Below are 226,563 nucleotides of genomic sequence, written 5' to 3' on the forward strand. Positions count from 1 at the left end.
GTCAAAAATGTATACATAACATAACGACCCATGCATAGACATATATGTAACGACCTAACTAATGCCTCTTGTTGACCCTGAGGTAATCATTTTAAATTTGACTATAATATTTTTAATATGTAATTGAAAGAAGAGGGTATCTTGTCTAGGGTCTACAGGTTAAAAGAACCGAGAATTACTAGTTGTGAAATCTTTACTCGGTCGTATTATTTTGATAAAGAATGTAACGATCGCACGTGTTCAGGAATGATGCTGTGGCCGCTGGAGGCAGCTAGGAAGGTTCGGGCGGCAACTTCCCGCCTCGCCGTTTGTGCTGTGGAATCGTAGTTATTATGCTACTTGTTTGCTATTGCCGGCGATTGAAGGGTACTCGTAAATTCGCATTGAAGGGTTAAGTGTGACAGATGAAAGATTTCGAGATTCAATAATCGTTAAATATTCTGTCGTATTATTTTGATAATTTAGATAAAGAATGTAACGTTCGCACGTGTTCAGGTACGGTGCTGCGACTGCTGGTGGCAGCTGCGAGGGCGGTTAGGGCGGCAACGTCCCGCCTCGCCGTTTGTGCCACGGATAAAAGACTGCCCGACCCCGTGAAAATTGTAGTATGTTACTAGATTGCTATAAACATTAAAATAATTAATGATATAAAAAGTTGGCTTAGAATGAACAAGAAATTCGTTCAAAATAGCGGTAGCTCTGCGTCTACATCTTTACCCGCTGTCATTGAGAACTTAAAATTAGAAAAACATTCGATTCCTAATTCCAAACCGGTAACAAAATTTGGTGAGATTAAACTAGGAGAAAAATAACATCGGCTACATTATTTTGACGTTTTTATGTTGTTACAAAGGCTGTTGAAATGAAAATCATCCATTTGATAATATTTTATTGTTTAGATAACTAGATCAAACACAATGGAATCAAATATGGGGTCAGAAAAAATAAATTAGAATGTAAATATGTATGTTAAAAGATGAAATTAGTACCTGCATATTATTGCGAATTGAAACACGGTATCAGGACCCGCTGGAGTATCACGCGGAGCAGCTGAGAGGGCGGTGATACCCGCCTTGCTGATTGTGTCCCGAATAAAGAACTGCCCAGCCCTTTGGATGGGTGCCCAGTTTGTTATGGTCCTCATAATGGAATCAAAATGTACTTATTCGACCGAACAACACAGACAAACTTTGAACGAGATAAACAAACTACAATCAATCAATCAACTTGTATTGCAAATTTATGTTCAGTTGGCATACCTACTACAGCCTCCATCCTCCAGAAAATTCTTGTACACAGATTTTAGCTCAAATGTGTCTTTTCTGCCCCAAATTGGTAAAACAAATGTTTACAATTTTGGCACAGCCCAGCCCAACAATTATTCAGAACGGGTCTGAAGCTAAGGCAAGTAGGAACTTATCATTAATTATCAATTCATTACCTGTCTTCAACATTTGGGAATAGAAGAGACAACTTTTATCATCCCGTATTTGTATGACCTAGACTCTAGTTCGTTATGTAAGATTTTTATGGTGTCAATCTTATTATAGCACGCGTTGCAAGGAGTGCAGTAGCAGCGCCCGCGCCATCGCTACGCCGCGCAGCTGAGAGGGCGGCGCGGCCCGCCTTGCTGATTGTGTCTCGAATAAAGAACTGCCCGGCCCTGACAGCCCCGTGGAAATTTGGTTCGTTATGCTCCTTATGCTTAGGCGATAAAAATGTAGTTACGACTGTAGTTACAGAATTTTTGGTATTTTTTTATCCTTGAATGATTGTAAGTGTAACCTTAACACAGCCAGCATCCCGATATGCGATACCTAACTATAGGCGTATTCTGAATGTAATAAAAGGTTATGGATTTGATTTGGATTTGTTATGGATATGGATATGATCTGTCAATGTGAAAAGTGACGATTAGTGTCAAACTGCGCCTCCTAATTACGATACCTAATAAGGATTCTATTAATTTCTGAAACGGTATTGGGCCTACGTACAGTCAAGTGTAAAAATATGGGTATACACATCTTACTCAAAAATATGTCCCATAGCATCTTATTCCAGTCAAGTGTAATAAGAGCGTAGTACCATATTTATGAGACGATTTATTCGATACTTATTTTTGCACTTGACTGTACCTATCTATTTTACTTATGTGATCTAAAATATCTGATTTATTTGTGGATAGTTTTCTGTAAGCGTGACGATTTGCATCAAAAAACCGGTCAAGTGCATGTCGAGCCATGCATAATGGTGGGCTCCATATCTTCATACAATTTGAAAAAGTCGTATGCTAGCTGTACACACTCGTCGAGAGCCTCTCGGCGAGAGTTTCGGCAACGCTCCGATCCAAAGCGGAGAACAGCGAGACGAGACGAGGAAGAGCGAGACGAGAAAGGAGCAGAATGTACATTCTCGGTGAGTCTCGACGAGTATGCACATCCCTCAATAAAAGAAAAATGGCGTATAAAAAGGAGAAAAACTGAGTACCATTCCTAGCATTCCACCGATCATATTATATTACAGAAAATACTTTTATGTAACAATTTGTTTTCAAGATGGCTATTCATATTTTTTCGCAACTATCAAGAGTATTATGATCTAAAAGTATGTGTACTACTGAAGTATGGCCAAGGCAAATCTTTCTCCCTTCCTAATATAGGTACTCATGTTTAGAATACGAGAGACAGCGCCTAATAAGTTATTGATAAACAGAGTGGAATCTGCGTCATCGTGTACTACACGTTGTTCAATCGTTCCCGCAATAAAACCGAGCGTATTTTACAACGCTCCATAAATATGGTCAATATGTCGAGCGGCATTGTCGATGCTGACAAATTGCCCCTCTCGCCTGCCGCATTGTTGCTTACCGAGCGAGCGACTTTTGTCGACCCTTTCATGTCTCTCGCGCCACAATACCGAATGACTTTGCCGACTATCATACTCACTCCGACCTTTTGAGAGAATGTTGCAAATCGCTTTTATTATGTCTTGTGGATCGCGAGGATTCTCCGGTTTTCAATTTCGAATGATAAATGGGATTCCTCTTTTTCTTTGTATATTTGCCAATAACTTGTATAGTCGATAATTTTACAACAAAAGTGTTTGGTTTGTGGATGGCGACAAAGGGTCGGTTGGTCGGGACTAGTGATATTCAAGATCAAAGCAAATAAAAGTTTAAATTCTGGTCCCTATTATTCGATTGGTATGTTGTCTATTTTTTGCATACATATCCAGTATAAAAATCGCCGAATATGTACCTAAGGCACAGTATGGTTGCCTACTTAAAAAAACAAAGGGTACATGGTTTTTTCTATTTATATACTTAATTTAGAATTTTAATAATTTCTTGATATTATGAGCAATATATGTTTACTTACGTGTCTATTATATTAATAAGCGATTAAATCCGTAAAAAATAAGTGTTAAAATTGAGTTTGAAGTCAGTAACTGTTTATATTACTAGTTAAAAACTTAAAATACCCCTACAAACTCAAAAATATTTGGTTTTGAATCATACTGTACAATGAATGTGTGCCCCAACAAAAACAAATTACTGTGAAAATGGAATAAAACCCTCTCTTCGTCCCCTACTATTAGGAGATGATGTAGCGATACTTGCGCAGACGCAGTTGCGAGACATTTCGTACTCCGCGTCATTTGAAACAGTCGACATTCGTAACTGTTATAGGACTATAAACCTTGTATACGACACAATACAGTATTATTTAATTTTGATTGTTCTGGAAGTTTCGTTGTAGTGAAATATAATTTAAAGTAACCGTGACGGGTGAATAGGGCATAAAAAACATATAAATCAAAGTCAAAAAGGCACGGAGAATGGGCATCGCGGGCCGCGGGTAGATTGTCACCAGCTGTTGTTGAATTTCGGGGGCTCCGCGCTCTCTGCTACAAAGCTTTGTGCTTCCCATCAATAATGAGGGTAATTTTCGGCATTTTGTCACATTAGCGATACCTATTGTTGTTTGTCTTCTGTTGTAAATTCCTATTGCTTGTTATTTTTTGCTTATTAATAAGTAGGTTTGCGAATAGTTTAATGTCCTTTTAATTTAAAATGGTGTAATTCAAAAGTTCCCCTATAAGTAGGCATAAATCTACTTTTATTTTATAGACTCAGTACGAGTATAATATCTGGAATAGATAAGTCAATACCTTCTTGAGCACCCTTCTAGGCCTATGTTCTGCTCAGCAGTATTGACTTAAGTTTTCATTGTTTCTGTATTATTTTGACAAAATCTATTTCATGATAGGTGCCCACTTTTGCGTTTCTTGTTGATCTAGCATTAGCGAAGGACTCTGTTTCGGCTTCAGCAAAAATGCTTTCATATGTCCGGATGTTCTCCTCTTCAGGTCGCAATTCTCAAACGCTTCTCTTGAAATTATGTGAGCAGGTTCGATGATTAAATAGTTTTTTTGTCAATTCAGTTTTTGTGTTAATGACGGACTCATACTTTAAACTATACGCGTGAGTTCTACGCTCACAAAGTCCCAAGTTATATTACAATAGGTCGAGCATTGTTATGTTTGTTAAGCATATCGTACCTGTAATCCTACTGTAAAAAAAACTCTTAATAAATATCGTCTATAAATTGTGGCATACAGCTCAGAAGCCTAACGTTATATAGAAACGTAGGTAAATATTAGCCCCGCGTATTATTTTAGCGACAAACCTGTAATTTTGCGGTTCCACCATTCGAATCGGCAAATTTGAAGCATGTCTTCATTACGTATGCGTGTTTGAATGTTTTAGCAGTATTTGATATGATTATTGCAGGTTAGACAGTTTTATGCAACCTGCGCAAGTTCTCAAGTAGGTGTCATGAAAAGTACTGAGTAGTTTTATTTTATTTTAGCAAATATTTACTGCTTTTGGCAACGTTTTCTGCCTGCGTAAAAGAGTATGTCTACTTTAATTAGAGACCTGTACTAGTACAGGAAGGCACTCGTGTTATTTGTGCAGACATTATAAATGAAAAGATATGTATTTAAGTAATTTGTTTTTGATAGCCCGGTAAGTAGCAGTAGACTTTAAAAACAATATTTACATCCTTTAAAATTTGACTTTAAAGGTAAATAATATATTCATATTTTTATTTTTTTAAATTGTTTTCTTACTTAACCTATATCCAGATCTAGTTTTTGCTCTGAACGCCTTAAGGTTAAAGGCTCCTATTATTTTGAATGACCCAATGGCCATGTATGGTTTAAGTACATTTATTTAAGCATCTATGTACTCTACTAAAATTTATAATAAACATTATCTTTGATTAATTTTTTTTATTTAATTTTAAGATAAATATTTGCATGCTGCCATTGGCTAAATATGTGATACTGCTTATAATGATTATGTGCTTATAATTACTCGCACAATTTGAATGGCACGACACCGTTGAGTTTAAAATATAACTTATGTATTTATTAGGTAACATAATTAAGTAAATACATAATAATCATTTTAAAGATTCATGGTACAGTATTGCATGAACTTACTACCGCTGCAGTCCATATGAAGAGTAACAACATATTCAATTCATACATCTACTTTTCTTCAGCAAATCCAACCGCTTCCTGGCTCTATATTCTTACAAGTTAAGCAAGAGAGGGTGAATCGAGTATCTGAGCTTTCCAGCGTAACGTACAACCACAGTTCATAATAATAATGCGTAATCAGAGAACGATCTTAAACTGGTTCTACCGAGCAACAATTCGCCCGCGCTCGGCAATCGAATCGGAAAGTCACCCCTGGCATGTGCGGTTACCACGTCCACGACGGTTGCGGTCGTGGACAAACTCGAACGCCATCTGCCGGCCTAATTACTTCCTACGCTTTCAACCAACTCCGGCCTATTGTTGAAGCCCCAGTTAATTTTTTAAAAGCCAATTACGCAATAAGAAAGTAAGCCACACAATGAATTGAAAGAACGAGAAAGTCGGGCGGCCATATTTGCCTGCCGTGAAATTGTCAGTTTATTTTCTAACCGCAGTTTATTTTTTGAAGATAATTGATATCATGCGAGGAGTTTGTAGCGACAAGCTGTCGTAGAGGTAAAATCGTTCATAAGTAACCATTCTACCAGGCAAATGTCAATTCAAAGGGTAAACAAAAAAAGGCAACAGCATTTTTCACTACTTGATTCCCCTTTCAAAAACAAAAATAAATACTTAGAGAGGTAGGAACTTCACAGAAAGTGATTCATTGCATTGTTTTCGAGTGTACTTATCTATTTGCCTTTTATTGCTCCTAGAGTTACGAACTCTTAATAAATATGAAAATAGGATTGTATGCAATATTTTCAATATTAAATGTAAACAAAGTAATTGACTTACAATAAAATAAGGAAACATCCTTACGTAGCGGCCGCTATATAACGCAGGCTAGTATTCTATGATAAACGAAAAGTTCCGCTACTGCCCGCTAGATGGCTATATCCAACGTACTGTTCGTTTGTATTACTTACATCAACTTGCATGATATCTTGGTCCAACGGGCGGGAAAACCGGCATCGTTTCTGTAGATACTACAAAAGTTAACGGTTCAGATACCTACATTTTTCTAAGACTTTTATCATACAACTTTATAGAAGTATAAGGTTTTTAACATGCATTTAGGATAAAGTAAGAAAATTAGGCTTTTAAGTCCGTTTAATTTATGATGTCCACAGGAAATACGTAGTCGTGTTTTTTAAATATAGAGAGGTACAATCATTAAGTAATAAACACTGTATTGTACGAAACAATGATGGTAACAGCAATTATACATTAGAACCTTTCTCTATCTAAAGTATATATGCGGATGCGGATTTGAATTTATCAGCCTTTTCAATTAAGTACTTACCTAATTCTAATCACTAATAAATGACTATTAAGTATTTATTGAGAAATGTAATATACCTATTTAGTACAAGTTTATAGAGAGTGTAGGTACCTAAGTAGAATCGTCATAACATGGGTAATAAGGAAGCATATAGAAAAAAGTGATAAGTACATGTTTACATTCACAAGATAGGAAAAATAAAATGGTTAGGTACGGACAATGTATTTTTATGATTCTGAGTAGAAAGATCACAAAATTCACAAGATAGGAAAAATAAAAAGGTATTTCAGAAATAAAAAACACAAGTTCAGTTTTTTCCTTTATGTAGGTACAAGATTAAGCAAAGCACAGACTCATCGTATTAATGCGAGTATATATTATGTACAAAATTCCACTAGATGTAGTCGCAGTGGGCGGAGCCGTATTCGGGACGGGAATTGATCGAGTATTGTCTGCGGCAAATAAATAAAACAAATGAATTAGAGAATTAATCCCGGCTTGCGAGGTGAACAGCCGTGTCGTGGCTATAAATAAACAAATGACAATACCGGCAGGGCTGAGGTTTCCTGTAGATAAATATAGGAATTCTGCTTATATCATATAAACCCCAAAAATATAAAAAAGGAAGAACCAAGGGTTTACATCCGAAGTAAACAATTATGCAAATTAAGCACATTTTAGTTATCTATCATATTTAGTGATATAAAGTGGCCTAACGCCATATTATTTCATTTTTTACCTTATCCAACGTTTCAGCTAGTTTGTAGGCACCAGCTATGGCCACGGTTGACTGACGTCCCAGGAAAATGTCAATGGAGACATAGGTAAACATAAACTACCCTACTTTATAAAAATAGTCAGGGTATACACAGAAATTTAAACTACCCGTTTATGTTTAATGTTTATTGTCTATGGCTTTTTTTAAAGGTAATGAATTAATAATAATTTTACTTATAGCCCCAACAAAAAAAAAAAGATTTCGCATGACGAGCCTACTCTTAACACGCATTACATGACTCATTAAATGGTTTTATTGAGAACATGAGAACCGCCACGGTGTATTTATTTCCCAGAAAAAGAACCAAATTTTAAGTCTAAATTGGTTCTTAGAAACGATTCCTATTTTTTTACTTGTAATAAAACCGGTTAAAAACGGATTATATCGCGTATGTCAATAAAATGAGTGACGGTGATATCTAAAAAAACTTTATATTGAAGCGTGGCGCGGTAGCGCTGAAATCTACTCGTCTTAGGATCATAAGGCAACTATACTTATCAACCATCTATGAAGAGGTATAAATAAAATTAATCACCTTTTTATATCAAGATATACCTGGGTAAATTTAATCAAAATTGATAAAAATATGTACCTACTTAAAGTATTTTTATTGTATTATTATTTACAAAAAATCTAAAACCAATAGTTTTTAAGTAGGTACACACATTTATGCAGCGCTTGAACGCAGCCGTTCTTTTTTTGAAATTAAGAACTCCAGGTCATAATTGATACAAAAAAAAACCGAGATCAGGCTCTATTGTTTTTGCAATTTATAATGTTTTACAAATCAAGTTTGTACCTATGCGGTTCTGTATTGTGTATAAATTGATACTTAATAATTAGTTAAATTAAAAACTTTACATTGAAATAATGAATGTAAGTAACAAAGAGACTTAGTAGAGCACTTCCAAGCTGATGGGTTAAAGAGTAAGAGGTAATTTGTTACCTAGAAAAATCTACAAATACAGTTTTACTCTTCTATACTTAGCCTGGGCCGGCCATGTCTGCCGCATGCACCCACAGAGGTGGGTCAAAATAATCACGGTATGGGTGCCGCAAGACTGCCGAGGATCGGGTAGGCCCAGACGGAGATGGCGGGACGACCTGGACGCATATCTCAACGACTGGCCGGAGATTGCTCAAAACCGAGACGAGTGGAAATCGAGGGGGGAGGCCTTTGCCCAGCAGTGGGACACCGTATAGGCTTATAATTTAATACTTTTTTTCTAAGGCAGCAGCAAACACATAAAATTATAAATAAAACCAAAGTAAATATTGGTGAGATCATTACCCAGAAGTTAACATTAAAAAAAATACAACAGTTGCATAATATTGTATGAATATTCCTAATAACACTGCTCTTAGGGTCCTAAAGACAAGGGACCCCGACCCCGCGCGTCGCGCTGCCTATGAAGTTGATTTCGATATCACTGACAAATAAAAGGGCTGTAATATAAATATACTGTAATAGGAGTGATAATATATAGGACGTCCTGCCTTTCAAATGTATAAGCACGTATAAGCTTAGCTTATTAAGAATCGTTGTTAGTCCCGGCGAAAACAATGCAATCGTTAAGTGAGTGTGCATTGAACTAAATAGTTCCCTTCAACGTAATTAATTGCTTAAAACAATGCAGATTTATATTAAATCAGCACCAACTGACTTAACTCTTTCAGTGATTTACTCGTAATTATGAAATGTCCAAACATTTAAGCATCCAACGTGTTGGCTCTTCTCGAGCGATCTAATTCGATTAATTTATTTCAGCCACCAATTAACAGAACAACGGAAAAGCGACCGAGCGTAGAAAACGCAAACAAAATACGACTATTTATTATTTGTTCATTGTGTCGCGGGCACAGGAATACGCCGGGGCGGCGCCGCACAATGGCCGCCATTATGGCCTAAAACAATACCCAGCTTTATTAAAAAGACATTCAATAATTTATTTTATTCGCATCGGTTTAAAACAAAAGTGTTCGATACAGGCGCGCCAATAAAATATAGAAAAAAAATCCTAATTTATAAATCTATCGTAAACATTTCACACAGGCCGCATTGAACAGTGGAAGAGGGCGTGTGCGAAACCGCACAAACGGTTTAGCTATTCAAGGAATGTTTGAATAATTCGAGTCGCGCGCCATCTGTCGAGAGAGATTGAGACATTTTTGCGAAATAGTGACGTAATTACACACTTCCGCTTCCGGCAGCGCGTGCGCAAACGACGCCACCCCCGCCCACTGCAGCTTTCATGAAATTTAACACTATTCCATTCACAAAGCTGTTACATTCTCTGTAACGAGCAAAGCATAGGTATTTATTTAATCATTTTTATGGTTGATGGAATTTATATTTTGGCTTAGCGCATTGTATTTCAATTCGACTTCCGGTTAGGATTTGGAGTTTTGATTGTTTTATTAATAAATATTATAGGACATTATTACACAAATTGACTAAGTCCCACAGTAAGCTCAATAAGGCTTGTGTTGAGGGTACTTAGACAACGATATATATAATATATAAATATTTATAAATACTTAAAATACATAGAAAACACCCATGACTCAGGAACAAATATCCATGCTCATCAATCACACGAATAAATTCCCTTACCAGGATTTGAACCCGGGACCATCGGCTTCATAGGCAGGGTCACTACCCACTAGGCCAAACCGGTCGGTCCGGTCGTCAAATTAATATCCTTCCTTATCAATTTAATCAGATCTCAAGTAGATATATCTGGCTCTGGCTCTTAATTCAAAAATACCAGTACTGCTAGTAAACAGTTTACTTACTTACCTATAGATAGGGCAATATATTTAAATTATATTACTTATACAATTATGTAATAATAACTATGGAGTACCTAAATTACAATATGCATGTTTACTGTCCATTGAATCTATTTAACCTACAAATAATTGTAAGTTTCTCGGAATGTCACTTTTCAGGGTTCAGTGGGTGGAATGCCCATTATTAATTATTAAAGGTCTCACCTGACAGTGACATGGTGAAACTGAAAAATTTATTTTCCAATGGAATGTCAGTTTTTGCCGTGACCTACGGTAGACACAAAAAATGTCCCGTGCATTAGGTATTATGCATGACATAAATTAATCTTTATTTCTTTGTATGTAAAACAGATTACTTAAAAGGGAGTTCTCGAGTCAATCAATTGATGGTAAGAGTTATTTTAACGTCGTTTACACTTTGAAATGGTGTCTTTTTTTTACCGCGCAAGCATACGTTTGTGTTATTTAATTCATTTTATGAGCGTTTACTTTTTTAAACATTTTTGGAAACTTTGTGGGGTCACGGGGATAAAAACTGAGCGCTAAAATGTATATGTATTACAGTATAAAACGCATAAGACCTACATACCAAAGTGGACTTTTTTGAAACGGACGTGTCATGATTTAAGAGGAACTCATACAGCCAATATGTTTAGGGAAGGTAGTTACTGCATGTGTCCTACATCCATAAGGCGGTTGTCTGATTGGCGATGGTCCCCGATTCGCCGCCGCCGACAAAGCTGGCATTTGCATCCACTTTGTCATTCATGTCACCGCTCTGCCTCATTCCTATTCCGCGTTTATCCGAATGTGGAGCTATGGTAATGAGATTCAGACGTTTCCGACTTTCTTTTATAACAATTTGTATACGGCATTAAAACGTAACTTTGGCAATAAAGCACTATTTTTCCGCATCGTAGAATAGTCCGCAATATTTGTTGTTGTAGGTACAAATGATATGTAAAGTGTCATTCATTCAGATGTTAGCGTCAGCATTGAGGTTTGCGAATAACAAGCACATTGTCATATATTTATTAGTTAACTCTAGCAATTTAGCCGTAGAAGTAAACAGGTATCCTGAATGGCATATATTTTTTGTCAATAATCTACCTTAAAGATAACAAACAAATACATCTTAACTTTTACGACTAAGATGTAATCATAATACGGTAACTGAACACATAACAGAACTTTTTAAGCAACATAACAAAAACACCCATAATAGAGTCCGTAAATATTAGTCCGATCGCTAACAAACATCAAAAGGCCACAAAGAGGAAAGTAATAAAGTGTCGCAATAGGAGATTGCTTTAATCTTTAAAGTCCACAAACGAGGGCTGATTGAATGCTCCCCTAACGCCAAATGAGAGAGCAGTTTCCATTTTATTCAATAGATGCGTTAATTTGCATCATCTTTGTGCATAATCAACTCTTGGGTCACATTTTACCCTTAGGGTTAGGTTTATACAAGCTCTGTAAAAAGTTAATGAGCAAATATGAGTGGGTAGGGTGGCCTCATACGGAAAACGTGAGGTTAATTTCTACACGTTTGATTGGTATTGGTACCAATATTTTAGGAGTGAATATTATTATTACATAATTGTTTACAATATATTATTGAAGTTATAATTAGGTACAGGTGAATAATTATAGAGTTAGACCAAGCTAAGTTGGCAGCGATTGCGATAGCACAGACTGTGCAAGTGTTATTTTAAACGTCAAACTTCTATGCAATGATGTGTGTGCTATCAAAATATAAATAATGAAATTAAAATTGTGCACGTAATCCTTAACGCACATAATAATAAGTAGGGCTTAATAAAATCCTTGACAACTGCTGAGCGAGTGACTGACAAACGCAGCACCAGCCCAATTTGCTGTCATTATTTTATCACATCACAAAAAGACAGTCAGTGTATTAGCAAATTTTAAATTCACCCGTTGTGTGCGAACCCGACGCCCCCTGCCGTTATTGGCATTCCTTTATTAACCAGTGTTTGATGTTCGAGCGACGCGCAAGGAAATAGATAAATTGTTTGTTTTCCTCTGCCATATCAATCCAGTCAAAGAGACGGCATGGCTTGGGGTGAGCGGCGTGTTAAATCTGGAACAATCGAGACGTGATTATTGTATGCCGTGTTTTCATCAATTGTAAAATGTTTATAAATGTGTGGAGTGGTCTTATTTATTTAAATACTGAAACAGATGAGGCTGATTGATATTGGATCCTTTTGAACGACAACTACCTATTTGTTGAAATTATTTGTTTACCTAAAAGCTACACCGATTTGTATAACATGTATACTAAGAATGATACAGGTTCGATGAAAATATTAAGCAAATTTCAAATAGGTAAGTAATCGGTACTCTAAGACCGGCCTCACACAGCCGGAATGTCTTTCTAATTTGTTAATCTGAATGCAGAAAGCCTGGAATCCCATGCAATGTCATAATGTTCCAGACACATTCTGATTTTTTCAGCAGATTATGAATTTCTCAGATCGATTTGTAAGAATGATACTGGCGAGAGTGGCGAGCGTTCTGAATTGAGGATATAATAATTAAGTCTATGATTTACTGACGCACCTCTTTCCATACATTATGTATGGACGAGCACACACACGCCGGAATCAGATTATGAAGTGAGAGAGACATATTTATTTAAACTACCACGATTTTGACTCATAACTTATACTAGTTGTTCTGTGAGCTTTTGATCTCGCTGTAAGCTTCATAAGCTTTAAAAAACTGTTTTTTCCCAGTAGTTTTTTTTAATTTATTGAATAAACAAACAATTTAAAGTCTAGAATTATATACAATACCCATTGAAGGCAAAACCTTGAGGAGGTTTGTGTGCTGACGTGAGTTCAAAGAAAGAAAACAATATATTAATATCTTAATATATCTAATAAAAACTCATAGTAGAATTCTTAGTAAAAGTAGCTTGTGTCGTTAGATTTTAATAAGTGCATTTTTTATATGTTTACCATTTAAATACATTACAGTAACATCTTCTGGTAAATCATTTAATATTACTTGTAGTGTTATACGATTATTACTTGCCAAAGTTCATAGCTAGGTCCACGGGAAGTACCCTATACGTTTTGATTCCCTTGAAAGTGTCGAAATATACATTTTGGCTAGAATGGCCGTATAATTTTTTACGTTAACTTAGAAGTTAGATTTTTTTATAGTTTCAAGGGATTGTAGACCTGAGCATATATGTAGTTTAAATTTCAACTCGATACCTGCACGCATTTCCGAGATAAAAGGTCTTGTCAGACAGACGGGCAACAAAGTGATCCTATAAGGGTTTCGTTTTGTTCCTTTTGAGGTACGGAACCCTAAAAATGTACAGTTAAAAAATACTTCGTTAAGTTACTAATTATCACAGCGAACTCACAATGGTCTTAAGAGCCTTACTCCCTACTGGCACTTAAGTTATTTATGCCAATATCCACCGTGAACATTTTCCTAAACACTAAACGACAAAAAATTATATCTAACTACCGAACCTGCTCACAAAATTTCACGAGAATCGGTTGAGGATTGCGACCTGCAGAGAACATCCGGACTTATACGAAAGCATTTTTGCCCAAGCTGATACAGAGACTTTCGCTAACGCTCGGTCAAAAACTGAATCGCCTGATCTGCGTCTGTGACCACGGATGTAATGCCACGTCCAAAACGTCAGGCTAAATAATAAACGTAAGTTTACACGATTGAGTCCCGATTCAGTTTGATACGTAAATTATGAGCGAGTCAGACGTTTGTGAGACATATCGGAGGCAAATGTTTCTGAATTAAGAACCTGAATTCAGAGAAACATTTCCGCTGTGTGTGGGCGACCTATGACATGTGTGAGGCAAAGCAATCTGAATTCATATTATGAATTCAGAAAGACATTCCGGCTGTGTGACACCAGCTTAATGGCACTTAATTGAAAGTATCGAAACCGAGTCTTCAATTAATGTGTAAATTACAAAGTGCTTGCCATAAATTTAATAAATATTACATGATAATATAATATGATTTAAACCGTAACAGAAGAGGTAAGAGATAGGTAATTAAACTTCAATAAAATGAATCGGCCACAGATTTAAGATTATTAAACTCATTACTTATATGTAAGTGACATATGGCGTCTTGACACTATTAGAAGCACTCGCTACAAATATCTTTTCAAACGCACCGTTAACTCTCCTCATTAAAGCGTAACATTAAATTATGCTCGAGTCAAAGGGTTCTCATTTCTGTGATTAGTGTTCCGAGTTTGGTGGAGATTTATCGTCTCCCAGAACGCGGCGAGTGTCAAATGGCGGTGATGGCGGATATGGCAACGTATGACGAACTGCTGCGGTAAATTAAAACATTTTGACTTGACAGTCGGTGTCACGGTTATTGTGAACATGTTTTAACTGGCTTCTGTGCGCGATGAGACGAACTGGCTGGAATATGAATGCCGTGGATGCGCTGTTCCTAAATGAATATTAACGCATATGTAAAGCCCGACCAGAAATATATCATCATTATCAAGAGGGCGCTGTTATTCTCATGTGACAGTTCAGTTTAGTATGAAAAAAATAGTTGCAATGAAATTCCGCAATATCAGTCAGGTCAGGGTTTACTTCTAAATCTCTAGAGCAGTTAGTAGATAGAATCATATTTTATTTTTTGTAACTGTGACCTTATCAGTCATTCAGCGTTTGAAGAAATTGAATAAATAGCTCAGTATAATTCACCCTTAAGAGGGTAAGTGATCCGTCTATACAAAAAGAGTAAACGTTTTTCCACTTCAAAATATTTTCCATTCTCCATGATTTTTTAGTATGTTATTGACACAATGAAAAACTGGGTGTCTAAAAAAGAAATGTTTTTAAAGAGAAACCAATAAACTTACAATAAGCGATCACATCAAAATCAAAGTGATTTGTTAAGATTTAGTTAGTTGAAAACATTTTCTCTCGAAATGGAATTTCATAGAAAAAATACCGTTATTTCTCAAGGATCGCAAAGCTATTCTTCTCTCTTAAGAGTTTTGGTGTCATTCGCTGTTATTATTTATGTAGCGTTGTGATTTCAAAATACGATTCCAATAGATACATCAACAATATACTTACTCCGTTGGCTCGCTGACCCAAAATGAGACTTGGCCTCCGACCATTGAGATATTATGGTATTAGAGTCGGCATCCGTAATAAAATGTTTCCGCACCGCAATGAAGAGCCGGCACTTCATTGCGTTTAGTACGTCTCCGGCGACTATTGGCGAGATGCCACGCATGTAACGAAAATTTTAAAAAATAACAAAAATTCAAAATGCTTTTCTGTGTTATGAAAATGTATTCTAATATTATCAAGAAACATAATAAAGCAATAAAATAACAACCCACTGCGAAAAAACACTTATTTTAAGCTCATTTAGTTTATTTTGAAATTTTTGCCATTTTCTTTGGCGCATAGTTACATTTCGCAGATGTAACACGTGGGTACTAATAGTTACCTACCTTATTGTTTGCAGAATATATACTCAATAATGATATATTTCTCTTTATTTTGTAATTTTTTGTAGTATTTTGCTTATATTTAAAAAGTATATTATGCTATAAGCGCGATTTGGTCAAAATTGCTACGAGTATGAGAATCAAATAGAAAGAGTTTTATGACTATTTTTATAAATTTTAATACCGTCAATGTCACATATGTAAAACAATTTCAATACAATTGTAAGGAAATAAATACATTTAATCCAGGTTCTTTACAATGCGTATGTTAACAGAAAATGAACATTTGTAATAACAGTTTCGCCTACGCGTTACGCGAAACTGTTATTTCTTTATTCTTTACCTTAATGACAGACGTCAAACGCCGAAAATGGCGGATACAATTAGTTCTCGATAGCCTGTCTAGTATACATCTATGTCGGTGCCTCCGACACAAGACAGCGCCACTTTTCTCGGTCCTATCAGCAATAATAGTTTGTTAGTCGGGAAATTTACTATTATACATATTATAGTCTCTTCATCTTCATACCTTTGAATTTTTATTTTTAGACTATTGACGTTGTAATGAAGACGAATAAGATGGAATTATCAAGAGGTGTACGCAATTAAACTTAAACTGGAAATCTCCATACCTATTCTGTTCAGAGTGCCGCAATATGTCACAGGAGCAGCTACTGTTTTATGAAAGGCGCTGACAGTTCCAATAGTCGCGTCCTCACAAAAACGAGCAAGAGGCACCGCGCATCGTAGTCTTTTAGACAAGAAGTGTAAACGGATTCGGAATTGAAGAATTAATGAGCAACGATTCACTTTGTGGAAGGTACCTATATTCGTTTTGGTTACATTTTTATGCGAATCGAATAAGTGTTTAATGTTTGACAGGAGCACACTGGAATGTTTTAAGCTATTACTATTCAAGGGAGGCTAGAGCTCTGTTCAGTATGGTGATGGTGGGCATCCGAAGACGAAAATAATGATCTGTTTAGGTTTTAAATGTTTTAGTGTAAGAACACTTCTCGATGTGTACTATTGAGCGGCATCGTCTTTTAGACTAAGCTCGTTAAATAAAGATAAAAAAAAGCTATTACTATTCAAATTGTTATACGAGTAAAGGAGAGTATTAGATAGGTATAAGAATGTTGTATGGGAAAGGGAAGTAACTTACTGCTGGCTTTGTAGTCCGACATTTCCCTTTGCATTTTGAAGTATGGCAGATTAATGTGAGTTCGAAGAAGTCAATATTATTTGTGAAGGGGTCTAAAACTCGTGATTTACTGCGAACGGGCAAGGCGGTTAAAAAGTTGTAAACTGCCTGTGTTTCCGCCGCTGCAACAATGTTTATCAGACGTTTATTCATGACTTCTATTCCATACATATACAAACTATGTAGGTACTTACACACTTTTTTTTTTAAAAGTCCATTAATTTCAAGGGTTTCTTGTTGCTCCGTATTCTAATTGATTCCCTTTTTGGGATAATCAATGATTTATTTTTATCTGATAACACCGTGTATACACAATTTTCTAATGATACGTAATAGTCATAAACCGGTGCGAGTCGGACTCGCACAGGAATGGTTCCGTACCATTATCTATAAAAACGGTCAAGCATCCAAGTACTGACCCCGCCCGACGTTGCTTAACTTCGGTGATTGGATGAGAACCTCAAGATTGGAAAGAAATATTTATTTTATTCTGTTTTTAGTGTTTGTTGTTATAGCGGCAACAGAAATACATAATCTGTACAAATTTCAACTGGCTAACTATCACGGTTCATGAGATACAGCCTGGTGACAGACGGATGGACGGATGGACAGTGGAGTCTCAGTAATAGGGTCCCGTTTGACCCTTTGGGTACGGAACCCTAAAAAAACTTCAGTAAAGCGCCACTGACATACATAGTAGTGACGCGTAAAACACCTGTGGTAAGTTTATAATATAAGTAATCTTATCCATTCATAAGAAAAGTCGATAATATGTAGATAACCTAATATAAAAAACTTTTTATTAATAAGGAAGTTTTTTGAATCATAAAACTCACTAATGGCCCAAATGTTCGAAATAATTTTCATGGAAGCTTTATTTTCTTAATATCTATATTTTTGGTACGTCAATAGTTAGAAGTGGGGGGACGACGGCAGCATATAGGCGATATAACAACAAAGGCGGCTCAATGAAGGAAAATCTATACGGAAAACGTCTCTGCTTTATTATAACATATTTTTGTAATTTTAATCGACGTCTCATCTCACCATATTGTTCCTAAGTATTAAGTACTTGGTTAAGTAAAATATCATCTATAGGTAGGCAATCTATTCGAATAAATCAATATTAATTATATTCTTGCGGGTCAATGTATTTTTGCACAATAAAAATTACTACAAATCTTGTGGCAGATCACTTTTTTATAAGTGAATAAATCAATATTAAACAGTTTGCGATTTTCTCCGATACAGCCCGATGTGGTCTAACTTGGTTGCCGTTTTTTTACCGGGCAGTGTGCAAGCGCGCTTTCCAGGAAGGCGTCACACGTGCTGCGCCCGCGCCGCCGCCGCGTCTCTTTGACCCGCCGCGATTTATGATTTCTGAATGAACCGATCTGGAGCGACTTTTAGAATTAGTAGGTAAGGCCTTTGGCCAATATTAATTAGAACATTTATTTTGACCTGTTGGGGGTAAAAAAGCTACTGAAGAAACTCTTGAAATCGTAAGTTAAATCTCAACACTTTAAATATTTTTAATAGCTAGCGAGGCATTATTTATTACTGGTTGGAGTCATTTGGCACTATTCCAAGGTCATCATTGTGCTTTGAAACTTCAGAACTCTGCCACTGGGCTGTAGAGTGTCCTGGAAAGTAGATAAAAAAATATTGAACTTTTAGCTTTAAGTACTCTCTATTATCACTGATACCTACATATTTATAGGTACGAGTACACATGCTCACATCGTTTGATTTACCTCAAACCGGTATACCTCACCTCAGGTAGATTGTTATCTACCGTTACCTCAAATGACAATAGGTTTACATTTATTTAGATATATCGTTGACATATAGGCAGTAGTGGTCGTAACTTTCCATACTAAAACGTCCTATTGGCCATAACTACATTACTATTGTTGTAGGCCTTTAGTTAAAAGCTCCTTTGATGTGTCTGCCGGTGGTCGACAGCGTCTGCGCGACATTAATCCTCAAAGGAGTGACTTGGAGTTAAGCACTTGGAACATTCGGCAGAACTAAGTATAGGCCGGATGGAATACCTCTAGGGAAGCCCTTGAACAACAATGTAACTAGTACTTTATTTTTAGAGCTTAGCGACTGTATGATTGTAACGACCAGTATAATTATGTTTTATATTCTTTCTACAGTCTGTAGTGACAAACAAACACAGCTCTTATCTAAAATATTACAATCGGAAATATGCTCAAATGTCCTGAATTTGGCTAGCGGGCTATTCTGCTGGTGAACGCTTTTGAGTTCTTTGCGTTAATACCTACAACAATTGAAATTCATTGTGAAACCTACGCTGTTGCACATAAGATAAATACTATGAAACTGGTAAACGGAAGATCAACCTAATTAACCAATTAATTAATTAATTAAAATTAAATTAGTCAAAATTAATTAATTAATTAATTAATTTTGACGACCGGTTTGGCCTAGTGGGTAGTGACCCTGCCTACGAAGCTGATGGTCCCGGGTTCAAATCCTGGTAAGGGCATTTATTCGTGTGATGAGCATGGATATTTGTTCCTGAGTCATGGGTGTTTTCTATGTATTTAAGTATTTATAATTATTTATATATTATATATATCGTTGTCTAAGTACCCTCAACACAAGCCTTATTGAGCTTACTGTGGGACTTAGTCAATTTGTGTAATAATGTCCTATAATATTTATTTATTTTTATTTATTTTTATTTAATTAAAAACCTTATCTAAAAACACCTACATTTTTAATAGATAATATAATAGACAATTCGAAAAAATATTTTTAATAGAAAAAAAAACCGACTTCAATGAGGGATACCGGTAAAACACGATTATTGTTGATTTTGGATTTCATACAATTAAATTAAAAAGACAGCGTCCTAAGCCTAATAATGTAGAAAAGGAGGTAACGTATCTTTTTGTTACTGCACCCATCTTGACACATTTCAGATTTGCCCTATGGTTGACTGGTAAGATACTCGCAATAGGGTATTCGACTGTATTTAAAATAAATTTATTTCACGCCACGCATGAAATAAAGCACAAGATAATTATTAAAAAAACAAAATAGGATAGAAATATAAAAATGTGCCTTGAAAACCTAACTGCTTGACAAACATGCATAGAGAACAAATTGCCAAACGTGAACTATATACATCGTTGAAGAGTTCCGTTCTTTCCATCATCAGCAGTTCCACTTCATCGAATGTCACTTCTACAAATGTAAATGTAATACTTGATTTGTTGATGAAAATACTAAGGTCACTATATATGTATAGTATAGCCTTCAACATTTGAGGAGTTCCCTCGATTCCTCATGGACCCCATCGTCAGAACTCGAACTTGACAAAAAATTGTCTTGAAAATCTAATTTGCTTAACAGCGAAGAGGACAAATCGCCAAACGTGTACTATGCGTCGTTGAAGAGTTCCATTCTGATCATCATCAGCAGTTCCACTTCATCAAATGTCACTTTTTAAATGTAAATGCTTGATTTGTTAAAGAAAATATAAAAATCACCATATGTATGCCTTTCACATTTGAATAGTTCCCTCGATTCCTCATGGATCCCATTATCAAAACTAAGTTTTGACAAAAACGGGACCAATCTGTATATATATAAACTCAAACAAAAAATAATTTTCAAAATCGGTTCAGAAATGACGGAGTTATGGAGTAACAAACATAAAAAAAACATACAATTGAATTGATAAATTGATAATCGTCCTCCTTTTGAAATCTTGAAGTCGGTTAAAAAGGACCGATGTCGTTATGAACGATATAACAACTAGACTGCAAATTTTAACGCCTATTGTATCAACTCATAATGTAGCTACCAGCACGATACTTCATCATCTGAAACTAGAACTCAATGAGCCATTCGCGTAATCTGATCTGTTGGAATTAAAGACCCCATCGGCTTTGTTACGCTCCGTCGCCGTCGCCCCGGCTGATTTATCACTTATCAGCTGAACTGTGTTGCACATGAGCATGCAAACCCACATGCCGAGATAAGGCAATTATGCTGATGATCGTATTTCGCACACTTGTAGCACTTCTGTAGCTACCGCGTTCGCAGTCATTTTCATTAGGCCAACACCGTTGCTCTAGATATACAGTCAAACCAAGATAAGTTGGCAGCGATTTTGATAGCCCAGCCGCTGTACGGGTTATCTCAAAAGTCAAACTTCTATGAAATTATGACGTTAACTTTAACACTTGCACCGTTTGGGCTTTCAAAATCGCTGCCAAATTATCTTGGTGACGTGGTTCGAGTTAATAAACCGTTAATAATAAATAAGAATAACATTGTTTTGAAATTGATATTGAATTGTATAGGGAGTGACAACACAAGAATAATTATCAATAGCCAAACCGACGTAAATAGAAACTTTTATATCAACTTTACTTTTAATAGCTTAGAAACTAAATGTATGTTTGCTCTATATAATATAATGTCGTTATCCCTCGGTAGGTATGTGACTATCTCACGTAACTGAACAATTCTGTTGAAGTGATAAGTAAGCATCTTAGCTTTAGCTATTATTAGTTTGCCAATTTGCCAAGCTAAATAAATTCTTGTAAAATAAATTGCTTAATAAATTTTTGCTAATTAAATTCTTGTTAATGCATCGTACAGTTACAGGTACCTATTTTCCTTGCTCTCGAGGGTATTTTGAACTGTTACCATTTTCCAGACACGGGAGAGCACATGCCTAGAATATCAAATAGAGTCTCCCTCATCGACTCCAATCAGTTGACGATAATTCGTTTAGGGTCTATAAATCTCTGTTACTTTAAGGGTAACGACTGTATATTAAATTACGGAGGCAAGCGCGGATAATGCTGTATTTGATATAATTATATCTAAAGGTCAACGTATAATTGTGTTATCTCATACGGATTGTTTATGTTTAATCTTATTAGGAGTGGGTGATTACATTGAGATTACAAAATATATACGGGTACGAGTACAAACACTGTGAACTTGAAATTAAAGTTAAATTATCTATTTATAAATAAATAAATAAACATTATAGGACATTATTACACAAATTGACTAAGTCCCATAGTAAGCTAAATAAGGCTTGTGTTGAGGGTACTTAGACAACGATATATATAATATATAAATATTATAAATACTTAAATACATAGAAAACACCCATGACATGACGTTTTTTTTATATAGGTAAAAGCAAAAGTCCTAAGTAACTACACTTTCTTCTGTTAAAGTCGGCGCATAGTTATACCCCATTTCATTTACCATGGCGGGATTGCACTTGAGACTGCCATTAGGCGTAAATAATACAAGTAGTGATAACAAAAGATACCCGGCAAACTTTTTTGCGGCGTCGTGTCTTACATGTAACTGTCCAGTCTTGATTTTACGTTATTATTTGACCACACCCTGTCTTTGAAGAGCAGAGCTGGTAAAGCAATTGCTAAACAATAGATCATCATTATGGTTCTCTTTGTGCAGTTTTTAGTGGCATCCCTCCATGGTAAATGAAATGTCGTATAATATCTTATCTAGAAGCACTCTAGTAACAGCGAGCGACAGAAGACATTAGGTACATATAATATCATGAATGTAAACATTGTTAAGCGGGGGAAACATAAAACAATGATGGTGTGATTGTGATCATCAGGGACCACCGCCGTCGCCGTTAATAAAGCGCAGATTAGCCTAGGCCACGAGCGGTAATGGAGTCGGCAGTCTGCAGATGAGCTCGGTTTTTACGGCACGAGCTCGGCCACCCGCAGAGGCGACACTCCGCTCCCCTCCTCATTATTTGTGGTTTCAATTCACTTTTTACGATGCTCGCCCTCTTTGCGGTTCTGGCTACCGTCTAGAATGACGTAATCAACTGAATGTAGTACGCGAATTGTTTGCTTTTCGCAACCGCGTAAGGTTCATAAAGCACGATGTGGTTTCTGCCTAGATGACGTGCTTTTAGTACCGGCTGTGTAGATAGGATAGTATAAGTACAAATGAATGTCATTTGGTACCTACCCTTGTGAATGGATGACTTTATTAAAGGTAGCGGCATCAGCTGCTGTAGTAGATTTAAGTATTAAAACCGGTAGATTTGTTAGCAAACGTTATCATTTTTAAAGCTCCGTACAAAACTTTGTTGACGGAGCTCTTATAGAATCACTTAAACTTATGGAAGGACGAACGAGTGGACAAGCTAGAAATATTATTAAGAAATACTTAATTAAAATAAGAGGGCAGTCTACCGAATTCACTTAATTATATGACCTGTGTACCTAAAAAAAAGTATAAATATTTAATATAAGACTCCTTGACTCAAACAATCTTTTTAAATTAAGATTAGTAGTTAAGATTAATATTATATAAATTTATTGAAATAAACAGCTTAAGTATTAAAATTATTAATTAAATTACTTCGGTCTTGCAAATCGGTTAGATGCGTTTTTATTTTAAGTGATTAATCTTTAACGTTTGATCGATTGCACTACTTTTATTTACAAAATATGGTTCGATTGCATCACTTTTAATTAATCAAGCAGAATAATACTCTTATTATAGTTACTATACTTACTATATAATTGATTGTCGCTTACGTGCCTAAATGTTATATCGTCGATCCAAATCAAGTCATTTCCTATTTGCAAGTATGCCTATACTCGTCTTACTGATTGATACATTTTATGTAGGTGATGAACTTATTCATTCGTTGGTATTTCAATCCCCAGTAATCATTTTATCTTGACCTCTTACCTTTGCCATCATCAGTGTAACTGCGTCCCGCTGTGGCTGTTGTTTGCCGGTCTGTTCCAATAGGAATATGATGCAACGTGTCAGTTTTCGCTCTCTACTCGCCCTTATATACGTGTTAGAAAATAACGGCTATAGACCATCTTACGCGACGCGCGGCCGCCAAGACCAAATATATAACGCAGATATAATGTGCTGTTGACTCTTTACATACTAATTTTACAGGTTGACATCATATCTATTGGTGTCTATTTATGTAGTTGTTGGTATAAATATTTTCTTTTAAGTGTTGTAAGTATTAATTTTATCTGTTAGAATTGCACTAAGTGACATAATTATGAATAAGAACCTACTTGTTTTAGATTGGTTTTACTGGGATACAGTTTTAATAAAAGGACAAATACCCACTCGGAAAAATATCTTTAATTTTTATAAAATCAATATCAGGCATTTTTAATTCGCACAATTTTGTACAATATACAATGAAGTTTAGATATTATTTAATTACATATTTCCAAGCTAACAAAATAGCACAATAATGGACACATACTCGTTTAAGTATTGGACAAAACTTTTAATGGTCATTGAGGACTAACAACAAACATGGGCAAGAAACCATTGACATATATCTAAGGACGGGCTTTGCGGGCATTAAGAATGGGGCCGTACAGCGCTGTCACGCATAGGAATTCGAGTCAATCATGCAGTCTAACGCCACAACGCGATTGGTTGATGACTTCGCATCACGCGCGCGATTGGTCTCAACTAGTTGCGTTAGACTGCACGATTGGCTCGAATTCGTGAGTGACACCACTGAACTGCATGCTTAGTGCCCGTAGGCCCGTCCTTAGATATATGTCAGTGTAAGAAACCCATTATCTGATCTATTATTTACAAGGCATAAAATATTCGTATGTCAACTTGTATCAAATTTGTATGAACATATAGTTACATAATGGTAGTCAAAACACTATAACAAATGTACTTGGTAAAAGTCCCAATAAACATTCACTAATTCAATTTCGAGACATTTTTAATACTTAACTGACAATCTATTTGTCTGTCTGTATTATTGAATATGGACGTGTATGAATTATTAATGGTGCACTAAGATGTCTTAAAATATTTTTGATTGATTTCTCTACATCAATTACTCGTACTAGGCAACTTTTTCGAGAGACATTTGCATTTGTGTCGATCTTAGAGCATTTAGACTGTCTGCCGATTTTTGCGTGGGAGGGACTCGTCAAATATATGCTTAAGCCCCATTTAGACTGTTCAAGAACTGCGATTTTCGTTACATTGCGGTATTTGGTCGATCGTCTGGATTAATTATACTCTGTATAATTAATCCAGACGATATATTGCATGCAAGGTCCTGAACAGTCTAAATGGGGCTTTAGTTGTACTGTTTTCGTTTTTTACGTTACGTACGTAACGTAAAAATAGCCATGTCAGATAAACGTCAGCCCATACAAAAGTATGCACAATTGTGCAAGGTTTTTGGCAGAGGGGTATACCGGGTGTTTCCTGTAACAGGAGCAATAAATTAAACTGTAGGTTGTTCTTGTACTCCTCAAACTAACCAACATTTGTTCAGCAACTTTTAAAAATAAATTATGTTTTAATTTTTATTACACATTGAAGTGTTACGCAATGTATTGCGAATTTTGTCACGTTTAAAGCGTGACAAGCAACGTCAAACACACTGATGGCAGCGTACATTGAAAATAATAATAAATGTATATGAAAAAGATAAATTCTAAATATTTCATTATTTTTTAAAGGTTGTTAATCAAAAGTTATATCGTTTTAGGAGTACAATATATGGTTTAATTATTTGCTCGTGTTACAGGAAACACCCGGTATACGCTCTTAAAGGTAACTCCGCTCTATTAAATGCTCTAAGGTGTCGATGTTTGAATTACACATCATTATTTGTGATTATACTTAGGTCATAAGTTCTGTCCCAAAGGTTTTCATTGATTAAAAAGTGATGGGTACAGATTCCTAATTAGGTATGTATTGTTTAAAAGATTATTTCATAGCTTAGTAAATAATGTACAATATAATTAAACGTAATTTGCTGCCGTAGAATTGCATATTTCTGGGTAATATTCGGAAAAAGTTACAAAAACACGTCAAAAAATACGCTTACGTGTATAAGGTGATTTTGATTACTAAATATTTATTTATTTTTTTCTTTAACACGCTTGAATCTTGCAGAACGCAAAATCGGGGTTTTTTATATTTATTTTAATATATATTTCATGTGAATTGGACTGATATTATTGTTACTGTACATGTACATGTTTTTCCAAATCTACTTGTTGTATGGCAGTTCAATCTAAGAGTGTTACTAAAAAGTAGGTACCCTTAGTTTTAAGGGTATTATCTAAATAAAGTAAAGCCTTGTCCGAGAACTAAATGCTAGTACAGATTTGTTGGACAAATAAAGTAGTTGCATACAATAAACAATTGGGTACTTGACACATGTTGATTTAAAAAATTATATTGAGATTATAAAAAAATACAAGGCTCCGAAGTTAAAAAAAAAAAAAAAACATTCAAAAATAGAAAAGAAAATGGTACCATTCGATTCCTTACATTTTATTGAAAAATAAATTGTATGACAACTATACACATAAACGCAATATTTCAGGGCCAATTCAGGACAATGGCAATTTCCTTGATCTTCCATACATTTAGGACAGACTTATATGATGTGACGTCACATCACCTTATCATTTTGTTAGAGGCGTTTCAATCGTCGACTGCGAGCGTCAGACTTTAACTCTCATTTCTGACCTTTGTGTTGCTTAAATGCCATGAGTCCTATATAGACATTTGATCCTCAGGAAAATCAAGATCGTTTGACATTATTTACAAAAATCAGTCAAGTAGCCAATTGTAACTATTTTATTAACGCGACACTGACTGTTACTCCCTTTTGTAAAGTATAATTTATCACAATCCAGCCGCGTGTTCGCGCCTAACGACAACCCTAAAGTAAATAAATTGTAAATAACATTGCGACCTAAATTTGTAAATAAAAAATATAAAACAAGCTTTCTCATCATGGCTATATTTTATTATTAAAAGCTTTGTATTACATTATGTATATTTTATTGTTATATGTTCTTATTCGGTTGTCTTTTGTCTTTTAGTGTTTGTTCCTCCCTCATTTTCTCAAGGGTTAGCTGGATCAGATCCCTTTTAGGGATACGTTCGCCTTTGTATAAGTAGGTATTTAAATTTTTTACTTTGTTTTGTCTATTTTGTGTAAATTTGTCTATGTGCAATAAAGTGACATATATACATACATTTTATCAGTGAAAACCTTTGTGACAGACCTTAAGACCTGACTAAATACTAGCTATATAAATTTGCTGGGATGATAAGCGTCCCGATAGGTCTGATACGGAGGTTTATTCAGATAATAATTTCGTGTTGTCAAATTGTAATGAATACGATCTGTCAACTGTCAAAAGTAATATTTCTGGTTGAAGAAATATCGCTTTTGACAATAGATCATCCTTTTCAAATTGATAACAAGAATTTACTATCTGAATAGTATCCACGATTGGTCGTGTAATATAACAAGTAATATAGGTACTTAAAAGAATACTCAGCATGGTATAAAATTATTCGGTACAATGATATTAAAACCAATTTAGTTGCATTAAGAGGACTTAGCTACCTATTACGTAAATGGTAGTGTGACACAGTATGTATCTATTGCAGTAAAACACATTAAGTGCGCTAGCAAATTATTATATTAAACAATTAGTTAGGTATCTAGTGCATTTAAGTCTCGTATATATTTTAAGAGTATAAGCACGAAGTCGTATCGTCGGTGACTCGGTTTGTCGATTTTTTGGTCAATATTGATCGTTCCCTTGGCATTTTCATTGACCGTACAGTTCATATATCTAATTAATATTGCAAAGTCAATATACCCAGCAGTCCGGCTTAAACTACCATTAAGTAGGAGCCACATTATTCACAAAACTGCATGTAAAATAGTTATCTTTATACATAAATTACAGACAAGAACATAAGTATTAGCAGGGTCCGATAATAAATTCGTTTTCATTCATATCAATTGAGGTATTATTATATAAAGTAATGTAATAAATAATGAACTGTAATTTTGGACTAAAAGAGTGATCTACTTATTCTAATTAACCATACAATTCTTACTATATCATTAAAGTTCTATGCTGTACAACACTTAAGTCTCACAACAAATACACAACGGCTGCAATACCGCATTGTCTATTTTACAGGAGCACGTTACTATGTACAATGTTCTGATATGTGGTATGTACAGGCCCGGGCCCGGGGCGCGGGCGGCAGTATCACAGGAGCGGTGCGTGGTGCAGCAGCGGCAGCGGCGGCGCGGGCGGCGCGGCCGCGCGCGCGCGTCACACCAGCGCGCCCGGCTTCACGTCCAGCGGGTGCTCCGGCGACCGCCCTCCCACGCCACCTTCTCCTTGGCTGTTCTCCTCCGAGTCCGAACAGGAATCTGAACTGCCTTTTTTACCTCCGTTATGCGTTTTCACATGTTTCGCTAGGTGGTCTGACCGCATAAATCTCTTATTGCACACTGGACACGCGAACCTCTTCTCCCCGGTGTGCGTGCGCAGGTGCCGCTGCAGCTCGTCGGAGCGCGTGAACCTCTTCCCGCAGAATAGCCAGTTGCACACGAAAGGCCTTTCGCCTGTGTGCCAACGAAGGTGGGCTTTTAGGTGGGACGTTTTGCCGTACACTTTCCCACAGCCGGGTATGTGACAACTGTGAATGTTCTTTTTTCTTAGATGAGCGCCCGCGGGACCTAATCTCTCTGCTTCTTGACAGTTGGGGCAGTCGCAGGTGGCTCGGCCGGCATACCGGCGCTGCGACCGGGGAGAGGGAGCCTGGGCGGGTGGCGCCGGCGAACCCGGCCCATGCAGTCCAAACGAACCTTGCGTCGGCAACACGGACTTGTATGCGTCTTGAAGTAGATGCGGGGCGGGGGGTAGTAAGTGAGCACCGCCGGATAGTGAATGCGTTAATTGCGAATAGTCTTGGCCCGCGTAATTTGCCATTTGTCCTCCGACGTCTAACCATCCGCTGTGAACATCCCACCACGTGCCACCGACGGCACCCACGCCGCCCATTTCGGCAGCTTTTAAGGCACCACTGCTGCCGCCGCCACCGACGTTGAACGGCCACGATTCATAGGGGTGTCGGGAGTACATCGACCCGAGACTCGCACTGGATTCGCTTTTGCCTAGGAGTTGATCGCCGGATGATGGGAAATAGAGGTCGTTTCCGTAGGAGGGTGGCGCGGCACAAGATGTAGGTCCTCGGCCATAGGGGGTGCAAGAGGGCGGCTGCGAGCGCGGCGCGCCGCCGCCACCGGGCGGGGAGTGCGCGCCGGGGCTCTTCTTCCACGGATGGAAGCCCTTGCCCACGGCCGCGTCGGCCAGCGGCGGCGGAGATTTACTCGATAACTTGTTGCACTGCGCCGCCAACATCGCCAGCGGCGTGCCGCGTAAGCTCGGGTGTTCCTGGAAAGACAGACAACGACTAGTTAATTAACGCGATCGAAAAAAGAAGTCTTATGAGTTTAATTATCATCAACGGTGGGTTTAGACCGTGAGAACAGGCCCGAGTGTCGACTAAGATTTATGGCCTAATTTATATGGGAACTAACGTGCGGTGTTCGGCTCGTGCCCGGGGCGCTGAGAAATAATATAAATAAATTATGAGATGGTTGTAGTGTATTTACAATTAGGCGGCGGTGACAGCTCCCGGCCGCTACCGCGAGCCGCGGGACGTCGTAATTAATAAACGCTACCCGCGTCACTGGCCTTCCAATATTTATTATTTACTCATTTTAACTATCGTTTTAATGATTTCCAAGTAATATATTAGAATAAGTAGATATCCTATATAAGTCTAGCTTATTGGAATATATTAATCAGCATACCTATACATATATTATCTAATACACCCATTAACTGTTAACGTAGGCACCGCATTCATAAATAAAATTGGATCCCTAAGCACGTATAAAGCTAGAATAAGGGTGTAAAGCATAATCCATTCACCGTTGTTCATTTCAGCGATTTAAAAATAAAGGTGAGCACACAAGGAACATCCGACCGGATATTTCACCCCAGCATGAGACACAAAGCGCCGATAAAAAAGTTCCATTGTGAGCAATAATAATATAATCCAGGGATCCGACACCGGGACACGGGGAACGGGGTGCGGCCACGCCCTGTACATTGTGATTGGCGCAGCTGTCGTGCCGTGTGTACGCGCCCTTATTCTTAAAACTTGGAAAACTGAGGCAGCGAATGCTTGGAACAAATTTAATGAACATTGAACATTTTATGAACTAGAGTCATGCCATGTTCGGAAAATTATCCTTAAAATCTACAGCGGCTACAGCGCTTTTAAGACTAAATCGTTTCTTTATAATAACCAAGCAGTGTCGAGTTTTTCTAGTTTTGTGCTAAATGTTAGACTAATTTGAGTATTTCTCATAAATGTGAAGGTTGATGTTTTAATCAAGTTTTTTAACAATAGTAAATAAGCATCTACAAACGTTAAGATAGGTTTATCTTGCGATATCCGCATAGATATGAATACCTACTTAGATGTAGGCCAACAACGGTATAAATACAACTGCCCCTTAGCCCATGACAATTACGATTACCATAAAAAAATAATAAAACCATATCCAATTGCTATAGCGCTACAAAATCGTGAGACTTTACTCTTTAATATACACGTATATAGCTAGATAATAGGTATATTATTAGGTATTTGATCTGTAGGCAATTCATAATCAGCTAGCATTTGTACCGTCAATACTAGTATTAAAAACGACCGACTATTTATATATTAGGTATGTGCAACTATGACTCAGTCAAAATGAGCTTCTATTTTTCATCCTTCTATTATTTCCTTTAGAAAATAAATACCTATATAAGTCATTCGAAATGAGAACCTCAGCCTTTATTTAAAGTTGGTTAAAATCGTTTTCTGATCCATTGAGGTATTCAATTTTAGATACATATAGACACCTCTCGAAGCAATTTTGGGATAATATTAGAAGATGAGTGGTAGAATGTGTTCTGCCTTAGTCGGCGGCGCTGTCATAATTACCCTAGGCATTATGCTCCATTTGGGCCTGGCGCGGGCGCACCAAAACAGAGTGATATCGGTAATTGGTCGTCAACTGGCCGCCATGAGATTGAATCAAACCGTGGCGCCTCTCTGGCGCCGTGCACCGCATTACAATGTTGATGGCTTTTTCCTTGTCAAAAATGACGAAGATCTTTTGTCGTAAAAAATTAAATAAAACACAAAGAGATTTACCGACCATGTGAGAGTCAATGAAGTCGGGTCAGGTAGCGGGGATGGGATAGGTTTGTTCATTAGGTGATTTTCAGTTTGAAATCGAGATGTAATTAAGGTTGGTAGACCAATCACAGTCTAACAAAGAACGTGAAAGATACGTACTTATAATATTTTACAAATACCATTGTTTTTTCACTGGATGTGTGATAGAGACGCAGTGGAAATAAGCCTCAAACAAGCTGGCCTTGAGACCGTTGTTTTAGGAGACACGTATGAATGGTCATTGCGAAGAGATGTGGCTCCAGAAGTCTTTCGTCTGATTTTAATACATGTCAAAGCAAGATATTAACGATTTCTCGATTTCCCAATTTCAATCAAAATATTCATAATAGGTATGACGTCAAGATATGTTTACATTTTTCGCCTTATTTATTACAAAGGAGTAAGGTGGAAAGTGCAAACATATCTTTGACATCTATTGTACTAAACAAAAGGAAAACCAGTAGAAATAATACGCAATTCTCGTATCTTTGCTCTAAGAGTTACGAGAGCCAAATCATAATTAGGCTTGCTAGTAGAATTTGAAAGGGGACCGGATGTATCAATGACCGCTTGGATCGGATTACTTAATTGCAGCCTTTAATTCAGTAGGCCAGCGCGGAGGAAACTCCGTTCTCGTGCTGTGGGAATGCATACTTCAATGACTCAGAATAGTAAATCATATCAGAAGCTAATCAGTTGAGTTCCGTTTTTAGGGTTCCGCACCAAAAAGATACAAAAGGAACCCTTATGGTGCGACTCTGACCTTCCGTCCGTCTGTCACAACGCTAAATATCTCGAGAACCACTTAAGCTATCGATTTGAAATTTGGAATAGTTATGAACAACGCTAACCTTGACACATTGAAAGTGTATTATTTTTAATTTGAATTTTTAATAATTATGGAAAATGCCTAATATGAAGAGGGGGCAAAATTTCAAAGTCTAATGACTAGGTCAAGTGGGGTATCATTTGAAAGAGCTTCAATTGTACATTCCAAAACATTTTTTTTTGTAGTATACGACTTCGGTTGTAAATTTTAATCCAAAAACTGTATAGCCGATCAAACAAGTTTGTCAAGAAAAAGGCGCAAGTTTCAAATTTTCTATGGGACGATAACCCTTCGTGCCTACATTTTTTAAATATGCCGCTTTTTCTACTGACGGAAATGGTTTGACAGACTATATTAGAAGAAGATAGTTCTGACGATTGTTATAAGTTATCAAGTTTTATTGGTGTCATATTCAACATACTAAACATTCATAATATTTAAACAGATATGTGAGTAAAATATTGTTCCACATTCATATTTACAAATATACCATGCGTTGGTACTTAATATTTACGACCTTATCCCTTCTGTCATCAGAAGTGGGATTCGCGAATTATTTTATTAATCAAAACACCCACAGGGGAAAGGAGCAGCGAGTCCCACACACCCTCTGTAACTTAAAAATCTAACCTTGATTTGACATTAATGCAGTAAATCTTCCTCATACATACAGTTACCTGCAATAATACGTTACTCTTCGAAGGCCGCAAAAATATGTGATACGCTCTTATGGCTCTACAAATAAGATCGTGTCAGATATTGCTGTTAGCGAAATATACTGTGAGGAATGTTAAATCGATATCAAATCAAGATCAGATGTTTAATTTTAGAATGCTGCGTCATTGTCGCATTAATATGAAAGAGAGCCAAAAAGCGTTTCGTTGTCGTAACGTAGCGCAAGGGATTGTCACCTTGGCTAGGCACCCGGGTCAGAAAGTCCATTACTCATGTATTCAGTATTCAATCACTTTGTTATAGACAACAGACATCACGCTTTAAGGTGCGTTTACTTAAGGCAAATGCGACAATTGTCTCAGTGTTATTATTATAACTTTGCTTCGGACCTTCATTTGTACGTGTCAATTTATAATTTTTGCAAGTTCATTACCAAATATAGGTACAGTAGACGGATCATGCGGCTTTCATGACTTTCTCTGTTTCATTTATCATCTCTAATTTTAAGCCTTTTATTTTGAGAGCATTTTCTTGTATCGAACTTCAACGATAACGTCATCTAACATTTTTAGCAAAATATATTCCCATCCAAATTTCCAATTTTCTCCCATATCGCAAATAAGTTTAATTTCGTGGCCTGTAATTAAATTAATGTGAGAACCCATAAATCGTGAGTTAAACCTCCGCGGCACCGGCGCGGACGCAACTCGCCGCTGATTGGCTGATTTAAAATTATCCACCAAAATTATGATGAGCCGAAATGAATATTCAAGCGAAACGCTTATCCCGATGTGTTATTAAGATGATCGTGAAGTCGTTACTAACCAAATTGTATTTCATAAAATTCATAACTATACTTATGAGCTAATATTTTTAGACAACACGTTATTCGAGATAATAAGGCGTATCGTCTCATACCGCTCATATTAAATAAGGTTATGATAATATTTGCTGATGCCAACATAAGCCATTAATGTAGGTATATTATATATTTACCTGCATGATTAATGAACTAATTGATCTTTTGAATTGAATATGAGCGGTTATAGCTATATTAATGCGATATTTATTTTACCTTCTAAAGTTTTTAGTTTTAAGTTAATGATTTTAATTAAGTAATATAGGAAAAATTCTTCTCTAACCATGTGTGACATCTTACATATTATATGCCAATAATAAAAAATACTACGATAGTTTTATATGTGCACTACTGTCCATTTAACTCTGATTTCAAGTAAATATGCGTCAGTTTTGGTCTTTGGAAGATTTCTACACTGACAATAGGGATTTATATCATGCAAAAGCCCGTTCTAATTCGCGTCAACTAAGCCTGCGGCAAATTGCAGACGACTAATTGCACAATTAGGGAATAATCGAACGCGTCCGGGGTGAAACCATACGCCGCCGCTGTCGCCCCGACACCCCGGCTCCTATTCTAATGCAAATAAACGAGTTAAATTATCGCCTAATAATTTATATCAACATGACGGGATAAGTGATAGTGAAGTGATGAGTGGATATTTCAGTAATACCTATCTCTATGTTACAAGTGCCTTCAGATACAGGTCATACAGGTTTAGGTACGCTATGTACAAGTAGGTACAATCTTAATCTTAATACGTTTTGACATTCACGACCCCAAATTTGCCTAGTCGTCATATATTCTCCTTTATACCGGGATTCGAACCCACGTCGTACTCCTGATGCTTCGTAGGCTAGGAAGCCGTCAATTAAAAAATTAATTACAAATACTTAGCTAAATCGGATAAGTATTATCATATGACAGAATTATTTGTTTTCCTTCTCGTATGAAAAGTGCCTATTTATTGATTTCCAGCGAACGAGAATTTGTAAGTAGCATCAAAATACGATCATTAGGCTGCAAGGCAAGGGTCGGCGCCTGTCATTTGAAACTCCCCCAGTTAGTATCGATTAACTCTTCCTGTCTCTGCGATGTGACTTTCACAGCTACGAGCTACGACCAGTTCTATGGAGTGTTGGGCATTGTTCATTCTTTAACAAAATATCTTCATATGAGTTTATGAAAAGTCTTTATCTATTATTCTATTACATGAAGTTTTTAAAAGTTTATTAGCATATTGTTTTAGTTAATTTGGTCTTTATTAGTTATTCTGGAGGGCGCAAGTTCCAATCACCCTCCAGGGCTTTGTTGCCTGAAATAAATGTTGTAATATAACCACTCACTGAAGGACTCAATTTCACTGTAGGAAAATAATAAAATAGTAAAGGGTTCGCTCAAATCGGGCCTCGATCATTGGAGGGATTGGTCACTTTGTCTTTAAATTAAATAAAATAATCATTTAATTTAAAGACTTAAGTGTGTCTTCATTAGATATATAACTACTATTCTAGTTTAGAGCAAATATACTGATTGATTTGAAGATCATGGTGGGGTATGCGATAGATCCACGATTGCGAATTCAAGTCCTGCTCGTGCACTGTATTAGGTTTTAGTTTACCCTCAAATCAAAAATGCATATAGAACTATCTTAAAATACAAAACAATTACCTACCAATATAAGTACCTACCTAATGAATGTTTCTTTATTAAAACCTATTTATTTTACGCAGTCGAAACTAAATTTAATGACGTTTCACAGTTTGGCGGCGATGGTATAAGTGAGTAAAGCGTGAAACCGCGTAGTTATCCGCGGCCATTAGACCGACACCACATGGCGATCGCGTCAAATTGGGCCGAAACAAATTATTTATTTAAAGGGAAATTACCGACTTGTGACGCCGTCCGACTTTGACGCATGCCAGACATGTGGGGGACCGAGTTTTTGTCCAGATTCGGTATTATAATCTATGGAATATGGAATTGTAGGGGCTTGTAATAGGAGAAGTTTTTTTTCGAGATATTTGTCTTGCTACGTTTAGGGCCAACGTGACCAAAATGTTTATCGAGTGTCGATCGCAGCACGTCTCATCTAACGCATCCATCAGCAATTTGGACAGATTACGTATTGTTTCTCCGCGATTATCGGAACGTTTCAATAAAATCGCCGCCTAGTCGGTAATGTGAGCGTTTAAATTTGATAAGTCGATGAAATTGTGTGGTAATGTGTCGGACATGAGCGCCCACTCGCTGTCGAGCCCCGAGGCTCCGCTAGTGTTCTGTCGAAAGTAACATTATAGCCTGAGCGAGTTCTGTACTTAAAAAAAATCATCTGCATAATATACATACAAAGTTACAGTCAACTAAGAATCTTTAATCGATCTAAGAAGGATGAGGTAGAAAAACAGAGGTAAGTTAAAACAACGTCAATTTTGCGGTATTTATAAATGTCTCGAGTCAAGGACGCATATTGATGCACTAGCGGACAGTGGGACGAGGCTAAACATCGTTTGAGATTTTGAGACATCTATAACAGTTATCGAGCTCTCCAACTGAACAAAGACACAGAGCAAAGTTATAGATAGCTGTTGTATAGATAATATAGATGTCTCAAAATTTACAATGTTTCAACCTACCTGTGTTTTAACTCACCTCGGTCTCCCCTAAGTATATAACAAACTTATAGACTTTGTAATTACTTAGTTTATTATTGCTTGATTATTGCTACATTCTAATTAACACAGATACTTAAATGTTATAGGTACACAAAAAATATATCATAAATATTTTTTTTCTGATATGTGATTACGAGTAAAAAAAAAACAATCATTTTCCGTCGTATCCTTTTCAATAAAAGTGTCGAAACACCATCCAATTTAGAAGGACATTTAAACCGTCAAAATTCTGATCGAAATTACCCACCAATATTTTGCGTGACGGAATTTGCTACACAAATTTTCTGAGTGAGACCGACCTTCACCGGCTGGGACCAGATAATAGGAGTACCAATTTGAGAAACCAGTTTCAGACGAATAAAAAACAAGCGGTCGAATGGAAACAAGGGACTCCCTTCCACTTTGGCTTTTGTTCTGTCGCTTTGTAGCAGAGCTATAGTCAACACAACATAGCTGGCTTTTTTACTCTTAATTACTCGAATGTTGAATCAAATTATTTAAGTGGCCGAGAACTGGCTCAGGTACATTTATGATGTTTGAATAAGGTTTAGTATTTTATTAAAGCCACATCTTAAAACAATTATGATTCCGGATATTTTACAGCGGTTAAAACACTAACTGCAAAATACACGGACAGGAAAAGAAACGCATAAATTAGAATAGGATTCATTGCAAGGCATGTAGTGTGCCGAGTAAGAAGTAGTCAGAGAGAATCACCTGATGCAGAGCATTTTTATCTTTACCAGCAACGTCATCTTCGTTGTTTAATATAATACAATATTATATTATCTTCTGCCAGCGACTGTCTGTGTGAGATGATGATATAAACTATCCTATGTCCTTCCTCGGGCCTCTAACTATGTCCATACCCAATTTCATCTAAATCGATTCAGCATCTAACCGTGAAGAAGTAAAAGACAGACAGACAGAGTTACTTTCGCATTAATATTTGTAAGGATAATTCAATTAAAAACTAAAAAAGTATAATTAAATATGATTATGATTAAGAGGTGACAAAATCAACGTAATAACATCGTTGTGACAATAAATGTTTCGATTTACTCTATCGACGCAGCTGACAAAAACTTAAACACTCAATAATTACACCTAGCATACAATGATTATAATCATTAATACCGACATCAAGTAATTCAATCATTATAACAGAACAATGGCAATTAAAATTGTGAAATTAATTGCACCGAGACATGGCATGGTAAACTGTCGAGCGTTTTACATTTCAGGGTCCCTTTAATAACTGAACCACAGTTAACTTTCATATATAACACCGGTGGGCCTAGCTAAAGGCCAAGCCAACACTGGTGCGTTGCGTTGCGTCGCGTCGTCGCAAAGCATTTAATGTGGCATGTCATAAAAAATATATGTAAAACAACGCAGCGTCGACGCTGCGAGGACGCCTGTGACGAAAAACGCAATGCAATGCACCAGTGTGGCCTCACGCTAAGACGACAATCGCACATCGACAAACGCCAGACGAAAAGTGAAAATGTACTTCAATGACAGATGCTACGAAAAGTCACGTCACTATTTCCTTACATTATTTAAGTTTCGATTGGCGATCTGTATCAACGATGGTCAACTTGCCTAGCCCCCCAGATATAAATGGTATCTACTAAATACCTATAAAGTTTTCATAAGAGGGTATTAGTATAGCACGTACTCGTCCATACAAAAAGAGAAAATGTTTTTCCACTTCTAAATATTCGCCATATTACAATACGCTTATGAACGTCAAATAAAGCTACACCGGCTCTAACCCTACACCTCTGACCCGAGAAGATTTAAATCCCCCCTCAATTGGAGGAGGGTATCCCAATATGGACCGGCAAGAAACTCGGCGGGACACATCTTTTCAAAACATTACATTTTATAATTAACATGCATTAAATAAGAAAAAAATACAATTTAGAATTTAGAAATCATGCAATTACATACAGTTACTACTTCTCTTTATATAAATTTTATCAAAAAAATATATGTCATATCAAATCATACAAATACATAGCTCTTTCAGAAAACATATCGAATTCTTACAAAGGGAAAAGAAAAATAAAATTAATAAAGAAATGAGAATATACATTATATAAATATGACAGATTGCTATACATACAAAAAATATTTGATATGCTTTCTAACCTGAGCTGCGTCACCTATACAATGATTTTACATATATACATAATACAATGATTTTAATTGCTACTGGTTTTTACAGTTTCTGATTTGGACCATGCATGTTTGTCTGTCAAGTAGTCCTCGACTCTGTAATAAGCCTTCAACATCAATGACTTTTTTAAGTAATTCTTAAGAGCTGGCAAGGGTAATCTTAAAACATCGTCAAGTAATTTGTTATAAAAATGAATGCATTGTCCAACGAATGTCTTTTGTACTTTGCGGACACGAAAGTTGCTATAGTTATGGACATTTGAATTCTTAGTGGAGGAGTCTAGATTCTTAACAACATAAATAATACTTATCATAAATGTATTGGGAAGCTACAGTTAAAATATTAATTTCTTTGAAAAGTTTGCTTAATTTGTTGTTATATCTATAAATTGTTATGTCTATATCTATAGGTACCTGATAGATCCCTATGGGATATCAAAATATCCATTAATTGGACACTGAATAAAAACTGCCGCGAGTGTTACACATAACCTAACTAGTGTGCAAAACGTTTAAGTTGATAAACAAGAGAACAAGACGAAGTACGGGTAAAAGATAATGATGACAACCTTAGCCAGTCTTTCTCCGAGACAAAAGGGACAATGCTGTCTCGAAACGTCGACGGTTATTTTAGACCTTAATTATAGGCTATTAAGTCGCGTTTTCGTAATTAAAAATATCCATTAGTTAGTTGCCGGTATAGTGTTACCAATCCAACCTTAATTTGCCCATTATAAATTATTGAATTAGAATTTCTTTCAGTCATATATAAAGCGGGTACTGACTTTCAACACAGAGTGAGTACCTTAAGGCATATTGATAACATTGTGTAGATAAGTTCAAGGCCGCATTGCGTACGTGGAATACAATGTGATAGCAGCATCGCGTGTGTCGGCGCGTCGCCGTCGGCCCGCTCGCTCTCGAGGTTTCTCGGAAAACGTCGTTAAACTCACGTATTTTTGGTAGCAACTTAATGCCAGTAATTTCCTCGGAAATCATTATAATTAGCTCAATTTAAACCATAGTAACAAACAAATAAAATGGTTAGACTAAAGTGTGCCGCAGGGCACGCGAGACCAGCTTTATTGCGCTGATTGTCTATCCGATCTACGTCTATAAGATTAGATGACTAAATTAACGTCATAATAATTCGCTATGTGCACGACTGTCACGCAACCTAGTGTCCGCAAGTCTAGGGGAAAACGTAAATAACGAAAACGTAATAAAACTACTCCAAAACTAATAAAAACGGACAGACAGACGGACATATGACGAATCTATAAGGGTTCCAATTTTTGCCATTTGGCTACGGAACCCTAAAAACTACTGAACAGATTTTCATACGACTTTCATCTATCATTACAAGTTTTGTGTAAATTGGTTTAAATATAACGATGTTGTCGGAAAAAATCACGCTGGCTAGGAGCTTTAATCGAAAACACTGCCTAATCCGTTTGAGCTATAACAATACAATGTATGGTGGGGTTGTCTTTCTTTCATGGGTCTACAAAAAAGTCCGCGATGTTGAATGTCTATCTTTTAAGGATAACTCACTATAAATAAATAAATAAAAATAAAAATTATTTATTTTCAGATTCCTCCGATCCATAGATTGTTAGTTACAAGACACTTATAAAACTACATTAGTAAACTATCTTATATTACAGGTTTCATACAAATATCTATTTCTTAGGTCGTATGATGGTATACTCTTGGCTCGTCTCAGTCGTTTTTTGTCACGTTCTTAAATTCGTCCCTTTCTGCTTTCGTCACCCATTCTTCATTCGTCACTGTCGATATTTGGCTATTTCTTATTCCGGCTTAGTTCGGTATTCGTCAACATCATCTTTAGGCATGTTCAATGTTAGTCTATGTTGTTTTTAGACTCACTCGTTATTCGTATTTTTTTTCACGGCACGTTCGTTGTTGGTCCTATTCGATTTTTGGCAAGTTCTTAATTCATCTTATTCTGCATTCGTCACTTACGCTGGAAGTCTTTGTCATCTTTGGTCATGTTTGCTGTTTGTCTTTTCCTAGCGTAGCGTTGGGTATTAGTAATGAAGGAAGCCATAAACAAGAAACTTTATGTTTTCATTTCCTGATGTTATCGCCTACATTTCGGAACTGATTTGAAACAATATACAGGATGGAAAGATCGAGTGCCACATAAATGGCAACTGCCTTAATCATTGTAAATAGCACATTATGTGTAAAGGAGACCTTCCTTTGTTTTTTAAAATAATAAACTATGAAATTATGAAAAATCGCTTACCTCATATATTATCTTGCTAACAAGATGGGAATTTTACTTTTTAATTTTGTTTTCACCCGTCACGTTAAATGCACCGTAACTTGGTCTATTCCACAAACCAATAAACTATATAGTCAAATAGTGAGTGGGGCGAATATCGAAAGAGATAAACAGAGAATGTGTTCAACAAAGAAATATATAAATTACTAAAGAGGCGAAATAAGAAAAACACGAACTTAGAATAGTCCCAAAAACGACAAGACAAATAAAGAGTGAGTCTAAAAACAACATAGACTAACATTGAACAAGCCGAAAGATGATGTTGACGAATACCGAACTAAGCCGGAATAAGAAATAGCCAAATATCGACAGTGACGAATGAAGAATGGGTTACGAAAGCAGAAACGGACGAATTTAAGAACGTGACAAAAAACGACTGAGACGAGCCAAGAGTATACCCGTATGATATGGAGTTCGGTATAACGGCGGAGAATATCCGAATCCCACCTCTCTGCTATCATTCTCAGGATGCTGTTTGCGCTCCCCCTCATCCGCCTCACCACAGATGCCGTCTTCTTCCTCACTATAGCATAAAAGTCCTCTACAGCGGCATCGGCAAACATTCCAGAGGCGCTACAGAATCGAGGAAGCCCAAACAGCATTCTGAAAATGTTATTATATTGGATACGCAGGGTATTATAAGTCTTCAGCCTGAAACTGGCCCACAGGCCACACGTGTAAAAACTTTGACAGTAAGCTTTGAATAAAGTCAGCTTCACTTGGGCACTACAGCGTGCGAACCTGTGTGCCAGCATCCCACCTCGGACCGACAACGCTCTGCGCTCCCTCTCGATATCAAGATCGTCTTTCAGGTCCTCGGTCACAATATGCCCTAGGTATTTGAAATGTGTGACACGATTCAAAGGATATCCGTTCAACATTATTTTGGGCGTGTAGGCTGGACACTTTAATTTACCCCTAAAAATCATGAACTCGCTTTTGGCAGCGTTGTATTTCAAACCGTGCTGCTGCGCATAAGTCTCACATGTTTCAATTAGCTTTTTTAGCCCTGATACTGATGGGCTCAACAGCACCATATCGTCCGCATAACTTATATTATTTACACAAACGTTATCAATTCTACAGCCGGCATGAATGCTGCTGAGCCCCTCAATCAGTTCATTTATATACATACTAAATAATCTAGGCGAGGTTAGCCCCCCTTGCCTTACCCCACACTTTAGCACATATGGATCTGAATATTCTTTAGCCCATTTTACCACGTTTATCTGCTTACTATACCAGTGCGACATGATTCCCGTCACAGCCGGATTTATGCCTGTCTCTTTCAATTTTGACCACAGTATATCATACGACACGGTATCGAAAGCCTTAGAAATATCTAAAAAACAGGCATAAACAGGCGTATTTCTCTTAACATAATAGCTTGCTGTATGTTTTAAGGCTAATATTGCATTTTCCGTAGACAGTCCTTCACGAAAACCGAATTGCGCATCATGTAATTTAACGTGTTGGTTTAAACAACTATCAAGAAACCTATCTAGTACCTTGGCGGTGACTGTAGCCAAAGAAATCGGCCTATAGTTACTTTTATCCGCAAGATCTCCTGTAGAGTTTTTAACAAGGGGAATGACCACAGTTTTCATCAAATCAGGAGGTAAATATGTGTGTCTCAAGCATAGCGTGAACAGCATAGATAATAATCTTCCAATGTGCGAACCCGCGTGTTGAAGGTGTTCAATGCTGAGCCCGTCGTGCCCCGGAGACTTACCTCTTTTCATATTAGCTATAGCTAGTCTAACGTCTTTAGCGGAGACTACAATAGGCGTATCTCTCATATTGGACTCAGCATTGAACCCCTTACATACGGGTTGAAAAGGGGGCTCCACCTTAAAATAATCCCTGAACAAGTTAGCAACATCTTTGGGTTCACTAACGCCATCTACACTAGCCGACAGACTTGGTTTACAATTTAACTTTTTGGTACTTTTCCAGAATTTATTAAACTGTTTAGTCGCGTGTTGTGTTGCTAAAATTTCAAATTTAATCTGCTCCTGATTGTTTTGACAGAACTTAAGCCTAGATTAAAAAATTTTACGACTAGTGCACATCTTTTCATAAATGGGACCACTCCTGGGTTTCCCATGTAATACATATGTAAAAAAATCTAACCTAGCTTGCTTGTGACTGTTGGATACATGTTTATTCCAGCCTAGAATGCTTTTACGCTTATTTTTCTCATTTGACTTATGCACACTACTTTCTACAGATGCTCTATTTAGCGCGCCAATTATGTCACAGTACAGTTGATTAATAACACTTTTATGTGAAATATCCTGACGCATATTATCCGCACAGTAGTGAAGTTCCTGCGGAAAATCAACTACCTTTAAATAGTAATTACAATAACTCTGAGTATTTAGCGATCTGTTCAGGGCTTCTCACTCCCCATAACACTTTATTACAAAATTCATTTTTCTGTATTTTTTGACCTAATTACGTTAATATTACATTCAATTTTTAATGGATAGTGATCCGACCAGTATACATCATACAGAACCTCGATATTATTTAAGGTGTAAAATGCAGAAGTACTTACCAAGCAATGATCCAACCACCTTTGCGATCCGTGCGCATCACTCACAAACGTGTGGGTTCCAGACGATGTACCCAGTCGAATCACATCCGCACATATCCACTGCCTTTCATTACAAAATTCGAACATTTCTTCATAAAATACTTCACCCTTCACTATACCCATTCTTAAATTCTAGAAAAAATTACATAGTATGTGGCAGTTGCAAAGCTATTTACACGGATACAGTATTAATAATTATCAAATTAAATACGTTAATTATATTAAGCATTTCATACAGATTAAAGTGGTCCCTTACATCATACAATTTAAAGGAATACTTCAGGAGTTATCGTAAATTAAAGTTTCATTTCGAGCCAAATAACTTGTATGAAATGTTAAAGACGCTCTCCGCAGTTAGTTCTAATTTTTACCACCTTATGCGCTGGGATCGCTTTACTTACCCCCACCATGCACTTCGCACGGTCCCAATAGCGACAGTAATGCGGCGCCGAACGTCACTCATTTTATCAAGGAATTGACAGATACAGCGGCGGCAACAACGACGCCACAGCAGTAATGCAGCTACTGTTGACATCCGAACGTCACCTTAAATGATAGTGAAGAGGATAGTGGGCGACGGTTTCTCCATATTACAACGTAATCCCTAATTCCTCTATTCATGTCGATTTATAAAAGCGAATGATACATAACATTTTTTTCGACTTTATTTTGATTCTTATTCGTACTCTGTCATGCAGGTTTTTTCCCAACGTATGAATTGACGGCCTTCTCAATGACAGCGTTGTCAATAAAAACCGCAATAGCACATGTCAATATAATGGCACGCTGCAATTAGTTGACATTTCATTCGCTCCTACGTTAATAGCGTGGAACTGCCAGTGGATGTGGCTTCAGTAATTTTCTTCGACTTCTGTTTCACATTTTTTTTACATTTAACAAATTGAACGTGGGGTATTAATTGCTGAGAAAATTACCGACGCAGCGCCGCGGGGCCTAAACCACAAAGACGCGGCGCAGCAACGACCTGAAGTCTCGTAAAAACGAACAATTATGAATTCAAGACGTTATTTCTTGGCGAATTACTCCTAGGTAAGCACCTACGGCCAAACGAAGTTTTCAAAAACACTACAAGTAAATATGTGTTATTCGTATTAATATAATCATGGACTTAATTATTTGCGCAACTATGCGAAATTGTGGGACGTGAGTGGCATAGGCACAACCGGCGACGTATGCATAGGTAAAGTATAGGTATAAATATTAAATAATTATTTCATCAGTGTTCGATACATGTGTCGTCAAGCTCACCATACTTATTAACCTATCGAATGAGCTAATGGTTTTACGGATACTGGAAAGCGATATGTAAATGTACTACATACCTATACGAGGCCTGGATGTTAGTGAGATGACGATATGAGTTGTGCTGGTGTCCGACTTTATTACCTACATATAACATGAGTATCACATGATTATCCACCTGGTTTCTTGAGCTTAATAGTCGCCTCCAAACCTCCCCTTATAGCGACCCCTTTCCTCACACAAAGTTTACCTTAAGTTCATATTAGCCTCACTGGATCACTGTTCACTCTGAGTACTGATAACGTTGGTCACAATATACTAGAGACACATCATTATTCTAATAACACCATAAGAACGTTCTTGACTTGATCTAAAAGCAAATATCACTGCCGCGTCGATCTGTTCGCACACAACCTCCTTTTTCCTACTGTCGTTCTCATCTACCCTCTCACCTTCCCTCAAAAAATCCCAATAACCTCGAAGCGGTTACTTAAGTTAAACGTGACTACTAGCGCCATCTACTCCATGACGTTGGCAAATATTAGCGGGTTCGCAATACGTTGGCGACACTCCCGCCCAGAAAGAAAATGCTACTCTTAATTGAAATTAGATGTCTATAGGCAAACATATAAATAAATCAACAACTAGATAATAAGAACACTTGTGAATAACAATGTGTTTTCTCGAACCGCATGGTTCACCCTTTGCGTCGTGAATCGGCACGGCCTGAGACTTTGTGCAATTTCTGATGACGTTACAGAAATGTGCTGAGACACTGCGTTTCTGAGATCGATCCAATCGTGCATCTGGTCTGAGTTGAGTTGTGATTGTGAGTGATCTGTCTTGAGCTGATAAAGAACAGGATTCTGAGTCTGGTCTGAGCATTCATCAATGTTTGTGCTGAGCCAAATAATAACAGGATCCTAAGACTGATCTGAATACTGATCAATTTCCGTGCTAAACTGATTGAAAGCAGGATTCTGAAACTGGTGTGAGCGTCCATCGATGTCTGAGCTAAGCTGAGTGGGATCACGGCTGCGACCTGTCATATTTGGTCCATTACTGGTCTCTCCGTCAACCCATGACCAATGTTATTTCTTACACTCCAGCGCGTACGGTTCTCGATTGCTCCGAGCAGTCTCTAGTTGCAATTTAGGTCACGAGAAGAGACCGCGTCATGCGGCCCATGTGTCAGAGAGTGGCAATGCGATCTGATATCAAATATCGGTATTATTAAACAGTGAGAGCTCCGTTCGCGATAGGTTTATCCCATCTGTAACTACCATCTGTGATTCGCTCTGTCACTTTGTCACTTTGCTCTTTTGACATCGTTATTAACATAATAACCTATTTCACCACTTCAAGTGTCACAACTATTACTACAGCAGACGTAAACAACTGTAACTGTTTTGAACACTGCGACGACCGCGAGAACGAAAAGAACATACGTTTTTTATATGCAATGATAGTTACCACACAGACAAATGCGGCCATCTTATCCGAACGGGTGTATGTAACCTAAATTCCCACTACTTCTCTTTACTGAATATTACTCGCAGTAATCTACTATGTTAAGTATTCGCTTTAAATCTATTCGCTTATCCATTAAGGCCACTGTTGACATGTCCATCTCTGGGTGCACCCACTTCATGTCCGGCAGCCCTCCCCAGCCAAGGGAGAATCACGCTATTTTTATATAATCACAAATCAGAATGTAAAATAGAATCTATTTACAACTCGACCACACTCCTTTTTTTATGCTAATTGGACATTCAACAGACTTGTCAAATCAGGCTCCCACTTCGAACCGTCAAATCCAAAACAAGTGATGTGATATTCAAGGCACCTTTTCTTACCGTTCATTTCGATTTATCAAGCAGATATTGAGTCAAAATGAACTCTGTTTTTTTTGTTTGCAAAGTGGTTTTTATTCTTCTTATCATTCTCTGGTGCGTTTATATCGCGCCTGGTGTGAAATAATCTAGTTTAAATATGTTGGGACAGTCAAGTTGTCAGCAACAGTTTTAAAAGTATTATATCGCGTCCGTGATTTTATTCACGTCGATTTACGCATAAACATTTTTGCCACACTTTATTCTGTCTAAATTGAGCTACACTGATACCGCCTTTGGGGGGTGGATGCTGGCGAGTACCTCGGTATTAATTCAACGCATTCAAAATGCTTTTCTTTTCTGTTTCTTGCCGTTCTCACATCACACCATTTTTAAACCGTTATAACCTATTAAATATGTCTGCCAGACCTACCTTACACTTTGCATCATTGCTTTTTGGAGTCATTCGCGATTAACAGCCGTCTTATCTATTTGAAAAACTTAAGATTTCGAAGGGTCATATACGTGGTGTCCTCAGGCTTAACGGCACGCAACACAGTAAGTCCGCTTTTCGTGGCAGCTTTCGATATGTTTACTCTTTGATTACATCCCCGTGCACATGCATCAGTCCTGCTAAGGATGGTAGAAACAGCAATACATATACTGTACATCCGAGGTACCGATCCATCTTCCTCATTCCGATCAGATCTTAAATTAAGCAAAATATCGCCAGCCTTCCGCACCACAGTGTTTTAACTGCTGTGTCCATCAAATTGACCCAATCTGTTTCTTTTATTCACGAATAATCACTTCACAACTTTAACAACCATGCGAGACATATAGATGGGTACTCAGTAGCAAATTCTCAACGTGTGCCAATTAATAAAGAATACAGTGGGTGCGGCGTATACTCTTTAAGGCTTTGCGCTTTATTGACTTCGCATTCGCAAAGGCTTTTGATTTCTTTAACTGGAGTTAAATGTTCAGAGTTATGAGAAATGGGGATACCGTAACACGTAATCCTTTTATAGTTGAACGAGGAGTGCAACTGTTCACTGAGATCTGTGAATAGACAATGAGTATAGGAAGGTTGTGAGGGTGATGTCCAAGTTGGTGGCCAACTAATCAATAAACTCAGTTTTGCAGATGACATGACTATATTAGGTTAAGTGTCCGTGGAAAATGAATTTCGGTTCTGCTACAAAAGATTGGGTATGCCAGTAATGAGTCCATTTTCAGGATGCAGATCCATACCTTATGATCAATAGAAATGAGACGAAGATGATGCATGTCGATCTTCCTTGTAAAATTAAGAGAATCAATGAATTGCACGATCTTGAGGCAAGTTGTTGGTTTACTTGGTATTTTAAATAAGTGATGATGGCATCTGCGACTAAAAGGTGATCAGAAGAGCTCATGTGGCCAAAGCTGCGGTGAAACGACTCGCCAGGATATGCATATGGAATAACATAAAACAAGGATCAGACTAATGCGGGCGCCTTGGTTTCTCGATCATATTCTTTACATGTCCGAAACCTAGACCATTGAAACTGAAACCCATCATAGGACAGATGCATTTGAGATATGATGCTGGCGAAGAAAGCTTGAACGTTACTACGGTGCAACTGCTTCAACTCTTGACAAACTCGACATCACCGAGGTTATCCACTGTTAGTACCCATAGCGTTCTTAGTTTCTTCGGCTATCGAGGCCGAACCAAGAAAGGAAGAGCCAAGGAAGCGTAGGGATGGACGTATGGTCACACGTCGTTGGGCGAACAGAATAACATTAAAGATAAATCCACATTACAGGCTAGCATACACCGCCCAAGAAAGAGCGGCTTCGAGTGCACTGGTGAAGAACCACACAGGACAGGTGTCCACAGTGACTTATGACGATACGGCAACGAATAAGACTTTGATAAATCTGTCTTGTGACTATTGCTACTGTAGGAGTCGTACATAAAACAATTAAGGCTCCTCTTCCCGCAAAATACCGTAAAACTAAGTTATTCAGAACCATATTTTATATTAAACATTGATACTTTCTGAGCAGCAAAAAACATATAACAATCTACAAGATATGACCAACGATATATTTTTCTGGAAATCTATTTTAATTTACACAACTATATTTCTTTCAGTTAGATCGGTATTACTTCTGCAAAAATATGGAACTTTACAATCATTCTCACAAGACACTATAAAATGATTTGGTTTTCTTGCTTTTTGCAATTTCATAAAACTATGCCTCAATTTCTAAAAACAATAAGCCTAAATTCCGCCTAGATTCCTACCATTACCCCCCTCTGCGGAGGCAGTGCGAGGCAAGTCGTATTGCTAGACGGACCTGTGCTGCATTGCACGCGCGAGCAAGCGATATTCTATTTCGAACGCATAGCTCTGCGCGCTCGATCTTTTGCAGTGGGTGGTGCGGTGAGGGGTATAAAGCTCCGCCCACACGCGCGAGGTCATTGGCGTCGAGTGCAGCCTTAACACTACGATATTTCACGGCAATATTAAAATGAATCAAGAAAGATATCGAACTTCCTTATATGACATCTGATTCTAATTGTGATTATGATTCTTGGGATCATAGTGTAGCTCCAGTCTGCATTTCAATCCGATTAAATCTGATAAACAAGCTAACAAGCTGAGGTGTCCCGATCAATTATTATCAATAATTATTTGGCTTATGATTAATCTCTTCCTTTTAAAGGTTTAATGGTCTGAGCTTTTGCATACTAAAATAATTAATAATAAAGTCCTTTTTATTGTTTCTAAAGATGATATTATACAAAATAGATGATATTATATCTGAATTACTTCTGTCATTACATTTATTAAAATAACACAATACTTGAGAAATTCTGATCTTATTTAGAAATGTATCCACCATGGTCTTCTACCGCCTTTGTAATTATTACTATGAGTATGAAGGTTGAAGGTACTTAATATGTACATCTACGACGAGTAGACTCGATTGAGTTGGCGACATCAATTAACATCTACTGCTCGATTCCACTTTCATTTAACAAAATTAAAATAGTTTTGCATGGCTAGTGACTATTCTTTAAATTATCTACCACTCCCTTACCTGTTTTTGTTGGAATAAAATACATAATAAAGAAACCACTAGCCCATTCAATTAGTATGCAATTCATTTGAAGTCTTCTCAATAATAATATATTTTAATATTTTTAACCCTATTCAGAAGTTAAGTTAATATTTATCTAATTAGTTTATATCAAATCGCTAATCTGTGACTGTCCACACTATGAATCAATGGTTGAATAATAATAGGAAGTCCTTATACCTATAGGGTATGGCTTAGGTGCAAACATATATATTATAATAGCCTGGTGGCTTATAGTAAACAGTTTTGCGTTTGCAATTTACTGTTATACAAGTTGATATTTATTGATTCTCTGATGACAATCTCTAGATTGGAATGTTAATTGGGATTGAATCAAGATACTGTGCTGAGTTACATGAACAGAAAAAGTAAGTGAATATTATTTAAACATAATATTTATATTCGGCAGTTCTTTATTCGTTTACAATCCTTTTAACCGTTTATTTTTTAGGACAGCAATATCATGCATGCCAACTGTTAAATCTAGCGAGAGCCCCATATTGGCAGTTTGCTGGTGCCATTGGAGTGGCTGCGCGATTCTGATTGGGTCTCAATGATGGTCCTGGTCCTTTGAGTTTGGGTAGCCATGTACATATTATGACATCAAATTGTAATCTGATTTCAAGTGCCTCCTGCATTTTCATTAAGGCACGTTACAGGTTACTACATCTAAATGATACCTATAACTTCTAAGAAACCAACCCGTACCAATACCTTACAACTGTAACAACAAACAACAATGAGGCAAGACATTCCTTAACATCTCTTATGTTATGAGTGGTTCTAGTCCTTCAAACGAAGTGAAAGGGTTGATTTCGAATTTTGAATTACACGCAATGCGAATGCTTCTGATTTTAGCTTAGTGAAGATATGGATGCGCAAAACATACGATTATAATAGCCTAGTTTGGTTGTTTGGAAGATGTCGCTCTTCAGCGATAAGACCGCTTGTTGTGCACCATAGTTTGAGTTATGTGCTTAATCTGTATGTTATTTTCGTTTTTATATTGGTGAGCAACAAAGAATATTTGTACTGTATTATTTTATTAATCTTGATAAAATAAATTTTGTTTCATTCTAAGAGAATATTTATGGATCATATAAGTATATCGAACGAATGTTAAATCTGGTTCCTACCTAATACGTTAAACATGATACATTCGTTTTCTAAAAAGACACGCAGTATAAATTGTTTCCATCCACCACGCACACTTGCGCACACGACGAGTCAAATCAGGGCTGAGCTGATAATTTGTGATAAAGCGGATATTCTGCAAGCAATGCGTGTTATACAAAAGCATCATTCATAAGAGATTATGGTCCTTTTCACAAAATGTTATAAACACCAATATAACTAGATACCGAAGTTACAGAAAATATACCAAATCGGGGGTCAGACCTAAACTGGTTTGTAAGCAACAACAGTCGGCAAGGCATTATATCACTATCCGCATGATAAATAAACTTTAAATTTGATACTATTAACTATAACAACTATTCCGCCAAACAGAACAATGAATGAGAGATTTTGATTCTTATTATTTTAATATTAAAATGTTAATTATTTTGTTAATGAATTGTTGATCAACAGCATGATTTGAATCTGTGATAAAGTCGCTGTTTGAAAGGATGCATCCTGGGTCACAACACAAATTGACCAGCAAATTTTAATTCAAAATGTCGTAAATGTTTATTAGTGCATGATTTTATTTAATTTATATCAAAGATTGGTCAGGCAACTAAATCTAAACACGTAGGTAAAGTACCTTGTCCCCTACATAATCAAATATAAATATCAAAATTAACATAACGTATAGGTACCTAAATATAGATTATAGTTAAACCTCTTGTTTAACTTAAACTTAGGTTTGAGCAGTTTGACCTGTTAGGTATGAGCAGGTATGGTAATGGCACCATTCATTAGACATTTAAGAGAACAATTGGATAATTGCTGACACTTCACCGATAATTGATAAATTTCTACCGCTTTGGGCGTTAAAATTTGAGTTGAATGTCCTTTCACCTTTTATTATTTTCGACATGTTTAATGAAATATGTAGTTAGGTACTTGGTTTCAATATAATGAAATGTGAGACTTAAGAGTTCTAAGGCTCTTGTTGAAGGTAAAATGTTACTAAGTCAGTGTTTAAAAACTGATGATAAATACTTGTTTTATAGGATTTATAGTAAACACGAATTACGAATGTTTACTGAGACTTACCTGATTCATAAATGATTACTGATTACCTTTTATTATTCAGTAGAGATAACTATATTTTCTGATGTGACAATCTTTGCCACTCTCTCATTCTTTTAACATAGAAATGTTGAATCTGTTTAGTAACGTCACATATAATCATGAGCGTAAAAGTAAAATCTTGAGCGTTGCGAGTGTTTCAAGGCACGTGAGTTGAAAACAAACTTTGCTGCTCTGGTAAAACATAAACATTTTTATCACATCAATTATTGTCAAATACTGGTTCTAAAACATAAAAATTTAAATATTTATATCATTCAAAACCATAACATGAAATTCCATTCCATTCCACTGCTTATAGCTGCTATAGGGCTAATAAACACACTGTTTTCAAAGATTAAAGAGAGCTTTTTAATTCAGACTACCCTTTGTCGCAAAATATTAATAATCGTGAAAGTATGTATTTATATATCTGCTTTTTATAAACTATATTATGATACCTACTGACACTTGCAATCTCTTGTATATCAAAGAGCAAGAATGTTCAGTTAAAATGTATGTAGGTACTCACTCAATTGCCTATGTGCTCAGGTGAACCACTAACATTCGCCTGCTGAATACCTTTTTGGTAGAAATAATATAAATATGGGCTTCATGGTTGAAATAAAACATTAAATTGAATTAAATAAACCAAATATTGTAGCTCTTTAGTTGTACGCGCGTAAATAAATTGACTTTTCATATGTTAGAGATAAATATATGTTACTTTTGATGATGATAACAGTGCATGTGAATAAAAATTCCCAGCATGCTCCACCATGTCGTCAAGCTCACCATACTTATTAACCTATCGAATGAGCTAATGGTTTTACGGATACTGGAAAGCGATATGTAAATGTACTACATACCTATACGAGGCCTGGATGTTAGTGAGATGACGATATGAGTTGTGCTGGTGTCCGACTTTATTACCTACATATAACATGAGTATCACATGATTATCCACCTGGTTTCTTGAGCTTAATAGTCGCCTCCAAACCTCCCCTTATAGCGACCCCTTTCCTCACACAAAGTTTACCTTAAGTTCATATTAGCCTCACTGGATCACTGTTCACTCTGAGTACTGATAACGTTGGTCACAATATACTAGAGACACATCATTATTCTAATAACACCATAAGAACGTTCTTGACTTGATCTAAAAGCAAATATCACTGCCGCGTCGATCTGTTCGCACACAACCTCCTTTTTCCTACTGTCGTTCTCATCTACCCTCTCACCTTCCCTCAAAAAATCCCAATAACCTCGAAGCGGTTACTTAAGTTAAACGTGACTACTAGCGCCATCTACTCCATGACGTTGGCAAATATTAGCGGGTTCGCAATACGTTGGCGACAACATGTGTAATTATGTCAGCTGTGTGTAATCATCATTATCATCATTAGTATAAGTATATTAGTTTAGTGTCTATTAGTTCTTACATTTTATACCTCTGTCCATGACAATCATCTTAGTGGGAATTGTTTCAGGATGTAGGTTGCACCTATTTATGTATAAACCAATATCTTTTGCTTCTCCTATGTCTGTTTTTTTTCCAATAAAGAAAATAAAATAAAATTAAATAGAACTATTGTTAAGGAGATATAAATTGTAATAAGAGATAGATCGTAAGATTTTCGAAAGCAGTTAGTCATTTATAACAATAGCAACAATTAGGTAATAAGGCGAAACACTATAATTTGGTGGGACGGGTTGACTAGAATGGTGTGGAACAATCGTGGCTGGAATACTGCGGCGATTACAAGGCGCTGAGTGCTCAATCGTCACGTAGCGGCGCAAGAACAAAGCGACGTATTAAACAATTGAACGGCCACAAAAAGTCCCATAATTCAATTTGCATCCCGCTAGATGAATGTAATCGCCGGCAAGAACTGTGAGTACGGTTACGGGCCGCGGGCGGCCGCCTGAGAACGGCTTTCGCCACTTTTCAACACTTCTGTGAATCGATTACCTAGATGCTAGGTTTCTTTACATGTTACTTGAAGTAAGTGCCTCATAACACTCTGTTGGTGTCGAGGTTCTTGTTTTGCGCTGTCAAGTTTTTGTGATGCGGCCTTTGTTCGTGTCATGGATGCATGTTTTCATTGTATCAGCTAAATGATACAATTGTTTTAAGGTCTTGGCCCGAAAAGCTCTGTTGTGAGGTATCGATTTACGAATTGTGTATCGAGTGCATGTCGACGGTTGGTATCGGCGCGGTGACTCGCGCATTATTATGATAATGCAAGGCGATGGTATCGCGCTATCCGCTCTACACAATTGAATTAGCATAGCGCGGCGTCGGCCGCGACGGGCGGTCCGGGCCACGCGACCACCTAAGTACTTCATCTCCTATTCCGCTTCATAGATCTCTGATAGGAATCGAATCACAGCGCTCGGGTGAACGAGCCGATGATACCTTGTGGATGTTTAACATCCAATCGAAAGTATCAATAGAAGGATTTAATTTAATCATTATCTTTTTTTTATCAAACCACAATTAAACTAAAGAGCCCAAATGTATTAACTGTCTAAAGCCTGATTAGACTACATGCCTAACGGCCCGATTCGAACTTTACGATACGTTAAACATTTGCTAAAGATACGATATGGATCGGATATGTCCATATCTTATCTTTAGCAAACTTTTGATCAAAAGTGAATCATTGATTATTTTTGATACCTATAATCAGTACTTGGGAAGTTTGAGAGTAATCACATTACACAGTTAGTGGTACATTTTCTTAACAAAAAAGGTATACATCAGTTTCCTGCTGGATAAAAACCTCTTCTAAGTATTTCATTAGTAACTAGCCAACTGTCTTGTGCAACCCTCATCCCCCGTTTCCCTATTGTCTTGAGTGTAAAGTCGGTTCACCTCATTTTATCTTCAATATTCTTTCTATTACAGATAATCCACGAATTTAGAGTACCTTAAACCTGTGGTTTCACTCATGTGCCAAACTGCATGCTGCTAGGCAAATTGAGCTAAACGTTCCACACGTCTGCGCTGCGGTCACTCGCCAGTTATGAATGGTGGGTGTTGAATGAGCGACCGCGGCGACCGCAGCGCTTGTCAGCTGCGTTTATGGACGTCCAGTAATTATGTTCCACCCTACATGGACGTGCTCGAATGCATATGAATTCTGATGCTTCAGTGCTTGTAGTGCGTTGAGACTTCGAGTGTCTAAGTTATAAAAACTTAACGGCACGAAGGTCAACTAGGGTGAAGAGTGTGTAACCTATAACTAATACCTACGTTATTTTAAATCAATTAAGCGAATTAAGACTTAGGTAGGTATTATCATTTATCGCTTGCTTAACCCTATCAAGAGAATGCGTAAGGAGTGTAAATGAAATTTACGAGATAATGTAAGTCGTAATATTACACCCATCATAAGTTAACGTTCTAAATTTGTATTTTGATGTGAACTGATAAGAAAATTCTGTAGCTTCACAACTACCTTCCTATATGTTATAAATACAGGTGTTAGGTTGGGCGACCTTTATTATGTATTTTAATTTTATATCTACATAAGCATTTCATAGTTAAACTCGTTTTATCATAATAAGCGGCTTGCTTTTTTGGCAATTGTTATTAATAAGTAATTTTACTCACTCGTAGTATCTAAATCATAAAAAAACGAAAGTAAAAATTTAACAATCCCTTAAAAGCTAAATATTGTGACGTGACATTAAAGCCATCAATGACAGGCGCGGTTTAAAGCTTCAGCCCGAGTGCGAGTATTCATGGAGGCTCCTCGAGTGGTGAAATATGCGCGGGGCTAATGGCGCTCGACGACCCTCTAATGGCAAGTAGCCGGGGAAAGATTGTTATAGAAAGGAACTGCTTGCGCGTTTATTGTTCCTGTGTTGTCAGAAAACAAGTAGGATTGAAAAAAATGTATTAGGCTGTATCATTCATTTTTAAATCTCGTACCTCACAATTATACATAATTACCTAATATGTATTATACTTATAAACTAACATAGTGACGTATTATATGTCATCAGGCTGTGCAGTCTAATAGGTCCGGCAAAACATGAACATACATAAATGGTATACCTTTGACTTTGAACACTGAAAACATTACTCTGTAGGTAATACTTAAATCAAACCTGTCAATTTAACTACAATTCACAAGTCACACACCGGCATGGATTTTTCTCAATAGGAACCTTCTGGCAGGGCAAATAGAAACAGACACCAAGTATTTCACAGAAACTTGAATTTTATTATTTTACTATTAGATATTTATTTATTTACTTAAAAACAGAAAAATGCAGATTATTTAAACAATGTTCCACACCAGTAACGATCTATAAGTACGTACATGAAAGATGTTTATTAGATTACTAACTAGTCAATTATCGTGACTATATATATTATTGATTAATTCCAATTAAATTGATTTAATTTTCCGGCTATCGATCATAATAATTGAAAAATTGTTATCGGCAACGGTTTTTTCGAAATTGGATAAAGCACACGCCTCTCACGTCCGCGGTAATTACTTAATTACAAACGTAGTGCTTGCAAATGAGACTAAATAAGTAAACAGTAAGTAGGTTAAGCTTCGTTAATAACCATGACAGCGGAAAATGTGCTTAAGAGCATTTAGAAAATTACTACCTGCACTTAACGTAATGTACAAGAAAGGGGTTGAACGGAATAACAAAAATTCGTATCGATTAAACTGAAAGCGTAACGGTACATTAATTTGTAGCTTAGGAGATCTAGGCTGTTTCATCCCATTTACAGATTACACAAAACAATTATTCGTAAAAGTAAAAAAGCAAGATCTTCGTTGAAACGTGCTTGCAAATATTGCACAGAGAACACTGGCGTCGACTATGTGTTTTTTTTTTTTCAAACGCACATATAACAATCAATCAATCATGCGAAATTAATGCCATTTGGCATTTTCTATATACTACCTGCACTTAATGTAATGTACAAGAAAGGGGTTGAACGGAATAACAAAAATTCGTATCGATTAAACTGAAAGCGTAACGGTACATTAATTTGTAGCTTAGGAGATCTAGGCTGTTTCATCCCATTTACAGATTACACAAAACAATTATTCGTAAAAGTAAAAAAGCAAGATCTTCGTTGAAACGTGCTTGCAAATATTGCACAGAGAACACTGGCGTCGACTATGTGTTTTTTTTTTCAAACGCACATATAACAATCAATCAATCATGCGAAATTAATGCCATTTGGCATTTTCTATATACTTAAGTTGTACCTAAGAACAATTTTTATTATTATTTTATATGTTGTCAGCGCAGCAAAGTAACCTATATCTGTGTAGTCACAAGGGGAAGACAGGATGAGGGATATATCCAAATTCATAACAGCCCCTACCGCTGCGTTTAATGGCCACTCGTGCTACAAGGAGACTGTTAGTTTAAATCCCTCTGCACGAGTTGCACGACAAATTGCAAACGGAAAATTTACACTTAAAAGCCGGATGCTAAGGATAATAGTTGCAATTTCCGATAGTTCTTGCACTCGCTTGTAAGAAAGGGACGCGTGCAGCGGTTTTATTGTTGAGACATACATTTATTGTGATGGATCGGATTATTCTGGTGTGTGTAGAATTACGGGTCCAGTATGTAACTGTAGATACTTAACTTCAGGCAGTATTTTAAATATCGGTTTCAATGGCACTGGAGAATTATATTATATATTATCAGTGACTTTGTCCAAGATTTTGGAATCGGTTCCACGGTTTGTTTTACAAAGATTTTCGCTATTAATTTTACCCTACAAATTCCTGACTTTTACCCTTTTTTATGTGTTTTCACAAAATGGTCCGATAAAGGACAGTGTGAATGGCGCTATCGGTGTCAGTTTCAATTAGCGCTCCGCGGGGCGCGGCGGGGCGCCGCCGGAGCCCCGCGGGTGGCCACCGCGAGTCTCTCGGCTAAACTACTAAATTAATCGCCGTCCTGCGGGTGACGTAAGTAGGGAACAGATATAGAAAATCAAAACATTGCAGATTGTCAGAACAGATGTGATAAATAACCTCGGATTAAAGGCATATGGTTTGTTTGATGGAGTTTGTAAATATACTGAATGTATATACAAGGTATTACTGCATTAGAATAGGTAGGTATATAAGCAAGTGAGCATAAAACTATTGTTTGTCACCTAAAAAAATAATGAAAATCTGAGCACCATGCCATAATTCACCGGTAAGAGGCGAGTAGATTTCGTCTGAAATAAACACTCGTATATAATATATAACTGCCATATATGCTGCTGTCCATGATGAGTTTATAAATAAATTATAAATAAATAAATAAATATTATAGGACATTATTACACAAATTGACTAAGTCCCACAGTAAGCTCAATAGGGCTTGTGTTGAGGGTACTTAGACAATGATATATATAATATATAAATAATTAAATACATAGAAAACACCCATGTCTCAGGAACAAATATCCATGCTCATCACACGAATAAATGCCCTCACCAGGATTTGAATTTGAACCCGGGACCATCGGCTTCATAGGCAGGGTCACTACCCGCTAGGCCAGACCGGTCGTTTATAAATAAGGGAACGTTTAATATCATTGGTGAAGCGAGTGCTATGTTAAAAATAAGTAAATAATCCAACCACAGAATGACGTTTACAGTATGGAACAAATAAGAGCTACCAGCACCATTACCCATTCTAAAACTTTAAAAGAGTTGACAATAGAACAAAGACGCCGCTTCTTAGGTAGGTAAAGTAACCTTTTTTAAGTGGAAGGCATTAATTAGTGGAGCTCTTCGAAAATAACCTTCTCCGTTGTCGGGGCATCATTTATTGACAGGGCGCGATGACGCGAGCGATGACGGCGGCGCCTCTGCCTGCCCCGTGACTTGCATCTCGCGGCTCCGTTCATTACTCGCCGCGCTTGCTCCTCGTCGGCCCACTAACAAGCCAGGCTAATGCAGTGACCTTGCAAAAACCTCTGCCAACCGATTACGATCATTATCGGGGCTTCAGAAGCTCCTGACGACGTTTAATGACTCCCAAAGGATCCTGAACCTCGTATATTAGTCACAACGTAACGCCAGCGGATCCTTCCATTAGGAAGGGCGGGAACAGCAAAGCTCAAAAGCTTCGACAACAATCATCGAGTGATTGTAGCGCAGGAGCGCGACTAATCCGCGCGGCCCATGTTTGTTCTGTTATTGGATGAGTGATTACTTTTTCAACGAGCCTTTTTATTGACCATAATATGTTAACTGCCATAAGAACTGCCGATACGGATACGATATGCTTTAATGAAAATAATAGCGCCGACTAATTAAAAAATAAAAAAGTCGTAACATACAGGTTAAAATTGAAACCGCTCTAGTGTAAATATTCAAAGGAAATAAATAATTCATGGCAGGAAACGGAGTGTTGAGTAAAAACTATTGAATGAAAAGGCACGTCACTAGTGAAACATCTCAGTAGGTCGTAATTGTAATATTTGCAGCGTAATGAGGGGCTGCGTCGAGTGGATGTGAAATTGGCCGACGCGGGCGCAGCTCGCTACACGCTAACTAATAATATTATTACAAATGGAAGAGGTTGCAAAAAGTAGCAAAATTACTTACTGTCACTGTGCCGGTGTGTTGTACATAAACTAGTTTATGCGACATATAATATCGTGATTGATAGTTTCAATTTCGAAAAGCTGGATCAATTTGATCATGACGTGAAGTGGATCGATAGTCGGCGATCACGAAACTAACTTCGAAACGTGATACGATGCCATACTTATATAGAATTATGTTTTACATGTGATCTCAGATATTAAAGTAAACAGACAATAGTTTTACAATTGTGAATATATTAAACCCATACCTATATACAATGTCATAATGGTTTAGTTTAATGCCAACCTACCCTACAGTCTCGCGGCTCACATTCTATTGGTTATATTACATTACCTTATTCTCCAACTATTAGTACAATTAGAACCAATAAAAATTATTAGCAAACGATAACTGAATAAAATTATTATTGCTAACAAGCAATATTAAAATTATTAAACGGTTATTTGTGGTCACGGCAGGAAACTGCAGTTGGCTTGCGGTCGGGCCGTTTTTACACGGCCCTATGTGTGGCGAATGTTGAGTTACTTTAATAAACCGCAGTACAGAACATGCAGTGAATAATTGCCGCTACTAGTTGATTGTACAAACAACAGACAAGCCCCGCGTGAACGCAAGCACCGAGTACATTTAAATTCCCCAAATTTATTTCGAGCTTTGAATTAGAACGCCAATGAACCGTGCACGGCTGAAATAAAGCACAAAATCGGCCCAACATAAAACAATTAGGCAGAATCGACATAAATCGACGGTGACACGTGTAGACAGATTCGCACATCATTAAGGATCTTTTTAAGAAAGGCGACACAAAGCGAGATACCGGGCATTGTTAAATTTGTCGCCACTCCGGCGCGGCGCTGACGGACGCCCGCATAAATAACTTACCAAGACAGCTTAATGAACGAACGCGAGCTACCTATCTCAAAACATCTATAAATTAGTGTATGGTATGCAATAACATTCAATTAGTTAGAAAACTCGCCGGCTGATTCGAGATTCGCCAGAGCCAGCTATAGAGATTGAACGACTGCAACGCGATATTCACGATAAATATCTACAAGTTAGAGAGTCGTGTATCGCAGTCATCGCGCTATCATTTATTTGCTATTTACACTCAACAACTTCCCGTATGAAATTCAATTAAGCGTCTTTCAAGAAACTCGTTATCTATTTCAATGCTTGCAACAGTGTCGTTCTAAAAACAGCAGTGTACACGGCTTGAATTCCGTTGCGGCGCAGTAAATATAATCTCCTCGACAGCTTAATTTAAATACCTTTTGTCAATGAAAGGGTTAAACACGACGCGTCGCTGCCAGGAAAGAGTTATGAAGGGCGCTACCGAACCGTTAACGTATGTGCACAGTTTTATTTTTCAGTTTTAATTGACTGCTACGACAGCTATTTTAATTTAATTGCTTCAAACAAATACGGCACGAACGTTACAATAATAATCATTCGCAAATATCTTTAAAGTACACTTTAGCCTGTAAGTGGTTTCATAATCCAAATGTTGAAGTGCGTAATCCTTCGTGTAAACCGTGGCAAAAAGCTATCATAAGTGACAGATCTCAAGAGCACATTGTGGGGAACTCATCGTATTAGGCTAATGCCATTTTGCGTTCAACAATGTTCCTCGCTGAAACGGCGTATCCTGCTAACTTATTTTTTCATTTATCAAAGTTCCTATCTCAGTGAAATAGAGGTTTTTATTGCTTGTTTCTTGGATTAAATAAAATGGTAATGTACCGATATTCGAGCGATGACAATGCTGGCACCTTAATCCTCAAAACAGCCATTTAGGCCCGTTACAAATAAAAGTTTGTCGGTCGCCGGCGACTCGATGCCACAATGGCCATTGACGCGGCTTCACGCTGCGCCCGTGAATGGCCCAGCGCCAAAAAAACCTATTAGACACGCATAATGGACTCGATGTATAGATTCAAGAGATGACATTGCGAGTTCTGATCGATAGAAATACATGAAAATAACTAGTCTGATGTTGATGATACAGTCTAAATCACTTATCTACAAACATATACATATTACGGCTCTTAGTTTAGTGAACTAAGCTTAATCAGTTTAGATATAGGTAGGTATATGTATTACAATCTTTAAATGAATGGGTACTTACTGGGTAAAGCTCTTTTCTTTTACGATGGTAATGGATTGATTGATTAATTTCCATTGATAAATTTATGGAATGATTACCTCTACAGGACTGTAAGATTCTTATGCATGTAATATAATTGTACCTAATGCTTGTAGGTCGTTTAATTTCTAAAACAAATCGCAAACCGAATAACTGTTGTCAAGTATAACGCTAGCTAATATTTAGATATCGCTTTGAGCTCCATATTTTGTAACGGCAACCGATGACAAATATGTTGTTATGACGAGGGAGCTGCGAGCTGAGATGAACGAAATAATCGATTATTCGAGCCTCCGGTGCGGAAGTATCAATACGGTGGCAACACTGGAAACGAACGGTCCTCGATCAAATATTGACGTCGATTTGACGCCCTACTGTTAAATCCTTTGAATGAAAAAAAAAACATGTTTGGAATCACCTTTGAAATGACGTCAGATTGATTGAATAGTTTCTTACGGCAAATTTTAGAATTAATTTTAAAACATTGGTGCATATGGGTTTTATTATCTAAAAGGATTATTTTTTTCATTTTACAACGAGTAGTACGAGAACAGGTTCCGTTTTTGCAATATTAGCTACGGAGCCCTTAAAATCATATGTCTTAGGTTCAACCTAGCTTTGACATAATAATCGAAATAATTATGGTGGTCGATCTAACGTCTTATACGTATTTCACTGTTTCCTCCAATAATTTTATTGCGTACTTACGCTTATTTAATAAAACTTACCTTTAACTATAACGTACTTCATGGCATGACCTATCACGTGCCCTCACTTCAACACCTTTCGCGGTGCCAAACCAAAACGTTATTTTTATAGACGATAAAAACTCAGGTAAGTACACAATTTTATATCATGATAAGTTCTTGCGTACATACTCGTTGAGTTATTTCATTATCTTCCATAAAAATTGATTAGTATCTGCGTGTCTTACATAAAAACATAAAGAGTCCTGTATTAGACGCTTTATAACTCTGAAAAGTACTTATATAAATACCTACTGGACTTAAGCAGCATAATAACAATTTAAAATAAAACATAATTACTAAATAAAGCATTTACCTATACAAAATTTATAAATATTTTAAATGAAAACTATGTATAAAAGCCGGATTGTCATAGCGCTAAAATTTAAGCTACCTACCTATTTAAATTAACAAAATAAACTTTTACCTGTGTTGGTTACAAAAGAACGCAAAGGCGGCTAGTTTCTAAAGAAAAGTTTAAAAAGAACTTTTATCCTGGAAAATATATCTATGACCTATCAATTTACGGGCCGAGTAAAAGTATGTATGGTTGTAAAAATGCATACTGTTATAGTTATATAACGTCGTATACTAAGACATTTACGTATATTTAGGTACCTAAGTTGCTTAAAAAGAACTAAGCCTCTATTACCCTCAAAAATCTAACTACGTATATGATAACGGCTCTATCTATAGTCATAATCAAAATACTTTCGAGCAAAACACATTTATGACGTGTACCAGAGTGAAAACGTTATTCTATAGCTGCAGTGTTGCCAGTGTTCCATAAATACATATAAACATACCTATCATACACCCATTAGACATAATCCGTGATCGCGATGCGTACACGCACTGCCGACGGCGACAGTTTGACGTTGTGGTTGCATGTTAGCGTTTACATGTGTTTCTGTACATACCTACATTCGTAATACATGTAAGTAATATAGTATAGTAATGAGTCTGAAACTAAGGTTTCATAATTATGTTGGCGCTAGATGTTTATTTTGTTATATCTTCCTGTTTTCGTATTAAAATGTAGTATAATTTATCTTTACATTACTCGCACTTAGATTCACCTGAATAATCATAACCTAGGTATGTATATTCTAAACTTTTTTTATATATAGGAGGCAAACGAGCAGACGGATCACCGGATAGTAAGCGATTACCACCGCCCATGGACACCCGCAACATCAGAGGGGTTGTCAGTGCATTGCCAGCTTTTAAGATGGGAGTACAATCTTCTTGAAGCTTTGCAGGTCGTATCGGTCCGGAAATACCGCAGGCGACAGTTCATTCCACAGTTTAGCCGTGCGAAGCAGGAAGTTTCTGGAGAAACTCACAGTTGAGGACTGCCAACCATCTAAGAGGTGAAGATGGAAACTATAACCATTTTCGTTTGATTCGTAGACGAAATTAAGATCCTAGGCAGGTTTGCAAACGTCTATCGTCGTAAGGTCCACTATAAAAAAATCCTATTTTTTATTTGAACCTCGTAGTGTAGTAAATTGGTATGAATTTCGTTTGTTAGAGAAAGCAACGCAACAAAAGAAAAACGAAGGACATTGTAATGCACATTGGGCCGTACGAGGTTAGGTATACTTAATGGGAGATTTCAGTTTTTTATGTATTGTGTAATATATTAATTAAAAACCGTTTTTTTTTGTAAAATGAACCTAACATACATAAAGTTATATAGGGACCTAAATGTCAAAAGAAGCGTGATAAATAGGTATAGTGAAGGTAATAAGTATATAGTATATAGCATGTTTGAGTGCCTATATACCTATAAGTAGGTAGATACCAATCTAGTCTAATATAATTATGAGCATTTAGTTTCTGTACTGGAAAATCGGTCATCAAAAAAGTTTCACAGCTAACAAATTAACTAGGTTTAGGTGAACTAGGGCTAGGAAACTCTTACATTGACTTTTAGCAAGAAATATATAGAGGCAGGTAAATTTTAAATACCTAAATATTGTATCCAAAAATTACATTAACAAATCACTAAATATTTAAAACTTTATCACAAATTCTTATAAGAAAATTATTCATGGGTATTTTTAACAAAAATATCTATTACAACACCTAATAAATGTTTAAAAATATTTTTGAATATATATTATAATATTATTATTTTTTTGTTTATTTATTTCCACACTTACAACTATCTTTACAGGTACTAGACCTAAGACAATAGTGTAACTATTAACAAAAAAAATATTTTAAGTTATGGCGCATATAACATAATGTGAAAATAAAAAAATACTACCTACTAAGCTACTTAAGAAATAATTCTAAATGGTACCTAACTGTGAAGCTGATATGGTAAACATGATCAGCTGACCTACTTTATATAATAAAATCTTAACAACAACAAACTTACAATTGTTTTGCTGGGCGGCGGCGCCGGCAGCGGCGCATACATGTCAGTAATCATTGTCCACCAACACTCAACACTCGCACATCGCAACCAAAATCAACAAAAATATTACTCGCGTACTGTCACTACTCGCAGCGGGGCGTCCACATGACGTTTTGTTCTGACAGCGGCGGCCCGCGAGATCCGCGCTCGAGCCGGCTCGGGCCTCGCGGGGGTGAGGCGGGCGAGGAGCGGCCCGGTGGGCGGGGCTAGCCAATCCCAGCCTCTTACCACGCCCCGCCCACGCGCTGCCCCGCCCGCAAGGTCGCGAGGGCGGTATCGATCGCATACTGAGACTCCATTTTATTTCGGCTTCCTCGATTTGCATAAACTTTTTGTTTGAAATTGTTGCTTACTCGGCGAAGTCGGCTCTTTAGCGCACCGCTACTCCGAGTGGGAGGATGGTGGTGGACATCGCCGTTGGTCGCATAACAGATGAGGCAAGAAAAGAAACATTGTTTTAAGAATGACAGATCTGGTTGTTAATAGATAATGTATTCATGTGTGATTTGTGCGAGTTTTACTTTAACGGTAAATGTAAATATTGTGTCAACTATGACACTTTTATGAATTACCACCCTACCAATTTGCTAGTAAATAAATAGGTAGGTAGGTATAGGTTTATTCAGTATGAATATAATATATAAGCGTACCTATAAGAACAACGCGCAAAAGTAACTAGGTATGGATTGATTTTTTTGGTATTTCATAGTTAGTATTTTCCTCACGTTAGTGTGGTGAAAGTTTTTGTGTTTCACTCGGAGGCAAGATTGTTTAACCCTCGTGCCTTGACACCCTCGCAACGCTCAAGATTCCACTTCTCAAATCACTCGCTACGCTCGTGGTTCAATTTTGCAATCTTTCGCTTGCTCGGGTATCAATATTAGCACGAGACAACTTTGCACCCTTGTAAAACAACTATTGTCACACTCTAATAAACTTATATTTGTATTTATTTATTTGCATAATCATGTATCTACATACATTGCATTACACGGATGGTATTTGCAAAGTAAGAGGTACTGATACCATGGTATTTGTTTACTTGGTAACTTGTTTTACATACAGGGTAGTAGTAGTATAATGTAAATAGGTTGATACTAATGTAAAGCTCAAAACAAAACCTACATACCTAAGCAAATACCTAAATACCTAACAAAACCCATTACACATCTGAATACTTAGCGACATGTACTTACCTACTTATATATTTCTAATTTAAAGACACAGTCGTTACAACTCTAACTGCCTCTATTTCTCCAACAAGGTGTTAAAGATAATGAAATAGGTACCTATAATGCGTGTCACAAAAAAACTTCTAAACACGACCAAATAATTCGTAATGGAACTTAAAAACTAAAGGTAGACGTGAAAAAAATTATGGCGCCCTTCCTGGCACCCCTGAGTTCCTTCGTCCTGCCACTTTAAGAATAGCTTAAGCGGCTAATAGTTTTATGACACGCATAACACGAGGAAATACTCCCCAAGATCCCCAAGTCAAATCCGGTCTTATTGCTTAGTAGACAAGGTACAAGATCGTGTTAACGTGCTAACGGAAATGACAGTCGCGAAGCATTATACGACATTAGGGGTGCCATCGGGTTCATAAAATAGTGAAATTGTGGCGAGGTGCGAAGGGGGGTGGGCGTGTTCGGGATAACGAAATAAAAATGCTCCGGGCTGCTCACGGGCAGCCGTGCGAACTCCGCTTAACGCAATAAACATTTTAATTTGAACACGAAACTCACGCTGAGATGTGGAATTACAGCACGAGGGCGCAAACAAATCAAATTACGAGGAAATTTCATGAGGCTGTAATTCTGTTTTTCCACTTGCTCGCGTAGCCTATAAATATTGTAATAAGGTAGAAGTACTAGTGCTCGACGCTGCACTAGTACTCGACATGGGCACTTTATGTCAAAGTGACAAGGATTAAGTTCGAATACAGAAAAATCTTCGTTGTTCAAATTTAACCTATATTTCCATGAAACAAAGTGCCCATGTCGGTGACTAGTGCAGCGTCGAGCACTAGTACTTCTACCTTATGTGTATGTTCTCTAGGGAGCTACTGGCATTATGTGGGTCCATGGTCGTTGTCATATTTATGAGACTCGCAGTAAACTCTGTTTTATGAGAAACTGTTTGGTTATGCAGACTTGTTAATATGCATTTCTTAATTTATACTCCCTCCTTTATTTATTTGTAGCATTCCCAGCCTTCGTTGAAATGGTAAACATTTATGTAGGGTCTTATAACGGGAATATGTAAAATAATTTTTAATTATCTAAGCCGTAGGCAGGTATCGACATTGTAACAAAAACATCCACGATTAGTTAAGCTACAATTTGTGATTCTCAGTTATCAGTTATCAATATTATTTACCTTACAGTTATTTAGTAGATAGTTACATTTTTCTACAAACAAGTAACTATACAAGTACCTACTTAGTTCATACCTACGCACCGACATCCTCACAAGAGTCTACACATTTATTTTATATTGGATATATCTAACGCAATTGACATTATAAGCAAATAATAAATAAATATTAGTTATCAATAAATACGACTTTATACGGATTTTCAAATAAATAAATTATTTTATTCAAACGCAAAATCTAAACCTATTTAGCTAAGTCTCAATTATAATGTCATCTTATTGAGTTATATCTCAGTAAAAAGCACCGTTACTTACGTATGGAAGGAATTGACTATTTCAGTTACAGTGAAACCATCAACAGAATGGCATTTACGACAGCGTGGCTCGAGGAAGGGCCGAGGAGGCTATAAAACAAATGTGGGACTATCTATGCATGTATACATGCACAATACACAGCAACTGTAAAGCGGTAAATAATATGATAATATGGAATTATATTTATTCCAATGTCGGTTACGTTCGAATTGGTCTGTGAGTTCTTGTTTTGATGGTGTGGACGGCCTATCAGTAGGGAAGGGGGTAATTAGTCTTATTATTGCACACCTCAAGAAAATAAAGTATTACTACATATTATTCATCGTTTTAAGCCAAAGCACTTCCCGTTACAGGCCTCTTCGCATAGGTAGAGATTGCGCTTAAGTGATTGAGTTCTTGTTTTGATGGTATCGACGGACGGTAGGGAAGGGGGTGGTTTGTCTGGGACGGCGGAAATGGACGGAAGCGGCCGACGCCGGAGCTGAGAGGCCCCGTATCAACTGTTTCCTTCATTGCTCATGTCTGGGGAAATGTATCATCTCATCTGTCTGAGTTAGTTGCTGCTCATAAAAAAATTCCTATTAACGAAAAAAATATACAATTTAACTCTTCAACATGGAATTTACATACATGCAAAAAAAAGCCATCAACAAATATAAAAAAAATCTAACTGCAAATATCAATTCAAAATAACCTATTATAAATATTATAATTGAATGCAGAAAAATTAAGGTCGAAATGAGACATAATAAGCTGGAAACTCGCACACACCCTCATTGTGATGCTCCAAACGGCTAGCGACTCCCTCAAAATCGAAGCACTTCGTGCGCGCGCTATCCACAAATGTGTACCAAAAAATATATGTACCTACCTACACTACCTACAGGTATATTTAGTAACTAGTATACTTTCATAATTATCCTGTTCATGTACTTTTGTAAGATAACGATTTAGTTACCTCGTGTTACGGAAATACTCAATCTTTTTTTTTAAAACAATTGAAATTATTTTGATATGAATTCAACCGCGCGAATGAAAATATACCACAAATTTTAAAATGCAGGTTTGAAGAAGTTTTTGAAATGTTACTATTACCTGATTGTTAATAATTAAAATTTATTTACTACCAAAGTAAAAAAAAAATTAGTTTTACTTCGTAATCATTCATCGAATGATGTGTAAGATTATTTGCCTATAGTCAATCATAATTTTAAATAACTCGTTAAACAACATTAAGGAAAACCTACTAATAAAAACCTCCACTTCTATAAGACAGGGTCAGAACAAATGTAGTTATTTAAAATGGCTTAGGTAAGTTAACACAACAAAGCTATTTAGCTAAGTCGACAAATTGGCAACCTGTAATTTATCTTGACAGCCGGCTAAGTTAGTGGTAAAGCTTAATTCACAGTTCACACTAATATTCACATCAGGCTAATAAACCGTTAGGACCTAACTAGAGAACCGGCTGGTCATACTAATCACCTTATATCAGCTTAATGCTTATATAATAAGTTGATTTTGTACTGAAAAGGGCAGTATTAGTCCTCTAAAACATGTAAAAGCGGCTTTTAGTACGGCTCATATCCCTAACAAACTTCAAAAGTATAGTACCATCCGGGAGAAACCATGAAACTTGATTTGCTTGGCATTAGGGATTGCAATCCGGTCCGGCGGATCCGGTAATACGGCCGGATCCGGCACTTTCAGGAGCTACCGGATCCGGACCGGATCCGGCACTTTCAGGAGCTACCGGATCCGGACCGGATCCGGTAAAATAAAAAAAACGCCTGAATGCAGCACGCGCTGTGCATTTTAGATGAGGAAAAGACGACGGATGAGAGATATGAAGTTGAACAAAACAAAAAACGAATGAAAAAGTTTAAATTTACTAAGATAAAAATATATTTATTATGACGATTACTGGGAACAGAAGAGGATTTCTTCTTCTTTCATGTTGGTGGCACGATATGACGATTACATAAATACTGTAATAGAAGGAACAAATAAAGGATGGAGATGCCATGGAAGGCATTTGTAATTTATGCTAAAGAGAAGGTTAATATTGTGATAAGATTTTAAACTAAACAAATGAGCAGGATTAAGTCGGCGATACTCAACCGACTAGAGTTGGGCTCATCAATATGTGTGAATGAATATATGATAAATGTCTTTACAATTTGATTAAATATTATGCTATTTCCTTCATCTTCTGCTATATGCTACTCTACGTCTAACCAATTCTTTATTTGATCCATGTAACTTTTCTTAGGGAGTCCCTTTCCGCGTTGGTTTTCAATCCTACACTCTATTATTTTTCTAATGAGATCGTCGTGTCGTATTTTGTTTCCTATCATTTGAACAATGTACTTTTCTCTAAATTAAAGATAAAACAATTTTTTTAAATCAGTCGACTATTTTCTCTAAGTAATATTGTCTAAGATAATATTGGAGCGCATTTAATATCATTTTGGTTAAAAGTAAAATATCTTCTTTTGTTACTACAATCGATGTCAACGATTTTTTTGTGTTTTGTCGAAACGAAAACTTGTCCTTTCAAGGAGTTCCAATTCCCAACCCACATCCCATCATCAGGCTTTGAAAATGAAAATGTATAATTGTAAACGAAAATTTGAGCACTTGTGAATGGTTAAATACAATAAATGACCGATTTCATATTTTGTTTTTAAAGTAATATTGACATTGTAACACTTTCTACTACTAAGTTCTATTTTATTGTTAAGAAGTTATTTATTAACTTCAAATTATAGGTTCAGGAATACGTATTACGCAGAAAACTAGAAAAATATGTCATTTAATTAACTTTAATATCCCTATACCAATCCGGATTCGGTCTGGCCGGATACGGCCGGACTATGGCCAAAATCCAGCCGGATCCGGCCAGATTGAAAATCAATCCGGTTTGCAATCCCTACTTGGCATAAATAGAATAGGAAACAACTTGTCAAGTGGATGCTCCCCCCTTTCCCCCACTATTGTATCCCGTTTTCCAGTATTCCATTGTTTTTAGAAAAATGGTTAATGTTGTAACAAAACTTTTAATTAATACAATATTCTTCGGTAGATTTTCTATAATAACTGCATTTAAGATGACTGCTAGGACTTATAGTTTTCGAATTATGTGCTGCCATAATAATTTATTATTATTATTTATGAATGCACAGACAGCTTATAGCTGATACGTGCAAATCAATGCACTTCAGTTTTGTCCATACATAATAATGTATAACACATATACACATACATATAGCTATTATCTAGTTGTAAAGATATAAACCATCGCGCCATAACATTTTCTGTTACATTTGGTTTTTGACCCGACTCCGACCCTTTCGGGTTTTCAAGACGATTCACTCACGTTTAATTTAAAAAAAAAACATTAAAAATTGCGTGATTTACGGAACGCGAGTCCGACTCGCACCCGACTCTACTGTGGGGCTATAGATCGTGCCATTCACGAAGACGCGTGCCTTGATTCGAAATGTAAGGTTACTAATGGTTACATTTTAGACAAATCGGCTCGTCATCGTGGATGGCACGAATTATACGAATTGATTTTATCGTGCAACTAATTCGTTTTGCAAGAAAGGGTCCTAGCCTTATAAAGTGTGTTGGCTTTGCACGAAGCGAGTAAACATATTTAGTAGCTAAGGAATGTGGTCGGCGGATATTAATTTTACGTAAACATTCCGGTATTTATGTAGGTACCAATAGGGCTAGATACCTACGACCTACGCCTTGTCGCCTTAATTTAGCTTTACGATAAACCAGTAGTGCAAGGCAATTCAAAATAAGTTAGCTTTAATTAAATTAAATAGGCAAGTACTTACCTACAATTAATAAAGCTTACAATTTTCTATAATGAAGTAAACCAAAATGTATTGAAATTGGTATGCATTTATCTATCATAAATATCGAATTTATTTAGTTTAATAATTGAAATTTTGAAAACACCGGTTTTGTTAGTAACCGTTCATTCCAGGCGGGTAATAGACCATACTCAAGATATAATTTACGTCCTCCCGTCCCCCATTAGAAGACAAAAATAATACCTACGTAACTTTATTTCTTGCGCGACCATATTTCACAGTTGAAAAAGCCAATTGTAGGTAGAATTCAAAGATGAGCTTTACACCGTTACCTCTATTTTACTGTAGTACAGTTCAGGGATCGGAACCGTTTTTTTGGAAAAACTTTGAAATAAACATATATTTCGGTTTATTTTATACTCCAAATATAGGACTCGGTTGTGTTTTTAGATAACGACTTCGTATTATTAGATTGCCCAATTAGAAATGAAATAATTAACAAAGAACGAAAAAATACCGTTTTCGTTCCCATAGAAAAAATACCGGTTTCCGATCCCTGCTATAGTTATTTGTGATATTATAGTAAAAGGTAAACAATTTCTAAATTACACACACATATTGTTTCCTATAACTTACTAACTATATTTAGGTAGAATATAAATTAATGTAAATAAATATTTAGTAAATTAGATCTCTTTGGCAAAAAGATAAAATAAAGAAAATATATGATTCTTTGGCTATGGTGGCATTGAGTGGTACGTCCTGCAATTTGACAAGTGACCGATTAAAAAAAAAATTATCGACGTTCGTAATGTTTGTTAATTTCATCTAGTGGATGTGCTACAACGGAAAAAACCACATAAATATCTACATAGACGATTTTTGGTACACGGGTACTTTAGACCAAAACGTTTAATTTTTCCACTAGATCCTAAAATCCCCCCCGATATGAGGATATGACAAGACGTTTGGAGTGTGTTTTGGCAAAAATCACCGAGCCACATCTCACCTGGGGGAGCCCAAATTTGGCATGTTTCGAAAATATTTTTTAGATTTTTGGAAAACAGGTGGCTAAAAGGCAAGAGTATAGTATATTTCTGGGATCTTCTCATAATGCTCTTTCATTTGACACTCCACACGATAGGTTTTGAAAAAAAAAATCGAATCCCATACAAAAACTTAAAGGCACTTGTGGAAAAATTATTTTTTTTGGTCTAAAGTACCTGTGTATCAAAAATCGTCGATGTAGATATGTATGCGGCAAAGTACCTTTTTTTCGTTGTAGCACATCCATTAATCGTTTTCATTTATTGTAGCGTGTGGCTAATAATAAAAAATGTTAAAGTCGGTAGTGACCATGCTGATAGTGATGAAGCAGGTGGTCCCAGGTTTAGATCCTGGCAAGGGCATATGTTTGTTTTTATTACAATTGTTTCTTCCTGAGTTATGGGTTTTTTCTATATCCTTATACTTACGTATCTATCTCTATGTTTTATTATATATATCGTCGTCTAGTACCCACACCACAAGCCTTGAGCTTACTGTATAGAGTATTTGATTACTAGTCAAATCAGTTTCTTTTTTCTAACTGTTAAAGCGATTTGCCATTATGGAATTGATATGAAACACTAGCAAATGACGTCACGGTCAAGTTAATACTGTAAAGGGATACGGTCTATCTGAGGTGGGGAGGTAGATTTCTGATAATCTATAATAATATTACTACTCTTTATTATTCTATAAGAATTATAAAACAGAAATAGTGTCTAAAATAACGGCTTCTATGTGTCTCTATTATGGTAGTGGTGCTTTATTATGTGCATGGCGTGAAATTATTTATTTTAAGATACAGTTAAATACTCTATTATAAGACTAGATCGATTTGTGTAAGATTGTTCAATAATATTTATTTATTCATCAAATACTAAGTTTTATCTTTATTTTGTTTGTAGAACCCTAAAAACGTAGATGTACCTACGCATTATTTAGCTAAGGTATCGTTTCAATAGTATATTTCCATTGCATAATGTTCTAATGTTGCACATTCGGCCACACGCGTCGGCGCCCGCGGCGGGTTGCAGGTTCAATCCCGCTCAATGCACATTGTGCGCATTATTCATGGATAGCCCTTTCAATTGAACGTTAATGCTTATTCCAATCGAAGATTGTATTCAAACAAAAAGCTTTCAGCGCAGCTTTGCATGGGCGAGCATGTATACCTAAGTACTGTTATACAGAATGACTTTAGACACTTATATGTGTAGAAAGTATATCATATATATTTTAACGTACCTAGTTTACAACGAATAAGGTGTTAAGATTCTCAGTGGTAAAAATCAGTAGGTGTTTTCTATGGATTGATACTTTTCCACAGCCCTATCCTTATTATTACTTGTTAAACTTTAGCAAGCTACATAAAGTATTTACTCATTGTTAACTGTGTACATAAGATGTCATACTCGTATACAGGAGAAACCGAAAACGGTTGCCCGTTACATGAAATACATTCAACCTAAGCAACCCGGACCCGGGTATGTCCTTAAACTACTCTACTAGGTATGGGCACCGTGAATGTCATCTCCCTTTGTGTGGTAGGGCACAGCACAGCGGATGTCATTCCAGATCTAGAGCAGAGCCCAACTGGGGAAGTACCGCCACCTTACAGACAACCGCAGCCATATAACACTAGATCCTACTCATAGTGTTGTGTTCCTATCGATGAGTGAAGTTGCCAGAGCTCAACGAGGGTGCGGAGGTTAGGATCAGCAACGCGCATGTAACTCCTCCGGAGTTGCAAACGTAGATAGGCTACGGAGACTGCTTACCACCAGGCGGGCCGTATGCTTGTTTGGCACCCACGCATTATTTAAAAAAAAGCAAGCTAAATACATATATTCAACCATCACATTCGTGCGTCATACTTACAGGATGTTTATGTAAATCTTGCCGTGCTAGACCGTCTAAGCTAAGTTTGCACCGACTCGAGCAGAAAAAGTGTGGAGATGTCATTACTTAATGGTAATATATTTATAGAAATATTACTTTGATGATGACATTGCCATACTTTGTTCATAGCTTGGTATGACTCTACGTGCATAACCTAGGTTTATATTTTTTTTACTAGAAGCGTAAAATAGTTTCTGCACTCACACTATTCTCTATAAAAAGGAAATATTACTTTCAAACGTATTTAATGATGAGTAGGTAATTAAATAAAAACTGAGCAAGCGGTGACAAATAGGTGTCAAGATGGCACGAGAAGTCGGCGCCCTGCGGCGAGGACTGACAGCTAGCTAGGAGAAGGAATATTCGAATAGCGTAAATGTGGATTTTTTATACGGTGTTCGAGCCGCTTATATTGGGAGGTATAGCGTAGAATTGACAGTTAAGGCGCGGTGTATAGTAAAATGCGCTATTTTTAAATCGATATTTACAGGCTTGTACAAGGATTTCATCGATTATTTTCTAGTATGTATAACTTCAGTCTTTGAACTAGCCGTATGCTTGTCAGAAACACGATGGCTCATCTTTTTCTCGATAGATTTTTGCTTTGAAAATATGCTTAAAACTGTATTTATTTCGATATTTTAGAAGTACTATGATGAATATCAATATGAAATTTACTTCATTCAATAGCTTTTAAGTAACTCTAACATTTTGCTTGTCAGTTTATCGATGCGTTAAATTTTTCATTCATAATTATGAATTCAACATTTTGTCTACTAAACGTTACCCTGCGCGGCAATACCGTCAGTACGCCAGTACGCCCGTGACCACTGTCAGCGTCGGACCTGTGCTAGTTTAGCGGACGTTACATAAAATAGATAATCACACTATAAATACACAAATATGTTATACACACAATGTTTTCATCACTCTTACGAAGAAAAAACTAATTTTTAAGCTAATTGATTCTTAAATACGGTGACATTTCAGACATCCATCCGTCATATTATCTTTTTTGACAAGTTTTACACACGCACCTGTCCGGCATACAGCCACGATTAACCAAATGATGAAATGGTGCCTTGCACCCGAGTTAAACACTCTACTTTTCATTTTTAATACGAGGAAGGTAAAATACATGTACATTTTAAAAAACACTGCTAAGTATAAAATTCAGTAGTACTTATTTCGTGAGGGGTACCTACTTTTAATTATCAATTTAGGTAAAATAATATTTTAAATGGCTATTACAGTAATAATCAAATTGAATACCTATTTTTAAACGTAAACAAATAAAATTAATCCGCTTGTTTAATTTATAGAAGTCATTATATTGGAACAGCTTCATTTTTAACACATACAGGATGCAGGAGATATACTGGATTTAAATATGTGGGATTTAAATAGTGCTTAGTGAAAGGTACCATTTCACGTTTTTGTGGAAGTGCTCAAATGGCTGTAATAGTTTATGTTATAAGTGTTGAATTTGTTTGGTATTTCTGGTTTATTAACTTTCATATGGTATACACTTAAGACTTTATTTACAACATTTATCAACTATTTTATTTTGTAAGGTGAGCAGGAGTGATATTTACCCTTCAAATTCCATTCAAAATTTTGCAAGTACTCGGTTCGGAAGTTCGTATATATTTGTACCTCTAGCCAATATTTTTATATCACTGGTTAATTATTCTGTAAATTCAAGAATGTCACTAAATTCCATTTTTGATAATGTTAAACATAAAGTCCTTTGTAAAAGTTTGGTATAATACTTTTATACCATGCTATTTCTGTTTTGTATGAAATGAAAACTGGTGACATTTTATTTCTTTTTTCAAGTATAAATTTCGATGACACTCTGCCGTCAATTTCAGGTCTCAGCCAATTTTACCTTCTTCTTTAAAACCTTGGACCTTGTTATGTCTTTGTGATATGCTTTTACTATTTTTCCTGCCAATACAAAATATAAGTGGAAAAATCGATCGAAAGTTTCGCAAAATATATTTTCTTCATTTTTGCATTAGGGTGCTTATGTGTAATATGTATATATTAAAATAGTTTATTTTGAAATGAATCACTAGTCTTGACTAGCCTATAGTATATCCCTTCAAGTGGCAGAAGCCAAAACGTAAAAAGTAGTCACGTGGCGGGGCCCCGTCGGGTGTTCAGCGCGGATTTAGAGAATATTACAAATTCAACTATTTAAGCTTATCTATGTATAAAAGTATATATTGAAGCATATATCGTTAGAATAAGCACTAAATACGCTATTCGAATAGAACAATTAAATTATTGTCTTCTTCTTCTTGGTCCCTCAATGCTGAGGATCGTGACATCATGTCCTTGTTGTTGTTAAATTATTGTTATGTTTATGCATTTCGCCACATGCACCTAACTAATCAAACCTAGCAACAGTGACAGTTTTCCAGTTTCCTTATTAAAAATGACTACCACCACAAAACAAAGTTATGATTGGAGGTAATTGTGAATTAATATTCTACGTAGGGCTTAAAATTCAAAGGTTAAGTCATAAAAAGTGCCCGTGAGGAAACGGATTTTTTTTAACCACGTATACCTGAGGTCATAAGAAGAATTTCATTTTTTTTTAGTACATATATGGAAAACCAACAGCGCTATATATATCTAGAACTTCCAATAGAATTACAGAGCCAATTACAGGTTCTCACTTATAGAAATACAATAAATTATAAAAAGTTTTTGCCCATCTTAATTTACACATACAAGTTCCTACAGCATAAGAACAGATATATATATATATATATATATATATATATATGATTCATTATTACAAAAAATAAATTAAAAAAAGAAAAAGTAGTTAACTCCTGTGAGTACATGTACATATTCAATAATGCACCGAGCCTTGTCCTGCGCCAGAATTATTGTCACCCATGAAGTGTCTAATTAATTTATTTTTTATTACTGCTATGCTATCATTATATATGTCGATATCACAATTTATAGAAACTTTATTTAAACTCATGCCTGCCATGCATATGAAACTGTTTTTCCTATACCTAGTAGTAGCTTGGTAATTACTAATGGGACATGTACAAGTTTAAGTCAATTCCGCAAAAAAAAATTGTTTCTTTTTTTTACTTTTTGTATGTTTTTAAACATATTAAGTTCATGTTCTTGGAAAATTTATGGATTAATATAAATTGGTACATTTTTCTATTCAAATGGTACCTTGTGACTTTGATATCTGTCAAGAAGGTAGTCTAGACTAGGTCCCAAAGTGGCGACTGGCGACATAGCCATCAAAAAGGCGTTATGCACTAAAACACAACGAAAAATATTTTTTTAAATTGGTATTAACTCTGAAACTAGGCGAATTAAAAAAGTTTATATGACATTTTTGCCTCTAAACACGATCCAGAATATACTGTTAAAATCTTTCCGTTTCCTCGAGGGTACCGTGTATTTACAAAATAACCTCTTTAAAAATCAAGACAGAACTCGACCTAGGCGTTCGATCCCGGATGAACGGTCCTTAGCAACCAAGCGTTAACAAGCGTGTGTATGTATGTTTTCCTTGTCTAACTTGCTAGCTACTTTTGGGCGTTAGAATAGCGTAAATATACTTCAAAGCCTTTAATTTTGCCACTAAAAATGGCAACACCTCACTAACCACCCTCTGTTGGCCGACAGCTTTCTGGCTATCGCATCGACCCGTGAGTGGTGGGCCACCCCTTGAAGGGATAAATAACAGTTGACGATAAAATAATTTTGTTCATCGGAAAGTTTTGTATGTTAATTAACTTTACGGAACAGGTCTTAACTGTACTTCTTTCCAAAGGAAAATAATACTCATTGAGACAATTCTAACAACCTCAAACGCAATTTGGTTGCGATATTTTGACACAGAGTTCCTATGGCCACCTCCTCTCTCATGCATCAGATCAGCTTGATGGTACCATAATATTTCATTGTCACCCTACTTACATATGTATGCAGATTTTCAACTTCATCTGAAACCTCAGTGGGTCAAAATAAATATACTTGTAATATTTGATTACAGACAGAGTAGACAGACAACAGACTGATTCTTTATTAGACATTAATTAAAGTCAGTCAATTATACTCATTACTATATAACTTCGAAGTAGTAGTAGTAGTATAAGTGCATTTTTGCCATTATAAACTTTAAATAATAAATAATAATAGCAGTTTTCTCGACTTTTGCATTTAAAATTTATAATCGTCTTCATTGTCGTCAATTCAAAAAATAATATAGAAATAGTCGTTACAGTTAGAGTCATGGTTCTTTTTTGAGAAGATAGCATAATTTATCTACTTTTTGGAGCTACATATGCTTGTGCATACCTTATGCTTATATTTTCAGTTATCTCAATACCAGCAAAAACATGCTACCTTTTTACGTTCACTTCCACAAATTACTTAGCTTTGCTAGTATTCAACTAAGTTTTGAATAGGTATCTATATAAATGATTTAAAGCAGACAGTTGTAACTTTTGTCTGAATTAGTAAGTAATATTATTTCGACACAAAACGATTTGGTAATATTTTACTAGGTTCTCAATTTGCCGCGGTATACTCTAGTATTATATATAATTATCAAATTTTTAATTTCATTAAGTTTAAATCATAATCAATATAAATTTCCGGAAAAGATCCCAGAACTAACAAACCAGAATACGGATGGCGTCAGAATAAGGACGTAGGCTTGCTGCGAGCGCGGCGCGCGGGGCGCCCGCCTGCCTGCTTTACCACTTCGTCTGCTTCACCCCCTCAAAAACCTAAAATCTGTCTATAAGAGCGCCTTAACGGCAAAATACAATTATAAGTTTAGTTTCAGGTGTTCTGTCAGAAGTATGTGTGGCTGATTCTAATGTCCTTTGCTTATTATTCTTCGTGGTAAGATACCCCCCTAAAGTTTCTTTGTTTTTTTTTTTCTTTCCATTTTTTCTAATGGAAATCCATAGTTATGAGATTATCTTGCATCCGTAATGAATGACTATTAATTTTCAATTAAGTACAATATCCAAAGGTTGTTTGGAAGAGATCGCTTTTTAGCGATAAGACCGCCTCTTGTTACCTAATTGTAATTTGTGTTCTCTCTGAATTCTCATTTTCAATATGTGGTGTACAATAAAGAATATTTATTATTATTTGTATGTCTTTCCCATCACGGAACAATGGTGTTCCAGACCTTTGGGAGGCGTGCGCGGAGCCGAAGCCAACACATAGAGACCCTTTTGACACTTTAATGAAATGAAAGGGGTACACCGAGCGCATGCTGCCCTTGCCCGTATTATGGATTTATCTGCAACTGACTGCATATTAAAAGAAATTTGAAGTTTATCACTTTAACAGAGATAACAAAAGTACTCAGAAAATTATTGTAAAACATCTACTTTCTTGGCTTCATTATGCATAAAACTTGGACATTACAATATCTCGAATGGACACTGGCGCGCGCGTGACGAATGAATTTCGCGCCTCTCATCGACCACAATGGCTCGAATCGATTTCGTCATTCGATATTCGTTCCGATATAATTTCTTGATGTCGTGCTTGGAAAATCGGAATTGTGGAAAGCTTAGCGGTTTTAGAACGGAATCTAGATAAAATGTATGAAAGGGGTGGTGGTAATGAATTATTTGCAAATATTTATAAGGTTGGCCGATTATATAGGTAGATAGATAGGTCGAATGATGATGTGTAAAATATTCGTAGACGTTTTTTGGAAGTTAAGCACATTCATTTATTTAGAAATGTAACATTTCGTAAAAAATACTATAAAAACATACATTTTCAATTATTTTTAAAATTAAACCCAACCAAAAGAGACTCGAAAACCATCATTAGACGCTAGGTTATATATCTTACGTCAATTAAAAACATCAAAAGAAGTATTTTAACTCAAAAATGTATAGGTAGGTAAGTTTACTCCAAACTGAATATTTATAGCTTCCTGTGGGGTTTAGTAAATTTCTCTAAGAATGTCTAATATTTATTTATTTATAATCGACATAAAAAATAAATCTCAATCTTAAACTTTAGCAAGCTACATACATATATATACTACATACTTATAGGGTGCCGTAACTTGGACCAAACCAAAAGAGAAGAGAGGAACGACCATCATTCGACGCGAGGTTATAGATCTTACGTCAATTGAAAACATCAGAAGAATTTTAACTCAAAAATGTATAGGTATGTTTACCTCAAACTTTCCTCAATTAAAAAAAAATGCCAATTAAGATTCTTAGGTATTAGCCTTATCATGTCCTTAGCTGGGTATTCAGGGAAATGCTAATACAGGTCCAGTAAAAGTAACATAGATGAGTAATAACGACACATGCACAATTCGTTACTGATATATAAACAGATATAAGATGACGGTACTTACTAAGATCTTCATGTCCTTGTGATCCGCGGACACGGGGTCGATACTAACCTGAGAACAGAAAATTACAGTTAGTTTTATGCGTAAATAATACCCTACATTATTGTATAGAGGAAACCAAAATTACAAAGAAGGTACGGTATAACAAGGTAAAATAGTCAAAAAGCAGTCCATTATTATCTAAATTAATTTGAATTTGAAATAATAAGTTGAATAAATGGAAAAACAGTTCAAAGAAGTAATACATCTATTAATAGTTGTTTTAGAAAAAATCCCCATCAAAACAACACATTTCCCACCGTCCATTCCGAAAAAACAAAAAACTAATTAGAAAGTCCCTAAAAAAGCCCTATCATAAGTCGGCGTACACACTGAGCGAATTTAATTTGGAGCGTTTTTAATTATGGCGGGAGATTCGTTCGCTGGCTGGTTTCGGCGCCGCGGCGGCCGCCCTGTAATTATGGGCCGGTAATTGCGAGCGCTCGGCGCGTCCAGTGTATCCTAGCCGAGCCACTGGAACTAGGCGGCTTTGGATTTTAACCGTCGTAAGGCCGGTCTTACACCGCCAGAATGTCTCTGAATTCCACACACATTTTGATTATAATATCTGAATATGAATTTCTCAGACCGATCTGTAAGAATGATACTAGCGAGCGTTCCGAATACAGAATATGAACTCCTGACGCATCTTTTTTCCATACATTATGTATCTAGGGACGAGCAAACACACGCCGGAATCAGATTATTAAATTTGCCAGTTACTGCAGAAAAATTAAGGGTTACACTGCGGAATAAGAGAGAATAAGCTGGAAACTCGTCTTCACCTTCATTCCTTCATTATGGCGTTCTTAAGATATTGATCCTTAGTTGGTCTTAAATAAATGCAATTTAATTAATTTTTTTAATTTAAGGTTCTCTTAAAAATCGACACATACATCGTGTGCGCGTCGGAAGTTAATCAAGGTCATACAAATGGTTATTTTGCAATCTTGTTTTCATCTAACAGGTAAGAATGGAAGAACATACAACTTGCTTCAAGTTATGTGTCAAACATTTAGTCGTCATCATATTAATCCATTTTTATAAATTCTACATGCAGCAGACTACTGGATTGAGCATATTTTTTTAATCAATTAATGATTTCTGCATGAATAAAGTAGGAGCCCAAATAAGTACTTTCTTGAATCCTTACTGCAAGCGCATACCAACTAAACCAACATTACCATACCACCAATTTAAAAAGATTTTAGCGTATGTAACGCATACAGGCAGACCGTCAGGCTTACTCTCCATGTCATTACATACCTCCTATTTTTGCGAATTATTAGCAATCTTACGCACACGAAGTTACGCGCTTGAGTCTGCTAGTATATTTACCTATCTTCGGTAGATAAGGTACATTTTCGATATTTTGAATCTACTCTCATAAATCTCATAAACTAGATGCTTCATCCAAAGCAAGTAAGTAAATTGCACAAGCAATCGACACTCGAACAATACTCACACATACCGGATACAATTATCATGCTACAGACGTAATGCAATAAGTTTAGTATAATATCAGTTCTAATGTATTGTAATTGCCCTTTAGGTAATGTTATGCACTCGGCCACTGCTTTCTAATACTATTTAAAAGGATTGTGTTTAATAACGATGACTGGCCGAATTGAGCTAAAAAATATTTTAAGTATACATTATAATAATTATAGATTAGGCCGATGACTAATATGCACTACTGATGCACCTAATATCTACTGTTTGGATAAGTTTTTGTCGGTTAGTTTTATTTTCACCTGCTAAAGCGTTACTTCCCGAATAGGTCAAGTAATTGAACAAAGGCTCAACTAAATGTCTACCATCTGATAAGTGTAAGCATATATAAGTATTGAAATATAAAATATGACAATATGCGCACAAATAGTGGAACTTTAACTAGAATAAGCACGATATAATGAATTTATTAACACGACCAAAATAATCAATACCTACAAATAATCAAGCACGCAATGTTTACTAAACTACTTGGTGAATATATCTGCGTTGTGCAATATACCTATCGCTTTTCAATAAATATTATGCACAAAAGAGAGACACAAGAGACAAGTAAGATACCTAAAATTTGTCTGTATTTTTTACTTATAAGTAGTTACGCCTTTTGCAGGTTAAATTTTTAGTGCAATATAGGTTACATTAAATACTCTTGGTCTGAATTCTGTGCATATTACCTCCCTTCCCGAAACGAAGGTACCGTTTCAGCATGTGTCTTAAATCGCAACGCAATAATTCACTGTATAAAATTCGCATATAACGAGTCTTGGTATTTCTTTATTTTCTCGCCGCTGTTTCTACACTTTTTAACACTAGAAATTTCCTCTCAACTTGCATTGACTAAAGGACACACGATAGTGCAGTACGCGTCTTTCCACTGTTATGAAAAGATTGCATGACGGATTTATAACTTATAGGATTATAGAGCGTATCATTCACGACGACGCGTGCCTTGACTCGTATTGTCACGTTATTAAAAGTTATATTTGACAAATCTGCGCGTCATCGTGGATGGCACAAACTATTACACAAAGTATTTTTCTGTAAACCTACGACTATGGAGTGTGGAATTAAAAGGAGTGAAATCTCTTACGGTAGAACTGCTGCAAAAGTGTCCAGCTGTCAGCTATAAAAAATAGTTCCAAATCTCTCCAGAGCAGCTCTAGAGTATCTAAAAACCTAGGCGTTATTGACGGAGTGAAGTGCGCTATCTATAATTTGTTTTTTTTTTTCAAGTATTCTAGGGTTGTTTTTTGACGACACTTTTTGGTACATGGAGATTTCATTCCTTACCTCCACCTTCCATACCTACGACATTTGTCAATTTACAACAATGTTGACAGTTCGAAACGTAAGTGCTAACCGGAAATGTAAAGATGGCCATAAAGATAAATCTGCCGGTTTACACGTGAAGCGCGATGCTTGAACATTTATTGCCGCTATCACTGCATCTCTGTGATATGAACTCTGGCTGCAATAATTGTGTTACTACACGTGTAAATTAAGTATACCTATGCTTTATTTAACACTTTCGGTTAAACCAGTAAAAGTTTTTTCAGTCATTCATGCGAAAATAGTCTTTGAATACGGATATATACGCTTTAAAATTAAAACACGCTGTTTTGTTGATTTGGGTGACCAGTAGGTACAACTTTTCTGGACACTGGGATAGAGCGGCGACACCAATAATGCGGACTAAAAACAAACTTTACCTACACATCACTTGTTTCTAAAAAACATTGTTTACTTAAATACTTAAAAAATAATGGAAAATGTTCAAATTTAAAAATGCCTCCACTTCTAACAATAACCTTCCTACCTAACTCGATTTTTTTTTTCAGCTAGACAGCGTGCTAGTTATTTCGTTAGCAAAGAGTTTAACTTTTCATTCATATTCATAAAAGTCAACGATTTTTTCAATTTAGTAGTTTGTAAAATAACATCACACAAACACCCGATACAAAGTAATGCAGGTTTATAAAATGTAGCGCTTTACTATTGACTGAATATCAACTAATTGTTATTGGACTACACATAAAAACGAGTGAATAATAAGTACCTATTATTAATTCTAATCAATATCACCTTTCAACAATACAAACTAGCAGATTATTTCAAAGAAATGCTAGATTAGCAGTATGCCTGCAGTCGGACAAAGGCAGAAATCGCATTGTAGACCGCGGGAGGTGTTTGTACGGTAATCACTCCAATTAAATATTTTTATTCCGTACGGCTTTGTGCCTTTGTAGGCATTTCCACGGTCTTTTGTTTGGAGGCAGAGAAGTGACACGGCAGTTTTTTTTTTACGGTTTTGTTAGCTTTTGCTTTTTACTGGTAATTATTATGCTCCTATTATTTTACAAGGTGAAATGAAAAAGATTAATTATAATAAATAGTAAATCTAGTATTCAAAATTAATAAGTTATTATTTGAAATATATTTGTTTGCATTAAACACAAATAGACATTTAAAAATAATATGAATATCTATCAATTTACTTGAATGTACAAATCAGATGTTTTCTGCGTAAATCAATAATATAAAAATACAATTTATCGTGTCTAAATACAAAGGTATCTAAACATAAAATACCTACATTTAACAAATTTATTTAGTTAAAAATGATTTACGGTTTAGACACGTCAATAAAATTGGTAATTTTAGGTAACGTTACATAACTCATTATGAAAAATATTGTAGGTATGGAAATCATTATAAAATGAGTACAAAGAAATAATTATAAATTTTCTTTATGCAAATATTTTCATTTAGCGTCGCTGAAATCCATGAAAATCCATGAATTTAAAAAAATCTTGCGAACCCGAATGAAAATTTCAATTTATTTTATACTTTCCAAAGCTACATACAATAAAAAATTAAATGTGCTCCTAATTGGATTCCAATAAGATCACTGGTTAAAATCAAAATAAGAATCACACTTCATAAACAAAGGCTTCTATAATTTAAAAGCGTTACCTCATTGAAATAATGATTACTCCCATTATGGTTCACGGGGTGCTCCCCATGCTGCTGATAGTACGCACAATGCATATCGGCCCATCAGAGTTTCCACACAAATGACGTCACATCACACGCGAAAATCCCAAGAAAATTCGGAGCAATTATCTTAACGGATTGATGCGGCGAACGAATCTCGCCTACTAATTGTAGGGTTCGGGTTTTGGTGTTGCGCGGAGCTGTGTCTCGCTTGCACATCGTGCGTCTCGGTCGGGCCTCGTGGCCCCTCTACGTGTTTGTTTACGCGGGGCGGGCCGTAGGGCGGCTGACGCTGAGGGCGGAGGCTACGATAATGCGATTTTTGAATTGAATCACAGTTTTGACTAGGGTATTTGTAAGCCTTTCAGTTAGTCCAAAGCATAGATTTTGTTATTTAAAAAACTTGACCCCCCTTTATTGTGGCATGTTTTAAAAGCAGCTTTTTTTACTTTGTGTTGTTATTCTAACGTAATACACAATGCATTTGTTAATATAAATGAAGCAAAAATAATTCTTAAGTTTCTAACTATCCAATAGATAACCTCGGTTTTGAATACGTGCCTAAAAATATTTTAACAAATATCGAAATACACTTTTAATCCGTATTAACTCCTGTTATTTCAGTAAATCCAGCTTCTAAAGTTATAGGGCAGATCATTTATTCTAGACTCTGCTGAAGCAAGTCTATCATATTGTGCGAAATAAATATAGGTCAAATACGACCATATATAAACATTTTATGATTTTTTTTTTCACAAAGAAGAAAAGAGCACGATAAGTGTTCACGTGCGTTTAAAACTTAAATGAAGGGTTAAAAAAAGAAAAACTCCTCGAGCACGAATTTGGGCGGAAAACTAGTAATTAAAATGAATAATACTGCGATGTCATAAATCATGAAAACCACGTGGAAAGAACATGATTTATCGTTTCACTCGACAAACGAGGAAATGTTATTATTTGTGTTCTGTAAGTAGGTGAAGGAAAAAGTGGAGCTGGTTCAAATGTTTAACCAGGAGCTGGTAAAATGTAGATATGCTATAAGTAGGTAAGCAATATGATTGATTGTTAGTAGCACATAACTTTACTAGACTGCTTATTTGATTTGACGTAAATTGTTATATAATACTTGCTTCTGCCCGCAACTTCGTGTGTGTGTGTGGAATGGTACAATACAATACAAATCCTCTTTATTGCACAACCTCAAGATAAATACGATAAATGATGATGATTTTGTTAAAAACTATCCTATGTCCTTCCTCGGCTCTCAAACTATCTCCATACTAAATTTTATCTAAATCGGTTCAGCGGTTGAAGTGTTATGAGGTAACAGACAGACAGAGTTATTTTCGCATTTATAATGTTAGTACGGATGTAAGGTGCATTGGGGTGATTTCCAAAGCAGGATAATCTGGAAAATTCACTAAATAAACTAAAAGCACTTTCGATTGTAGCAACAGTGCCTAAACAAGATGTCATGATAAGCGTTGCATTGCAGTAGCTAATATATGAAATGCTTCTCTTTTAGTAGATATGAGGCCTTTTCAAAATCATCCCGCTTTCGTAGTTACCCAAATGTAGCTTAAACGGGGGCAAACATTAGAATCCTATTCAAGACGAAAGTAGAGGAACTGCGCGAAATCGCCTTTTCATACCAACGTAGTCCTTATTTTCCTCTCTGAATATTCATATTATAAAAAAAAAATAACGCACTTTTTTGTATATCAACCACAGTCATGCCCCTACGTTTGATTTTTTTCGAATTTTTAGTTAATATAAGATTTATTTAAGAGCATTTATTAAATCTGTTTTTCGCTCCAAATTTAAGAAAGTCAGACGTAGAGTATTAATATACATCAAATGATGTAAAAATATATTACATAATGTCAATATCCAGAAGAAAATGAGGACTACGTTTGTATGGAAAAGCGGCCATCCCTTTGTCTTAAGTTTCGTATTCTAAATTTACTTTTTTTTATTCGCCGCTAAGAATTTGCAATGATGAGATTTTGGCTATGCTATAACTACACAACTGAATTCCGGCAAACAATGATGATAAATTAGTCTATTCAAACAAGTAGGTAAGACGGACGTAATTAATAATTGGTAGTGTTAAAGATGTCTAAGTACCTACTATTTTATATGCAGGTGTCGAATATATAGCTTCCGAATAATTTACCTTAAAAAATGATCATAAGTAATTACTCTTAGTTCCGATAACGAATGTACTTTTTTCAGATTCAGAGGTAATAAATGTTTCCGGTTCATAATAAAGAATATTGGGATCGTTTCCCTCGCGACTATTATAAAAATTGGTCCATTTTTTATCGTCCCCAATCTGTGCGGGGGCGGATACGGCTCGTATGACAGGATACACTTTCCTCTACTATTTCTCCTTTCAATTCTAAATTGTAATATGTACCATAGACCTACAAGGCTTATAATACTTTTAATACTTTAAATTTTTACAGTTGTACTGATATCACGCGAAATCTACTCGCGTTCGTAACAGATGTGCCTTTGATTTGTATTTACGGAGTACAAATTGCTTTTAATAGAAGACGTCATTAAATTGTGTTACATTAAAAATGATGAGATTTTGTTCATATTTTTCTAATCGTTATACAGTAACCGTAACTAGACAAAGTCTAGAGTTTATTACTAAAGAAAATACATACTTATCTACTTATTTACTTACTAAACTATCATTACCAATAGCAACCAACATGTTTTAATATCGTACATATTATGTTTATTAGGCTTTCAATCAACTAATCATGACGAATCATTACGTATAACCTCTTGGAATAGTAGGTGGGCCTCCCTGAAAGAAGATTACTAAACACACTGGTCCCACGTCAACTTACGTATTCTAGTGGCCTTAGCTAATATCCATCTGAGCTTGCCCCAAGTCGCATATAATTAAACGAAAAGTAAATAGCCTCTCGCGCGTGGACTAAAGTCGCTGTAGATGTCTCCAGCGATAGGGGAGTATTTTGTATGGATTATAGAATAACATGCGCAAATGATAGTGATTACATTGCCGTGGGTGCCGCGCGTGCGTCGTAATTATTGTAATCTCGCGCACGCTGCGCCGGCGCGGCCCTCGTACTACTGTTACTCTATTGTTCCTGTTAACACTTATTCACAAAGCTTTCAACGAGGTTTGGGAAAATGGAGCTGAATGAGCCGCCGCTGGGGTTTTCAGAGCTTATGTTATTGTGGGTATTGCGTCGCGTGGTGTTATATAGAAACTAATATACAGTTTGACTTTTTTGTATTTGACAATACTCTAAAAGGATGAATGAATATGTAGATTGTGTAGGTCGTACAACTTGTTGGTACTATGGGGCCAAACCCAAAGAAAACAGTTACCTACATACTTTATTTTTTGCGTTTCTCGGCGATGGCCCGAAAAACTGCTCAGTATGACATCTCAGAGTAAAGTTAGATATTACAAATTCACCTTGTATTTTGTGTTTAACAACAACTAGAAGCTATTTAAAAATGACTACTTATAGATTCGTAAGTCCTGGCTGACTCATCAACGCAAAACTAAAATTAAAATAGCTAGAAAGTTGAAATTTGCCAATTTATTTATATAATTGTGAGGGATATTTCAGTTCTTATTGCGGTCGCTAGATAGTTGAAGTGGGCCTATTCTGAAATGTCTAGAAATTGAAATTATCACAATATGTCACAATAAAAATCTAAAACCGCCCGTCCTTTCCCATTTCTAACACTAACATGTGCCTAATTGCAGATAAATTAACACTCGCTGACAATAATTTGGGAAGTTGAGTTTGTTCGTTAAATATGTACTTAAAAAAATGCTAAATAACAAAATTATATGCAGTAATTTGTTTTATTAGAATGCTAATTGTTTCACTAATGACAAGCGTCATAGTCACAGTTCCTCGCAAGCGCGTGCACAAAGCGACGCAGGCGCATCTGGCGCACCGCCCTCCGCCCAGCCTCGCAACTGCCAAGCAAAAACCTCTTTCCTTTGATCCACAATGCCCCATATCCAAAAAACTCCATATGCACATATGACTTTGTTTTCGTGAGCTTTTCTCTTGTTTAAATCCATGGAGCCTTCAAAAGAAAAATAAATGTATTCAATATTCAATTCTAACACTATTTTGTTTGGATTCAAAATTGACGCAGATTTTATATTCGATTCACTTTTATGTTTTTAAGATGCGTCACATTATTTTAATTATTCTTTGTTGTTATTGATGGAATTGATTAAGGGTGGGCGTGGCAAAATTGGAGAGCATTTTGTGAGTATAATAATTGTTTCGACATGTTAAGTTACGGCGCCTATAAAATCCTAATGTAGGTATGTAACCAGTCAAAAACTGAAAGTACACCAATTCAGAGATTAATCCATATTTTTTGGTAGAAAAGTAGCATTCCTATTTACTAAAAAAAGTTAAGGTAAGGTGGAGCAAGACTATCACCGGGGCAAGACAAATACTTGTATGGAATCCTCATACTGTTTGCAGAGCCAAGAAAATAAACTATGTTTTCTTGGCCCAGCTTACCTTAATACATTTAAGTTGCTTATTAATCTTTACAAACTGAACGTAAAAACGGAAGTATCATCCTTCCTGCAGCAATTACTACTGCGAATACTGCGACCCTTCTTTATCAGTCTCTTTCTTTGTCTTCTCTCTTTCTATGTATTTATCTACATACGTATGTATATCGTCCGCGTCGGCTAGGAACCCATAGTATAAGCTTTGCTTAGTTTGGGGCTAGGTAGATTGGTGTAAGATTGCCCCCAAATATTTATATTTATTTATATGTCTCTCTTCTTCTGCCTGCATTATTAAAATGCTTGAATCTTGGTGTCACCAGCCCCCATTCGTGACATAAATCATTTTATTTTATACAAATACGTACCTATAACCTCTACTTACATAATGTCTGTCGTTAACATACTCGTAGGACATAGGTAGAGCTTACAAATGGTTAAAAGGGTGCGTCCGGTTGCAATATTACACCAACTTCCACTTCATTCACACACAGGCACAATAAAGTTTCGGATTACCATTCCTTATGCAAAAGGTGCAATAAAGCTCTTGAACTATCACAGAAAATGGCATATTTGAATTTCAAATTCAATGCACCGAAAAGCGCAATGAGTGACACTGCTATACAAGATTGAGATTATATAGAATTGGACGATTATATTAAAGCAAAATATTGTGATTTGGATGGAATTCGATTTTATCGAACCGTAGATAATCTCCGGCGATACACTTAGGTACTGGCTACCTAAACGTCCAATATTCATTCAAAACACGTGTGATCTTTCGGGCGTATTGTTGTCATGAATTCCGCTTAGCCCCATTCATATCTTTGTCAACGGTTAGATATTCGACGACCGTTTCCTATGCAAAATCTCTTGTAATCCCGGAATAAAGATATCCATCAGATATCCATCTGAATGCTTCCGCTGAGAATGGGACGACGGACAATAACTCGTCGAACACGAGATGTTCACTTGACGGGGATATTGAAACGTCATCCTGAGTGTTTACAAGCATAATAGGATTAAGAGTTAAGAGCGATTGTGTTTTGAAATATTGCAGTTTATTGGTGCACTCCTTGCTTACAGAACCGTGAGATTATTTAAGCTGGGATTTGCATATAATTACATTTATTTAAGTGAAACCAAAGCATTTAACTTAAACAGTTTGAATTTCGTTTAGATGAGATTTGACTGTCCTGTTCAAAATAAGTTCCTTTAGTGGTGCAATACATAAAATATTTACATTGTATTATTAGAGCTAGCTGACGTGGGTGCATGAAGCGGGCGCAACTGCCATTGTAGGTAAAATCCGTCGCACGCGTCCGCGCCAGTTAGCGTTGCTCATACTTCACCCACTCCGTGCAACCGCGCCAGCTAGCGGACGCCCTTTAGGGCCACTTGAGCATTCCACGGTTAGCCAACTAACTTACCGAGGGTTTAACTGGTACTGCTAACTGCGAGTTAGTTGGCTAACCCTGGAACGCGGAAGTGACTCTAACCAGTATTGGCATAGTATGGCTAAGCTTATATGGAACAAATACACATTCTTAATTATATTCAGAGTATTCATTAGAATTTACCGTTGTGGTGAAATGTGCTGCATAAAGAAAGACTTATACGCAAATAAATATGATCTATTTAAATAAGTATGGAACTCGAATTAAGAATAAGACGTAGTGGGGTAAAACCAGGCAGGGCATGCCATAGGGATATCATAAAATGCATTTATGTATCATTTGCGTGTGCAGCGCCCGGCGCACTCGACGAGCGTATACGCACATGACAGCGAGCGCGCCGCGACGTGCCAAACAACAAAATAAACCAGCCAACCCGTGTAATAATGGTGTTTCCACCCTGTAACAATAACTACATAATAGTCGAGAGCTTTTACGAGCTTTTGTGAGGTTGTCGAAGCTTCCACTTGGTATTTTTTGTGCTGGCCTCCGCGCGGAGCTTTCGCACTATATTTTATGATTGTAAACTTGTGTTTATTGAATACTTAGATATATGTTTATTCCCGTTTTTGAATGTATTTAAAAGGAGTGGCCCTCAAAAATTATTATTTTCTGTGGCTTGTTCGTATATCTGCTCCGAAGTTAACCCATGCAAACGGGTATCTTCAGCTGAGGGATCATAACTCATTTATCGAGTAATAGCTTAGTTTTAATTCAATGGTGTAGGTGTAACAACTTGACATCCCACCGTGGCCCGAGACAGTGACAAACAACCCGAGCCATATAAGAGCACGCTTCATAAAAGCGCTCAATATGAGACCACGGGTCGTATCCTTAGTCGTGATTAATTCGACCAATATATAAGGGAAAGATAAACTGAACCATTAAAGATGTAATAGCAGTTACTGAGGGAAAAAATAAATTGAATTATTAAGTGCCTGCGTTATCAAATATGAACCTCGCCAGGTTGTATGCTAATAGTAAGTACTTATATCCAAGACAAGGAATTAACACGAAGTCGTTGACTTATTTATGAGATTTTATATATAAAATACAAAAATAAAGTTTAATAACAAAAACGTAGCTGTAAAATCAAAATCATCATATTGATTCAAATAGGTAAGCGAGCGGCGAGGATGCTGCGCTGTATAGATAAAATTAGCGGACATTAAACCGCGCAACACTCGAAAGACTTTATTAATTTACCGCAACAAACTACGCCTCCAAATACCCACGATGGTTTAGCGATAGATTTATTAATTATTAAGCATTATAGTCCCATATCGTTCCCGGATCATGTATTAATTATAAAATGTACTCAATATCGTAGTTGGAGATTGCAACAGGGCTGTGTTGCAGCATTAAATGAGTATAGTTTTATTAATATCAACATGGATCGTTTTCTGGGCCTCCTATGTTTGCACGTATGTATCGGAGTCGTAAACACCATTTTATAACTGATATCTATACTTAAAGGAGTTTTATTGCTTTCCATCAGCATAACTGAGTGACCGAAGCAGAACTTCAAAAATAAGTTAATTTCTAGTATGAAGAATGGCATTAAGGCAAATTTAGGGCGTTTAAAGACGAGCACCGCGGCGGGTGTTGGGTGAGGGGCAGGAGGGGGTCGATAGCCGCAATAAATCAAGATATTATCTGCGCGCGAGCATTACGTTAGGTACAACCTCGCCAATACTAAAGGGTGAGTCGCCGGCCCTGACGGATATATGGACCCGAGCCTCATATCGTACTTGCGTGTGCGTTCGTGAATTTCAAGTAGGTATTAAAAACAAAGGCAAAGTTTAGCGGTTTCTCGGAATTATCAGTATCTAAATACATTTGTTATGAATGCTGGTGTCCAGATTAATCATAAACTTGCACCCAAACGTATATTTAAAAGATTTAAAACCATATATCCCAATTTCGAGATCTAAAAGAAATAGTCAATGATGCTACAAACTATAATTACACACTGCAGCTTATAATTTCGTAGCCATTCATTAAAATTCAACTAAAGACGAACAAAGTTGAACGTGGAACACAAATCAAATGCAACTCGCCGATGGCCGGTGGCTCCATAAATCAGGGGCGCGCTTAGGCCTTCTTAGCTTTTCTAGATAGAGATTTATCCCGTAATAACATGTTGTTTTTCAGTAAATCAACCGCCGAATTATCCGGTAGAGGAGGCATGATTAATCGACGGGCTGCCGGGGTAATAGCGCTGCCCGGAGTCGCGAATAGATCGCTCTACAAAGTCACCCGCCCGCCAGCCTCATGTCAAGTTGAAGGTCGGTAGACAACTGTTATGGAAAAGACGACTTAGTACATATTTTGCTAAATTTGAATTGTGTTGGCAACTATATCTGTATTCCATTAATTTAAATTCATCGCAAAAATCAAATACTTTAATTTTAATCGAATTAAAGAACATTCTATAACCATTAAATAACTTGAGTTACTTTTGGATGTAAAATATCGCAATTCTCGTGTGTGCAAAAAATCCGTAATGCTGAATTTATGCTGGAATTCTACAAATACATAATGTTTTGGCAGTATGAATAAACAACAAATATTGTATAATTCATTTGGATTTAATTTGGTTCCGCCCATTGACAAAATCTCCAATAGCGGTTGTGTAAATACAACTGTAGGCATACGAAAATAAAATTAAACAGGTTCTAACTCTAACAGACGTATAAGTATCCAATGATCAAAATAAGTGAGCCCTGGGAAAACTTCGGCTGCCATCTCCACGCGCAGTCGATATCGCCAGAAGAATGCAATTATATTAAAACGAGCCTTTGCCCATTCAGCGCTCAGTCGACATGATCTCATCGCGCTGTAACTGCTCAACGATTAACTTTAATTAAACGCTATCTTTAATTAAAATTACACGCGCCTGACCATATTTCATATAAGTAAATAAAATACTTTTGTAGTGCATCTAGGAAGTCTTTATTAAGATTGCTATTGCAAAGAGGCGGGGTAGGCCACTTGTTCGAGAATTTGAATAATTCGTGTATTACAAGTTCACGTTATTAAATTAGAGCCAAATAATACAGGCATTCCATCACATAATTACAATGTACTGTGAAGCGAGTAGCTGTATGCCCACTATTAGTGCTAAAAAACGCGTCTTATGTCGTGTTTAGTTTAGCCGAGAGGCTAGCATAAGTATTAAGAAAGCTTTATTCGAAATGTCTATGTTTTTTTGTTCTCTTACCAAAATTACTTGTAACCTGCCAAATTGCTGCCCAAAGTGTTACATTTACCTTAAATCCTGCACTCTAAAAGCAACCCAAGTTTATTTTCCGTTACACGAAGAAAACTTAGGTATTATACAGTACACACTAGATACTCAAATATTCCTCAATTAGATGAGAAATCTGCAGACATTGCAAGTGGCCGGAAAGGTGCGGAGAATGCAGACCGCGAGCCAGCGTTCGAAGGGCGTCCGAGTGCCGAAGTTTGCATACACCGCGTATCGGCCATATTTCAACCGTAATGATAGCGAGCGAGCGTGATAATAATTGTTATTACTATGATCCACATCTGCTATTATTTTATAATTGAGGGCTTTTGCGTGAAACCCTGCAATTATAAGAAGAGCCTCAAGCAACGTGCAACGAGGTGCGCGCGTTTTTGCCTCCTTCCCTAAATTATGATATATTTACTAAAATTCGTTCCCGCCGCATTCGTTGGATAAATCTTGACCGTTAATACGATAAGGGAAATTTATTCTTAGTTAAGGTTATCCTTTTGCAATTTAAATTATGAGGTGGCAATCGTCTGCCTTGGAAAGGGTTTTGTTTTGATGATAGATCCGCTTAAAAATTAGAGAATTCATTAAATGCTAATGTCTACTTAATCAAAATATACATTTTATGATATCCATAAAATAGGTACATTTTATGCATTTATAATCTTATTTGCTTAATGTTTAATGGATAAGCCGTTCGCTCAGCATTCAAAAGTTTAATCGGCCTAAATCTACACCGTCCCCTTCCTCTTCTCTCCCTTTGAAGGTCTGAGAATGGAGAGTTCATTATTTATTAGGAATATTAGTCAATTTTTATTTAGTCGAAAAAAGCGAGCAGCAACGGCGGGACGGGCCCGCTGCAATTAAGTGCGGCAACCCTGTAATTATGGACAGTAAATTTCTGGACGCAGCCTGGACGCGTCGGCGGGTACCTCTATCTGCCGCGAGAGGATTAGCTCACCCGTTGGACGCTTTTAAGTTTTAGATTACGCTCAAGAAATTAGCATTCCTGATTATTGTTGTTTTTGGCTGGATGCGGTGCCAAATTTTAATGATGCTTCGTTAACTTATAAAATGGTTTCTTTCAGGATCCATTTTGTTACCCAATTATTATTTAACGTAATAAAAGTGTAATACAATATTAATCTTTTTTGTTTTAGTAACAAGTATATTCTAAGTTTGCAGCATTACTTACGATCTCAATGTCTTTAATGTTAATATCAGTTAAGGCATTTTTTTGTATTTTCTTTGAATAAAGGTACGATGGGGGCGTGATTACTTTGATTCATACAATAAATGACTGACGTAAACAAAACAAGTAAAATATAATAAAAAAAACTTTGACACGACAAATTATTCCCTCCACAACAACTAAACTTTTTATAAGATAATGAGGAGAATTTTAATTTTCACATTAGCATTAATTTTACAGCTATCATTCGTAGACAAATAATGAAACAAAGGCTCCCCTATCATGGTAACCATTAAAATATCGAAAATGTCTTGTAGTGGACTTGCCCAGAAAAAACTAAGGTTAATTACATGAGGGCTCTATCGCGACCGCATCGCTGCCTCCTAATTGTCTCTCCTATTTAAATAATTTTGGGGACTAGTTGTTTGATATTCATATACGTTACTTTTTCTTGCTGTTATGTATATTAACTACATTTTTATTATCAAACTCGATTTTGGTGACTAGTTTGACATGTTACCTACATCTTTATCGATAATTTGCATGTTGTCTAGAAAAAGTCGATATGGCTATAATATAACTATGTCCTATTAAAATATTAAACGAACTTCTTTCGATTGAGAGTCCTTTGGACCCAAATTACAATATTTTGTTACAACATAAATCGAAATCTGTACTGTCTCAAATGAAGATATGTTGTAAAGAGAGATAGCTTCTACGATGATTTACTGGATATTCTTTCGTTAGATCAAGTATAGAAATTTCTGCATGAAACTATATACAAGGGGGCGTTATCAATACGCAATAAATAGCTCGTCAGAAAAGTTTCACGTCGATATTCATAACAGGAAATGGGTAGATAGTTCATATCTACGCTGAAGCGTGTCGATCTCTGACCCTCATTCATTCACAATTAGGCTCATGTCGTGACACACAGCGTGTCGCTGTCGAGATTTGGTCACAATGGCCTTCCCGCCATGATTCGGCGGAATGTCGAACCATTCATACGTACACACGTGCCTCTAACTAGGTGCTTACACATGCATGTGGCACAAGTGGTCTTGTTCGTCAATTACAGACAAGGTGATCAAGGCAGAAACTCACTTTCTCTCTGTTTTAATAGGTATTACGAGTAGGTACAGTTGAAAGAAACGTCTTATGTCCTTTCTCTAACGATTTTGGCCGTGATGCGCCTAATTAACCCATGGCTTTGCTCTTGAAGCAACGTAATTCTAGTAAGGGCTATCAATTCTATGATGAGCAACAATATTTTTTGCTATCTTTTCTGTTATTTGTGTTTCAATGCGTTGTCATATTAAACATAAGTACCTAATGCGCTTCTAATGTAGACCAAGTCAGTTCTAAATCTAAAATTGAGTGAGTTCTAGTTTGTTTCTGATTTTCTATCATTTTAAAAAGCAAAACAATGTGAGTTATAAATCGAATGAACACCTATGTACTTATACATATACCACCCCCTGTATGTTCTGAAATATGTATCACATATAAAGCTTAACATAAATCAGAGATTTCATAACCAACAATCGCCCATATAAAAGAAAGTTATTTTATTTCATTAATAAAATAAATCGTGTCAGAGCAATGGACTTTCCAAAAAGAAGAGAGGGCCGGGCCGGGCCGGCTGCGCCAATGGCGACCTGCGACCTGCTATTTGCATACAATGCGCGTGGGCGCAGGACGCATTCCCGCGCGTGCGCTAGAGCAGCCTACAAATGCTACATGCCTGTGTTGAACGTCACGCATGCATTTCATTTACGAAGGTCCGTTAGTAAAAATGACAGATTAGTAATGACCTGGGCTTGGGTTCTGTTTTAGCTTAAACTATTTGCAACTCAATGGAGCTATCTATGGCGAGCCAATTAAATGAAAATTTTACTATTGATATCTGAATAAAATTGTACCATATTCGCCTCACTTACGCGAAACGGATGCAAGCGCCAACAACACAATCACACATTCGATTTATCAGACTGGAATGCGATTCGACCTACATTATTGCTGGGATGTCATACCAAATGTTAATTTAACCAACCAAACCATCCTAAAACGTGTACTTTTTTTACAATCGCCACTTTTAGGTCGGAAGATGGCGTTTTTTCGAAAAAAACTAAAAACTTGAATAACTCGAAAACCATTGAATTTAGACCCCTAGTTGACAGGGCTAAAAACAATGTAAATAAGCTCTAGAATAACCCCCTTTCAAGGAGTAGGTTGATTTACCAGTCGCTCTGTTTACCATTAAAACAGCATGACTCGCTATGGGGCTTTAAATGCATATTTAAATTCTACTCGCTAAATTCAACTACTTTTATTATGTGACCAACCGCAAAATCTCAAAAAAAAAATACTTTTCCATGGAAAACATCGACATCTGATCAGCCTATGAAACAGCCAATTTTTTTTCGCAATTTTGTGGTTAGTCGTTTAATAAAAGTACTAGCTCTGTTAAGCGAGTATAATAGAACCATGCATTTAAAGTCCCATAGTGAAAGACACGCTGTATAACATTGTAATTAAATTAGGTAATACCTACTCTTTTTTATGGAGGATAGGCAGGCGTCTGACCACGATCTCACCTGATGGTAAGGGATGATGCGGTCTACGGTGGAGCACGCTTACCTATGAGATACCGATACTCTTCTAGGAGTAGTGCGCTTATTTCTGACTTTTAGTATCAGAGACATTTAAAATTAGGGCCTGTTACACAATGTCCAAGTAAAATTTAATGCAAAAATTAGCACTTAAGCTTATTTTTAGATTGTGAAACGCCAACGATGACTTTATTCTTCAGATAAGTAGCAAGTAGCATATTCAGGACTTTACTTGGACATTGTGAACCAGGCCCTTAGTCAAATAACTAACACCTAAATAAAATAATTTTAGCCAATTCGTAGAAAATGCCCGTGATTTTCCATTTGCACAAATAGTTAGGGTTTAGTTAAGTATAGGACTTACGGCTCCCACTCTTCTTAATAGTAGGTATATAATGTACAGTCAGCGTCAAATACTTTGTAGCAACCAAAGTAGCCAAATAGTTCGGTACACCATATATTTAGTATGGTGTACCGAACTATTTGGCCACTTTGACTGCTACAAAGTATTTGACGCTGACTGTACCTACCTGTATATTTTCTTAATATTGCAGAATTTGACTAGTATTTAGTAACAATCAGTAAAACCAATCTTATTATTTAGCAATTTTATTAATTATCTAATTAAAATCTTAGCAATCTTTTTTAGTGACCCCATGGTCCATGTACAGGTACACCTATATTCCCCTAATAATACAAAGAGAGGGTTAAATAGCCTCATCCCCATGACGCACTTTTTCTAGTCACATATGTTAATCAAAAATGTACCCACGATTAAATACAAGTATTTTAAGTATTAACTTTCTTACCTCAAGCAATTAAACATAGCAAACCGTAGAGTTTAAGACGAGATGATTACTTTATTTCTGCATCGATATTTAGTTATAGGTACGCATTTTATTTAAAGTAACATTTCATCTAGATATTCTGAATGTGACCTATCAAAGTTGCGTTTAACGTCCATGTAATTCACCCCGAATGTTAGTATCGGGCATTTCCAGCCAGGGCCGGACTGCATTGCAGTTGCCCGGGAGATTTATTACGTAAGAGCTCTCCCTCGACGCTCGCATCGAATCACGCGCATTGATTAATGTGCCGCCTGATCTATTTACTGACCATGTGACTGCGCCACATTGCCTGTCATTGGAGATGAATAGTAATTCACTTGAGGTTTTGTTTTACAAGGTACACATTCATATCGTTTGTTGGCTTCATACAACTAAGAATAGCTTTTTTTTTTTTTTAAATAGCCTATCTTGTGTCCTGCTATCGCGGCAGGTGCCTGAGCCACTCGGCCACCGGGGTGACTGCAGCATTGGTCGAATTTTTCCAAGTATATGCATCTCTTACTGAAGGCTTACGGCGCCCCCTAGCTTTTAATTGGTTTTTTGAAATAAAAAACAAATAAAAATAATTTCTAAAAATAATTTAATTTGTTCCAATACTTCTAATAGTATAAGAATAGGATAGTTTAAATTCACATTATTAGAGTTACAATACTTGTGGCTCTGTGAGCTATAAACCTCGCGATAAGCCTTAAAAAATTAAAAATACTTCGTTGAGTCTTTATCATAGCAAACTCACAATAGTCTTAAGTGCTGATACTGGCGGTTAAGTCTTTTATGGCAATTTCAGCCATTTAGAACTTTTTCCAAAAAACAAAAAATAGGTATATAACTACTACCGAACCTCCTCACAAAATTTCACGAGAATCGGTTGAGAAATGCAACCTGCAGAAGAGAACATCCGGACATAAGAAATAATTTTTACCCAAGCTGAAATGGAGACCTTCGCTGACGCTCGGTCAGCTATGATACCAAACGAATGCCTCAAAATACTTGATTACAGTTACTCTAATCTTAATGAAACTTAATGAAAATGTTAAACCTAACCGAACCCTATCATGGAGTGATCAATTCTGAAAAAAAGCTGAAAAGGACACCTTCGCTAACGATCAGTCAAAAAGATCCAAAATGTAAATGATAGAATAGAAACCACCTAAGCCTTAGGAATTCGCGACCATACCCATTTTTAAGAAACGAACATTTAAAGTTAGTGTGATTAAGCATTTAAAGTGAAGTATGACAGCTCAAATTCATATTGTTATTCTATAAATTGTATATACATCTGTCAATTATAATGAAAAAAAAAACACAGTTGCAATGGTTAAATTCGCGGTAAATGACAAATGGCACAATTGGTAACGCGTTGGACCGGCAATCCAAAAATGTGGGTTCGAGTCCCACGTTGGCCAGAGTTCATCGTTGATTTTTTCATTGTGATTGATAACTGTATATATTCGTAAAATTTATATGTAAATTGCAATGTGGTAAGTTCCACAATAAAAATAGAAAAACATTTACAGTCGGTTATTCTAATTTCTAATATGCTGCAGCTGCAGAGAGACCCCTCCTGCATACAATCAGTCTATGAAGGGAAATCACTTTTCTCTGCATCTGACTTTACATGCTAGTACCTACCTAATTACTAAATCGAATATTACATAAATATAGGTAGGTATCAATATACACTTGCATGCTTACTAAACATTGAGTTATGCAAATAAATAATCAAAACAGAACCAATAAATTTGCATAATCCATTTGGCCCATAAACATCAAGTTAAATCAGCACTGTAGATTAAAGTACCGATTATGGCAAATTTCCCATGGTCCTCTCATGCCCTCACGGGGTAGCTAAACTCCGCCGGGTAAAGTACCCCACACAGTCGGGGTACTTGGGGTTCGGGACACGGTTCGCGAATTGACCGCATTACGAGCGCGACAAAGCGGGGAGCTCCCCTAGGACCATTTATCAAATGATCATTTGATTTTCTTGTGTTTGATCACTGAGCACATTAGAAGTTGCGATGGAGCACGGGTGCAAATTTGGTAGCTTCACTTTTGTTTATTCAATATTTTTTATGTGAATTGTCTTTGGTCATTCCAGAGACAGATCTTAAAATTCAAATTCGCATTAAACATGTTGTTGAACATTTTATTTATGTTTTACGTGTAACGTAATACAAATGTGACCGCGGCCGGCAAAACGTCCCACTTTGTCGCTTGCCATAAGGACGAGATTTGCTTGTATCTTTGTACGAATAACCTGTCAAGGTTAATAAGGACGGCTTATCGCAAGCGACAAAGTGGGACGTTTTGCCGGCCGCAGTTAGAAATAATCATAATCTGCTAAATGAAGAGTTACGGAAACAGAATATATAATCGTGTTAATCAGGTTGACGTTGCATTCCAATCAGTCAATTCAAGTTCAGCCAGAATTGAACCTCGACCGATCAGCCTCCTAACCACCGCACCCAGGAACCCAATCCGCTCGTCGACTTCCGCGCACCCTCGCCCTCAGTTAGGATACGTCTTATAAAATACGATCTGTTTTGATTGTGGCCTGGGGCACAAATCAATTAGGCCCCTCGGCCCCCCGCCGCGCCGAACCAGTGGCTCGTTTTATGACACATCTCACAACCGACGATTCATTAACATTCAGTTTATCACGACCAATTGACGCTAACCGATTTATGCACGTTATCATATTGATTGGGTATTTTAGCTTCATTATTTGATTACCGAACATAAAGGTAGGAAAGTTTTCAACTTAAGGTTGTTGCTCGAGATTCAGAACTCTGTTTTAATAAAATCAAGGTAAACAGAAAATTCTTATTTTCGCTGAAACTTCAGTAATTATCATTGTCTCCAGTAGTAGTAGCATTTGAACAATTAATTTTAAAGATATGAATGAATTTGTTTCCACACCATGTCACCACTAACAGAGTTCACTAACCATTCGTAAATCACGTCGTGCTATAACAATAACGTTTACCAAAGGATAGTTACCAAGTGTGTTGCTGTTAATAAGTATCTACTATAAGAAAATACTTATACGTATAAGGTAAATGTCTAAGTACTCGACATACCCCAATAGATGAAATCTAGCTGTCACTTCTATTGACAATGACGTATTTAATTAAGTTTAAAGAGGGCTTGATGAGGACTCGAATGTCTACCTTATAAAATTGGTCAATTATCTGGTTACCTTCTTCTGAACTTCTGAAGAATAATAATTGAATACCGACTTATTTACTTGGTGTGAAAAGAAGTTACCTACCTGTCCAATACAACTAATCGTTACGACTTCAACAATATATTGTTACATCCGTAAGCTATAACTGTTGAAAATCAAATTACGCGCCGCATTGAGATTTATTCGATAAACCATCTCATAATTTGATAGCATCATTAACCGTATCGATTTACTATTAATCTTCAATTTAGTGTAGGATCTAATATAGAAAATAATGACGTAATAGAGGCCGCCGGCATTGGGGCCCATTCCCACGCCGCACACTGGCTGGACCTCAAGGCTTCGCTGATGTTTGTCTTAATTAATTTTCCAAAACCATTTAAACAAATAGCTTTAATACTATACGCCATTTAATTATTTATAACACCGTTACGCCGATGCTTAAGCGCATAAAAGTAATTTTGGTTTGCATTTACGACATCGAAATACTGATTAAAGATTAAATTAATTATTAAGTAAGTAATACAAACACATAAATAATATGGTCTAAACTTGAATTAAATTTGCTGAGTAACACGTTAACATAATAAAGTTTTGACTTACCTACTTACATACTCGTCTACCAGTCTTAACGTGATAATTATGTGATATTTTGTTCTCGATAAGTAATACCCACTATTCTGTAGCTCACTCAGTATTAGAATTTCCCCAGTGTACGCTGGCCCGACATCATTATTAAAGCTGGAAAATAAATCAGGTTTCGGTAATCAGACGCCGACCCAATCCTAACCCGCTTTTCGCAATATTTCTAAAAGCTATTACAAATACATTTATATTACCACACAAAAAAGGTCTCGAACAATTTTCGCCACATAATGAGGCTATTATGTGGAATTTTGTTTTACCAACATAATAACACCGCCTTTTATTCGGGCAATCCTGTCCGAAGGACCTCGTGTTTTAAAGGACAGTCCTTCGCGGTTTGATGAGGTTTTCGTGCTAAAATTTTAAGACTAAATTGGTCCCATTATGTTTTTAACATGGAGGATTAAGACTGCGGTCAAATCGGTCATTAACCTTTGCATGAAACCATTCTATCATCTCCTGAATTACTTGTCTACTAGCAAATCCGAGCGAGAAAACTTGTTTTTGCTTCCTAATTATACTAATTGTCGTTCAATTATATTGCATTCTCAGTGTCGACAGTGTCGTTTTATACACTAAACACTTTATTTGAATAAAATTATTCATGGGTTCTATGTAGCTCGGTCAAGTTGGTTAGTAATGGCTAGCTCGTGAGCTGTCTATTATGCTGTCACCGCGCGCGCACCCGGTTTGCAGCTCTGAGCATCAAAAGCATACACTGTAAAACGAACCTTAACAGGAACTTCCTATTTCACTAGGATCGCATACAGAATCTAAAATTCAAAACCAACATACTCGTAGTAATGTTATAACTTAAATATTAATTGGTTTGCTCTTACAAGTATCTACCTTCGCTGTGGTGCAAGAGAGCGCACGAACAAATACGTAGTAACCTTCATATAACTTGGATACATGAAGTGTATATTCGAAATTCTGACTTATGATCCATATACATAGCCTCTGAAGTCGCAAGAATCATTATTTAGCCAACGCTATATCTGAATCCAGATTAAACCTGTTTTGGAGGCTATAGGCATCAGGTATGATGATGATCTATATTTCGTACACATGGTGCGAATTTTTTAACGGATAGGATATTCAAGTTTTTACTGAATTACATGCATGCACTTATTTTGAGTTTAACATAATTAAGTAAAGTTTGGTACTTAAAGTTCTTCTGCAAGTTGCCGCTTAAATTAAAAGTTATTTCACATTGATATTGACTTTAATTCAGAAAACATCAGATTCTATTAAACGAAAAATTATCCAAATAGGGTAACAGCACCAGTGGCCAGCCAGGGACCAGTAGTCAGCCTTTTAAGTCGTTTATTGGTCATAAATATCTGGTATATTCGATTAAACAAATCGCGAGTAGTCAAATAGGAGCTCTGATTCCTTATTCGTTAATACGTAACGCGGCAGGTGCGGTGAGGTATCGGGGAGAGGAAATATACTCGTTCATAAAGGTGATGTTTGTTGACGAGTGCTAGAATGTCATGTCCGCCATATTTTTTTACTGCACGTGGTGTTCTTTTAAAGCGTGAGAAAAAATATGTTTTAATATAAAAAGTTACTGTTTTTGTTAATGATGGGTTTATTGGTTAGTTTATCTATTAAATTGCGTTATATTTAAATAGAAATATCAATATTTAACTTATAAATTGAGGAGGTTGACCACTGGATACCACTTTTTTACAAAATATCCAGTGCCCAGCCTCCCGCGGCTGACTTTTGGGTTATTAGATATATTTTTTATTTTCGATCCAATACGACCGTTAGGACCGTTACATTTACATTTTCAAATTTAGTTAGGCATGTCTCAGTCAATTTAAAGTAAAACCCAGTAGTCAGCCGCATTTGAAATAACGTTTTAATGCGGCTGACCACTGGGTTTCTCGGATCCAGTACTCAGCCATTACCTTCCTTGGTACGTCGCTGCCAAATATTATGAACTTTAACTCATTTAAATAAGGTTCAAAAGTGTATACATACTTTTGTTGACAAATATTCCAATATCTAACGGGCCCCTGCACGGGTTTCACCAGAATTTAAACTGATTTTAAAAATAATGAATTCTATTAAATAAACAGATTCATTAATAAAAAATAAGAAGATAAATACAGTGTTTATTAGTTTGCAAGAATAATTTTAAGCACCTATGGCCTACAAATTTCGTGGCATGAGAATTGTACTTATAAGAGTATAGGTACCCACCTATACTCTAACTTCCTACCTAGGAATAATAAATATTATAATATCGTTAACTTTAATACAAATAATAGTGTTTTTTATTTCATTGTTATTAATAGTTTATAAAGGCTGAGTACTGGGTACACAAAGGCTGCTTACTGGATTTTAGAGGCTGACTACTGGAGAAAAGTGCACTTTTTTGTTTAATCTTAATTATAGATATTATAAAGAGGATTGTTATTTTTTGACATACTTTGTTTTAAAACTATAATAAACAATTGATCTAACCATGTTATGCGTTTATTTATCTGACTAATCCTGTAGAAACGTCGAGAGTACAAACTTTAAAAATGCGTTATAAGGCTGACTACTGGTGCCTTTACCCTAGTTCTGTTTCTATTCGAACACATGAAAAATGTAAGTAACATCTATATACAGGGCGTCCCAAGACTATAGGACATCAAGGAAAAGTACCTTAAATATCGTAGATAGGATATTTTGCTGAAAGAAGACTTTATTTTATTTTTAAAAGTAAGTAATATTGCATTCAAAGAATTTCTTAAAAAAATTGAAAATTGCTTACTTTTTCTGGGAATTAAACCGAATCATTTCTTTTGCGATATCATATTTCTGAGATGACTTATTTTTTATGCATTCTTTCGATTGGCATCATAAAAAATACAGGTGATTTTTTTTTTTCACATTTGAGTCGGTTCGATTTCCAGAAAAATGCAGTATTACTCAGTTTTGAAAATAAAATAAAGTCTCCTTTTAGAAAAATATCCTATGTCTTATATTCAAGGTACTTTCCCTTGATGTCCCATAGTCTTGGGACGCCCTGTATATATAAACGTAAGTCCTGAGTGACTGACTTACTTAAATCAACGCCTAGCCCAAACCGTTCGACCTAGAGAACTAAATTTTTCACAATAGGTAGTTTTTATAACGTTAGTATCTAATAAGAAGGATTTTTTCAAAATTCATCCTCTATTGGGGCTAAAAAAGGGATGAAAATTTATACGGGGGTTCAAGTTTTATTTTATGCTAAATAAATAAATAAATAATAAATAAATATTATAGGACATTATTACACAAATTGACTAAGTCCCACAGTAAGCTCAATAAGGCTTGTGTTGAGGGTACTTAGACAACGATATATATAATATATAAATATTTATAAATACTTAAATACATAGAAAACACCCATGACTCAGGAACAAATATCCATGCTCATCACACGAATAAATGCCCTTACCAGGATTTGAACCCGGGACCATCAGCTTCGTAGGCAGGGTCACTACCCACTAGGCCAAACCGGTCGTCAATTAATAACTTCATAAAAAAATATATTATTAAAATACAAGAAAACTGATTTCAGCGTGTTTGAAAATTCATCCCCGAAGGTGGTGAAAAAGGGGTTGAAAGTTTGTATAGAAATGAATTTTTTTACTACGGGATTTTTTACTACTTAAGCATATTATTAAAATACAAGAAAAGTAATTTCAGCGTTTTCAAATATTCATCCCCTAACAGCCTTAAAAGGGGTTGAAATTTGGAATACATTACAAATTATTTGAAACTTTTTATAAAGGCATAATATAAAATAACAAAATAACATTAACTGAACGTTATAAAATATAACCCTTAAGAGGGTTAAAAGGGGATGAAAGTTTGTCTTGGGGTTCAAATTTTATACTAAGTAAAGAACTTGAAACTTTGTAAAAAGGTAATATATAATAATAGGGGAAAAAACCTATTTAAGCGTTTTTTTATTCTTCCCCTAAATGGGTTAAAATGGGGTTGAAAGTTTGTATTAGGTTCAAATTTTATTTTAAGCGAAGAACTTGAAACTTCGTAAAAAGGTATTTTATTAAAAGAGTAGTAAAGTGATTTCAGCGTTTTTAAAATTCATCTCAAGGTGGTGAAAAATTGGTTGAAAGTTTGTATGGAGATCAAAATGTTTTTCAAGAACGGACCTTAAAACGGACTTAAAAAAAATGTACAAAATTTGCATATTATTTAAATACATTACATACGTTTTTAAAAAATCACCCCTAACTGGGTTAAAAAGGGGTTGAAAGTTTGAATCCGTTACAAATACTTTGAAACTTCTTAGAAAGGCAGGCTAGCCGATTACAAAAAAAGTAATTTCGACGTTTTTGGAAATTCGACCGGGGCCGGTTTTTGGAGATTCGGGTTAAAAAGGGGGTGAATTTATGTATGGGTTTCAAGTTTAATTTTGAGCTGGGAATTTGAAACTATGTAATAAGGTATTATATTAAAATATGATAAAATTGATTTCAGCGATATTAAAAATATCCCTAAGTTTGTGAAAAAGGGTTGAAAGTTTTCATCGGAAACGATTTTTTTTGTAAATATTGAACTTAAAATGTATTGAAAAGACACAATAAGAAAAAAACAAGAAAAGTGATTTCAGCGTATTTAGAAATTTATTCCCTAAGGGAGTTCAAATGGGTTGAAAGTTTGTATTAATCCCCTAAATTGATGAAATGGGTTGAAAATGTGCATCGGGAACGAACAGTTTTTTTTAAATAGTGGACTTCAAAATCTTCTAAGGGGGTTGACAGGGATTACATCGAGAGCATTTTTTTTAGTTAGGATCTAGAAACTTCGTTGGTTGGGATGGGATAGACAAATTTCATTCGTTGTATAATTAGTAGGTAACAAATTATTAACCGTCCTTACTGCAATCATTTGCTGCATAATTATGTTCTACGCTCATGAAGCCACAACCAACATACAAATTCACGCGGACGAAGTCGCGGGCAACAGCTAGTTATTTATAAGCACACATTTATCTTATGTAATACCTGTTAGATATATAATGGTGTAGAGTCGTATTAGATAATTAACATCATTAGATGTATCTGTATAACTCGGCTGGTCTTCTAGTAAGGAGGATAATTGGCGATCGATGCAATTTATGTCGATTCACGCACTTATGGAATTCGCCATGCTTATTCCTTTTCCCACGGTGTTAATGGTAGGACGTGCCCTTATGAATCCTTTTTAAATTGCATTCTGCTATACCATCTAAACAAAAATAATAATCCAAGAAACTAGTGATCAAATTGAATAGCAAGAGTAGAACACCTTAATAAGCTGATGAATAATATTCATCCTGTCTTGCCCAGTAAGAGGTTCTGCTACGTCTTAACCCCTGTGCCATCATTTCTTAAAGTGTACGTTATACATACCTAGAGGTAGTAGGAATGAATAGGTTTTAATTGAATCGTACTAACCGGTGGTTTACCCCGAGTATGTATATTTTCTTCGACTATCAAAACTAAAAATAGTTTTTACAATTTATCTGGATCTCTATACAAATCAGGACAAAAGCTTTTGGAAGTTGGTTGTATACGTAGACTGACTTAGATAGATATTCCTTTACATAATTTATGACTTCATGAGTAAAAATTTTGTAAAATTGTAGAAATTGGAGGACATTAGAATATTTGTTATTGGTCATATAATTTTCCGTATTTGTTATATAACAAAACGCTAAATTACATATTTGGTCGTCATAAAATATACCTACTACCTACCATAAAATCCTGTTCAATCATAATTTTTAACACAACGAAAAACAATTTATAAAAAATACTCTCTAATGTAAAATAAGTTTTTGATATTCATAAAGGTATGTTGTTCATGTTGTTTTTACTTTAAGAGTATTAGCTTGCGAAAAAGAAGTTTTGTCACGACGTGCGGCCCTGTGGGGCACGGCGCGGTGCGTTCCTGTGTGGAGCAGCGCAGTCCGGCGCTACGAGGATCGGGAAGGACGTGCGCGAACGCAGCGCTCCCGCCCGACATTATCCTTGTAATTGGTGATTTTGTGCAATTTATGGCGATTCACGCAATTTACGAGCAGCGGACAAGTGGGCGACTCTCTTTCCCCGACTGAAGCAAAATTGAACCGAAGTTTCAATTAAAATTTTATGTTCAATAAATTACCTGAGAATTACTTTTATTCCCTAATAATAAGCAAGTACCGCTTGCAACCATACATATCATTTATATAATCTATGAAGACCGATATTTAATTTTAATGGCAGTCATTGTGGTACCCGTATAGCCTCAAATTTTCTCGAACCGTTTCATGGGCTAAGCACTTGTTTAGTATCAGACCTCATCTAGCTAAAGACCGACACGAACAATCTACGTGATAGGTGCCGTACGTATCCATCGTTTTAAACAGATGTATGTTAACGCATTATTTGTAACACATAAGCCTTTTTAAATAAGTCGATGCGTAGTTAGTATTCATGACAACCGATCCGCGAGAGCCTATGCGCAATGGAATTTTGTGACACAGCTTGTAATATTTTAATGAAATAATTGTTTGTAAATGATTACATGTTAAGTTAATGTGGCCCTTCGGCAATAAATTGCACGTAATTTAAAGAGATGCTCGGTGCGCGAGCGAGCGCGGGCACGCGGCGCGGGCGCGCGGTCAAGATAAATATTGCATATATAATATTTCCATGTCTCGTATCACTCGATGCAGCTGCATCTACGCAAATAATTGTCAGCACTCTTTTTTATAGCACTAATGTGATCAAATTATTAATCCTTGTCATTGTCAGTCACTACTCTAGTACTTTATCATACAACTGAATAGGTATCTGAAAGGTCAGTAGGCTTGTTGGAGTCATTGTGTATGGGGTGGCAATTCACATAGTTGCTATTTATCTAATCTTTGAGTAAAAGTTGCTTTAAGTATCTACGTTCAATATTTATAGGAAAAAATAAGCAGGTATATTAGTTAGGCAAGTACTGACTTATTTTATTCGCAAAGCAATCGCCATCTACCGTCGTAAGGGGAGAGAGCGTTCTGGATATTACATATTTAGCATTTCAATTTAGAAAGTGAATTATTAACAGACCTGCTCAGGCAATGTAAGAATATTATATCGTCAACGAAAAAGCTAAAACCCGTGGTCAACTTTTCATTCAGGGAAAAAAGTTTCTCTGTATACTGTTACTTGATAGATATTTTAATGTGGTGGATATGAATTATGTAAAAGTTATAACTCGTGAACACACCGTTTTATAACTGAATATTTTATTTAATATTACCAATGTCAATTACTAAGTAGCAACTGTTTTTTTAAATCTTTGTAGTCATATGCTTTATGTGAGTGAACATGGATATATAAATAGTTAGCTATATAATATATGTTTGTCATAAATTACAATTCTTAAAATACACAATTTCTACCGAAGTCTTGTATATAGATAGATAAATGTAAAGACGTATTGTATTAAGCCTCTATAGGTGCGCTATTAGTTAGATGTGACAAGTCGCCTTCGATGTCGGTCGAAGCAAGTCCAAAATAACCAGAGATAGGTATCCGCCGCTCTTATGACAGCGCAGTCGATATTTATGTCGCGCGGCCCCGCCCACCGCCGTGGCTCCATTCAGCCTGTTTGTATTTATTTCGTGCCTATTTATTTGTATTTGCCTTCGCTTTTGAATAATACATGAGCGGAGCGTTTCCGTCGTGTGTAGGCAGCATGACGCCGGCCGCTCGCGACCCTATGCTTCTTTGGCACTTTTTCGGATACCGCAACTCCCAAAGACGCCTTTTAGAAACGGTCAATGACTTTAACATTAAATCTTTAAGGTCTATTAACTGCCTACCATCTCACGGAGTTAATTATAAAATTAATAATCGATAACAGCGCTCGATTCTTGGATGTTACTTTATTATTTGGAAGGTAAATCACACAGCTCGCTATCGCGCGCTGTATCGATTGGCCACGCCCCCGCGCGATTTACAACTTGCGTCAACCGGCCTGCGGTGATATCACGCTTTGTCTTTCTGCCACATCATTCCATGCACCTTGCTTAATGCCTAGGTAATTCAATGTCCACGGAGAACATCGAAAGTGACAGTATATGTGATATTGATATATGATGCGTCGGGTTAAAATGTGTCTTGCGAAACTTTACGAGAAAAATCAAGCTATATGTAGGTACCATGATGATAGCCATCATTTTTACTTGTCCTTCTTACTTTCCTCCGTCATTGTTACTTGTTATTTATCAGTTTAAATATATTATTATGCATCACATCGCTTTGCGTAGCGACTTGTGGTTCCTCATGCCATACCCCATCCCCAAACAAACCGACGACAGATCAGCATACACCGCACTCGAGGGGACATTTATTTATTTTATTTATTTATTTATTTAAACTTTATTGCACACATAAAGAAAAATGTACAAATGGCGAACTTAATGCCAAAAGGCATTCTCTACCAGTCAACCATTGGGTCAAACAGAGACATTTGTGTATGATGGTGCGGGAAAAAATAATAACAAATAATAAGGAAAAAATTAAACGTGAAGTCAAATAATATTAAAAATATATAAATAGTTAAATACTACTACTTATATAATGTACAAAAGATAGACTAATACATATAATTATGTACATATACATGATGGTGAACCTTATTTAAGTTCTTCTGACAGAAGATGCTTGCGAAGTAGTCGTTTGAAAACGGGTTTGCTTGGGGCTTGTCGAATAAAGAGAGGGAGGGAATTCCAGAGGGAATTCCTAACCTAACCTAACATAAAAATTTAATAAATCTTGAATTGCCTACATCGTCTAGTATTTAGTCACATTAAACCACTCATACGTATGCGCAACTAACACTATATCTAAACTCGACGCAATGCAACAGACATGAACCCACGCCTGCACCAACGGAATCGATATATTCACTGAACGCAATAAATATTCATCACATTTACCTGCCAGCGATTTGCTAAATGAGCAACTAGTGATTAGGGTGAATAAAAAGTACATACCAAAGTACATAAAAACTATTTCCAGAATTTAATCGAATCTCAATCATCAAAGCTAAATACCTGCTCTTACCTAATGTTTAAGCTAAAGATTTTTTTGATTACAATCGGAATCCAATGTCCGTTGTAAGTGTTGTAACAAAATGGTAGTGTAAGCAAGCAAAAATACGCTCGACACTACTTTTATCCGTAACTTTTCGGTTGCTCTTCTTATACATATACTCGTATGATTGGATAGATATACAAATTACCTACCAATGCATATATATTTAAATTTTCAAGTAATTTTGAGGCATTGCTGCAGATTAAAACGTATTGGATCCATCACTACCTTGGAGCACATCTAACGATGCGTGAACACTATAACGAATCGTGAAAAGTCTACCTACTAACGATATCTGGCAGGCGTATTCTAATTTTAATAACAGTTTATTAAATTAGATCTGGAGTAAATATGGATCTGATCTGTCAGTGTCAAGAGTGACATTTCTTCAACCAAAAACGTCACTTATGATACTGACAGATCAGAGCCATATCTAATCCAGACCTAATTCATATCCTGTTATTAAAATTAGAATACGCCTGTGAGTATAAACATAAACAGTGAGTGTCCGTATTTATAGCAGTCAGCTCTGAGGGCCTACCGCGAACAATGTTCGACTTGTTGCCTCCTTGTCACACTTACGTACAAATTTACAAATGCGAAAGAGACGCAACACGTCTCACGTGGTTCGCGATAGGCCCTCTGATCCTATACAGTAGTGTACACTGTGTACAGATCGGCCGGACGCATCTATAAATCACAAACTTCTGAAACGTCGCGTGCATAAACGTCCACTTTGTATCCATTTACCTCTAATGAACTTATGTAAAGACGTTATGATACCTTCAATTATGCATCGGCAACGTGCAATTGTAGAATGTTTGTAATTGCGGCTTATCTATGCGAGTTGCTTACTACAGTCGTTACGAAATCAGCTAATGGTCTGTCAAAAGCAATTACTTAGTAATGATATCATTCTTATTCCGTTTGATCATCGTTGAGCCTAGACTTTAAGCTCGATTTACTTGAAATGCATTTACGATTACAATTAATTCAGTTAACTATATTACAAACTTACGAATGTACAGTCTATGTCTATGTACAGTCAGCATCAATAGTAGCGGATGAAACAACACGCCAAAAGCATCTGATATTCCGGATGACTTTTCCAAATTTCTATAATTCAGGTTCAAAAGTATATATGTTACAGTTTTAATTGTTCTACATATACAGAACCATAACTTTTTGTTAAGCTGTTACATAATGATATATAATACTTTGACGTGTTAGACCCGCTATTTTTGATGCTGACTGTACCTATAGTCTTAACAATAATGACTAGGATAATTTATTACAATGTTACTAAATAAATAGGCTACAGCTACACTTTGCAACATTGTCTAGCAATGCCTACTGTTGTTTGGTTATTCTGATCAAGTTAGTACTAAAGAAGAAGACTTAACCCTGTCTAATAGAATACTAGGAGGTCCGAATCAGTTTCTTGTTTCTCTACCGGCAGGAAAAAAGTAAAATTTACAAGTCCACGTAGCCAACATGCCAATCGTTAACACTCCGTAGCGTAGCGTAGTCATCTCTCTCTATCACTCTTTAATATTAGTGCGACAGTCACGGTTGCGTTTCGATCACGACGGAGCGTTAGCCATCGGCACGTTGGCTACGCAGTTACGCACCCAGGGGGCCTAGCAAAGATGACAATCGGTGATACATAACGCCAATCGAAACTTCAATAATGTATGAAAATAGTCACGTGACTTGTCGTAGCATATGTCATCCCGATACACTTACGATTGTCATCTTGTCTAGGCCCCCAGATATCCCTACTACGGCTGGTATCACGGTAGGGAATAGGTATATTATAATAGGTCGGTAAATCAGGTTTTAGGCTACTTTCCGTTCAAGTCATCTTGGAAATGGGTATATTCGGTAGCAATGCATTCGGTATGACGTCCCAAACAGAAAATATGAGATGAGAAGCCCGAAAATCAGTAATAAAAATAAGTGTGGCAGTGGTTAAGTAACTGTGACGTCATAAAGTCGGCGGTACAAAGATTTTTTTTTTAAACATACCATGTGGCATATAAAATAAGAGGGATTGTTGAGTAGATTACAAATATATAACATACTATAATATTTTCACTACTTAGCCTAACAAATTATGAGAAAATGCCCAAAAATTTCACTATGCAGAGTTGACTGCTCTAGATTGAAAACGACTCAATGGATTATTCCAAAATACATACCATGATATACAGACATTAAAAAATAAGAGAAGTACATCAATTTGAATAACAAGTAAGTAATTTTCTTCGGTTACTTTAATTTCAAAACCGAAATTAGTGGTTAAGTGTTCTCGATAATTAGCCACAAACACTTACAACCATCTTTGTAATCGCAGTTCAGCCACGGAATTTGACGGACAGTATAATAGACAACAACAAGAGCACGTGCAGCATCGCATGCCGGCTCTCATCAGTGACCGACTTACTGACCGCGGTGGCAAAAACGCTCACGAACGCTTTTAGAACGACTACTCATATTAATTGAACGCAGATTTAAGCCTGTATGAATTAAGTGTCTAGTTAGATAAAATTGAAGCCAGAATAAGAGTAGATTAAATGGCATGACTAGGTACCTACGTCGTCGTCATTTTTGAAACAGTTAAAAGTGTGAACTAACTCAGAACGGACGGTCCTTACGTTACAGTGTGAAAGTTGAATTCATAGAAAACATGTTTTAGTATATTTAGCGCGTTATATTAAATGCTCTAACAATGCTGTTGTTTGACAGTTGCTGTTTGTTACTGTTGCAACGTTTCTGCTGATGTAGGCGGTGTCACTGCTAATCGCTTTTATTAAATCAGAGAAAAATTGGACTTGCTAATCTTGGTAACAATGCGGGAGCGATGGCAACGCTTTTTATTACTGACAATTTACAGTGTATTGTCCACGTGCAGCAGTAACGCTGCTGCAGTCGCCAACCGAATGTAACCTTTACAGTTCTAGAGAACTCAAAGTAAACTTTTGTTTAATGTATTTTCGCATTTACCTACTACCCACCCAGTCCAAAAAAAAAGTAAGTATGATTTCATAAGATAGACAAATGCTTCACCTTATAATTTTATTACTAATAGCATGTAGCTAAAAGTAGGCACGGCGATTACACGTAACCATGACGACGGGACCGTCTCTTGGGTCTATCTTTGCCACTCTCAGTTTATGTGTTCATTAAGTGCCCCCAGTCTATTTATACCCCATGGCAATTGTCTGTGGACAGGGGAGTTTAGAAAGCCTCTTTGTCTATACTGTCGACTTTGCATTTTGCTCTCCCTTCTGGGGATAATTAGCAGGGATAAGGAATGCCATACGTACATACAGACTGGAAAGTCTTCTTTTTTGACATTGATGATGGACGTTCAAAATAAAGAATATTTAGTGGAACATTATGTAGAGGAAATGACAAATCTGAATGTAGCAGCTTCTCATAAAGAAAGTTCAATGGCCAATTTTCGAGAAGAGCATACGACATCTTTGAAAGTGTATCTGTCACAGATGTATGATTAACGTGTCACGCCGTTCACATTCCACGGCGGCGGCCGCCCGCTACAAGTTCATCCCATTTAAATTTAGCACGGCGCGTGCCGTCTTTGGGCGTCTCGGGGGGAGGAGGGGGTGGGGAGCAGTGGGCGGGACGCGGTGCCATCACTCAAGTGACGAAAATTGACGGAAAATGGGCGGACACCGCTTGCCCGCGACGTCATCAATTACCGCGTCCCGACGGTCACCGCCGCACTCGACAACGGCATCGGCAGTGCATAATATCTTTTCTAAATGTAGCTACGCTATTATTAAGTTCAGTTTAAATTGTCCGCTACTAAACAGCACTAAATTCGAGAGCTGCTGCTGTTGATGCTGCTCAAACACAAATTTGCAGCCTTGGCGTAGTTTATCGTTGAAACAAGCACACACTGCCTCAAATCCCGATACGAAAAATGTACTAAGGACGTTTTTGGCTACAATCCCCTCTTGAAATGGGTAGAAAAGTACAGTGCCCCACTATGCACAAAAAAAAATTTGGTTATTTATCGGATTCAATCGGTCATATCGTGTGAGACAAAATTGTGCAACATAAACCAAACTATCGTCTTCTCATATTAAGTCGTTGCTATAAGAGACACCGAATCCCGGAAGGCGTATAGCAGGCAGCTAGAACCTAGAAGCACGCTCACTGCGCAATCTCGAGCGATATCTTCAACGAGGATTATTGAGATGCAATCTAGAAGCCATCGATCGATCGATAATGCGGCCTAACTGCGCGCGCGCCATTGCGCAACCACTCATCAGATCAATCCTTCGATACGTCGATGATACCTTTATTAAATGGTAGCTAGTGGAAACTTCTGTTCATTCTTGGTACCCAAGAAACCTATAAGCATTTTAGTTATTCTAATATTACGAGTCGATATGCTCAATCAAATGGATACCTAAATTAAGTAAGACTCAAACTAAAAGACTCATTTCAAGTTGGATATTCGAGGACCACAGCATTTGTACTGTATGCATTACAAATACGTGCAAGTATCTGCGTCATACGGCTGGATAATATGTATTTACATATAACAAATCTGTTTTCGATTCATGTTTGCTTACGTTGTCTCGAGAATGAGTGAACGCAGGAAGCCACAGTCAAGTAAAAGCTCGACGATCGATTTTGAAAATTGCCCATAATTAGCATGTATCTCACTCCGGACGACTGTGCGTTTAAAACTGGGATCTCGACCACAGGCTACATATTCCAGTAGCGTTTACCGAGTAACGGCAGGCGAAGGCGACGGACACAAATTGCCAGAGGAGCTGCCACTGCGCAAATTGTAGGCCGCGGGAGAGCCCGATCGATTGTTCCCGGCGAAGAGCAGCATCCGCCCTCGTCCTTCCTGCGACCTGCCGCTCACTCGCCAGCTGGTGTTTACTGGATAATTGGTGACCTTCCTGGTCCTACTTCAATACACACAGTTATGCATATATACATATCTTACCCCTTAAAACTTAGCAAACTTTGTTAAATTCCGTCGCTTTCTCACAAATACAAATGTCAAAATGACGGATAAGAACAAACGATTATCAAGGGTTTGTTATACTTGACAAGTCGCTGGCCCAATATTACCATAGGTATGTTACATTTTCAAGATAGTTGAAATTTGACTCAATGTCACTATGACAATGTTCACAGTTCGATAAAAGTGAACCCTGTAATATTGGGCTAGCGAAGTGTTTATAAATAACGTCATAAGTATCTATCTTTCTGCTTATTTTTATTTAATTAATGCATGTCTAGCTTGCCTAATCTGATAACAATACTAAGCATAAGCAACCTTCAAAGCGGTTTGACATGTCTCAATCTACTGCTATTGGTTTCTCTGGCACGTATAATTACGCAGCTGTTCTTCGATCCAGCTTTGCATTTGCCCTTGAGGTACGCTATAAAGGCACCCAGTGGTCGCGCTTGCGGATAATTTATTTGGAATCTAGATAATGCGTCTTGTAGTGGCGGCATCGGTATTCCGAGTCACGTCCGAGACATTTGATCGTGTAACTAGGAGTGTGGTGTTTGTGCTGGCAACGAGCTCGGCGGGGAGGTAATGGTGGCGTAATTACGCAGGCATTATCAGGTGACCCCATATTGCGGTCGGTTGACCGGTACCCGGCCGCCGCGGGCGCACGGCTTGTGCGAAACGGAACGTACAACGTGACTAATAAATAAGAAATTTTATGTTCAATAACACTCAACGTATTCGAAAATCTATATGCAGCCTGCACTACCAAAGTGTCATTATTATATGACTTTCAGTCCAAAGGAATGGGCGTGTTTTGCTACATTTCCTTTTCGATAAATTGTTTTGAACAACATTTTGTTCTTTGTTAAAAAGTGAAACAGTAAACTCATATTGCACTGAATTGTGAGTCGTCTGTCTGTCGCGGAGTCTTTGATGTCTCAATTAGTAACGCGAGCGGGTAATTGTGGCGAAAATTAATTCGCTCTCAGCTGAGCAGGGCGCACTGGGAGAGGGGGGAGTGAAAATTGCTGCGAACGAACGAGGACTGTCGCTGCACACAATTACGTTTACAAATTGTCTTGGATAAACCGAAAACTGGACTAAAATTTAAATCAAACGTACAATGTGTACATTTTACGTACAACAAAATGTATATTACTTAAGTAACCTTTGACAGCGACTTCGTCTGCGTGGGATCAGTAATTTGATTAGTTTTTTCCAGTCTGCTTTTTTTTTATCCCTCATACAAACTTCCTTACTTCAGCACAACTATAACGCCTAGATAAAGTGTAATGGAAATCCTTAAATTGGAGCATATGATTACATCATTTCACCGTTGCCGATCATGGATAGCTATATATATACATCAATTATCTCAATTCCACTCTGCTTTTCACCCTTTTAAAGGGTGATTTCGAGGATAAAAACTATCATATGTCCTTCCCCGGGACCGGGACTCAAACTATCTCTACACCAAATTTCAACTCAATCAGTTCAGTGCACAAGTCAATCAGTCAATACTTGACCAAAAAAGTTACAAATTGAATGCCTATGGACCGACAGTTGCCTACGCAGTTTTGAACCTGTACTTAGTTATTAGGTTAACATCCATGTTTTACTAGATTCTCATTTATAGTGTTCAAACATCGCTGGCAACTCACAGCTGCTTGTAGTCAGTATCAACGCTGTAACAGTATAATATCGCAAAGTACCTATAAAATGTAAACAAGCGCATCAGTAAATTAAGGTGGTAAAGGAGAGTGGAGATCTTCCGAGAACAATACGCCAGCCTCGCATGCTCAGAACCGGTACCTTGGCGAAACAAAACAATAACCCGCATACCGCCGTTGCCACACTCTCATGCTCTTATTCACATATGTGAGTGCATTCGGTGTCTGTTTGTAGTTAGGCAGCTTATGAAGATCTCGTGGTCAACTTAATCGACATTAAATTACAGTTGATAATAGCTCTTAGTTTCATAAGTAGAAAAAATCGGTTCATAGTTGCAATTTTACTGGTGTCAATGATAGAGCTTACAAGCGGTATTATTAGTGTTACAGTGGACACACTGTCCTGTCCTCTGCTTCTTTTAAGTTAAGCTTCGTTGAGCTTATTTTTTAGGTAAGTATTTTGTACAATAAAGAATTTACTACTACTAGTAGTATAAATTCTTTCATGATTTCATTCCTTTCCTTTAAGAGAATCGCAGCCCATTTTCTAACCCACGTTTTCTTGATGATATCCGAATCCGACACCGGAAGTGACTTGCTTACAGACCGTGTAAGTTTTTCACACTTGCGTATATTCGGAGACAAGCCTTAATAAACCTATTACGCTTCATTACCTAATGCCGACCGGAAGACAAATATTACTCGCTCATCATTACGACCGCAAGCTCCCCTTTCTGTAAAATATTGCAATTCACATGTTTGTTGGTGTTAAAAGGGACACAGTATTAGCACCTTTATTTCTTATTTCGTAAGAGCTTATTTTTTCTGGTCGTGAAAATGAAAACGGCATTTGTGGCCATATGATAACTGGCGGCGGTCATTTCCCGCCGGCCCCCATTACAGTTGTCATAGCATATGGCTGATTTGCCCCTGTATGGGTATGGGGGTTAAGCTATTGTTTGTTCTGTGGCGAGTTCATGTCGTTTTTATTCAGGTAACACTGGCTGTATCGACAGGCTAATCGATAAGCGATTTTACCGTAGATTTGTTTTGCTTTCAAAGAGTAAAGTAAGTATATATAGGAAAAGAGCTAATTTCGAAGCGCTATCTCTAATTTGTATCCGAAACTAGCTATGTATGTGCATGCACATCTACATATGCATCCGTAGGTGTAGGCACTTTCGTACTACATAATATTAGGTCTACTTGGGCGGTTTTTTTTTGTTTACAAGATATCAAACAAAAGATTAACTTGTAAGTCGCCCAAGTAGACCTAATATCATGTAGAAAAGTTTTAAAAGAATGGAATCTATCGGACACATCCGAGTCGGACTCGCCCATGAAGGGTTCCGTACCATTTATGACGTATTAAAAAAACTACTTACTAGATCTGGTTCAAACCAATTTTCGTTGGAAGTTTGCATGGTAATGTATATCATATATTTTTTTTAGATTTTTCATTCCGTTATTTTAGAAGTTACAGGTGGGGGGGGGGGGGGGGGACACTTTTTTTCACTTTGGAAGTGTCTCTCGCGCAAACTATTCAGTTTAGAAAAAAATGATATTAGAAACCTAAATATCATTTTTGAAGACCTATCCTTAGATACCCCACACGTATGGATTTGATGAAAAAAGATTTTTTGAGTTTCAGTTCTAAGTATGGGGAACCCCCAAAATTTATTGTTTTTTTTTCTATTTTTGTGTAAACATCATAATGCGGTTCATAGAATACATCTACTTACCAAGTTTGAATAGTATAGCTTTTATAGTTTCGGAAAAAAGTGGCTGTGACAGAATCGGACAGACAGACGGACATGACGAATCTATAAGGGTTCCGTTTTTTGCCATTTGGCTACGGAACCCTAAAAAAGGCATACTTTATAGTAACGCAAGTATATGTTTATTGCTTTCAATTTGTGTTGTAATAGAATAAGTACTTGAATTGTTCTTCTTTTTACCTTTGCTCATCTTTGTGTACAAAGCTGCATTAGCTTCGTCTTCCGAGACTTGTGTCTCAGTCTGACTTAGAACTCTTTCATATGCGCATAACTGACTTGCCTAATTCTCAACTGAGCTTTTCTTCTTTGACCTTAACATCCAACTGGACTTGAATTCAAGATATCCCGGAGGTAAAGTGCACATTAGGAGAATTCCTGGTAATTTCGTCTCGCTCTCTAGCTCCGTAAACAATTCGCTCCAGATATTCTTTAAAATAAACACATAGTAATGATGTCATGGTTCGGGTCCTTCGTGTACTAATGAATTTTAGGTATAAGACGTATGTCTTGTCTACGCACGTACCTCCATAGATGCACTCTATCTCGTTGAACTTAGCGGAATCTAATTGCACAAATCTTGGCAGAATTTCATCAGACATGTTTGTCGTAAACAAAATTAAAATAATCATCGCTTGTTTTCATCGCTGCATGAGCGCTAATAAGGAGGATGGTATTTTCTTCTTACCTTCGAAAATATCTAAACCCGGCATTGCCTTAAACACTGTTAAAATTTTAAACCTCCAGGTTTGTAACATTGGAACTATTGGGATTCTGGATTTTAATTTCCCTATTTGAATATGACTCGTGTTTAATGCTTGCTCCGATTTTACTCTGTTCTGCACTTTAAAATTATATCTCTGTTTACATTTCTTTTGACAGTAAACAATAGTTGCTAGGTAACAACATAATGAACATATACGTGGTATATGCAGCCTTCTTATTAATGTTATATTCAAGCCTTTAAATTATACCAATTTTATAGTGACATCTGGTGATGTAGTTTGCACAATCGGTAGTAAACTTTACGCAAAAGTAGGTTATCGGATCCCATTAATAGAAATCGCCGCCATCTTTACTAATATTAACGACATTTCTAAGTGTCGCCCCCCTGTTTGCTTTCCTGCGGTATCGATGTTCATAGTGTGATAACAAAAAAACAGCATTCATTTCCTAAAACCAGTAAACAGAAAAAAATTGTTGTCAATCAATCAATTTATTTATTACAGACAAAATAATGGTCCACATAATTGTTAGCTGTGCCTTATGCTATTTTATTAGAGTATGTATATAAATATGTATTTATCTATGTAAGTCACCTAGTAGGCACCCATAGTACAAGTTCTTTTTAGTTTGGGGCGAGGCAAGGTCGATCTGAGTAAGATGTGCCCTAATATTTATTTATTATCTTTTTAGGACTTAAAAATGAATTTATAGGATCATAAAGATTTCAGCAAATAAACATGTTATAACTTCATTATATATAATCCTTAAAGAGCATTACAATCCTTCATATTTCAATTTCCCGCACGCTTCCCAAACAGACACTTGCAAATAAATATAAAGCAAACTCTGTAGCAATATAGCGCCACATTGGACGTCTAAAGGAGCTGAAACATTCCGTTTACTGTGTACAGAGGGGAACGGCAGCGATGAATTGGAAGTGGAAAGCAATAAAAGTCACATTAAGTCGAGAGCGAAGATGCGGTGACGCAGCGCGCAGATCGGATTCAATTTGTCTGTGCTGACATCACATGGTGCAGGTAGGCAACATGCATGAGTAGTTACATGGAACTGTAACATTTAACTTCACTACACTTAAACACTGTTAACATTTAACTTAATATAAACTTTTCTTCATAAAAAATAAGTAAATAGTTTTATGAAACCTAGCTACATAATATTAAATTCAGATTTAGATTAGTGTCGTGTCGCAATTATAATTTTGTTGGTAGAATAAGTGTGGTTAATTCACTTTGCCTTTGATTTCAACCCTTTTTTTTAAATCCTGGGGTAGGCAAATAATACTAAGAGTTAAGTAATATAATACCTAAATCAGAAAATACAATTTAATACAAAAAACTATGCATCTTTACTCTCTAGATCAATTTACGTAATTTGTTCCCTAGTTATTTGTTTATGGAATTCAAGCTCAGACTATTATATACTCGTATATATTTATATTATAATTATTAAGGTATAGTGTGCACGCTAAGATTGCTGAAAATAAACCACTAATGTCGTCATAAAAAAGCTTTGCAATCTTAACTGAAATTCTGTTTTACATTGCCTTTTTAGAACTGTTATTACAGTTTAAATTATACAACACACATACTATACTAGATCTAAGTATGACAAGGTACTTTTATGGAATACAACGGAATAGGAAAGTAATTTAAATATCGAGCTCTAAGCCAAAACGCCTCTGGTAAGCCATTTAAATAATAACTGCCTTTAATTACCAACCTATTAGACACGACTGGAACTGAAGCTTATTTCAGGTGTTATTTGATTAAAATTTTAAAATACCGCCTTGCAATTAAGTCTGGTACACAAGGTTCTACGAAAGTATGGACAATTTTGTTACTCACTTATTCTACCAAGCGGATTTAAAGCCGCGGTCTATAATCAAGGAATAATTTTAGCCGGACAAATGGGGCAAAGGACATAATTACTGGTTTATTGAATTTAATTAAAACTAGATCATAAAGGTGTCCACTTTCACGCGTACGACGAGAACGAGGAAAATTTAGGAACTTAAAATTTATCGCCGCCTGCTTTATAATTATTGAAGTGAAATTATGTACACAAACTTTGATATAGGAGGTGCCTTGGATACGGGTATGTAAAAGGCAACTATATTATGATGAATAATAGAGCATTGGTGATGTTCAATTTCTTGTCACTTAAGACATGATAGCCCTTTATTTATAAAACTTAGCAATCTCTCAAAAACCTCCGTTAAATTTCTTATAAACACAAATGACGGATAAGGACAAAAAACATATCAACTGTTTATTAGATTTGACAGACGTTTAACCGCCATTAACGCCAATTAACGGCCCTTTCTTCAAACAAAACCATCACTGTAGACCTAATATTTGACGTATCTTAAAGTTTGTATCGGGCTGATACTTTAAAACTACTTGCGTTCGTTAAGTTGTGGTGGGCCGAAGCCTAATCATTTTACCTAGTTGTCAAGGTTTTCAGTTTGATTTTTAACCGCCGATGCAAAAAGAGGGGTGTTATATGTATGTCTGTCTATCTGTGGCATCGTAGCTCTCCAACAGATGGACCGATTTCGATGCGGTTTTTTTACGTGAAAGCGAGTTTCCTTGCGGTGGTTCTTAGCTATGTTTCATACCAATCTATCCAGCAGAAGATTGAAAAGTATCAGCTCTTTCCCAAAATGATATAAGGCATTTTTGGATTTGTTTGGCATATAACGTAGGGGGTTTATATATTTTTTAAATTTAATTGTTATATACCGTATCATTAACTTGACTCGTAATGTCATATTAAAGGTTACTTTTGACAAATATTTGCATCATCGTGGATGACATGAACTATATATATTAAGTGTACCTAATCATGTAGTTATATAGGATCAGGAATATAGTTCAGAACTTAAACTGTTGCTATGACAGCTTCAGAAACTACAACAGTCCTTTATGATATGACAGCTACCAGCGCTACTTTTAACGTTAACCGGCCCTTTCAATGTATTAGGTTAAATCCGTTATCTTTCAGTCTTCAATATTTTCAGATTTCATAAATCATTAGAACACCTGTGTCTACGATAAATCACTAAACGCCGGTTGTAATTAAAAGGAATACAGGTAAGATTTTGGAGCACAAAGTGTATAATTAATTTTTGTTTCTTAGATGAATCACCGATGATTAGAGACGAGGCCAGGATTTCGTGACCACTTGTATGGACGCAGATGTTTACGTTATAATTGCTGTTGCACTTAATGATCCGAGACGGCGGTCAACGTCTGAGATCATTAATACACCGTCGGTAGAAATGGACGTCTGTGGCGCCTCGGTCTTAGACAGGTAGGTTGAAGATAATTGTTTAATGGAGCATACAACAAATGTTACCTACTGCATAAAATATATGTACCTATACGTAATCTGGTATACAAATTATGTAATAATGTATACATACAAGGTGAATGTTATACATCAACTTGCCTTAACAACAGTGCGTCGAGGAAAACGCAGACTTCAAGCCAAAGTAACAAATCAGTCGAATCCCTGATACGTCTAAATTTACCATTCATCTTCGCGAAAGCCATAAATAATGTCGAGGTACGCTATGAAATTGTTTTTTCGCACTTCTTTATGGGTGTATTTATAAGAAAATTATAATAATTGTGTGCGCCATAATTACCTGATGTAATGTAAGGCCAGCAAAATATAGCGGCCAATTTGAATTTATGTAAAATATCGCGCAATAAATTTACATTTTAATACGTCCCTCATGGCCGGCGTGGGCGCGATATCTCTGTTTAGAATCAGAAGTTCGTATCTGGAAATTGCGAAGATCGATCGGTGACGTGCCTTAGTCAATCATTCTCAGCTGTAAGTATGTTCAATACCAAGTACGTTCGGTACCTACCTATTAAGTAGTCGTATTTTCTACAAAAGTAGGCTACATATTATTTTATATGTCAACAGCAGGTAAGATCTTGATTAAAACATAATTCCGATCGTCTTAAACGTACGAGTAATTCACGAGTAAAAAAGTTAACTTAATATCGTATCTGGGTACAACATTCTTAATATGATAATGGTTAATTCCTGACATATTTTATATAATGCAAGCCCTAGGCGAGTTGGCCGACACTATGTCTAATAAATTTATGGGCCTTCATTTTCGAGTTGATCGGCGCTCGAAATTATAATCGTCGTGCTCGAGGCGCGGCGAGCCCGGCCAGTGCCCGCGCCGCGACGAGTCGGAGTTCACTGCACATTTCAGCGCGTGTTATCAACCGAAAGAGACGTTTATTCGATCGAAACTAGTTTGATTTGATTTGCGTACATAGATTTGCGTTTAATTTGTCATAGTCTGTTTCCGAAAGTTAAGAATATTTGTTTATAAAATCTATATTGCATAAAAGAAAATTTATCATACAGAAGGTGGACTTAAGTATGGTAAGGTAAAGTAGAAAAGATTGTAAACTAAGTGCAACAAATACTCTAAATTTTAGTACAGTTCAAATCAGAACTGTTTTAATCATTTTATAGCTCCTAAAAAGTATAAAGAGCCTAAATGTCGTTATACACGCCGAAGTTCGGAAACGACATGTCGTGTTTAATGATGTAGAAACATCGGGGCCGAGAGGAGACGCAAGCAAAAGTTAATGCCATCCAACACGCATCACCGTAACCTCCGACTACCCGTATTGCTACAGATAGAAAATCTTGTAGGCAAAATGAAACCTTATAATCATCTTTATGCCATTGACATAGGGTTTCATTTTGCCGAGTTTTTTTGTTAAATGTTTATTCATTACAACCATGTTCCCATAACACCGATAATTTTAAAATCCGAAACCGCATTATTGTTTTTGTCTCTCCGCGATTCGCTTTTCCTATGTGAACACATTCGTTACATTTTTCATGCTCATTACACCTTCTAACTGTTTAATGACTGCGTATTTTCTATTTAAATATGTAAAGCAATTCATTGTTAAGAATAACACTAAATCGCAGCCATTAAAGTAATGATTAATCGTATCGGATCCAGCGCGTTGAGTGCGTCGGATCTGAGTGCGGAAATGTTCGCGCACGTGCGCTGCGCTCGCCGCAGCCTCCTAGCAAAAAGCGAATGGCTGTTTTATGGAAATAACACCATTTATCTCGTAAAATATGCTTGACGACAAAGCGACTTGTCCAGGAAAGAACTGCGTGCATTATGTTCATTCATGTGAAAGGGTACAGCGTATATTGGTTAGTTCGGAATTCAAAACATTAGATTTCATGTGCCCTGGGGTATTTAAAGCGAAATAATGCGTATGTTTATATAACAAATATAATATGACACACGAATGCAATAACAACAACACAACTTGTAAGTAGACTGTTTAACTTGGGTGAAAGGCACTAATTTCTGCTGAGTTAGTTAGTGCCTTTCACCCGAGTTAAACAGGCTACTTTTCATACCGAATACGAGGAAAGTAAAATACGTGTGTGTTTAAAAATACATGACCATGTATAAACTTTTATAGTACTTCTTGAGGGTACTTTCAATTAACAATTTAGGTAAAAGTATAGTGATTTATGGAATGTGGAGTTAATTATTAGTATGAAAATTGTACAACAAATCCACTCAATACCGAATTTTAATTGCTTATCGTAATATAAACGAATAAAACGTAGTAGGAAAGTAAAATGCTCTAACGCAGAAACGTTAAATTTTCTGCACACTTTTTAGAACAACTTCCAAAGCCCATTTTCAGAGCATGAGAAATTAAAATACTGTGCATCCTAAATGTACTGATACGGTAAAATTTGTTATTTTGTCAGAAATTTCGAGTTTCTAGTTACGCAGCAGCACATTACACTTAGCCCATTGGCACAAATACCGCTAAATGCCAGTTTCACAGTTATCGTGATCTTTACAATGTTGTATAAACATAAGCTCAATCGATATGACTTTTAACCTTATTGACCAGTTTTATCGGAGATCAAGGGTTAATTGAGAGAGTTTGACAGCTAATAATTAACTAAACGATTATCAATCAAATCTGAATCTGGGTGATACATTTTCTTGCAACGAGTGTGGCTGGATCACTTAAATTCTTGTATTTAAATTAACCAAACATGTATTTTTGAAGTAGTTATAAGCTCTGTCCACAATGAGCCACCTACCATGCACAATAACTAATATGTATTATTTATAATATGGTACCTATAAGAGGTCTTTTCACACTCATTGGGACAGAATTGCAACAAGAAATAGTTGATTCACCCTCCTATCTTATTCCTCGCGTTGTCCCGGCATTTTGCCACGGCTCATGGGAGCCTGGGGTCCGCTTGACAACTAATCCCAAGGTTTGGCGTAAGCACTAGTTTTTACGAAAGCGACTGCCATCTGACCTTCCAACCCAGAGGGTAAACTAGGGCTGGTTGGGATTAGTCTGGTTTTCTCACGATGTTTTCCTTCACCGAAAAGCGACGGGTAAATATCAAATGATATTTCATACATAAGTTCCGAAAAACTCATCGGTACGAGCCGGGTTTGAACCCGCGACCTCCGGATTGCAAGTCGCACGCTCTTACCGCTAGGCCACCAGCGCTTCTGATTCACCCTCCTAAGACGTCTAGAATGATTAATTATATTGTTAATGTAGTAGCTAATAGGTACAGAAAGTTTACAGTTACAGTAGACGTCAGCCTACAAAACCCTTTTACTTAGACCATAATCTAAACCTGCCTAAGTATATACGCAATTTTTCCGCAGGTTAATCAATTAAAGCGTACGTAAATCAGTAACGTACTTAGTTATCTTGAAGCTCGCGCGTCGCATCGCGTGTCTAGCCTATATCGCTACGATGGCAAAGTTCAGCCGCCGGGGTGAACACTGACAACGCGAAAACGCTATTATTATCAACTTGGCGATCAAGTCATCCTCATTATCGCCAAGGTTAACAATATTTATAGAAATTAATATTTATACATTTCTTTGTAAATTTTCTTAAAAAGGTCAGTCGGCTTTATTCGCCACATTAAAAAATAATCGGACAGACAGACGGATATGACGAATCTATAAGGGTTCCGTTTTTTGCCATTTGGCTACGGAACCCTAAAAATAGATTATGTATTTTTATGACTCGAAAATATCTAGTCATCATCATATCAGCCTTATGTCGCCCACTGCTGAGCATAGGTTGACTGCTGAGCCTCTCTTCGAGTACGCCACTTATCCCGATCCTGAGCCAATTTCATCCAGAAGTGACCCGCAATCTTCCGAATGTCGTCCAGCCAACGGACGCCAGGTACTACTTTCATCTGAAAGCCTGCCTGGCAACATGTCCCGCCCAGCTCCATTTTAATTTGGTGATGACGTGTCCGATGTCTACTGTATAATCTCTAGTAAAAGTATGAAAGTAAATCAAGTTCTGCAATTATAAAAATGCAAGGCATGCGAGCATTTTACCGATACCTGGAAAATTAAACTATGCTCTTGAAACATGGGTTTAGACAGCTTACTGGCAGCTACTCAAATTATGTCTGTAAATTAACACTCCTTTACACTGGTAAGCACAATGATCGTTTTTAAATATAAAAAAAATATTTTTATAGGTATAATTATTAAATTGCTTTGTCAAATTAATCTACATAAAACTATCTATCAAAAGATATTATTAGCTCATGCATTTTTTTTAATGATGCTTGATTTAGTATCAGAGCTGACATATTTAACTTAAAAAATTTAGTCAATGTGGCATTATCGCCAATGTTAAGAGGGAAGAATAGCTTTGCGATCCTAATGAAATAACGGTACTTTTTCTATGAAATTCCATTTCAGGAGAACACGGTTTCCACTGCCTAAGTCTAACCAAATCACTTCGATTTTGATGTTGATTGCTTCAGCGTAATATATTCTAGGTTTCGTTTTTCTGAAAAAAAAATGTTTTTTTGGTTCGCTTATTTTGAAAACACTCATCATTAGTACAAAGGCGAACTAATTCCTTTAAGGGATCTCTTCCAGTTAACCTTATATGACCACTGCAGAGGTATGGGCACAATGAGTCATCTTGCTTAGTATGGTAGAGCACAGCACAGCGGATCTCAAGAATTCGTCTTTCGTGTTTCACATTAATATCAAGAATCTATCAAGTAAATGTTAGAGTTAGCAAGTACTCTAACAGGAACGATGGCTGTATGGACATTGGTGAACTCGACCGTACCTCCCTGGATGAGCATGAATTAAAATATATCAGTTTATAAGATAAGAGGTCCAATAGCACATTTTCTCAAAATGTCGCATTCGACACGCTCATACGACTAGACGTGTGTTAAACACGCAACAACTATAATTTGGCGCGTTTGGCGTCGCTAACCGTCGGCTCGGAAGGCGACGGAAGCCTGTCACAGGCGCAATTACAGTACCGAGAATCGGCATTAGTTCGAACTGAACTATTTATGTAAAATAAGAGCAACCGAGCAACCTCTCGTACGGGGAAACGGCGATTGCACGCATCACTCATTAAGCACTTTAGAGCAATTTGAGGAGAGCAGAAAAAGTCGGACGGGACGCCGCAACATCGCGTGGTCAATTAAAATGTTGCCGCTCGGCTGCTGCGCCGCGCTGCGACCAACGGTATTTTCACAAAGCAGCAAATTAACTCCGTCCAGTTCCACGGAATTACTCGTATCCTCCGCTATTTAAATAAGGTACTGTAACTAGCTTTATTTAGCAAGGTGCTTGTTGTCGTTGCAGGTTTCGACTACGCGGTTTTTGCAACAGTATCAGCAATCCAGAATTGATCACGTTCAGACTTCCAACTAATTTCATTTTTTTTCATAGTGGTAATCAAATCAATTTTACGGAGATAAAAAAGAAAAAAAAACGATCAAATATATATTTTAGCGCTTTAAAAGAAAATGGCGGATAAATAAAAAGAAACAGCGTAGTCCAACACACTACACACTACCAACTAAGCCAAACTGGTCGTCGAAATAGAAATATAATTGTGTGAAGAATAACGCATGTGATCAACTTCAGCTGTGTGGAAATAATATTGTGTAGAATCGCGACTAGGTAGAGTCAAGATTGTGTAGAAATAATAACTGTGAAGAATATCGCATGTGATAAACTTCAGCTGTGTGGAATGAACATTGTGTAGAATCGCGACTAGGAAGAAACAATAATGGCATAAACATCGCATAATCCTCAAAAACCAACCAAGTGCGAGTCAAACGTGCGTTGGTTCTATAATTCTGTACCATCATAGAATGTTTTATATTTACATAAGATTCAGATTGAGATTGTTACACTTAGAGAGAAGAGCTTCTCTCGTATCTTTCTCACATTGATACAAGATTTCATTTTGGGCTAGTCATAAGATTTAAATTTAGATAGCCAATAGATTATTCTATTATCTAAAATATCTGCACACCTACGCAATCGGGCTGGGGGTATGATTAAGTAGGTATAGGTAGTGTTTTTATTCAATTAAGCACGTCACTTAAACTCCATAAAAGAACAAACGCCATTCGGTGGTCCATTCCACCTGATGCAGCAGAGTGACTGGTTCATCGCTCATGGGCTTGCTTTCTGCTTGCTTCAATCTAGTTCAAATCTGTTCACGATCAATCTAATACATATAATACGTTGTGCTGGTACGAATTTGGGTTTGCGTTAGTGAAAAAAGGTGCGCATTAAATAATACATTGGGCAACGAGGTAAGTGAAATATTGCAAACGAGAGTCTATAGATAGAGAGAATTAAAGACTTGAGTTTGCAGTATTTTTTACCCCCACAGTTACACACAATGTTTTTTATCACACTTGCAAATGAAAAACTACTTTTTAAGCAAAATAATTTTTCAATAAGTATGGTGACATTTCAGACATTCGTCCACCATAGTATCATTTTTGACAGGTTAGGCATCGAAGGCACAGACCCATTCGGCATTTAGCCACAAATGAAAATTGTGTATAAATATTTTAAACGTCTATTGAATGAATCAAATTAAATATTTTTAAACATATAACAAAGAAATGAAATTATTTTAAAAGTAAAATTTATTTATACCTTGACTTTAAACAATTATTTTACTTATAATCTACTTGTTTCGTATGAGATAATGACGTAATTAAAAATAATATTACGCCCCTGGGAGTAAAATGGACTATAGCTCCCGCTGCACTTGCGTGAAATAGCACGCTTACTGCGCAAGTGTGATGAAAAAAATATAATTCCAATCTAATATCAACACGTCAAAATGTTATTCAAGAATTGACTTCCTGAGGCTCGCCTACGCAGCGCCTACCACACCCGTGTTTAAACAGCCTTCTAATTGTAAGTAAAAGGCAGTATGTTTCACTACTATATCCGAAGACTTACGTTCTTTCATTAAATAATAGCACTTCTGAACAAACGCTTTTACATATTTACATTTAATGCAATTCAACCTATTGTAGACACTTACATGTGAAAAACTAACAGTCAGGTTTAATAGTACCACATTCCTGCATCTGTTATCGTGGATGAAGTAGCAGTTTATTAATTTATTACAAGGCCCAGCGCTGGCCGATCGGCGTGTGAATTGCCATACAACGGTTTTTAATTCGAATCCTCGACAATCTGGATGACTTTCTTAACCAAGGGCGACCGAGACAGGCCGTACTTAATACAAATAAATAATATATAAATAAATAATAACAAATAAATATTATAGGACATCATTACACAAATTGACTAAGCCCCACAGTAAGCTCAAGAAGGCTTGTATTGTGGGTACTCAGACAACGATATACATAATATTATAAATACATGGAAAACACCCATGAGTCAGGAACAAATATCCGTGCTCATCACACAAATAAATGCCCTTACCGGGATTTAAACCCAGAACTATCGGCTTCATAGACAGAGTTACTACCCTACCCACTAGGCCAGACTGTAGGGCTAAGATGGTCGGCTCTTTATCATTTATCACCATGCCTGTCACGTCTGCGGTGGCAGCATGATGGTTCCATTTTTATCACTTGTCACTATGCCCGTCACTTTCGCGCCATGTCTGTCGCGTTCTAACAAGTATGTAAGCGCGAAAGTGACGGGCATAGTGACAAGTGATAAAAATGGAACCATGCTGACACTGCTGGTCGCGAAAACATGCGAAACGTGCGATAAGCGATAAGTGCATGCGATAGATACATGTCCATCTTCAAAAAAAGCGGCCAAGTGCGAGTCGGACTCGCGCATGAAGGGTTCCGTACAATTTAAGACGTATTAAAAAAAAATCTTCTTACTAGATCTTGTTCAACATTTTACCACTTTGGACACACATTTTACCACTTTGGAAGTGTCTCTTGCGCAAACTATTCAGTTTAGAAAAAAATGATATTAGGAACCTAACTATCATTTTTGAAGACCTATCCATACATACCTTACACGTATATGTTTGATGAAAAAAATTTTTTTTAAATTTTATGACGTATTAAAAAAAAAACTACTCACTAGATCTCGTTCAAAACAATTTTCGGTGGAAGTTTGCATGGTAATGTATATCATATATTTTTTTTAGATTTTTCATTCTGTTATTTTAGAAGTTACAGGGGGGGGGACACACTTTTTTTCACTTTGGAAGGTTCTCTCGCGCAAACTATTCAGTTTAGAAAAAAATGATATTAGAAACATTAATATCATTTTTGAAGACCTATCCATAGATATCCCACACGTATGGGTATGATGAAAAAAATTTTTTTTTTTTAATTTCATGACGTATTAAAAAAAAACTACTTACTAGATCTCGTTCAAACCAATTTTCGGTGGAAGTTTACATGGCAATGTATATCATATATTTTTTTTAGATTTTTTATTCTGTTATTTTAGAAGTTACGGGGGGGGGGACACACTTTTTTTCACTTTGGAAGGTTCTCTCGCGCAAACTATTCAGTTTAGAAAAAAATGATATTAGAAACATTAATATCATTTTTGAAGACCTATCCATAGATACCCCACACGTATGGGTATGATGAAAAAATATTTTTTTTTTTAATTTCATGACGTATTAAAAAAAAACTACTTACTAGATCTCGTTCAAACCAATTTTCGGTGGAAGTTTACATGGCAATGTATATCATATATTTTTTTTAGATTTTTCATTCTGTTATTTTAGAAGTTACGGGGGGGGGGGGACACACATTTTACCACTTTGGAAGTGTCTCTCGCGCAAACTATTCATTTTAGAAAAAAATTATATTAGAAACCTCAATATCATTTTTGAAGACCTATCCATAGATACCCCACACGTATGGGTTTGATGAAAAAAGATTTTTTGAGTTTCAGTTCTAAGTATGGGGAACCCCCAAAATTATTTGTTTTTTTTCTATTTTTGTGTAAACATCCTAATGCGGTTCATAGAATACATCTACTTACCAAGTTTGAACAGTACAGCTCTTATAGTTTCGGAAAAAAGTGGCTGTGACAGAATCGGACAGACAGACGGACATGACGAATCTATAAGGGTTCCGTTTTTTGCCATTTGGCTACGGAACCCTAAAAATGTACCTATCTTAAAATGGCTCGGCGTTACCCAAGAATTTATTGGTAAGTTAAGGAACGTTCATATAAATATGAAAGAATATCATCATTATCATCCTAGTTATTTGGGAAGAAGCCTTCCCTCATTGTATAGAAGATTTTGACTATAGACCCCATGATAATCCATTTGAATCTATTATCAAAATTCAGGTTTTCTTACAATGTTACTCTTTCACCGTACAGAAACTAGTAAATTTTAATGAAACCCGAGAACCTCCGGTACGTGCCGGGATTCAATCTCATGACCTCCGGTTTGTAAGCCAAGCATACCATGGCCTTCACACATACAGCATACTTAGATCTAGGTCACCTAGATTTACTTAAGTTAGTTTTTTTTTGTCAACGACAACCCTGTACATTATCAAATTGCTTGGGTTCATTTTAAAAAAGGTAAATCTTCTGGCATGCTTTTTGTAGACTTGGTAGCAAAATATAAATTAAGTATTTACATATCACGCTTCTAATATCTACCTATCATCAAGTTTAATGTGTTAATATTAAATTCCGTTTATTCACATACAAGAGGTAATTATAGCGTTTTTATTGTTTGATACCAGTGTTTCACTATAATAGGAATTAGTTACAACAAGTTTCCGTTGACGCCGGCAATTATCAAATACAATTGTAATAATTACCGTCTCGTAGACCGCGAGTACAAATGGATCGGTACATAGATCACCTCGCAGCTAATTGAACCCGTCCGAGACGCATCAATCACGAGCCACCAACAACAACGAAAACACTGTTAGTTTTGCCGCTGAATTATTAATTACATTCCCACAAAAAACGCACACACGACGCCGAAACGCATAAATTTCTTCCTTTTTCACCGCACAAAGGAGCCGGGCGCCCCACAACAACGCTAAACAGATTAGCCGCTCGACACGGCCGTCGCGGCATAATTTTTGGCGCCAGTAGTCCTGCCTCTAGATTAAACTAATATGAAAAGGAAATTGAGTAGAAAATGGACGAAGGCTCTATGTGTCATTAAGGATTGGTTCCGCCGCTCGAAAGCGCCGCCTCGACCTAACTTATTTGAGTTCACTTAATTGAATTAGCATTTCGGTAGTTTTTATGAACTGCTAGTAATGTTCCGAAAGAAATTTAATGGCCTATTTTTGGTTAATAACAATAACGTTTATGTGACCGAACTGACTAAATAATTGCCTTAAGTTCTTTATGTGGGCGAGCTAGGGAGAATTATGTATTAATTACTTTTTATGTTTTTATTCGGAAAGTTACCTACCCGAATACTCTATTGCATGATATTTTATATACAAAGTCTCGACATCGACATTAGGGGTTCATATTTATTCTAAATATTTTAGTAATCTGTAAGTTATTGTCAAACTATCAAGTAAATTAGATACTATAAGTAAAAACTACTTACTGAACATAAATTAACCCCGTATAGCATACGATATATTATTCATGAACGACCAAACCTCACCGACTCGACTTATTCCAACTAAGGAAGATAAGTAGTTATTTGTTTTTCATGTGTGGAGAGACTTTACACGAGGCTGGTCACCCTATGACCGTATGAATAGTAATAGAGGTTAAGGCTCTAGGGACGGAGGATGGGTCCCGCCGTAATGCGCCGCTTATGGTGCGTGCTAAATCGACAATACCCGGGGGTGGCCAGCTAACAAACCGTTTTATGAACGCCTCTTTTGGGCACAGCTCCAATCCAAACTTTAAACAACTTTTATACCGTGAAGAGTTCAGGCCATCTTAATGTTTGTCACGCCTGAATATTTTATTAGCCGATTTGATATAGGCCTAGTTTTTGCTGTTATTGTATAAGGATAAGCAATACAGAAGCCGGTCAGAATTAGATTCGGTGTAGATGATCTGCTACACTTTGCACAGATTTTTTGGTAGCATTGTTAATAGGTAACTAACTCAAACAACGCTGGACTTGTGCGTTGTTTTACTCTATCGAATATGATTCAGAGTGAAGTATGGGTACTATCAACCTTTGATGCGTCGAAATGTGTGCCTATAGTAAATGTGAGGTAAGGGAGTGCGGCCGCGTTTGCGGCGGCGCGTACGCTGCACTCACATTCATGAGCAGGTCCGGAGAGGAGGAGCCCTTGCCGCTCATGGCGCCGGCCGGTTCATGTCACAAACTCACAGCACTCGCGGCGGCGCAGGCGGCGCGGGCGGTCTGCGTGCGCCGAGCGACGACTGCCGCGCGAAGGCCCCCACCGCACAGCCCAAGCCCCCACCGCTACCGGCTGCCTCATTTCTCACTATAATTTGCGTGCTGCTCGTTTTTTACCATTATTACTCCCTCGTTTTGTTTTACGTATTATCGAGTGCATCCCGCTCGCACCGGCCGCCATGCGCGGCGAGCGCCGCCCAGATAATAGCCGCGCGCAATTACCGCGAGCGGCCGGTCAGCGCCGACACTGCCAACGCCATCTCGTGTCGAGAGGCAGAACTAAAAGTTGCCAATTCTTTTCAAATACCGATTGTAAGTTACAAAGATGATAATAAACTTAGTGTTAAAATCTGTTATAATTTTTATATAAAAGTTCATTACAATTTAACAAATATCTTATCTATACATTAAAAATAACTGAGATTTAAATCTTGGACCAAATATTCTTTAAGTATATTAATATTAACCGACTACTAATAGGAACAACCTAAAACTCCAACTAATACCACCAGAGTACTGTTAAACTTGCTCGGCGTCTAAAACTAATCGACTGACGTCCCATTTCACCAAATCGGCTCAGTAGTTTTAACGAATGATACCCACCCCACATTCATAAATACAGGTGCTAGAATAAAATCCAAGACAGATGCAAAATCCACAACGTAGGCTTCATCAATATAATCAAGCAAAAACCATCCGCAACATGCTGCGTCAAAATATACACCTTATCTACAAAATGTACCTATATAACTAATTATATCATTAAGGTTAAATTTAGTTAAGATAATCTCCAAATATAGAGATTGTAACTGAGTTCGGACTGTATCTCAACAACAACACTGAAATAAACAGATTTATTTTTTTATATCCAGTAGGTACATAAAGAAACAAAGTTATCTGCAACGTTTTATAAAAACAAATGCATACAATTGGGTACCTATTTTTGACGTTTGCACGTTAATTCACATGTAAGTACCTATAGGTACAGGCGTTGCAATCTTCACCGCAATATTTCAAATATAAAAGTAGTCAATGATGAATTGAAGTCAGTACCTACCTAATGTCTTATGTTGTACATCTTATATTATAATGTAGTATGTATAACGAAAACCAAAGCCTACGAGTTTCGTAGCACTTCGTAGCCATTGCGTAGCGTGGAGCCAAATTCATGACGAAAGGTGTAGCAAGCTGCATACATGAAGTTTGTACATAAGTAGGAACATATGGGATTAGGTATATACTATTACATTACGGACTGATCAACGTCACCCAGCAGTGAAATATGAAAATTCCCATACAATAACATTTTGCGGACACTTTAACACGGCAACAGACGGTTTGGTGTAGCTGCCTTTGCGCTTTGGAGAAACAATTAACTAGTGAAAATTTTATTTAAGAGGAAAGCGGACGGCTGATTCTCCATACAAACGTAGTCACCATTTTCCTCTCTCGATATTGACATTTTGGAAAATGTATTTAAATAATTTTATATAAATTAATCATAGCTTTGCCCTTACGTTTGACTTTTTTGGATTTTTGGATTATTATATTATATTATTCGCGTGGGTCCTCAACTTTCGTCTTAACTAAGTATATACACTTTATTTGAAAGATATTTGTATCTGGTTCAAAAAATATTTTTGGCTATTGAGCGTGGCAATGCAGCTAGCATATTTGGGACTTTTGGGCCGGGCAGGGAACAGTTCGGGGCATAATTGTTAGAATAGCATGTTTTTTTTTGTATTGTTTTTTTTTACGAAGTATGTTTCGGATACTATTTTTGAGTGTAGCAACTATGACGAAACCTGCGCTGTGGATTGATATTGTAATGTTATAGATTTTAAAAAATATATTTGATAAACAAGTCGTTATTAACTCTTGTACTGAAACCAATATAGGAAATGAAACAACAATAACAAATGCTATAGCTACTGTAACTTTCTTATCACGGAGGCTGATAATATTTAAAACTCACGTTTTCGTTCCAAAGCCGTTTAATCTGCATAATAATATAAATACACGGTGAATCTAACAGTAGGCCTAAGATGGTCGGTTCTTTATCATTTGTCAACATGCCTGTCACGTTCTAACAAGTATGTAAGCGTGAAAGTGACGGGCATAGTGACAAGCGATAAAAATGGAACCATGCTGCCACTGCCGATCAGCGGCGGTATCATGGTTCCATTTTTATCACTTGTCACTACGCCCGTCACTTTCGCGCTTACATACTTGTTAGAACGTGACAGGCATGGTGACAAATTATAAAGAGCCGACCATCTTAGCCCTACTGGATAATCGTGAGCAAGAAGAACTACTTACCTATATGAAAAGAATGCATTAAGGCGTTGAATTAAAAAAAAATCCTTTTACAGTAGAGTTCTTCAAACTTTAAACTTAATATACTCGTAGTCTTCGGTTACCGTGATAGTTATAGATCGTGTCATTCACGAAGACGTGCGCCTTTTGACTCGTATTGTCATGTTATTTAAGGTTAGATTTGACAAATCTGTGCGTCATCGTGGATGACGCGAACTATATTCGTCAAATCAAAACTATTTAAACTAATTATGTCGCGTATAATGAAAATACATCCCGTCGTTTCAACTTCCTTGTCTGTCAACATATAAATAATGGAACTGCTATAACATAACTTAGGTTAGGTTAGGTTAGGGATGAATTTAGGGATTTTTTTATGCGCAGGAGTCCTGTACTATATAGGGATTCATATAAGAACGTCATAATACTGGTATTAAATTTACAATTATGAAAGTAAATGTATAGTTTTATGATTAGTGCATTTTGAATCCCGCCGTTTGTGCTACACCCTGGCCCTCCACAAGTAACAGCCGTAACAGCGATTGGAAAACTCACGCAATTGTAAATTATACATTTCAATTTGAAACTCATTTTCCAATTGCTGTCATGCGCGTAGGGCAGCGAATTAATGCTTTAAACTTTGAACGCCGTTTCATTGGTCGGGATTGGGCAATTTTTTGTCTCGAGAAAGTTACTATTGATAGAAGTGTTCGTAATTGACATGATTAAGTGTGATAATAAAGTGGTGATGCTGCCTAAAATATAAGCTGTAGTCTTATAAAATTTGGTACTTCTGTGGTTTTCTACGTAGAAGGAAGGTATTGAAGGAGTAAAATCATCGTTCTTTATTGGCTATTACCGTGGCTGTCACATTCTAAGGAGTGCGAAAGTGATGCGTGACGTAACAGACGATAAACGCGTGACCCTTTCTATCCGTGTTGGTGTGTGCGCATACATTTTAAACTTACTGAATTACTACTGAACTGAGAATTCTACTTAGCATTGGGATATATTGGATGGGGATACAAAATGCCAAACAAAACAATATTATTACAATATTTTAATATTTATTTACAAATCATTTTAAATGCACTACTTAACATAACACTTTACCAACAAGGCACGTCAAATAAGAAACTAACTAAATATGTACAGTGAAATACATTAGATCACAATAAACTTCCTGGTAACTCAGAAAATATTCCAACCGACATCTTTCCGAAAAATCATACGATTATTACGACCATAACATTAACTTTTGACAAGGAACCTTTAGCCTTCCCATTACATGCAATTACCAAAACTCCACAATAACTTTAGATCCACAATATAGTCATATCTTAAATTAAAACGATTCTTCACTTATTGTCCAAGCGCTACAGGCGGTTGGAGATTATAGTGACCCTGAAACATGGTATAATTATCCTTCGTAGCACACTGGTAGGCAGGAAAGTGCGTTGGATACTGCCGGGTTGTGTCGGGCAGGGTTGGGTACTGGTAGACAGGGCGAGTGGCAGCCACTGTGGTCAAAGGTCGCGCATATAGTGCGTCTTGCCGCATGTCCGGCACCCAGCCTGCGCTCGCGCCGCTCCCAAATACCATTCCACTGTTGTAACTGGCACTAGATACATTTGGCGCAACAGCTCCGTAGTTCAGAGACGGAGGCATGGACATCTGCTTCGACGCAACACTCACAGCCGGCACAGTCCCATAATTCGCGCTGCCTATTGACACAGCCGGCGCTTGCTCTACAGATCTCCGCTCAGTTTTCTCATTAGTAACCTTAGAAGATTCTTCATTATCTTCAGAGTTAGCTTTCTTAGTTTTCCTCGTCATATTCGCGTGGGTTTTCACATGCTTAGCGAGATGATCTGAGCGCATGAACCGCTTCGTACAGAGTTGGCACGCGAATCTCTTCTCCCCGGTGTGCGTGCGCAGGTGCCGCTGCAGCTCGTCAGAGCGCGTGAATCGTTTGCCGCAGAACAGCCAGTTGCATACGAATGGCCGCTCGCCCGTGTGCCAGCGGAGGTGGGCTTTCAGATGCGAGGTTTTTCCGTAGACTTTTCCGCAGCCAGGCACGTGGCAGACGTGTTCACGCTTAGCACCGTCTTTGCCGTAGTTGGGTCCGAGGCCGGCGGCTTCTGTCAAGCAGTTGGGGCAGCGGCACTTGGCGCAGCGGCGCTGGAGGTCGCGCGCTTCCTCGGCGGCAGCGGGCGGCCAGTACGGGTACTGAGGATACGCTGGTAGCTCCCGCCAGCCGCACCACGCGCCTGACGAAGCACTGCTGCATGATGAGAGGTCTGAAGCCGGTGAAATCGCATCGCCGCGTCCACACCCGTATCCGTAACTGGGCATCATGCTCATCATCTGCAACAAACACGAAAAATATGTTAATTCACTATGTACATATTAGCTTAATACATATATGTTTACTCACGTTTAGATCACTAATTAAAAAACTATCACTACTAATTTGTAACTCGATATTAATCAAGGTATATAATTATCTATTCCGAAATTCGCAACAAAGTCATAATTCACAAAACCGTTCAGATCAGATAAATTTAAATGTTTGCAAATAACTCTATTAAATTACTGATCCAGCCTTAAACGTCAAAAATAATAGGTTGCCAAAGGCTATACGCGTAAACTAGGGAGGTAATAGAGTTAGGGCGGACCTGTTGCGCGGGCGGATCCACGTATTGCATATCCGGTGACGGTGGTGACAACGTAGCGCGACGAGCCTTCAACTGGATAATTACAGGGCGGCGCACCGTTCGCGACGAGACGTTTTTAATAACTGGCTTCGGATGGAGGTAACGAGCGGTTGTCGCCTCGCCCCGGCCCCCGCCCGAGGGTAGCGCCGCGCGCGCACCCCGCGCCCGCGAGCGCGCGCGCAGCCTCCGACACCCCACACCCCACCACACCCCACCGTGACTTATGCCCCTACTCACTTCTTATAAGAAGAACAAACTATTCACATAAGTGACGTCACTTGATTATGTTGATCAATGTATTATGAATAATGTGATTGGGTGTTTCTTTGTAGCTGAATTTTCTTATGTCGTGAATGGATATTTTTTTGTAAAAGTATAGCTTCGAAACTTTACATTCAGGCATTTATAATAAAAACTATTTACTTCGAACATATTTCATTTGTTATACATTGACTAGGTACTAAGCTTTGATTTGCGTGAAATGAAATTTGTTTTGTTTGTCCGAATAGCCCGGAGAAATGGCTCTACATGGGTAAATAAATAGATAGGTAATTTACTGTAAGATTAACCTATAATTTTTTTTTTCGAGTGCATAATCCGTAGGTACATTACATATTTAATTAAATGATTCACCGATCCATAATTCTCCGCTCCGGCTGCTGAGTGTTGCGAAAGCTTTTATTTTATTTACTTATTTAATTCTCAGCGGATCTGGTCAAGCTTGTTCAGATAGCCATCTACCTATATAATATTATTCTTCTGTTTTGACTCTCACGCAGCGCTTAATGTTTTTAATTTTTTCTCTATTTCGGTCAGCAGTTCGCGGCAGAGCAGTATGATTTATGCATATCCGAGGCCAAACCTTTAATTACACGTTGTTAAAATATGGCAGTTTGTTAAATCGTTCGAGATACTTTTGTTTTACTAAAAGCCGCTCTCTTAGAGAGAACTACTTTTCCTGTGTTCCGCCGAACTTATTAAGTTTGTTTGGGTTTGTTTCTTTTTATTGTTTAGCTAAAATGCTGCGGTTTGTAAAATAGATTTGATCTATTTAATTAATAGTCTCCATTGCCAAAGTTTATATGTACATTTTTAAAATGTAAAGGTTTGGTAGTTAGTGAAAGGAATTATATGAAACGCTTGTGAATATTATACTCTTCTTCATTTTAAACAAACATTGGATTTCAATACAATTAGTATTATTGGAATTTTAACAAATCTAAAAGGAAATTTTAACCTTGACATCTCAATGAGGAAAAGACGAACTGAATGTCACAAGCATTCTCCGCTAATCAACTTTACGGGAATCTATAAGGACTGTGTAGGTATTAAGATATACATATGTAGGTAGGTATACCTATTAGACCGATGCAAAATTAATATTATAAATAATGTAATTTGTATATTTGTAATTAATATAAATAGGTATTGAAAATAATAATGATCTTACCTACTTACATAAATGTACCTTTTATCAATACACATGTAGCATTAAGTTTTGAGAGTTTTTAATTTTGGCTATGCGCTATGCAGGATAAATATTGCCTATTTCTTTAGGTAGGTATTATTTTATTTTATTTATTTAGGACATAAAAAAAGTAATACATAGCAATAGCATATGTTTGCGCCGCATAAATATAACCTTTTTTATTATCTATTCTGACCTCCTTGTCGGGTTTTCAAATAAACGGCAAGGCGGAAAAAGAAGTATATGTACATGACACATTTCAATGTCTGAAGAGAAAAAAACCACAAATTACGATATTGCATGCACTACAAATAAATATATAAAGGAAAGTGAGATCCATATAATTCAAGCACATCAATATCCAAAGTGCCGCCGATCTGTGGACGCTCAACAAGGAGTAATTCAGAACCAGTATAATTTAATTATTTCGGTAAGTTATTCCGCATCTCCATTTTTTGGCCTATGAACCGGATTCCAAATTTACCTTTAAAATTCTATAATTCATCCTTGTTGCTCACTGAATCGCGGTTTCTTAATTCTTTATCAAGATGTTCCCGTAGGTAATTAATTTATCCAAAGGTACAGTCAGTATACTAAGTTATTGTTATTGTCTGTTATTTTTACGCGTAGTGTGTGGAAATGTGTGGAATTATTCATCGCGCTACCTTATTCATAAATAGATGTGTTACAAATAATATTTCGTAATTTGTAACTGTCATATTGTGTTTTAATTTTCACGGGACATTTTTGCATGCAATGTTCGTTATATAATTTTTATGTATTTTAAGTTACAAAATACATTAAAATAAACTGAAAACTACGGGTAAATTATTCCTGAAGGCCTCAGTTTTTCTTTAACTGTAATTAACCTATTGCGAAAGTTACACTTGTATTAAGGTATCATACAAGCGGAACGTTCGTATTTACTTCATTTTCCTTCGACTTGTATTAAGATATTATTCAAGTTGAATATAATTTACAATTACTTGTGTATTTTAGGCAATTATTCATATTTTTTCGTGCTGTCATAGTAACAACTAGGTAACCATGGCAACGAGACTTAAGCTCGCCGAAGCAAAGCGTGCTCAATGTTTCATACGTTTACAAAACATTTACGATATGATTCCAAAGCTAAGCAGTGACAAGAAGGCTCTATCGCAGTTCATCGCGCAAGCTCGATTGGTCGATCAACTGAGGAAAGAATTTATAGAGTTGATGGATGACGTCAATCTTCTGAACTTGGAGTTGGACCCGGAATATAACGTGAACTACAGCGCAATGAACGCGTTTGAAGATCTCTACTGCGTAATCAAATGTCAAATTACAAAAATTGATGCACCTGCTCCGAGCCTCTCGACATCCAGGGATTCAAGCCATACCTGTAAGGACGACTCCATTAAAATCCCACGGATTGATCTTCCTTCTTTCGATGGAGATATTCAAAATTTCCCATACTTCTATGAAACATTTAAGCGTATCATACATGAGAATAAAAAACTTACAGATTCTGAGCGTGTTCATTACTTATTTAGTCATCTGACAGGAAAAGCAAAGTCGATCTGTGTGGGAGTTATACCTGCCGCAGAAAATTACAACACAGTTTGGGAAGCATTGATCGCAAAATATGATGATAAACGCGCATTGGGAACGTCATATTTAAACCAGCTGTTTTCGATGAAACCTGTCAACGTCAACGGTCCTTCGGCATCTATTTTAGAAAAAACAATTGATTCGTTTGCTGCTACTATTTCAGCAATAAAACAACTCAAGCTCGAAAACTTAAGTGACTTTATTTTCATTCATCTGGGTCTTAAGTTATTAGATTCAGATACCACAAAGAATTTTGAAATGTCTATTCGGAATTCTTCTAAAATGCCTACATATGACGAATTCATTTGTTTCGTTAGTGAACAAGTGAAGATTTTATATCGGACATCGCAACGAACGCCAACTAAGGCTGAAAGCGGCTCCGCTGCCAGCACTAGCAGCGTGCGAGCTCCTCTCCCTCGCACACCCCAAGCGTATGTTAGCACGCAAGGGCATGACAACGGAAATCCATGTGCTATGTGTAAGAGTAATGATCACTCGCAACTTTATAATTGTAATTCCTTCATGAAACTCCCACCTAACGAAAAATTTAATTTCGTTAAGGAAACTCACGCGTGCACTAATTGTCTGAACACGCATCATACTGCATCGAAATGTTCCTCAAAGAAAACTTGTCGTAAATGTCAAGGCAAACATCATACAACGTTACACTTTGAAAACTCAAAACCTGTAATGAAGAGAAACGAGTCCAAGTCCTCACCTAAGGATGATAGTGAAGCTAGCACAAGTTCATCTGTGACGGACAACGGTGCCTCCGTATGTACTCATTCGGCATTGAGACAGACTAAATCACCCTTGACGGAAATTCTCGCCACTGCTAAGGTGCTAGCTAGTGGGCGTAACGGCAAGGACAAGGTTTTGAGATGTCTGCTGGATCCAGGATCACAGAAACATTACGTTACATTGAAGTGCTGCAAGAATTTAGGTCTTCCTGTACACAGCAGCCCCGTGACTTCAATAAATGGATTAGGGGGAACAACGATAACACAACCCATTCGAGGAACTGTCAACTTAACATTTAGGTCAAGATATGATCCTAAATGTCAATATACTATCGAAGCGCTTGTATTAGATGAGATCACGCCTGATTTACCGACCTGTCATATTGATCAATCTTCATCTGATCTGTTTGATAATTTACATCTAGCAGATGATTCCTGGGCGATCCCAGGAGAAATTGACGTACTTCTTGGTGTTAAGTTATTCACCAAATTGTTAATGTCGGATAAAATTGAGAACCAACCTGGTTTGCCTGACGCTTTAGAAACTACACTGGGGTACATCATATTAGGTGATGCTCCCGCAGTAAATGCTTCCTACTCAGCAGCTGGGTATTTTACTTCGGTTGAAGTGGGAAATTTTATGCAAAAATTTTGGGAAATTGAAGATTTAGATGGAGTCATTCATAGTCCTGCCGACAAACAAGCTGAAGACATATTCAAAAATACAGTGAATCGTTTGGAAGACGGGCGGTACGAAGTTGCACTTCCATTTAAATTGGAACCAAACAATTTAGGCAATTCTTACAAGACTGCTGAACGCAGATTTTTAGCACTTGAAAGAAAATTCCTCAAACAACCTGAGTTAAAGCCAGCTTATGATGAAGTTATCCGTGAACATATTGATAAAAAATACTTATCTGAGGTTCCGAATGATAAGTCAAATGATGCTTATCACATACCCCATCACGCAATTGTCAAAAGTGACAGAACAACCACAAAGGTGAGAATTGTGCTGGACGCTAGTGCACAGACCACAAGCGGCTTATCATTAAATGACATACTTCACGCAGGACCAAGTCTACAGGCTGACTTGTTCTGCATTCTCCTAAACTTGCGATTATTTGCTATTGCCATCACGTCTGATGTACGTCAAATGTATCTGTGTATTGACGTACGGGGGGAGGATCGTCCTTATCAGCGTATCCTTTATAGGTTTAGTCCTGAAGAAACTATAAGGGTGTTTCAATATAACAGGGTAGCTTTCGGTCTACGTAGCAGTCCTTTTCTGGCACTGCGAACTGTCAAACAGTTGGTAGCTGATGAAGGTGATAAATACCCACTCGCAAAAGAAATCGCATCTCGTGATATTTATATGGATGATGTAGCCAGTTCAGTTATTGATGAAGACCAGGCTGTACAAGCGACTAAACAACTGCTGGATTTGTTCTTGAAAGGCGGATTCCAATTAGCAAAATGGTCGTCTAATTCTGCAGCTGTTCTGAAAGAAATACCAAAGGAACTACATCTGTCCCAAAGTGTCACCTTCGACGATGATACAACGTTGAAGATTTTAGGTCTTCGTTGGTATCCTGGTGAAGATGTATTCAAGTTCCAGGTTAGTCCCGATGATCGACCGTGTAGTAAAAGAAACATTCTTTCATCAGTAGCTCGATTATTCGATGTTCTGGGCCTAGTTGCCCCTGTAATCGTGTTCGCTAAGCTTCTAATAAAGGAGTTATGGCTTTTGAAAATCGATTGGGATGAATTGCCGCCTGATCAAATTGTACGCCAATGGCAACAGTTCCAAAGTGAACTACCGCTACTATCTAACATTAGCATTTCCAGACATATAGGTGTTATTGAAAACTGTTCATTAACTATAGTTGGTTTTTCGGATGCTAGTGAAAGGGCTTATGGTGGAGTAGTTTATGCCTACGCCACCTTTCCTAATAATGACCGGGGTGTCATTAATTTAATTTGCGCTAAATCTAAGATAGCGCCCGTGAAGGTTGTTAGCCTAGCAAGACTGGAATTATGCGCAGCATTGCTATTGTCACAACTAATGAAAAGGGTGGTTGATACCTACTCAACCAGATACCCAATTGACTCTATGTTGGCCTTTTCCGATTCAACAGTGACACTCTGTTGGATTCATTCGTCGCCCCATCGATGGCAAACCTTTGTGGCCAATCGAGTTACTAAGATCCAAGAGAACTTGTCAGGCGATCATTTTTATCATATCAAGGGAACAGAGAATCCAAGTGACTGCCTGTCTAGAGGCTTAACTCCAGCACAACTGGTGAACCATCCTCTATGGCTATCAGGCCCTCCATGGATGAAACTCCCAAAAAACGAATGGCCGATTCAGGCGTTTATTCCAGACGAAGTTAACGTTCCTGAAGAAAAAACGGTTTCTTTAATGACTTGTGACAATTCGAACGACAGCATAATTTATGATTTGTCTAAACGGTTCTCGTCATGGATGAGATATGTTCGCACAGTTGCCTATATCTTAAAATTCATAAAACGATTACCTAAAGGTCTTATTAGTGCTGATGACTTAACAACAGCCGAACTGGAAATTGTACGAGCTCTACAAAGAGTGTATTTCAGTCAACATATTTTAGACATGACCTTGAAAAAAGGGCTTACAAAGGCTTTAGCAAGCCTAAAGCCATTTATTGAAGATGGAATTCTTCGCGTCGGAGGACGTCTCAGTAATTCTAATGAAGATTACGATTATAAACATCCTTTGTTATTGCCACGTCGTGATCACATCATTAATCTACTGGTCGATTACTACCATCGACACCATTTACATGCAGGACCTGAAACTCTTATATCTATTCTGCGACATCGATTCTGGATTATAGCAGCTCGATGTATTATTCGTCATCGGATTCATTTATGCAATTACTGCTTCCGGACCAAGCCAAAGGCTATCTGCCCAATGATGGCAGATTTACCAGCATGTAGGGTAAATCAAGTTGAGAAAGCCTTTATACATACTGGTTGCGATTACGCTGGTCCTTTGTATTGTACACCTGTTCGACGAAGGGGTGTGAAGAGTCAAAAGGTTTATTTGTGCTTATTCACATGTCTCACAACGCGAGCAATTCATTTAGAACTTGCAACTGACTTAAGTACAGCAAGTTTTATGTCAGCATTTAAGCGGTTTTTATCCAGACGCGGTCCTGTTAAATACATATACAGCGATAACGGAACAAACTTCCAGGGAGCCAATACATATTTGCAAGAAATTCATAATTTCCTTGCGAATGAGTATAGAGAGGCTTGGGAAAATGAACTATCAGCCAATAAGATAATTTGGCGATTTATTCCCCCCAGTGCTCCACATTTTGGAGGATGTTGGGAAAGTAATGTTAAATGCGTCAAATTACACTTGTATCGTACTATAGGTAAACAAATTTTGTCATTTCAGGAATTAATGACAGTTCTATGTGAAATTGAGGCTTTATTAAATTCTAGGCCACTATCCGTGTTAAGCTCTGATCCCGCTGAGCCTTCCGCATTGACACCAGCTCATTTTCTTAATGTTACTCCATTGAAATATCTTCCAGCTACGTCTGTTGCGGAGGTAACATCTGATCATCTTTTGCAAAGATATCAATTATTAGATCGTTTAACACAATCATTTTGGAAGAGGTGGCGCGATGAGTATTTGCACACGTTGCAAACCAGACAAAAATGGAATACTCCTTCTCAGCCTGTTAAGGAAGGAACAGTTGTAGTTATTCTTCAAGAGAATGTTATGCCTTTACATTGGCCGTTAGGTCTTATAACTAAACTTATGCCGGGCAAGGATGGTATTGCCAGAGTTGCTTTGGTTAAAACCAAATCAGGCATACTTAAAAGACCTTTAGTCAAATTATGTCCTTTGCCTTCTCAATAATATATGTATTTCTATTAGTAATTCGTTATTTCTATTAAGTTATGTAGGCCTAATTTGTTTATGTTCATTTAGTTTTCTCTGAGCAATAAGGATGCTATTATGTAGTAAATGATTTATTTAAATAACTTTTGAAAACTATTCCTTTCAAGGCCGGGGGAATGTTTGCGCCGCATAAATATAACCTTTTTTATTATCTATTCTGACCTCCTTGTCGGGTTTTCAAATAAACGGCAAGGCGGAAAAAGAAGTATATGTACATGACACATTTCAATGTCTGAAGAGAAAAAAACCACAAATTACGATATTGCATGCACTACAAATAAATATATAAAGGAAAGTGAGATCCATATAATTCAAGCACATCAATATCCAAAGTGCCGCCGATCTGTGGACGCTCAACAAGGAGTAATTCAGAACCAGTATAATTTAATTATTTCGGTAAGTTATTCCGCATCTCCAGCATAGTTAGATGTTCATTATTGGCATATAATTTTATTATTCACAATACATATTCATATATCTAAATAAAATATGTATGTGTAAACACTGAGCGAGCTCACAACCACTACACTACATCATCATCAACCATTTCGATCTTTAAACCATAACATCTTAAACCACCTCGCGGCAGTCTCACCCTTTTATTACAGCCCGTAAAATACATTTCCACGAAATCGCTACTGTACTGCAGAATGGCCAGTAATCGTTGTCACGAATGCCTCAGTAACCTGTCGACATGTTTACGACAGGATAGAACAATAGCTGCCGGTGCAGGGACTAGACAATGCCACATTTCGCTACTGTGCCCTAGTCGGTGTCCGAGCCCCCACAAAGCCCACATGCAGTGGACAAAGAAGCCTACTAATGCGCGATGATCGCTCTCCTAGCGCCATAAATCTTGAGGGCTACTGCGTTTTTGTAAGTGTGCGAACCCAAAAAACGCCGGCCCTTGGACACTTGCGACATCTTCAATCATTTACAAGGACGGCATGTTGCGATATAATATACGATGAAACGAATCGCCGACTTCCTTCAATTTACTTCGATGTTTTACGGTGATTTGAGTGTTCATTGTAGTTACTTACGGCCCGATTCAAACATTAATATACGTCAAATATTTAGATCTAGATACGATATGGATCGGATATGTCATTGTCATAAGTGACGTTTCTTCAAACAAAAACGTCGCTTTTGACACTGACATATCCGATCCATAACGTTTACCTAATATTTGACGTACCTTAAAGTTGGAATCAGGCCGATTTTTATAAAATATTACTTATTAAAACGTTATTAATTCGTAAAATTTTACACAAAACATTCTAGTAACTGTAAGCTACCTCACCAGCCACATCTGTAGCTAAGTTTGCAGGTTCCAGACAAACTCAATGATACATATGTAGGTATATAAATAAAATATCCCGGACTCGGAAACATAAATGCCACAAATAACACACAAACTGTAGGGTTTCTGCTCGAGAAATCTCGAGCAATTTGTCCTTCGTCAAGGCGAGAAAATAAATTTCGATGTCTCGAGAAATAAATCTCTTGTTACAGTACAAAGAAAACACATGTGTCTACAGTGTATTTCTTTAGGTAGGTACTTAAATAAATGTAAATTTTCTTTTACATTTTCAGCTTAACCAACCAAATAAAAAACTGCCCTGATCCGTCCTCTTCTTAGACAGGTTACTAGGTACCCTCTACCATAGAGAAATAAGTAAACAAGCTTATTTTTTTTCCTTATGTCTCTACCAGATATAAGGGGTCTACCCATAATATTAAAAGAACGGTAGGTGTGATCAAAATACATTTATTTGGCACAATGAATATAACCTCTTCCAATCTAACTAACCACACGACAGTAGTACGCTTGTCGCTCAGACAAGCAATTATATTGTATCGAGTTCTAACAAAACAAAACGTACTGACCTGCTAATAATACAATCAACGTAACCACTTGTAATTTGCATCGACTGTCATCGTTCGACTGTCATCGTTCGAATGTCCGTTCAATATTTAAGATGGAGGGATCGATCACGTGACTCTTCACGTGATCGATCGTTACAAATACTTTTAATACTATAGTTAGCTTATTTAATCTAGAAAAATGTATTGTAATGACAAAATATCTATATAAACTAAACAGTATCCTTACAGCTCGGCCATCCTGCTAGAGCAAGTCCCTTTGCTCACCTACATTTACCATTAGGTTACATTTTAGATTTACTCGTTTCATATCAGTAAGTATATTACAAAATAAAGTATTTTAACTAAGCAATACGAATTTCAAAATTCTAAAAGTAAATCTGCAAGTAGACCTCAAGGACTCTTTTACAAGTCAATACAACATTTATAGTAACATCATGTAGTGACATGAAAAAATATAACAACATTTACAAATACAACGGCCAATACCTAGGTAAACATTACATTATAATTATCTTAAAATAAATAATGACTACAGTAAAACAGAGACATATTGTCTCTATGGTAAATAATACATTAAATCTGGAGATGTAAAAGGTCCCCAATGTCAGAGTACTAATACTAATAAGATTTGGAGGTGTACTGTCTCTCCAAGTGTCAACATGAAATCTATACTAAATAAATGAATCACGCCTGTTAAGCTAGCAGTTTCATAAAGTATACAGCTCACATAACTTAATTTGAATTATAATTTAATTTATTAACGTCTACAAAGCCTAATCGAAAGCATTTATTTTATAACAATAGTGCAATATTCACAAAAAATATCAATTAATCTAAATTACCTATATCCTAGACTATTAGCCATGATGATTACTCAGACCCATTCCATTTGGACTTTCAGTGTCGTCGTCCCAATATCATCGTATGTTTTTATTTTTTTTTTATTTTACTTTTACTAACTTAACACCCAAGACAAATAAAGATAATAATAAAATAATAATTAATTAAGTTTATCATAGTAATATTGCTCAAGTGAATCTCCATATCGAGCTTTCTTGGACAGCATAGTTATTAAAACTTCCGTGTAATCATAACGACTTGAAAATAATTCTACAAGCTTCCTTTTCCACTCTGACCACGTGTATAGGTTAGTGCTGAGACCCTGGTACCAACATTTAGCAAGACCTGTAAGTTTCAGAAGCGTGAAATGTATAATCTCTTTCTCTGCCCACCCGTAAGTCTCAGCACACTCCTCTACTTTTGTAAGCCATGTAGGAATGGTTTGATCTTTCGATATTGGATCGAACTCGAGAATCTTCATCTCTTCAACATCTTTACGATGATTAGAAATTTACTTATAGTATTTTCACCAGATTCATTCAGGTAGTCTACTTACTATCTACGACACGATTGACGCATGGAGAGTGAGAGTACAACCTTTTATGTTTAGAGGTTACACGATAGTCGTCATCAGAACTACTACTATAAACATAGTGCCTCTTTCTCTCCATGCGTCCATACCGTATTGGACTTACATGATGTCGCGGATGCTTATAATTATGCTAGTTGTCTTCATAAGAGGAACTCCACTACCATCCGCAATTTCTTGCGCGCCCGTGCGTCTATGGCGACATGCTTCAACTGCACGGAACATGTCTGGACCCAAATTTGGTGTTCGTGAACGTGGCGCTCTCTCACACCGTAACTCGCAATCATACTCTTCATCATGCAGCAAGTGTTTGCGGCTTTGCCTACCTTTCAGGCTCCCTTCCGCTCCCTCACTTGGCATGGCAGATGATTTAGGCGTTGGACGTTCCCGAATCTCACATTCGTTAACGTCCACTTCCGCGACATTATGATCGGAGCTGCGCTTCTCTCTGCGCCCATTATTGCTGACCTTATCGTCATTTGCGTCCATCACTGAAACTTAGATTTGTTCGGATAATATCATTGTTCATTCAAATTTTTAATCGTCCTTACAAAAACATTACGATGCGGCATTTTGCAACATATGCTTAAAATATGATTAGGTAGAAAACACGTTGTTCTTTTAAAAGAGCTCTATCAGCCGACAGGATACCTTGATTTCAGTTAAGTTTTATTATTAATTTCTAATACCATTAAAACTATAATATTAGCATTTCCAACAAGCTGTAACAGCCCGAAATATCACCCCTGCCAATTGATTAAATTTCATCAAGTCCTGAGAGTTTTCAGGAAGCGACATGTCAGGTCCTTTCTGATAAAACTCTACACTATATAAAATATATTAATTTTAAATCAAGTTTTAGTCGTTTTCAGTAGCCTGAAATATCCTTTGTTGTTTTTATTATATTTGTTTGACATTTAGAATTTATTCTAGAAACAATCTAGACTAGTATTTTTTATAAATTTTTTTTGTATGACTATATTTTGTGAAAGTTTTAGTATTAAATTTGATCTATGAATTATATTCATTAGTATTATATATGGAATAATATTTACAATATCAATAAATTGCTCTGATAATTAGATTAAGATAATTATATGTAATACTGTCTTACTATTCATAAGTGCTTGTTGCTAGGCCTACATGAATAAAGTATATTTGAATTGATTGAATTGAATTATCGTTTCAAGCCATTTCTAATGATACCTTACGCAATGTCAAAACATTGGAATTTATCACGAGTTTCAGTCGCCATCAGCAGCCTTAAATATCGTTTCAGGCCGTTATGAATGAATCTCTACACAATATATGAGATTTGAAATTTTAACAAGTTTCAGTTCTTTTCAGCAGCATGAAATATCTACACTATATCAAAACTCTAAATTTGCATCAATTATTAGTGTTTTTCGCAGCCTGAAATAACGTCTCAGGCCGCGTCAAAACGGTTTCATTATTTTTCTTATAAAAATCATCTTAATTCCCCTCGTCATGTTACATTAAAATTATCCTAACATCACAAGGTATTTATGTATATAAATCTATTATATAGATTTATTATTGATTTATTTATCATATCGTTTATTTTCTTTATACCAATAATTTGATCACTATTTGAATAAACAACTATTCAATTTGTTCATATAAATGTAAGACGAGCAAACTCAAGCTCACCTAGGGAATTCGAACAATAAAAAAAACTAATAAAAAGAATAGGCAAGTTTGCATCATTGCCACACCATCACGCATCTAGCTTTAAGCATAACGTAAAAATATATATTTTCAATAAAAGTACAATAAAAAAACCATTTTATTGCGAACATCGAACTAGAATAACTATAAAAGACTGACTTGGGCTCAAAAATGACCCCTCGGCTACTGTGCCGAAAACGAATCGACTGTGCGGGTAGTTCGAAAAACTCGCGCGATTTTCTAATGTAAATGTTGATGTCAACTTTAGCCAGTCTTCTCCGACAACACCGTCCTTGAAACGTCGGAGGTAAATTTAAAACTTAAGCGATTAAGTCCCATTTGTATAAGTTAAAGATGTGTAAAAATCGTGAAGGTTTAAATCAGTGAATTGACTGTACTAGGCGGAATTAGACAGCTTTAGTACGACAGCAGCCTTCTATGGCATAACATGTCAGCCCATACAAAATTATTAATTCAGAAACCTATATCAAATGCCTTATTGTGCGTTTATTGGTACCAAAAATTCAATACAACACAAGAAGAAGAATGGGATTAATTGGTTTGTGTAAGTTTAATTCCTAAACATGATAAATAATTATTTAAATTAACAGACTGTTGTAAACTAATACGCTAAACCAAATGTCGTAACTATATGTATTAGTTTCATAATAACTCATGCCCTTTTGGGCATACTTTGATACGGGGTGACAGAATGAGATGGCGTTATGCAACATTTTACTTTAAAGGAACTCCAATTACTTGTTCTTATGTAAAATATCAAGTACGGTGCAAATTTCTTGCCGATAAACTTCCTGTTTTATTTATTCAAGTTTCACAAAGGATCGTTACCGGTATTCTGACTACCGGTTTTAAATTAGGTATAACCGGTTATAGTTGTATTTCGCAATTTTTATCACTAAAGCTTTGATTACAGGTATAATCAATAACGGTACTCATGTCTATTAGTGATTTTGCCATTAGACAACAATATCTGTATTTGACATTTTACCCTTAAAAACCATTACCGGTTATACATGTCAATGTCAATACACTCCTTTATTTGTGACTTCGAAGATGTTGCGCTTTGCGTATTGCTAAATTGTCAGAATATTTCAGACTTAGTACTTTCGCAAGGCTTTTCCTTTGCGAATAAAAATGAAGGACATCGTAAACATCGTTACTTAAATAATTTACTTTCAGAAGCAAATAATATTAATCTAGGTACTACTACTACACTTCAGCCAGCTATGCAAAATATTATCACGTGACGTTACAGTATTAGACCTATTTGTTGTGATTTAGTAGTAGTGTCTGATTGACATCTTACCTTTCAAGTACAATGAATGGCGGTATTGAATAAAGGTATTTAATATTGTAAATAGTCTATATATAACGGTAAAAACAAAAGCAAAATCAAAACAATACCTCTAATAGGAATATAGCTATTATTTTTATAGCGGTATTAGTTTGAGAATTTATTTACAGGTATTAAATAAAACCGGTTGCACAATCCCTGACCGGAACAGAAAATTCTTTGGACAAAAATGCTGTTACTTTAAACAGGCAGGCACCAGGTTGATTCACTTGGTTCCCTAGCCAAACACGCGAATTTGTAGCGTACATTTCAAAGAAATTTATTACTATCAGACAGAAAATGGATAAGTGGGACTTGAAGATAAGGTTGTTCTTACGCTTACTTATATTTTTGGTTATTTCATATGTATTATATTTAAAACAAAACAATATATTCAGTTAAGAATAATATTTCAGATGGCACGTACTGAAAATATCTCGGAGAGTTCAATTGAATCTAGTAACATCCCAACAAAAGGTCGTATGATAAATAGTTAAATAATTTATTAAATTTTAAAATAAAACGTCGTCTCACTTATAATATTTTAACTTCAGGTTTCTTTCCATATTGCGTTGTTGTTTTGTATTATTTACATTTTATTGATACATAACTAAAAACGTATATTAAACTTGGGAAACATTCAACACTGGCATTTTATAAAATTTTGTATGTACTTTCATTGTTCCAAAATACATAATACATATTAACATTACGTTTCAAATTTTGTATGTACCGACATACACTTATAAAGTATAAACATGCCTAATCTTGACAATAAATACGCGTCAAACAATAATTTATATGAATTGGTTCCATCTTAGTAAAATTATTGTAAGATTTGACAACGCCAAAATATTGTAACGTAACAACGGTTTGACGCATAGAATTTTATTATAGGCAATCAAAACTTTTATTGATCAATCACAACTTTTTGTTTAATAGCAGGAATTAGTTTATTGAATATAATTCGAAGCTGCAAGGATATATTCACGGTGAAGGGGTAGCTGTCAGTGTCAGTATGGCTGGTATTTTCTATGGAGAGCGTTGTCTATATATATATTCCGTCGCTGATTGCGAACCAATCAAAACATTATTAAATCAGACCGTTGTAATTGAAATTAATTGTATAATGAAGTAAAAATGAAAATATTCTAATTAAAATGCAACAATCCACCTTAGGTTTTATATTTTACTTATTGGATTTATTGGAAATTAATCCACGCTCCACGCCACGGTGCCATACATTTGGCGACAGATGGAGGTGGCGGTAAATTGTCAAAGAGAAACTGTTCCCTCGAAGTGGCAACTACCTTCAGTGATGAGGAAACCGATGCAAGTAGGAGGAGGAAATTATAATTATCTAGTAAAATATGTAACTGTTATTTTTGTCCTAACAACTCAGGATCTGTCCTGACAAGCATACGTTTTAATTTTAACGTATGCACTCGTTTAATATTTCTCACGTAAGCTAATTCAGTTTTATGATGTTATTACATTACAATATTTTATTTTTTCGTTTACTATTTTTATTTATTTAGTTGTCTTATAAGCTAACATTATTTAAGTGTGAGCACTAACCTCACATAAAAAAAATATTAGTCAAAATAAGTGGTCAAACATAGACAAACAATATCATCAGTCGTTATGCGTCAGTAATTGTATTCATTGTGCCAGGGCCGATTAATTAACTTTTGCAGGCGGGATAAACGAGTGATTTGTTAAAATACTCGCCTATCCTCACTTCTGAGATATAAGGGGTCTACCCATAATATTAAAAGAACGGTAGGTGTGATCAAAATACATTTATTTGGCACAATGAATATAACCTCTTCCAATCTAACTAACCACACGACAGTAGTACGCTTGTCGCTCAGACAAGCAATTATATTGTATCGAGTTCTAACAAAACAAAACGTACTGACCTGCTAATAATACAATCAACGTAACCACTTGTAATTTGCATCGACTGTCATCGTTCGACTGTCATCGTTCGAATGTCCGTTCAATATTTAAGATGGAGGGATCGATCACGTGACTCTTCACGTGATCGATCGTTACAAATACTTTTAATACTATAGTTAGCTTATTTAATCTAGAAAAATGTATTGTAATGACAAAATATCTATATAAACTAAACAGTATCCTTACACAAATAAGCTAGAGAACTGCGTCTTCAAAGTTTACTTACCTAAGTTCGAATTCTCGTTCATTTTCATGCAGGTTCGCATTGAATTGAAATTGATTCTAGACGCATTTGAAGCTGCGGGTCATTTCCGTCGAGCCTCGGATATTTTACACTAATTACAGGTTTCCAATGTCGTGGGCGGGCAATTAGTGCTATTGCACGTAGTCCTTCACTTCCTGTCTTTTGGCGGCATGAATGGATCTGTACGAAGAGTTGCACAAAGTACCGACGTGGTGGTGTCAGGTTGCCATTGTGCGTCGCCAGCCGTACTGGCACCCACGCCGATGGCCCGGCCAATTAGGTATGTTATCGACTTTATCGAGGGTGATAGTGCAGTTTGTTAGCAATAAGATTTAAGAAAAAATGAACACAAAATTATAACAACAGAGTTATTAAAGCGGTTATAAGTAAAACAACCTACTTATAATTTGAAAAGGCACTTCTTCGTTTTGAAACTTAGCCAAATGTATACGCTACGATCTTACGATTTAATTTGAAATATATTCGGATTGAATTGGTTCTCGCTAACAAGTTTAGGAAGTATAATTAAGTAGTAACAATGTAGATCTTTTTACCTCTACCTTGGTGATCGATTTAAATATTTAAGTAGGCATTCCGACTCTATGTTACGAATAAGGTAAGGTACGTAGGTACACGTATATGATAGCAGTAAAAGTAGAGCGCCTGTGATTAGGCATACCTCTAAAGAAATCTGAGTAAAAAACGAACTCTACCTTTTGTTGCAATGTGAAAAATGGAGACATTCAACTAAACTTGTTGCATTAAGGAAATATGATCTCAAATCCATCACAAAGAGCACAAAAACCCAAAATTCAAGTTTAATCGTGAATAAATTTAATATCGGCATTGTATCAAGGCGGATCCGATGTTATCTGATCGGAACTTCGCTCGGTTTTGCAAGGAGCCGTAAAGGAGTGAACAGCGGGCATTGGCTTTGTCGAAATGTTCAAATCGAATTATGTTTCCAAACTCCTATATCATCGAAGCCTTCGTTATGAATCTGGACCTTAATATTTTGCAAAAGAGTTACTAATTGAACCGCACAGTTGAAGAAGATACGACTGCATCTAAAGTAACCATCAGAAATGTAACAAGATCACGCGAGTACCTGTCGCACAATGAGCCGCAGGTTCGCACGAATCCCTTGTCATTTTTGTGAAAAAGTGTAACTTTTTTGAAGTGCCTTGATTTCGGTTTGTCAAAGGTTGGGTGCATTAGTGTGGGTAAAAAATTATATCTAGTATTTTCTACATGACACTACGGTAAATTTTAAATGGAGCAAATAATGATTCATAATTCGGTACTCCAACTTTAATTTTTTTTTGTCTACAACTGAGGTTCAAAACAATACTCGTATTTTTCACTGACTTAAAAAAGGAAGGTTTTCTCAATTCTTTGGAATCATTTTTTTTCTTAACTGTTAACATCCAATAGGTACGGATAAACTGATTTAGACTCCCTTTTAATTACTTATTAATACTCGTATGGCTGATACTACTTCTAAAAATTAAACATTAAGCGCAAACAAAACTAACCCAACCAATCTTATTTTATAGAGAATGATTATTTAGTCACCTGCAACAATTTATGGGGTGAATATACAGGTCTTATTTAGCAACTTTTGGGACTAACCCTGAAATCGCGTAAAAAAAATTGTCTGTTTCATACATCTTGATTGTCTGAACTTGACATTTTCTATGGGTGAGTAAATTTTTCTTTTTGTGATTTCGGGGTTGGTCCCATAGTAAAAGTTGCTCAGTATGACCTATATATTCACCCATAAATTACTGTAGGTGACTAAATAAACATCCTGTATGTCATACGTCCGGACGGGAGGGCATGACCCCCCTTCCCCGCCTGGGCCTGTGCGGTGTCTACAATAAATAATTTCATTCTTTTATTTGCAAAAAATAACATGAATTGGACCGTGTGACCCCCCTTAGCCCCACTATAAAGCCGGATCAGCTCTCTCTTGGTCATACGAAGAGGCTTTTTCCAACGTAGGTACCTAAACGTTACTTTAGAAGATTAGAAGGCATAGAAAACTCAAAAATTAATAAGTAGTGCAGATAAATAGAGGTATTTCTGTACATAATTAAATCTACTTAATTCCTTACTTTTTTAAAACGTTGGGCATCGTTTGACTTGTTTAATTTTTGCTACAGATATCTAGTAGGTAGGTAAGTACTTAGTTAACTAACAATAAGTACGTATTATGTCCACCTTAAGTTAAGTAGAATAGTTAGGTAGGCGTATATACCATCGTTCACACTGTTAACTGAGAACTCATTCTTAAATCTTGTTGAAAATACATGAGATCCACCGGATAGTCAGTTAAGAGTGTTTCTATCAGTTAGTATCACTCTAAAAATCGTTCCAGAGGGATCTTGACCAAAAGCAAACATCTAAAGGCGGAATAAATGCCAAAGTTAAATGGCAATTCGATAAGCAGACAACAGAATGTCATTTATAGGCACAATACAAAACTATAAACATGAATCTCCACAAATACTCGATCTAAACATAGTAAGTCAAGATCAACGCGGTCATAAAAACTTGGAAGGTAAAATTCTGCGGATCGGGCGCCCTGCCGGGCCGCGGTGCCTTCAATCGTTTGAAACGCTGTGCAGTGACAGCCGAAATTGCCCTACATATGTAAAAACGGGCCAGTTTGTTTTACAAAACAAGCCCGGACAGATATGACGACGGTTAATGACACATTTGACGCCGTCGCTCATTAAGCACTTGCCGTTTTTTTCGGAAAAAGTCAGTTTTTGTAGTTGTCCGAAACTTTTATAGGCTGTGCATATTTCAAAAGTCCAGAGCGGATGGATAAATTAGGGTAGGTAATTTAAGAGTTTTTAATTCGGCTTTGTGAACTAGATATTGTACTACATAAAGGAAGTAAAAAGTAAGTATCCAATGGGTAGGTTCCTACGTAGAAACCACTCATTATACCTACCTACTAGGTTTAAAAGCTTTCAATAATATGTGACTCTCTCATGAAGAAAATCCAGTTGTATAGCAAGATATGTCTAGGAAAGTGTTGATTTTTTTACGTTACATAGACTTACTTATTCCTTTAAACGCCATGGCTATCGCGTGCGTCACGTCATCGTGAACTTTATCGGAATGCCCGAAGGTTGATATTGGGCTGTAGCCGCGGGTCAGTTGACGTCTTTGGCGGTCAAAGGGTTAAGACCGCGTGTTCACTCTTATTTGGATAAAGAAAGGGTATCTGGTAGGCCTTGGCTTTACTTTACCTAAGTAGGTACCTATAGTTGCGAGTGTGGAAAATGTATCATCCGATATAATATGAGTAGTGAAAAGGGGTAGAGTGAAGAACGGAACAGTGGCTCGGTAGAAAAAAGCCGGATACAGTGGCTTAAGCCATATACGCGTAACGGGCTTGAGCCTCTGTACTCGGCTATTTTCTACCTACGTGCCTACAGTCAGCATCCTGCCACCCTTTACAGTTCGCGTTCAAAATTTTCTGCTACAATCTAAATAATTAATTAATATAAATTATTCTAAAACACACACACACCAACACATACACATTACTTACCTATCCCTTTTAGTTGTCCAATGTGCCAACACGCCAATCGTTAACGCTCCATAGCGAAAGAAACGCAACTGTCACTGTCGCACTAATATGGAAGAGTGATGGAGATGTATACGCAACGCTACGGAGCGTCAACGAATGGCACGTTGGCTAAGCACCCTGATGATAGATAAAGAACGGTAAATAAGATACTTTTGACGCGTAGTTTCCCACCCATTTCCAGTAGCAGCGGTAGCACATCACGGCGACAAACATGTTTGTTGACGAAGCAGAAAGCCACGTCATTAATCCCTTTCTAGTAGCATAGTAATCCAGTAACTTGTCGGCTTTTGTAACGGGCTTCGTTTGCGTCAAATCCGGTAATTCTGATTTTTTGCAGACTTATTTATGATGTTGGCCCAATGAATAATCCAAGTTTTTGACATCGAGCGCCGAACGCAACTTTGCCTACAATCTAAAAAACTGCAAAAATTTTGTTTTTTTAGATTTGGGCGATTATAACCCTAAAGCTTCTTTTAGGGTTCTAATCGCCCAAATCTAATAATCTCTTTGATAATACCTTCCCAGGGCGATTATAAAGTTGATAAATTTGCTACAATACGATACTAGAATTGTCTCTGTAGACCAAGATAAAGCCTTTCAAAGTTTATAATTTTTTCGAACTTGAATTAGCAGGGTAAGTGCAATGAATAAGTATGCACTTTTGTTTACTACGACGACGACGTTTAGTTTCTACTTATTGTTAGCCATGTTTTGTAAAATACACATGTAAGTATTTTACTTTTATATTCGAAATAAAAAGTAGTGTTCAACTCGGTTCAGAGCATCCATTTGTAACTCAAACCATAAAGAAATGTGTTCACTCCATACATCAGTTTTCTTACCAAAACTTATTTTCATAGTCGACATCTAGCGTCAAATAACGGATTTATCAGTACCGCTACTTGACACTAGATGTCACAAAGAGGAGTTGAAAATAGTTCTGGTTAAGGTGGTTCGACTAGGTTACCCAAAGCTTAGACCTCACTAGATGGCGCCACAATTGCAAATTTTGAGTTTTAATTTTTTTGTGGAGTATTCTTGGTATTTCTATACTGTAAATTATGTTTAGCGCACTCTTTAAATAAATATTGAACTATTACAACAAACATTGAACACTTCATTGTACAAAAACTACCCCTTAATGTCGACAGAATGTTTCTTGACTCTATTTCTAAGTATCACTCACACATTCAAAGAGTCTTACTGGGATCCTTGTAGTAGACAATTTGGCACAGCGTGAGTAGGCTTCAATAGCGTTGCGGTATGTACGTGGAAATACATGCAAGAGGATGTGGGTTCGAGACTCATTATTTTTTTTTGTTATCAGTATTATCAAGTACCTATTATTAATAAATTATTTTATGAGAAATCTGAGCGTTTTCCATAAAAATATTAAAAATCTGATTCTCACACATCATGATATTTTTGGGTTCTTCAATTTCAATCCTCGTGCTAAAAAAATGGTATGGATATTTTAGGATATCTTTTTTTAATGCTAGGGTGGAGAAGATTCTAAGTAGAATGAACCTAAGAAAGTACAAATTTGTAAGTCAGATTTTCCGGTATTTTTTTCAAAAAAAAACGCTGTATTGTTCTAAAATTAAAGCAATCATTTACTGCCCAGCCTTTAAAAAAGTAGGTACAATTTTACAGTAGAATTAAAAAATTTTTTTACGATACATTTAATTAAATTACAGTGAGTTACAAAATTGCATGGCCTTCTATTTATAACCATTATAAAAAGAAATGAGATATTTACCATGTTTGTTTATATTATTGATTTCCCGATCACATCATATCCAATTTATGTGTTTATGTATTGCATTGTTTTCTACCTAGTTGGTTATTAAATTCTGTTACTGCAATAATCTTTATCTACATAAAATATACCAACGAAAGTTTAATAAAGTATATATTAAAATGAAGTACACAAAATCAGGAATTACATATGACAATATCATTCAAAATCGCCTCCTCTGGCTTTGACACAGGCCCTCAAACGACGAGGCCAGTCATCAATAGCGGCACGCACGATTGTCATGTCTAATTCCGTCACTGTCTTAACTATGGCCCGCTTGAGGGAGTTAAGATTTGTGTGGGGTTTAGCACAGGCTTTCTCCTCAATAACCTGCTATATGGCATAATCCAGGGGGTTAAGGTCCGAGCTGGAGGACGGCCAGTCTTCGTGGGCAATAAAGTCAATTTTGTTCCTTCGAAACCAGGCTTGAGTTGTTCTTGCCTTATGTGCAGGAGCTGACAGGGCCGGATTTAGGGGAGGGCAACCGGGGCTACTGCCCCGGGCCTCCACAAAAGAGGGGCCCCCCACAATAGAGAATTCGGTAAATTTACCATTTTATTTGGAAATAATTTGGGGCCAGGGGGCCTCCACTCCTTTATTGCCCGAGGCCTCCAGACCTCTAAATCCGGCATTGGGAGCTGAGTCCTGTTCAAAGATCCATGGCTGGTTTTGAAATAGGGTGTGGCTTAAGGGCTTCACTATTGGTTCGAGAACGGTTTCCAGTTTCCGGTTTTCACACCTTTTTCACAGAAATGAATCTGTGTTAGCCCTGAGTATGACACACCCAAAATCATGTTTGGCGGGTGCCCACATTTGTGCATCGCAATAGGGTTGTTTCCATCTACAAATCTTAGGGCATAATTGTATCCCAATAAATTCTTTTGGATTATAAGAACATGTTAAACTACTTTTAGGGGACCTGTAATGACCATATTTTTTATAAATATTGAATTTAAAATATCTTTTGGCACACGTCACGTGACCAAACTCGAAACGTCATTGAAGATTCTGATGACGTCACAACTCTCGGATTGACACTGTTGACAGTTAGGCGATTAACAACAAATGACAAATATCAGTTGACAGTTCGTATCTTCTACGTGTGTATGTAGTTATGTGTCAAACCATAAACTGTGACGTCACACAATTTTCAAAGAGCGTTTTGGGCGCGAAAGCATCTGTCAAAATATATTTTGTTAATTTAACATATTTACAGCCGTTTTTAGTATAAAAGCTGAATTTTAAGGCAACTTTTAGTTAATATAGAAAGTAATACAAACGTTTCAAAAAATTGGAATACGATTCTCTTTTAGGCCCTAATTCATTATAGATACGACGAGATAAGCGTTATGTGTGGTATATAATTATAGCTCACAAATCCACCACATTATGTTATTTTTTATTTTTTCGGTAGCATTTGTTTTAACGGAAATAAAGAGGTTGCAAATCGAGTAACAGAACTTCAGAACAGATATCATTTGATATTTACCAGTCGCTTTTCGGTGAAGGAAAACATCGTGAGGAAACTGGACTAATCCCAACAAGGCTTAGTTTTACCCTCTGGGTTGGAAGGTCAGATGACAGTGGCTTTCGTAAAAACTAGTGCCTACGCCAAATCTTGGGATTAGTTGTCAAAGCGGACCCCAAGCTCCATTGAGCCGTGGCAATATGCAGGGACAACGCTAGGAAGAAAGAAAGAAATCGAGTAACAGAACTTAGTAACCAACTAGGTATAATAGTTATGATGTAAATGTCCATATCATGTTGGAGTCATATATGTATTAGCCAACTAATTATTCAAGATCAATACACTTAGCTCCTTTAGGTATTCGCCTAAGTACAATCTCGGGCAAAATTGAGTTTTATAAAAGTGAACTAGTTTCTAGGTCATATTTTCTATGAATTGGTCATTTTTGTAGACTCCAATTACAGTTACACTTTTCTTGGTTTTTCGCGGACCAGAATATCGATGATTTTTGTAACTTGATTTAGACGTTGCTATCATTTTCAAACCAAAAACACATAAAATCACAATTCAGAACATGCGGCAGCGTTGTTTTCTATCAAGTACCTCAAGCACCAGGGCGGCTACCGGGAAAATCTAAATTTTTCAATTTCGGGCATTTTTCTCTGTCACTCTAATTACGTCTTAGTGAGAGTAAAAGAGAAAGATCCCCGCAATTTGCGAATTTCGGTTTTCGCGGTAGGCCCCCAGGTCCTGTCAAGTTTCAGCAGTGTTGCCAGGTGAGCGGAAGAGAATTATCGTACTTGAGTGTCAATATTATTGTACCGTTGAAAAAAATATCGTACGCAAATCAAAAAGGCAGCCCCTAAAAATGTCTAGCAAAATAAGCTTAAATTTCGAATTAATAAAAAAAAATACAATTTTCGTCTAAATTGCGCAAAAAATCTGTTTATGTTTGTGTATTTTTGGGATAGACTCAAACGGTAATTTTAGCCTATTTCTGAGAGAAAGTGTCATATTTTGCTTCAAATTACTAGACTTTTAAGGTGGCATCATCCAAGGGCTGAAATTATAGTACTTTAGTGTACGATAATGCTCTTTGGAACATTACGTCATACCGGGGCCCAAATTATCGTACATGTACGACAATTATCGTACGCCTGGTCACACTGAGTGTCAGCGTCGACAGAGTCAGCTAAAAACGCGTCAAACATCGCAACGTCGCGCCGATGGCCGCCCGAGGCATGGAGTGGCAACGTCGCAATGTATTTGTACACGACATTTGTCACACACACATGAGTAAAATTTATAAAAATATAACGTTGATTATTACATGATTTCTGTATGAAACAAAGTTTTTCTATTAATTTAGCGCAAATAAATATTCGAAAGTAGATAGATGCGCAACTATTTATGTAATAATATTGTGTAATTAATAAATAAATAGCGATTGTTTTTTGTATGAAAATCGAACCACCTTAATCCAGTCATAATATTAGCTGAAAATTATTAAGCATTAGACTTTTTGTTTGTCGCGTCATCTATTGTCGAGTAGTAGTACTGATAAATCCGCTACTTGACGTCGACTAGGATTTATCAGTACCGCTACTTGACACTAGATGTTACGAGTGTCGCAACTGACACACAGTTATTGCTCAGCAATTTACAACTAATATTACAACTTGGTCATTAACAGAAGCTCAAAAGTCCCGACTCAAGATTTGCCAGCCAGCAATGGAGCGGAGCATACTCGGAGTCCGTAGAATCGATCGGATAAGGAACACAGAGCTGCGCTCCAAAACAGGTATCGCAGATGTGGGTGTGAAGGCCGCCAAGCTCAAATGGGATTGGGCGGGACACATCTGTAGGATGCACCCGGACAGATGGGCCAAAATAGCGACCGAATGGGCACCACTGATCACCCGAGGCAGAGGAAGGCCAAAAACGAGATGGCGAGACGACCTGGACTCATTTCGTGGCGACTGGCGGGAGCACGCACAAAGCCGTGACGAGTGACGGAAAACAGGGGAGGCGTTTGCCCAGCAGTGGGACACAATGTAGGCTATCAAAAAAAAAATTACAAGCAGGAGTTGAAAATAGTGCCGGTTAATCCGGTCATAATATTAGCTGAAAATTGTTGAGTATTAGACTTTTTTCGCTTGTCGCGTCATCTATTGTCGAGTAGCAGTGATGATGATGATGTCCTCCCAGACGTATCCGTCGGCGGCGACATCCTGACAAGTTATTTTTATTTTTATTAATATTGTTTATAAATATTATTTATTAACTATTACGCGCATGGGCGCGAGCGTGACTTGCAAATCCAAATTTAGTTTTGAAAGTTCGGCTGCACGGAACACAGTAGAGCTGTCCAGATGAGTTGTATGTATAGTTGTAGGAGGGCTTGGGCTGAGTTTTTCGGAGCTGACGTTTGGCGTCAAGATCTTCAAGCCGGGTGCGTTCAAAGTTGTCAAGACCCGTACTGACAGCAGCTCGCCAGTCCGATCTCCGAGTCGCAAGCTCCTCCCACGACTCGCAAGATATGCCGGTGGCCAACAGATGGCGTTTTACGACATCCTTGTAGCGTAGGTATTGCCCGCCAGCCTTACGTTTACCTGAGGCTAGCTCAGAGTAAAATACTTTTTTTGGCGCCATACGCACAAGGTGCCCACACCAACGCAATTGACCTTTTATGAGCAGACACTCCATACCCGGCATGCCTGTTCGACGTAGAACCTCCGAGTTTGGAACACGAACCTGCCACTTCAACCGTAATATTACCCGGAGACATCGTAGATGAAATGTGTCTAGACGTTTAATGTCCCCTTTGTACAAACTTTGGACAAATGGTGGACAGAAAAAGCAACGGAAATGCAAGAGTATGCAGACACTAATCAAACTGGCAAATTTTTTGAGTGCCTTCAAACAATTTTCGGCCCAAGATCTCAGAAAACAGCGCCGATATTCAACAAAGATAAGAGCTCTCGGTTAACTGAGCAGTGCGATATTCTCGCGCGCTGGGCAGAACATTTTAAGGAGGTTCTCAATCCTGAAACCCAGACCACTGACTTGACATGCATAGAAGCACTTGAAGATTTGCCTGTCGTAGAATACCTTGCTGATCCTCCATCGTTTGATGAATTCACAGCAGCAATAAATAGATTAAAGAACTCGAAGACACCAGGGGTGGACAGCTTGCCGTCAGAAATTTACAAATACGGCGGACCTAACATTAAGGGCAGACTATTCGATCTCGTCAAGAAGATATGGGAGTACGAAGCTATCCCACAGGACTGGAAAGATGCCTCCATTTGCAAGTTGTACAAAGGCAAAGGTAATGTTTCTGACTGTAGCTCCTACAGGGGCATCTCCCTCCTTTCTACTGCAGGAAAAGTTTTAGCTCATATCATAAACAAACGTCTGTCCCTCCTTGCAGAGACACTGCTCCCAGAAACCCAATGCGGCTTTCGTCCAGGCAGAGGTACGATTGATGCAATCTTTGTTGTAAAACAAATTCAAGAAAAAAGCTTAGAACAACATCGTCCTCTGTTTATGTGCTTTGTTGACTTAGAAAAAGCCTTCGATAGGGTGCCACGAGATGCTCTTTGGGTTGTTTTGAAGAAAACTGGCTGTCCTGAGAAATTCGTAAACTTGATACGTCAATTCCATGTGGATATGATGGCAAAAGTTCGTCATGAAGAGAATTTTTCAGACACATTTCCAGTGACGTGCGGTGTAAAGCAAGGATGTGTCTTAGCGCCAACCCTTTTTGCGCTATACTTTGCTGCTGTGCTGAAGGATGCGACAAAAACGTGTAGTGGACGTATAGAAATTAGCTCCAGATCAGATAAGTCCATTTTCGATTTGTCGCGCTTTAGGGCCAAAAGTAAAGTCACGAAGCACTCGATAATGGACATACTTTACGCGGATGACGTTTGCCTTATGGCTGATTCAGCAGAATCTCTCCAGTTGTACGTGGACTCTCTCCATGCGTCATGCTGTAAGTTTGGCTTGGTGATAAGTGCGGCAAAAACGCAAATTCTTGTACAACCACCTAGGGGCTGTCACATGGAATACTCCAGTATCAATCTGGATAACAAAGCTCTTGAAGAAGTGCCGCGCTTCAGGTACTTAGGAAGCCAACTCCGCAATGACAATACCTTAGCGTCTGAAATACCATCACGCATAGCCAATGCAGCTGTTGCATTTGGCAAGCTCAGCAACCGTGTTTGGAGGTCGCACGATTTGAAGTTGTCCACAAAAATTATGGTTTACAAAGCTATTATCATACCCACTCTGCTTTATGCCTCAGAAACGTGGTGCAGCTATAAATCAGATATGAAAAAACTGGACACCTTCCACCTACGTTGTCTGCGCTCAATTCTACGTATAAAGTGGCAAGACAAGGTACCGAACACGGAAGTTTTACGTCGCGTCGGGATGCCTGGTATTGAAGCACTGATCATGAAGCATCAGCTAAGGTGGTGTGGCCATGTCGTGCGTATGAAGAATGAGAGACTGCCCAAAGCAATTTTCTACTCGGAGCTCTCTTGTGGAAAACGGAAGCAGGGGGGCCAATACCTGCGACATAAAGACGTTCTCAAACGCCACCTCGTCGCTTGCGGGATACCGACTGACTGCTGGGAGGGCATTGCATTGCAAAGATCGGAATGGCGTTCTAGTGTTCAAAAGAAAGTAGCTCAATTTGAGCAGCAGCGTCTGGAAGACCTAGATGCTAAGCGTCATATCCGCAAGACGCGACCTAAGCCCTCCTACACATACACCCGCAACTCGACTGGACAACTCCATTGCGCATCGTGTGACCGCATCTTCAAAACAAAGTTTGGTTTTGCGAGCCACATAAGGGCATTTCATAATCCGGACAAGAATTGTTGATGGAGTCGCCATTGCCGGATACGGCAAGGAAGGACTAAAAAAAATGTCTCCGAGGCATAGAGCAGCACAGGCATGATAATTGCTCTATAGACGGCCAGCTTTGTGTGAAGGATAAGATCGTGCGATTTCCAAACTCGCCGGTTACTTATTTCTCTATGCTGGAACTATTGGGCTCTCACTCGTCATCGCGCTCGGACAGGCGCCTATCTCGTCAGAAATAAGCGTATTTCATCTCTTGGTTGACAATCTACTGTACCTCAACGACGTTCCTTCTTGCTTACTTTTCATTAGTAAGTTAAGTAACTTAAGTTTAAGTTTTTCGCATCGCTTGGTCGACGAGATCTCTCGCTTTGTTCAAAACGATAACTAAATAATATGCCTTTAAGTTTTAGAAATTTTATTACACCATAACACGCGACACAAGACATACAATTTGTACAAACATTTCACATACTAGTGACAACTCTTTCCTTTACCTCGAGGAATGTAGCACTTTCATAAGCGAATAGCATAATGATCCAAGTGAAGAAACAAAGTGTAAACGGATCCCATCAACAAAGAGTTATTAATATAAGAAGAGGTACATAACTGCAAAGTCTAAGAACAATCAGTGCCTCGAATTTGAAATAGATGTCGCTGTAGAGCCTCAGCATTCTGTATACATTGTGGTAGTTTGTCCTGCCAAAAGTTGACGTAAGGCAATTCAGTTACCACAAAATATATGGCGTCGTATAATTTTCAAGGTCAGAATTTTTCAACCTTTTCTAACAACAATAACTCTTTGTTATTAATAATACGGACTGGTTATCTCCATACAAAAGTGCGTTCCAGTTTGTACCACAGCCTATTAACAGTCCGTGTAAAGTTTGTCTCTGGAATAAGAATGTTGATACGCAACATGAAGTTTTCAACATGCCGGTTACACAAAGGCTATTATGGTCGCATTGACGAAACATGAAACATTTGGTTTTCCTAGTAAGGAATTCCTAACCCTTAGACCGCGAATTCCTAACCCTTAGACCGCCAATGACGGCTACAGAAGCGCACTGTTTCCGACAGGGTTCACGATGACGCGTTGTATAAAATAGGCGTGTCGTTCAAAGGATTAAATTGGTTAATTATTCTAATAAGATACCTAAATCTAATTACCTTATTAGGAACACCAATGTGGTGACAAATGTAACCATTATATGCCTTCCGTACTTCCGGGAACCCACGTAACTGATCATTGGTAGAATGGTTGACCTTGTCATTGCAAGGTTTCCAAATAGACAGTTAATTGTGTTCAAGATAGTACTGGTGGGGCGGTAGCGTTTTTCACAGACAGAGTCAGACCAAGGTAAGTTGGCAGCGATTTTGAGAGCCCAGACGGTGCCAGTGTTATTTAAAACGTCAAACTTCTATGAATTATGACGTTTACTTAACACTTGCACTGTCTGGATTATCAAAATGGCTGCCAACTTATCTTGGTCTGGCTCTAATGCATTCGTTTCTCTCGTACTCGCATACTTATCAGAAGAAATCGTCTTGCATTTGGATGATTTCAACTTTATACACTTGCGTAACAATAATTATAAACAACGAAAAAGAGATACATACGCATATAAATCGCAACAATAGTGGTAGTTAGATCACAAGATTTCTTATCAATACATAATACAAGTAGTAAATATACAAGATATACAAATCAAAGATAACAGGTATCACTTGCGAGAACTTTGTTTACATTAATGTAAATTACATTGATTTGTACGGTGTAAACCAAAATCTAGTGTAACATATGTCACAAGTAATAATATTTTCAATCCAAAATAACATATGGAGAAGGCATGTATTAACCAGGCAGCTAAGAAAACTTAAAAGTGTATACCACCGCGATACGATGCCCGAAAAAAATCTAAAGCTCGATTAAAAATTACTTATAAAACTAACATAGAAATTCAATTCGGTTCTTGAACCTACACAATATATATTATAATAATAGTATATATAAATCGGCTAGTATTGCAGCAAAAGTACAATGTACCTAATGTGTTAAAGTATTAAGGTGGCTCGCTTTCTATACAAAAAATAATTGCGTTTAATGAAGTCATTACACACTATTACTACATAAATATGTGTGCATCTATCTACTTTCGAATGTTCGTTTGCGCTAAATCGATATCGAAAGATAGAAAAACTTGGTTTCATGCAGAAATCACGCAAAAAACGTTAATTTGGTGTTACATAGATCAAAAATATAACGTTCTTTTGCATGATTTCTGTATAAAACAAAGATTTACTATCAATTTAGCGCAAACTAATATTTAAAATTAGATACATGCGCACATAATTATGTAATAATAGTGTGTAATGACTTCATAAAAGGCAATTGTTTTTTGTATGGAAAGCGAACCATCTTAATCTGACGGGTTTAGAACTTCAAACGCGCGAAAAACATAAACCTGTACAACGTAATATATTTAGTGCATTTGCTTATGAGATAAAACTCCACTCTGGCTGTTATATAACGTTATAAAACATCGCGTGACAGGGACAACATGATAGTATTGATACTGTTTTATAATGTTGTCACTGTCACACAATGTTTTATAACCAGTGATCGGGGTTTTGGTTGCCACTCGGGGTGAATTACCTCAATAACTGCTTGTTTAAGGTCGGATATTTTATAAATATGTTATCTACACTAAGAAAGCGGTTTTTAGAGCAGCTTAAAGGATATTAAACACGTATCCATACTAACTTAGTACACCGCGGCATCCAAAACCCCGATCACTGTTTATAACATTTCATAACAGCCAGTGCGGGACCACCATAAGGTCTGACAAATGAATGGTCGTATAAAAGACAACAAATCCAAATTGTCTTTAAATATGGTACAAGAAAAATGTAATAATTTATTTCTTAACTGTTGATTCCACAGCGTTAAGATCCAGTAGTGTTTATCCCAACATTAACCCTTAACGTTTTGTATGCGGCTGACAAAGTTGAATGGAAGGATACACTGATCAATGCTTAAGGTACTAAATGTTCCTATAAGGTTTGATCTCAGTTTAAGTCCATTTTAGTTAAGCGCCGATTTCTTATAAGAACGCTAAGTAACATTCTGATTTGTCGCCATAATAGCTGTCAACATGCGATTTGTGACAAATTATTAGAAAAACGAATTCTAGATTACGCTACGCGTCAGCACACAAATGCATGTTTATTTTGGGGCTCAAATACAAAACCTGTTACGCTTGTTTATCTTTTTAGCAGACAACTTTAATTCATTTTCATGGTAATTCTCGCATTATCTAATGCAATGAATACATTTGTTCAAAAAAAGGCTTTTAATTAAAATAAATATCGATTGATAAATAGAAGGAAAATGCAGAAAGGAATTAATTTAAACGGAAAGGTGAAGTTGGATGGCTCCGAACTTAAACTAAATGATAAGGGCTAGTCACAGTAACCTTATAATTCGTCCCGAAGCAGAGTGTATCTGTTCTTAGAGGGCGCCAGCTTCTTGAACGTGGACTCGGGCGGCGTGGTCACTTTGATGTCGTTGCTGTCGGCTATTTGGTTCGGCTCCGGGCCGTAGTGGAATTCCCTGAAATTCAATAAGATATTGCGTTATTTCTAAGTCTTTTTATTTGGTTTGTTCTTATAGTTTGAGTGCCCAAGATTTATGATTCTGATTAATTTCAAACTAGACTATGTTAGAGTTAAATATTCAAGTAGGGTAAAAAAAATAAACAGTAAGGTATTTTTTAGAAGATATGATAACATTTAAAGTAAATTTTGTTTTCAGTAGCAAACCTATAAACACTTAAATAGTCGGGATCAAAATAATTACATTGGAAATTAAACCTAACATAAAGTATTATTAAGGTTTGAATTCGCGGTATTTTACAGTCACGCTTAAATCGGTATTGATGTGCGGATTCCACGGTTGACATTGTGCTAAATATCTCGACCGTAAAATTGCTACCGATTATAAAATATGTCAACAAATTAATTAAATAACAACATGTGATTACAGTACAAATTACATTAATGTCAATTTATAAGAATCTATATTGTGATCGTCAGAAATAGATTTAAATAATAGCAAGATATACAAATAAATTAATTTCATTTATAATATATATATGAAAATTTTCACCTGAAAAGGATCGTCAAATAATATCAAAAACCGGCCAAGTGCGAGTCGGACTCACGCACTAAGGGTTCCGTACCATTATTTATAAAAACGGCAAATAAAATATGTTTGTTGTATGGGAGCCCCCCTTAAATATTTATTTTATTCTGTTTTTAGTATTTGTTGTTATAGTGGCAATAGAAATACATCATCTGTGAAAATTTCAACATTTCATCTCAAGTCTCAGTAATAGGGTCCCGTTTGACCCTTTGGGTACGGAACCCTAACAATAAACAAAGACAATGTGAAATCAGTATGCGATTATTCACTTATTGAATATAATGGGTTGATGCTTAAATTATGATTATTTTACCTTGTTTCCTCGCATGTTTGGAGAAAGGACTATATAAGCCTCGGCAGGAACAGCAATTCGTGGATTCGTCTTCTTTGTCGGACTCCGATTCGCGTCGTCCGACAAAATCGAAACTCATCCACAAATTGCTCTGTCCCGGCCTCTGCAATAATGTACTACTGATGATTGTTGTATTTAGTTTAACAATATAGTCCTACCTATGTAGTTTCCCGGAGTACAAGTCCTGCAGGAACTGGTAGAGCTTCCCGGGCTTGTCCATGTCGCCGTAGCTGGGGAACAGGTACATGTGCCGGAACGAGTCGATGGCGATGAGCGGCAGCTCCGACACGGACTTGCCGAGGTGGTGCAGCGGGTGCTCGAAGCGCACGCCGTCCGCCGTTAGGAAGTTGATGTTTTCTGGAATTGTTTACATTCACTTTAATAGGCCGTAACTTAACAACCACTACATGGGTACGACATAAATACATATGTATTGCAAAATTGTTTTTCCATTGTATTTTCTCGGAAACGTTCGTATTTGTCATGCTAGTTCAGTCAATGTCAGTACTTTTTGTACCGGGACTGACTGAAATAGCAAGACACGTTCGTAACTTTCCGTGAAAATACGATGGAAAATAATTATGCACTACATCTGTATTCTGTACATACAAATACAAGGTATTTTTTTCAACCATAGCCATATTTTGCGAGTTGATAATAAATAAAAATCATACTGACTACTGAGCAACTTTTACTATAGCGGTTAATGGAACCGACCCCAAATCGCAAAAAATAAATCTTTTTCATACATTTGGGCAGATCAGATGGCTTATGTAAGGTTTTCTTACTAAGTTTTAATTCACAGAAAAGCTATTCGACCGTTAACTATTTGACATCAAGAACATAGAATAATTACAATTAAACTAGTGAATTTAATCCTGGTGCTGTACTATTTGTATAGTCAGTACAGAAGTATGAAACAAAGATAAAGTGACCACGTACTACCTATACGAGGCTGAACAGCGGCATATACTTCACTGTCACATTTGCGTCCCTGAATTTTTTATCTCTATAATACAATGAAATAATAAGTTAACTTACGTTTTTCAGACTCCAAATCTCTCTTAATAATCTCTTTATATTTCTTCACACTCTCCGTGTCTGTAGGATGGTGGAACAAGATCAGGAACGGCAGTCCCTCCTCCGTGAGTTCCTCTGCGTTCTCGAAGGTGATTTCCCGCACTAGAGGGATACACTTCTCTTGCACCCATTTGTAGAGCTCATCGAAGTTTGTGAGGGAGCCCTTGTAGGTTTCATCTGGCTCTTCGGACACTTTTCGGTCCGTTCTAAATACAACGATTGGCTGGCCTGAAATAGAAATATTTTTTAGCAGAAAAGAAAAAGGTATTTGGTGTTTGCATTGTATGCCATAAGAACACCTTTGCCAGGTTATTCCTATTAAGATACAAGCATATCTCGTCCTTATGGCAAGCGACAAAGTGAGACGATTTGCCAGCCGCAGTCACAAATTTTAAACTTCCTTGTAGCCTACGGCTACGTCAAAATCAAACGAATGAGTCACTCCACATTACGTCTGCGTTATTCATTTTTAAAGACAAAGAAAAAAACATACTAGAATATGATAAGGTAATTACATAATAATGTAATCCTTTGTTTTGAATAAATCAGTAAAAAAAGAACGTGCGCAAAGACCGATAACATTTTATTGGCATTAATACTACGAGCTGGGGCATTGATCAATTTAAAGTCGAGCATTCACGTTGTGGTTCGTGTTTGGTTGTATGGCTGTCCTACATTCATTTGCGATAGAATACCTACATATTTTTAATAACGATAATTTATTTCTTGGTTTGGGTTTGCATAACGTACATTATTCTAATTATGGAAAGAATCCAACAATAATGTTTAGGTAAATTCCGATAACAGAACACGAAGTTAATTGGCAGCAAAAAGAAAGAAATGGCACATGAATATTTAGGCAACATGTGCAAAAAAAGGCTATGCGTGCCTGTAGACCGGTATTAGGGAAGACTGAGGGGTTTTGAAACAGAGTTGAAACAAAGTCAATTTTTTCAAAACCTAGAACGGCTATCAATTGGTATTAATCTTGTTGAATTCTAGCATATAGATTTATGACGACGTGTCTGGACTGGACTAGTGGGTAGTGACCCTGCCTATGAATGAGCCCGATGGTCCAGGGTTTAAATTCTGGTAAGGGCATTTATTAGAGTGATGAGCACAGATATTTGTTCCTGTGTCATGGATATTTTCTATGTATTTAAGTACATATTCATAAATATTATATATTGTGTATATCGTTGTTTATGTACCCACAACACAAGCCTTATTGAGCTTACTGTGGGACTTAAGTCAGTTTGTGTAATAATGTCCTATAATATTTATATTTATTTATGAGTATGATACATAATGTCAGACTTGTTTCAACTCCCCTCAGTCTGCCCTATGCCAAACCGAAGCTGACTTTACGAAAAAAAGTTCCAGTTGATAATGATAAGTAAACATGTTTCATATTTGTTACTGTTATCTCACCGATGCGAATCCGCACGTTGCAGTGTGTGCTCGGTGTGTGAGCGAGAGAGCGCTATGCACGTATATCTCTTCAAGTTGCATATGTCGTTTTTGAGTTATTGGAATTTTGGTATTATTTCAATTAACCAAATGTGAAATTTAAATGACACAATCGGTCGGGAGTCGACCGCCTACAACTCCAAGGGATACAGTTATGTCCCGCTCGCACACCGGAGGCCGTCAGTATCCAATGTGAAGACCTTAGGGTTGACTTGACTGACTTTAAATATTACCTGGTGGATGCATTTGTTGCGACGCATCCCCAAAACCAGCATGGAAAATGCACTCATCCTTGAGACTAGCAGCTACTCTCCTGAGCACCTGGTATTCCTCCTGGTCCCTGCGATCCATGTAGCCAATGATATGTCTTTTGTCCTCGCTTAGACCATGAAGCTCCTTGAGAGAACTGAACATGATTACGGGATCAGTCAGCTGTTTTTTGATGAAGTCTGAGAATGCTTCTACTGATCGCTGACCTAAAACATATATAGAATAATGTAGTTAATAATAAAGACTCTATAAACCTTTCAAATTAGATATAATTTATTTGGCCTCATTAGTCCCTTTAGATGTGCATTTGTTAAGACTAAACATTTTAGTAGTTTCATCATGTCAATCTGTCTGTCCGTATGTCACAGCCATTTATCTCAAAACCTAGAAGGTATGTATTTAAACCAAATTTGGAACATAGGTGTATTTTGTAAGTTGCTAGGTCACTACTAAGATTAGAAGTTAAAGTAAAATTAAAACATATATATTATTATTTAAGCGGGGCACTAGTATACAAGGGCAAATACCTAGGGAATCTGTGCACACTGAAGGAGTGCACACAGTTAGCAACCTGAAGACTTTGCTACGTTTGGTGGAGGACCTGGGGTGGTTAGAGTAGCAGTATCTCATTTCACACAATATAGGCACTATGGATGTCAATTTGCGGAAAATGCCCAGCAAAATGAACTAACTAACTGAAGGGGTGCTGGGGTGCCTGCATACATGTATGTACCGTGCCGACTCTAAATATAACAGCGGAAAATATTGACATATTCTCATGTTCTCAGAATGAATTACAAAATCAGCATTGTGTAATTATGTTATAGACGTAATGACATCTTCTCTTCATATATATTTTTTAATATTTACACGATTATCTTAGGTTCACCTGTAAAAATAGTTGTGTGGAAAGAAAAATAAAAATAAAAAATATTAATGTAACTAAAAGTCAATTTTTTTTTTTTGTAAATATCAATATCTTAGGTCTTTAAAAATATATATATAATATATTGGTTTCAAAATCAAAAATGAAGTTCTTTCCAGAAAATTTTCTTATTAAAAGGGCGTAAGTGAACTAATTTCGATGAAATTTGGCTGAAAATCCAGTCGCAGTTATTAACCACTCACACAGAACCGAGAAACGACTAACCACTTAAAAATTATAAGGATAATATTGCTGCTCGTATTTATGTAATGTAGTGTTTTATCCTTATCAGTAATTTATGCATAAAAATAATAAAATATATGGTTAATAAACAACACCTACAAATGAGGTAATAAAATAAACTCATAAATATATTAATGGTCAATTGCCTCAAATAGATGAACCAAAACCATCATGGCACAACTACCACTTTTAACAAATAAGTACACCTATACTCATTAGGCGGGTCCACACAGAGCGAGCGAGCGAGCACGTACGTGCGAGGCAATTTCCTCACGCACAAACCTAAGACATGCCTCGGCCGAGGCGGCACGTGCGTTTTCGGCCGAGGCGGCACGTGCGTTTTCGGCCGATGCCAGTCTACACTGGCCGGTTTGTGCGTGAGGAAATTGCTTCGCGCGTTAGCTCGCTCTGTGTGGACCCTGCTATTTGGTATATTAACAGAAAACCACTTCTTTGAGTGGGTCTGAAAATAATCATCAGGTGGTGGTTATTTGTAATAATGTCTTTGTTGCCACAATGCAGAATCTGTTGAAGTATTCAAGTGTCGAACCAAAACAGTGAAAACACATACCTCTGTATTCTTTTTTGGCAGGCAACCCCATTACGGAAAAGCTTCAATGTGGGATACTTTGTTATATGGAACCTGGTTGCCACCGCTCCTTCCTTGTCACAGTCCACTTTCCCCATGACCACCTTGCCAGGGTCATATCCGGCTTTAGTCACTTCGTCAGCGGCATCATCAAATATAGGCATCAGCATGTTGCTGAATCTACACCATTCAGCGTAGAAATTGATAAATACCACCTCATTGGAAGCTAAAACAAACAAATAAACAAAGAAAGGAATGTGGATGAAAAGATGATTGTTTTAAACATTTTTTTGTATCATATATGTCCAGATTCTCAGCTACTGATGCGAAATCAAAATTTCTAATTCAGAACAGAACATTCTCCCGAGTTTAAAGATAATAACAACAAACTTAACATTTATTTTTATTTAATGAAAATTCACATATTCACATCTTTTCTCAACCTCATACAAATATGGTAAGTTAAGCTGATCACTGCAGTAAACATACTAATCTTTATGTAACTTTTTTTAAGTGTATGGACCCTGATATTTGTTAGAAAGAGTTTCCACTGTATGTGATAACTATTTAGATAGGCCCTTGAAAATGAATTAGACCTTATGATAAATTGGTAAGTATAGTAACCTCATTACCTCATTAGTAACGATATTATGACGTGACAATTGTCAATTTGATTTATTTACGCAACTGATACTTGAGTAGACACGGTATCATGATATGCGGAAAATTAAGAAACAACAATACTCACCCAATACCATATCCAAGTTACTTTGCGTAATCTGTACGGCGCCGCTATCGGTTGGGTTGTAAAAACAGTGGCAAATCTAAAACGTAACAATGTTCAATGATGATATATCAATTAGTTAACGAATGAAAACCATAAAATCAACCATTAAACCGTGGCCAGTCCGACGAAATGGCAGAAATGTACATTGTAATACCATGTTTTTCTTTCAGAATTTCATAACTTACCAAAACTAGAATGCATGCTAGAAATTTGTAATTTAATAAATTACAACAACGTCTACTCATTTTAGAACTATTTTATGAGGTAAGTTTCTAATTTCCACTAATTCCAGAATAATATTCTGTGCCGATTGCCGTCAGCTCAGCGCCCCGGTTTGTTGGCAGCCTGAACGAAACGTCATATATTTCTAGTCTGTCTTGTCTATGGTTTAATAAAGGTCGTGTACACGAGATGAATGGGAGATGGAATCCGGTGGTTTAGACGCGGTTAGCGTCTTGTACTGTGTGGTAGAATGTAAAGGGTTATACATCTATATCTATACTCATCAAATTCTCATTCTATCATAAACACAATCAGGGCCCGGGAAACTCGAAGTTCGTCAAATGCGGGTTACGTCTTAATAAGAGTAAAAGAGAAAGATCCCCGCAATTTGCGAATTTCGGTTTTCGCGGTAGGCCCCCAGGTGCGGGGGGGGGGGGGGTCACGTATAAGCAGTGGGGCGACACTCCTCCTTTCGGCTTTTCCCGGCTCCGTTTGGCTCTTCGGTTCTGCGTTGCTCCGAGCAATTATTAGGATTGGCTCACCTTTACGTCCCTATACGTGCACGACCACAGATAAGATAATGACTTGAATTTTGACAACCCTAAATGGCCGAAAGGGATAGTGCGATAAATTAGAAAGGGACAGTATAATTCGTCCCTGAAAAAATTCTACGTTTGAATAGAAATCGAAGTCATCTCTTTTGTTCCTATGAAAATGTACAAACCACAATATTTTCTATGAAAATGTACAAACCACATTTTTATTTTGCTACACCCTTTCCAGGGTCCATGTATGTAACATATATTGGTATGCAAATAAATCTCTATCTATCTACCTCCTGTAAAGCCCGGGAGTACATGCAAGAAGTATTTAGAACCCTTATCGCAGCCAACGTGTCTAATTTTCATTGCACACTAGATGGCTGTTCTGTCTAGGCCCCGTAAATTCTGAATCTCGCTGTCAAGATGTGATTATATGCTCTTTGGTCAAGATATCCTAGGATAATGATCCAGTCACACAGTTGTTACCGTACTAAAGTAGATGGCGCTATTTAGAATTCTAATCGTAAATCGCGGTATCAAGATTTTTTTTGGGATAATGACACCGCATGACATTGTATGAACAAAGTTCATTTGCAAATTCAGCCTTTACAACATTAATATCATGGTTTAAACAACAGCAGTTAAATTAAATGAAACAAAGTTAATGGTAGAAAGTATGTATATAATATTCATGAAGGCATGTATACACTCTATTGTAAAAATAAACAAAAACAATATACTTATACAGAATACGCATTACAAAGTCGAACTTATCTCTCTGGAACTATCTAACTGGAACTCGAGTAACTGGAAGAGATCCCTTGAAGGGAAGTTCGACTTAGTAATGCGTATTCTGGAGGAGTACATTTGAGTGCGTGAAAATTGAAAGTGAATAGCTGTTAAATACAGGAAAATGTATGAGATTGCAAAAAAACATAGGTATGTAAAGAAAAGCTAAAAGATGAGACATCAATAATCACTACACCTTATAAAACAAAGTCCCCCGCCGCGTATGTTCGCGATAAACTCAAAAACTACTAAACGGATTTTCATGCGGTTTTCACCTATCAATTGAGTGATCCTTGAGGAAGGGGTGTTTTGTAACCCATGCGAAGCCAGGGCGGGTTGCTAGTACTTCATAGATAGAATAATATAATAAAAAATATGTTCATTCAGGGTCAGATACACGCAACTTTCAATTTTCCCTCTTATGTGTAAAACAACATAAAAACCATAAAACTTTACAACTCAAACTAAAATACATAAAAAGTTTTGAGATTTCATTTATCAGTCCTTGACCTCAGTGTATAGTGAGATAAATATGGATAAATCTAAATAAATCTTAAATCTAACATAAAAACTATAATATAATATACATAATAATTATAATTATACACTACAAAGTTTCACTATAAGAGATACTTTTTATAATAAAAATATTAACTACAACATGTATAAAATTCATAAGTGGACGGAAGTAAAATATATAATTTTTCAAATCTAACCTTTATTAACTTGACATTCCGAGTGAAGGCACGCGACTTTGAGAATAACACAATCTATATAATGATTTTATCTAAATAAGCTGCTCTCTGACCGTTTTGTGGTCATTTAAAAAACTGTTCAGTCATAGTCATTACAGTGGAACCTCAATAGCACGAATCTCAAGGGAAACGCTAAATCTTTGTGGTAACCCTTTTCCAGGCCGCACCAATCTACAAGATTTTCCCAAAAAATCCAAATATATTCCAATTAATCCAGTTTTGATGATTCATTTGAAGACAAGTAACATTTCCTGAAAGTGTAATCTAATTTGAACCTTAAATCGGAATGCTAAAGTTGAAATTCTAATGGCGCGTATGTGGTCGATAAATCATACTATACCTGGAAAAGGGTTAACGAAGTTTCAGCTTATAAAGGGAGTTGACTTAAGGAGGTTCTCAAAGGTTTTTGTTTGTCTTGAAAAGGTTTCGAGTTACAGAGCTAAAACCATGAAAAATTCGTATTATACTAAAAAGTACTCGCACAAAAGTATGGTGCATTGTATATTTCGAGTTACAGAGGTTTGACAGTAAATTATTTCGAGATATGGAGGTAAAAACTGCAGTGGATAGTTGTGAAGGGAATAGTTGGTTATGATTACTTTGTCTTAATGAGGTTAAATTTTTGAGTTATTGGGTTTTGAAGGGAAGGGAAGGGAATGGCATTATATTTCCTGTTTGTGAGGATTTTGTCTTATTGAGGTTCAAGTTATCGAGGTTCCACTATATTCAATTTGGGATGTCTGTTTGATATAATCGTAAAAAATTTAAGACTTGTTATAATTGGTATGTTATTGGGACTAATTTGATTTCATATAATGGTTAATTTAAGTGGTTTTCTCATTTCAAAACATTCTTTCCTTAGGCACTAGTTGGGTCATAATTTTATAGTGGTCATCACACTGATGCAAGTATGATATGATAACTATTTAACTTCACCTTCTTGTTAAACTACAACAACATAAATTGTATGATACCTATACTAAATTTAAGATTACATTTAACCATGTAAAATAGTTAGATCTACATTATAATTTCCAATATAATTATCTTATGAAATTCATTGCATTATAAAAAAACATCTCAAATTTTGTCATATAATACCCCTTGGAATGTAATGTAGGTTTCCTATCAAGTTTACAACCACTTGGGAAACCTTTTTAAATAATTGAGAAAGAAAATCAGACTTTCTTAAAACTATGGTAAATGGACGGAAATTATAGTTTTCAATTAACTGTAAGTTTTAACTAAGAAATAACTGTTTGGCTAGTAGGATAGCCCCGAGATGTACTGCATACATAGGCTGAACTGCATCACTTCCACTCTGTAACACAAATAAAAAGACAATTAATGACAAATTAAATTATTCTTATTAGAATACTTGGCTTAGTTTCAAATGTTATATATTTTTTTGTATATTTAACCATTCATATGCCAGAATGTGGATCTGTATAGGTAGGCATTGAATTCAATAACTAGTAGTATTTCGATTATGGTCCGGTATACAAGAGGTTAAGCAACCCTTATTCAATACTCATAATATATGTGTCTAATGGTCATGTTATTATCTAATAATGGCAGAGGTCTGTGCATCGGCCGTTTATCTTCTAAAAATAACACATAGGAGGCTTATGACAAATCAAAACATTGTAAGTTAGAGAATAAAACAAAGACACTCACTATGATATAGTAATTACACCTGTCTCCTTGACAACAATCCGAACATTCCCAATCTTGATACCAAATATGGGTGCAGGTGGGCATGTACCGCTGCCTAGTGGCTGCGCATTCTGTCTTGCTCGAGCAAGTCTTCGATATGTAGTACTGCTTCTTCGCCCCTTGGGACCAATAAGGCGGACTGCCCCATTTTATTTTAGTCAAACATACATCTTCATAATCTCGACAGGTCATGATGGTTTTCACGCATTTCTCATTGTTATCTTCTTGGTTTTCACAAACGTAACATTCCAGCCCGAATACTATAAAGAAACAATTATAAGTCACCCAACTTTTATTCAAGACAGTGATGTAAACACGATGTTTAATCGTTCATCTTACCTACTATAACCGAAATAACCAGCAAAGAAATAACTGCAAATACATTCTGCCAAATCATATTGATCACGCTGTACCACTATCTCAGGGATAAAACAATATTTTATTTCAATAACTTATGCCACACCCGGATTGAAATCAAACAGCCGCACGACTCGCACGAGAGCGTCCCGTCTGTCGTTACGATTCGCTGTTATTTGACACTGACATTTGATTCTAGCATTTCTAGCAACAAAGCATTGCAACAAAGTCAGTGTAAAGTTTTATTTGATTACTCAAATAGACGTAAGACCTGTTCACACCATGGAGATAGGGTTGCCATCTCTAAAATTTGGAAACCAAGACAAGACGCGTGAAAACCCCGGATTTTACTGTCCAGGGCGGTTACCGGGAAAATCGAAATTCGTCAATTGCGGGCATTTTTCTCTGTCACTAATTACGTCTTACTAAGAGTAAAAGAGAAAGATCCCCGCAATTTGCGAATTTCGGTTTTCGCCCTGTTGCCTCTCTGTCTCACTTCTAAATTAAAAGTAAAAAAAAATAGTAAAAATTGTTTATTTCAAGAAATATTCACTTGGATACAGTTTTTACTGACCTCCACACTAGGCTTTGCCTGTCCCGTGGAGGAGAGAATGATAACCCTAAATATCTAGTAATACAATAATGCTAATAACGAATAACATGTTTAAATGAAATTATTAGACAAAATAGTATTAGAGAATTGAACAATGGGTAGGTACATTTGTTATTACAGGAAAGACTAAATTGTAAAACTAGACGATATATATTTAATATAGTGAAAGAAGATAGAGAAATAGAGATAAAGATAAAGTAAAATAAAATTGTTACCTTCTATTAACTTAATAAAGTAAAATATTAGGATAGAATAAGAGTTGTGCTTGTGTGTGTGTGTGTGTTTGTGTGCGAGTGTGTGTGTGGGACTGGGATGCATAGGAGTGCATATGTTTGTGTTCATATGAGTATGCAAATGTGTATCAGTATGGTATCCTTATGAGGTTCTCTGTCTCTGAATAGGATAGGTGCATCATGCACTTTATTAGTAGCTTTTTTGCTTCAATTACTGAGTGTTCCTGAAATTTATAAAGCCTGATTAATCGGTTGTAGATACGGGGATACAAGAAAATTGCAAAGCGGTGTGAAAATGAAGTGTTGACGGAAGTGACAGGTACTTTGAATATTCTGTTTGTAAGTAATGTCTTATATTCGGGGAGGTTTAAGGCTTTTTTATGTACATGTAATGCAACCCTTATTATATATAGCTTTCGAACACTGAGCACTTGAGCGTCATGGTATAAAGTAGATGTGGGATATCTCATTGGCTTTCGCAAGGCTACTTTTAGAACAGCTCTTTGCGCTCGTTCAAGTTTTATAAGGTTGGTAGTTGTTGTGCCTCCCCAGGCAAGAATACAATAGTTTATTATGTAATTAAGTAAGTGTGACAGGGAGGCAACACATCGAACGTGGTTCGCGGTAGGCCCTCAGAACCCGGACATGTCAACAGGTTTTTTAGGGTTCCGTAGCCAAATGGCAAAAAAGGAACCCTTATAGATTCGTCATGTCCATCTGCCTGTCCGATTATGTCACTGAAACTCAAAAAATCTTTTTTCATCAAACCCATACGTGTGGGGTATCTATGGATAGGTCTTCAAAAATGATATTGAGGTTTCTAATATATTTTTTTTCTAAACTGAATAGTTTGCGCGAGAGACACTTCCAAAGTGGTAAAATGTGTCCCCCCCCCCCCTGTAACTTATAAAATAAGAGAATGATAAACCTAAAAAAAATATATGATGTACATTACCATGCAAACTTCCACCGAAAATTGGTTTGAACGAGATCTAGTAAATAGTTTTTTTTTTTAATACATCATTAAATTTAAAAAAAAATCGTTTTCATCAAACCTATACGTGTGGGGTATCTATGGATAGGTCTTCAAAAATGATATTTAGGTTTCTAATAACATTTTTTTCTAAACTGAATAGTTTGCGCGAGAGACACTTCCAAACTGGTAAAATGTGTGTCCCCCTCCCCCCCTGTAACTTCTAAAAAAAGAGAATGATAAACCTAAAAAAAATATATGATGTACATTACCATGCAAACTTCTACCAAAAATTGGTTTGAACGAGATCTAGTAAGTAGTTTTTTTTTTTAATACGTCATAAATGATACGGAACCCTTCATGGGCGAGTCCGACTCGCACTTGGCCGCTTTTTAAACAGGTTGTGCGTGTGTCGCGGGCGGCCTAAGGCTTTAAATTTTTAAACCCTGACTACAAATGAAGTCGGACGCCGGACGCTCCCCGGACGCCCTCTAAATTACCCCGGACCCGGACGGATGGCAACCCTACATGGAGATATAAAGTGGAGAACGCTTTAACTTTTTTTTGTTATACTAAATTGAACCTTATCGCTGTCAGAAGGGTTACCCTCATGTGGCAGAACAATATTGGTCAGAAACACACTTGGCATAACATGTTTCGCAGAAACACTTTCGGTCGAATGGTAATTTTGCATAAAGGTATAGTTGGCATTATTAATACCACGCATACGCCACATTTTGCAGCACATTGTTTCGTAGAACATTACTTTGGCCGACTTTGGTTTAGCATCATTTTAGGTACCATAATAATCCTATAGCATACTATTACAATTGCATAATTATTTTCTGCAAAGTAGGCATAATAGGATTGTTAGGTATCTTGCGTCCCCAACACACCCGACTCGCTATCAAAAAGGAAATACAGTCCCAGAGTCACCGTTAGATACGACGACGAGCGTAGCGAGGAGGAGTGTTAGGTATATTGCGTCCCCAACACACCCGACTCGCTATCAAAAAAGAAATACAGCCCCAGAGTCACCGTTAGGTACGACGACGAGCGAAGCGAGGAGGAGTGTTAGGTATCTTGCGCCCTCAACACACCCGACTCGCTATCAAAAAATAAATACAGTCCCAGAGTCACCGTTAGGTACGACGACGAGCGAAGCGAGGAGGAGTGTTAGGTATCTTGCGTTCCCAACACACCCGACTCCGATAAAAAAATGAAGTCTATCTTGTAATCAAATGTTATTCGGCATGACAACTTTATGCCGCCTAAATATTATGCAAAAAAAGTATCTGCGAAAGTACTATTCGTTTAGAAGACAGTTATGCTCATAAACATGGCAATATAAGATTCGATATTATAAAAATCTGCGAATTGATTTATGCCAAAGCATACTCTGCGTAAGGTGTTTCTGCCAAACGTTCATTCTGCCAAGACTTCTGTTCTTTTTTGACATATATTATGCGAAACAAATATATGTCAAAAAAGTTTCTACAAAACAACAGTGAACCCTGTCAGAAAGGTGTTCGTCTTCGTACCAGACTAGAGAAAACAGTTCTTGCAGTACGGTTTGGAGTTCTGTTTTTGAAATGATACGCTTTGGAGCTGTTTGATTGTTCACTACCACTCCTGGCCTGATATTCTTCTAGAAATTTTACCTTCAGGTCGTCAGGATCTGGCAGATCTTGATTCAATCGCGATGCGAAAGTTGGCAAACTGTAGAGTAGCATTATGCTGAGCAATTACGATGGTATTTTTATGTCCAAGGCGGCTAGCTTGTCGACTATATTCATGAAATTATTTAAGTGATCACAAATATCTTCTGTGGTCATCCGTTTTAGAACCTATTGTTTATGTCAAGCTCGAGTCGATTGCTGATTAAACATCTTTACACTAACATGGTCAAACTATATATTCCATGTTATCCTAGTTTCCCACACACATACACATATGACTTATGGTCACCTTAATTAGAAAGAGATGCAACGGCCCACTTTGACTACTCATACAGGCACAGTTTTTGGTAAATGTACACTGTCCGGTTTATTTTCTTGGTCCGTGGGTGTAAACAGAGGGCCTACCGCAAACCACGTTCGAGGTGTTGCCTCTTTGTCACACTTACGTACTAATTCACAAGTGCGACAGAGGGGCAACACGTCGAACGTGGTTTGCGGTAAGGCCGCAGGTTTTAATTTTGAAGGCTGGAGGCCTACCGCGAAAATCGAAGTTCGTCAATTACGGGCATTTTTCTCTGTCACGCTAATTACGTCTTAGTAAGAGTAAAAGAAAAAGATCCCCGCAATTTGTGAATTTCGTCAATTGCGGGCATTTTTCTCTTTCACTCTAATTACGTGTTAGCGAGAGTAAAAGAGAAAGATCCCCGCAAATTGCGAATTTCGGTTTTTGCGGTAGGCCCCAAAGAGCATATAATCACTACGTTTTAAGAGACGGGACTTCCATACTAGCGAGTGGAATCAGTTTGTTTCGCAAATCATTACCAAAATGTACGACAAAGAACTGTCAAAGAACCATAGTACCAACATAAGCGATTTAAATAGTGTAGTACGCTACATGCTTACGATTCTTATCGATATCGATAAAATGGGGAGGGTTGAAACATAGGCTCCTGTCTACAAATTTTGTACTCGAAATCAGGTTAGCATCGAGTCCACATTTAAATTGTATGTTATATAGTGGATAGTTCTTAATTGGACTACTATCTGGTCGGGCTTAATGTGGACCCGAATTATTTTAATACAGTTTTTAAGTCGTGTTTTTTTATTTTATTAAATGCTTGATTTTCATAATGATGTGCACATACATGTTTGAATAAATGTAACTTTTCTATGGGAAGATGTATCAGGTCTTCGTTCCCAACAAATTTGGCCCACTGCCTGCATCTGAAAACATACAGCCTTGGAAAAACATGACTTTATCTACAGTTTATATTCCATGTGTTTGCTAATGAGATGATCAACTGATTATTTCGCGCTAATATGCATCTATAAATCATGTTTTTCAGCATCCAGTTATCAACAACCCTTTATCAATGCTTTAACTTTTTATTTATTTATATGTCTGTTAATCATGAGAACGAGTCTGGCCTTGTTGGCAGCGACCCTGCCTATGAAGCCGATGGTCCCAGGTTCAAATCCTGGAACGGACATTTATTAGTGTGATGAGCATGAATATTTGTTCCTGAGACATGGGTATTTTCTATGTATTTATAAATACTTATAAATTAGGTCTATGTACATATATATATATACATTATTGCACTAACTGACTTAGTACTAAAGTATGAATGGCATGTGTTGTGGGTATATATATATATATATCGTTGTCTAAGTACCCACAACACATGCCATTCATACTTTAGTACTAAGTCAGTTTGTGTAATAATGTCCTATAATATTTCTTTATTTATCATAAAAAACAAAGATTAATTTTCTTACATTTTAGGTTAATATATTAAATAATCACTAGATAAAAAAAATATGTTAACTAATGACCATTAATGCATAAGTAATAGATAATTTATGCATTATTAATCTTCGACGAATTAATTATGGTCATATTGCATGCTAGTTCTAAGGAAATTTCACATATTTAATTTAATTATTTACACTGATATACAAATAAAACTACAGTTATCGATAGTTATAGTACATCCCTAGTTCACAACAAAAAATAATGTAAAATATCTAATTTTCGATGTGATTATAGCCTGCTGACCCAAAATAAGGTCAAAAGTATCTAAAGCAATACTTACCAGTCTTCATCCAAGGGAAATTTCGCCATAAAATCCCTTTTTTCGTGATTTTCTCGAGTGGCTCGCTTGCCACATATTTCACACTTAGTAAACCGTTTTCTCGCTGGCATTGTAACAAACTCGCTCTTTACTCTGATCACGGTTGACTATTTTCGATTTTTGCACTAAATAATAAAGAAATTACACGAAATACCCGAACAAAACATTGAAGCCTTCAAAACAAACAAAGCAATTAGGCTGACAGTAGACTTGATGTAAACTTGACAGAATAAATAGCACTGACGTTTTCTTTTTCTTCGTTGGCAATGATTTGCGAAACAAATTCCATACAAAACTTTTTTCTTCCTAGTTGCGTCAGCCTGGTAGGCCCCCTGGGCATTCGCGAGGGGCGGGTGGGGGAATATTTTGACATATTCTTAATTCTGTAACTTTGGCAAGCTAGATTTTCAAGTGAATTTTCAATTTATTACAAAATAATTTCCAAACTATTCAAAGATCTGTGTAATAGAATTGCGTAATTCCAAAAATCAAATGGAAGGCATTTTATGGAAGTGGACAAATTATTGGAACGGTAATAATCAGTTCAATACTCTTTCACATTTCAAAACAAGTGTATCAAACATATGTGTCCAAAAAAATGTTTTATGTTGTCATTGATGATATTCTACAGGTTGGCAAACCAGGTGGTTCATCTTGGACAATGGTATCTTGTCATATTATAAATCGCAAGAGGAAGTGAACCAAGGATGCAAGGGTTCAGTGAAAGTATCTGTGTGCCAAATAAATGGTGAGTTGGAAGCTTACTCATATAATCATGGTCAAACACTTGTCTAACCCTTAATACTACATTAACTTCAAATGTAGCGTTTTTTACTTGTTTGCTCTTGCCTTAAACTAAACTATATCAGACAATAATACAATAATTTAATAACAAAATTATGAAAGACTATTGCTAACTAAGACTAAGGTGGTGAACGCGTATGTGATATTCCTGTAGATAAAATTTTACCTAAAGGCCATAATGTCCACATATAATCAAGTGTCAGTGTCATATTTCAAAAAATAATAAATAATAATCATGTAGATTAATTTTGTCACTTTTACTTAAAAAGTGGTTGACAATTCGGTATTGTTAAATAAATTATTAAATTACCTATTATAATAAAATTGTTCTCTTGTCTGTGGACCTGAACCAATTTATAGGATTTTTTTTGAGAAAGATTTTGTTGCTGTGTACAGCATAACCAAGGTTTCAATTCAAAGGTTTAATTATTCTTTAATGATTGATTTTCAGTGAACCAAATAGATTCAACCCGAATGGATCTTGTAATACCAGGCCAGCAGCACATGTACCTTCGGGCTCCATCTCCTCAGGACAGGCAGAAGTGGCTTGTGGCTTTAGGCAGTGCTAAAGCGTGTGTAGACTCTAAGGGTGACTTAAAAGGTAAATAAAAAAAATAACTCGTAAAATTACTGACTGAAACCTAACTTTTTCTTTCAAAAAATTGGTACAGTTATTGTTGATGAAGTTGGAATTTTAAGAGACATTTTATGACAATATTGGGAATAGGTACAGCAAGCTGCAACATTGCTAGTCAAGTCTTGAATGAATTTATTCATAAAGTGGAAGATGCGTAAAATCTAAGAAAATTTTGTGCTTTGAATTTAACAGATTAACGAGATAGCGCTGTACAGCTTCATACATTCAGTCGTAACTCTGATTGTTGACAATTTAATTCAGTGACTGCAAAACATATACCAAGATAAGGGGCACGTTTTTTTCTTAGACTACCTCTCTATTACAATCCATTCTCTTTGATGGTAGCCTAGCCTTAGGCTGCACACTGGATCATTAAAAACTATTCCCATTATCCTCCATGACATAACGCCTGATGATGGGATGAAGAATTACAATATATATGAAGATACAAAACATACATTTTTCAGGGTCTGAAGATCCGAATTCTTTGGGGCACAAGAAATCTGAACTGCGACTGTACTGTGACCTGCTCATGCAGCAGGTGCATGCGGTAAAGAGTGCAGCTAACACAGAGGGTGGCCCTGAAGTTCAGGTGAGATAAAAAAATAAGCAGAATTACTTATAATTCCTTTTTTTTTTTTTTGCAAGAGAACTATATTCAAGCGAAAGCAGTGCAAAATTTGTGTACAAAAGCTGAAGTAGATGTCACTGCAAGGACCATCATGCGGGAACTGATTGCGGTGCATGTACTAATGCTCTACCATCCTGTTACCAAAAAATGTATGGTGCCATACAACACTATCTACTTTAGGGATAAAATTTGCGGCTTCAATATATTGCACTAATATTTCGTTGTCTATCTCAGGGATCACCAATTAGTTTCTTTAGGATCCAGGTTTTTAAATATAATTACCATTGTGGCCCGTTTTTAATTGAGTTTAATAAGCGAATTCGTACTCCACGAACTCATCGCTCATCCGTTGGTCGAATTTTTTTTTTTTTTTTTTTTATACCACGACGGTGGCAAGCAAGCATACGGCCCGCCTGATGGTAAGCAGTCACCGTAGCCTATGGACGCCTGCAACTCCAGAGGTGTTACATGCGCGTTGCCGACCCTTTAAAAATCTGTACACTCCTTTTTTGAAGAACCTCATACTGTAGACCCTCGGGAAAACCTCGGCAGGTAGCTCATTCCACAACCGGAGCGTGCGCGGGAGGAAGTTCCTCTTAAACCGCACAGTGCGTGACCATTTAGGTTCTAGGGTGTGAGGATGAACACCCTGCCGACGGCGGGCGGTGCGGTGATAGAAAGTAGCCGTGGGCATCATGTCAAACAATTCTTCAGAGCACAGCCCATTGTACAAGCGGTAGAACACACATAAGGAGGCAAAGTCTCTCCTTAGACTTAAAGGTTCAATACCGCTTGTGAGTTTGGGATCGTCGACGATTCGTACAGCACGTCTTTGAACTGAGTCGAAGGGCCCAAGCTGGCATCCAGGTGCTCCTGCCCAAAGGTGACAGCAATACTCCATATGGGGTCTGACTTGCGATTTATAAAGTAGCAGTCTTTGCCCTGGAGTAAAGTATCGCTTTGCTTTATTGAGCACACCGAGTTTTTTAGATGCCAGCGCAGCCTTCCCTGCCAGATGACTACGGAATTGGACGTCACTGGAGATGTCGACACCGAGGATCCCAATACTCCCTGACATGGTAAGGGCTGTGCCTTGGAACCGTGGGACCACAGTAAATGGGGTTTTCTTAGCGGTAAACGCGCAAACTTGTGTCTTTGTGGGGTTGAACCGGACTAAATAATCCCGACCCCACACCGAAACTCTGGATAGAGTGTTCTCAATATCCGACACAAGGTTTTCACGGCTCTCCAGCACCTCAGAACGAGGGATGTTAGCGCGGCCTGTGTAAAAGGCATCCCCAGTGCTATCGTCCGCATAGCAATGAATATCGCCGATAGACAACATGTCATTGATGTGCAGCAGAAACAGCGTTGGGGATAGCACAGAACCTTGGGGAACGCCAGCGTTAATGTCCATGCTATCAGAGCAGCTTCCGTCTACTACGGCTCGTATGCCTCTGCCGGACAAAAAGCTAGCGATCCACTCGCATAGACCCTCCGGCAGTCCATATGATGGTAACTTCGACAAGAGACCCCGATGCCAGACCCGATCGAACGCCTTCGCTATATCCAGGCTAACTGCCAATGCCTCACCTTGACTCTCAATGGCCGAGGCCCAGCGGTGTGTGAGATACACTAGAAGATCACCAGTCGAGCGACCATGGCGAAAGCCATATTGGCGGTCGCTGATCAGATCGTGTTCCTCTAGGTATCTCAGGAGCTTCGCGTTTATTATACGCTCCATGACCTTAGAGAGAAGGGAGGTGATAGCGATAGGGCTGTAATTCGATGGGTCCGATCTATCGCCCTTTTTTGGCACGGGATGCACAAGGGCCGTCTTCCACGAAGATGGAACATGCCGTTTGTTGCTGGAGAGCGTGAAAAGACGCGCTAACACGGGACACAACTCAGGAGCACACCGCTTTAGCATAACTGCAGGTATACCGTCTGGACCGCTCGACTTATGGACGTTCAGGGATAGCAACTCCCGCCGAATATCCCTCTGCGTGATAGACATTTCTGGCATAAAGCCGCTTTGGCACCGAATGCGTTAGTGTCGGTATATATCCCGAAATTCTAAAATTAATAAAGGTTATGCCAATTTATAAGGGAAAGGGTGAACTGCATTTACCCAAGTCTTACAGACCCATCTCACTTGTACCTGTTATCTCAAAGGTTTTTGAAAGACTACTCAGTAATAGACTTATGGAACATTTTACTCACAATAAATTACTAAACAGTAAGCAGTATGCCTATCAGCCGGGCCGGTCGACTACTGATGCCGCTCGTGATGTCGTGGGGCGAGTGCGGGCACACCTTGAGGGCTCGCGGCATGTCGCTGCTATTTTCTGTGACTTGTCGCGCGCCTTCGAGATGATAGATCACTCGCTCCTCCTCAGTAAGCTCTCTTACTACGGGGTCACCGGTACCTTCCTCGATATAATAACATCATTTTTAGATGAGCGTAAACAATGTACGTACGTACTTAACTCGAAGTCTGAAATGGAGTCAATAGGTAGCTGCGCCGTGCCTCAGGGGTCTGTGTGTGGAAATAGCCTATTCTTGGTCCTAGTAAATGATATCACGACAGCTTGCCAAGGTCAGGAGTATGTTATGTTCGCCGACGACACCTGTGTTATTGTCCATGCAGATGATTATGATGGCTTAAAATCAAAGATCTGTCACGTCATTAATCAACTTGTGAAATGGTTTTCGGCCAACGGCATGCTTTTAAATCTAGAAAAAACTAATATTGTCCATTTCCAGTCAAAAAAGTCAAATAAGCCCAATCTGGATATTATATTAAATAACACCCCAATTCCACAAGTCGAAACGGCTAAGTACCTAGGCTTCCATATTGACGCCGGCCTAAAGTGGGCCCCACACATACAGGCAACTTGTGACAAATTAGCCGCAGCGTGTTTCGCACTGTCCAGGATAGCACCCAGTTTATCTATAGAGAACATAAAAACTGCTTACTATGGTTATTTCCACTCGATTCTTACGCAGGGTGTAGATCTCTGGTGCACAGCGGCAGATCGCGACAGAGTGTTTAAAATGCAGAAACGAGCCCTGCGTATAATCGATGGAAAACCTTTTGACCATCCTGCTCAGTCGTTGTTTAAAAAACATAAAATCTTAACGTTACCGTCTATATACATATTGACTGTGTGCATGCATGTAAGGTCAAATATACATAATTATAAATCTAGCGCAAAACTTTGCAACACCGCGGCGCGAAGGCGACCACGGTTGCAAATCCCAAAGCAACGACTCGCTAAGTCTCGACGATCGCTTGATGTCATGGGACCAATTGCCTACAATTCCGTACCTAATGCCATCAAAGACTCTGCCAGCGATGCGATATTCAAAAAGAAGCTTAAATCCCTTCTAATAGATCAGGCATACTATCGTATTGCCGACTTTATGAGTGCGCCGGTGCGAAATTGACCCAGCAGCGTTTGGAAAACAGGTTTTTAGTACCTAACCTACCTACAAATGTTACTGTTTCCTTGTTTTGTTACTTATATATAATGATAAGGACATAAATAGTACTCAATACAATAGTTTTTAGATTTATGACGTGTAAAATGTACTATGTTTATATTTACCAATAAAGTCTGTATTCTGTATAGAGTATGCGCACCGCGGGATGGTGGGCGGCACGGCGCTACCGTCGTCGTTCATAGTCGAGTTCGAGGCAAAAAGAGTACCAAGAAGATCGGCTTTCTCTTTTGCACTGTGGGCCAGATCACCATCAGTTTTACGCAGCGGTGGTAAAGACGACTGACAGAAATTCCGCTCGGCAGCTTTGGCAAGAGACCAGAACGCGCGACTCCCAGTAGGGTAGCCCGCTAGTTTCTCACCAATTCTGCCGACGAATTCGTATTTAGCCCTGGCAATGGCTTTTGTAATGGCAATGAATTGACGACAGTAAAGGCAAAGCGCGGGATACATTTTATAAAATTACTTAAGGTCCGCGCATACCATTTGGTGACCCCTGGTCTATCTAATTACAATGGGATTTTCTCTTGAATATGGTTTCTCCTTTGGTAGCTATTTACGAAAACTCTTCTGCCTATTTTGCATGAAATAAAGGGATGATATGTGAAACAGTCAAACTTTATCCTGAAGGTTGTCCCCAACAAATTCCCATAGGTCATATTTTTTACAAGCTTTTATTTTACTTGCAATGTACCTACATATGTAGGGGTTAAATCTTGCAAGACAAATTTGACCCAGTTCCCGGTTTCCGAAGAAGCTGAAAATATGCATACATATGTAAGTCGGGTGACAATGCAATATTATGGTACCATCAAGCTGATCTGATGATGGAGACAGGAGGTGACCATAATGTAGAAGGAGGTGTAATAAAACAACGCAACCTAATTGTGTTTGGGGTTTTTAGAATTGGCTCGGTGTGTATAGTTGCTTGTGGAAAGAAAAGTACAGTCAGCAATAAAAGCTTGTATACAAAAATGAAATTTTGCTAAAAACTTATTAGTGTATAATTTCTGTGTATAAGTATTCTATATTTTAACTTATTTCATTTCCTATGATATTGTGAATTGACTATAAAGCATATAAGACTATAATTAACAGACTCAAAAAACTGATTTCAGACCCTTGAAGATGCCTCAAGCCTCCTATCTGCTACCTGCGACACCTTCATTAGAACTCTGGAAGATATAATGAAGCTAACTAGTGGTCCCACTACACCTATGACAGCACCTTATGAAATGCCTGTACCCAATCTTGCTATGCCTAAAAATGGCTCAAGCAAATCGCAAGTAAACATTAAAACACCTAGACAAAGTTTAACTAGATCTGTATCACAAGAAAATAGATGAATTGGATTTTATATATTAACATACTTAACCTAAAAAAGATTTCTAAGAACTTTTTGACTTATATGATTATTTCTATTTGGGGGTCAAAATTATTTTCGTTGTCTTGTTTTTTGTCCCCAAAAATGTGACGGAGTGGAGATTTTTGTATGGGATGAAATTTAGTTTTTTAATTTTTCTCATGTAAAATATTATCTATGGCTAGAAAGACATGCAATAGCACTTAACTTTTTTTTATTTAAATGAAAGACAAAAAATATAAGTGTGACAGAGGGGTCACAAACGAGACAACGAACATAAATTTGACCTGTACCAAAATAACATAGTAGCATTACATATTGAGCACATATGTAAAAAAAAGTATTTTTATAAAATGTGATGAATTGCTTTAAAATATAGGTGTTAATTTCCAAGCATTCCTATGTAAAAAACCATGTACCAATTGAAATATATAATTTGAAAATAGTATTTTGGTAGTTTGTGGAGACATCGTGGAAAAAAATGTATTGTAGGTACTTAGATTAGATTTACTTTGGTGAATCTTTGTTAAGTATTATTTTTACGTGGCAAGATATGGCGCAACTTCACTGCGTCGTTGCCGCATCAAACTATGTCGGTTCGGTTGCTTGCAACCTCATACCTTGATTCGACAATCGCTTTTCCCTTATATTTAAAAATGTATTATTCATTGTATCCCAAAAATAGTGAGCTTCGTTTTTAACATATTCACCGCGGAGCTACGGTCGTAGCGCTACGTCGACATGAATTTTCCGGTATGTCCCGAAAATGCTTCGTAGTCGTAGGGACAAAACGACAACGTGTCGTGATTTAGCGCTGGGCTATGTATGGGCTGAAAAAAAAAGATTTGATACTTATAGACAAGAGTCTTTCAACCTAGGTTTTTTTTTTAAATAGCATGGTTGGCAATCCTGTGCAAGTTTTCAGCAGACTCCCGTAGACGGAACGGGAACTCGCAATGTCTAAATGAGCCATAACACATCTGTTAAAATATGTTTCATAGTTTTATTATTATTATATGTATATGTGGTTTCCTATTAAAGCAATCTCTACTATGTAGAAGCAGGGCACTGAAAGTTTTTAACGTATATTGCTGAAGTGCAAACATTGTTCATTTGTTTTAGATAAGCTGTTATGTTTCTGATGTGATGTTTGAAAAGTTAGTCAAGAAATATGCGATCTCTCGTAGTTTGATCTATGGCACATGTGCATAACTATACTTCTGTGATAACTGTAAGTATAACTTGTTTAAGTTTGTATCACAAGCTATCATAATAATGATATCATAGTGCATACGTACCTTAGTGCTATCATTAGTTATTTGAATAACTTCATACATTTTATGCATATTGTTGTTAGGCTCTAACGGAGCATTATTTTATGATTATTTTATTTAAACAGACTTGCTTCTCCATGATTTTTTTATGACAATGTGGTGTGAATGATATGTTGTTTTAGTAACATTGCTCTTGTGTACCTATGTTACTTATTAGAAATATAATTATATTATCGAACTAAATTCTAAGTTAAATAAGAAACTAATATAATAAAACGAAAAACTACAACAAAAATGGTTTTATTCGTAATCTTACACATTCAGCACTTAGTATAGGAAATAATTATGAACAAAAGACATCTTCTGAAATCACCAACTAGGCACTCCAAATCTTGAAACATTTTTTTCTTGAGCATCTAGCTCCATTCCCACTTTCTTCCTCATGTAGAAAATAGTGCAGTCTCTGTTTGTACATAATACCTCTTCATGAAGACTGCCCTGACATCTTTGGCACTCTGTCCAAAGACTTGAAAACTTATCTTGTAGTTGTCTGAGTTTGAATATCTCAGTAATATAAAGTTGCCCTTCCTTGGGCGTACAATGAGTGCACAGGGCAGATTTCGAATCATTAGGCATAACAGTTTTACATCCTATGCATTTCTCTCTCTTCTTGGTAAAGGCAGCCAAAGCACCAACTTTAGAAGTGACCATAGCTTTAGTTCTAGTATGTTCACCTTTGAGAAGCAAAGATTCAGCCTTTTCTCCAAGAATGGGCTCAAAAATTCGGAGCAATGGCTTTGACAGTTGATTTTCCAAGTAGTAATTGAAATCTATTGGTACACTGTTCTCCAGAACATATATGGGATCTTCAGCTTTCATATAGGCCGGAGTGTTTTTGGCAGCACAACAAAGCACATAAGGAACTCTGTCCCCAAGTTTCGGCGCGGTTCCGGGATCACGTTTTTTCATTTTATTTGCTAATTCAACATGAGCTTGCTTAGCTGCATAATCATTTTTTGTGAGTTCTTTTGTAATTACAAGTTGTGAAATATCAATGCGGTTACAAAGCAAATCCGCTATAATTTGTTTGGCATAGTTTACTGCTCCATCAGGATCTCTATCAATTAGTAATTTCTGAAGGCATGTGCTCATCATGTTTGAGACAAGTGGGCAATTGTCTCTTCTCACAGTTTCAATACCTTTGCAGTCCATTTTATCATATTTATCTGTTCTTGTAAAATAAAGACCAGCATACCTTTTCTTGTTTATAAGCAGGTATGGATAGTAAACTTTTTCAAATTCAAGTTTGATTGGCTTAACAAATTGTGCTGTGACAAACTCTGCAGCTTCACTGCCCAATTGCATGCTTTCTTCTAGAGTTTTCACACCAAACTTGACCATGACTGAATCAGTGTCTCCATAGATGACTATGGCATCTTCCTTGTAGCCATTTGCTTTAGTATATTTCTTTTCAACTTCTGTTTTAGTGAACTCTATCATTGTCCGTCCATAAGCAGTTACACTGCCTGATATCTCTAAGCATGGCAACTTACCAACCTGTGCCCCTGTGAAACCATACACAGAGTTGGCACTTATCTTTAATGCCAACTGTCTTCCATCCAGCACAGATCGTTTGAAAGGATCTTTTTCATTTTTCAAATCTGCTTTTGCTTTTTTCCTAGCAGCTAGCAAGGATTCCAAAATTTCTGGCAATAGACCCTTCCTGACATTTGCCTTGACAAACATATTCTTAGATGGCGTTGTTGTAATATTATCAGCACTTAAGTTCAAGTCCTTTAGTGCATTTGGGGGCACCAAGGTGGTGTAACACAAGTTGTGAGCCATCATTATACTGGGGTATAGAGAAGCAAAATCCAGAGTTGAAATAGGATCAGCATAATACCCTTTTTTTGGTTCAATGACAGTTGCTCCTTCAAATTGATCATCTGATCCTTGTCCATGATAAGCAGGCATCAGATATCCAGCATCTTTAGCCTTTCTTAGAAGCTGACTCACCACTTTAATCTGTTGCCCCCTTGTGAGTAAGCATAATAAGGGGACACCTGTGACTCTAGCCATTTCCATGTGATTTATTATGCACATTAATTTGTTAAGAAGTTTTAAAGGCAAATAAGCATCTTTAAGACAATACATTGCCAGCCTCCTCCTGGTTTGTTCATTCTCATTCTGTAAATCACTAATGATACTGTGATGAACATCTTCCTTCTGTTCCTGCAGAAAGTGATAACTAACAGCATTAAGAGTGTATGATCGCAATTTATAGTCCCTCACAAGTACAAGCAGCAAATCAAATGGGACCCTGCCCTCAAAATTAATGCTTTTGTTTTCTCTGCGCCCCATTTGCTTTGATTGAAGGATTGAATCTTTAATTACAGATCTAACATTTTTGATTCTGCCCAAAAAGTCAAAGTTTTCTACTTTCAGATGCTTTGCACGGTTTATGAGATAAGGCCAATCAAAATTGCTGATATTGTACCCTGTTATTATATCAGGATCTAATTCTCTGAAAAAGTCAGACCATTTAGCCAACATTTCAGCCTCTGATTGATAACTGAGTACTTGGGATCCAACAATGGGGGCACAGGTATTGAGTGTGAACACATTCCTGAGGTATGGTTCTAATTCTCCTTGCCGAATAACCATAGAAGCAATCTGAATCACAGGATCATGATTAGGCTCCGGAAAAACTCCTTTTCTTCCAGCACATTCAATATCAAAACTCAGTATTCTAAAAGGAGCTACTTTAGACCATTCTCCTTCAGGCTGGTGAGCAATAAAGGCATTCCATGCAATATCTACTTCAACTTGACATCTGGATTCAGGTTTTAATTTTGTGTTATGTGTTCTGATTGTCCACTTATCAGCAGGAAGTTCAATCCAACTGCAGCCCACTACAGAAGTGTCCACCATGAAGCGAATATCAAAATCAATATTGGTTTCATAAAAACCAGGGTCCATCAAGCCAAAGGTAGGGGGTGTTCGGTCTATTAACCTTTTAGCAGCAGCGATGAGTTTAGGCAGGGCAACAGAAACTCTTGCAAAAGTTATATCAATGTCTCCTTTGTAGTGCATGATAGACCGTGCCTTAATCAAGCGTATTTCCAAAACTGCTTCCTTAATATTATCTTTATTTGAGCGTAAATCTTCTAGGAGAGCTTTATTTAAATTTACCTTCATATCATGACATGATGATTCAGTAAAATTCAAAGGCACTGTTACATAAAAGTATGGCGTAAATCCATGTAGATGACAACATACTGAGTTACCTTCCATGGTTATGCCATACATTCGCATGATGGGTACTGGGCCCAATTGAGACCCAGGCATGCCTGCAATAGGTTGTCCTATGTAGTGGTCTATATCTAGCTGTTGAAAGACTAACTTATCATGTTTGGGATTCATGGCAGGCGGAGGTGGTCGAGACCACTTAATATTCGTAGATTGATTTTCTGGTCCGTCACCAATGACTTCTGGCGAGTCAAAGTCATGGCTGTCCATACCTGCCAGTTGGTCCTCGAAGCTACAAGGAGGCTCATTTTCGTCGTCATCGTCATTAGATTTAAACCTCTTTATCGGCGGCTTACTATTACTGAACGCTTTCCTTTTGTCCATTGTTTTAAGTTGATTTGATATCAATGCCGCACTTATATAGGTGATGTGATTATCCTGCAACGTAATGTAAATTTTAAAATAAATAACTAATTGCAATTGTCATTCATAATTAAGGTTCACATTACGTATAAATACCTGCTATAAAAATAAACTCGAGAGCACCTTTGCTAATTTAGCCAATTTGATTGAAAAACTGTTCAGTTTCGCTCTTTTGCCCGGTAAATAAAGCGGGAAAAAATTATTATTGTCTTGTAGTATATGTCAAGTGTCAATGTCATTTTTGACATATTGTGAGAGTTACCAGTAACTGTAAAATTAAACCATGCAATTATGGATCCTTCTATCACTAGAATTCTTCTTACGCACATACAAAAAAATAATATAAAACTTTAACTTATGTCTTTTTTTCTTATGTCTATTGTCCATTTCTTATTTCTCCTTATATTGACATGCTTCCTAACTGTAACCACTGTCGCCTTTCCCTCTCTTTTTCTAATAAGCTGTACATATGTCTTGTGTTTTCTGTGATGTCCATATCAATATATGTTTTTCGTTTTAGGTACCCCGCACAATTCCTTTTGCCAAATCAAATCAATAGTTATATGTACAACAAGAGAGCAAAGTTTGATATTTCTTCGAGTGCTTATTTTCAGTCCCGCACCACCGCGCCAGGGAAATATTATATAAATTCGATTTTGCTCACTGTTTTTAAGTAGCAAAGGACCCTTGTTCGTGCTGCTGATCTAAAAATAAATTATGCACTGAACATTCTTATCGTACCAGGTACATCTTGAAACGTTTTCATTGGCAAAATCTCCCTAAAACTCACAAAAGGAAAAAACTATATAAAAAACCTTTCAATTAAATAAACGGATAGACCAAATCTATAGTCTGGTAAATACAACTTATCAGTAAGTAAGTAAGAACAAAGAAAACTACTCATCCCTTTCTTTTGGGTGCTGGTATTAGCGCTAGGCAAAGACAGTAGGTATGATTGACAGTATTGAACTAAAACTCGCCGTAAAAAAAGTGACTATGAGGAATTATTTGTGGAATGCCGTATGTTGCCGGTGCATGAGGAAGTAGGGATGTTGCTGGCATTAGAGCAGTTCAATAAAGATGAATTTAAAAACTATATTAATCGCCCTAGATTAACAAGAACAATAAGTAAAAAAAAGTTAGAGGTTCCGTCGTGCCGTAATAATTATTATGGAAAAAGAAGTAGAAAGTATCTGGTCCCCAAATTGTATAATGAAATACCGTATGATATAAGGGAATGTAAATCATTTAGGATGTTTAAATGTAAATTGAAAACGTTTCTATTAAATAAAATTAAATTACCCCCACAATAAGCTATAAGATGTACCGTACTTACTTATTAATTAACTAGGCAATAAGCTAACCCATCTGTATTTAAGGGAGTTCCCTCTGCCAACAAACTGTCTTACAGTTTGGCAGAAAAAAAACAAAATTTAAAATCAGGGTTTTTTTACCAGAATAAATGATTTATTTATTTATTTATTTATTCTGTCTGTCTTTGTTCGAAATGAGACAGTCCTGGGTCAAACCTTATATTTTCATCAAATGTGGATTTTTATGATTATGAAAATTTCTATAGTTATTTGAGTTTTGTTTTTGTATATTTCTGTCTATTTTGCTAGTTATATAATAGTTAGGTAATATAACTATATCAAGTGTACCCTAACTTATGATAATATTATGTAGTAATCTACAAAATTATGGCTCCGAAATTATGATAATTAATTCTTCTAGATACAGCTCATACTAGCTAACGATGGTAGTAGCTGGATATATTCTTAACAGATTTACTATGCTACGAAGGAGACATCAAATGATAAGAGATAGAATCTTACTTAGAACCAGTACTTTGATTTCGTACGTAGATGTTGATCTTTGGTATTTTTCGCTAACTCGAGTTCATTGGCTCACAAGCAGCTCAAGTATTAGGTACATGTAGGTCCAAAATTTGAATTTATTCACAATATGCCCGTGCAATTTTGCAGCTTGCTGTACCTACTTATAGCAGTCAAGTTGCTTACTTTTTTTTTTTTTTTTTTTTTTTTTTTTTATGTAATAGGCTGCAAACGAGCAGACGAGCCGCCTGATGGGAAGCAGTCATCGCCGCCCATGGACATAGTTACGGGCGGCGATTAGCCACCGCCTAAAAACCTGAAAAGGTTGGGAAGGCATTCTCATACCTCCAGAAGGGAGATATGTATGAAGCAACGACTACTTACATTATGATGATGTTGGAAGGTCATATCTGGTGGAAAACATTTTCAGAATTGCGTATGCGTTTGCTGTCGACATTTTACCTTGGATCTCGGGCTACACACATAAAGGAAAAATCGTAGTCGGGCTTTGAAAGCATAAAAATGGTGTATTTTATTTACCCTTATCCCTCTTTTGACTACCTACTGTAACATATATGTCATTGTACCATTTGTTCTACTTTCACAGTGGTGTAAGCTTGCGTCGTATTTCGTCTTTTGTTTATTCGGGAGTCCAATAATAAAAGATTTGTATCCAAAGTTTATTTTTATTGCTCATGACATGACAAGTGCGGTGATGAATCGCCGGCGCCTGTCGGGCTGCGCGTGATTCACCCAAGTAATCCTATAATTGAGTGCTCGTTAAAATTAAACTGTATCTATGAAAGAAGTGAATCACAGGAAAGCTCGCCTGGATTAAAAAGTTTTGTTTGATATATTAATTTCAGATTAGTGGAGTCATCCGCGGTACCTATATTAATAATTTGTTCAAGCAAAGCACGCAAGTTATTTTGCAGTTTATTTGTAAATCATCGGTGTTACTTGACCTCCATTAACGGACACATTCTATATTAAATAACTTATTCGTTTTTTATACACACTAATTACGGGAGGTACATATATTATGACGAAATGTTGTAATAGAATAGGTATTAGATAGTAAGTTCACGGACCTAAATTTCATGGTAAGACATAGCAACATTGTGTGCCCTAACAGGGTGTCATGAATTGACTAACATAAACTGTAACATCTTAATATGTAATTCTGTTCATGACTATGCAATAGATACAAATACAAACTCTGCAAATATGTTTTTATTTGTATGTATTTACTGTATGCTTGTTTTCCACCGACGTGGTATAAAAAAGGTACCCGGAAATAATGGTGTTCCGAAAATTTGAAAAGCGTGCGTGGAGCCAGTAGCCAATTTAATTAATGTACTTAAGGTTCCATAATTGTATTCTACAATTCTATTATCACTGTCTAAACTTTGATTTTGCAGTTATTTGTTTTATAAGGGGGTAAAGTTGTTGTTTAACCTTTCGTGATAATATTGATACCCGAGCAAGAGAAAGATTGCAAAATTGAACAAAAGAAATCGAAAATTGGAATCCTGATCGTTGCGAGGGTTTCGAGTCACGAGGCTTAAACAAATTTTGTCACCGAGTGAAACACATAACGTTCCACCACATCAACAAGGAAAATACTAACTGTAAAATATCAAATCTAATAAATTCAAAATGAATGTTATTAAATAGTCGTCATTCAAGATCATCATTTAAAAGTCAATTCTGCCAGCCAACATAAGGAAATAACTTAAAACTTGCACTTGATTACTTTGCGCCACATGTGCATAAAATGCAGCTTTCTCATCAGTTTTTGAACAAGCAAGAGAGTTTTTACCAGCTGGTTTGGTGTCTGGCCAAATAACTTATAGCCTCTTGTCTGTGTAGGTATCAGGATCATGATCGAATCATTACGGCCCAATTCGAACTTTAAGATACGTTAATACGTTTTTGTTTCAAGAAACGTCACTTTTGACACTGACATATCCAATCCATATCGTATCTAGACCTAATATTTGACGTATCTTAAAGTTCGAATCGGGCTGTGTTATATTTTTAAATTTATTTCTGCTTTTTACGTAATAAAGGTCAAATGTACCTATTTGTTAAATATTTAAATAACAAAACTAACAAAACAGAGGGACATTGGAGTAATTCGAGATACCACTTCCGGTATCCGAAGTTTATCATGTACTTATTCTAATAAGGAAAGGTACCCAACTGTCCGGTTCGGAATTGATCCATATTTATATATGTTATAGAGTAGTCTAAAATAACAGACAGGTTTTTTTTAGCTGCCCAAACTCAACCTATTGGGAGAAATTGTCTAAAAAGTACTAAAAAATTACTTTTTATTAAAAATTACGATTTAGTAATTTGGAAGACAATTTCTCCCAATAGGTTGAGTTTGGGCAGTTTTAGACTACTCTATAACATATATAAAAATAAATTAAATCAGAACCGGACAGTTGGGTACTTTTCCTTGTAAGTTTCATCTTGTAAGTACCTATCAATTTGAATAAAATAATCACTCTCAGCTTCGTCAATACCTATCAAAACAACAAACTTGTCAGTCTAAACTCAACTTTAGGACAAGTTCTAACGGAAGCTCAAGAAAGAGTGCGTCAGCGGCGTTCTGGGAACGCGATATCAGCATCCCTGCTTCAATGAGTTTCCATTACGGCTGACTATTAATACGCACGTGACGAATGCACTTGTTCACCATACTAATTCATTCATAAACTCAATTAAACCGCATTAAACTGAGTAATGCATCTTTAAATAGGACAGGAAATTAGCATTATATAATTTGAATTATTTTATTTATAATTTATTTCGGTAGTGATCAGTTAGTAAGGGAAAATAGCGGTAAGTAGGTAAAAATAAGAATCATGCTCACTATCTAAGGCATTTTTCAAACTAGTAAACTGCCTAACTGGAAGAACCACGTTTACATCCACACAAGGGTCACATTAAATTATGATTTTGTAACATGGCAAACCTGGATGTGTAGCCAACGTGCCAATCGTTAACGCTCCGTAGCGAACGAAACGCAACTGTCACTGTCTCACTAATATGGAAGAGTAATAGAGAGAAATGACTAGGCTACGCTTAACGATTGCCACGTTGGCTAAGCACCCTGTTCAGTGTAGCCTCCTCGCGCACTGGGCATACTTTTAATCACCTCAAGACGCACGATTGCCGCTGTTATTTTACTGATTTTCTCTGCTGAAGTGTTCACTGCGTAGGTTTTGGTGAGCCAGCATCATCAGTTTTAGTGGCTCCCGTGGTCCCGTGGCCGTTATTTATCGTTCGGTTCCTTGGACGAACACCGCGGGATTGAACGTTAAGGTTAGTGACTATCTTTTATTTGTTCATGGCTTATGTACTAACAGTTATTAGTTAAATTAATTATGCACATACTATTTACTTTAAGAACCAAGTTTTCTTTTACCGCTAGTTAGCCGCTCTTGGACCGCTATATTAGCGCCCAAAGGGGTTTCAGACAGTACATGGGTCTTTAAGGACTTACATGTCATTCGCACGTAGACTGACATCAGAAAATGTCTAAATGATGTCATTTAGCTATCGTGCGTATCGCTCGCGCCATGTACGGACAAGTACGAGCGAAATGCACGATAACAAAATCACATCATATTTAGATATCATTCTGATGTCAGTGTACATTCGAAACGGCCTGTTCGATTGGGTTATGTACAAGTACATACTTGTAAATGCCATACGTGTCTGACTGAACAAGTCTTGATTCATGTTTGTCGTTTTATTGTGTTATTGTGTGTGTTTTTTTTCTTAGTTTTGTGTGTTTATTAACACACAAATATTGTGGTTTAGGTTTAATTTAATGCTGTGGCAATGACAGAAGCTTTTTATAAATAAATGTTTCATAGATACGAGTAGGTAAGGTAAACGTCCCAGTGCTCGACATACCAATGCCGAATAGATGACACCCTGTAACCTCTACACGTAATACACGTATTAGATACTTACTGACGTAAGTTAAAAGATGACATGTACAGTAAGCTGCAAAGATAAGTGACTCCCCTGCAAACAAATTTCTATGCAAGGGGGGGGGGGGGGGGGTTCACTTATCTCTGCAGTTTACTGGCCATACTAAGACAGTGACGAGCACACAGACCTTGTTTACGAATAATGATTTTTATTCATCTTAAAATAAATATAATTTAATTAGTAATTACGTAGACCTATTAGTTGTTAGTCCCATCATGGTAGAATTTCACTAGTTATTTATGTTTAGTGGAGTGGTTGTAAAAACTTTTAGCTTACTATCGTCATTAAAACTAAGCAAGCTCCGGATAAACTACCCCATGCGCGAGATAAGTTAATAAACTATGTTATTTAATGCATTATTATAAATTATACCATTATTCAGCGAAAGCAGACAAAGATACCTAATTTAAGTATGTACTGATGTCAGAAGGTACAGCGATCAGAAGAATTGTGTACACATTATATTTCTATAAGTAGTATTTTCTGTTATACTGGGACCTTTTAAATCTCCAAAGTTAATGTAATATTAACTATAGAGACTCCTACATCTCTGTTATACTGTAGTAATTATTTATTTTAAGATTTACAGTGTCAGAACCCATATAATATTATATTAATGACAATAAAAAATACAATAACGGAAAAATACTTAAGAACTAAGAAATAAATTTGCGATAAACATAACTATATAAATAAATGCACTCACTCCCGATCGATGTAAAGGCGCCCATCGCGTTTTTGAAAAGATTATTATAATGTAATATTTATCCAGTTATTGGCTGTTCTACTCGTATACATAAATGTTGATATGAATTTTTCATGACACTATATGATGTCACAGTAAATGTTGTATTGACTTGTGAAAGAGATACTTAAAGATGTTTTCTTTTAATTTTGAAAGAATTTATACATATATTTTTACATATATTGGCCATGTAATTTTGCGAATAACTGACAGGCCGATACCGTCCAGCGAACTGGTAATCAGTGGGCCCCTTTACTAAAGTGATTGTCATCTAACCTTTCAGTTATAAAAAAATACAGAATAATTGGACCTCTGAGATCTGAAGAAATCTGGGATAATTTCCATAATCTGGGTTTCCAGGTTCAAACCCGTCACTTCTGCAAGTCGCATGATGGTAACACTTTTCTGTCTGTTTGTTCTCATTTCCTTTGCTAACTAAAAAACGAAGAGAAGACAGCTGCAGAGAAAAGATACCACCCGCGCATACACATTTACAGCTGTACAACGGTACAGCTGACTGTACCTACGTAAACTACCTATAATTTACAGAAATATTTTCATCTAACATGAGTTTAAAAGGAGCTGTGTGCTGTTTATGGGGCTAGGTCTAAGAAACTTAGATTACATTTACGATAAAACTAATTTTACGACGTTACAAGGAAGGATTAAAGGTAAGTTCGTTTATTATGTCTTCTTACTACTTCTATGAAACACTTTAGAATGACATACTCGTATGTATTTAAAACAATTAGAAACGATATTAAATTCAGTTTTTATTGTTTACAGCCGAATACTTCGTAATAACAGGCCAATTACATAATAACCTATTTAGAGAATGCGTAAAACTATGAAATTAGACCAAGAAACTTGCGACTGAAGATTTGACGATCGCGCGGGTTTTGACCGTTTACCTCAATAACTGTGAAAGTATACTTCTGATTAAAATTTCGTTGAAAAACACTTCGGCTATATCCTGGTGATACTCCTCCTTCTTCCTCGCGTTGTCCTGGCATATTGCCAAGGCTCATGGGAGCCTGGGGTCCGCTTGACAACTAATCCCAAGATTTGGCGTAGGCACTAGTTTTTACGAAAGCGATTGCCATCTGACCTTCCAACCCAGAAGGTAAACTAGGCCTTGTTGGGATTAATCCGGTTTCCTTACGATGTTTTCCTTCACCGAAAAACGACTGGTAAATATCAAATGATAATTCGTACATAAGTTCCGAAAAACTCATTGGTACGAGCCGAGGTTTGAACCCGCGACCTCCGGATTGCAAATCGCGCTCTTGCTGCTAGGCCACCAGCGCTTTTTTATACTAAAATTATATTGCTATGGAATGCAGGGCAACGATATACAATTGAAAATAAATTAAAGTTGTACATATATGTTTTCATGGCTTTTGTATCGAGTCAACTTTAACCTTTTAAGGTTGTTCTTAAAGTTTGCCCTCGAAAATATGCCGTCCATTAAAACTTGTAAAAACTCAAAATAAAAACTACAATTTTGCGGGAGCCCCCTCTTAAAAGGATAACAAGTTTTATAAGTATTGATAACTCAAAACCATATTAAATTAAATACGAATTAACCACCAGTAAATAATTATTCATAACGATTTGTTGGAGCATGATAGATTGATGGAATAACGTCAGGGCGTGTGGTGCTCACCATGTACGGTTTAAAGTAGTTTCTATTAACACTATTAGGTTAGAGTTTCAGGCACGGTTTCACACGATCATTTCGAGTTAGCTCTAGTTGTGTACACACGGTAATCTATTCGGAAACTTGAAATTAATGGGCGAAGGCACTACACATATTGCAATATTCGTTAAAATTTAATCGTTTACAAATGTGGCCTGGAAGAACATTCACCGCGCATAACAACCGCTATTGATGATGCAAAAACTCATAAAATTGTTTATTTATTATATAAAATATATAAAAAAATATACTAGGTAATATTCACATTGACACATTGCATTTCTTATTTATTTCTGATAAGAAATCAATGATAGATAATATTCATGTTGACACATTGCAAAAAGGTTGCCTCCTCGTTAAATTGCGTACGGACGGATAAAAAAGCTATTTAATCGTATGATATATCAAATGAAAGCTTAGTTTGTATTTAATCTAACTGTAATAGGTTGCCTTATTAAAAACAAAAAAGTGTCCGTACACATTTTTACTAGGCAGCTAGGCAGGTAGGTATTTGCAATATGTCAACCTTAATATTATCTATCATTTATTTCTTATCACAGATAAATAAAAAAAGAGGTAGATATTATTTATAACGCATCTTATCGAAGTTCGTCAATTGCGGGCATTTTTCTCTGTCACTCTAATTGCGTCTTAGTGAGAGTAAAAGACAAGTATCCCTGCAATTTGCGAATTTCGGTTTTCGCGGTAGGCCGTCAGTTGCAACAACGGCTCGTGTGTCGACAACGATAAATAAGAATGAGCGCGATGCGACAGGGGCAATTGGCTGGCGACGAAACCTAGCCAATTAGTTAATTTCAGGCTTACTTGTACTCGCTTCGAACACATCTGCTCTGCTCTGCATGGCTACTGGGGATCGATTTAACTTCTTTAAATGACAAAGCATAACATGGTTTTCCTTGAGCGAATTTTGTGACAATTGTAAAATCAAATCATACATAGTTAAATTAACATAAAACCAGTGACACCCAAATCGTTCCTAATAATGTTTAGATATTTGAATGCGTAATTTATATTTTTGTGATTAAATACAATACGTATAGTCAGTACTTAATAGGTTTTTGGTACAATTTTCATTTTTGGTACAAGCTTTTATAGCTATAGCTGACTGCACTTTTATTTCCACAGGCAACTAATACTCATCGAGACAATTCTAAACCCCATACACAATTAGGTTGCGTTGTTTTATCACGGAGTTCCTATGGCTACTTCCCGTCTCCATCATCAAATCAGCTCGATGATACTATAATATTGTCACCTGACTTACATATGTATGAAAATTTTCAGCTTCTTCGGAAACCGGGAAGTGGGTGAAATTTATTTTGCAAGATTTGACCCGTACAAACATACATAGTTACATTGCAAGTTGATAAATAAAAGCTTGTAAAAATGACGATGTGGAGACACAACTTTAATGCTGTGATTGCAAAATATTTTCAGTTTTACTAGCTTTTATGTAACTTGCAATATTTTTTCATTGTTATGGTCAAATCTTGCTTACTTGTAAACAGTTTCCGCTGTCAAATTCGAGCTCATTATAGAATCGTCATGGGAGTATAAGAAAAATAATCTTCAATAAAAGCTTGCATCAAAAAAATGTTAATACATATTCGACTGTTAATAACCTTTTTCTCAGTTGATACGACGTAAATCAATCAGCCGAGTTCACATCTGCGACATCGAGTTCTTAGTACCGATAATTGAATAAACTCATTCATTACCATGGAGTAATAAAACTGGCAGCACAAGAACTTTGGTTGTGTTCTGTTGTTTAACGAGTTCAACCAGCTGCATATCTTAGCTATCTTTATTAGACTTGCATGTAACCCTGGGGTTTCAGGAAAGTCACTTGGTTCTCGCCAGGACACATATTCAGGTATAAAAAATATTGTGGTGATGCGTTGTGTCCCTATCACTGTGAAAAAGCTCAGATATGGATAACTAATACCAAATCATTATCATATTTTGAAATCTGAATGCACCTCCAGAAACTTATCGGCGTTCTAAACGACAACGACCGTTTAGAATGCCATCTGTTCTAGGACACAAAGACAAAGTCTAAGTCTTCGATAAGAAATATAATACCTAATTGTACAAAGGCGCTAACTGTGTCAGACTTATAATTAGTCATTAGAGCGTTGACAGGATGCTGGGAGGTGAACACTGGGCGGTATTAGATGAGTATGCGGATCGCAATGCGGCGCAGGGACCCTTATCTTATCTAGGGAATGTGCCATCCCTTGCAGCGCGCTGTGGGTTGCCACTTAGCGCCAACTTACAAAGACGAAAGAACTTTTGTTACACAGAATCAATAACACTTATCTCGCTCACATTGTGGACGTAACGGGTACTGCACCTCAAAGAAAAAATTACCCTGCGCATCGTAAATCTTTGATTGCCGACGGACTCGTTACAAAAATTATAATAATATTATGGAATGTGAGGAATATTTACAACCCGAGTGCTAACACATTTTTTCTTGGGGATCATCTACAGAATAAATTTTGCTGGCGCCAAGAATCCATTACTAGCAACTCGCGGGAAATAGATGCTAGTTTTTGCTAAAGGTTTCATATTACCCATAAGTATATATTAATATTTACCACAATCTTCCTATTAATATTTACCAATTCGAATAAAGTCGATTCAACTTTGGAATCGTAAAAACCTTTAGGTAGCTTTAATTTTAGAACACTTTTTATAAAGGAATTTACAAGAATACATTGTGAGCATGATAAAGTACATATATTATCGATACGACGAGCGGCGACTGGAGCGGGGCATTGCACCGTGTGATGGTTAATCGATCAATATTTTCACTAAGATGCTTCATCTACTTTCAAAAGCGCTGTCGTTTTTACGAAGTCTACCGACTAACCTACGGACAAACTTTATTTTTATCTCTTCATGTTCATTCATAACTTAATAACTGGGTATGTGCTAAGTTAAGTATCAATAAAAACTTTGCAGAGACATTTCCTTTTTCATATGGCGCGCGTACATCATAGCGTCAGTATTATATTGGTTTAATTGAATATAATGTGGTAAAAAATAACACCAAGAACGGGTATGATCGATGGTAAGGCAATTATCATCAATAATTGATCATGTAGGCCAATTATCAAATATCATGCGGTCCAAGATTGTGACTAAATTATGAATGGTTCCTAGAAGTGAGTTGGTATAGCACCGTGGGACTGCGCTTCACCGAGCGCGAGTCTTCAGGGTACCGCAGGAATACTTCTGTCATATAAATATTATTTTGAAACTGTACCGATAGTAAAAATATGCATTTAAAAAATATTAGCGGTTAAATGCAATACTCATTTGTAGGTAGGTATATTGTGTTTTAATTAGCCATTATCCTCATCTTGTTCGCTTATTATCAACTTGTCTGCAGTACGAATTAATTAGTTAGGAGAATAGATATAACTGAGTCTATATACCAACTGACTCCCAAAGTTGCAGTTAGAACGTCCAGGAAAAATAATGTTAGACGTATAAATCTTCCTGTCTAATTATTCAAATTGACATTATTTCTGCGAGCAATAAATTAACACACTAACATTAGCCCTATTTTAGTTGAGTTGTTTTGAAGTAATAGACTGAAGTGGTGGCAAAGGTCTCGATAAGGCATAATTATGTTGGTAGGTAGGATAGATATTCGTCGGCAATTCGCCGGATGTATTTGCCTAGAACATACTTAGTTATTCTGATTTAAATTAGATTTCTGTATTCTAATAAGTTTGGAATATTTCCCTATTTATGTAAGTAATAAACATAATTCATGCCTACTGTAAGTTTGATGACCTGTTAAGACAAGCACAAAACGGATCTAGAGGAAATGAGAGATAAGACGGACGTTGAATTGTCATGTTATCAAGTCATTGAGAGCTGAGAAAAAAGTCACGAGATACGGTGTCAACTTTGGCCTCTAGTATCATCAATGCAGCATGTGCTCGTTAAAGTTGTACGTACAGTGCGTTGAAAGTGAATCATTCACTAGAACATAGTGTCTAGCACAGTATTTTCTACTATCAAAGTAAAGAAAGACGAGAATTAAAAAAAAATACTACCTTTGGTAAAATTGAATAAGAAACCAATAAATAAATAAATAAATATTATAGGACTTTATTACACAAATTGACTAAGTCCCACAGTAAGCTCAATAAGGCTTGTGTTGAGGGTACTTAGACAACGATATATTATATATAATAAATAAATATTTATAAATACTTAAATACATAGAAAACACCCATGACTCAGGAACAAATATCCATGATCATCACACGAATACATGCCCTTACCAGGATTTGAACCCGGGACTATCAGCTTCGTAGGCAGGGTCACTACCCACTAGGCCCGACCGGTTGTCAAAATCAATAAGTACAATGATTAGAATGGTATACTTAAAAGGTAAGAATTTAGATAAAAGAAAATTAAAATCTGTTTATTCGGTTTAAGTACTAGTTAAACAGTTTAATAAATGTAAGTAGGTACATATCTCATCAGGATATTCACAAAACGCAGGCATGTCGCAAATACTGGCATCAACACAATAATATGATCTAACTTTTTTTTTTAATACATACTTAAGTTAATGGTCGATAACGAAGTCAGTTGATACCGTCTTCGATACTTCGTAGCGTGCCAGTGGCATTCGGGTTATTGCTGGCTGGCCCTTCACTATCGACTTAGACGCTACGTAATTAAACATGTCAAAAGCTTTACTAGTAAGTTACTTTCATTTTATTGGCAATGTTTATCTAAAAATAAGCCCGCGTGACGTTACATGCGATTAGAGACTCGTTACTGTGAAAAGGGCGTGGGCGGGATTGCACACCGTATTTACCCGCGCGATCGTGCGTCAATTTGTTTTATATTGTCGTCACAAGCTTTTACAAAGACAGCTAATAATAATAATTACAACACTGTTTCACCCTTTTGTTTACTATTACTTCATTTGCTGAGGCAAATTGTGAACGTGTGTTCAGAACACCGGTTGTGTATTTGATACATCATTCGTTTGTGTCGCTGTGCCCTTACCCACACATTACATTGAATTAAAACGGCTATTGTAATGAGTTGAAACGATCTCGTATCATGTTTTGTTACCTAGTCATATGATACATTTACAAACGCTGATTTTAGATTTAAAATTAACAAATAATATTTGAATACATGTAAACTTATATATAAACTATATTTCAGTATGAATACTTGTACTATGGTTATCTTTCGCTGCGTAGGTATTATTATTTTCTTAGCCGTTCTACAAAATTTCAATAACGTTATCCCAGATGTAAGTACGTAACTACATACATGTTGGTTACATACCTATTTGTGTATTCTCATTCGCGGTCCATCGAACAATCAACCGCCTACGTAATCGGCTGATGGAGCCATAAATCACGTCGGCAGGCACTATGTCCTTAGAAGGGAAATAAATAAAGACTTTGCTCGGTTCAGTTGACCTTCCAGAACACCCACGCTTGCATTTTATCAGTCTTCCTATATCATATAATAAGAAGGCTTCATCAACATAGCCTGTCTGTTAAGTGCTTCTCAATGAATTTCGTGTTGCCTCTTTTAAAGCTTTTTGTGCCCGGAAAAAGCAAAAAACTGCAGTGTAACGATTCGCACTAGTGATGCCAGCATTTAATGGGGATGCTGAATAAAACAATGAATCAAATTTGAAACTGCGCCATTTAGTACAAAAGAGGCTCTGCAAAAGATCTGTTGTATTGCAGACATTTTTATACTATATATTTATACAGGCACAGTTAAAACAGTTGACTTATACAACACTACTGAATAATGACCGTCGTCTGGACGCCAGTCTGGGCCAGCAGACAATTGAATACCTACGTATCGGTTCTGCCTTGTGCACGAACCCGATGAAGCGTACACATTTTTATGGATAACCCGACCGCATTAAAACAAAATTCAATATTGACTTGAATTAGAACTGAAATACATTGTGTCACACAATGACCTAATGACGTTTGACGAAACAAGTAAAATGATCTCGGTCAATTGAAACTTATCAAGGCTTCGTTTCATTGCAGCCGGAGTGACATAGATCTTAAGGTTAATAAGCTGTGTGGGCCAATCAGCCCTTTTGTTGGCGTGTTGATGAATGCGCGGTTGGTTGACACATTTCAATTAATTATATTGCTATCACTATCAGTCACGCTAGTTAGGTACTCCGTTTGTTATGAGATTTTTGTTTCTTCTTATTTATGATGGTGTCTTATTATCAGTAATGCCTCGCTGACAGCTTTGAATGACTTACCTTTTAATGCGGTGTTTTAATGTAACCGTTAGTACTTATGGTCATTTGAATTTGTTTGCCTGGATTAATTTATCATGTATCTTTGCGTAGCGCTTTAAATGTAGATTATTTTGCCAACAATTTGTCTTTTGTAAAATGGATATATAATTATTCTGAATAAATGATTTTATTTCTTTATTGGTAGAAGTAACGGGAACAGGTAAATAGTATATTTAAACATGGTAAGTTTAATTTTTTTTTTAAACTACGTCGGTGGCAAACAAGCATACGGCCTGCCTGATGGTAAGCAGTATCCGTAGCCTATGTACGCCTGCAACTCCAGAGGAGTTACATGCGCGTTGCCGACCCTAACCCCCTCCCACCCTCGTTGAGCTCTGGCAACCTTACTCACCGGCAGGAATACAACACTATGAGTGGGGTCTAGTGTTATTTGGCTGCGATTTTCTGTAAGGTGGAGGTACTTCCCCAGTTGGGCTCTGCTCTAGATCTGGAATGACATCCGCTGTGCTGTGCCCTACCACACAGAGCGAGAAACACATAATTACATTTACACATTTTTAATACATGAAAGAATAAACATGAGAATATTCAAACTAGTTTCAGCCAAATATTTCCACTTATCCACGACAGCAGCAGTTAACATGTGAAATGGTTTGTGTCGGTGCTCGCGTTGGCAGTGTATGCTGAGAATATTACTCTTTGGTCACTTTTATATGCAAATGCGCGTATCATATTTCATGCACCATAAAGCAATGATGTACGGAGGCTTACTCTAAGGCAGTTTGGGCATGGCGCCAGATTCCCACTTTTTAATTTTTTTTGCTGTTAATAAATTAACATGCCATATATGTTGTTGCATATAGTACGAGTGAAATGCGTTTGTGAGTTCTTATTGTACTTTATGGCCATACCTAATTTGCCTACATTCTGTAATAATAATAATAAGACTGCATCGACCGATGTACAGTGGCGCCCTCATTAGGGGAATTGTCTTTTCTAACACCCCCGAGTTTCTTGCCGGTCCATATTGGGATACCCTCTTCCAAGAGAGGGGGGATTTAAATCTTCTCGGGGCAGAGGTGTAGGGTTAGAGCCGGTGTAGCTTTATTTCACGTTCATAAGCGCATTGTAATATGCCCACTTGAATAATAAACTATCTATATCTTTATCTTTATCTAAAATACCTATTAATTTCTGTATACTTAAATTAGTATATTAATATTGTTTTCCTACCGATTCCCCAATTTTTGTTATTTGTCACATAGTTTTATTTCGCTTATTTTTTGCTTTAGCACCATAGTAAAAGTTGCTCAGTATGACCTATATATTCACACCGTAAATTATTGCAGGTGACTAAATAAACACCCTGTTTTACTGTCATTACAAATATTACTTCTGAATGAAAGCTTCTTGTAATAATCATAATGTCAATAAGAAAATATTGTAGCTTGGTAACGGTTCTCCCGCCCATGGCAGCCGCCCGCCCAAGGAGGCTGCGCGGCTAGGGCGCCGCGTCGCCGCCAGCTACCGCGCCCACCATAACAGCAGCAAGACTGTATAAACTTATTCCATTAGAGACTTTTACTCGCGCAATTAAGTACATGTTTGAACGACTTTTATTAAAATGCGCTTAGGGTCGAATGTTATGAAAATTCTTAACGCAGCAAACCACCGTCATTCACAAGTACTCATGAATGAATCAGAGCACCCACGCGATTACAGTAAAACAAAAGCGTGCAATATGGTGCCAGAAATGGCAACTAGGAAAAAATAAATTGTATAAAATATAAGCTGCATTGGTGATTGGAAGGGTTATTTATGTTTCAGGACGTGAGATAAAGATCTTGCAGAGTACGTAAGTGGTTTAAAGTTAAAATTCACTATTTATGGCGATCAAAAATAAATTATACAAAATCAAGTACCTAAGTACTAAGCAAAACCTTTACCGAAGGACTAGACTAGGTATGTACTTAGAAGGTAACTTTATAGAGGAAATAAAAAGAAATATATCGCATTCAACGAAATTTCAACCCGTGATGTACTGAAATATTGATTTTAATTAAAAAAAATAATGTTAATGTATTGGGACAAAAAAAATACTACCTATACATCACTTAATAAAGTCTACTATTAATAAGAATAGGCACGAGTATAAGTAATAAATGGCTTAAGTATGAAGGTATACGAATTGTTAAAATTCCAATTTACTATCACACAGTGTTCTGTTATACCTACACAATTACACATCACCCAAATGACAAAAACTTAAATGTTATATTGATTAATAGGTATCAGGACTATCAGGTAATTCGATTCATTAGCCATTTCGATCACGATACGAGCGGACTATCGAAGCCATGTACCTAGGCCGCCGATGTGATAAAATATTCTGGAGCAGTAAGAGTTAATATCGGCAAATTGATCAGCTATAGGTAATTGATGTAATTAGAGGGCAGTTACGCCGCTGGGCCGCGAGCCTCACAAGTGTCGCGGACTGACACGTCGCCGCCATCCGGTTCCCCACCACACGCGAAATGAATATATTATAGGGCTAAAGTAAAAACCAGTTAAATTTAATACTTTGCTAATTGTTTTGCGTTAAACAATCGCGATCAAAGAGCGCGCGAATGGTCGGCACGCCGGTCAATGTAGTCCAGTTGGCATGACAAAATTAAGAGGGAATCGTGATCGTCCATACAAAAACAGAAATCGTTTTTTTCTCTTCTAAATATTTTACATTATACATGATTTTTAGTATGATATTGACACAATGAAAAACTAGGTTTATAAAATTTCCTTTTTCTTCAAAATATGCAAAAGAAAAAATATATATATAGCGAAACCTATAAACCTAGAATATATTATGTTGAAGCGATCGACATCAATTTCTCGCGAAATGGAATCATAGAAAAGTTTCCGTTATTTCGTTAGATTCGAAAAGCTATTCTTCTCTCTTAACAGTATTTATTATCTGCATTCTTACGAATTAAAAAAAGAAAGTAGACTTAAGTTTATACAAAAATGTGCCTGTGTTTTGTAATTTCCATAATTCTTATTCGTTCCTTACTGTAACGAATAATAATTATGGAACTTAAGGTGCCAAGACATCTGAAAAAAGCACAACCTAGCTACCTCCTTAGCAACCTACCTATCTACTAATAATTATTTAACAAAAAAATTTGACAGACATATTGACATTCGGTGATACGTCTAATAAGAGACAAAAAATTAAGTACCATCAGGTTCAAATTACATGGACAATTTATGAATGATATCATTCATATTTTGTCCATGCACTTTTTAACCCTACTGTAGGACCTACATATTGTTAAAACAAAAAAATAGGTTTGGTATGAAAATGATCGTTAGTGATTGGAGTAAGATTGTGAATGGGAAAGGCATTTAAAGAGATACTGTCGCGAACGTTGAAGCAGCAATGGCACCTGAAAAAGATGCTGCTTTTTATTTGGCTTTTCGACTCGGATACTCCATGTTACAGGTTTCATTGAAACATTTTCAACATTTCTTAGTAAACAGCTTTTTCCTGTGGCGATATCAGTCGAGAATACTAATTATTACCAAATTGGCTATTTAAGAGTAAATATATTCAGTATAACAATAACTTAAGTAGGTACTACGAATAAATGTTTGCTATGAGTTAGATTCTCGTAAAAATACGTTAAATTAAAAAAGAGTTAAATTACCTTATTTGTTACCAACCGCCCATTATTAATTGGTTGAGTCCAAATTCCTAAATAAAAAAGTCAAGACCTACAGGGTTCTATCAATCGTCATCAATATAAACAATATATGTTGGAAAATGCTTCTAGTGTATAAAATGCTTACAGTTTTATATACCTGTTATATTTATTTTGTGATCTAAATTATCCCGGCACCAAAGTTGTTCTTAGACCCCTTACTATATACTTAAATACCTATGTATACACGTAATTCTATACCAACACGTTCATGGGAGCTCGTATACCTCCTCATATGTATGCCATTCATCTTACTTGGTGTTTGATTAGGTGATCAGTATGTATGCCATGCTCACTAAACTGCTATATTCAAAATTTCACAGGCATTACATTGAGATTTGAATCTTTAATATCCTACTTCGTAATGGTATGATGTTCTTCAACACATTCCAAATATCTGTGCATGTTTGTGTTACTATGTATCTATATACTAATTATTAATTAATTGTCGTCTATTTTGATAATTATTGACCTTACATTTGATCTGCTAAGCTCGGTGAGGCGTTAAAGTTAACACATTCGATGAGGCAACGCATCATGCAAATTTACTCATATACTTACATATACGAGTCATATACTTCCCGTGTCAAGAATGCCTGATTTGTGTTGCTACCTACATTTTCCTGTCAGTATCATGTCCTGACTTTAATAAGCCCTACAGACCTGGAAAATATTGATTTAAAATAAAAACCATCCTGATCCATAGACTATCCTTGTGCGTATAACAAACGGATCTGTATAAAAGTTCAAAAGATGTAGGCTATTACAAAACCCTTAATTTTACGGGAAAATGCTTTCCTTGCCGCACAGGACTTATGTAATGATGGGATACTAAAGAGTCTATAACGACTTTTTTAATCAACAAAGTATTTGTTAACGTCATAGTGCATGTACGTAATCACAAATTCATCCACATAAAATTATAAACAGGGGTCGGACTTTTTAGAGTAGGTTATCTTTAATGGATAGATGTCATGCACGTGAATTGTCGCATCAATAAAATATCGTATCGACGCGGAATCGTCAACATTGCGCAGGACTACATATGGCTAATCCACCCGCTCCTGTTACCAACAAACCAAATTTCAGAAAAGTAACATAGATAAATATAATATAGCTTATACAGTATACATAAAAAAAAACTAGCCAATAAAAATCCTTTTTAATTTCAGGATTTTCTACACAGCGCAGAACCTGGCACCGATATAGATTACAATCCTTTTGTCGGCGAGACACATTTTCACATTTTTGTTTTTGTTAGGATATCATTACTTTTGGTCTAGAAATTACTATACTACTAATCATGAAAGTAGTTTTGCCCAAGCTGAAAAGGAGACCCTCACTAACGCGCGGTCAATAGTCAAGCATTTTCAATTTTCAGATTTTTCATTTGTAAACGCCTAATAGTCTACCTTCATGCCAAATATCATGTTTCTAGCTCATCTAGAAGCCCGGTAGGTTTTTGGTCTATAAGTCTTAATTAATCTAATAATTATCAATACATGATTTTTTCCATCGAATTATCAATAATTTTCAGTTTTTTCCCTATATAAACATTTAATAGTCTACATTGATGCCAAATATTAAGTTCCTAGGTAATCAGGAAGTGGGTTAGGTTTTTGAAAGGTTTTTGATCTATAAGTCAGTCAGACACACAACTGCCAGTTTGTATACGTTAATTTATCAATAACTGGTTGAGCTGCGCTTATGAAATTTTGTATTTTAGACAAGCTATGGCTTGAATGAATGTGCTAAATTTAATGTGTGTAGATTAAATACTCGTAGGTTTCAAGTTGTGAAAGGGTCAAAAGTAGCTCGAAATGGTTCGTGTAATATGACACACGGTTACTTCGCCAGTTCCTTTTCGCGTGTCTAGATTGATTATTTATTTAATTTTTACACAGCATTACAGTCTTATCAATATTACACTGTTAAACTACATACTATAATTTAAACTATCATTTGTATATCGCGAGTATAGTTGTTATCTTTTTCTTACACGGGGACATATAAAATTCACCTACGCACAAGGGGAAAGACAAGCGCAGAAAAGAAAGTCAAATACGGTAAAATGATTCCCGTAACGCAGCGAATGTGTTAGGTAATGTACTTCCTTTCTTTCAAGCTTCTTTCTTTCTTCTCCTTCTTTCAAATGTTATTAGAATTTCTTGTCTTACCACCCTTTTCATTCTAACGTATATGTATATTTTTCCGGTTAGTTAATAAAATTATATCTTAGTATTTACGTTCCCTTCTTAAACTAATGTAATAATAAAATATTTTCTATAAAGTGATACATAATTTCATTTATAGTTAGCACATTAAGAATTATGTTTTGCTGCGGCAGCCATTAATATGAGAGACGATCTGTCGAAGGGACAAAAACAATTGCTATAGAATTCCTGTTTACGCAACGGAATCCTATAAAAGTATGTGCGCAGAAAATATTTTGCTTTCTTATTCCAATACGACTATGAGACTGTTAATGGTAAAAAGCGTTGTCCTATTTCTCAGAAGACAGTGCCAAGTAAAGTCGGCGCATTTAAGAGATTTACAAGCATGCGACGTGCAAATACGTTCCTAGGCGATCTCAGATTGATTGATTTGATAGCCACAATTACAGTTTATTTAATAATTTATAAGCTGCTACATGGACGAGAAATGTCGTGTTCAGAAGTCGGTAGTTAGTGACGTATTAGCATTAACGTCCTTTACGCAGCCCGCCGGGGCTGGCGCCGCGTCGCGCCGGCCACATTAGTACACGGGAAATTACATAGCTTGTTGAGATAACTATGAATATTATTATACTCTTTAACAGATAATTATAGCACGAGAAAAATCACGACAGGTATTTCGACGCAATTTCAATAGTTCGTCATCCGAGCGCTCCGTTTCGTCATAGCAATGGGCTCCGTTTTCCGCACTTAGGCCGTAAGTGTTGGACCATTGCGTTTCACTATTTATTGCGAGGAAGTTTATCCTATGGCACGTTATCTTACTTACTGAACCTTACTTCCGTGCTTCGTTACATCATTTAATATGTACAAGTAACCTTTGATTAATATGATGCAATAAATAATTTGCTCTATTAATGAATATGCGATTTGATTTACCTCGTATCGCAAAGTTAATCGATTTGTAGGATTATTTGTAATTGAACTGTGTGATATACCTAAATTAATTAACACAATCTCTCGCGATTTCCATTACCAGTTCAGGTAGATGTCTAAATAAACAGCACAGTTGGGATATAGATTACACTCATGTTGAAGCGTGCCTACGTTGTGGCCATGGTGGTATTTAATCTAGCCCGGCGATGGGATACTCGTATAAACGTTTCTAGCTGGGTGCAGACAGGCAAGTCTATTGCGCTAAAAGATAACAGCTGCAATTTATTTTATCACAATATCGGTCATTTATGGATAATCGGCGCCGCGTTCAGGTGGGAAATTGTAAAGAAGTAATCACATCCAGGTGTACGGTAAGTTAAAGGCAGTTTATAAATCAGATAGTCTTATTGGACATATTTATATTAACTAGAAGTTTATTTCTACTTTATTGTGAATATTGTGATACCTAATTTATATGGGCAGCAATTATTTTCAGCAGCATTTTCTTGCCTTTCATGGTAAGCGGGAACCATGGCGAAAACGTTACAACAAAATAAAACTTATGATTAGTTATTTATAATAAGTGAGCCCAGTCTTACTGAGCGTTTCCGTACTTACAAAGGCATGTTAAGTCGTAAAATACCTAGTAGTAGTAGGTACTTAGTAGTACTAGTAGCAGTAGTAAATATTAGTAGTACCTAGACTAGACAGTAATAATTATACTGAGTTGGAAACTTTTATGCTGATAAAGATAAAACGATAAAGATATATTGATTTGCATAAATGTAGTGGTGAACACAGGTGGACACTAAACTAGTAGTAGTGGGTAGATGGTCTGTTTGAAAACTTTATCAAAAAGCCCACTTATTTTACACTTTAACTCCAATAAGGTATACATGCATATTGGGTATTAGTTATTCGATCTGTTTCCAATTTATACTGCCCGCGTAGCCTATGTGCCAATCGAAAACGCTCCATAGCGAACGAAACGCAACTGTCACTGTAGCACTAATATGGAAGAGTGATAGAGAGAGATAACTACGATACGCTACGTGTGTCAAAAGCAGTGGGGCGACACTGATCCTTTAGGGTATTCGCGGCATTTCTCGGCTCCGTTTCGCTCAGCATTGCTACGAGCTATTATTATAGGGTTGGCACAATTGGCGTCCCTTTGCGTGCACAACCACAGATAAGATAATGACATGAATTTTGACAACCCTAAATAGCCGGAGGGGATAGTGCCATCACCATACATTAGAATGGGACAGCATGATTCATCCCTGAATCGCTGTCAAACTTCTACTACCGTACAGAAATGACACTTCCTACAAAATCGAACCGGTACTATTATTTATTGTGCGTCAAAAGTGACGTTTTTGGTTGAAGATATTTAACTTTTGTACATAATATATCTTCTTGAGTAAAACCTCAAAATTTCGTATTAATAGTACCTACATTGTGCCTTAAGGGCGGTAAGAAGGGGATCACTAAAGAGTGTCTATTAGAAAAAGGCTTTTCATTACTCGAGTTTGTAATCCTCTTACTGCCCGTGATACTCGTACACACAATGTTTTTCATCACATTTACTACACTTCTATAATCCATCTTAACCAGCGGAGATGCTGACTGGAAACACAATCTATTTTTTTTTCTTTAAGATGTATTGCTAAAGTTACTAATTATCTTGTAATGTGCACAATTAAATGGGGTGGTTACCTACTCCTATATGTATGTTGTTTTTTAATTTTCAAAAATTTTACATGTCAAAACTCAGTAATAATAGTGACGCACGCGCCTTCGCTGGCGCCCCGCGTAAACAAAGATAATAATGCCGCGAATGATCTATCTCGCGTATATCTCAGTGGCCAGTTATTATGGGGCCATTATCACTTTAGTATAGTTAATCACACCGATCAATAATGTCAGATAATGATCTGCGCCTTACAAGGTATCAGGACAAGTGATTGCTTGACCGAAACAGATCATCTTATAAATAATAGTTTGATCGAATAACCTAATTGATTTTATCTACTGTTGAGTTTAGAAAAAAAATGGCGCAAGTTTATGTTTTATTACATAAGTCCAATTATATCTGTGCAACCTTCCTTTATCTTTTTTTAAATTTTATATTAATTTAAATTGTATTTTTTATTTAATGCATGGTCTTTATAAAAAGATGTGTCCCGCCGAGTTTCTTGCCGGTCCCATATTGGGATACCCTCTTACAATTTAGGAGGGATTTAAATCTTCTCGGGTCAGAGGTGTAGGCTTAGAGCCGGCGTAGCTTTATTTGATATTCATAAGCGCATTGTAATATACCTACTTAAAAAATAAACTATCTTTATCTTTAAAATATTTCGTCAGGTCACAAACAAAACTCACTAATTACGTAATTACCACCACAAGTTCTCAGCCATAATAAACCATATTACCAGAATAAAGTTGATTTTTGTTTAATTATTTTTTAGTTATTAGTGTGTGTTTGCTTGTCACTTGACGATTTGAATCAAAAGCCGATACGTAAATTTACTGGACTGGTTTTATTGACAGATCGTATGTACATTTAAAAGGAACTTAGTATCTAAGTAAGTAAGTAAACACTTTAATGTACGAGAAAAATAAATATTAGGTACATCAGATGGGAAATAATTCGGTAGTACAAAGGCGAACTTATCCCTAAGAGGGATCTCTTCCAGTTGACCAATACCTAAAAGAGTAATTGAAAACTATATCTAAAGTAATTATATATTATTACATACTATAAACAATATATAAATAAATATCTTTATATACATATATGAATAAATATATCTATAATAATAAGTATCTAGTACATACTCATATTTTTTGTTTATTGAAGGCCTATCCATCTTTACAACTGAGTCGAAAACTTTCGATCCCTTAGGTTTACGTTGCTGAGGGCCTACCGCGAACCACGTTCGACGTGTTGCCTGCCTGTCACACTTACGTACGAATTTCCGAGTGCGACAGAGAGGCAGCACGTCGAACGTGGTTCGCGGTAGGCCTTCAGAACATGCCAAAGATATAGATAGACATGCAATCGTACATACATTCTCACTTTAGAAAAACATCACGCTCCCTTATTAGTCCGTTGGGTAGGATTTTGCAGGCTGTAGGCCTTTAACTGTGTATTGATAAACTACCAGCTATTTATATTGGCACAAACTAGGCGCCTTGTCGTATGTTTTACATGGCAGCCTATTGATGTTATTCATAATTGCTGTTATTTCTCGTTTGCCGGCGTTGTATAATTTGTTCGTATGAGTGCCCTGTATGGACATTGATTGGATCTGAATCAGGCAGCAGACTCATGCAAACTTGTTAACTTCATCAGGAAAAAGGCGTAGAAGCCATTATTTTATTCCATGTAAACAAGTCTTAATCATGCATAGTTTTTGCCTTAGTAGTTTATTAAATAACTGTACCTACTAGTGGGCAAAAGTTATAGGATTAAATATCTACGTAGGGGCATAGCTGTGATTGATATACAATAAATTGTATCTAAATATTTTCAATAATGTGAATATACAGAGAGGAAAATGAGGACTACGTTTGTATGAAAAGGCGATTTCGCACGGGTCTTCGTCCTCCACTTTCGTCTTAAGGTTCATACCGTTTGGGCCCGTTTTTTCTGGTTTATACATAAGCGAATTCAATTTCAAACAGGTATTCTACCCACTATTTTTACTAAAGTCAAATATGTGTGTAAACTTGGACACATATTTTTTATTACAATTAATTGTAGGTAGATAAGTAAGCTAGTAAGTAACACTTTATTGTACAAGAAAAATTAAATATTGATTACATCAGATCAGATAGAACAGGTAGGTAATCACACAATAAAACATACTTGAACGAATGTAAACAATTGTTCTCAGTGACAGGCAGGTAATGAGGGTATTTAGTGCCACTGGAGAGGCACTGCATTGCAAGTAACACTTACCAGGTTTAGTAGGTTAACTTATACATGTCGGTGGTTGATAGTAAAATCAGGCAGATCGTAAAGTTCCTATGTAACGTTTTGACAGTAGTGACATTAAACCAATACATAGGTTTGATTGGTCCGTTAGGTTGCTTCAGATGCCCGAAGGACAAAGGGCTCCGTCGACTCAGGGAACGATACAATGATTTTCATGATTCACGATATGCCTGATTTTATAATTTCATGATCTGCCTGATTTTACAT

The 226,563-nt window shown here is 36.8% G+C and overlaps 6 protein-coding genes and 1 long non-coding RNA gene across 12 annotated transcripts; 2 read left to right on the plus strand and 5 right to left on the minus strand.

The window, feature by feature from the left end:
• The first annotated feature begins 459 nt into the window (after positions 1-459).
• LOC133521263 (uncharacterized) lies at positions 460-1,863 on the plus strand. Its single transcript, XR_009799881.1, has 2 exons — positions 460-605; positions 1,551-1,863. It is a non-coding gene; the product is annotated as an uncharacterized LOC133521263 (long non-coding RNA).
• A 23,470-nt stretch (positions 1,864-25,333) lies between these two features.
• On the minus strand, positions 25,334-136,268 carry LOC133521265 (transcription factor Sp9). 5 transcript variants are annotated; one of them, XM_061856129.1, is made up of 3 exons: positions 135,863-136,268; positions 80,647-80,694; positions 25,334-29,412 (listed from the first exon to the last, which is right to left on the minus strand). In XM_061856129.1, exons 1-3 carry the CDS (start codon positions 135,902-135,904, stop codon positions 28,285-28,287), a joined length of 1,218 nt encoding a protein of 405 aa, XP_061712113.1. In that variant the 5' UTR covers positions 135,905-136,268; the 3' UTR covers positions 25,334-28,284. The 5 variants fall into 5 exon arrangements, with proteins under 5 accessions (XP_061712113.1, XP_061712117.1, XP_061712116.1 ...); XM_061856133.1 differs by lacking the exon at positions 135,863-136,268 and adding an exon at positions 82,892-83,064; XM_061856132.1 differs by lacking the exon at positions 80,647-80,694.
• A 1,425-nt stretch (positions 136,269-137,693) lies between these two features.
• LOC133521267 (transcription factor Sp9-like) lies at positions 137,694-172,675 on the minus strand. 2 transcript variants are annotated; one of them, XM_061856135.1, is made up of 2 exons: positions 172,540-172,675; positions 137,694-140,647 (listed from the first exon to the last, which is right to left on the minus strand). In XM_061856135.1, exon 2 carries the CDS (start codon positions 140,645-140,647, stop codon positions 139,643-139,645), a length of 1,005 nt encoding a protein of 334 aa, XP_061712119.1. In that variant the 5' UTR covers positions 172,540-172,675; the 3' UTR covers positions 137,694-139,642. The 2 variants fall into 2 exon arrangements, with proteins under 2 accessions (XP_061712119.1, XP_061712118.1); XM_061856134.1 differs by lacking the exon at positions 172,540-172,675 and adding an exon at positions 140,959-141,956.
• Positions 169,465-179,347, minus strand: LOC133521264 (endoplasmic reticulum resident protein 44-like). The gene is given in 8 exon segments (XM_061856128.1): positions 169,465-172,676; positions 173,778-173,976; positions 174,661-174,927; positions 176,403-176,645; positions 178,179-178,197; positions 178,199-178,422; positions 178,945-179,020; positions 179,169-179,347. Coding segments are annotated over 8 exon segments (1,224 nt in total). The 5' UTR covers positions 179,229-179,347; the 3' UTR covers positions 169,465-172,540.
• Positions 179,348-180,319: 972 nt separating this feature from the next.
• LOC133521268 (uncharacterized) lies at positions 180,320-183,519 on the minus strand. The gene is made up of 3 exons (XM_061856136.1): positions 183,347-183,519; positions 182,969-183,267; positions 180,320-182,612 (listed from the first exon to the last, which is right to left on the minus strand). Exons 1-3 carry the CDS (start codon positions 183,402-183,404, stop codon positions 182,532-182,534), a joined length of 438 nt encoding a protein of 145 aa, XP_061712120.1. The 5' UTR covers positions 183,405-183,519; the 3' UTR covers positions 180,320-182,531.
• A 5,829-nt stretch (positions 183,520-189,348) lies between these two features.
• LOC133521270 (pleckstrin homology domain-containing family A member 3-like) lies at positions 189,349-197,505 on the plus strand. Its single transcript, XM_061856139.1, has 6 exons — positions 189,349-189,529; positions 189,629-189,745; positions 190,253-190,402; positions 190,906-191,030; positions 195,692-195,859; positions 197,059-197,505. The coding sequence occupies exons 1-6, from the start codon at positions 189,490-189,492 to the stop codon at positions 197,146-197,148; spliced, it is 690 nt and encodes a 229-aa protein (XP_061712123.1). The 5' UTR covers positions 189,349-189,489; the 3' UTR covers positions 197,149-197,505.
• LOC133521269 (DNA polymerase delta catalytic subunit) lies at positions 197,495-201,228 on the minus strand. The gene is made up of 2 exons (XM_061856138.1): positions 200,979-201,228; positions 197,495-200,897 (listed from the first exon to the last, which is right to left on the minus strand). The coding sequence occupies exon 2, from the start codon at positions 200,841-200,843 to the stop codon at positions 197,580-197,582; it is 3,264 nt and encodes a 1,087-aa protein (XP_061712122.1). The 5' UTR covers positions 200,844-200,897; positions 200,979-201,228; the 3' UTR covers positions 197,495-197,579.
• Between the last annotated feature and the right edge of the window lie 25,335 nt (positions 201,229-226,563).

Source organism: Cydia pomonella, chromosome 9 (genome assembly GCF_033807575.1).
Source record: "Cydia pomonella isolate Wapato2018A chromosome 9, ilCydPomo1, whole genome shotgun sequence".
NCBI lineage: Eukaryota > Metazoa > Arthropoda > Insecta > Lepidoptera > Tortricidae > Cydia > Cydia pomonella.

Bases quoted from the DNA above. Each gene is read 5' to 3' on its own strand.
- LOC133521265 (XM_061856129.1), bottom strand. From the start codon at position 135,904: ATGAGCGGCAAGGGCTCCTCCTCTCCGGACCTGCTCATGAAT. The intron at 80,695-135,862 runs GTGAGTGCAGCG...TTCTGTTCTCAG, and splicing joins CTCCGGACCTGCTCATGAAT to GTTAGTATCGACCCCGTGTC. The intron at 29,413-80,646 runs GTAAGTACCGTC...CTGTCTTTCCAG, and splicing joins ACAAGGACATGAAGATCTTA to GAACACCCGAGCTTACGCGG.
- LOC133521270 (XM_061856139.1), top strand. From the start codon at position 189,490: ATGGAAGGCATTTTATGGAAGTGGACAAATTATTGGAACG. The intron at 189,530-189,628 runs GTAATAATCAGT...GATATTCTACAG, and splicing joins GTGGACAAATTATTGGAACG to GTTGGCAAACCAGGTGGTTC. The intron at 190,403-190,905 runs GTAAATAAAAAA...TACATTTTTCAG, and splicing joins CTCTAAGGGTGACTTAAAAG to GGTCTGAAGATCCGAATTCT.
- LOC133521269 (XM_061856138.1), bottom strand. From the start codon at position 200,843: ATGGACAAAAGGAAAGCGTTCAGTAATAGTAAGCCGCCGATAAAGAGG.
- LOC133521268 (XM_061856136.1), bottom strand. From the start codon at position 183,404: ATGATTTGGCAGAATGTATTTGCAGTTATTTCTTTGCTGGTTATTTCG. The intron at 183,268-183,346 runs GTAAGATGAACG...GTTTCTTTATAG, and splicing joins GGTTATTTCGGTTATAGTAG to TATTCGGGCTGGAATGTTAC. The intron at 182,613-182,968 runs GTGAGTGTCTTT...TTTGTGTTACAG, and splicing joins GGTGTAATTACTATATCATA to AGTGGAAGTGATGCAGTTCA.
- LOC133521267 (XM_061856134.1), bottom strand. From the start codon at position 140,988: ATGCAATACGTGGATCCGCCCGCGCAACAG. The intron at 140,648-140,958 runs GTCCGCCCTAAC...TGTTTGTTGCAG, and splicing joins TGGATCCGCCCGCGCAACAG to ATGATGAGCATGATGCCCAG.